Here is a 282238-nt window from a genome sequence, read left to right as displayed (position 1 = left end):
CCCCTTCTGCTTCTCTGGCTCTCCTGCTTCCCACCCCCTTTTCGCATTTTCCCAACTGCATTTTTCACACCTGACTGACTCAAGGCAGTCTCGTGCCTGATGCCGTGAGAGACAGTCGAGAGGAGTCCAGTATTCAAGCACTGAGGGTGGAGGGGGCATCATCATCCAGCACTGCCTCCTAACAGCAGTACCTCTCTTTGGTTCCCAGTGGGATCGGGACAGGGGCAGTGTCACCAGGGGATGGCTGAGTAGATGCAGCAGCGCTGAAGACCTGACTACCGTTTTGGATTTCAAAACCGGCACGGCGAGGGAAGAACTGGTCTTTGATAATGTAACCAGAAAGCCAGGGCAAATGCAAGAAATTGGACCAGGCTTTTCTGAGGCATTTGCTCCTTCTGCTCATTTCAGGCCATTCATCCTAAGTCTTTCATTCTCCTGGGCCATTTCTTAATTTGCATCTTTGGTGAGGCTGCCGGGGAACGTATGCACAGAGACAGTGGATTTTGCCATGTGGGCGCCAGTCACTGGGAACTCAACAACTCTGCACGTGCAGGCCATGGGATTGCATCATGTGCTTTCCCCTTTTCAATAATAGCCTTGAGTCGCTATCAATTTGAAGAGGATTAGACCTAGAGACTGCCTTCATAGTCCTGTTCTGCATTCCCTGGCATGTCCTCCCCCACCAGTATTCCTAAGTGCCAGCAGACGTGCACCCATGTGTTTGCACGTGCGTGTGTGCACAACTATTTCAGTCAACATAAGCAGTTAAGTGGCATTGTTTATACACTAAAACTTAGAGGACGATGGAGAAATTGAAATTCTCATTTAGCAGTTCAGAGTATGACAGGAGGTGTGAGATAGTTTTGCCTAGTGATGAAGTTGTACCTGGTGACTCTTTGAGCCTATTGACTAGTGGCCATGTCTTTAGCAAAACAGTCAATCTTCATTTAAAGGCTGCAACTGATGGAGAATTGACCCCACTCTATGTAGTTGCTTCAGCAGCTTATGACCTGCACTGATACGAGTCTACACTGGACTTCCAGTCGGTTTGACTAGCTTCAACTTCCAGTTCGTAGATCCTGGGCTATCAGTGTCTGCTAGTCTACAGAACGGCAAATATCTTCATTGAGTGTGTGTATGGCAAAATTTGACCAATCCATATGTCTACCTCTGATAACATGAATAGACTCAGCTCCATATAACGTCCCACTGTTAGGCAAGTTTTCCAGACCTTAAAACTGTCAGGTAAAGCCTCTTGCTCCTCACCTCCCACCTCATTTAAGGATTACAACTTTGAACTCAGTTATCCATCGTTCTGGATGTCTTACTCCCAGTGAAATGGAAACAGGTAGCTAGTGGGTAACACGTTTCACAATATCTCAGATCCCATTTAAACTCCACGGGTGCGTCTGTACCATTCCCCTAGCAGGAGCACTCCTAAGTGCATGCCACCCACAGACAGGATGCCAAGGGGTATGTGAGTAGGGCCACTGGGTTTTGCATATGTGAGAAGGAGCAGGTAGGTGCAGCATAGCGCGAAACAACCTTCCCAGGACATGCTGGGGGCATGGTGCAAATGCATCATATAGCATCAGCCACCCACTCCTCCTTAAATATGTTCCTGAGCCACACTAGACATTTAAAGAGTCAATTATTTCTTGATTTTTGCTATATTTTACAAGGTTCCCTTTTCTTGGGGGGGGGATCTACTAGATGATATAAAACAGGGAGGAAGTGAGGTGTATCAATACTGACTGATCATTCAAGTGTTTCTGAACATGGCCTGGAGTTGACAAAAGGAAAATGCCAAAAAAGATGACTCTCAGGGGGGAGAGATCATGGCTTGCTATATACGTGTAAGTCGGTTTGCTTGCCTAGTACAGAAATCATCGTGGTGCTTGTGGCCAAATGTCAGCTGGGGGGTTCTGCCTCTTGGATCCATTGCAAAGAGCACAGAGAGGAATAGAAAGGAAAGCAGAAGTTAACCCATGAATAAAAAAAATCACATAATGGGACATGGAAGACCTTGAGTTTTGGTGCTCAGAGATATTCTTGGGGGCTAAGAGACGAGTGTGTGAAAAAGCCACCACTGATAACCGCATGCATCAGACTCTCAGCTAGCACCACTCCAGCATATGTAAAGGTTTAATTTCAGCTCCGCTGTGATCCTAGCTATCTTCGCAGATAAGGCTGCATCCCAAGGCAGGCAAGGAGCTGAAATATAGCAGGAGGGCTATATCATCTGCCTTTAAAACAGCCTCATGTGACTGACTGGGAACTTGAAGGACAAATACAGGGCCAAGAAGGCACAAACTCCTCTTTTCCAGTCCAGACTCCCTTAGTGACGTGGGCTCCCTCAGTGGCCTGGCTCAAGTTACTTAAAAGGTGATGTTTAAAGTGGTATATGTTGAACTCCTCACCCAACCACAGTCAGTGAGGGGTTTTCCAATTACTTTTGTGGGGTCAAGATTTTACTCCTTGGGCGAGACGCTATGTAGCCGTAGCAATGACCTACAGTCACCATAGCTCAGTGCTACGGCGACGTAGTGTCAATGGGCACAAACCATGATGCGGATGCTCCTGCACAGTAGCGTGGGAAGAAACCCATGCAGGATCCGGACTGTGCGGCAACACCAGTTCCTGCAGTCATTTAGTACTTGCTAACAACCGCGCAGCCTGGCGCACGTGTAGACGTGCCCCTTTTCCGTTAGACATAATAAAGGATGTTTTGTTTTCCCATAATTCCTTGTTTGCTTGTTTTTTACTACCCCAGATTCTCACGACCTTCCTTCTTCTGGAAGACTGTGGAAATTAGGTCAAATTGCTACACTTAGCGTGAACACATAGAGACAAAATCAGAAAGGCATAGGAAAAGGAGCTAAAACTAGGAATGTAAAGGGTAACAAGAAAACAACTCTTCCATGAGTACCACTAGGAGTACTTCCAAGAGGAAGGGCAAGGCCTGCTCGGGGCAGGCCTCCGTCACCACACCTGCAGGAAAAAGGATGCCAAGTCTTAAGACGGCAGTCGGCGGGGAGCTTGTAACACATTTTTGAGCCTGCTTTAGCTTAGCTAGTCTGGGTCCCAAAAGCCACGAAACCGCTGCAGCATGGATTCAGGCATTGAGTAATCAACCAAAAACCAGGGAGGGCTTTTCTAGCCTGCCCTGAAGCTCACTGCTCCCAGTACTGGCTTGAGTAAATCATGCTTCCTGACTACAGTGTAAGTGGCTTTAATATCTATGTCCCTCTCCCCATCAAGACCCAATTCTCTTCACATATAACAGCTGTTTGATCAGGAGCGACTCCAGCGAAGTCAGCAGAGTTACAGCTGGGCCGTTCTAGGAAGCGGGGCCCTCGGCACTGAGTTGATTCCTGTTGGCAAAACTTCATGCTTCTTGCTGTTATTTCCTAGATGAAACCCACTTGTCCCTTTTGATGCCCTTTAAACTGATTCAGTCGGTAAACTAGATTTTCAGCTGCTATAAATCAGTTCAACCCCACTGACCTCTCTAGCATTTGCAGCAGCTGAGATCTAGTCCCTTATACCTGGAAACAGCCAGCGACTTGCTCAGCACTGACTTGTGAAAAAGACACCACAAAAATGCCCACAAGTTTCTATTAAGAGTAAAAGAAGGAGGGCAATGTGGATCCCTACAGTAATCTGAATTATCTGTGTGGATTCAAACCATTGCTGGCTTTTCATGAAAATGCTAGCAGTTCTCAGGAGTTTCACAAATGTTAGCACGAACAATTACTTGCCCAAGAATTTAGCATGGAAATTCCTGATTTTCTTGTTTTAAAAGTTTCAGGCACAAATCAAGAGGAAAAAATCTCACACGGTTCAACATGAACAAGTGACAGATAATGAATTCATAATAGTCACAGTGATCAGTCCACAAAGAAAATAAAATAATTCGCCCAAACTCTGAGGAATCCTCACAACTATTTTTTTCTTTTTGTAACAACATTTATCTGCTAACCAAAAATGGAGCTGTGTTAACAACAAAGGCTGTTTCAGATACTCAGCTGATATAAAGCTGCCCCAGCGTGCATGAAGTCAGTGCAGGTTCACTCATCTATACCTCCTACACGTCTGATACATCACTCAGAATAAATAGATCAACCAACTAAGCAAACATGGTGGGTGTGCAGGGGAAGAATTAGTCAGGGTTCGTCTCCCATGAAAGTATTTCTCTGTTCATAGGGAAAAGGAAGGAAAGCTATGATGATTAATAGACTCAGAAAAGATAGAAAGCCAAAAGAAATGCCAGCAAAAAATGAACGTGCATTTGGATCTGTCAGTCTGCTGCTTGCCTGGGGAACAAGATTCTAACATCCACGCTCCAAAACCTGGCTTCACCCACAGCATGCCACGTGCACATATTGGCATCCCCATGTTGCACAGCAGCAAGCACAGAATTACAGTATATTACTTCATCTGGTCCTTTTCCCTTGCATCGGTGCAGGAATGTGCTTCAGACTTTGGGCTGAATTTGAATCTCGTTCCACCGCACTTCCCTTCACACTGGCTGAACTCCACTGGCTTCAGTGTAGCTGTTCTGGTTAACCTCAGGTGAGACCGCAATCAGGTGCTGTATTTTCAAACGGTTTGCAGTATTGTAGGCCAAGATTATTGCCGATGCAGCTATGCCAAATGAGAGGTGTGCAGCTGCAAGGGCAAGTTAGATTCCGCTTATCTTGATGGACTACCAATGTGATAGCAGATGAAGCAGACAAAATAGCAGAAGCCGCCTCTGATCTCTCTAGAGCTCTGGCTTGCCACTTAAAAGAGTACCCAGATTCCTTTCAGTTTAAACTGACTTTAACCTGTATATCATGTATATTTTATTATTTTAAAAAAAGCAAGGTATAAACTCAATGAGTAAGAATATAGCGTTTATGTCTCCCCACTTGCTTTCAGAAACAGTTTTCCAAAATGTATAAATGTAATACACAGAAAATAATCATTCTGTGGGTACTTATCCATGAAGTCCTACACAGAGACTAATGGACTACAAACAACGTTAGAGCCTCCCAACTCAACTGTTCATGGGAATTGAAATGGGAACCCACAGACATTTGGCTTCAGCTTTGACTAGGAAATATTTGGAAAGCCTTTATCCCTCTCTAGCCATGTGTCCATGAAAATAGTAGACTATTCTAATTCCAGTGATTTATTTCTTTCAGCTTCATCTGTGATTGTTTAGTAAATGCAGTTCCTCCCACAGTGGGTATATCCCCCTCGCCATCCCTGCATGCAAAATTATTTTGCAGTGTTGGGGACCAAAATACCTTCTCATTCTCACCTTCATTCCTTACCAGCATTTTAAAAATACCTTCTGCCACCTCCTCCAAGGCTAAATATTTTTCTTGAGCTTGTCATGATGGTAGAAGCAAATACAGTGGAAACAGAGGAATCCATTTTCACGTGGTGATTTTGAGAAGGAAAAAGTTAAAACCGCACAAGCACAGCCAGCTCCAGTTTCTGAATGTGAAACAATCCAGCAGGGAAGAGTTAGCACATGCTTCCTTGGGCTCATTTATTCAAGGGCAGAAGGCACTTTCCAGTGGCCATGGCACCTACAGGGAGAAAAAAAAAATCACTGAATCTGCATGTAGTGATCATGGGGTTGAACAAACACAAGCAGACATGAATAAGAACTAAACAGCGAACTTTATTGTAGAGCAGTAGGCAACCTCTGAAGACCCTTTGTCTGTCCCTAACTAACTAATTGAGGGGCTATGTCAAAATTCTCAACTTCTGTTATCTTCTAAGTAAGGGGGTGTCTCTAAATTGTAACTTCTATTGCTACACTGCATACATACTCAATATACTTTTATGAGAGTAGTACCTAAAAGCCCCACCTGCGATCAGGAAGTCATTCTGGTGGGGTTTGCACATATGGAAAACCATTCTAGCCCCGTGGCATGAGACAAGACCAGGAAAGGGCATGAGAAAAGATTTTACCACACAGATTAAGAGCCAGATTGAGTAAAGGACTTGGATTCTGTAACTTTTAGGCCCCTGAGAGGAATCTGGAAGCCTTAGGGAGGCACGAGGCCTCCCTAAGCAGTGCAAGAGGACAGTTTGGGCTTGTTTACACCATGGCAGCTGCAAGTCCTGGCAAGGATGATCTCAAGTTCATCTATGATCAGACATGTGCCAAACCTGGAAATCCACCTGTGAGGCTACTCTGGGCTTGTCCCCATTAGCCTCTCTGAGGTCTGCCAGAGATTCAGGGCTTAAGAGCAGGTGCCGATGGATGAGTCTAGAGCAGCCGCATTAGTAAGCTCTGGGGTTGGAGTACACCTGCAGGATGGGTGAGCGGAGCCGTCCTCCAGTGTAGACACCTCTGAATGAGATTCAGGACAACCAGACCGGTGAGAAAGGGTCTAAATAAACCCAGCATGCAGCTCCTCTCCTCTTCTGTATGATTTGCTTAAATCCTGTCCCTCAAGCACTTTTCTCAGGGTCTCAGTGAGGCATCTGCACCCACCCAGAAACACCAGGGACCTTTCCCAGGGGAAAGCACCCAAGCCTTTCTTGGAAAGAGCTGAGCAGGGCAGACTTTTCTTTTAACACATTTCTGGAGGAGGAATGTCTAGGTCATGACTGGGCTCAGTCTTGTCAAGGCTGCAGCAGGTCTGGACATGCACAGAGGCACTTGGGAAATGTTAAAGTAAAATAGTAAGGAGTTAGGGACCCTACAGGGGTAGGCAGCAGCAGAGCAGGAGTTTTCATTTTGAAGCTAGGGCCTGCATTTTGCTTAAGTCCCACTTCAAACAGCCAAGCCCTTTCAGTATCTGCCTTTTTATGACTTGCCATAAGGCAAAGAGGACCTCTGTGGTCGTGTAAGAAGCTGAATCCTGACCTTCTGGACCCCAAACCAGTGGCTTATCTCCAGAAATAGCCTTTCACTCCAAGACAGACCTTGTGTCAAAAGAGTTACCCTGTACTCTGTACTGCGACCCCTTTCTTACCATCCCTCATTACACTGTTTAAATGGTGTAACATTATTGAACAACCAAGTAGGTGGGAATCGGGAATCTGGGGCCTTTCCAAAAATATTTAATATGCCAAGTTTTTAATAAAGCAAGAGTGAAGCCAGGACCATATTTCAGTGACCTGTACAATTTCCATGACATTATTCATTTTGGGGGCAGCACTTTGGTGCCACAATTTTCTTGGGGGCTTGATTGTAGTGAGCACATTACCAGGTAAGAGATGACACCACACTGGGAAAAGATAGAGAGGTGAAGGGACATGCCCTTGAGCTAGTCACTGGCAAGGTCAGGTACAGACTCCAGATCTGGATCTAGCCAGGCCCTGTTCATTGAACCATGCTGCCCCTTACCTAGAGGTGAGGGAAGAACAGACCTTAAAAGAGCAAAAGTACAGGATGTGTACAGAAGCTGCTTTTTGGCCATTTAAAATGATTTATTGCCATGACTTAACAGAAGTGACAGTTCTACAGCACTTTAAAAATGGGTACAGTGCTTTAAATTAACCCTTGTTAAATGAGGTATTAAATTTGAAGTGCTGTATTTTATAGTACTTTAGCAACTTACAGCACTTTAAATAACTTCTGTACACTGGTCACATTTCTGACCAGTGGCGAAGGCCCAGACTGTGGCGCACCCCCTGTCTCCTAGCCTAGATAATGCAGGGAGTCTCAGAGGCATCCCCCCCACCCCCAGCCCAAACCAAGCACTGCACATCTGTCATGTTTAAAAGTGCTGTCACTTTATAGTGCTATAAAAAGTACTCTAAATTACAGCGCTGTAAAATGTGTACAGAGCACTTCTGTACATACCCACAAAGCTTAACATCTCCCTGACTAGACCAATTATGATCACGTACGAGCCCTCTTCTCTCCTGGCCTAATCATCAGGCTTCCTGGCCACCTTCTCTCTGGGTTGTGGAGCCCTGTCCCAGACAGACTGCTGCAGAGGGATTTCTACAGTCTCCTGAGAGAAGGCAACACACTTGGTGGGTAGATGGGTATGTTTTGGGGCGGGGGGGTGGTACATGCTCCTCCCACCAGCAGTTTGAAGCATAAGAAGCAAGGGAAAGGAAAGATGAGCTCACTCAAATTTTGCCATGAGAATAATCAGATGGAAGGAGGGTTTGCTAATGCCTGAGAGTAGATTTCTGCTGCTCTCCAAGTGCCGGCTGTGGCCAGTGACAGAGAGGCTGAGAGCAACTCCAGTACATGCCCGGGAGCAGCCAGCCTCAACCAAATGCACACACTAACACTTCTTTTCAAGGGAAGAAATAAAACTGGGTCACTGAGTCTGGCAATGGCTCTTCCCTTTGATGGATGGAAACGTGGCCTCAATCCACCTTCATCTAATCATTTCATTAGGTCCCCCTTGCAGCTGTTTATCCACGTCCTTGAACAAGCACATGACTCAGCCTGCCCAGAACGCCGACCCGGGAGAGGGAATTCCTGGGCTCCTGCAGGTGAGCATTCAGGTATGAGACATGCATAGAGAAGGGCTAGGAAGTGTCCAGCATCTGCTTGCCCTGGGTTTGCCTCTTGCCAGCTTCCTAGCATCTTTAAGCACTAAGACACTCACCCAGACGGGAAATTCTTGCGTTACCCACAGCCTTCGAAAACAGTGGCCAGTTAGTTCAATAAATAAGTGGGGTAGAAAGCAAATTTTACCAAAGTCAGCTTCTTCAAGGTCCTGAGTTTACTAGATGAATTGTACAACAGCCAACATGGCATTCAGAACAGTTTTTGACATTAATAAAATAACTAGACAGGCTAGGGACAGACATTACACAAACTGGTTCCAGTGATCAGAAACTGGTTTAAAACTTTAACAGAAGTTCAGTACACATAAACTGGTTTCTAAATGGCCAGAACCAGTTTAAGACAGACCTGAAGGAATGTAGTATCAAATATAACCAATTTAATTAACATCAGTTCACTTTATCAGTTCAATCTGTGCATTTTAGAGAAACCTGTGAAAATTGAATCGATTCAGCCGATGGCTTTTTAACTGTCTGTACTTAGCCATAGAAGCCAGAAGTGAAATCTTTTACAGCACTCAGGGACCTGGCTCTCTGCAAAAATAAATCTGCAAAGCCACTGCAACACCCCCTTGAAACTCCCCTCTGCCCTGATACCCACAGCCTACCCCACAGCAGCTAGATTTACAAAGCCAAAGGATGATTAGTTTATCTAGCTCAGTGGTTTTCAATCGTTTTTGACTCAAGGCACCCCTCAGGAAGTATCGACTCTCAGTTATCACTTGGTTTTTTTTGACACCAGAAAAATATAGCAATTCTTCTGCTGCAAAGATCCCAGAAAGACCACAGCAGGTGAGAAAGTTTTTGACACTAGGGATTCTTATTTGAAATCTCTGAGCTTATTTTGTGACTTGTGTTTGCACTGCAGCAGTGCTAACATTGCATGGCACCCACAACATCCTGGAAAGGATCTCATGGCAACCCTGGCATAGCACCCTGGCTGGGAATCACAGACCTAGCCCGACCTGCTGCATCTGTTGCAGGCCCTGGGTGGGCAGCTGGTCTTCTGACAAAAACAGCTAATTAAATACTATGGGCTTGGCTCACTGGTTACCTGGCCCTGCCTGCATTTGGTTCACCCACCCACTGCTACTGTGCCGTACACAGACTGGAAACTCCCTGGGTGAGGGACTGCCGCCTGTTTGCACACCAGCAGCTTACAGTGGGGGTTCAGACCCTGATCTGGGCCTTCAGGGAAGAAACACAGTAGACATCATATTGGGTGTGCTAAAGCCAACTCTCCATTTCCTTAGCTTCTTCTGGGCTCTCCCCTCCCACGCACCTCTCCTTTACCTTTTAACTCCCACTCATTCATCCAGTCTTACTCACTGCAGTCTATTCAGTCTGTTTGAAAGTGCAGCCTACCTATCTAGGCACCTCTTGAGGGATCCACCAAAAAACCTGCCAGGATTAATTGCACCAGCTCTAAATTTGAGGGAGGACACTGGAATTTGAAACAAAAGCCCTAATTTGCAGTTGTCCTTATCTGGCCCAGGCCCCTGTCTCCCTTAAGCTATCCGAGCCGCTTGCCTTTCCAGCCTCTCCAGTATCCCACTAGCATGACCTCCTTTCCCTGGTCCGTGAAGACAGGCTCTGTGACCAGCTGGCTGTGCTCCCAGGACCTCACGGGTCTATCATTACAGCAAAAAGCAGTTCAACACACTGCCTATTTATGGTCAGCCAGGAAGTGCACATTTGCACCTCACTCCTGACTCACCAGAACTTATACAGGGATGGGAGGTGTTTTTTGATTTAACTTGACCAAGTTCCTCTCATTTAGTGTAGGTGAAGAGTACAGCAGGAAGGTCATCCTTCCATTTGTGCACGGCAGTATCCCCAGGTGGCTGCAGTGGCAGAGTAGTTAAAGACATCTTCCTATGGCTACTTCTGTCTGAACCTGGGTCCGGACTTGTGCCAAAGGCTAGTCCTGGATAGCTGAGCTGCAAATGGGTGCCTGGTCATTCAAGGCAGCTGGGTGTGAGACTTTAGTGGTGTGCACCATCACTTGCACCAAGGGCCATGGAAACCAGTAGCCCTAGGCACCCTGCCCCAACGAGCCATCAAGGCTTGGCTACTCCTTTCACAGAATTATAGAACCAGGGAGAAGTAAAACTAAAACTGTACCCAGTCCTTTGCAGTGGGAGTGCGTGCTTTGATCCATTTGCCTGGGGTGACTCTACTGCTACACTGGAATAGATTCTAGTTTTGCAGCAATAGCAGGAAATAATATGCCTCCATTCAGGACGGGGCCTGATCTGCTGGAAATAACTAAAAAAAAAAAAAAAAGAGGAACTTTTCCTCATGTAGAGCACTGCCCCTTTGATTTGGTGGACTAGGGACAGTTTGCACTTGATAATAGACACTAATAAAGGCAGGCTACCAGATCTGATGGACCCATGATCTGATGGACCAATATGTTTCCTACATTGGAGAGGCAATTGGAAACATATTGCTAGACCTACCCAGCATTATTTTGCTGCCATGTTCCCTCACTTTAAACAAAATGAATCTTGATGCGGTTTTGGCAACAGTGTCAATAACCCCTAATAATTCCTGCAGCGTTTCCTCTGGCATAACCCAGTAATCTTGAGGTTAAGAAAACACTGCTTTATAGATGAAGTAATGATCTGGACCAAAACACAGGCAGTAAAACCATGCCCTAGCTTACTGGGAAGTATTACCCTTACTTTATAAAAAATGGTGTCGCTGCATAGTGTATGCATTAGCACCCTGGACCCACAGAGAGGAACTCGTATTACGCCATCATGTTGTTGTGTCATTGGCAAGAATCTTAGGGGTCACTCCCTAAAGAAACATCCAGATTAGAGAAGTAATGGGAAAGAAATAGCTAATGCAGAGAGAGAAAGCTACTTAACTACCAAAATTAAACTTTTTATCTGAAAAAAAAGCATGCAATGTAAAACCCTGTTCAGCAGAACTCTTTAACGTGTCAAGGATGCAGATGGGGCTGAATCGCACAAGCGATTCAAATTATGACCGACCCAAGCACAAGATCCAATGTTTCTTATGCAGGCATGTGAAATAACAGCAATTTGAATATGCCCCGTCTGTGGAGTGCTCTCCCCAAGGCTGTGACCCACAACATTAGGGAAGGCTCCTTTGACTCCTAACAGTGCCCCTAGGCCTCTTCATGGGTGTAGACATCCATCCCCACAGTCTACTGTATAATCTAATCCTAAAGCCATGTCAACATTTGGATTTTTCTAATAGTAATTACCATTATTAAATAATAACATTATTATTTAATTAATTACTATTATTAAAAAGAATTACTATTATTAAACATAATATTTTTTCTAATTTTCAAGAGGAAAATTCCCCACTGTTAGAACGTCCGGGGTGGTGGGTAAGCTTGGGTGAGCGTGGTAATGCACACACAGCACGTGATGTGCCATTTTACCAAAGTTAAAACCAAGTGGGCTGGGAGCCCAAAATGATAGCTCTCTTTCCTCCTCAGCTGCTATGATGAAAGCTTTCCTCCCTATCTCAGGCTTCCTTGCGGATCACCGAGGGCATGCCTACGTGGCACAGTGAAGCCCTGAACAAGCTGGTTCAGGTCCCCAAAGCTGGTCCTGTCCCCATGCTGTTGCCATCCTGTGCTGAGATAGTAATGCTAGCTCAGGTCCTGCAGTCATGGGAGCAGAGGTACGTTCAGCTGTGTAGACACAGAAACAGGCCTGAATCTACTGACCCACTGAATCCCACCCCCTGCATTCACAAGCAACCACTTACTCAAGGAAATCCCAAAATCACAGAGGAGATGAGGGCACTGCCAAAGTCCTGCCAGTTCAGTGACAGGCAAATAGTTGATGAATATATGCTCAGAAGATCCCTGGAAAAAGACCATGTCCTGCATCACAGAAGAAGGCAAAACCTCACACTTTTGGCCAGTCTCACCTAGGCAGAAAACTCATCTGTAGTCCCAGATTTAGCAAATTGGGATGACCCAACTGAAAGAGCAAGGTTATCTGGGCAGGAAGCTTTGAATTGTCTAAGTCTTGGCAAGAACATCAGTACTCCATCAAAAAACCCCACCGTTAGCTCCAGGTGAGTCCCCACACTCATCCTGAGATGCCAGCAGGGTTCACAAAGGGGCAAAATGTTTTCCTGGCCCCTACAGGCCACCGACAATGCCCTGAAGTGGAGGATTACCAGACACCTACCAGACTACAAGAGAGTTACCGACCCGGCTGGGCATAAATAGGATGTGGTGAGGCAGGCACCAGCCCCAGGCGCTGACTAGGAGGGGGTGCCTGAATCATTTGGACCTTTATCTTGCTGGGATCCTTTGACCCCAGCTGACTTCCTGTCCCTGGAGGAGGAGGCTGGACCCGATGATCTTCCAAGGTCCCTTCCTGCCCAAATGTCTATCTATGAAAACTATGAAATCCTCTGGGAGTTTTGCCCAAGAAGGTAAGCTTTCCTTTCCCCTCACTTACATTCCCACCTCTCCGCTCAACAAGATCTCTGTGGCTCTGCCAACAAGGGGACTGCAAAGACGTGATTCAACATATCACGTACAGATCTCCCTGTCCTATCACACCATCCCTTCTATAAAGTCATCCAGTCTACACTTGAAAGTGATTTAGGTTCTTTGCCACCGCTACTTTATAGACGTTGCTCAGAGCAGACCTGTATTCAATAATGCTGAGTGGATCTAGCAATAGATTGGGTCATTAACTGGATTAACTGGATCTCCAATGTTGAACAAGTCATGGGATTGCATCTAGTTTGCTGTACTGGAGATCCAGCTAAAGTCTACTTTAGCCAGGGTTGGCTTTGAGACATCAAGAAAGGACGACTCCATTGCTTCCCTTGATAGTTTATTCTAGTGGTTAATCAGCCTTGCTGTTAAAAATCTGTCTTAACCTTCAGCCACTGTTTCTGATGAGCCCTTTAGTGCTTCGTTGTCTGTCCGCTATGCCCTCTATTGTTGTTCAGTGTCACTGCTTAGGACTGACGAGGTACTCCAGGAGGCGCGACCTTGTTCTGTAGGCCTGGCTGTGTTCTTTGCCCTTTGCCTTTAGCTACACTGAATTTGCTTCCACAAAGTTTATCAGCACTGAGTTTAGATCTCCTTCCAGATTACAGATGATGACATCATTACACAGCATCAGGATTAGTACCAATCTGTGAGGAGGCTTATTGAAACACTATCGTTACCACTTGATAATGATTTCCCATTGATGACTACTTCTAGTTTTAAGGACTTACCAATTAACTAGCTCTGAATGTATTTAACATGTGTTTTGATGTTGCTCAGTGCTATTTTTTTAAGGAGAAGGTTGTGCAATATTATGGAAACTACTTCCAAAAAATCTGAGTACATTTCATCGGCATACTTACCTTTATCCACCAAATCGCCATCATGTGATGAGTCAGGTTTGCTTACAAGATCAACTTTCCATCAAACCAAGTTGTCTGGCATTAATTATATTTTCATCCTGCAATTCTTCATGGAATTAGCTCCCAGGTCAGTTTTTCTCTTATTTTTTTTAGAACAAATGTTTGGCAAAGAAGGCCATAGACAGGGTGTCTTACTTGCTCTTGTTGAATATTGGCAAAAGATCAGCATTCTTCCTGTCTTGTGGCTTTTCCCTGGTATTCCAGCATAAAAGATGAACGTCCACACGGCACAGATTTCCTAAGAGAATTGCACAATACCACGAAGCAGTAGTACAGTTGATCTGGCCATGCTGATTTAAGAATGTTATTTCATGTCATCCTTAGATGTTACTGGACTGGAAAGTAGTTCGTCACCCCACCATGATACTAGCACATCATTCTGCGACTTTCCAAACACAAAGCAAAAAAATATGGACTGGAATTTGTATTTCTGTCTTTGCTGCCTTCTTAATAACTTTACTATGCTCACCTACCTTTGGACCTATGCTATTTGCTAGGGTTTCTTTTGTTCCTTTCTTCACGGCACCAGAAGTAGGACTTTCATGCGTAGATGAAATGGGGGCCTTAATTTGAAACGGTGGGTTTTAAAAAAAGCACTTCAGTTTAGGGCTGATTAAACCTCAGTGTCATGCACACACCCCGCTGACTTACCTGCCTCTCCGTCGGCGGGGAGGGGAGGGCAAGCTGCCAGCCGGTGGAGCGGTCCCTGGACTGTGGGGGGGGCTAGTGCGTCCCTCCACAGCAGCGGCAGCCCCCCCCCCCCCCCCCGGTGGCACCCACCCCGATTTCTGTCCCTAGCCCTGATGGGGGTGCAGCGGCTGGGAAAGCAGTGGCAGCAGCTGCTACTCTGGCACCACCGCAAAGTTGGATCTGGGGCTGGTGCCCCAGTCACCTCCTTAGTCTCATCACTACGTGCCATGTTCAGGGAACGGGGGAATTTCCAGGCAGATCTGACACGGTGCTTTCGCTCCTCCGCACCTGCAGCTTCCCCCACCGGTACCAGTCACTGCCAGCGTGCTGCTGCTGCTGCTTTAGTGGGGTGGTGGGCACGGGTCTTTAGAAAGTTCACATCGAGTCATGTGGGCTGGGTGCCAGCGAGTTTCCTGAAAAACAGGAGCGAAGGGAGATGGTGCATATGACAACTCACAACACAGGGACCTTGGGCAGAATTGCAGAGTGAAGAAAAGATAGTCCTTGGGATCCCAGGCTCTCCCCAGGCCCTGGAAAATTTCAAAGGCCTGCTGAAAAAAACCAGAAGCAGTAGAACATCTCAGAAATGTCAAAGGAATTATTTTTCATGCAAGTCTTTGAGAAATACGCTAAATACGGGAGATATCACCAGTTCTTTCTATTGTCCAAATAGGCTAAAGTAAACCTCTCTTTTTTTTCCTTTCTCTCTCTCTTCTTATTATCTTATGCTGGGCCCCCATCACCAGTGTCTGAGCCTGTGGTAATATACTTAGCAGATGTAAATGCTATGCAGAAAGACAGAGAGAGCAAAAGAGGGGAAACATAATTCTCTGGCTGGCTCTCAGGGAACAGTTAATTTAGAGATGAAGGAATTAGCTTTTGGCCTCTTATAAATCAGTCCCTGATTGATCCTTTGACAGCAGCGTCCCTAGCTGCCCTCTGCCGTGCCGGAGTGCTCTTTAGGAAACTGTTAGAACATGTGGTTTTATAGTCATTCAAATAATTTGGATACCTAGAACCATTTGTATAGGAAACCTAAACTCACGGGTGCATTTTAACTGCGGTTATTATTTCTGTAAATAGGAGCTGGCCTTAGGACACTGGAAAAAGTGTGCGTGTTGGAAGCTCTGTCCAGCATCTGTAAACAATATTTCATCCACTCAGGTTCCCTTGACCAGTTTTATGCTTTGTTAAGAAGTCATGTCAGATTTGGTGCTTTTTTATAAGAGTATCTCTTGGGAACTGGGCCAGTAGTCTATTGATGAGTGGATATGCCACATAAGACTTCAGAGATTTCACAGACGTTAGGGCTGGAAGGGACCTTGCAAGATCATTGGGTCCAGCCCCTGCTCAGGGGGCAGGAAATCAGCTGGGGTCAGTTGACCCCAGCAAGATAAGCATCCAAAAGCTCAGAGACTGGATGGGAAATGTTCACACCAACTCTCCTTATTTTTCAGGGATAGCGCCAATTCTTTAAGCATTACACTTGCCTTCTTTCCACTCCTCCTTTGAGAATCTCACATAGACTGGACAGGAGTCTGGGACAGAGGTGTAACAACTGGGTCTGAACCTTGAGGCTAAGTACAGAAGGTCAAAAAGCCCGAGGCTGAATCTATTCATCTTTGCAAGTTAGTTTAACCTGCACAGATTAAATTGAAACAGAAGTGAACAGACATTCACCTTTGTTTCAGGAAATGCAGCCACATGCCTGCAGTGGGGCCAGAAGCCGGTGGGGCTAGAGCATGGCTCTGGCTGTGTTCACTTCCTGTTCCTGCTGCCTCATAGGTCGCTGGGATTTACAGTCCAGGTTTACAGCAGCAGGACTCTGCAGGGTTGTTCATCACTTCTTCCTGCTTCCAGGTGCCTCTGAGATTTGTAGTCCATAGTTGCAGCCAGCAGCAAGTTTGAGCAGGGGGAGGGGTGTGTAACTCCTTCCCTAGCCCCAGACTTCAGCCGGGAGTGGTGGGGGGCAGTCTCCCCCCAGCCCTGCAGACTGGGCTGCATCCCCGGCTAGGCTTGCCTCACTCCCCCTTGTCAGCCAGCCCTCAAGGGGGTAGAGTGACAGGACCAGCCCCACTCTCTGAAGCAGACAGCCCAGCCCAGCCCAGGGCTGCAAAGCATGCTGGTATGCTGGAGGACTATAATTTAACTTAAACCAGGAAGGGGTCTGGGACAGGAGTTTCATAAACTGGTTTGACCCAAATCAGTTAAGTCTGATACTACATTCAACCAGTTTTATCTTAAACCAGTTTTGGCCATTTTGAAACTGGTTTATGTGCACTGAGCTTCTGTTCTGTGACAGGTTTAAACGAGTTTATTTGTAACTTCTGTCCCTAGCCCAAGTGACAGGAGGGGCTAGGCTGGCTGTAGCAGTGGTTAATGTTCCTGCGGGTGCCCAGAGCTGGTGCTCTAGTGGCCCACGACTCTCATTATGTCACTGGCCTGGAGTCCCAATGATCAGCCTGAAGGCCCCTTGCCTTGAGGGCCTTTTTACTCTCTACTTTTGCCAAAGCATCAAAACTCTTGCACAGCTACCTCAATCCACATTGAAGATACCAAAGAACTGATTTGATTTTCCAGCCGCACCTTGTTGCTTGAGAATATACATCCATAAAAGGTAAAAGTACCCTACAGATCCCAGCATACTGCCAAGAGTGGAAAAACAGCTGTTATTATCACTACATGTCATGCAAATTCTACTCGAGATACATCATCCCTTTCATATTCTGCAAGACCATCCAGTAGTGTGGGAACCTCATCAGTGTCTTGGAACGAGATCATGGGACTGAAACCACAAACCACAAGGGTTCTGTGTTCAAATAACACTGTGGAACTGGCTATAACTGATGACAATAAGGAAAGAGCCAGAAGGAAGGCCTCCACTTTACCTTTAATTTACTCCATATTGTCTGAGTGTTGCAGCATGTGGCATGATCTGTATGTAAAATGGGATCACCCGGTTTTGGAAAGCCCCTCTGCACAGGCATTCTGGATAAGCTAGTAACAGTTTTAGTCTTAACTCTGCACTTCATTATTCTTGTGGGTTTGAGCAGGGTCCTTAATGTTATTCGAACACTGCATTTTGCATGTGGTTTAAGATGTTCTGTTTTCATAGTAATTAAAAAGACATTCTAAGCAGAGGGGGTCGAGATTAGCAAAATTATGGGGGTTTTGATCACTCAGTAAAGAATCTGAGAAAGAATGAAGATGGGCCTTGTTACATGATAACTTTGGGCAGCTTCTGGGGCTCTTAACCCCTGGACTGTCTGCATATTAACACCTTTTAAGCGGCTTAAAGCATTCTTTATTTGGCTTAACATTACCCCACTCCGGGGCAGGATTATCTCCAATCTGCCTAATTTTGCTCCTGTTTTATTAATTTGTGGCCACTCCTCTGCGTCTTTTCCACCCAAGCTGAAGTCCTCCTGCAGGCGGTGGGTCCACTGTGCTTCCCACCACTGCTCACTCCAACTGGCTGCCTCCCGGTTGGGTCCAAGGGGGGCAGGGAACCGTGTCCCTGCTGCTGCTTGGACCCAGCTCTGCTCACCACCAGGAGAGAAGTCAGCTGGATCCGAGCAGGGGAGGGAACCATGTTGCTCCACTCCCTGCGGTTTTCTCCCCTGCATGGATGCAGCTGGCCCTGCTCCCAGCAGGCATACAGCCAGGAGCAGAGCAGGTCAGGCAAGAGGCACCATGGTTTCCAGGAGCTGGGGCTCAGCCCTGAGACAGCAGGGAGCCTGTTCTTCCCCGTGGTCCTTGTCCTGTCCCTGCTCACCAAACTGCTAGTAGCAAGTCACAGCTGTGCAGGTGACAGGCAATCAGAGCAGGTTTTTTGCCTTAACGTGTGACCGCTCCACTAAGCTGAATAGCACCAAGCCGATTTACATTTGTTCGGCTTTCAGCATAAGGTCTGACCAGGCCCTGAAGGTTTTCCAGTTAAGGCACCCAGCGGGGACTCTCAGTGATTGCACTCACCACATCCCTTTTCCATAAGATCACAGCATGACTTCGTGTCATTGGTGACTTATTCAAAGGGGTTTAGGAGGCACTTACCCTTATGCACTGCAATGCCCAAGCATTAGGCTCATTGCTGCAGAGGGTGATTCAACTCAAGCAGGCCAGGTGCTTAGGGCCCCTATACGGGCCCTGGTGGAGGCAATGGGCTCTATATAGAGAAGGGGGAGCAGTATGTACCTCCAAAGAGGGAGTCACAAAGACTGTAGGCACGTGGAGGCAGCCAACAGGAACCATTAAAACATGGGAGGAAGTCTGAATTCTGGCCCCTTCCAAGAGCTTAGACGTCTGACTCGCATAGTCCTTCAGGGGCCTCATCCCTCTGCAGTTCCTAATACCCAGTCTCACTTCTTGCCTAATACTTTCTGAAGGAAGCAGGAGAGAGGATAGCAGCATCCACCTACCGGTGGCTGGTACCGGGGTGGTTAAAGAACTTGCTTAGAGACTGGGAGGCCTGGATTCAAGGGGGATTCGGACTCGCATCTTGTCCTGGGGAAGGGACCACCAGGCTAAGGGAGGACTTGTATGGAAGCTGGGCCACTGGCTAAGTAGGAATTCAGAAGAGAAGCAGTAAGAGGGAGCCGGACGGTCTGTAGCCTAGTGGTTAGGCACTCCCCTGGGAGGGGGAAGTCCAGACTTTTGTCCTTGCTTCCCAGCCGTGTGGTCACAGTTTATATGCTGAATCACTGGTTAAAAACACCAATAACCCTGACAACAGAGACAGGAACATAGGAAGCAGGTCTTCTGTGGAGTGCTATAATGACTAGGTTCTTGTTTGGTTGTTTTCCTTCTGACCCTGCAACTCCCAAACCCTTGGCTGCCGGGCTTCAAGGGGTAGGTGGGCAATGGTCCTCTGCAGCCCGTTCCATAGCCTCGTGGTTAAGGTGCTTCCCACGAGAGAGGCAAATTCACACCCTGCCAGGCTGATGGAAACCTAGAACAAAAGGCATCCACTCCCTGCTCTAACAGTCAGGGCTTTAGACACGGAGGGGATGGCATCGGTGTCGTCTGCAAGATGAATGTGACCTGAGTTAGGCGGGGGAGGGATTCTGCCAACCCAGGGAAGTCTTTCCAGGGATCCAGGTGCCTCTCTGCAGGAATCTGAATCCTAACAGAGCTAATGGGGAAGGGGGACATCTCTGTGCCTGAGCGCCCCACCTGTCTCATTGAAAGCATATTCACAGGGTCTAGCGCACGTACTTGTAGGGAACTTTGCAGCTAAAAACAGAAGCACCTAATGAGCAGCCAATTTCAACCATTTCACTCTTTGAAATGTAGACACCTATAGTTTCATAGTTTGTAGAGTCAGAAGGGACCTGAGCAGATCTTCAAGTCCGACCCCCTGCCTGTACCATAGCAGGAAAGAGTACTGGGGTGAAATGACCCCAGCAAGGTGATTGTCAAGCCTTGTCTTAAACACCCCCAGGGTAGGAGCCAGCACCACTTCTCTTGGAAGTTGGTTCCAGATCCTAGCCGCCCTGACAGTGAAGTCGCGCCTCCTGATATCTAGCCTAAACCTACCCACTGCCAGCTTGTGACCACTATTCCTGGTCACTCCTGGCGGTGCTCGGGGGAACAGGGACACCCCCAGTACCTGCTGGTCCCCCCTGACTAGTTTGTAGCAGGCCACTAGATCCCCCCTCAGCCTTCTCTTGTGGAGGCTGAACAGGTTCAGGTCCCATAGCCGCTCCTCGTAGGGCCTGTCCTGCTGCCCCCGATCATGCGAGTGGCCTCCTCTGGACCCTCTCCATGCTGTCCACATCCCTCCTGAAGTGCGGCGCCCAGAACTGGACGCAATACTCCAGCTGCGGCCTGACCAGTGCCGCATAGACGGGGAGGATTACCTCCCTGGACCTGCTCGAGATGCATCTGTGGATGCACAAAAAGGTGTGGTCGGCCTTCCTGACTGCATCCCCACACTGCCGGCCCATGTTCATCTTGGCATCAACAATGACTCCAAGATCCTTTTCCGCCTCTGCACTGATGAGAAGGGAGTTCCCCAACCTGTAGGTATGGTGCCGGTTGTTCCTCCCCAGGTGCAGCACCTTGCACTTGTCAGTGTTGAATCCCATCCTATTCTCATCTGCCCACCCCTGCAGCCTGTCTAGGTCCAATTGCAGCCTATTCCTCCCTTCTAGTGTGCCCACATCCCCCCACATCTTAGTGTCATCAGCAAATTTGAACAGGGTGCTTTTTACCCCCTCGTCCAAGGCCCTGATGAAGATGTTGAACAGTGCGGGCCCGAGGACCGAGCCCTGGGGGACCCCACTGCTCACGTCCCTCCAGGTCAAAAATGACCCGTCCACCACCACCCTCTGGGTACGGCCCTCCAGCCAGTTGGCGACACATTTGACTGCAAGGGTGTCAACACCACAGTCCTCCATTTTCTTAATGAGAACGGGGTGAGAGACAGTGTCAAAGGCCTTCCAGGAAGACTATGTCCACTGCTACCCCTGCATCTAAGGATTTGGTGACCTGGTCATAGAAGGCCACAAGGTTGGTCTGACAGGACCTGCCTCTAATGAACTCGTGTTGGTTGCCCTTAAGCATAATCTCCCCCTTGTACACACTGGCCCCTCGGGGACATGTGCAAGAATAATTCTCTCAAAAAGCTTACCCAGGATCGAGGTAAGACTGACTGACCTATAGTTTCCTGGGTCCTCCTTCCTCCCTTTTTTGAAGATGGGAACCACGTTGGCCCTCTTCCAGTCCTTTAGCACCACACCAGAGCACCACGAGTGCTCGTAAAGCCGTGCCAGGGGTCCCACAATGACCTCAGCTAATTCCCCCAGCACCCGGGGGTGGAGATCATCCGGACCAGCAGAAGTTCCCTGACTAGATCCTCCCTGATCCTTGGCCTAGGTGCACCTCCCTTGGGGCCTGAGGGGGGCCCAGTGGGGGCAGCTGATCTGGTCCCTGCTCAGGAAAATGGAGGCAAAGAAGTCTTTAAATAGATTAGCTTTGTCCTTTTTCCTAGCGTGTCCTGCAGGGGCCCCACATTACCCGGTACCTTCTTTTTGCCCCCTATGTATTTAAAAAAGGACTTCTTGTTGTCCTTGATCCAGGTCGCTAGTCTCAGTCCCATCTCTGCCTTGGCCTTCCTGACTGCCCCCTGCAGCCCCGAGCAACCGCAGTATAGTCATCCCTAGAGATGGCCCCTCTCTTCCACTGGGTGTGCACCTCCCTTTTAGCTAGGAGACATTCCCGGACGCTTTTGGTGAGCCATGGGGGCATTTGCGCCCTCCTGCTCCTTTTCATCTGTGTTGGGATTACCTCCCTTTGGGCTTGGAGGATCGTGTCCTTAAGGAGTGACCACTCTGCTTGGACACCTGTCTCCCCTCCCTCCGGGACCTCGGTGCTTCCCTGACTATTCTCCTTAGCTCATTGAAGTCCGCCCTCCTGAAATCTAGGGCTGCTGCCTTGCTGCTGGCCTTTGCCACCTTGTGCTGGATGGTGAATCCCGGCAGGCGATGATCGCTGTCACCCAGGTGGTCGAGCACCCGCAGCCCCCCCACCAGGTTGTCACCCGTGGCCAGCACCAGATCCAACAAGGCGTCTCCCCTGGTGGGGCTGTGCACCTCCTGGGTTAGATGGAGGTCCTGCACTCTGGCTAGGAACCTATGTGAGTGGTCAGACCTGGCTGACTGCTCTTCCCAGAAGATGTCTGGAAAATTCAGGTCCCCCATGATGACCACGTCCGTTGACCTAACTACCGCCGGGAGCTGACTTAAGAATTCCTGGTCGAGCTCTTCCCCTTGGTTGGGGGGTCTGCAGTAGACCCCCACCGTTAAGTCTCTTTCCCCTCGACTGCCTTGTATCCTAACCCAGAGCACTTCCGCGTGCCCCTCCTCTGACTCTGTGCAGTTCCACGGGCTGGCCTGGAGGGGATGATTAAGCAGTGACCCTCACAAACACACTATGTGACTTCCCAGCTCTTTTTTGTCTAAGCTTTGTTACTCTCTGGTCTCTCCTCTTCTCTTGCCATACTGTATTGCCAAAGCCACCCCTAGGGGTGTGCGGGGCATATCAGCCTGTGCGGGGAAGCGAGTGGTCAGAACATGAAGCATGTGCCAATGGCACTATCCGCGGGCCTGTACAGTGCTGTCCGCGGGGCCCAGGGTGCTCACCCCAAGGGACAACTCTGTGTATTGCACTATTACTTTTCTTAAAGCCTAAAAACTCTGAACAGTTCTTCCAGCAGAAAAGTTTTCAAAGGAACCATACATATCAAACCAAGACAGCCTTACCTCTTCAACAGCCAGAATCATCTCTCCCCTAGAAGCCCAGAAAACCTCACTGAAGATCAGTGCTGTAGCTCAGCCCTGGGCAGTACCAGGGGCTGGCCTTGCTTAGAGTATTTCTGCAGGTACTGAGGGCCAAGCCTGGAGGCAGCCCTGGGTTGTGTCTGCACAGAAATGACTGCTGCATAGGTTAGAAATACTCCAGCTTGCCTGAAACCAGCTAGAGCAGGGGCCGGCAGCATGGAGTGCAGCACAGGCTGGTCTTCTTAGCACAATCAGTTATCTTGCTAGCTCACTACCAGGACCTGGTAACTAGTTCCTGGAAGAAATGCGACTGCCGTTACCATACCTTCAAACTCACAGAAATCAAGCAGCCTCTGCATTTGTCTGACACCCAGTGTTATCCCATGGCAATTCAGGGGTTACATAGTTATTATAAGATATACTGTAAAAGGCAGGCAATCATTTCCACCAATGTGTCACTCAGGACATGTGAAGCCGACATCTTGCCGCTCAGCAGCAAAGTGGATCATTTTGTTCTTTGGGCCCGGCTACCAGCACTGACATTACTGCAAAGCAGTTTTTACTCATTTTCCTCCCTCACCGATTAAAGAAAAACAGCACGTTGGGTAAGATGCTTGGTGGGGTGATGGGACGTCTGTGTCTGAGGAGGGAGGCCGTGCGCTGGCTCAGAGACGGCGTGGAGCGCAACTTTTAACTAGCTGTCATCTTTCAACATTTCACAGCTGTTCCCCAAACAGGATGCAGCCTCCTTTCATAGCACGTTTGCAACAAAGCTTGTGGTGCTGACACAGTCTGTGCTCGGGGATTTGGAGCCTCTCTTCTTTCAGGGCAAGATATAATCAAAGTCAGTCCGTGGTTCACTGAGGCCTGCTCAGCCGTGGGGGGAAGCCAGGCAGTGTTTTGCACTGAAAGAAGGCCTATTAGATGCTGCCTGATGTTTTTTAAAATATTCCTGATCGTCTGCGCGAAGGTGAGCTCCAGCTTCCAAGCAGGGGTCTGGATTTTACATAGACCCTGGTCAGGGGATGAGCACAACCGGAGGTTTGAACTGCTTGAAGAGCCCCAAATTTGCCAAATGCAAAATTGGAGTTTACTGCACTATTGAACCACGGCCTGGTCGCCAGCTGTAGGATCACGTTTCTGATCTCCTGTGCAGCTACCAGGACAGAGATGCTAGAAAGCCTGCTTCTTCAAGCAGTGAAGGAAAGTTGTATTCATGCATGCATGGGGGCTTTTACCTCCCTGGCATCACTGCCTTTGCTCTCCTCCAGTTATTCTCCTAGTCCCTTCTCTCTCCCTGTGGTGCTAACAAAAGGCTTCCCATTTTGGAGCATCACCACATAACATGGCCCGTATTACAGCCATTCCCATGCCTAATAGCTTTCCCCAGGCTCAAAAGCCCTTCTTCAGACCACCCATGCAACAGCCTTCCAGCTTGCCTTCGAGCAACCGCATGAGTCATTTGATCCTCCTAGACTAAACAGCTCCCAAAAGGGACATTAATGTTGCAGTGCTGAGTATTGCATCCCCTAACACTTGGGCACCCCACTGCCTGCTGAAACCCTCCGCCCCAGTCGAGCACCGGGGCTCCTCCCATGCCATGCACAAAGACAGCCAGAGCGGGATTCCCAAGAGGCAGCTCCTGCTCAGGGTGTTGGCTACGTCCCCTGATAGGAGACCCCAGGGAGAGGGCCAGAGATGGAGCCCTGCCTCTCTCAGGCACTTAGTTAAGTCCCAGGACTTGAGTCATCTGCAGGCCCTGTCCTGGAGCCCAGATGTTTCCACTGAGGAAGACATGACAACGCCATCCTTTCTGCCTAACACACGGGTGATTCGAGGACTCAGCTGGGAGGGGGATTACCTAGAGCCAAATTCGGCAGAGGCAGAATCTGAACCTTGGTCTCCCACCTTCTAGCTGAAGGCTGCTCTAAGCCTGAACTTCCCAGCTTCGCAGCTCCCAAGGCTGCTTCCTACTATCAACCCATCCTTATTCTTCAGGGTTCACCAAACAGGTCATTAGACCCATTTTCACACCTACCTCTGGGTTTCCCCTCCAAAATCTCCTGATCTGCCTCCAGGCCTCTCTTCCCCGGTCTTTCTCAACACAACCAAAGAACTTTCCTTACATAGACTTGCACATGTTCTTTGGCCTATACATCCCATCGGTCCCTAGAGACTACACCCCTTGTTTTGGGTTGAAACTAGGGTTGCATTGAGCTTATAACCTCTCTTCAAAAGACACCAGCGTTTGCTGTGTCACTGTGTTTTCAGATAGTCTAGATTAAAGGTTACCACCTTATGGCTTGAGCAATACTGTTCAAGGCCACAGGAAGTTCTGCTTCTAGCAGATACGTGCTACTCTAGGTTGGCAGTAAGACCAAAGTGTAATGTTACCTGCAGTGCATTACTGGATCATTGTCATCCATGGGCTAGAGAAGCTGGGGGACCACTGATGTACACATTTAAGCCTGAGTAACCTATTACAATTGCAGCAAAGTTTAATTTACCTTCAAGGATTAACACACCAAACTGAATCATACTGAATATAAGCCATTGCAACCAACTCTGCTCATCTTTTTTGGAGCAGAGATGCTTCTAAAGCGATCGATCGTGGTCCTTTGTATGTATTCTTAACTCCTGCTTTCTCCTCTACAAAGCATTTTTCAGAAAAACTAGCCACTAGGGCTGGCTCTTGTCAGGTGTTGAGCCTGATGCCCTGATCCAGCAGCGCACTGGAGCACAGGTGCGATCCCACTGAGGTTAACAGGACACTCAATTTGCATGAAACAATCGTTAGATAAAAATGCAGAAGCAGCAATGCAGCACAGGGGCCAGACCCCAGGATACCCTTCTTCCTAGGACTGTGCCCTCCTCAGCCACATAGGTGCCTTTATTTTGGCTGTCCATTGGGCCCTGTATATCTTCGTCCTTGGCTGCACTTTAAAACGAAATAAAGAGAGAGGGCCATAGGGTGTCTGAGACGTGGGTCTCCCCCGCTAGACAAGTGCCCTAAGCTATTGAGCAGAGGGATCCCCACCCAGGAAATCAACCCTAAATGCACTGAAAACAGGCAAGAGGAAGTAATCCTTTCTGACCTGCCCAACCCTGCAGCTTTACAACCTCCCAGAACGAGCAGGACCTCCTGAACTGTTGGCAGACAGCTTTCTGAGGGTGCTGTTGTCCTTTGGCCCTGCTCCAGAGACAAGTTTCAGACTTGTGGATCCCTGCGGGAATGCGAGCCTGTACTATTACAGGAGGAAGGACTTCTTGCCCTTAGCCCTACTGACCAGTGGCTAGGGCACTTGAGCAGGAGAGCTGGATCCTAGGCTGCTTTCAGCCAAAAAAGAAGCTGCTTCTCCTACTAACCAGCAGGCTGCAGGCGAGGCATCGACCAGATCTTGCTGCAGCCAACAGGGAAAGCTAAATGGGGCAGGAGGAGAACAAGGTGGAGGGAGGATGTGGCTCAGTGACCTGCCTGCTGCCTTTGAACGCAAGAGGCCCTGAGTTCTAGCTCCTGCCCCAATGGCTTTTCTGCACCTGGGATTGGCTAAAATGAAATGAATAAAAAGCACCGGGCTAGTTTCTGTCCCACTGCCACATAGGCCCATGAACATGAAATTGGATTTGGCCCTTAATGTTTTTAGCACAAATCCTCAAAGGTTCTTGGGTGACAAACGCCCTCTGATTTCATTGAGAGCTGGGTGCTTACTAGGGCTGCGTGAGGCTTCGGACAGAGCTTCAGAGGCTTCGGGGTCCGAGGCAGCACGTCTGGGTGGAAGCCACAGCCTCGTTCGGCTTCCCGAAGCACTTCGGAGCCACCTCGGAGATCCAGCCATAGGGTATAATGGGGAAACAATAAAATATCTAGAACTTTGTTGTTTTTTTATCCAATTTGGATGAACTTTTTAGGGGTGGTAGACTCTGCAGAGAGGATGTTTGCCACATTTCAAGAAGGTCAGTGCAGGGGTTTGGAGGTAACAGCACCCCAAATTCCTGAAAGCAAAATTTATGTCATGTCTAGGAATTACAACATAGCAAGGTGAAAACTTCAGGGGTGGTAGCTCTTACTGAGGCCACAAAGCCGGCCAAGTTTCAAGAAGATCAGTGTAGCGGTTTTGGGGGGTATTTCATTGATTCCTCTTTATACCCTATGGCCGGATCTCTCAGGCGGCTCCAAAGCTTTGGCCGGATGGAGGTGCAAACCCAGTGCCAAGCTCCAGATCAGATCAGATCGCCAACATCCAAAGCGGCCGGATCTGAAGCCGGATCAGATCGCTGCCAACTTGCATAGGCCTAGTGTTTACGTGCCTTGGAGGATCTGGGCCTCAGGTCTCGTGCTCTGTAACATGGAGAGACCGGTGCCTCTTCAGTTCATCTCGTCTGTTCAGACTGAGAAATCTCAACTGCAAAAATGCTCTTACTCTATGTTTGTAGCAGCAGTCTGAAAACAACACGGTCCTCATCTTGATTGGAGCTATAGTTGCTACTGGAATACAGCAAACCAGAGTGTGCTCAAGCTTCCTACCTGCAGAGCAAAGGACAGGTGGGCCTATTAGACTCTGCTAGCAAGAACCCAACCTTCTCCACGTTCACACGTGGTTGGTCACAACCGTGCTCTGGCTCGCCTGACATTACTCCACTTGTTTCTATGCTTCCATCTCCAGATTCCCCTCCTGCAGCCACCTGGGAGATCAATAGGCATATCTTATTCCATACATGGCAAATAAGAGGAGAATTGGAAGGGGCCAAAACCATCACAGGAAGGGAAATTGAGGTTGAAGATTAGGAAGAACTTTCTCACAGTGAGGGTGATTAAGCATTGGGACAGGTGACCTGGAGAAGACCTTATGATGACAGGCTGAGAGCCACGGGACTCTTCAGCCTGGAAAAGCGCAGGCTCAGGGGTGATCTGATGGCCACCTGTAAGTTTATCAGGGGTGCACATCAGGATCTGGGGGAACGTCTGTTCACCAGAGCTCCCCAAGGGATGACAAGGTCAAATGGTCACAAACTGTGACCATTTCAAGCTGGACATAAGGAAGAACTCCTTTACTGTCCGAGCCCCCAAGGTTGGAATAGACTGCCGCCGGAGGTGGTTCAAGCACCTACTTTGAACGCCTTCAGGAGACATTTCAATGTTTATCTTGCTGGGATCCTATGACCCCAGCTGACTTCCTGTCCTTTGGGCAGGGGGCTGGACTCGATGATCTTCCAAGGTCCTTTCCAGCCCAAATGTCTATGAATCTATGAATCTATAAAAAAAGTTGTGGAACCTCCACTCCTGGAGTTAAAAGCAGGTTAAACACATGCTTGGCTGGGATGGTTGAGTCAGGGATGACCCTGCCTTGAGCAGGGATCTGAACTAGATGACTTCCTGAGGTCCCTTCAGGCTCTACTTTGCTATGCTTCTGTTATCACTACTCCAATCAGGTGCCACCTTGCTTGAAGTTATCCCTACTTACTTCACGCTGCATACACAACTGTGAGTATGGGCACACATATATGGGTATGGACATGCATATATTTGGAACCATTTCAAAAGGGGAGCATTTCAAATAGGCCAAATGTTACATATGGACAAGCTGGGAACAATACACATGTAGCAAAACTGCTCCAACTTCAACAATGGATGAAACGTATGAAGCCATTTTAAGGTCCAGTTTCTCAAGACTTTCCAGGGCTCACAAAATGAAGTGGGTCCTGTTGGACAGCTGCTGCCTCCCCCTTTTGAGGTGGTAAAATGTGCATTTTTAGCTCAAAGGGGTCTTAAAGTATTGGATCTAAACTACCTGAAAACTGTCCACCATGTACTTCAGAACCATACACTCTGACTGGGATTACATGCTGGGAGCAGATGTGGGTAACATTTCAATTTTGTTTTCAGTGGAGCTCTTTGAAACAACTCAGAAGTTTGGAATATTAGAATAATCATATCCTAGAGCTGTCTGTGGACAGAGTGCAGGGTAGGTGGGCTACAGCACCTGAAAAATATAATGTCTCATTTAGGTCTGCATGAATGCTCAAAGACATTGTGGGCATGTTGACGCATGCATTTACTCCAGCCTAGATTTACTGTGCAGTAAACTGCTCCAGAGCAAGGGTTTTTGGGTAGGTGTCTACACATGTGGAGATTAGGTAGAAAAATTGCTCCCAGTTCCCTGCAGCCCTGCAATGGGCCCCTGCCACCACTGGGGGGGTGGGGTGCTCCAGGGTCCCCCTGGATGCTAGCCTGGGGGCTGGCAGGGAGCACTGGGCCTGGAAACAGCTGTCTTCCAGTCCCAGGGGCTGCCTGCTGCTGGGGCAGGGACAATGTCCCCCTGCCCCAGCAGCAGGGAGCCCCTGGTCCTGGCTTCCTGATCAGGGGCATGGGGAGGGGCAAGGGAGGGGCAGATCCCAGACCCCTGCCCTGATCCACTAGTGGGGGAGTTATCAGCTAGCTTGCTGCTAGCTGCCACACTAGTAGAGCTTGTGTAGCCACATGTCCCTGATTGGGAAGCCTCATGCCCCTGATTGGGAAGTTAAGCTTGTGTAGACGCATCCTGGAAGTGCCATATATATAAAATTAAATAATCCTGATACGTATATTTAACAGTCAGCTGGTGATCTGTCTTTGGATCATTACTGAAATGTGCCTAGAATTCAAATCCACTCCTGCCAAATTGGTCCTGGCGCTGTGTCCAAATGCCATGATAGGATTTATGGTAATGCCATGTTGCCTGAAGTATTAAAAACTCTTCACATCTAATCCCCCAAAATAAAACTATGATTAACTAAGCATTTGAAACAAAGTATGGCTCAGTGCCAAGAGGCTGCCCTCGGCATTCTGAAATTAGCAGAAACAAATAAAGAAACCCTTCCCTCCAGAAATAATATCCAAACTCAGATGGATTTTTTTTTTTTAACTCTGACCTATAACATTCATTGAGAGGTTTCTAGGCCTCAGGTTTTAAAAGAGCACAATCAGTGTTTTTTTCCTGTTTCATTTGCATTTCCATTATGGTATTAACTTAGCTGGATGCCAGTTAGGTCAGTATTAGTTACAGGATCATAGGAAAGTAGGGCTGGAAGGAACCTCCCAAGATCATCCAGTTCAGCCCCGTACTTAGGCAGGCTCATCCCTGACTCCATCCCAGCCAAGTGTCTGTCTAACCTGCTCTTGAAAACGTCCCAGGCTGGAGCTTCCACAATTTCCCTAGGCTGTCTTTTCCAAAGCTTGCTGACTCTGATAGTCAGGAAGTTCCTCCGAATCTCCATGCTGAATTTCCCCTGCTGCAGTTTGAGGCCATTGCTCCTAGCCCTGTCCCCTAGAGCCACAATGAAAAGGTTATCTCCATTCTCTTTATAATTACCCTTCATGCATTTGAAGACTTTATACCTTACTCTTATGCCCCTCAGCCTTCTCTTCCCTAAACTAAACAGCACTAGCTTATTAGCCATGCTTCCTAGGTCTCTAATCATTTTGGGTACTTTTACACATGCTCAAGGGGGAGGGGGTGTTGCAGGGGGTCAGTGGTTTAATTAGAGCGCTGCTGCAGCTTGTGTATCAGTGTCCCTGGGCTTAAAAATGGTGGTGGGGTTGCTTGACCTGAAGCTCGTTTGATGACCCCATCACCAATTTTAAGTGCAGGGACACTGATACATGAGACACAGGAGACTGCTGGAGCATGGCAATTGCCATGCTCCTGCAGACTCGATTCATCCACCTCGATTAATCGAGTCTGTTCTGATGTGCTGGAGTTGCAGGACATCAGAGCAGCCTCTGTGCTCATATATATAGGCACCTTTTTTTACACTCTCCACTGGACTCCTTTCAGTCTGTCCACTGCTTTCTTGAAGTGAATTATATAGGTGAACTAGTTGTCACGTTGATAACCTCTGAGCAGATATCTCAGGTTCACCATTTCTGTCCAGGTCTTTAGATGGTGATTTCTTCCCATTTATCCAACTGGGCCATAATCATGATCCCACTGAGGCCACTATGCTGGACACCTGCAACTGTGATTTAAGGAGGTGGAGTTCAGAGGCACAGATTAAAAGCCACCTCTCATCTAGAAGAGAAGCCTATGTAACTCAAGCCAGAGACCCGGTGCTGTTGTGTTAGATTAATGTTGTCTAAATTCTAAGTCTTTAAGTACAAGTCATTCATGCTTTTCTCTCCACATCAGGAGGAGCCGGGCAGAGTCCAGAGGTGGTGGTTAAAATAAGTATAAGGTGGGAAGGGCCCAGGCAGTGAAGAGGAGTCGGTTCCTTTGCACATGTTCAGAGACTGGTGCCGTGATGAAACCTATTCATTCCCACCAAACATGCCTCTTTGTTTCCTGCTCGCTTACTCAGATGGATCTCAGTGACACAAGTTGCCTTTCTGAATGAGTTCCCCCGCCCCCCACCCCAACTTGTGTCCTTGACGACCTTACAGTTCATTTCCAGGCCAGTTCTGCTCCCCTGCAAGTCAAGGGTTAATCAACCACTGTATTGCACGCAAGCAGGACAGGTCCTTGTGGGTCTGACACTGTAGTGCATCTTTCCAGAGGCTTTCTTCCACAGTGCAGGGTATGCGGTGCAGACCAGACCAGCCTGACACAGCCAGATGTGTCCTACCCACCTTGTCCAGTCGGACGTCTCAGCATTTTGTCCCTGAGGACTAAACCCACTGCAGGACAGAAAGGGGAGGTGGGGCAGGGTAGGAATCTAGAGAGTAGGGGGGGAGAGGAGGAGGCCAGAAAGGGAGGGAGAGGGGATATTTTCCTGCTGGGCCTAATGATAAAGTCCATATCAGGGGCGGGCAATTATTTTGGGCAGAGGGCCACTTACTGAGTTTCGGAAAGCCATCAAGGGCCGCATGAAAGGCAGCCCAGGGCAAATTAATGTTAGTTTTCTAAATTTTTTAGGGGCCCTGGGGCCTGGATAGAATGGCCTAGCAGGCCACATGCAGCCCCCAGGCCACATTTTGCCCACCCTTGATCTATATGGATGCGTGCCTTAGAAATATGTAAGATAAACAACTCATGTAGCCAGTTCCCCAAAGCACTGGCTTAAGCTTCCTCCTTTTTATCTCTTTTCTCTCAGTCATCCTATTTCAAGTGGCTGCTTCTCTCTGCTAGCATGGGCTGGGTCCTTGGCTCTTCCTCTACCATCTCCCCCCACTTGCCCTGCAACTCGTGGCACCTCATTCAAAGTGACAGTTCATGGCCGCATCCCTTGGACCGGGGGCTCCCAACATTTATGTGCCCAAGGGCACATTCAAATTTAAAAGAAAAAGCAGCGGTCGCCTGATTGTTGCACAGGAGTTTAATCAGATCTTCTTTCTTTAGCCCTTTCTTCACTTGAAGGCCTCTCCCTTTCGCCAGTTCTTTTAGTTCGGGCACAGTCATTTGGACATACTCATCCACCATCCTGGCTATCTACACTACTCAGTCGACCCGATGCCAAATTAGAAATTGTTTGCTCAAGGGATTTCAGTGACTCTATTCCTCTTCCCAAATTATGCCCCTAATGCAGCAGGGTATTCATATCCCACCCCTACCACCACATGTGGCAGGCCAGTAGGGGGCACTCCTGCGTTGAGCCACCCACCTCACTGTGCCCAACCACCTTCCAGGCTCCGAGTGCCTCCCAAGGGGTGCCTTGTGTCCAGCTGACCCCCTTCCTGGAGCACACTCGCTAGCCTGGGAGTAACGTAAGCTGCCACCACCCTGAGAATGGACTCACTCTCGGCCCTGTGTCCTCAGGGAAACACAGGCCTAATAGTCCTATGGGTGCTCGACCCAGTACAGGCACTTGGGGCACTTCCCCAAGTTGGGGGCCAAAAAAGGCAAGTCTCCTTTAGTCCACAGACCTGAGGGACCTCTTAGGCATAATTTAGACCCACCCCTCTGTCAAAGATTAAAGTCTTTGATTTCAGATGCCGATGGCAAAAGGTCAGATGACAAAGAGTCAGAAGATAACACAACAAAATCTGTGGTTGTAATTTATGCCTCTGTATTAACAGTGTTGCATATACACACCCCTATTTGTGCCTCATTTCAAATTACTTGAATTCCATACGAGAGAGAGAGAATCTGACCTTGACGGCCCAGCACAAAAGATAAAGTATCTATAGTAACGAGATTAACTGACTTTAGTAAAGTTGTAAAATTAAATATGCTACGCGCGCCATCCTTTGACCAAACAACCAGTACCACCCAAGTAAAAATAACCCCCCTTTTTTTTTATGAAACCTGAGCAAACAAAGAAAGCACAAGTGCCAACTCATTAATTATTTATAATTGGCGTATAGTAATTGGTCACTTGCAGAAAGTATAACTTTGAAAAAACTTCTGCCCAAAGCAGAGAACTGCGTATACACTCAAGAAGAACAGATCATGCACGAATATTTCTCTCCGCCTACGTTATCTTTCGGCATATCCCCATTTATCTCTCTATCTCTGATGTTATCTTTCTTATCAAGAGCTCTTAGTAATTTGCAGACTGCAACGGCTTATATGAATCGCTCAGAAGCAACTGTCTTACCCACCCTGTAAATGCTGGGTAACATGATATCTGCATGCTGTAACTGAATGAATAAATCAACTCCACTGCCTACGCTCTAGCCATCAGAAGCGTAAGTAAAATAAATCTTTTGTGAAAACATCACGCTGTGTTTAAATCATCCTGACTCCTGTTCACCGTTATCACCCACCTGCCCGGTCATAAATCCCCCTCCTCACTCCAAGCCAGTCGTGCTGACTCAGGCTTGCAGGTCAAGGGTGCACCGGCATTATGGGGCGCGACACCCTCAATAATACACCAGTCACAAAGGAGAACTTTATTGAATACAGGGGCAGGGTGAAAATAGGGTACAAGATTGAGCAATATCATAGAAATCCCATTGAGCAAACAGTCTAGCTGAGGTAGCCTTTTGATCACGCATATGAGTTACTGCCAGCTAGATATCTAACCAGATCTCGAGTAGCTTACTCACAAGCATCATCCAGAGGCTGTTGGGGATTCCCTCTGGAGGCAGGCTGTTCCTCGCTCATGAGCTATGGGGGAAGAGAGCCAGTCTCAGATGGTAAAGCTCCTCTCTCAGTCTGAGTCCCCCACATGGCTGCTGCCCCCTCCTCCTGGGCAGTCTTAACTTATATAGCTCCTGTGACCCCATTCACCTGGTCCAATGGAGGCCAGCACCTGTTGGCTGTCAACCAACCAATTTGAAATACATCACTAGTTGCCGGGCAGACACTAACCCACCAGGTAGATGCCCCTCACCCAGGTAGCTGATACCAGTCCTGTAGGCAGAGGGAGCAGGTCCTCCCCTCCCCCAGGACTGTAGCCAGTTCAGGTTACCTAAAGAGACAGGGTAAAGGTGTGTCTCCTCAGCTGGGCCCATCCTCATCACATTGTCACCAAACATAGATTTTTTGGGGGAGAAACAAAGGTGGCTTCCTGCCACACTGTCAATATGAATATTGAAGTTTAGAAATTAGAATCCTGGATACGCGCACGCGCATCGTTTCATTTGGGGAGGGAGTAGCAAACGCCGCTCAATCGCTGCATCAGTCAGACTGACTCGGTCTCATTTGGGCGGCCATTGAGTACAGCCTGTGAAAAACATTTTGAAGTGTTGCTGTTCTGAGTTCAGTCGGCAGTGGCAGCATTTTTTGTTGGAATAATGATTTTTACTGATCGTGAAAATGTGTGTGGACACCTGAATAAACTTTGGGGGGCGCCGTGGTGCCCATGGGTACCACGTTGGGACCTGTTGCTTTAGACACTATCAGCTGGCAAGGAGCATAACATTGATACACAGAAGATAAAGTCACGCACTCCCAGCAAAGGAATACCACTCAAAAATACTGTTGTCACAGGGGCGGGGGCAACGGACTGGGGACAGCACCCCAGGAATGGGGAGTGGAAGGGGTTAAGGTTAATAATTAATACATGATTATAAACAAGCCAACTTCCCACCTCCTAACACTCAACAAGCCCACCCGACCCACCTGACCCCTTCCAGCTGCAGAGGGAACAACCCAGACTGCCATGTTATGTCACCACTCGCCACTGCGTGGCATCTCTCACATCCATCATGGTTCATCCTGGTTTTTCACCTTAACAACATGAACTTTAGCCACATTTTAGCAACAAAAAACAAGCACCAGCAACTACCAAGAGCAATAAATAAGCATGCCTTCCGAGGTCCCTTCCAGCCCTAATGTCTATGAAATCTATGAAAGTCGGTGGTGTGGGGGGGAGAGTGGCAACCTCCCGCAGGTGCCACTGGCCGTGTCAACAGCATCTTTTTGCAGGAGGTGCACCACCAAGCTCAGGGGTTGCACGTGCACCCCCTACGTGTCACCAATGGCCAGTGACACCATCGTTGGGTTTAGGTACGCCTACTGATGTCACTGTTTAAGATTTGCAAATTTTTACTTTAAGGAGTCGGCCACACTCATTGTGGAAACTCAGACCAGAGCTTCAGGATCTGGGAGATGCCCAGGGGCTGGAGATTACATACAGATGAAAGACTAAAAGATACATTATTTGGGATTTTCAAGCCATCCAGTTCCCGGAATTCTGTAGCTCAAGCATACTTCATTTGTTGGGCTCAAGCCAGAGGTAACTGAGGAGGGAGGGGAATTAAAATCTACCAGTTTAACTTGAAATCAGCTTAAAAAACCCTTTCTGTGACAGTGATTTTCTCAGCAAACCTAGCAGAATGGTTCTGGTTTCACAGCCCATGCAGCAGGGTGTGACAGCACAGCCTATGAGGGCATAGCAAAGCACACTGAAAGTTTGGCAAGTTGGCTAGCTGAGTACAATAATTTTTCTCTTACCATTGAATGCATTTAAAAGTCACACAAACTAAAGCAAATGTTATAACAGTGCAGTCTTGGGGAGGGATTCACCATTTTTTTTTTCTTTCATTCATCTGTTGCTGCCTCATGTACTCAGCACGGCTACTGAAAAGGGAAGATGAGGAGACTGGGATCATCTTGGAGACAATCTGCCATTAGAAAAGTCACACAAACTTGGCAGTGAAAAGTCTGGAGGAAAGAGAGAGTGCGGCCTCCAGGTTTCCAGGTTACATTAGTCACACTGGAACGAATAACATTTGAAAACAAAATACCTTCATGCAAACATATGACTTTAACTTTGGGAAAAATAAAAACATTTTCATTTATGCGGGCCCAGAATAAACCTCTGACATCCCGGCTTCACTGCATGAGAAGAAAGCACATAGCAGGTAGTCTCTGGTATTTTCTGGATTTCAGACCAAAAGGAACATATTGCCATGAGCACCATGGAATTTCCATCATCACAGGCTAGAAATTCATGTTTTCTTACATTAAAGAGAAAGGGCCATCATGTGGGCTGGAGCTGTGAAGTTTTGTGGTTGTATTTCCAAGAAGGCTGCAAACTCCTCATGCCAGGAAACCTGGTATGACCAGATCAGGATGGAGAGTCTGACATGCCTGTGCCCAGGAGCATGTTCAAGCTGAGCACAGGAAAAGTGATGTGAGGTCTGGGGAAACAGTTGTGTTCCCTGCCCAAGAAACTTCTGTCAGGACTGCTTGGGGTTAGCTGCTTGCACCATTTTTCCCCCTCAATTAACTACTGCTCAGACATGTCTACACAAGATGTGTGCCACAGAGTAGACTAATTAGCTCCGCAGTAAACATTTCAGCATCTACATGTGCAGGGCAATTAGGCTGGAGTAAATGAATAAATTCTGCAGCAGGATAAGACTTGTTTTTTACTCTGCAGCACTGCAAGTGTAGAAGCTGACAGGGCTGGTTGGGGCACAAGGCTGCCTGGTGGCCAGCCCCCATCTCCCTCAGCTCCAGTCAGCCCCTCTGCAGTACACTGAGCCAGGCTGGCAGGCTGACCCCGGGGCCCCATCAGCTGAGGCTGCTCTGACCTGCTTCAATGTGCTGCTGTCCCAGGCACACATGCAAACACCACACCCAGAAGCAACAAACTTCTGGACAAGGGTGTGGAGAGCATCCTGTCCAAGTTTTCAGATGACACCAAGTTATGGGACAAAGTTAACACACCAGAGGGCAGGGAGCAGATATGGCCCAATCTGGACAGGTTGGACCAATGAGTAGAATGCAACAGGATGCAATTTAACAAAGACAAATGCAAGGTAATCCACCTAGGGAGGAGGAATCCCCAGCACACCTATAGGTTGGGGGATGACCTCAGCAGCGCTGCAGCTGAGAGGGATCTTGGAGTCATAGTTGACTCCAAGATGAACATGAGCCGGCAGTGTAACGAAGCCATCAACAAAGCCAATCACACCTTGTCGTGCATTAGCAGATGCATGACCAACAGACTGAGGGAGGTGATGCCTCCCCCTCTATGCGGCATTGGTCAGGCCACAATTGGAGTACTGTGTCCAGTTTTGGGCGCCGCACTTCAAGAGGGACACGGAGAATCTGGAGAGGGTTCAGAGGAGGCCACTCGTATGATTAGTGGCCTCTGTGCAAGACCCTACGAGGGGAGGTTGAGGGATCTGGATCTCTTCAGGCTTCATGAGAGACAGCTGAGGGGTGACCTTGTAGCCGCATACAAGTTAATCAAGGGAGGACAACAGAGAATTGGAGATGTGCTATTTACCAGAGCACCCCTAGGAGTAACTAGGAGTAATGGGTGCAAACTAGTGGAGAGTAGATTCAGGCTAGATATTAGGAAGAAATTTTTCACAGTACAGGTAGCCAGAGTCTGGAATGGGCTTCCAAGAGAGGTAGTGCTATCACCTAACTTGGAGGTCTTCAAGAGGAGGCTTGATAGACACCTGGCTGGGGTTGTATGACCTCAGTGCTCTTTCCTGCCTGGGGCAGGGGGTCAGACACGATGATCCTTCATGGTCCCTTCCAACTACAATCTATGAATCTATGAAAACCCTGGAGCAATAAACTCCAGAGTTTATTGCTTTGCATTACTTGCACATGTAGATGGCCCCCCTAAAATCACAAACTCAAGACTAACTGATCTCTTCTTTCCACCTTTGCCTCTCTTAGCAATGCACCTACTTTGACTCCCCCTTTCCCTAGCCTCTGTATTTTAATTATTTTATTCCTTCCTGCTCTCTGCAAGTCCATTCAAAACATCTGACCAAGTAAGCTGTAGCCTACAAAAGCTCATGCCTCTCTGAATTAGTTTATACGGGTGATGTTACACGTTGCACTTAACCTATACTAAATCTGTGGAATGCTAAGTGATGTTGAAGTTAGGATGTGCTGTACGGGGTCATACATTAAGGATTAATACTGCTTCTGACCGGCACAGCTCTGACTTGCCACTAGAGGACTGCCTAGAAAGAGTAAGGCTAGGGGCTAGGGCATCTGGGCTTGTGGTGTTGCAGCAGGGAGAGAAAGGGGATGTGGGGGCCTAGGATTCTGCAGGACTGCAAATTGTTCATTTTATCTTGGTGGAACAGACTAAAGTTACCCTAACACGTGCTGGGTAGCATGGCCCAGAGTTAACCCCTGCCTGAAGTGGCATAATTTTAAGATGCTCAGAGGGCATTTGGCATAAGTTAATATGTGGACACTCACATTTTAAGAGTCCTTAGTATGTTCTAAGTGTAACATGTAACTTCACCCGAACATGGCTAACCACATTGCCAGTTACTGATTGAGCTGCTCTGGCTATAGGATAGTCAAAAGAGCTTCTGGTTTCTAAAGATAGAGAAGCCTTGAATGGAGGACAAATGGACATTAATGAAAATTTACCTTCAAGAGAGATCAGTCTGCACTTTCCTTTATACTCTGCTCCCTGAATGTCTCACCCCCACATGCCTTAAGGACACTGCTCAGGGAAAGAACATTGACCCCTTGTTCCTGCTCAATTTGTTTTAAAAAAAATAGCTATAGAGGAAAAATCAAATCCATTTCCTTTCTTTACTCCCCACCCCAATTGATTTAGAGTTGGGATAAGCAGCTGGTCTAGCAGCCTTGAAGGCTGTTTCTACACTAGGAAAAATGTCTTGGCCTTAAAATGTGTTCACTTATGTGGTGAAAGCCAAGTGGAGACAGGACAATCTATATATGGGGTCAGCCATAGATAGAAGCCTATTTAAATGCTAATTGTCTTGCTACACTAAGAGTTGCACATCCATTAAAGAATCCTTTTTTAAAGCATATTTTTTCACGGTGAAGACAAGGCCAGAGAATGAAGATTTCCATTTACAGAGGAAGGACCATGTGGGCAGCAGAACAGCGCTCTTCCTCTCAGATCTGGCTCTGAGGCCCATCACCAAGTAATCTGCATGGCTCATTCAGACTTTGGCCTCTCTGATAAAAGGGTGGTGGCTGTCAAGTTTCAGTTGTGATTCAAAGTGTGATCAAATATAGAAGAGCTGCTTCAGAAGTTTCACCCCTCCCCCATATCGTCTGAAAACATTTCCTTTTGATAATGTTTTTTATTTGAAGGAAACAAATGACCTACTACCGCATTGCCCCCTCAAAAAAAGTCATCTTTTCGGTGGAAATATATTTAGAGTCAGAGATTTCATAGAGAAGTTGGGCTAGAAGGTGTCAAAGATCAAAGTCTTTGATTTCAGATGCCGATGGCAAAAGGTCAGAGGCAAAAGGTCAGAGGCTAACACAACAAACTCTGCAATTGTAGTCTGCCCCTCTGTATTAACAGTGCTGCATATGCATATACACACCCCTGTCTGTACCTCATTTCAAATCACCTGAGCTTCTCATACGAGAGAGAAACTAACCTTGATGGCCCAGCACGAAAGATAAAGTACCTATAGTAACAAGATTACCTGACCAAACAGGCTCAATACCACCTAAACTAAAAGAAAGGCCTCCCCTTTCTTGAAGGATGGGCTGCCAGCATGAAACTTGAGCAAACAAGAAAGCACAAGTGCCAACCTGTTAATTATTCATGCCTGGCATGTAGTAATTGGCTACCCTGCCTAGTATAACTTTGAAAGAACTTCCGCCCAAAGCAGAGATCTCAGAGCATTCCCAGGAGACACAATCTGTAATCTGATCAGTTACAGACATCTCCCCGCCTCAGTTTATTTTCTTTTGGCGTAACCCCGTTTCTGCCAGCTCGTCTTATCTTTGTCGTCCGTCTTTCTCATCAAGAGCTCTCGGTAACCTGCAGACCATAGTAATTTGTGTGAACTGCTTGAAACCTGTATTCAGCAAGTCTGCAACCCACTGTAATCACTGGGTGACAGAGCATCTGCATGCTGTAACTAAGCAATCAACTCCTCTGCCTACGCTGCACTACATCAGTAGTGTAAGTAAAATAAACGTTCTGTGTAACCATCACGCTTTAAATCATCTGACTCCTGCTCGCCATTAACACCCATCTGTCCAGTCATAAATCCCTCCTCGCGCCAAGCTGGTCATGCCGACCCAGGCTTGCAGGTCAAGGGTGCACCGGTCATCGGGGCGTGACAGAAGGGACCTCCAGAAGTCATCTAATCCAACCCCTTGCCTGAGCCAGGATCATCCCTATCCAAACCATAATCTAAACTCTGAGTAAGACTACCTTCACCCCTGACAGAGCATAAACCTAACACCCTAACCTGCCACAGGTCAAGCAGGAAACCACCACAGCCAATGTCCTGCTTCTACAAATTGTTGTCAATATACGCTCAAGAGGTCCTGGGTAGAGGGCCATGCACCCTGCTACAGAGGAAGGCAAAACCCCCCACAGTCCATACCAGTCTGACTATGGGGATAAAATGCCTTCCTGACGGTAAATATGGCAATTGGTCTGACCCTGAGGGGAGGAGCAAGACCCTTTAGCCAGGAACCTCTGGCTTTGCTCCTAGCAGGAGAATCGGTGCACCCCAGTTGAAGTCCCCAGCATTAGCTGTAGCCAACATCCAATGCCTTCGGGAAGACTTAAAAACACCCTGACATATTCATAGATTCATAGACATTAGGGCTGGAAGGGACCTCGGGAGATCATCGAGTCCAGCCCCCTGCCCAAAGGGCAGGAAGTCAGCTGGGGTCATAGGATCCCAGCAAGATAAGCATCCAATTTACTCTTGAAGGTGTTCAATGTAGGTGCTTGAACCACCTCTGATGGCAGGCTGTTCCAGACCTTGGGGGCTCGGACAGTAAAGAAATTCTTCCTTATGTCCAGCCTGAAACGGTCTTGCAGGAGTTTGTGACCGTTCGACCTCGTCATCCCTTGGGGCGCTCTGGTGAACAAATGTTCCCCCAGATCCTGGTGGTCACCCCGATAAACTTATAGGTGGCCATCAGATCACCCCTGAGCCTGCGCTTTTCCAGGCTAAAGAGTCCCATGGCTCTCAGCCTGTCATCGTAAGATCTGTTTTCCTGACCTCTGATCATGTGCGTGGCTCTCCTCTGGACTCTCTCAAGCTTCTCCACATCCTTTTTGAATTGTGGAGCCCAAAACTGGACGCAGTACTCCAGCTGCGGCTTCACCAAGGCCGAGTACAAGGGGAGAATGACGTCCTGGGATTTGCTCGAGAAGCATCTATGGATGCACGCCAGCATTTTGGTCACTTTACTAGCCGCAGCATCGCATTGCAGGCTCATGTTCATCTTGTGGTCAATGATGACCCCCAAGTCTCTTTCTTCCGTAGTGCTAACCAACGTAGCACTGCCGAGCCTATAAGGGTGCTGCAGGTTTTTCCTCCCAAGGTGGAGAACCTTGCATTTATCGGTGTTAAACACCATCAGGTTCTCGTCTGCCCATTTGCTGAGCTTGTCCAGGTCAGCCTGGATCACCCGCCTATCTTCTGTATGCTTTGCCCCAAAGTTTGGTGTCATCGGTGAACTTGGCCAGAAAAAGCAGGGTGGGGAAGGGGGAGGGCAGGGGCACAACCAGCAAAGCCCAGAAGCATTGGACATACCCATGGTAGACCACAGACACAGCTACACCTCAATCATCCCTAACCAGTGGCTGCCCATTGTCTTGGACACATCCAGTGATGGAGAGTCCACAGCTTCCTTAGGTGTCTATTCTACCGCCTCCCTATTCTAACAGTGAATATGTTTTTTTTCCAGATAGCCGATCTAAACTTACGTTGCTGCAACTTCCAGCCATGTCCTCCTCTCAGCAGCAAGACAGAAAAAGTGCTTTTCCTCTTCTTTATGGCAGCCCTTCAGGTATTTGAAGACTGCTATCATGTCCCCTCTTAAGCACCTTTCCTGCAACCTGAACGTGCCTAGCTCCTTCAGCCTGTCCTTGTAGGACTTCCTTTCCAAGCCCTTGATCATCTTTGTTTTCTGCCTTTGGACATCTCTAATTTTTCCATGTCCTTTTTAAAATGGGGAGCCTAGTACTGCACACAGTACTCCAGATGAGGTCTAACCAGTGCCAAGTAGAGAGCCACTATCACCGCCCATGTTTTGCACCTAATGCTTCTATCCTGATGCAGCCCAAAAGTGCATTCACCTTTTGTGGGGTTGCATTAAGTCTTTGGCCTATCACGACTTCAAGTTCTTTTCCATAGAGCTGCCATCCAGCCAGGTGCCCCCCATGTTGTATTTGTGTTTTTGATTATTCCCCCCAACATGCAGCACCTTGCATTTGTCCACATTGTTCATCCTGTTACCTCTAGCCCAGCTTTCCAATCTGTCAAGATCCTTTTGAATTGCACTTACATCCTCCAACATGTTCACGGTCCTTCTCAATTTACGTCATCTGTAAATTTGCTCAAGAAGCTTTCTATGCCAGCATCCAAATTGTTAAAAAATGAGTTGAACAACACCGGGCCCAGGACAGACCCCTGGGGGACTCTACTCAAAACTTCCTTCCATTCTGACATGGACCAGTTAATAATTACCTTTTACTTGCAGCTATTGTGCCAATCGTCTATCCACCTTGTCATAGTTTTATCCGGCCCATATTTCTCCATTTTTTTTTTTAAGACAAGGTCATGTGGGACCTTGTCAAAAGCCTTCATGAAGTCCAGATATGCTATATCCACAGCATTCTCTTCATCCACCAAAGTAATCCCTTTGCTAGAGAAGGAGATCAGGTTTATTTAACACGATTTATTTTTCATACATCTTGCTGGCTGCTTGCAATCAGCTTTTCCGCCTCCAGATGCTGGCAAATGGCCTTCCTTAGCTTATGCTCCAGGAACTTCCCAGGTATTGAGATGAAGCTAATCAGTCTGTAGTTCCCCACATCCTCCTTCTTGCCTTTTCTAAAGAAGGGCACTACATTGCCCCTTTTCCTGTCCTCTGGTACGTGACTAATCTCCCATGACTTCGAGAAGATCTTTGCCAAGGGCTCCAAGATCTCCTCTGTTACTTCAGGACCCTCAGGATGAAACTCATCCTGGTTCTGCTGACTGAATTCATTCAGACCCAACAAAAGCTCTTTGCCCATCTATTTTATCTCCTCCCTCAGCTTGCCCCTTCCTTATCTGGATAATCCCTATTAGGTGTCTGGCAATTAATTTTTTAATTTTTTTTTTTGTGAAGACTGACGCAAAGTAGCCACTGAAGGAGCTCTGCATTCTTTGTTTCTTTGTTAGGAGTCCCCCACTGGCTTTTTAATAGATGACCCACAACTTCCTTAGTCCTTCTTTTCTGGCCAACATGCATATAGCACCCCTTCTTGTGTCCTTAACCTCCTTTGCCAGGTGCGGCTCGTTCTTTATCTTTGCCTGCCCGGCAGATTTCCTGTCCTGAAGGTTCTTGCTATTTCCTGGTATGCTTCCTTGGTGACCTGCCATTCTTTCATTGCCTGCATGCTTTCCTTTTGCATTTGAGGCATTTTGGAAGCTTCATGTGCAGCCACATTTGATCTTTGCCATTCTTCTTGTGCTTCCATCATGTTGAAACAGTTTCTTTTGGGCTTCCAATACTGTGCCCCTTAGAAGCTCCCAGCCCTCCTGGACACCTTTATCCTTCAATCTATCATCCCATGACACTATGCCTATTAACTCCTTGAGTCCATGAAATCTGCCTTTTTGAAATCTAGTGTCCTAATTTTGCTGACCTCATGCTTTCCCTGTCTCAGGATCTGGAATTCTATGCATCGCGATCGCTTCCTCCCAAGTTACACATCGCCTTCACATCCTTCACCAGTTCTTCCCTATTAGTCAGGACAAGATCAAAGATAGATGATCCCTAGTTGTATCCTCCACTTTCTGGAACAGAAAGTTATTCTCCACACATTAAAACTGGCTTGACATTTTATGTTTGGCTGTATTGTTCTTCCAGCAGATGTCTGGAAAATTGAAGTCTCCCATCAGTACCATCCCATAGCTTTTGGATAGATTTGTCACCAGCTTGAAGAGTGCCTCATCTACCTCCTCTTCCTGATTTGGTGGCCTATAATAAATCCCCACATTATATTGGTGCTGCATCTTTCACCTTTCATCTTCACCCAAATGCATTCTGCTTTGCTGTCTTCTTCCTCCTGAACCAGGGAACAAGTGTATGTGTTTTTGACATACAAGGCAACACCACCACCTTTTCTCCCAACCCTGTCCTTCCAAAACAGAGTGTAATCCTCGATGTTGACATTCCAGTCATAAAAGCTGTCCCACCAGATCTTGGTGATGCCAGTCAGATCATAGTTCTTTTCACAGGCTGCAGCTTCCAGCTCATCTTGTTTATTCCCCATACTTCTCACATTTGTATACATGCATTGGATGCATTTTGCATTTTGACCTTCTCACTTCTCTTTTGTGTTACTTGTTGCTGTCCTGTAGCTCTCTGGCCCTTTCCCAGAGTTGAGTTGCTTCTTTGGTCCTTTCCCCTCTGGACTGTGTGCTCTGTTGCTGGAGGGTTTTGATCACCATTCCCCCAGAACCTAGTTTAAAGCCCTCCTTACTAGGTTGGCCAGAATGATACCCAAAGATGCTCTTCCCTGTTCTCATCAGATGGATCCCATCTCTTGATAGCAGTCCTCCTCCCAAGAACATCTGCCCATTGTCAAAGAAGCCAAAGCCTTCACATCGACACCACCATCTCAGCCACACATTCACTTCCATGATACAATGGTCTCTGCCTGGACCCTTGCCTTCCACAGGAAGATCAATGAGAACACCACTTGTGCTCCAAGTTCCTTAATCTCCTGCCAAGAGCCTCATAGTCACCTCTGATCTGGTCAGTGTCATTCCTGGCAGTATCATTGGTGCCTACATGGACAAGCAGGAAGGGGCTAGTGGTCCAAAGGATGGATGAGCTTTGGCAGACTCTCAGTGATGTCTGAATTTGGGCTCCAGGCAGGCAGCACACCTCTGGGCCCCCAAATCTGGACAACAAATTGGTGCCTCTATCCCCTGCAAAGGGAGTCACCAACCACCACCACTCTTCTCTTCCTTCTTGGTGCAGTGGTCTGGAGCCCCTGTCCTTGGGCCCTGCACTTCCTGCTTTCTAGGCTGCTGCCTCTGCCTCATGCCTGCAGATGTCCTCTCCTTTGCCTCTTCCTCAGCAGTTCCACCACAGAGTGCTTGAAAGTGGTTGCTGACTTCAATCTGCATTCCTCTTCAATTCTGGGGACCCTCCTTCTTTGAGTAGTCACATGCTGCCACTTCTCCTCATTGCCCTTTGGCCTCTCCAGTTCCAGCCTCTTGTAACTCTTGTCCAAGTAATCTTCCTGGTCCTGGATGCAACGCAGCATGGATACCATGCTTCCAATCTTTGAATCTTCTCCTCCAGGGCAGACACCAGCTTATACTTGGTGCAGATGAAGTGCTCCTGACCCACTGGGAAACCTGAACATGACATCCCATGCAGGTCACAACAGCTGAGAGCTGACTCCAGGTGTGCCTCCTTTGCTCCCTGGAGCACACCTATGCTGTAAGGATTTAAAAAAAAAAGAGGTGGGGTAGGAACAAAAGATATACCACAAGAACCTGCATGCCAAGCACCCAGCACAGGGCCTTGCCCATGCTCACACACACATGCACAATCTCCTGCTTCCCTGGCTCCCTCCTGTGGTGAACTCCCTAGGCAAACTCTCTGTTTGCTGCCCTCTGTTCCCTGCTCCCACCATTTGCTAGGGGCTGCCTTTTATAAGGCTTAGCCTAGACTAGCTCCATCCCTCAATTACCTAAACCAGTCCCACCCAGAGCAAGCCCTGTCACTCAGTCACTCCAGAAGGGAGGAAGAACAAGAGAGAGAAGAGGGAGGGAGAAGCAAATTACACCACAGGCAGGGGAAACACCCAAACACACACCAGGCACTAGGCAAACACTCTAACACCAATCAGCCACCCCAAGTCACTAGCACAGAAAAAAAGCCTCTTCAAGGCAGTCCCACACCTGAGCTGCTTATCCCAGAGCCACTGCTCTCTGCTTACCACTCTCTGCTTACTGCATAGGGAGTGCACAGGGGTGCACATGCTCCCCCCATGAGTGCTGGTGCACCCTCTGACAGGCCGTGCTCCCTAGGTAGGTAATGGGCAGATGTGAGCACCAGCCGGGAAGTGGGAGCCCACGGCCACTTCTGGGAGTGCCACGGCTGCTTCCTGGTCAGAGAGATTGGCCGCGAGGGGACTCCCACCAGTCACTGACTGGTCGCTGGGGGGGCACGTGCCCCCCTTGACTAAGGTGCCACCAGTCACCCATGCCATAGACAGACCACCCCCAGCAAAGGGTTGTAGGAGGACATCAGCAGCAGTGTTGTTATAAGGAAGGGGACTAACTCCATCAGAAACTTAACTCATTAACTAACGATTTGTCCCTTCCCATAACCTTCTTTCCACACGCAAACAGGAAGGAAGCTGCTCATCAGGAATCCACCCCAGGTTGTATACTGGCCTCAGTGGCTACAGAGAGAGGTTTGGGGAGTTTCAATCAGTGCTGTGCAGATACATATGTCATGCATCTGATATGCCTTGTACATGATGAAATAAATGGTGTAATTTTCCAAAGGGCAGAGCAACCCTTTCACACCAGCAGGAGATGAGACATTTAAAAATCAGGCTGTTTTCATTTAGATGCCTCAATGCAGAATTAGGAGCCCTAGCTCCCATTCCTAGTTCAAAGTCCTTGGTACTGTTGGTGCCACTGAGACTTAAGTGTTCAAGGTCCAAATTCATGCAAGAGGTCTGCAGCAGCAGAGGGAAGTTATCTTGTGTCTCTTGGGCTCCATGGGTGACAAACGCTCATCAGTAACACTGAGGTCAGAACCTCACATACTTCAAATGAAAAATAGCTTAGAGCAATGGCAGTGTTACCGGCGCATGGAAGTTGGTGGTTGTAGGTGCAAGGCTGCTAGACCCAAGATAAGAATTCATGGATAATTCTGTCTTATCTACCACACAGCCCCCTTGAACAGGCATCCATCTACTTTTCCTCGATGGGCTTGGTTTTTATTTACGTGGTTTATTACTCAGTTGTAAAAGTTCATTTTGGGGTGAACTTTCCTGTGCAACTTCTTGGCGGGGGAATGATGTTTTGCAGAAGTTGGAGTTTGGTGTTGAGACTTGCCATTCAAAGGCAGGATTTGGCAGGCAACAATTTAAGCTTATTGAGGCTCTTGGGGTATCATAAAAAAAACAGATAACTATCAACAGTTGAGCCAGGTCTAGGCCTTCAGTAGGTAGATGCCATACAGCAGGAGTCTTGGCAAACTGGCTCCAAGGAGGCCTGCTGAGATGGACTATAGGGGCAGGCGGAGGATGAGACCCACGGGTGGAGCCGGGGAGCCCTGCCCTGTGGAGAAGGAGAAGCCAGTCTAGAGAAGGGATTTTCAATCCACTCATTCGCAGGGAAGGGGGATGGCCAGGGTTGGGGGCCAGCCACCCTGAGCCCTGGTTGGCCGGTTTGCAAGCCAGGGAGGGACGGCCGGAGGGGTTAAAAGCAGCAGCCGCCCCAGGGTGGGAGCTACTGACAGTGACTCTGGGGGACGACACGGGAAGCCTAGGAAGAGCTGGGGTGAGCTGAGCCAGCGGAGGGAGCAGGGAGACCCCTCTGAAGAGCCTCGAAGGCCCTGGGAGAAGGCGGCAGTGGCAGTCGGCTGTGCCTCCAGTCCTGACCAGAGAGGGAGCCACGGCCAGGGCTTGGGGCAGAGAGCTGGTGCCCCAGGGCCCCATCGTAGTGTGCTGGACACACCGGGTGACCCGGAGGCTGGGGTGGCAGTCGCTCCCCACTCCGCTGCGGGGAAGAGGCAGCGGCCAGGAGCGCAGGCGGCATCCTTATCTGGAGCAGGGAGCTGGGCCAGTGAGTTGAGGAAACCCCTTACCTCCCCTGGGGAAGCGGGACAGCAGCAGGCAAGGCACTGGGATCCTGAGGAGCAGCAGAGCACTTGGACGAGGGTCCCTGGGAGCTCAGGACGCAGGCCGGTGCTCAGAGTGGGACTGGCAAGCCGCTAGTCATGTGGGGTGCCCAGCCAGTCATCTGGAGCAGGGGTTTAGAGCAACAAACCCTGGGACCTGCCCGTGCTGCTGACCCTCTGCCACTGACTGCCTCAGAAGGGACTCGGTCCTGTCCCTTATTCTGCAGCTGATTGTTATCGGATGGAGTCCCTGAGCTTTGTGCTTGGGCCATGCTGATTGCTGCAGGAGCCTACTCTGTTGCTTGCCTTTTTTTGTTGCCACAGAGGGTCACCCTTCAGCTCCTTTGGGGGGTTGGGGTTTGATACAATTTGATTGCTAAAAGCCAGAAAAGCTTAACCTGTTGCAGCCTGTTGCTTCTTGGGAAGCCTGTGGGAGCTGCAGGGAGTGGCCGCTTTGCTCCCCTGTGGTAGCATCTCAGCAGTGGCTGAAAGCTGCCGGTTACCCTGCCTGTGGGTCTCGAGTCAAGGGCTGACAAATGCAATCTGTTCATGTCGTGATTCTGGTTGTGCCGTTTCAGTTCACTTGTAAGTAACCTTTCCCATTACTCTTGTTCTGGAAATGAAGTGTAAATAGTTAAATCAGGTAAGTGTTAGACCTTCTTGGGACCACGGGCTGCTCTGCGGGGAGCAGGGGCCGGCTGGAAAGTAAATTGGCGCTGGCCGGAAGCCCTGCCCCACTCTCACCCCACCGTCCCTGGTATTGGGCAGGGGTGGCAACTATTGGGCCGCCACCCGGGTTACTCATGTGAAAATCCTCTACAGAGAAACATCATCACAGTTCAACTGATCTCCAAACAGCCTACTCCTTTGGAGCAATGAGATATCCAAAGGACAGAGCCTGCCGTGTTTTCTGAATCCTCACAGCAGGAATATAAAGGGAAGTGAGAAAATCTAGTAAAGGGGGGTGAGTTTTGGACTCTTTTCTTATTTTCTCTGTTTTAATTTTTTTTCAACCCACAACTAAGAAAAACTCAGGTCACGCTGACTGCGTGCATGCTGCTGCTTGTCTTCCTCCAGCTCAAAGAAACGTTTCACAAAACAAAGCATTAAATATCCCATTAAATTGTGCACGAGTCAAGATTAGCAGGAGTGTTGCAACCAGCACCATCATTATAAGGAGTCTCCAAACGGCCGAGTATTTACATAGGCAGAAGGCTTCTGCTCCCCTTCCCCCTCTTATTTCACTTCTTCTGTCTTTCACGAACCATTCAGTTAAATCAACACTTTATTTTCCTTCATTGATAGACAAAGCATTAATCCTAAGTGACTGCAGTCTGGTACTTTGAGGCCTTACACACTGTTGAATGTCTGGATTCCTTATGCAAAAATAAATAAATAAATAAAAAATGAACAAATGAAAGAGCACTTCAACTCTTCATTTCAAGGATCTGTCTGACTCACCAACTACTGGACACCCATATGGAAAGTTTTAAGCTCCCCTGGCAGCTTTTAGACATTAATAAGTGAAGTGATATAGGCTTTTCTGAAAAAGCAAGCAGCCTCATCTATCATGAGCATTAGGCAAGACTTTATAAATGGTTCCTCTATCACTTAATGGTTCTCCTGCAAAGAGCACTTCATTACAAAATAGGATTGTAAAACTAATAGTCATGCTGAGGCTATGAAATTGCAGCTATTTTAGGTTCGGGCAGGGGTATGAAGGCCACAGTGTTGTGTGTAAACCTTCTCAGTGCCCAGGGCCTTATCTTGCTTTACCCTGCTGTTTGAAAGACTTCCCTGCCTCCATGAGAGCGGCAGTCAGGAAACTTCTAACCCAAACTCTAGAGTCGGTGCTGCAACATGCACTCTGTAGGCAGGATTAAGCGTAACACTGCTGTCTTGTAGAGAGGGTTTGAGGCCTAATACAACAGGAGCTCTCTGTCAGCTAGAGGCCTGTTTTTTGGATGCAAAAGGTAATAGTTTGAGACCTGATTCCCCAGGGTTTCATGCTAATTATGTTCCTGCCTGCAGGCATGGATTTCTCTAATAATCTTCTTAGAAATAAATGTTTAAGCTGCCCCTGGACCATTAGTGTTTAAATCAGCAGCAGCAAACCCTTATAGTTGAGGATGATTGTCTTATCTGTGGATCCGAAGATGCCTGAAGAGGCCATTCTGGGACCGACTCTCTTGCAGCTTGGGCACATGTTTCCGTGCGGGGTGGGTAACTCTGGGTTTTTGGTTCATTTCATGGGACGCTGTTTCTGCCGCTCCTGTTTTTATGTCACCTGTCATCATTGTGAGGCTTCAAAGTACGGAGATCCCTGCAGCAGCCTCTTCCTCCATTTCAGCCAGTCTTCGGTGATAGTTTCCCGTGGGTTAATATCGATGTTGCATTGTTTGCAAGTTGGCCTTGTGGACATCCCTGTAGCATTTTTCTGCCCTCCTCTTGAACGTACACCTTGACGGAGCCAGGAGAATAAAACTTGCTTTGGGAGTCTGGAGTCGGACAGCTGGATGACATGGCCGAGCCAACAAAGTTGATGTTGGATGATCATTGCCTTGATGCTTATGGTGTTTCCTTGTGCGAGGACGCTAACATTGTGCAACTGTCTACCCGCTGGATTTGAAAGTGGTGGTGATGGTACCTCTCCAGCAACTTGAGGTGTCTCCTGTACATTGTCCACATCTTAGCTCCACCAGCACTTAAATAACATGTAATGAAACAGCAGACACTTTGGGCTGCAACCATCAGGGGGAGATATGCTGTCATATCCACGAGCGGTTCTGATTTTATCCGGTAGAAGGCAGTGAGGTACACTCACATGACTGAATATATGAACTTGCAAGGGGTTATTTGAAGGGTATGCGGTATTTCAAGAAACAATGCATAACAAGGCGTTGCATCCTTACTGGCCACCCATTTGTCTCTAATCTATAGGGAAGAGGGGGAAATCCATATCTCATAGCAGTTCTTCCAATAAAAAAATCATCCCAGGCTGAGTATAAATCACATGCATACGCAGATATAAACTGCTTCCTCGTTACAGAGACGAGCACATTCTTCACGTCTAGGATTTTCTGGAATTTCTGTGTCTCGGGCACTTGTTTAAATTATGCAAGCAAATGGCAGGAAACAGAGACATTCCAGCTATTTCAAGAGAGGCACGGCAAACAGCTAATTATTTGTCTCCCTGTGTGATCAGAAGAGCTTTGGTTTGACACAATAATCCGGTCCCCTTGAGTCCCAGGGCTCAGCTGCGTGACATTCATTGAGGGGATGTCCCTCGCCAACGCCCATAGTCGCTCCACACTGAACATGCAAGTTGACTCCAGAACAGCTCCTCTTTCTTGGTACTCATCCAATGGAAAACTGAGACGTGTCAGCCCTAAAATGCTGCTGGCACATTAAATGTCTTCTCAAACAAGGGCCTGTCTTCGCCTGGCTGCTGCGGCTGACCTCGGCTCTTTCCTCGCTGCTTCAAGGGGCCCTACAGTGCAAGGCCCCCTCGTTTTTCTCTCTCTCTTCTTCATCTCAAGTTTCTTAAAGGGTCCCAAGCCCTTATCATGGGCACACATACTCCATAGTGTTCAATGCGAGTAGGAGGGGTGACAGCGGCTGGTCCAGACATACCCAACCTTGCTTTAAACTAGGGGGCTCAGGCAACAATAGTAGTGTGCCTATTGGCGGAGTATGGGCTCAGAGCAAAGGGTAAATACTCAGGAGTTAGCCTATATCTATGGCAGTGCCCAAGCTGGCCTGCATTTGCATCATGGGCTGCATTATACAACAGGCCACTTTCTCCTCTCTGCACCCTCATTCACTCCCAGCGTGCTTGGACAAGCACTCAGGCCAGCTTGGAGTCAACAATCAATGATAAATCTCCTTTTGGCGTTCCTGTGAATCGGCCCTGGTCCTTTTGGAGCATCTGTCTCTGACAGACTGCAAAATGAAATGGGGTTGTATAAATTGGAGCCACTTCCAGAGCCAGACACTTGCCTGGCCAATTGCAAGGAGCCTTCCTGATCTGGCTGGATTATAGCCATCTTAACTCCACTTGGATGAACTGTCCTGAGCCGATGTCTCCAATGTCTTGAGCGCAAACAGGCTTGTCTTTGAATGCCACTCATGATGCAGGTCTTTTATCTTCCACAAAAATATTTCCTGGGCTGTTGTGTGGAAAAGCTCAGCCAATGTTTAACCTCTTTGTCTTTCTTTAGCAAGGACAAAACCCATGAGATGCAAAGTTTAAAGGGATGCCATTTTCTTTCCCACTTGGAAATGCAAGCAGGCACTCTCCAAAGTGCCTTTCAACAGCACGATAGCCGCTGGCTTTAAAACTTTTTCTTCCCCGGTTGAATTCCCAGCCAGGTCAGCACTTTTCAACAGCCCAAGAGGCATTTGGGTTTTCTGCTCCCCATGTTATTGTACAGTCAGAGTCACTGTAACATGTGGATGAGGTTTCACGAGGAACAAAACAGCTGCAAGACTTGCAAACTCCCCATGCAGAAGCCCAAACCGAAGGGGAGTGGCAAAGTCTTGCCTGGTAAGCAAAGATTGCAAGACAGGACCTGGGGCTATTTACTATTGTCCAGGGGGGGTGTTTACTGTGGCCAATGGGAAGCAAAACTACACAGGCCAAAGTGGCCAATAACCACATCCAAGTCCACTACCAGTTGTGTGGAGCGATGGGAAGAGGTCTGCCCCTGCCATCACTTTCTGGCACAGCTGTTGCAAATGATGCAGGATGCCCACTCCAAGCACCTGGGGCCTGGTAGGCAAGTACTTGGGCTGCCGTCTCCGCAGTGGGGTGTTTTCTGGGTTTCCTGAGCTCTTTTCTGCTTTATGGAGGAGTAGAGGGAGAGGCACTGGCTCACAATGCATGTGTATGCCACCGCAGCAGCAGCACACGCAGTCCCCATCCCCAGAAGTGGCACTGACCAAGGGGGCAGATACAAAGTGCAGGCTTAAGAAGGAGAAATGGGACCTGGGTTGTGGGAGGAGAGGCTGGGAGAAGATGCAGAGGGGCTTGACCGCAGCCAGGACCAGGGAGGTAAAGCAAGGACAGAGGGGCTGGGCTTGGGGGACAAGGAGCCACTATCGTGCTGTCAAGGGTCAAGCTTTAGCAGGACAGCAAAGCACAGCCATCCAGCAGGGCACTTTGCAATGCTGCGCCTTGTGTTGACTGAGACACAGGAGCCAGTGGCAGAGCCTGAAGCCAAGTCTACGTTTGATATTTTTTACCATAACCCTGTTGGCTGCAGAGAGGGGAGGGGGCATCATGTAAAAGTCCTAGCGTAGGTACAGTGGTAATGGCAGCCTATCAAGCCTGTTTTACCTGGGAGGATAGATAAGCTCCATCCACAAAGGCAATACAAGCTATAGCTTCATGAGAAGGCTTTTTCCACTGTAGTTACACTGGCCCAGCCCTGGTCTGATGCAGGGAATACAGCCCGGCAAGGGAGCGGCACAGCGACTGCTGTGATGACTTTCCTAGCAGGTCCCGCTTATTCCCTGAACAGCACTTGTACTTGGAAGCCAGCCTCCATCATCCACGAAATACTACAGACCTGGCCCAATGAGGCAAAGGGAGGAAGAAGAGGAGAGAGAGAAATCACAGAGAAAATACAAGCAGGATTCAACTAGGAAAACAGGTGTAGCCACCCGGGACTGCAGTGGCGACATCCAGAGCTTAAAGCATAGGTCTGCAGAGCTGTGCCCGGGGGGTATCTACTACTCTATACACGCTGCCCAACCCACTCCACTTATGCAGCTGTAAAATGCGGAGAATAAAAACTTTCTGCCTCCCCCATAGCGTAAAGCCAAGGTTGAGTAATAATATCTGTTGCGCAGGGGCCTACATAAAGCAGTCAGGACGGAAGGTGTTAGGCAAGCGACAACTGTGAACAGAGAACAATTAGCTGGGAGAGACTGGCAGAGGCAGGAAATGCTCCCACATACCTGAAAAATAACAACGGCAGGGAAGACAGCCCGCAGCAGCCCCGGGCGGGGGGAGAGCTGCCAGGGAGCCACGGCGGCGCAGCTGGGTGTGCGGCGCGGACAGACTGGACCGCATTGCTCCAGCCCCTTCGGCAGCTAGAAATGGCTTTGTCAGACACCGAGGACCAGAAAGAAGCGGTGCAAAGCAAATCTCACCTGAAAGAGAAAGAGACTAAAAAGAAATGGGGACTCACATAAATCCACCCACTCCTGTTCCTGGCAGGGCCGGTGGCACGGCTCTGGCAATTTTGGTGAAAGGCCGACTCTAAATTTTGCCCTCCAGGCAGACCAGCCCATTGCTCCTGAGTTGCACCTGGGGGGAAAATGTCATCCAGCGAGCTCGGTGTACTAGAAAGCGCCTTAAAGAGAGCTAAATATAGTCTGCACGCTCTATTTTTATCCCACTAAAATAGTTACAAGGGAAATATGAGGTTAATGGGGACCTGGATTCCAGCATGGATGTTTTTCATGAAAACTGACTTCTCCAAGTGACTCCTCAAGCTACAAGAGGGAGTTGATGTCAGTCAGTAGAAGGGCCATTGACTCCAAATGCTGTGTCCGTTCTTGCCCCAGCTGAAGAGCTGGCCCAGGATTATGCAGAGAGAAAATGATGGTAAGTTTAAAGGATTCATTTAGTCACTTTTATTTGGAGCCAGCAAGTGGAAAGTGGGGTTACAACAGTGGAGGGGGAGGCTGCTTGTGAATGTCACGTCCTGGTGGGGTGGGGAAGGGGAGCAAAACTTCCTGTTGAATTAGGCCAGATGGGCACGCTCATTTGGTCCCACAAACAGAAATGTTCAGACAAAGCCTGTAAAAACTTCAGGGAATTCAGTCTGCTGGGCTGACTTGGTTTAGTTTTATTCCTGTGTTCACAAAGGTCTTGTGGTACCAGATACCTTCAACACTAGACTGACTGTGAACATGTCCCTTCCCTTGCTGCACGGCGAAGGCTGAGTTAAAAGCAGCGCAGATGATCCGAGTCAGTCTGTAGCAACCTCTTTCCACAGCACTGTAAAGTGGTGATTTGTATCTGCACCATTTATGCCAGCAGAATGAGAGACACTTCCAGTTACAGGAGGCCTGTTATCCCAGAGGAGCTGTACGGACAAGCCAGATGTCCAGATCCACCAGGAAAATTATCTAGGCACTTAATTCCCATTCATTTCAAAAGAACTTGGGTCCCCTGGGCTTTGGGGAAGAAGATGCGGGGGGGCCTTCTTCCTTAGCTCAAAGCCTCGGGAGCCCTCCTGACAAGGATTAAGGAACCAGTTGCCTCAATTCTCTGTGCTCTGTTCACTTCCCATGTGGCACCTCCCATGCCACGTAGAAGACGTATCGCTCAATGGCTCTGGAAGTAAAATATTCTCCTATTTCCTCGGTCCAAAACAAAGCAGGTCAGCATCACAAGGTAGTACTGAGAAATCCTGGAGGTGCCAAAAGCAGCTGCCTGTACGTCCTTATGTCGCTGCAGTCAGGACCCAGACACGGACTCGCACTGACCGTCTTGAATAATGGAGTGGCTTAAAAACCTACTTGCATAGCTCTGGCCTATCTCTGTTATGAATGCACTGCCCCACCTACAGCTGTGTTCACTGGAGAATTAACTTTATTATCTTCTAAACTCTTCATCGCCGCACGCACCAACTACCAGTGAACTCATCTCTCCCTATATTTCCCGGCTCAGTCCCTCCACCCTTCCCCATTCTGGCCTGTCAATGCAGCTCTCCCTTCTTGGCTGCCACCGCACCAGCTAGCTTGCCCCGTCGGTCCAACACCTCAGTGTTTCTACTTCCCCCTTCTACACTGCAGCTCTGAAGTCACACACCCATGGTGGGGAATCCACCGTCCTTCTGACTATGCAATGGCTATATCTAAATTCATAATTACAAATGTGCTGCTGGTTTGGAACGGCATTGACTTGAGGGTCCTTGTCTGAAAGCTGTGGCTCTCCATCCACAACAGGCACAGAATGGGTTAAGTAGATGACGGCACTCGGCAGACGGACGGGGTGGCCGCTGATGCCAAAAGCTCCAGTGCTTTGCACAACCGTCTGCTAAGAATGGGAACATGATAGCCTCTAATCACTTAACGCAGACCACTCGCTGCACAGCTGCAGGGTGGGGTCTGCAAAGCCAACCAGGATGCTCAGTTCCCTTTCAATTTAGCATGAACCCAACATACAAAGTCATTATTCAACTTTGAAACTCTCAGCTGTAAGCTTTAGGCCCACATAGCCCCGGCTGGACGGGATGCCGTGACCAAACGGACGTGATGCTGCAAGTGTGCTGCTTTGCCTTCAGAGCTGGTCTACCTAGAAGCCAGGGTTGTACCTAGAACAACTCTGAAGGCAAAGGGAGGTGGCGGAAGAGCACGTGAGGCACCTCCCGATGACTCCACAAGCGTGGGTTTAAGCATCAATCTGGACTCTCCTCCAGCTAACCAGCTGGAAATGTGTTGCTTGGCACTCATGCTGGGGAGTCAAAAGTGTCCAATTAATATGCTAGTACCCATTGCTCCATTATATGCTACTGTCTACAGCAGGGGTGTCCAACTCACTTGGCCCCGTGGGCTGGACAGGTGGTGCAGAGCTGGTCCACAGGCCAGATCAGGCCCATGAACCATATCCCCCCACCACTTTCCCTCCTTCCTGTGCCCACAGGCTGATCCAGCAGAGGCAGCACTCACCCAGGGGTGTTCTGGGACCAGCCTGAGGAGGGGCCATGGGCAGCACAGACTACGACCCAGCCAGAGCAAGGAGCATGGGCAGTGCACATCCCAGGCAACATGCATAGGGAGGGTCTGATGCGGCAGAAGGGATAGCACGGGTCGGATTATGGGGCTCCGCAAGCCAGATGCAGCCTGTGGGCTGTATGTTTGACACCCCTGGTCTACAGTAAGGGGTGTCCCTTCACTGCACTGGAAAAATGTGTCGCTAGGCTGATGTGGACATTTGACTTCCTTTGATCCTCCACCCTAGATTGATTATATATGAGATGGCCAGCTTAGTTCTTAAGCAGCACCATCTCTCAGCATGGCATAAGTAGAAGGCCTAAGAAGCGGCAACCAGAAAAAGGGGAAGGGGAGATATGGTTAAAACCCTAATAAATACCAGCTTTCGCAGGTATTTTCCACACCTGGACTCTTAAGCTTCTGAGTAAGCTATCTGGCAGAGGCCTTGACAAAAAACTTAAACCACCTTTAAACGCTCCATGGCTGCACATCGGCTGATGTCTGCTGTCATGGCACTACTAGCATGAAGGGTGTTTCCTAAAAGTTTTGGAGGGGAGCATTTACTAAATAAGGAGCTGGAGCTCACATCATCATGGCCAAGTGCTGCTACAGAAAAACTAAGCTTATATTGCTCAGTGATTAGGGGCATCTGGGTCTCGATGAAACCAGTGCTATGGACCTAGAACAGGATGAGGATGTTGGATAATCACTTAACACACAGGTTTTTAACTGGGTTCTGTCTCTGCCAGTCTTAAAGCTTTTTTATTATTATTATCATCTTTGCTATTATACTGGCTCTGCAGATGAACACCAGGTGCGGGCAGATGGATGTTGAGGCTGCTCTATGATTTTAATTTTGTTGCCTATAGGGTGGAGCAATGGCGGATTAATCCACAGTTACTACCACATACATCCCTGCTACATAATTTACTCGGGAGGATTGAAAAGATATTGAGATCCTGTTTACGATACAGTGGAACGTGGCTAAAACAAAAAAGGGAGCATCATACATTTATTAACATAATGATAGAGCACGGTTGCCTGAGTTAACGGGAGGTGGGTCACGGAACTGGGTCATCCAGCCCTGTGTTGCTGGGAAAGCTGTTAAAGATGCTTTAGCCCAGGTAAAGGAAACCGCACCATAGTCAGACTGGTATGGACTGTGGGGGGGTTTCCCTTCCTCTGTAGCTGGGGTGTGGAAATCTTCCTGGCATCTCTGAGTTTCTTTTAGCAACTTTTGAAAGAGTAGGATATTGGCGTCTATGTCCTCCCTGCTTTACTTATGGCATGTTGGGGTGCTATATCTTGTGGCTGTGTCAGGGTTGATCGTGTAGTTTTAATACTAGGTTTGACAAGGATATATATATATATATAGGATGGTTTGAATAGGGATGATCCTCCCTCAGGCAGGGGGGTGGACTGGATGACCTCTGGAGGTCCCTCTCAGCCCTATTTTCCCATGATATTGTTGCACCTCGTAACCGGTGTACCCTTGACCTGCGAGCCTGGGTCGGCACGACCGGCTTGGCGCAGAAGGGATAGATGACTGGACAGGTGGGGAGTAGCGGCGAGTAGGAGTCAGGCGGTTTGAAGCGCATTGGTTGTATGAAAGGTTTTTTGTACTTACGCTACCGATGGTTGCAGCGTAGGCAGGATAGCTGACTTGTTCAGTTACAGTACATAAAACAGAATGGTCTAAAGGGGTCTGTTGGTTCACGGGGTTCCTGAGCCAAGCCCTTGCTTTCTAACCCAGAGGCTAGGTGTGGCTGCCCAACTCAATAGTCCCAGAACTAATCAACAGCTCATGCACAGGGAAAAACTATAATGCACTTTCCATCAGTAAACTTCCGAGAGCTCTTTGACGAGAAGGACAGACGAACCAGTGAGAAACGAATATGCCAAAATGAAGGTCGGTGGCGGGGAGATGTCTGCAGGTGGCCAGTCTGCTGACTGTCTCCTTGGTGTGCTCGGAGTTCTCCGCTCAATGGCGGGAATCTGCTCTTAGTTATAGTCAGCGGTGACCAATCACTTCATGCCAATTGTGAATATTTACTGACTGCCAATTACGTTCTTACACAGTGACCTAGATACATATTCATCTGACCTAGATACCTATTCATTTGACCTAGATACATTATTCAACTGGCCGCCCTCAGCAGGTTCAAAAGGTCAACCTTATGATGGGCACCTGCAATACTTACCATTGCAGACAACAAGCTCCTTAAGTGTGGAGAACAAACTTTTAACAAACTCCAACTGCAATGTTTCTTTTAGCAAAGAAATAAAGGCTACTAGTGCTGAGGGGTCTTTATGGCCTGCGTCCTTGCTAAGTTATTATTGTCTTTTGCTTTGCTGGCATTGGCACTCTCACCAACAGGTAAAACTCAGACATGACAGATATAATCAAATCTTTCCTAATATAACATTTTTCTTGTTCTTAGCATCCTGCATACAAAAGTGTCACAAGAAACCTCAACATGCAAAACTTAAAATGCAAATACTACCAAACGTGAAACATTCAGCAATAACTTCCTGGCAAACATTCTCCAGATTAAATCTTTTAGAATTGGTGTCAACTGGGAGGTGATATTTTTAGGTTAGATAGGAGTTTTCAGTTTCAATAAATTGTTCACTTCATTCATCATTAGGTTCCTGTGTATTGTTTTTATCTAAAATCATGAACATAACTCTTCTATTTCAAATTAATACCTGACAATTTGCATAGGGTCAGAGGCAGAGGGTCATTTCTAGGCACATGGAATAGAGCTGTTTGTGGCATTAATTCCTGTTCCATGAATCAGGGCAGTGAAGTCAGGCCCATAGCAAGAATAACGTGACATACTGGGCACATCTACATGTGTACTAATGTGACACAATAAATGCCAGTGCACCGCACGCCAGAGTTTATTGCTCCCAGGTGCAGCATTTACATGCGTGCCCAGAACCGTAGCACACTGAGCCAGGGCAGTGCAGCCCCAGCTGGCAGGGGGTCCAGGACACGAGCCTGCCAGTTCAGCTCGATGTACCATGGAGGGGCTGGTTGGGGCACAAGGTGCTACAGTGAAGGGCGACCCAATAAGCAGCCCCCACATGCTCCAGCCAGCCCCAGTCACCATCCACACGAGTGCTGTGGCACAGTAAATAACTCCACCATAGGATAGTACTTGTGTTGAGCAATACTATCCTACAGCAGAGTTAATTAGCGTATGAGGCCAGAGCGTGATAGGGACACACATGTAGACAGCGATGCCTTACTGTGGAGCTAATTAGCCAACTCTGCAGTAAAATGGCTCATGTAGCTTATACTAGAGACAATAGAGCCATTTTGCTGACATGTAAATCCATGGTAATGATCCCCTTGAGTTCAAAAGAGGGTGGAGTCAGGAATTCAGGACGGAAAACAGAAAGGGAGACTGCAGATGAGTACTGGGGGGAGAAGGGAGGGAGTGCATGGAGAAGTGCCATGGGACCGCACTCCCAGGTCTCAGAAGGGCAAGGGGCCAGGAGGCAGAAGGGAGGCACGGGTGCAGACAGGAGTAGGGGTGTGGAGGCATGAAATGGGTGTAGAAGTGGGTGAAAGAACAGTGGGACCTGTCAAGGTTTACCAGGCTGAGAAGACCCTGAAGATGAGTGTGTGGGGTCATGGAAGACAGGCAGATTGATAGTCAGGATTGATTAGCTGGAATCAGTGTAATGGAGTGCTCTTTGGGTACTTCGCCTCTAATGAAGTCACGGCATTTTTACAAAATGCAAGACTTGAAACTGGTCTTTCTGCCAAACTGATGGTGGAACCTGTTGCATCAGGAGGCATGAACCCATACATGCACACCATACATATGGGATGCAATTGTCAGTATGAGGGGCAGAGATCAAGCTGTGGTGTTCATATCTAATCCAAACCTGCCCCCAAATCAGAGGGCCCTAGGGCAACCTTCTGGCTTGGGCCAGAGTTGGGCACATGGTGGGGAAAACACGACTTGCCAACTTGTGCACAAAACCCGACTCATTAGTGGAACCTGCTATATTTGCTCTGTGGTAACTAGCTACATATGAAGCTGATTACTGCTCAAAGTCCTGGGTGTAATGGTGATGTTCTTTAATGAACATATAACTTTTGTCCATTGTTTACACAGTGCCGGGCAGCAGGGGTTTATTGTGGCATGCAGTACATGAGAGTACAGCTTCGGTGAGCATTATATTACATTTTCTTTCTGGACTGTATTGAACATGTGGTTCTGTGTGTTTTTATTACTTGATTTTGATTTTATAAGAAAGTTCAGGTTATGTTTAGGAGAACCGTCCTTTCCAAAACAAGACTTTGAAATGAGTTAAGCAAACATATGTAATAGAGAAAGAACATAACTGTTTGCATTAAGAATGTATTTCTGATTTATTAGCTTGGCTGCTCTGACGTCTATGAGATTTCCTTCTAATCTTTCCCTTTTAGTTAGGTATTATGGAATATTGTGCTTAGTCGTCAATTGAACTCGTTCCCTAGGACCACTGCTTCCTCACGTGATGAGCTGAGTCTTGCTATGGCACTATACTGCATGCGCACTAAGCCAGTTCTCTTAACACAACGGTCCCCAAAACACTGGTGCTGCATGGGAATTTCCCAGGTGTCTATACAACGTATATATTTTGAGAACCATAAAGTTTGGGGAGGCATGAGAGGAAAGCTGACTTGGGAAGAAGAGGTCCCCCATGTCCCTAGAACAACAGGTAAAAGAACCACTGTAGAGAATTAAACCTGGTTGAAAGTCTTTCAGATGAGTAGAAGAAGAAGAAAAGAAGAGGATTGTTGATTTTCTAGTATTGTCTATTAAAGAGCTTGCAGCACAATACCAAGTCCAGGAATCTGTGATATTCTGAGTCCCATCAAACATGAAGAGGGAAATTCATAGTCACGGTGACCCCGTGATAGAGCTGGGAAGATCCACTTCATTTAAAATCACTTCTTGAGATGAGAGGTCCTAGACCCACTAGTGACTTTGTGCTACTCAGCGCTACATCATCTCAACACTTTTTGTATGTCCCCACCTTCCCACTCCCACCCACTATACCTACAGATTTCCATAATTAAAAATGCTAAAACTTGATTTTAAAAAATTAAACAATTGAAACATAAGGTGATACATTTCAGGAATTGGGATCTAAGAGAAAAATATCTTGGAGTCATGCCAGAAGCCTCCATAATTGCTAACAGTGAACTTGGGTAAGCAAAACCAAGATCTGGGAAGCCATCTTTTTAATGTTCTAAGCTGCTATGACTTAATTTCCCTATATAAAAACAATACAGAAAGAAACTATGATCTCATTTCCTTAGGGTTGTACTTTTTTTCTTATATAATGAGGCAATAAACCTTCTGTTAATCTTGTAATTATCTGTGGAGCAGGATGTGAATACCAGCTCCAGGAGTATCCTTTAGCAAATTGTTGTCCTAACCGTATTAGATCTTTGGAAACCTAGATTCATACAGCTGGCTCTAGCTGTGCATTCACTGGCCAAAGGCCCCGGCCAGCAAAGCAAATCTGGGCTGTTTTATTACCGATTCATTTTCAACACTCTTAGAGAAATCTGGGCCTAGTGAAATCAATGGGAATTTTGCCACCAACTTCCATGAGGCCTTGATTTCACTCCCATGCTATATTAGTTACACATTCCTGTGCATATACCTCTTGGATCCCACACAAACTCAGAACCGCTCCAGCAGTAGTACAGTCCTTCATTTTTGTTGGATTTGCCTTCATTTGGATAGCTTTCCTGTTTGCCACTCCAGAGTTTCTTGCTCATCTACAATGTACCACATGAGGCTCACAGTGCTATTGGCACTGTGTGTACCAAAGGAAAAAACAAAAAACCCCAAACAAACAAAGGCAGAGGTGATACCTAGGGTGCAGACAGACATAACATGTAAACTGTTCCATGACTGTCACTGACTGGAAACTGGTTCACAGTTGTCCAGGTCAAGTGGGTAGGTGTCTACACCCAAGCTGTGAAGGGTTCGAAGTAGAGCCTTCCCCTTTTAGGCATTGCAGTGCCGTTGAACCACCACCAGGGAACGGTGGTGACTACTCAACTCAGTGCTCACTGAGTTCAATAAAGACCCATTCTTACTCCCAAACTGGGAGTGCCCTTGTGAGTGTGTAGGATGGGAAAGCTGCCTGGACCACTGTGCTGGGAGTCTGGGGGCTCAAGGGGCAGCTTTCTGTTGCTTTTTTCAATGGCCACATTGCCACCACACTGTATCAGAAACCAAATCGACCACCACAGATATTTTCATGCTACCAGCTTTTACTCTAAGCATACCACTAGATCCATCGTTTACAGCCAAGCTGCACATTACAACCATATCTGATCCAATCCCATCGACTTAGATGAACATCTTAAGGATCTGGAGCAAGGATTCCTAAAATTACAATTATATCCCCCAACTATAGATTTCATAGATTTCATAGACATTAGGGCTGGAAGGGACCTCGGGAGATCGAGTCCAGCCCCCCGCCCAAAGGGCAGGAAGTCAGCTGGGGTCATAGGATCCCAGCAAGATAAGCATCCAATTTACTCTTGAAGGTGTTCAATGTAGGTGCTTGAACCACCTCCGCTGGCAGACTGTTCCAGACCTTGGGGGCTCGGACAGTAAAGAAATTCTTCCTTATGTCCAGCCTGAAATGGTCTTGCAGGAGTTTGTGACCGTTTGACCTCGTCATCCCTTGGGGCGCTCTGGTGAACAGACGTTCCCCCAGATCCTGGTGTTCACCCCTGATAAACTTATAGGTGGCCATCAGATCACCCCTGAGCCTGCACTTTTCCAGGCTAAAGAGTCCTGTGGCTCTCAGCCTGTCATCGTAAGATCTGTTTTCCTGACCTCTGATCATGCGCGTGGCTCTCCTCTGGACTCTCTCAAGCTTCTCCACATCCTTTTTGAATTGTGGAGCCCAAAACTGGACGCAGTACTCCAGCTGCGGCCTCACCAAGGCCGAGTACAAGGGGAGAATGACATCCCGGGATTTGCTCGAGAAGCATCTATGGATGCACACCAGCATTTTGGTCGCTTTACTAGCCGCAGCATCGCATTGCAGGCTCATGTTCATCTTGTGGTCAATCATGACCCCCAAGTCTCTTTCTTCTGTAGTGCTAACCAATGTAGCACTGCCGAGCCTATAAGGATGCTGCAGGTTTTTCCTCCCAAGGTGGAGAACCTTGCATTTATCGGTGTTAAACACCATGAGGTTCTCGTCTGCCCATTTGCTGAGCTTGTCCAGGTCAGCCTGGATCACCCGCCTATCTTCTGGCGTGGATGCTTTGCCCCAAAGTTTGGTGTCATCGGTGAACTTGGCCAGTCCACTCCTGACTCCAATGTCCACATCGTTAATGAAGATGTTGAACAGTATAGGTCCCAGGACAGAGCCTTGAGGGACCCCCCTGGTCACAGGGCACCATGATGAGTGACTGCCATCAATCACAACCCTCTGGGTCCGACCACAAAGCCAATTTCCCAGCCAGCGGATCATGGTGGAGCCAAGGCCACAACTGGGCAGTTTGGCCAAGAGGTGATCATGGGATATCAGATCAAAAGCTTTTTTGAAGTCAAGATATATGACATCAATCTCTTCTCCCTTGTCCAGGTGATAGGTCACCTGGAAGTATACCTGGATAATCAGGTGGAGCTTTCCATGACTTGTGCCTGGTTGGACCTCTAGGTATCCCACACTCAAATCAACAAAGCGAGAATTGGACCTTGCTCCAAACTGGTGCAGTACCAGCCCTGGGACACAGACAACAGAACTCCTCGGGTTGTCACCTACAGCTCCCAGCTTGAACATCTTAAGGCAAATCATTAATGGCCTCCAACACCTCCAGAAAAAGGATGACCATTTTGAAGCAGACTTTGGGGACAAATCCCAATCACAGGCCCCCCAACCTCAAACATCTCTCAAGCAACAGACTAACTCCTGTCCTTACCAAACCACCAGGCCTTGCAATGAACTCAAGTGCCTGCTGTGCCCCCAAATCAATACAGAACAAATAAATCATCAGACCAAATAACAAGGAGTACACCATCTGAGGTTCATTTACCTAAGACTTGACCAACATCATATGCGCCTTTGTCTGCTTACAATATCCATCTGCTCTCTAGAGGGGGAGGATCACCTCCTTGGACCTGCTCAACATGCATCTGTGAATGCATGACAAGGTGCGGTTGGCCTTGCTGACTGCATCCCCACACTGCCGGCCCATGTTCATCTTGGAGTGAATGACTCCCAAGATCCTTTTCTGCCTCTGCACTGATGAGAAGGGAGTTCCCCAGCCTGTAGGTATCCTGACCGGTTCTTCCTCCCCAGGTGCATCACTTTGCACTTGTCAGTGTTGAATACCATCCTTTTTCTTGTCCGCCCACCCCTGTAACCTGATTGCAGCCTATTCCTCCCTTCTAGCGTGCCCACTTCCCCCACATCTTAGTGTCATCTGCAAATTTAAATGGGGTGCTTTTAACCCCCTCATCCAAGTTGCTGATGAAGACGTTGAACAATGCAGCCCAAGGACTGAGCCCTGGGGGGCCCCACTGTCCACAGCCCTCCAGGTCAAAAATAACCCATCCACCTGCCTCTAATGAACCCATGTTGGTCGCACCTCAGCATAATCCACAGACTGGAATGTATTAAGTAAGGTTTAGACGGGGACTACGGATTCATACCCTATTACCTGGATCAGCTTTTTTGTCTCCTTTGTTCATATGGGTTCTTTGCTTGTTTGCTTCTCCCACCATTGTCCCCCTTCCCCTACCTCCTCTTTCCCCAGCTTCTAAATTCAAATCACTTACTCCATGTGATACTCTGCTTGGTGCTGTCCTTGCACAGCATTTGACCAAATGAACTCAAGTTCACAAAAGCTTGTGTTCACTACATATCTTATTTTGTTAGTCTATATGGTGCATCTCTACCCTGCCTTCTGCCTGACTTCAGATAAACATGGCTTGCTACCTTTCTCTGCTTAAAGAGCTGGTCAGTGGTATTGCATTGGTGGCAGTGGACAACTTGGACAGCCTCCCCGGCACACAGAAGCAGGACTCCAGGAAGCTCCCCCACACCTGGCCATCTTCCCACCCCAAATAAACCCAAAATTTCTAGAATCCTGGTCAGCTGCCACCAGTGGAAGGGAACTGGCCAGCTCTTTACAAGTGGCTGAGAGCTGACCCCGGCCAGGGATGCTGCAGTCAGGGTCCTGGCTACGTATTGTGTGGGTATTTGTGTGGGGGTCAGGAGTGGTACAGTGTGGGATACCTAGAGGTCCAACCAGGCACAAGTCATGGAAAGCTCCACCTGATTATCCAGGTATACTTCTGAAACAGTTCAGGAGGTTTAAACCATCCTAAACTGGCTGGCACACCTGGACACTTGAGAGTTCAACCTCATTTAACCAGTGTAAGTGTTAAGTCTGCTCACACCTCTAAGCAGGTAAGTTTAACTTTGCTCACAGACCCCTCAGTGGTTGAGGGCGAATGCTGTTCATGTACAGCATGGGTCCATGGGTCCCAACCTTTTTATACTCTAGGCACCTGGTTTGTGCGACCGGACTCTGGAACAGACTCTCTGTGAGCATGGTGCTTGAGTGGTGCTCCCAGTCTGTTGCTTGAGACACCTACCCTGGAGATGTTCAAAAGGAGACTGGACACGCACCTTGCTGGGGTTGTTTGGCCCCAGCAGTTTTTCCTCCCCAGAGCAGTGGGGCTGGACCCGATGATCTCACAAGGTCCCTTTCAACCCTAAACTTCTGTGAATCTGTGAACCACCCCTGGATAAATTTGAGTCACTTCCAGAAAAATGCCAGTTCTTAGTTTTCTTTTTCTTGACAACAAAACTAGAACAGTTGTCTATTCTCAGACCTCAGAAAGACCACAGCTATGGGTTTCTGTTGGAAATATCTGGGTTTATCTAGTGAATCAGGCTTGTAAACCTAACAGTGCTAAGATTGCAGGGCACCGTGCGGCACCTTTGAAAGGCTCTGAAGGCACACCTGGGTGCTATGGCAGAATATGTTTGTGTGGCAGGCCAATATGGCTAGGGACAGACATTACACATAAACTGGTTTAAGTGATCACAAACTGGTTTAAACCTGTAACAGAACAGATGTTCAGTGCACATCGGTTGAGAATCTCCGAGGCAGAGGATGCCATGACAGCAGCATAGTCATTTTCATGATTGCAAGCAACAAACTCAGGTCTTTTTTTTTAATTGCAGTTTTATTGAGAAATGTCCTTACAGTATAAAGTACAGTTTATTTTAGTCTAAAAGGATAGCCGATGTATTATTATGATCGACTGTTTCTCAGTATTTTACTTAGTCATATGCAAAGTTCAACTGAAGGAGGAAGTTTTCTGAAGACTGCTGGTAGCTTGTTCAAGATCCTAAAAATGTTACAATAATGGAAGCAACTGTACCTCTGTGTGTGACACGGTTGCACAGATCAACCAATCTACACTTCAGCATGATATTCTATTTGCTATAAGCCACTTTGTCTTCCCCTGATTGGCTGGGTGAGTCTTGAGAATTAAACTTTACGTTTGATTCTTCACTCAGGCTGTTTTCAGTAGATTGCTGTCCATTAGCTCTCTTGCCTGAAACCAGAATATAGAAAGAATTAAAATAAATGTACCGTTTTTATTGATGCAGCATTGGAACACAGCAGGCTGAGAACAAGACGCTCTATTAATGACAATTTAACAATAACATTTTTATACATCTATAAACATTGAAGGCAGCCAATTTTCATTTAGTAGCCCCAAAGAAATGGCAGCTCAATTAATGCTAAATTAATAACCAGGATGCTAACATATTTTAAATAACTGTCCCTGGAATGCATAATTTAAGTTGCAGCAAGTCAGTGGCTTACTGCCTACAATCTTGTTTCACAGATGGAGTTTGCATCCAGGATACTGTCCAAGCACAGGTCACTGGAGGGCTTGGTTTGGTTGTGTTTACATTTAACGTAGCATAACCAGAATATGTTTGTGTGGCAGGCCAATATGGCTAGGGACAGACATTACACATAAACTGGTTTAAGTGATCACAAACTGGTTTAAACCTGTAACAGAACAGATGTTCAGTGCACATAAGCAAGTTTGAAAATGGTCGAAACTGGTCTGAGATAAACCTGGTTGAATGTAGTATCAGAGTTAACTGATTTAGGTCAAACCGGTTTATGCAATGTCTGTCCCAGACCCGTTGCTGGTTTAAGTTAAACCAGACTGCCCCAGCATCCCAGTATGCTCTCTGGGATGGGTGGAGCTCTCTGCTCCACAGCAGGTGTGGTCTCTCCCCTCTGCTCCCTGGCTGGAGCTCCAACGGAGACTTGCAGGCACAGCAGGGTCTGCTTAGCTTCCTCTGCCCCATCCCTTGACTCACAGCACCACTCGCTGCTCACCTTTCTCTCTCCTACAGCAAAAACGGTAGCCAGCATCTGTTATGCTAGCTAATGCTGGGAGGTGTCTGTGTAAGGCAGACATGACAGTGTTGGCTTAGGACTTTTTGAAACTAATCAACAGGTACCTGGTAATGGCCCTCCTTGGAACGTTCCCTTCTCTGGAAAAAGTTGTTCAGGAAGAGTTTGAACTAATGAGAGGCTTTGTTTTCTGACAGGGTGCTAAATGATGATAAGAGAGCTGATAAATGCTCTATTATCAAGAACCCTTCCCTAATCAGAGTGCCCTGCTAGGGCCTGGCCACACTCTCCTCAGCTTAGTCCTGTGGAAAGGAAGGGAGGACTGCTCTAGCATCCTCCAGCTTCTAGCTTGAGCCATGTGTCTGAATTTCCTCAGTCAAGAGGGGATGTCTGTACAGTTACAAACTGGTTCAGCCTAGCCAGGTTAGACTAACCTGCAAATATTAAATCAATTCAGGCTCAGGCTTTTTGGCTGTCTGCCCTTAGCCAATATGAACAACCCATATGCTTGCCTTACACTACGAACCTGATTTTTAAAGCACATGTGCAACATGAAGGTGGGAAGCCAAATAGCAGACAGTGATTGAGAGTAACAACAAAAATTGTCAAAATCAGTCCCAAGTCGAGTCTAAGCTATGTCCAGATCCCAGCAGTTTATTAAGACTCCTTTGTGGCTGGAAAATCCTCTCTCAGAGGTTTAGGTGAACAATGTCCTGAGTCTTAATTATTCAAAGATTCCACCTATCCTGCTTCTGGGGATGAGCTCAGCATTCTGCAATGCAGCCCGTCCTAGAGCACAATACAGATGTCTATATATCCATAAGCATTCCACAAATGTTTCCTTTATGGCCACTAGTTTCACTTCTGGTTTTGATGAACCCCAAACATCAAATAACCAGGAACCCAAATGTGAAAGCTGCCTGTAGGTTTACAATGAAAATCAGCCCTGGGAAACAGTTTGGTTAAACCCAGAACTTTTTAAACATTATGGCCTGCCTAATCCTAACTCAACTGTCCTGTCCATACATAGTTTGCTAATCAGTGGGCATGTCTACACATGCAGTAGACTGTGCATTTGTTACTGCATAGTCATTTAGTACTTGCTTAGGCAAGTTACCGTGCAGTCCCGTTGCCACATGGCTATTTTTAGCTGCTACCACGCAGTAGCAATGACCTACTGTGCAGCAGCGCACTGCTACTGCGCAGTAGCATTGGTGTCACACTTCATGCCTGGCAATGCTATGCTGCCTCAGCAATGAGCTACAGCACAGGAGCTTGTTGCTACGGCAATGTAGTGTCTCATCTGCCCATAATTTTAAATACATGCAGATAAATTGTTCCAAATAATCCTATATGCTGGAGGTTTGATTCTGGAAGCTAGGATCCAGAATGACTTAAATAGACTCGAGAGATGGTCCATAATCAATCAGATTAAATTCAACAAAGATCTTGTGACAGAATAATTGCATGCACAGTTACAGACTGGAGAATGAGTGACCAGGCTGTAATACTGCAGAGAAAGACCCGGGGGTTACAGAAAACCATAAGCTGAATTCAAGCCAACATTGTGCTCTTGTTGCAATAAAAAACCAACAGCATATTGGGCTGTATGAACATAAGTGTCACTTGAAAATCAAAAAGTGATTCTTCTTCTCTATTCAGCATCAGTGAGGCCTTACCTGGAGTTTTATACCCAGTTGTGGGCCCCATATTACTAGAAGGATGTGGGCAGATTAGAAAGTTCAGTGCAGAGGACAAAAATGATTAGGTGTGTTGAAAGCAAGACTTATGAAGAAACGCAATAGGAACTAGGGTTATTTAGTCTAGAACAGAGAAGACTGAGGGGGGATTTGATAACAGCCTTCAAATATCTGGAGGGCACATGAATACTTTAAGCCATTTTGAAAGGGGAGTGTTTCAAAAGGGCAGCAGTTAGAGCAACTGGTTCCTTCTAATCGTTAAGTGTGAATAACCTGAGAATGGCTTAAATGCAGCAAAACAGCTCCTACTTTAAGACTTCTTCAGCCAGGGTGAAAGCTGGAATGGCATTGCTGCATTTGAATTGCTCTCAGCTCATTCGCACACAACAATTAGAGCAGCCCAGCTGCTGCCTCTTGAAACATTCCCCTTTTGAAAGGGCTCTGTGTGTTTGTGTGTCCACACCCAAAAAAATCTCATTGTCAATAGCTTATCCAGTTCACTTCAAGTTTGGAAAAAAAATGTTGTGGTCCAAGGACAACGCATGTCAAATTTAAGATAAAAGGATGCTGGTTTAAGCATTCTGGAAAGGGTGAGGTGGACAAAATTAGGCTTATATTGCAAAGAACAGTTACACTATACAACTGTGGTTGTTTGAATTGTTGTCAATATGGATCCATTGTACACACAGAGACGCACACAATGCCCATGATGACTGGACCTTTTTTTTTTAACATCAATGTCCACTGGGACCATATATATGCCCTGCACTTCCTCATGGTCTCATGCCAGGGCACAAAAGGGCAGAACAGACCCTTCAGTCTGCTCACAGTCTGAAGCCCGTACCAGCTCAGGACTACAGTCCTTACTTAGCTACAGTAGCCAAGTCCATTATGGCAGCCAGCAAAGGACTTTGCCCCACACTGCAGGAAGGAGATACTCCAAGACGTGAAGAAGAACGCCTGGCATTCGAAAAGCTGTCTAACTCTATCCTAACTATGCAGTTGGTCCAATAAAAGATATCACCCTAAAAAATCTTTGCCAGTATCATAAATCCTGGAATATGGCTACAACTTCACTCTAACACTACCAAATTAGTTAACAAAGGTGTGAGGAAGGATTTTGTCATCATTGTAATGTGCACCGTTATTGTTTGTACAGACATGAGTGATAGGAGGGACAAGGTCACAGCTGCTCTGGCTTTTATGCTCTTGCATGAAAACACGAAGAGTTACAGGGTGCCTGCCCAGCCACAAAGGATGCTACTATGCATACAAGTTGTACTTCAGGCATGTACATGCTCTGGGATCCACACGCTAAGCAGACTTGTTGCAACCTTACTGAAGAGAGAGGTTCCTGCATCTACGCTTCTGCCTCTACGGTTTACCTATGCACTCACAACCTATTGGATTATCAGCACTTCAGTATCTGAGCACTTCTCATTAGTTAAAAATAGCAGCATTACATAGTCAGGTATGATGAGCCTTTGTCTTTAAACAATATCCACCTTATGACTGAAAATAGCAGAAGGCAAGGTAGAGATGTACCTTAAAGACTAACTAAAGAGCAGTCCTATGGAGGGCTATGTTTTCCATACCTAATCTGGGCAGAGATTTTTCTTCTTATGAGGGCAGGAGGCAATTTGTGCAGCAAGACTGCTGTTGTCGTGGTGTTAAGGTTTGACATGACTGGGAAGACTTTATGATGACACTTTGTCTCTTACAAAATGACAAAATATTATCTGCCTACCTGTAGATTCTTTGAGTGTTTCAATATAATCAGACCAGAAGGAACATTCTGCTTTTTTCAATCCTTTGCGATTCAGTAAGGAACCAGTGAACTCCTTGTAGTTATCGCCGTTAGCATGTGGCAGGAACATTGGCCATATGGACACAGACCTTGTGAGTTTACTTGAGAAGCTATAAGGGTAATTTGGATTTCTGAACAAAAAGAAATAGAAATGACTGTGACAAAGCAATGGCATGAAACTTTATCAGCTTATTAAACTTCATTGGGAAGGAAGGGAATTGGCTGGCGTCTCTAAGGAATGTAGAAATAATACTTTTCACTTCTGGTTCTCTAGTTCAAATTCATCCCAGACTGATAGAAATTATAACCATTATCTTCTGACAATGGTTTGCTGGTTTTTGTTCAGTTCCTAATGGCTAGGCATTCATCACACAAATACCATCAGAGCTAGCCTGCTTGTCAGCCACCTCAGCAGGAGTTAAGACTCAAGACAATCTTTGGACATATAAAGCTATAGTTTCCAAGTGGACCCCCTCATTTGGATCTAGCATTAGCCATTATACATGGACATAATTTATTAGACTAGTGTTGAGGGTTATTCGCAAGGCAGTGTAATAAAAGTTATACCACTCCTGGCTGTGGTTTTCCCATTCTTCTGAACAAGAACTTGAGATCACAATGCTCAGACTTAGTTACCTAAATAAAGCTCTACAAACTGTGTCATGACAGCTGGAGTTCCTTTTTTCTTTTCAATGGAATTTGTAGGCACGTGACATATCTAAAATTCACATTATTTGTATGTGCCAGAATTTTAGGTTTGAAAATTTGGCCACATCCTTCAAACACAAATGGTCAAAGCCTTGCCTAAGTGAACAGAGATTACTTGAATAAAGGCATCATCTGCCTTAACTTAGCTTTTTATGATATAACTCTCAATCCTCAAAACTGAATATAATTAAATTATAATATAATTAAAGTAACTTACCCAGATTTCACGAAGTTGGATATATACTCCATTATTTTTAAGGAAAGGCTTTTTTCTTCCGGAGTAAACTGTCCTTCATACTGGGGGTAAAATGGCAGCCCAAATCCATACTGCACATCGGGTAGGAGCTCCAGGCTTGAACTGAAAAATACACATAACGATAATAATAATAATGAAGCCTCCCCATCCACTTCCTTGCTTTGAAGGGAGGAGGGCTATAGCGAATGTTTTAAATCAAGCATTTAAGTTTTAAATTATTTTAAACTATAGCTAGAATCATGGGAACTGCAGGGCTCAATGCTTCTCAATATGAGGCCACACCTAAAAGAAGAGATGGAAGCAAGAATGTGCAATATGTGTAGTGAGGGGCCTGTAGGCATTTCCTACAAGAAGGAACATGGAGGAAGGAGGTATAAATCTCTCACGTGCAATTTCAATTCTGTAGAAGTAGGAAATAATCTTTTTGGTGTATGCCTAAATGTTCAATGAGATCTGAACTATTGTGTTACCAAAACAAAATGCAAAGAGGAAGGTGATGGAGATCGGGGCAGCAACAACAACAGAATGATCCTGGTTTAATTTAGAGGCCTGAAATGAAATTGTGGCCGTATCTAAAGTCAATAGTTTTGCCAGCTGACTCTGCTGGGATCAGGATTCTCTTCTCCCAGTAGCCTCTGAAATCCAAGAGGCGTCTTGTAGGAAGTGCGTTTTTTGTCTGTTTGTTTTTGCAGGTTTCTTGCAGGCATAGTTTCATTCTAGTTTCCTTGGTGGTGCCAAAGTTTGGTCTCTGTAGTGGAATTCTCCTTGAATTTAGTGTGGTGGTCTGGTGAAAATCCATGGGAGAGAGTATCATACATCAGATTTAGATGCCTGAGGATGTATGAGTCATGAATGTGACCTGAAGTGCTTCAAGAGCTTGGAAAGAGAAATCTAGGCAGGCAAGATGATCCCATAATTGAAGGACATGGTGGGATACAGATTTTAGTGCACCAGAGATACAGCCAGGACTTGGTGAAGGGTGCTAGATGCTGGAAAGTTTGTTCAACATCTCTCCCACCTTGGGTCATGTCAAGGTGGGCAGCAGCAAGAGGCCAGGGAGAAATAACGGGGGATTTTTTAAGCCTGGCATAAAAAAAAAAAGAGGTACAGTACTTAGGTGTGTTAGTCTGAAGCCAGGCAGAAGACAGGGTCGACTTGCACTTTATAAACTATCTACCACGTACAGAGAGCATAAGCTGATTAAAGGACAGATGCTGCATCAGATGCTGTGAAAGGACAAGCTTAGAGCATTGCTTTTCCATTACTGGAACTGCATTATTCTATGCTCATCTTTCCCAGCTGCAAAAGGTTGTTTAAAGGTGGCATGACTGAAACTACTTTAGCTATGGACGTAAAATAACGTGGCATTGATAAATGCCAGATGCTGCTTCTGATGGAACAAAGCTTATATTTCAAAATACCGGAGGCAGGTGGACTGAATAGAAGATGGCTCCTCTATATTTTAGCAGCGGTGGTACCACACTCTTTTCCCAAAGCCTCCATTTAAAAAACAAATACACACCCTGCTAAATGAAGTACATCTTTGTCTGATTTTCTTTAGTCCTATCGTAAAACCTCAATAACACTTCGCATCTGGAAACTGAATTATTTACAGATCATTCTGCAAAACAATGTAGAGCTGAGACTAGATTAAAGCATATTTTTCTGCCTCTAATGTTTACACAGGGATTAAGCGAGATCAGAGTTTAATAATTCTGCTTCAAAAATAATTTGCTTGGCCCTATACATTACAGCAATGTTTGGCATGAGCACTGCAAAGAGGAGGTGCTTAAAGGGAGCTGTTTGCTGTATTTAAGAAAAAGGCTCATTTTGGGGTATAACTGAGGCCATCAAATTAGCAAAGATGTGGGACGGGGGCAAAATAATTCATTTAAAGGAGCTCTGTTAAGGTGAATTTGACTTTAAAACAGCAAAACAGCTGGGCTATTAGCGTAGAGGCTCTCTCAGAATTAGACTGTATCCTCAGCAATGAGGCAGCCAGACAGACGTCATTATAATTCACATCCCAGAAGTAGTAAGCTCTTAAACCAAGATCCAAATAGGATTATATTTATCTGTAACGATGTCAACTGCACCATTGGGAGAGGCCACTTCTGACCCTTGTTCCTGGCTGACAATCCTGCACTCTGGCCAGGGGGTCACAGTAGTAAGAGGATGGTGAACAGAAGACTAGGACAAAGGTGGTCTGGATCTGTCCAGGGCACAGATCAGCAGTAAAGCTGGAGGAAAAAATCTGTCTCTTGATTTAGCTCTGACACTCACTGCTGTTGTATGTCAGGACAGCGCAGCTGGTGTGTGAGGACAGCGTGCCATCCACAGTAGCTCTGACCAGAGAGCAGACCAGCCATCTTAAGAAGGACCGAGAGCAGCCATTCCTCCCTTTATTGCACGGGGGAAGTGGGATTCTGCCAAGTGCAGAGATGAGTGACTGTAATAACTCATTTATAGCTTTATTGCAATAAATGTTTTCACTCTTCCAGGGAAGTGTCCAACACATCAGTGCTATCCTGGGTCAGATCAAAGGTCCATCTGGCTCCAGAAGTGGATTGAGGGGGGGAGGGGGGGCATGGCAGTGCAGTTGCACCCTCTTTCTGCTACTGCCATCCCCAGCTGACTTGGGAACAGAGGTATCCTCAGAGCTGCTCCTGCCCCACTCCAGCTGTGGGCCACAATTGCACATGTGCCAGACTCGGCAGGGGACAGCAGCGGCAGGGGATGGGCTGCCTCTTCCTGTACCTGCTTCCCCCTCCAGTCAGGTTCCTTGCAGGCTTGGAGAAGGCACTGAAGGAGCCACCCCACCCCCGGCCATTTCTGCCTCCGGCTAACACAGGCACACAGGGAGACCCAGAACTACTCTTCCCCTGCTCCAGCCATGGGTTGCAGGCAGGCAGGCTCCAGGGGGAAAAAAAAGATCAGGCTCAATGCTTTTTTTTTTTTTCCTTTCTTGGGTGGAGCCTGCTTTCCCAGGCTGCTGCCAAGCTGCCTGCAGGTCTTCCTGCAGAGCCCCTAAGCTGTACAGAGCCCAGTGCTTCACTCCACAGCTGGTAAGGCCCCAAGTCATTTAAGGCGCATTATGCTGCTAAATTTGCTACAGCGGCTGGAATTAATGTGCAATACACCACTGCAAAAACCAACACCATTAAAGCAGTACAAAAGCATTTAGCCGCTTTGAGGTGTCATGCACACACGCCTCTTGTTTCATCTACACATAGCCCAGGCCGTAGATATAGATGTGCTCCCTCTGCACCAACATACATTGGGCTTTTTTTTTATTATAGAAAGTAGAACAGCTGCAAGAGGACAGAACAAGAGGCTAGCTCAACAGCTCAGCACCTATGCTGTAGACTTGGGATGGGAGTGAGTCCTGTTGAAATCTCAACTCCCAATCAGGCACAGCAGGGATCTGAACCTGGGTCTGACATCCCAAGGAGATGCCCTGAGTCCTGGGCCCTGAGAATAAAAAAAAGGAGTTAAAACAGCAGTTTGTCACAAAACGCAATTGCTTTATCCCTGCCAGCAACATGCAATGCTTTCGAAAACAGGAGCGTGTAATCCAACAGATCATCTTTAAGATCTGATGAACAAGAATGTCACCGACAATAACTTATGCCGCTCTGACTGAGTGGGTCTCTAAGGTGCCACCCGGCTATGAAGATAATAAATAAGAAGACAATACATAGGATTCACAACTGCTATTGAAGGGGTTTCACATTCTAGCTCCTCCCATCTCGTATCCCCCAGTAAACAGGCAGCTGATTTGGAACCGTACCTTTGTTCTACTTCTAGTTCATCATTTCCCCCTGTAAATTCATTTTAGGATTGCAACAGTTTTCATTATAGATGAATAATGGTGGACTCTAACCTGGAACTCTTCTTCTGTTTTCCTCTCTAAAAAAATATTCCTTAAACTCCATGTCTGACAATCTGAGCTAATTATATGGCACTCTGAGTCACATTGTCATCTATTTTTGGTTGGCTTCATGCATTTTTGGGGGTATCTTCTTTTTAAAAAGTCTGTCAAATAAAGATAGGCTAATGCCATAAGTCAAAGGTGTTACATTGTAAACTACTTTTCAAATTTTTCTAAAATAACAAGATGAGGATAATTCTTAGGAAAGAGCTACTGACGAATCAAGGCAGCAGTCAGCTGATGGAAACCGGGGTCATTACTGAACATGCTAAAAGGATGTTTATTTGGCAAAAGGTCTTTGCAAAGCAGTGATAACTATTAACAGAATAGACTCTTCTATGCTACATGACTTAGAAAAGGGGCAGGTCTTGTCAGACCAACCCGACTGCCTTTTATGGTCAGGTCACAAAGGCAATGGATGCAGGTGTCGCCGTGGATGTAGTCTTTCTAGACTTCAGCAAGGCCTTTGACACCGTCTCCCACCCCATCCTCATTAAAAAACTAGGCGACTGTGGCATTGATGCCTACACCGTCAGATGGATTGCAGAGTGGCTGAAGGGTCGTACTCAGAGGGTGGCGGTGGATGGGTCATATTCGACCTGGGGGGAAGTGGGCAGCGGAGTCCCCCAGGGCTCAGTGCACTGTTCAATTTCTTCATCAGCGATTTGGACGACGGAGTGAAATGCAACCTGTTCAAATTTGCTGATGATACCAAAATTTGGGGTGAGGTGAGCATGCTAGTAGGGAGGGAAAGACTGCAACAAGACCTGGATAGGTTACAGGAGTGGGCTGACGCATAAATAAGATGCGTTTCAATACTGGCAAGTGCAGGGTGCTGCACGTGGGCAGTAGAAACCAGCAGCACACTTATAGAATGGGAAACTCCCTTCTTGAGAGCACGGAGGCAGAAAGGGATCTTGGAGTCATTATTGACTCCAAGATGAACGTGGGCCGACAATGCGAGGTCTCGGTTGGCAGGGCTAACCACACCTTGCTGTGCATCCACAGATGCATCTCAAGTAGAGCCAGGGAGGTGATCCTCCCCGTCTATGCACCACTGGTCAGGCCACAGCTGGCGTACTGCGTTCAGTTCTGTGCACCCCACTTCAGGAGGGATGTGGACAACATTGAAAGGGTCCAGAGGAGGGCCACTTGCATGATCCAGGGACTACAGGGCAGACCCTACACTGAAAGACTGCAGGACCTGAACCTGTTCAGCCTTCACAAGAGAAGGCTGAGGGGGGACCTGGTGAGTGTCTATAAACTCACTAGGGGGGACCAGAAGGGTTTAGGGGAGACGCTGTTTCCCCTAGCGCCCCTGGCATGACAAGGAAAAATGGACACAAGTTATTAGAGAGTAGGTTTAGATTAGACATCCACAAGAACTACTTCACGGTCAGGGTGGCTAGGAGCTGGAACCAGCTTTCAAGGTAAGCGGTGCTGGCTCCTACCCTGGGGGTCTTTAAGAAGAGGCTTGATGCCTACCTGGATGGAGTCATTTGAGTCCAGTCTTTTCTCCCGCCCAGGCGGGGGGTCAGGCTTGAAGATCTACAAGGTCCCTTCTGACCCTACTGCTATGATTCTATGATAATACATGTTTAGCTATCTGTTTCCATTTCTTCTCATGATATTAAATTCTTATTGATAACTAGACAACAGGACCATATAAATGGGGATTTAAACCTGGAAAAAAAACAGTGCTATTGCTCAGATAATATGCAGACAGAATTTGCTTGATATCCTCTCTGCAAAATTCATTCCATCTTTATCTGTATAAATAGCTTCAGAGAGAGATCAAAAACATTGAGACAAACCAATGACATGCTTGGAGCAAGTAGAGAAGAGCAGCTGAATGGGGAAAGCTTGGATTTCAAACCATCTTCAGTCTTGCCCTAGCTTTGGCTACAAATGTTGAAGAATCTCCTGGTGTATTGTCTGGTGCCAAGCCAGAGCTATGCATATGCTGATGTTCACCGTCTTCCTGTCTGCTTAGGAAGATGTGGATAGACAAGTAGCTAAAAAATCTTAATGCCAGCCCTGCTACTTCAGCCTGATATATGAGAGTTAAATTGGGACCTTTTTTCCTTTGCATCATTACTCATAATAAAGTTCTGTTGAGCAAAGTCTTTGTTCAGACCCTTTTGTACAAGCCTATTTCCTTCAGCTGATTTGCACAGATACAACTGGACTTTTACAATTGGAACGTACTAAACAATCTTCCTGAGGACAGGCTTAGCTGTGTTAGCCATGAGCAGCTTCCAGAAATGATGCAGAAGTACTTACACTTATGTTAGTTATTTATATTATCAGATATGGATGCGGGTAGATTTGTGGGATAAGAAAGTGTCGTTTTTACTTCATCTGTTTTTAGAACAGAGCTGTGCTTTAACCATGGAGAGAGCAGCATGTGAGCTGGGGTCACAGTTTAGAGAGGTTTTGGTCCTCAGTCTCACACTCAAGATCTTCATTGGCATTTAGCAGAAGACTTGGCCATACTTATGGAATTGGAGGTGGGGGGGAGATCTCATCTGTGCCATGCTTTGCTCTTGGTGGGAAGGTGACATTTTTGGATTGCTTAGACTCAACAACTTGGGTGAAATCAATGACAAAACACCCCACTGACTTCAATGGAGTCAAGATTTCAAGGCACTTACACTGCTGAAGAATAAGATTCCAGATTTCTTGCACACTTAAAGGACCATATGCAGACGTGCTCTTGTGGCCCCTTTGAAAATTGGCTCAAAATGAATGAACCCACAATTCTTTTTTTCAAGAAATGCTAGAAATGATACATTAGGCTGTTTGTGCAGACTTCAACATTCCCCTCACATTAATACTGGCAGTGTTATAGAGTGGGAATTGGTGTCCAATAATGTCCTTTTGGCAGTGACAGTCTCAATCAATCTGACAGAAGGGCAGCAGTCTCTCAGCACTTCAAGGATTTTGCTTGGACTCAGCGTGAATTCTAGCAAAATACAAACCCAAGCAATGTCAAAAGATGATGCTGTTTGGCTACCATCAAAATCAAAGAAATGGCTAGATATTTATAGCAACATACAGTGCCAAATTAAGGCTAGATATGACTTCACTGACTCCGGGGATACCAAGTGGTTCACTGCATCTTACACTATATAAAACTTCTAAACTAATGGCAGAATGGGGAAGAGAGGAGTGCATTTCTCCCAGTTGTCTTCTTTAAGGAAAATCAGAACATGCGGAAAAAACTTACAGGGCTGACTATTGCTCTTAGTATAAGGCTGCCAGATTGTATCCGCTTTTGTATCAAAAGAGCCCAAATGACTTGGGCAATTATATCCTGGAGCTTTTTGTGTATTTTCCATACAGGTCATTCCCTGCATGCTATTTATTCTCAATATAGAAGATGTTTAAGTATATACTACAGCTGTGCCAGTGGAGCAGAATAGATCCCAAGTCATGGGGACATACCTGGGTTAACTCTTCCCTGGTTCTGCATCCACCACCAAATTCATGACTTTGGAGCCCCACTTGCCATATAAAAATGTGACAATTGCTGGGGCTAGGGAAGGGTTAAAATTTCCTTTTGCAGCAGTGCTCTGCCCATGCTCGCTACAGCTGTAGGCTTGAGCCTCCCTCCCTCCATCCCTGTGTCCCAGGGCACAAACTCCATACGCCCCTTGTGGGGGTGGGACTCAGGGGAAGGTGGTACTCGCAGGAAGAGTGATGGAAGGTGGCACTCAGGGGAAAAGGGAGGTCCTAATTTGTGACATGCTTGCCAAAAAAGGCTGGCCACCACTGACCAAGAAAGTGTCTTTCAGGAAGTCAGCCATATTGGTCACGGGCTAGATGCAACAAGTAATGCACAAATCAGAGGGGGCAAAGCCAGATTTGATGTCAGGAAAATAACTCGCCGAAAAGCTTGAGTGTTTTAGGTTCAAAGTTTCCAAGCTTTTTTATTCTCTGAGCCTTTCAGCTCCACGGTGCTGTTAGGCTGCTCCTTCTCTGCCTTTCTTAAATCCACTCTAGCCCAATATTTTGCCTTTATAAGTTTATCCAAGGCTCCAAAATTCAGCACATCTGTTATATAACAAGGCCCCCAAATCTGAATACAGGTACTCTATGGAAAGATACTTCAGACAGAGAAAAAGATCTGGAATGGCAGATCTGGGCAGGAGAGTGGCAGAAAAAAAGATGCAAGAAAGAGGTATGATGCGACTACAGGAGTGAGAAAGGAAGATTAGTTTAGCTGCAGCATGAATGGAAGAGGTCAGGGAGATCTGAAGGAAAGAGTTTATCATGGTACAACAGGACAAAACACAAACATTAGCAGAGGGGACAGAATGAAAGTAACAACTCTTAGTGAGGAGTCAGAGGAACAAGTAACTTTGGTACCGCAAGTGTACACTGTGTCCTGTGGTCACTGCTCCTGATTGGCTATAAAACCTATAGCATATAACCTATCATTTTGTTACCATCTCTTCACCACCCACCATCTCTGATCAGCTTGCTGGTCTCATCTTCTCTGTTTCACATGAACAAGCTCTTTGCAGCTAGGAGTCTAATTTCCTACCCATTTGTACACACGGTGTTTGTATTCTTGCTAGTAATCAGAAAACACCCCCTCACATTTCAGTGGATCTATGTGTATGTTCAACCCGAATCAGATGCTCACTCCATTCCGTCATAATTTCATAATTATGGGATTCATTACCCTGTCACTGAAATGCACCCCCATCGCAGGGTGCAGTTTGGGTATCTGCACCTCAGCATACCGAACAAAAATACAGAAGCAAAGGAGAACGCCGTAATATGGAAAATAAGCAGGAAGTAATTATTCGTGTTAGTAATTATTCATGTTAAGTTCTGCCTAAGACACCAAGACTGACAATGCCTATTACTGTGACAACCGTTGTGGAAGTTTCAATCCTTGTAGGAAGGATTCCCAGCTGGCAGAGACCGATACCAGTCCACTTACTGCCACAGAGCCACAACACCACCTGCTCTGGCCCTGTTAAATGACCTGAACCTTGACTGATACATATCCTTTGAAAGGCAGCCCCTTCAGCAGAACAGTGGGTCTTAAAAGCATGATAGGGCATTGCTGTAAAAGCAACTCACTGAGATCAATGCCGCTTAATGAATCATCAGCTTCCCAGATCACATCTAAAGGGTTGCTGACTAGCTTCTATATAATCTTCACAATACTGTTAAAAAAACCCACATACGTTGCTGTCAGAATGTGCTTATGAGGTCTCAGATTTCTTTCTTGCAACTAAAATTATTTCCTAAACTTTTCTGCACTCTAAACACATTTGGTCAGTGCTGAGGAGCCACGGTCTTGCCACAGTGTTCAGAATAACTGTTTACTCGAAAGCTTAAGTCTTCTGGTGGAAAAAAAGTGAAAGAATGACATGTGTGCTATACAGTTTTGCCGCAGATCATTAAAGCAGGAGTTGGCCATGGATTGTGCTCCTTATTTAAAATGACTGAAGACTAAAGCAGACACAATGTCATGCCAAGCTTCAGAGAATTTTACCATATGGATGGTAATATTAGTTTGTTCTCTCCAAGTTCCATTTACTTTTTGAAAAATCATTGCCTAATGGGTTTTCTGTAATTTTCCATCTATATCATAGATAAACAGAGTGGGCTTTCTGTCGATGCCCTGGTGTGTGTGTGCCTAGATATATCACACATATGCATGCCTGTATGCACATGGCCTAATGCAAGGCAAAATGTCCTTTCACCCTCATCTCCAAAGCTTCTGTCCATCCACAGTTTATTATTTAACTGCAAGAAGTGTTGGAAAAACCCTCAGGACCCAAGCAGTGGGAAATGTTATGGCAGACTACGAGTTCGAAGACACATCATTGTGTACAGGAGCTTGGTTGCTGAACACTCCTTTTCACAATAAGATGCTAATTAATTCTTTATGAATTTTAGGTACTAACGTGGCCCCTGTAAATGTGGTGTGCAAACACATTATCATTTTAATGTCATTAATTTATGGAACTGAATGTAGTTATCCTTTTACCACCGCAAGGCAGGGCAGTGTTGCTATTAGTATTTTACAGAAGACAAACTCCAATACAGAGGGCTGGTCTCTCTCTCTCATTACTAGCTCGGGCAGGCCCATGCTGAAACAGTGCATTGTTCTGTGTGCTACGTCCTGAACTGGAGGAAAGTGTCTCATCATGATACTACGGGTGAGCTAATTGGTTCTGCCTAATGAGGCCAGACGCAGCACCATGCAAGCATAGTTGCACTGCTTCCAGTGCTCAGAGCAGGCGTGATTTAGCACAGTGCTGCCTGGCACAGGAAGCGGGAGACAGACATACTCAGAGAAGCCAAGGCCACAAATGGCATTTAACCTAGGACTTGGGCTCTGAGCTGTTTGGCTCTCTCAGGACCGAGGCACTTTTGGGTGAACCCAGGAGGAGGGGAATTTACTGGCGAAAGCTTAGCCATATGTGCGCTTTTGATGCCCGCAGGGTTAGGAAGGAGCTCTCAGGGGCCTTTATGCTGCCTGGCTCACACCCAAACCCACGTGGGATCCTCTGCCCACGTTGCACGTGGAGACACTCTGACTGCAATGCCCAGCACCCACCTGAAGGGCTGGGGTCCACACAGCAGTGGCGATTATTTCTACCAAAACCTAAGTGGTTAAATTGCTCACCTAGGATGTGGGAGGCCCAGGTTTCATTTCTTTCTGCCTAAGGGGGCTTAAACACACTTCTCCCACCTCCCATGAGAATACCCTGACTTCCAAGCGAAGGGCTGCTCTGGGGAAAGATGGGCACTGGGCTTGCTCACGTTGAAGATGTGCCACTGGGTCCGAGCCCGTGTCTCAGGTCTCTTACCTATGTTAGCCAATGGCTGTTTCATGTCAAATCCTAGCTCTAATTGGACGGCATGTGAATTTGGACATATTCCTGCTATATACAGGGATTTATTCTTTACTACCTTGAGATTACAGGGCATTCCCATATTATTTGCTAGACAGAGCTTCATGCTGTGCAGTCATACCCAACAGTGGAGTCTTCAGCATAGCCTGCCTTGTGTACAACGGACTGTCAGACAGCTTGCTGGGGCAGGGAGCAGTTTCCATATGCTAAAATTGAGATGAAAAATTAGGAGGGGTTCTGTTTTACACACACACACACACACACACACACACTGACCTGGGGGTCTGAGCCCTGAATGAGGCAGGGATTCTGTGGGCCAACTGGTGTAAACCACAGTAAAGGAAGAACATATCACATTGCACATGCATGACGAGACCGAAATAAGGGTGCACAGGCAACCTGAATTCTGTTCCTCATTTTCAAGTGCTAGACTTTGCAATCCGAATAGTATTCTTTTAGCATACAGGGTTTTTCTTTAAGACTAAGTTAAGATGTGGCTGGACCATGTAGGTCAGATCTGATCTAAGCCCTGGCACTTGGAGGATGCAGAGCTAGCATTCCACTTCTCATTAGACAAGACTTGGCTCCAGGCTACTGAGATGGTCAGTAGGAGCCAAGATCTGATTTGAGGAATTTCTGACTCTGGGGCTTTATCTTCTTATCACCTAGCGTCAGGCACCAGGTTTCTTAAGGTGGCTATTGGAAAAAGAGATAATAAGCTTTGCTGCTACTAATTTTCATTTATTGTCCAGTCCAAATTGACCAAAAGATGGATTAAAAAAAGACAAATGTAATACACTGAGCTGGAAAGCACAAAAAAACAAAACTGAACGAACTGGCTTTGAAGATGATTGGCTACTATGTAGATATTTGAAAATGTGTCCTCAAGCCAGGAAGCGCTATATAAACTATTACTCATATGGAGACTGAGAAGTAATAAATTGTGAAAGCACAGGAGACAGATTTCTAATGTGACAGGATGAGGTGAGGGGAAGGTTTACTGCATTTTCATGAATTTCTGTGGTTCTAACACAGTTCCTATTTAGGTACACAGAACACTGCCTTATCGCTCTCTGCAATTAGCCCCTATCGCTGACAAAAATGGCCTGCTTCTTTTGCCTGCAAGATGAAACCTTCTAGCTAATTTGAGGACACCTCTTTCCATTTTTCCTCTGCTGGGTTTTGGCACAATGCATCCCTGCTCTCTTAGGAGCCTTAGAAAAGTCTCTTATCTTGGTATATTGGTAACTAAATAGAACATTGTACAAAAGTTCTTGTCAGAGTTCCCAAAGCAAGACTGGCTCCCTTGGGATTCAGTACTGCTCTATTTTTGAATAAAGTGACTCTATGTGCTACAAAAGCATCTACAGCCCAGATCTGAGTTGGTTTTCAAATGCTCCCCGCCTTGCAATCAGAAACAACTGCACTCAGGGCTCAACTTTAGCTCGAAGAATAGAACAATAACAATTAAAAGACCCTTCTCTACTCACTAGCATCAAAACGCTATTCACATACCTCCCACCTTTTTGGAGAAAATCCTAGGAAAAGAAACAGCTGTAAACAACATGCTTCAGAAGCCTTGAGATTCTGCTGGACCAGGAGAGTAGAGACCAGAGACGGCGACTGATTCAAGAAAACACGTAGCAGAACCTTCAAGTTAAACACTGGCATACTTATTTCACTGATTTGGGGTCAGCTGCACCCAAAAGTGACTGCTGCAGCATCCTGTGATGCTTTTGACCCAGAAAGAAAGGAACCAGGATCAGAAATGAATGTGGTGAGTTTGACTCACATGGCAAAAACAAACCACTACCTGGAAATGATGCTGTTGGCTTGACCTCTCTGAAAAGACATGTTTAAAATAGATTGAAACAGAACTGGTTGAAACCTGGTTAACCTTAAAAATGTGCAGCTGTCCATTAAGGGGAAGGGGTACTTTGAGCATAACAGAATTAAACGTCTCTTGGCCTCCATACGTGTCAGAATTATTTAAAAACACAGTCCAAGAAACTGTGTCTAGTGGGAGTTTTCACCCTGCTGTCATTTAAAACTAAATACAGCATCTGTACTTAATGAGATTCACAGGAATCCCCACTGGTAAGGATACAAACTTGGCTTAGTCCCAGTTCTTTGGAATACTCATATGTGTAGGTAACTTGTCTCACATGAGATGTTCCTCTGAGCTCATAGCAGGTGCAGCCAGGGAGTGACAGAGAGAGGCATGAACATGTCTGCTCTCTCCGGGGACCAGTAGAAGCCCTGGTATATATTAGAGGATCTCCAAGTGCTGATCTAATTCATGATGCTCTTGCCATAGCTGCCCGTGGGCTGCACTGCAGTCCAGAATGGCCATAACACACACTGGGGACACTGCAGTTCCTTCATGGCATGAATATTTCACTAGAATGATGTAGAGAGACTGGATCGGGGGTCTGGAATGTGGCCACTCAGGGGCTAGGGACAGACATTACATATAACCCAGTTATAAGTGATCAGAAACTGGTTTAACCCTGTAACAGAACAGATGTTCAGTGCACATAAACCTGTTTCAAAATGGCCGAAACCTGTTTGAGATAAACCTGGTTGAGTGTAGTATCAGACTTAACAGATTTCAGTCAAATTGGTTTATGCAATGTCTGTCCAAGACCCCTTGCTGATTCAAGTTCAGTCAGACTCCCCCAGCTTCCCAGCATGCTTTCTGGGTTGGGCGGGGCTCTCTACTCTACAGCAGGCCTGGTCCCTCTCCTCTGCTCCCTAGCCAGACCTCCAGCAGAGATTGCAAGCATCTGCCTCATTTCCCCCTGTTCCTCATCCCTCTGCCCCCTGCCACTCCCTGCTAAACAGAGATCCCTGTCCCCTCTGCCTTACACAGATGCACAGCATTAGCTAGCATGCCACATCCTGGCTTCGGCCTGTGCTGTGGTGGACAGGACAAAAGCAGAATCAGCAGGTAGCTGGTAATATCCCTCTGCTGTTTTCTTAATAGGATGGTAAACAGTGAGTTAGGGGTGATAAACACTGTGTTATGAATTCCCTGCTGAGCTAGTCGGGAGTGGGGGGAACCCCTCCCTAATCAGGGTGTCCTGCTGGGGCCTGGCTATGCCCCCCTCAGCTCAGCACAGTGGAAGGGAAGGGAGGGCTGCTCGAGCACCCCCCAGCTTCTAGCCTGAGCCACTGCATGCATGTGCCTGCATTTTTTCAGTCTGCGGGGGATATCTGTACACTTACAAACTGATTTAGCCTAGCCAGTTTAGACTTACCTGAAAAGATTAAACCAATTCAGGCTCAGGCTTTTTGAAGGTCTGTCCCAAACCAGGAAGCCTGTGGCACAGTTTGAAAAATGAACCCAGATCTTCTAAGCCAGTGCCTGAATCTCATCACCAGTCCACTTTGTTAAAAGGTCATTATTGAGGCCCTCTCTGTCAAGCGAAGAGTCAATAGCAGAACTCTACAGACTTCAACAACAGCAGAATGAAGGAAAGCTTCACACCACTGGAAATCCCACCCTGCTCCTTTTCCCTTTATAATTTCCCTTAAAAAACTCCATTGAACAGCTTATGACTTTGGAGCAGGCTTCTCTTGTATTGCATAGATGACTTGTGCCACGCAGAGAAGAGACAAACAAGATCTCTTGGCCTGAACCCTGCTGATATGAGTAAGTTTGACAAAGTTTGGACCATGCAGGTTTTTGTTTTGAAATCCCATAATCCAAGCAATAAAGCAAAATATATCTCCTTACCTGCTGTCTGAGGAGCTCTCCGGCACGTGGTACATGAACACATTCCCTCTAGAGTTATCAGCCCAGTGACTCGCCATGCTTATAATGGGGCAGTTAATAAAACGGTCACTGAGAAGGAAGCAAACAAGAATATACTCATGGAGAAACAATTACGCAACCAGAAAATACTTCCAAAATCTATATTTCTTGTTTTAGACGGCTGGTTTCCTCATCTCTTCCAGTCTAGCTTCCATTTCCTATCTTCACCGCAAAGGGGTGAAACAAAGCTTTCCCAGACCCTGACACTCTAGGTAGGCCTTCCACAAAGAAGGCAACCATTACCAGTATAATTTAAAAACCTCTGAAAATGATTCCAAGACGTGTTTCCCCACACAGTGATGCTGCATTACGATGAAGCTCTCAGGAACTTCCAGAGCAAGAAACAAAAGGCCTCTCTCACTGATCCTGGGGCATCCCATGCTTTCTAATGGGAGGATTTATCCTATTTATTTCTGATTTTTAGCACCAACAAGCTTGCAATGGCATCTTGCAAGAATGTTAGCATCTCAGTGGTTATAGGTCACAAGCGCCTGATCCGGATCTTGGATTAGGATAATTTTGGAGGGAATTTCCACATTTGGAAGAAGGATACTCAAGTGGGCATCTGCTTGACACTGCTCAGTATAGAATATGTAAATGTCTGAAGCAGATGGAGTAATGGCCAGAGTACAGGTGAGAGGATTATATGATAAACTTAAATGTGTACCCAGTACACATTATACATAAAAATATGAACCACACATGATATGAAAGTCAGAGGTTTTAATTCTTGTTCACTGCAGTAAACATGAAACCTACTTACTGCTTAAACATTTGACTGCCAAAAGTGACTGATGATAAGAAAAAAAAATAATGTGAGAGGAGCACAGAGATGTGCTTCTCTATTTAAGTGTTTTAACCAGTTGTACCAGTTCAGCAGCATTTATTTTAAGCTCACAGAACCTCAACTCAGAGACCACAAAACACTGGGTTGTATGACCAAAGCTCTCTTTAGCACTTACAACAGACAACACCCTTTAAAACTAAAGCTACCATGCTTCTGCCATCTATAAGCACGCAACTTTGTGGGAACAGATGTTCTGTGAAATATCAGGACTTTGAAGCTATTTTCTCCTGAGAAACATTCTGAAGCCTGTTGGCCACTTAAAATTCAATTCTCTGTGGGTAAAGCAAGGAAAGGAGTCAAATGTTCTAGGTTAATTTTGAAAAACAAAAATCAAGTGTACGTTCCTTCTCACAGCTCGCAGAATACTGTATTAAAAAGACTCCATGAAGCTCAATTTAAAAAATTGGGGAAAATATCACAGAATTTCAACCAAAACCATTTTAAAAAATTAAAATCTTCTATAACTCCAGTCTCAAGTGCATGCAACTTGCAACTCAACTGCTTAAGGTGCTTTTTTGTGCTTTATGAGCTTAGTAGAACTTCACAAAAGAATTACAGACCCTGAGTGTATAAGTGGCCTTGGGTTACACATTTATCCAAGGATAAAGTTCTCCTCTTCCTTAACTACCCATCTTCACTACTTATAGAGGTTTTGATCGTCACTTCCATTCCTCTCTGGAGCATAGGCTGGGGCCTGGAGAAAGTATTATGGTGGAAGTGCTGCTCAGTGGGCAGAGCAGCGGGCTAGCTTTTGGGGTGTTTCAAGTGTACTGAATTCTGTTGCGCTCAACTCCTGGTATGATCTCAGGCCAGCCAGTCGCATCGCTCTCTCTCAGCCAGTTTAACCATCTGATTAATGCAGGTAATAACTCAAACTTTCCCCACCCAGGGGTGCAGTAGGGCTTGCTTATGCATCCTGGGGCCCTTGGATAAAAGAAGTGACCGTAGCAACCTTAATTATTATTTTAATGGCTCCTTGCTGAGGGCTGCATGACAGTGAGGAACCGTGCTTCTCAAGTGATTCAGGTACCTAGTTGTTTATCACAGTTTTCCCAGTGGTTTTACATGTTTAAAACTGGACTCTCTCTACAGTGCCCGGAGACGGCCTAGTGATTGGCACCTTGTCAACAGAAGAGGCTGGCAGGCAGGGAGGGAGAAAAAGCCCAGAGCGAAGCAGTACAGTGGATAAACCACCCCCTGGGTGCCACTGAAACAAATAAGCCGCCGTCCGCAATCCACTGCTTGCTTGTGTACTTCAGGACCTCAACACACAGGCAGACCCAGACCACCCGCGGGCCTTTCCCAAACAGATCTGGTTGCTGGATTCTGGGATAAGATTTTCTAAATTAATCTTGGCTCACTCTCAGCTCCATCCCCCTTAGGCTCTCTGTGGGCAGCAACCTGTGATTTCAGTGAAGATCTACTGAAAGAGGAAGTGTGTTTTTAGAGCTCTCCATGCTGGTGCAAGTGTGGGAGGATACTGTGCAGCACAGACAGCCAAAATCACAGTCCTGTAGCTGTGAGTGCTCCTGTAGAAGCAGGCTTGAAACAGCCTGGCTCAACAAGTCGAAGGAAGCAACCACTACATTCATTCTCTTGGGGATAAGGAGCAATTTTCATAACACATCTGCACTGTCAGCAGAGGGATGTCTGCAGGGGCTTTTTAAAAAAGCATATGCCATTCAAATGTAACAGGGTGGATTTCAGCTGGTGTTGCAAGGAAGCAGGTAGGGAGAGGTGCATGGAGACTTCCCCTCACTTTGCTTCCATGCGTGCGGGTGCCACAGCCCTGGTCTTGCACTCTCAACGCAAGGGCTGCTCCTGTCTTGCATAACCAGCCACCTAGGAGGAGATGGGAGAGAGGGTAGGGTCATGACCCTCCCTACAAAGTGTGCAAAGCCACACTCAGACCCACTGACTTTTCATTTCTCCAATCATACTAATCCCCAAAGCTATTTGGGCTACCGCTGAGGATTTCATCATTCCTTTCCCATTTTCTACTCCTGTTCATTCTCATAGTGATGTCAAAATTAGAGAGACAGCTGTGAGAAGTTCAGATCCAGACGCAAACTGCAGGACTGTGGACTGCTTAGTGCCAAGCTCTGGTAATGACATCTCTAGTACTGTAACAATTATTTCCACGACAGAGGGCTGTGATGCGATACACAGAGTGACGACACCAGCAGGCAAGTTCCAGTGGATCAAGCACAGGATGGGAGCCAGAGAGGTCTAAATTCTAATGCTACTTAATCAGGCAATGCCTTATGGCCATGGGCAAGTCCCTGATGCTTTACACTAGTCCACAGAAGCTTAACCAGTACAAATGGCATATAGGCATCTAAATTCAAAAGAACGATCCAAAAGGGCCCTGCTTCACCACCATCACTGATAACGTGGGCATCTATCATCAGAACAGGGATTCTTCTGGACGCTAAGGGAATGGAGACTTCTCATGTGGAATAGAAGCCAGGTACCCAGTTCCATGCTCTACTGGCTTTTCTATACCGTACCTTTTTGGAGGTGCCCAACTCTCCCCATTCAACCTACACAGCATTTTAGTTCTGACCACTATATATCACCCTGTGGAGGCATTTACACTTCCGCTGACTGGAAAGGGATCCTAGGCACGCAGACTCTTTTCTATCTGAATTGCCCTCTTGCAACTGAACACCAAAGCCCCAATTCTAGTCTACCTATTAAGTGCCTAGGAAGACTAGGAGCTTTTTTTCTTGAAGGAGCTGGATTAGCATCTACCGCTGATAATGAATTCTGCATCCGTGTAGGAGTGTGAACAAGAGGACACTTGAGGTCCATCCCAAAGCTATAAAATGCAAACTTATTGCATCTCAGGTTCACAAAGTAAAGGTGGACTGAGGTACATCATATGATCTTATTCCACCCTGCTTGAATCCCTGAAAGTCCATTAATGCATGTACTTTTGTAATCAGAACTCTTGGGGAGGTGATATGTTTTTTTTAGACCAATTAGATAGTTCCAAAAATATTCTTTATTTGCAAACATTCGGGCACACACGCCCTTCCTCAGGCATAGGAGCATGCAAAGATTGTAAAATTTCTCCCAGGTGGAAATGCAATTTTTGTAACCCATTGTCAACTTTAAAGCTAAGTTGTAAAAAAGTAGCCAGGAGGACAAGAAGCCATCCATCTTTTGTATTAAGTTTTCCAGGGACTCAAGCAAGCAGGATGAAATAAAGTTTGCATTTAGATTCCTAAATCTACCAGGCACCTAATAGGTGGAGTTGGATCTGGCCCCTAATCTTTAGGCACTGCAATCCAAGTTTTTGTACGGTTTTCACCACCATAGTAGCTAATTGTATAATTAACAAGGACTAAATGCTGGTAACCCCAAAAACACTCTAGTTGCAAGAACAGTAGGATGAGCTGCCTAGGAAAATTGTGGAAGTGTCTTTATTGGAGGTCTGTTTTTTAATTTTTTCTTGAAGAAGCTGGATAGGCATCTATGTGGGATGGTTCGGGGTGAGCAAATTCTCCATTTGCCTAGGATGCTGAACTAGGAGACAATTAAACTCTGTTCCAGAGCTATAAAACACAAACTTATCTCATCTCAAGTTCATAAGGTAGAATAATACAACTCATTGCTTACCGGGTGGCATTTTCCAAAGCCCTAGAGAATGTTGCATAACCTTCAGATGAATGTTGGAGGGAATAGTACCAGGTGGCTGCATCCTCAATAAAAGAATTGGAGTCCTCTCCCCCAAGGGAATTCTGCAGGGCCTGGTAAAAGGCTGTTTTGCTGCTTACTCTTCCTTGACTTTCTTCAAATTTCTAAAGAGGAAAAATCATAGCATTAAAAACAAACAAAAAAGACCCAACAAAGAATAAACTCTCTCAGGAACAATGCAGCCCCAGATCTTCCTTTGCTGCAGACATTCCTATTCCGCTCCAGGCTGATACCTGAATTCCCAGGGAAAGATGGAGTGCACGTCTCTGTCCTCAAAGCTGTTGAGCATACAGAGATGGGGAGGTTGACATGTGCACCAAAACATGCCTGGCTATTTATTCCTGGTCTCGGTAAAATAGCAGTTGCTGGCAGGCTTTTGATGTCTCTGTTATTCAAGGACGGTTTGGGGGGTTTTGAGGCTTTTTTAGCCTTTGAGATTTTTTGCATTCCTTTTGTAAATGGTAGAAGTTATTCCAAGTTGGGAAACAGTGACTTCTTGAAAAGCCTGAAGCTTAAGATTTTCCCTGAGCCTTGCACTTTCACAGGTGCACAGTGGCTGAAATTTAGTCTGATATCTTTAAAATGTTCCCAATAGTAACATCTAATAGACTATCTTTATTATTGTGGGCAGCTCATCTAAAGCAAAACATACATCTAAGTTTGCCCAGTCAAGTTACCCTATATGTTTATACTGAATATACTGCATGCCCTGCATCTGGTTTTTATCAAACAGCTAGGAAATCTCTTTCTGCAGCCTTGTACGGAAAGTGCAAAAAGCTGCAGAAGGAATAATTGCTTTTCCAAAAGTCACAGAAATTAGTGATGGAAAAAGAAGCATCAAAGTTACGCCCCTCCTGGCACCTGCATGTGACTGTCCATAGAAATCATTCTATTGTTCTGTCCTGCTCAGCTTTACTAGAGCTGGGCCCCTCCAAGGAGCAACTTTCCTGGTATTCAGTGTTAACTCTTTTTTTTTTTCATTTCATCTCATTTCTGCCGTGGCTTTACAGATGGACAACACCATAAAAACATGGGTGGATGGAAGTCAGTGGGGTATTTTAATCACAATGTTTTCTTCCTTCTTGGTGTTTATATACTCTAAGGCCATGTCCATATTAGAGCGCCTGTGCGGCATGCGGTGCCGCAGACACATCCATGGTGCCACATATTGCACATTCAGCTGTTCTCCATGCTTCAAGGTAGCAGCTTGGAGGGCTTTTTCGACCCTGGGATCTCCCCACATACACAAAAGCAGAGTGACACACACAGAGGTAACATGCACCACCCAAAACTGGAGCCTGGCTGGCTGGAGCCACACTCTGGCTGCTGACCAGGCTCCAAGGGGCAGGATCACCACTGCTGCAGCCCCAGGAGGCCCCCAGATAAGGCTGCTGGGGTCAGCATCGGGCTGGCCCTAGCCTCCCCTCCCCTACCTGGGGTAACCTGCCACGTGCCAGAGGACACGTGACAAGTGTTCCTCAAGGCTCAAGGTATGCCGCCGCTTCTTGTCCCTGGGGAAACAAAGGTCCATGCTCATGTGAACGTGGCCTAAGATTGTGTGCGTCACAAGTGTTTAGATAGTACCAATAATCTCTTACTAGGATTGATTTTACAGAAGGTGTCTCTGCTCTGAAGAGTTCAGAATCTAAAGACAACATGTCTGGAGGACAGGATGTACACTCAGAAAAAAGTGGTATTTTCCCCTCTGTTTCTCTTTTATTCTTATATTTGCTGCCATCTCATTTGCTACCAATTCATGGGGGGGAAATTAAGGTTTCCTAAACGTATAGTTATCTCATGCATTCACATGAACAAGTACAACCCACAAGAGCAGTAATTCAGCCAATATATGCATCCTTAGTTCCTGTAATACAGCCTCTAAAAGCAGCACCTTCCGCTTCTTTAGACATTTCCACTGTTATCTGCATTTCATCCCATTAGTCTTTGGCTGCTCAAGACTAAGTGTGTTAGGCAGCTGTTCTGAAAGCTGTCATCTTATTTCCACCAACATCTGGGAAGTGAAAATAATCACCCAATGGAAACTTTAGTCATACATCCATTAGCAAATAAGGACACATGATTTGCATCTGGAAAGGGGCATCTGTACAGGGAAAATGGAAAAATTCAAGCATGCTTTACTATAAAACTATCCACTTGCACACACAAATGCAACATGTGCACGTAAGTACAAGTGCATTTTTCTGCAAGAAACTGAAAGCACGTCACTATGGTCTGGATTCAAGTTGGGTACTTTCTTGCGAGTCAGATCAAGTCATGATCTGCTGAGCCAGCTAGCCATGTAGAAATGAGAGTTGGAAGAAAAATGGGATTTCCATCTGTGGGAAAGTTCCTCTATTTTGAAAATACAGCTTCATCCCACTTTGGGAATTTTCCCCCGATAAGAAAATATTCCAAAAGATTGCTTTTGTGTGCTGATTTGATCTAAACATACCATAATCTAAACACTGGATATTCCTGTATAAGCCAAAAGGAGTTTAAAAGAAATGTTTGTTTCAATACTTACCTAAAAAACAAAACAAAAACAAAAACACAAAAATCCCCACGTTTCTGGAAATGAATTGATGATTTCTTATGAAAATTCTATTAAAATTGAGACGGTTTCATGAGTGTCCTCCAACATGACCAGTTCTCATCAGAAATGTCAGACCAGCTCTATGAGGAAACACTTCCCAAAAAGCACATGACATAACAGACCGGGGGACTGTGGCACCACACAGATAGCTACGTGATTCACAAAATAAACCCAGCGATTTTAATAGGAATCCACTTGTCAAAAACATTCTGACTTCTTGTGGTCTTGCTGAGCTCTTTGCAATAGAAGTTTGAGAACAACTGGAGTAGACTCTACCAGATCGATAGACACAGCTGTAGCCTGTGCCAAATTGTCTGCGTTCTGCTAACTCCCAAGGGGTGACCGAGTGAAGGCCCCGTGGGCTTTTCTTCAGCATTACTAACAAGGAGGTGAGAAAATCATTAGAGATCCTGGGCAAGATTCAGTGGTTTGCCACTTTACACAAGGTACTCATAAACATAGCTGATTAAGCTCGGTTTACAGTTTTTTTAAAGTGCCGAAGTACAGCAATTAGTATGTGTAAGTGAATCTAGACCAATGTGCTATTAAAATACTAAATTAGTAACATATGGTAAGGCTCACATCCTCTGTAAGGTTAAATGGTACCTTTCTAATGCATTACAGTAGTGTTAAGAATTAACACTTGAACAAAGAGGATAGGGGGGAGGGACCAGTAAACATGGGTATTTTAGACTTTTAAATGGTTTTTGATCAAGGCCCTCCCCACAAGAGACTCCTAAGGAAACTGCTAGCCACAGGACGAGAGGCTCAGCACAGCCTTGCTATTGATTCCAAATAGTTAAGAGGGAAAATAACGAGTGAGAATTGAACAGTCCATCCTTCTTATGCACGGAGCTTAACAGTAGGTTTTCCCCCCCCCTGACCCAAGTCATTATAGCTACAAACTGAGGCCACAATCCTGGGATCTGTTCCATGAAGGTGAGAAGCTGTGTCCCTTTAGAAGTCCCACTGACTTGACAGGATGATCTGTAGGTGCAAGAGCTTGCCTGCAGAGATCAAATTATAGGGATGGAATAAAAGCATAAAACCCTTCACTTTCCTGCCATTCATCGACCCACTGCCTCTGGGGTGTGTACAACACCCGGGGCTTGGACGAGGTAAGGGTGAATCAGTTGAGTAAAGAAAACTTAGAGAAAACTCAGTTTTTTGTCAACTACTTAGATAGTCTCTGAAGTCCCACTTCTCCATCCCTTTGTGCAATCTATATACTGCCTACCCTGTACTAAATACAAGGTGCACATGTGCGCACGCACACACACCCACACACACACACACTGTATGAGTTCATAGATTTCACAGACATTAGGGCTGGAAGGGACCTTGCAAGATCATTGGGTTCAGCCCCTACCCAAGGGGCAGGAAGTCAGATGGGGTCAAAGGATCCCAGCAAAATAAGCATCCAAACATTTCTTAAGAGTCCAGAGTAGGTGCTTGCATCACCTGTGCAGGGAGTCTATTCCAGGCCTCAGGAGCTCGGACAGTAAAGAAGTTTTTCCTTATGTCCAGCCTAAAACAGTCTTGGAAGAGTTTGTGACCACTGGATCTTGTCATCCTTTGTGAACCGGTGTTCCTGATGCACACCCCTCCTGTACTTATAGTCAGCCACCAGGTCCCCCGTGAGCCTGCGCTTCTCCAGGTTGAAGAGTCCTGTAGCTCTCAGCTTCTCCTCACAAGGCCTGTTCTCTTGCCATCTGATCATGCACATGGCTCTCCTCTGGACTCTCTCAAATTACGTCAAGTTAGATGAATATATTCGAGTATCTAGTCTGACATGCTGGATGTCATAAGCCACAGAATTTCCACTCAGTTTTCTGTGTACTGAGCCCAGTCACTTTTGTGTGAATAAAGCAAACTTTCCAGTCTTGATCTGAAGATTTTAAGGCCCTGTTCTTTTGGCTAATCACCCTCAGTGTTAAACATGTGCGCCTTCTCTCTAATGTGAATTTACCTAGCTTTAACTTGTAGCCACTGGTTCTTACTATGCCTTACTCCGCTAGAGGGAGGGGTAGGTTATTTCAGCCTTATGAGAATGCTTTTTGGCTAGAAGGCAATGCCTGGGGGTGAATGGAGCCACAGTTCGATGTCTCCTCTTCCTCTTCCAGTCTCCTGGCTCAAAAGGAGGGGGGCACAGTATCTGACCTCCACCCCTATGCCCTGACCTTAACCCAAACTAAAGCAGTGCACTTGGAAAGACCTCACTTTCATGTTTGTCAAAACAGTCAAAATCTACTCTCTACACTGAGCCCTTCAAAACGGTGAACCACACTTCCTTCTCTGGTTTTGAAAGAACTCAGCCCATTCTAGATGCTATTGGCAAAAAGCACTGCCACTACCACGTGTCTGTAGATGTCTGCACTCTGAGTACTATCCAAGGGACAAGTCTGTTTAAAAAAAACAAACCCTCAAGACAGAGTTAAGGGCTGAACCCAAGTCTTTGAATCCAGTCCAGTGACCCACCCACTAGACTAGATTTCCTGCCAAGCAAGACTGGGGAGCTTCCCCTCTGCCCCCTCTTCTACATCTTCTTCAAAGAGAAGCCCAATCTCAGATCTGATATAGGAGGAGAAGAGAGGAGTGGGATAGGGCAAAGACTCCTCATGATATGCTGCAGGAGAAGGAAAATACTCCGGGTCCCCATCCACACCCACACAGATTTAGGCTAAGCTCTGCTGACACCATGAGTTGATTATGTGGCCCACACTGGACTTCATGGGCAGGTTTTTTACACCCATCGTCAGGGCTGAGATACAGCAAAGTGCATGGGTTATAAGGATCAGCATAAACAGCCATTTTTCAAACTTCTCCAGGAAGGAGAAAATGAGAGGATTTTGCAGTAATGAAGACACTATGTGCTGAGGAAGCATGTATGAATCCAGAAACCTTTGGCTTTTCAGCTGCTTTGTAATAAGGCATTTAAGTGGCTGAGATGCATGAGGATTCACAGTGTTTCAAAAAACCTAGGGAGGCAGAAACAGAGTAAATGAGGACGACAATAACCAGTGATTATTGGCAAAAAGCATGAAGACAGGCTAAGTAAGGAAGAGGGAATATCTGAAACACGGGCTGCAAACTCTCTGAAGAAGGGCCTGTCCTTGTGACTGACAGGGGCTCTGGGCACCAGCTTCAGTAATAACTATTCTAATGGAAAAGTGAAGAGGAGTATTTAATTTCTTATCCTAGCAGCTTAAGCTCTGTGCAACTCTCAGACTCTCAGTCGCAGATGCTCTGCTTTTCCAATGAAATCAGTATCAACTAGCACTTTTCAGTCATCGGTCTTTGTGGCACGTCTTCTCAGAAAACACAGTGGAATTTCATTCATCGTCTGTGCTAATGACATGATGAACAGGAGGAAGAAAATGACACAGAATTTCATTTCCATGTCCCCATCACATGACTTGGGCAGGGTTATCCACGTTCATCGCCTTGCCACAGCAGAGATCATTATCTACTGATGGCAGGGTTACTATCACATGCCGCTTGCTTTCCTTTTAATCCATTGTGAAGGATCCGAAAGGAAAATGTGGCATTTGAAACAATCAAAAAGGGAGCTGAAAGGGAACTAATCTGGCAACCACATCCTTATTCAGAATCATAATCAGACACTATTTCAAGAGGTTCCCATTAAACCCTGCTATTACTCCTGGCAGTCTGGATGCTCCATATGTTGTACCACAGGCACCTGGGGGAGGGGTGAGATTATTGTTTTCTTGCACTTCTGCCTGCACAGCAAACAACCCTAGAATCTCACCAGGCAGGCTGCCTCGAGGCTGCTCATTTGGGGCTTTTAGGGTCCCTGGGCCTGCTTCAGAGTCAGCAACCTAGAAGCACCACAGCTCTGATCTGGGCAGTTCCCACAGAGCAGAAATTAAACAGACTGGGTTCAAGGAGTGCACATGACATTGCCAGACTGAATGTCTTGCAAAACCCAGGCATGTGCCCTCGCTGCTGGACCAGCCCTCCATCTTGCAAGTGAGAATGAAGTGGTACCTGGCCTCCTATAAAAAAGTAAACTAACCTTTTGTAAATAAGGAGCATTTCCTACTTTATTGCCATCCTAGCTTAAAATTTTCCTTTCTTTTAGCTTCCTTGGTAAAATAAATAAATAATCTCAGTATTCTGCAGTAATGTCCAGAGCATATTTTAACACTGGGCCCCGTGGCAGCAAGTTTTGATGTTTCGTACCGTTACTATAGAGTGCCGTCACATTTCCAACAGGAGTTACACTGATGCTGAAGTTAAACTGGTCTGTGCTAAGCCAAATCACTGCAAGGTAAATTAGAGCTTTGTTACACCTTATGCTGTAAACTGCACGAATGTTAATTGGCTTAGTGTTGATCAGCTTCATGAAACAATCACACCCTATGGCAAAAAAAACCTCTTATGAAACTGGGACTGTCCCTCACCTGCACAGCTGTGACTTGCCACTACAGGCTTGGTGAGCAGGGGCAGGACTAGGAGCCTATGTAAAATGTTTCTTAGTGCAAACAAGGTCAGCGTTGTCAGTCCCTCTCGCCACCACCCAGCCCAGCTTGCTGCTTGAACTCTGAGGGGCGCAATCCTTTTTTCTGGAGCTCACTCCCCTCATGCTGCTGGTGGTGGGAGCAGTGAGCTGGTCTGGGCAGTGGTGGAAGGCACTGAGGCCATCAGGCACTCTGGAGCTGTGACGCTTGGTCTGCCTGATGTCCCCGGGGAGGGTGAGGCACTATGACTGCCCCCCCTGCAACCCAGTGTCCCTACTCACCCTGACTCAGGAGGGGCCACTGCATCCTGGGATGCTGGAGGACTTCAACTTGGGTGGAACAGCTGTGGGGAAGTAGCCGTATGGTAATGGAACAGGAGCAAAATTAGGCAGATTAGAGATGATCCTGCCCTGGAGTGGCATAACTTTAAGCAAATAATGAGTGCTTTGAGACACTTAAAGGTGTTAACGTGTCGCCAGTCTAGGTGTTCAGAGCTCCAGAAGAGTCCTAAACTTACCATGAAACAAGGCCCTTACTGGCTAGCTTCCACTGACCACAGGGTAAGAGCATGTACAAGGGCAGTAACTACAGAGTGGTTCACGTGCTGCAAATCCTTGCCCTTGGTTATCTTAGAGTAACTTGCCAAAATGCCCATGCCCTCAGTTTTAGTTTATTGTTTTCGCTGATTGCTTTAGTATATGCTGGTCTGCTGGATAAGTGCTCATAGATGTAAATACATGCATTCATTACAGGGGAATTATATGTGGCATAAAGGTAGCAGAGAGAAAGCATAAAGGGCAGGATTTTTCACACAAGTATTTCAATAGGGTACAAGAACAGAGAATTGCCTGATGGAAAGGAACAATTGGAGGTATGCTGCCCCTACCATGACCAGTGCCAGTTGCTTCAGAAAAGACACAAAAGCCCTGTAGTAAAACTATTAGCGTTATTACAAATTATTATAATTCCACATTATCATATAGAATGATTTATTCCTGACCCCTGCTGGTGATAGGCCTGTGTTCTGATAACCCTTATGACTCTGATCCTAGCTCATGTGTCTGCTTCTTATTCATAAGCAATTCTAATTTAGAGGAATCCTTGCAATAGGCAGGTGGGTTCACACAACAGAAAAGCACAGGCAATGATAGAGAAAATCAATCAGTTCATCAACTCAGGCACAGAGACAGAAGAGAGGAGTGAAAGAAAGAAATAACCTATGAAATTTGGACCCATAGTTGCCATTAGAGTCTAAATCCTCTAAGAAATTCAGAAGGATCAGGATGCAGGGGTTGACTTGGGCCCATTCCTATCCTGGATCATGCCAATTGTCCACTGAATATTATAGTATTTCCTTGGCAGTAACGTAGAGAAGGAACATTTTATATTAACATGCTTTTGAGAGACCTAGATGTATTGGTATGTGCCAAATACAGTCTAAACCAGCCACTGACTTTTGTGCATTTTGCCTCTTCCTTCAACTAACAGTATCATTACACTGTTACACCAAGAGTGCGATTTCACTGGCTACTGAAAACCAAACTTCTTGTGGGACAACACACACGTGTATTTTTATGGAGCACAATTCAAGAACTAAGAAAGCCAGAGTATCTGTCTTGCTGCTGCCACACATTGACTTTATCGTTAATATTTACTGAAGTGCTTTAACAGCTAAGAATTTTCTCATATAGTAAAACTCAACCTACCTTAATTGCTTTCGCTCTGCTGATTAGCCCATCTTGTTGAGCAGTTCCAATTAGCAGATCCACCTTCTTAAGTCGAGTTCGCTGCAGGGCTGCAGCCAAAGGCTCCTGAAGGTAGATGCCATCAACCACTGGACCCCAATACTGAAATGGCCCACTGATGGCTAAGAGCTATATTGGAGAGAGAACAACTGGCTTAGACAACTAACATTGTACCTATGTAACCTAGTTGTGTTCCCTTCCTCATCCCCATCCCTCTTACATTATTCCCTTGCTCAGGCACTCTGTATTTCCTTTGTGGACTTGTCATTCTTGCTCTTAACATTTTCTAATAAAGTTAAACTATATGTGCGCTTTTCAAAAGTGGCCATTGATAACCACTCTCTGCTGCCTTTGAAATCTATTGCAAACATGCCATTAAATGGGATCCGTGTTCTCATCCAAACTAGCTCTCTCAAGGGACTGGTACTGGGATAGAGGGAAGCTCAGTAGCGAGTGTCTGGCCAGACTGAGAATAACTGAAGGCTGTTCCCATCTGACTAATGTTTGCTCAGCTGCCTCCCTAGAACAAATCACTGGGCTGATGGTCTCAGAGAGGACAAGTTCCCCCTATAAAGTAACTGAAAATCACAGCTGACATGAACTGGGACCTTTTGGTCCTAGAGGTGTCACATTTGGCTTGGGGATGAGGCCTAGTGCTGGGTTGTGAACCGGGGAACTTGTTACTGAAGCCTCTGCTCCCCCATGTAGGAAGAACCCCACCCTCCAAGTGGTCAGTACAGCACCTTCTGTAAGCATCAATACTTCCACTGAAAAGAAAAGCACAGGCATCATTTCACCCTGCTGCTTCTGCAGACAGCTAGGCACATGATTCCCACTGACATTAGATCTTGTCTACATAACTCTGGTTGCAGATCTAAACCCAGCCGGGGGCACATTTCCATAGTCAAAGTGAAACTGAAGTCACTGATGCACTGAAGTGAATGCTGATTTACAAACACTGAGGATCAGACCAACAGTCTTTTACGATTCTGCTTGCAAGTTCCTGCAGTGCTACCTCTATTTCCCACCTACAATACAGATGGACACATATTTTGCTGTACCTTAGTCTGAGCATCGTTGAGCACGCTGGCAGGCAGCTGACGAAGGCAGGTTATGGTTTTCTCACTGCTGGATGAAGGGCATCCTAATTCATTAGCCAGAACCATCGCTTGGTTTTGGGCTGTCTTCTTACTAATCACTGACACTGGAGAAAAAGCAGAGCCTCCCTAGAAAAGAAAACAGGCTCTCACTTAGCTGATCATGTAGATATGCGCTTCCTCAGTGCATGCTAAAAAATCCAACATAAAAAAGTGCTCAGGCACTGAACAAGAACTTGACTTTGCAAGAGGACCAGTGAGATCCAGTGATTAGAGCACAGGTTTATTTATTTATGTATTCAATTTATATCCTGACACGTCCAGAGAAATAAACCCAGGGAAAATAGTATTCAAGTGAAAGGACAAAAACAAATGGATCTAAGTAGGCCACGGATAAATTCATTCTGCAAGTTAGCCACTAAAGGACTAAGGTTCTTGAAGTCTCCCAACAGAAGGGACAAAACACTACATTTAGGATGGGGTTTGGCCAGGGTAGGAAAAAGTCTGTGTGTTGTGATTGCCTGTAACTGGGGACTGAACAGGAGGCCCCTTCCAGTCCAGTGTTCCTAGAATAATATTCACGCCCATGTGATTTGCAATGGCTATGACTTTTGCTGAACTTATATCACAAAGTAATTACTGTCATTTGTCTTTTGGAGGTGACTGAAGGCAGTGACCAAAACTGAGGCCCCATTTTGCTTGACACTGTAACAACAGACAAGTGGTCACACTTCCTGCCCCTTGGGACTTAAAACCAAACTAGTCTTCCTGTTAAGTCTGTCTCCTATATTTCTTAGCACTCTAGGGATAGCAAAAGTTCAGAGAGAGCAATGATGAGTCCCAAGACTAATCCCAGTGATGCTGATGCTGATATTATGAACAGAAAGGAAGCCAAGCCTATACTTTCAAAGTTCATGCAGAGAACTAACAACTGGCTGGGAAAAAATATCCCTTTACAGTTGAGAACTTGACCTGGAAGATACCGTGCTACAGTGAATGTGGAATTTTAACATTGCTCTTCAAAGTATACTTAATCTTTGAATCAATTAGCCAGAGCAACTATAAGACCAGAGGAAAGATCAGAACCCAGGAGTTCCTGGCTTTAACCCCATGGTCATGGTACTGCACTCTCCCCGTCGCACACACCTCATTTCCATGCTTCCCGCCTCAACTTCTCACAGCTAGGAAAAGATGGTCCAGTGCTGTTGAGTAAGCCACCTATTTCAAATGCAGGTATATTAGCATAATCTGATAACATCTAACCTAGAACAGCATGGCTGGAAGAGCTGTGACATAGTTCAAGTGACTAATTTCCAAACATAGATCAGTTTATAATAATAACTTCACAGATGCTTTTCCGTCTTCAAAAAAAAAAAAAGCAGCAAAAAACCCCAAGATACATGATATAAGCATATGAGTGAATCTGATCTCCTCAACTGATTAGCTGTTTGCAGTATAAAAGAAATTAAATGCAAAACCTTGAACAGAAAAACACAAACACTGAGCAAAGAAAAAAATAAACTCATGTCAAAACTGATTTTTAATCTGATGGCACCAAATACTAGTTCTCTAACAACTGCACTGAGGAGTTAAAAACAGCCTTGCCCATTTCTGCCCGTCTAAGCAAGTACCTATTGGTTGTGATGACTGAGGCAATCAGCTTCCAAATATAATTAGAAAGACATTATTGTTTGGATGTTGAGCCAGTTGTACAAGCTCACTACATGTATAACTCCCACTGGGCCTATTTTACTATGCTTCTGAAGGATTTTTCTCTTTTGTTGAATCAGTTAAAAGAAAAAAAATGTGATTTAGAAAGAAAGAATAGTCATTTATTCATTAATTTATGGCTGAGCTGCAAGGCTGCTGTAGCTAAGCAAAAGGAAGGCTCTAAGTCAGACCAACCTGGTGGCCTTTTACGATCAGATCACCAGATCATTAGATGCAGGGGTAGCAGTGGATATAGTCCTCCTGGACTGCCGGAAGGCAGTCTCTCACCCCATTCTCATTAAGAAACTGGGGGCTGTGGTGTAGACACCCACACAGTCAAATGGGTCGCCAACTGGGTGGAGGGCCGCACCAGAGGGTGGTGGTGGATGGGTCCTTCTCAACCTGGAAGGACGTGGGCAGTGGGGTTCTGGAGGGCTCGGTCCTCGGGTCCGCACTGTTCAACATCTTCATCAGCAATTTGGACGAGGGGGTAAAAAGCACCCTGTTCAAATTTGCTGATGACACTAAGATGTGGGGGGACGTGGGCACACTGGAAGGATGCAACAGGCTACAATCAGACCTAGACAGGTTACAAGGGTGGGCGGACGAGAATAGGATGGGTTTCAACACAGACAAGTGCAAGGTGATGCACCTGGGGAGGAACAACCGGCACCATACCTACAGGTTGGGGAACTCCCCTCTTGTCAGCACAGAGGCGGAAAAGGATCTGGGGGTCATCATTGACTCCAAGATGAACATGGGCCAGCAGCATGGGGAGGCAGTCAGGAAGGCCAACTGCACCTTGGCATGCATCCACAGATGCATCTCGAGCAGGTCCAGGGAGGTGATCCTCCCCCTCTATGTGGCACTGGTCAGGCCGCAGCTGGAGTACAGCATCCAGTTCTGGGCGCCGCACTTCAAGAGGGATGTGGACAGCATGGAGTGGGTCCAGAGGAGGCCACTCGTATGATCAGGGGACAACAGGGCAGGCCCTATGAGGAGAGGCTATGGGACCTGAACCTGTTCAGCCTCCACAAGAGAAGGCTGAGGGGGGATCTTGTGGCCTGTTATAAACTAGTCAGGGGGGACCAGCAGGCACTGGGGGAGTCACTGTTCCCCCGAGCACCGCCAGGAGTGACCAGGAATAACGGTCACAAGCTGGCAGAGGGTAGGTTTAGGTTAGACATCAGGAGGCGCTACTTCACGGTCAGGGCAGCTAGGACCTGGAACCAGCTTCCAAGAGAAGTGAGTGGTGCAGGCTCCTACCCTGGGGGTGTTTAAGAGGAGGTTAGATGAACATCTTGCTGGGGTCATTTGACCCCAGTACTCTTTCCTGCCATGGCAGGGGGTCGGACTAGATGGTCTGCTCAGGTCCCTTCCAACCCTAGAAACTATTAAACTAAGTTTCAAGGGTGTACCTTTGTTGGCACAGCAGAGTCCACTCCAGAAGGAGTATGATCCCTGTGGGAGGACAGGGACATCAAGGAGTCCTGGGTGCCCAGTTTGGATGGACTAGCTGTGTTCTTAGAGAGGCAATTAGCTAGGTAGTAATACCTTACCCCAATATAGGACTGGTGAACCTTGATTCAATGGTGACTGTCAAGCACTGTGACATCTGTGAATGAAAAGCACCAGAAGAGCTAGATCCTCTAGCATGTTGACCTCCTTGGGTACTGCAAAGGAAGGAATGGGTGGCTTCACTGCCTCCAGTGGAGGAGCTTGTAGTAGGTGTAAAATTTGCAATGTATACTCCTGCTCCTCCATCCCTACAGACTCAGCACAGACTAATACCAGAGCAATATCACACTTTCACTATCTCTAGCAAGTGCAAGTTAGAGCATTCTCCCTCCAGTGTTCTAGCAAGAACAGAGACTCATAGAGCCATCTGAGAGAAGCAAAGTGCCTGGCCTTACAACTGACTGCATGGCTGTATTGTACCTAATATTGGCACCATTTTCCCCTGCTTAGAGTTGAGTGTGCTCGGCATCTCACAGAAAGTGCCTGGCACACTCAGAACTGTGCTGTTTGCGATTATGAGCAAGTTTGGCAACTTCTCTGTGTTCCACTTTCCCAATCTGTAAAATGAGGCAACTGTCTAGTACCCATTTTTGCAAAGTGCTGCTTACTGCTGGAGAATAGATAGAAAGATGAAGGCCATCTAAACACAGCTGGGTGCATCTACACTTGCACTTTACTGAGGAGCTGATTAATTTGCTCCACAGTAAAGTGTCATTGTCTACATGTGTGATCATATTATGGCACATTAAATTAATTTACTACATTGTAGGATAGTACTGCCTGACGAGCACTATTCTACAGTGGAGTAGCTAAGTGTGCTAAAATGCGTGTGTGGACTGTGACTGCCTGCCAGCTAGTTCTGCCCTGCAGCACCTTCATGCCCCAACCAGCCCCTCCACAGCATGTTGAGCCGGGGCAGAGCAGCTCTAGGCTAGCAGTCTAACCCCCCAGGCCTCCTGCCAGCCAGGGCTGCTCCACCCAGGCTTAATGTGCTGTGGTCCAGGGCGCACAAAGAAATGCTCCAACCAGAAGCAATAAATTCTGGCATGAACTGTGGAGTAATTAACATGTAGCAATAAACTGGAGTGGAAGGCACCAAGGCCATCAGGCACTCTGGGGCTGTGGTGCTTGCTCTGCCTGTCGTCCCTGGGGGGCAAGATGCTATGTTGGGCCACTCTGCAGCTGCTACATGTTAATTACACGTGTAGATGCACCGGCTAGCCACGTCCAGACGAGCATGGCCGTGTGGTATGTGGTGCCCCAGACACGTCTGCAGTGCCACATACCACATATTAAGCTGTTTTTCACTCTGTAAGGTAACAGCACGGGGGGGGGGGGGGGAGGGGGGGTTGTTGACCCATGAATGTCCAGGGCTTAAAAAAAGCATGCAAAAAAAAAAAAAAAGCAAAGCAACACACACAGAGACAGCATGCACCATGCTCTGGCTGCCAACCAGGCTCTGAGTGGCAGGATTGCCACTGCTGCACCCCAGGAGACCCCTAGGTAAGGCTGCTGGGGCGCATGGCACAGATGTTCCCTGGGGAAAAGTAGCAGCGACACAAGGGGTCCCACTGCTAATTGTCCCCAGGAAGCCAAACATCCAAGCCACTGAGTGTTAAAAATTCAGGTCCATCGAAGGACTGGTTTCGGAGCATCGCCTCTAGTTAATTGCTTAATGTACCTGAACATTCTGATTTGGAGGAATTCAAAGAGTAAAAGTGAAGACCCTCTCCCAACAAGGCAACTTTTACTGATTAGAACAGCCCCTCACTCTGTCACATTGCCATGTCCACATGGTTGGAGATTCACTCCTGCAAAACATGCATTGTAAACAAACTTGAAAACGTGAGCTGGACCTCCTGTGGTTGCACCCAGTTGTGATAATTAAATGCAACAACTGTTTCAGTCATGACCCATTCTTCTGATGGTTTCTCTTCTTGTTGTCCCTGAGTAATAGAACTGGTTAAGTACTGGGGGTTTTCATTGGAAAATGTCAGTCCATCAAAATCAACACTGTTCAAATGTAATATTTTTGAAAAAAGCTTGTCAAAAAGGTTTCCCAGGCCTTGGATGGAATTTCTGGTGGTGGTGGAGAAAAGGGAAAGAAAAAGTGCAAGAGACTCAACCCAGAAGAGTTTGTAATCCAGCGGTTAGGGTATTTTACCAGGATATGGAAGTCCCAGGTTCAAGTCCCTGTTGGTCCTGTTTTAAACCAAGGTCTGCCCTGATTTAAATGCAACTATTCATTGGAGCAAGGTTTTGAATCTGGCTTTTCCACATGTCAAATGACTGCCACAAGCATTTGGCTGTAGTCAAGCCGTATCTCTCTCTTTCATACCTAATGAATATTTAGTTGTTAACAGAAACAGCTCCAATGGGAGAGACCCATGCAAGAACAGATGACACCTTTGCAATGAAAGTCCTCCCTTAGAATGTGAAAGACTAAATTAGGAGGAAATAGGGGACTGAACCTGAGTCTCCTATTAAGTGCCACAATACTAGGAGATTGACAGGGGCAATTCTAGGCTTTTGAAAAGGGAGCTATAGATACTGTGGTGCATCATCCAGTTAAAAAGAAAATACAAGTAGTACTAATGTGCTAGGGGCCTGAGGTTATATTATTCAGTTTAAGGCCAAAGAAAAAACAAATATTACTCTACTAAAATATGTGCTAATTTACTATTTCATATACTATGCATACAAATGTAACAAGCAAAAAAAGGACAATATGCTGTTCATTACTTGTGTAGTCATTAGAATTAAATGTGCATCTCCTTTTCAGATTTATAAAAGGAAACTTGGGCATCTTGACAGCACATCCAGTATTTCACTGAAAGTTATTTCCACAGCTCACTTAATGTCCACCTAAGTTAATATTTCCACACCTGAGTTAATGTTTTTAGTTAGAGTCAAAAACATTCTGCAGGGCCACATGGTAGGAGCTACATTACCAGGAGGAGAGCTTGATTAAGGGGACATCAAGGTCATTAAAGAAGAGATGAGGTTATTAACAGATGTGGAAAGAAGAGTTTAGAAAGAATCAGGTAGATTATAATGAGCCATAACAACTCCCTCAGTGCCGCCTGAATAGAAATGCCGCAACCACTGCCAGGCAGTTTGTTTTAAACTTTGGGTGGACAAGGAATCAAAGCAGGTTGCAGCTGCAGCCTCCTGGATCCACCTGTTTCAACCCCATGTGAAATGGGGTGACTTTTTGAGGGATTTTTCTACTCAAAGGTCTGGACCTTTCCATAAAAAATAGAATGGTTGTCAAACATCTGACTTTACTGAATTTCCTGATGTTCGTCTTCAATCTTGCCAACTTCTAAGGAGGACTAGAAAGAAACTAATTTAGTGGGAAAAGAATGGACTAAATCATCATCTGGGGTAAATCAACAGAATCTACTACAATTTCAGAGGGATCAGAACTAGTACTCTAATTAAAGTGGACCTGCTCGCTCCTACATGGGCCTAAACTTCAGTATATTCTCAGAACTCCAGTAACACCTACTGCTTCCAAGTTCACTGTGGTCCAGTACAGCACTTTCATTACATGCCTTTTTGGAGCCACTGGGTAACCCCATTGATTTCAAAGCACATGTTCCATTTCTTTGCTGTATCAGGTCTAGAAAAGCAAAAGTGACTGCATATAACTTTTGCTATAAAAGCAAAAGTAGTGAGTCAAGCTGCAGGAAACTTTTGCAGCGAGGTGAAACAGCTACACCATTTTTTTCTCAGAGGGAGGAATGTGGCCAGCTGAGGTCAGAGAGAGACACAAGCTATGCAAGTCAGAAAAAAATTCAAGCTTTCCCAAGGATGTCTGGGGGCTTCACAGCATTCAGAAGTGTTTTGGGGGTGGGGGCAAGAGTTACTTTGGAGTCCCTTTCTTGTCGCATTTTTGCTCTTCCTTCTAGCAGCAGCAGTTTTGCAACAGGCGCAGGAGTTCCTGTTGTGTTCTTTTCCATGGCAGTGGCCACTTCCTCGATCTGCTTTTTGTGATAATGTTTGTATTCAGGAAGCAAGTCTTGCGCTTTAGCTTTAAAATGTCTATAAGATCCAGTCCTGTGCCTTAGATTTGACAACCACTAGCTTTTTTGGTGGTGGTGGTGGCTGGGGGTTGGTCGGCAGAGGACTCAAAAAATGTTTAAAAAGCAATAGCGTTATTTCCCCTCCCTCTGAAATTTCTGCCAGGATCCGGGGGGAAAAAATGTTGAGGTTCCTATTAACATGACTTAGACAAGTAAAATTGTACAAGTTCCTTGTTTTTGTACATTCACACCACCGTTTGAGCTCATTGCTTCCTCATCAGCTGGCCTCAGGAACAAATGTGTGAAAGCAGAACCTGGACACTACTCAGAACAAAGTTCCTCTTAATTTCAGCAAACGGCTCTCATATTCAACAGCAATATTTTTTAAATAATACGCCCACACTGGTATGCAAGGCCAGGACACAGAGGGGGAAAAAACCACAGGAGAAGAAAAGCCTGCATTTTTCTTAGTCACCTTCACTATAGGAACGATCATATCGTTGTCTGAGTATCTGCTGTAACCGGGGACAAAGTGGATATTAGCTTGAAAAGAAAATGGACCTGTTTGGACAGATCCAGAAGGGGCAAAATAATTCCTTATTCGCACTGCCCAAAATTCACAGTACTCCCAACCAAAAGTGTTATAAAATCATGAATCATCATCTGTGACACTATCAATGAATCAGGCACTATACATCACTGGCTTAAAAATAACTTGGGGCTCTTTTTGTAATTTGTGTTATGGGTTTTTAAGTCACTTGAGTTGATGTTGCTTTGCTAATATTTTTAGGACACTGATCTCATATTCATATGGTTCCAGGAGATGGGTCTTCAAAGAAAATACCGTGAGATTTGTAATAATATCTTGAGAGTTTGCAGCATTGTCTCTGTGGAGAAGACGACTCCAAAGCCTGTTTCCTGCTTAAATCCCCTCAAAATAGGCCTTAGCTGGGACATGAAATCATTCATGGCTCCTCTCTGACAGTCTTCTCGGAGGTGACTCACCATGCCCCAAGAAAAACTATCAGACCTCTTGTTAACCTCATTTCAAAACTGGGTTGTGAACAACTGAGAACAAACTGAGAGATTTGGGTTGAGCAAGCCTGTGTACTGATATTGCATCTTTCCAGCTTACAGGAACAGAAGGAAGAATTATAATGAGCATTGTGCAACTTTAATGAATGACCGTTTCATTGAAAAGGTGGCATTATGTGAGCCGCTCAGGGCCAGATCCTATTTTACCTATTTGGCGCCTAAGTGTCATCCTATTCCAGCCTGCTGAGTCCCTGAAAAACTGTTAATACAAAAGGAGGGCAGGTCCTTCTCTTCTTTACTGCTTTTTTTCCATTTAGTCTTATGCTAAGATGACATTAATTCATGCATTAATGAGTTTCCAGGGACCTGAGTGGGGTGGAATAAGATTGCACATGGGTGCGTAATACAGTACGTAGAATAAAAGCCATCCCTTAGATTGGAAGTACTTGGAGACAGACTGGCTTTTCTGTTCTGTGTTTGTGAAGTACGTATCATAATGCCTTGGTGTGTGTTGAGGGCTTTCTATGCTACTCCAGTAAAAATAGTAAAGGCTAATTACTGTAAAGGAGACCATGCAGGATAAGGGGAACAGACCGCCAATGCCAAACCACTTCTTTCTTCATCACGTTTATGCTGAATACTCACTTCTGCAAAGTCTTTCATTGTTGATCCCACAGCAAGCTACAAACCAGAAACTGGTGGAGCAGCTCTACTGCCAAGCTCTCTACATCCTCTGTCCCAGGTGCCTTTATTCATCATGATGTTCTCCTTTTGTTTTTGGCTTAGTTTCGAACTGGTAATCCTTCAAGGGCAAAGCTGTGCCCTTCAATACATGTGTAATAGAGTCGTCCTGGATGGGTACAACAGGACAGAATCCTTCTTATCCGGAAAGGGCACTGTGCACATCAACAGCAATAACCCCAAAGGCAAGACGGGGATATCTCTAATAAGTGCTCAGGCTAATGACATGGCCCACATTTCCATCTGACCAGGCAGCATCAAAGACAGTTCATAACAATAATGACAGCCTTATGATGCATTAATGGTGGTGCTCACAGAAATCTATGCACTTTCCAGACTCGGGTGCATCGAGCACGTGGACACTACAGTGGCAGTCTATTCAATCATCAAGTCAGCTCTGGATATCGCAGACCCTTTCATTTCAGCCAGTCCACTTCTGCTGTACTAAGGCGGCACTTGCATTTGGCTCAAGTGCATGTTCCAGGCGGGTGCGCTGGGAATGTGGGTACCCAAACTTGTTACCAAGTTGTAAGCTATGCTATGAATTTATAGCACCTCAGCTACTCTCTGCAGTGCCTGCACACATGCACAACCTTACCCCATGATTAAAGCAAGATAGGTTCATTGAAGAGGAAGCTACCCCACATTGACCACAGGGTAAGAGTGTGCGCGCGGGCTGTCGCCACAGAACAACTGACACCGTTCATTCGTACCCAAACTTACCTCACGGTAACTTTTGTGTGCCTCTGCCTAGATTGGCAGACATGAAGAGACGGAAAAAACAAATATTTCCCTTGGTGGCTTGTGCAAATGGTAAATCACTCTCAGTGTTAAAAAAAATATATGTGCTTTGATTCTAATCTCAATTTGTTTGGCTTTACCTTCCAGTCTCCGGCTCTCATTACATCCTTCTCCACTGAACTAGAGAGCCCATTTTGAGTTCCCTTCTCTCCCCAGGAAGGTCCTCTCACTGCAAGGCAATTGCCTCTCAGTCTGCTGGCTGATGAACTAAAGTTAGCTTGCTTTTTTGGTCTCTCACTGCTGGTATTGTTTTCAAATAATTTTCATGGCTCTTTCCTGCTCCTTCTCCAAAATCCCAGCCTCTGCTAAAACGTCCATGCCACGACTGTACACAGTGCTCTCACAGCAGTCTTGCCAATGCTGTGTACTCACAGCTCTCCTGTTTAAATGGCCCAGAGCTGCATTATGTCCCTTCTGCCACAGTGTCACTCTAAGAGCTGAGACCGAGTTGCTTGTCACTACTTTCCAGGAGACGTTCCCCCATTCTGGAGGGATGCTCTGCATAGTCCCTAGAGGTATCATGTTGCAGGTCATGGAGCTTACAGCCGGACACAGCTTGTAGAAGGAGGTGCTATTTGCAGGGAAGAGTACAAAAAATGTCATACTGGATCAGATCATGGATCCATCTAGCTGATACCCTCTCTCTCACAGTGAAAAAGAGCAGATGCTAAGGGCAGAGTATTTATACAGTCTGTCCAGGCTGAGCAGTCCCCTGCCTCTCTTCTAGGGTGGCCATTCATCTGGTTTTATAGAAGAAAGCCCAGTTTTCTACTACTCCGTCCTCTTGATAGTAACCATGCCTTTATGTCCTTTATTTTCTTCTGCAGACTTCCACCAGCCTGACATAAAGGCGTCCGGTTTCGTATCAAGAGGACAGAGTAGCAGAAAACCGGGCTGTCCTCTATAAAATCAGACAAATGGCCACCCGACTCGCTTCCCATATACCTTCTAGTTTTCAGTGGCCTAGGAAGTCTGAAATTTGGAGGGTGCAGCCTTATTATCATGTTTAAAGTACGGCAGTTGAGTAGCATTTGCTTTTCCCTGGAAAAAATAATGGTAAGGTTTTCCAGATTCCCAGCAAAGCTGGCATGAGACTTCAAGATGTGCAAAGGATGAAGGCTCTTGTGCATGAGCTCAGAAGAATCACTTCAGATACAGGAGGCTGCATGGAAGAAGCAAGACTACTGGGAACAGTGGTAGATCTGTGTGGCAAGGAGAGTCAGAGGGAAGAACAGCAGGGCAGAGATATGAAAGCATCTGCTGTGGATAGCTCAGATGTCTGAAGAGCAGGAGGGGCAATAGCCCCATGGGAGACACCGCTGCTGTCTTGGGAGGAAGCGTTGGTGCTGCCAACAGCCAGGGAGCTAACACTCCCCTGTGCCACTGAATCCCATCACCCCCAGGACACAGCAACACTGAATTCGGCAGCATGTACGGTACCCTTAAGGCAGTCCTGACTCCTGCACCCTGACCCTTCACCCAGGATCTGCCCTGACAGCCGATCCCTCCCAACTGCCCCAACCCCAGACTGCTCCCCCTCGCTGGTCTTCCTGTCCCCGGGTGCCACAACAACCCCATGCCCCTTCCTAAGTGCCACTCTAACTTCCATCACCAGCAACCCCTTACACTTGGGGCCTAGGACTCACACCCCTGTCACCCACTGCACCCCTGTTACACTACTGCTCAAATGACTCGCTCACTGCCTGCTGGTTAAGATATCAAGTCAGCAGCTTTCAGTTACAGGATACAAATGCCTCTGGCATGACTTGCAGAGCCCAACTGAATCCCATGGCAAAACACTCCTTGATTTAGATTGGGGAGCAGCAAGCCGAACGTGCAGCATCTATTCCATTTAAATCATGCTGTCAGGCTGTTGTGTGGACACTACATTAGCACTACCATGGTTGCAGAGGTGGAAAGCCCTTGCCTATCAGCAAAGCATTAGCAATCAATAGTCCATAACTTTCTCCACCAAGAATTAATCTGATTTTCTTTTAATGTGCTTCTGTTGGGCCCAAGATTGTCCATGTTTGGAAAAAAGCACACCCTCCTTTGCCAAGCAGATGTGCATTTCAGTCCAACTTTATGAAAGTTGCCTGTCTCAGTGCTACAATTCCAATGAACAGGCTGATGCCAGGGCCCCTTTCCAACAAAGCAAAGAACAATGAATAAAAACCAAGCTTGTTGTGCCTTAAGGGGTTTCTCCAGCAGCTCCAAACTGCTACATGGTGGGTATATCTACATGTGTAGATAATTAGAAGCAATAAACTCCAGTGCATATTGTGCTGGAGTTTATTGCTACCGGGTGCCACTTTTGCATGCATGTCTGGGACTGCAGCACATTAGACTGGGTCAGAGCAAACCCAGCTGGCAGAGGGAACTAGGGGGTCAGCCTGCCAACCCAGGGCTGCTCAAACCTGGCTCAATGTGCTGCAGAGGGCATGGCTGGGGCATGAGGGTGCTTCAGTGCCAGCAGGCAGCTCCCACATTGAAGCACCATCTTGCCCCAGCCATCCGGGGCATTGCTGCACAGTAAATAACTCTGTAGCAAGACAGCACTTGTATTTACCAGAACTATCCTACTGCGGAGTTTATTAGGCCTAATAAAGTTACACATGTAGACTGAGGCTGAGTTCCTTGTTCTGCTGCTTGTCACTGGTTTCCAAGATGCTCGCCCCCATTTAGAGGGGTGCTCTGCACTCTTTGTTCCTAATGCTATAATTTCTCCTAGACTGAGTTGCTTGCGCCGTTGCTTGTCACTGCTTTCCAGCATGATAGAGCTAATTAGGCAGTTCCGCAGTAAACGTCTCATGTAGACATGTCCAGTGTGACGGGTTTCAGTGGACTGAAAACAAGCTACATACTTACCTGGAGTATGCGCTTACATACACTTAAAGTTATTATACCTCACTTCCAAGTTGTCCTGAAGGACTAGCTCACCTCCTTCCTCATTTCAGATGCCAATTATTATGAGAGCTATATAAAGTGCAATTAAAGTTACAGAGTAGATAGTGGAGCTGTCAGATGCACATATGCAGCTTAGGCACTTACCATTTTTCTGTTTGTGGGCTATCTCAAGTAAGGAAAACTCCATGCACCTCCTGCCACAGAACTGCAGTTTGGAGAAGCAATCAAGTCCCCAGAATTAGACCTTAACGGGCAGCAATCATCATGCAGCACTGAGGTAGCAATGGCTGCTGTCAAACCAAGTCTCCCAGAGCACTAGATCTGTGAGCTTGTGTTGGCTCAGCAGTGCAAACCCACTTCCACCTTGAGCCTCTCAGTAACTTCCCTTCCCCTCAAGGTAACAACTGTGAGCAGAGCACATTAAAACACAAAACTCCCCTGTAATTACTGTGGTTCAACATTTTGGCACATCTTCTGTCCTGGGACTTTAACCAGGCTCCCTTGGTTGCAATAAATCCTACAGAACAGCTTCTATGCTTTTTTAGCCTTACACATTTTCCATTTCATGAAATATCATGGCTTGACAATGAACTTTTGCTTGCAGCCATTCTCAGGCCGACATATCAATCAACATCTGCATTCGAGAGAAATTTTTTTTAATCCCACTGTATAAGATTACTCATATCAACAGTCCAGAGTACACTCAGGGCACAAAAACAAAACAGAGCACTAGGCTCTCAAGCAAGCTAGGCACATCTGTACTCATGCAACTGCCATAGGCTCAAGGAGTGACTTTTGAACAGGTCGTTTCATAGCTCAGTGCTTCAGAAATGACAAAATTGACCGCCATAAAGGTAGCAGGAGGTTTAATTCAGTACATTGCATGATGCCTTCTGAGATTAGAAGGGGCTTTATAGACAGGTCAACATTATTTATTTCACTGCTGCTGTTGAGCAGGCTACATTAAATACTTTGAAACAGGGGTGTGCCAGGGATTGGATCAAAGGGCTGAGAATGAGGAAGATGCTGGGATCTAGTCTGGCTTAAGACAGGATCATGATCATGGTCAAAGTTTTGTACCCTGGCCTGTCTAGCTGCAAACCCAGAAAAAAAACAGGACCTTATGGAAAATAAGCTGCAGGCTTTGGAGGTTGAACTTTATTAGATATATGTAGTAAGGGGGAGGGAAGAATAGAAGTTGGTGCTTTACTGATTTAAAATACAAATTATTTGTGTTCATTTGATTATCTGATCTGATCTGATCTGATCAAACAAACCATTGTGTAACATGCCCAAGCCCACCCCCCCTGCCATTTTCCTCAGCATATAGAGAAAAATTGTCACTGAGACCTCAAGTAGTCACTTGCAACAGGAACCTCATCTGTTGAAAACACTTCAAGCCTTCCTTCTTTCTCAGAGAGGAAGCATGTGGCCTGTTTGACAAGTGCCGTTCTACATGACAGGGTGAACTTCACAACACACTCATTCGACTGGCTGCTTCTCAACCTCATCGGCTAGATCCTGCTAGCGGCATGAACACTGTATTATGACTTCTCCTTTCTAAAGCCTACTTCAAACTGGAATACAATGCTCTGCATTTAAAGGTAAGCACTGCTCTGCTATGTTTAGGATTGTCTAACTAGTGGGCCAGATCTCCTAATGCATATTTAAGTCAAAAGAAGATTTGTCCCCAGTAACTGCTGAAGCATGGACCTTATACATGGAAGACAGAGATAGAAAAGATATATTAAATCATGTGGCCTTTTGCTCCTTGCTATGGTTTTCTGCAAAACAGAAATGAAGGCATACTTTATTTCTATTGAATATTTAAAAAAAAAAAAAAAAAAAAAAACTTTAGAGGAAGACTGAAAAGCCTTTAGGGAGGCAAAGATTAATGTGCCTTCATTTGAAATAAATGCCACAAATGAAACAGCGGGTTTGGGTTTTTTAATCAAATTGCCAGGGGGGTTTGTGATGAAATGTTTCTGTTTTCCCAGGGTACCTAGATTTTGCAGTGGTTTTCATATGCTTTTATTGATACAGCATTAAGGATCTCTCCTAAGTTTTCCAAGCACATACTACATCCCAAGAGGTACAGGGAGCTAAATTTTGCCAAGTGATCCAAACCAGGGATTTATAAGGAAATTTGGGTAAAATACTTAAAGACGCAAATAGTAAAATGCGTTTTTTCGAATGTGTAAGTCATGGATTCCTGAATGTTACCAATAACAGTGACTATGTTTCTCAAGCTGCAAGGACTTAGGCACATATTTCCTATGGATTTTAATGAGTATTAAGTCTTGAGTACCGATTTGAAAACGAAGGTGAAAAATACACAAATACAGTAACGCAGAAAAAGTGTACAATATATTGTAAATAATTAATCCAGTACTTCCTCAGCTGAAATGTGCTAGTTGGTAAACCTGTTCCTTGCAGAATGGAAGATGCTTGTGTTTTTGTTTTTTTGTTTTTTAAATCTTCCTTCAATCTTCAGAATATAACTTTACAAAATCTCTAAAAAGCAGTTTCGTTTCAAACATACTATAGTAATTTAAATAATCCAACACTGTATCCTCTTTAAAAAGTAGGTACTGTGGAGAATAAGTTTTTGTGCTGATCTTTTTGCAGCAGCAAGGTATTGCCTTCCTTGGTCCTCCTGCTTTGCCTGTAGCAGGTTAGGGTGTTATGTCTTATGGTTGTGTCAGAGTTGACTATGTAATTTTTCTAATACATTAAACAATGGATTTCTCTGGGATGGTTTGGATAGGTATGATTCTGCTTCACGCAGGGGGCTACACTAGATATCCTGTGGAAATCCCTTCCAGATCTGCTTTTCTTAGATTTTGGGTCAAAAGGGACCTTAGTACATCACTGAATCTGAAGTGTTTCCTGACAACGACTAGGATCCCACTTCCCACGAGTAGGTTTGAGTTCACACCCAGGATTGAGCTCACAACCTTTATGCCACAAGCTCAGTGTGCAACCCCTAAGCCAGAGGACAAGATGCACATAATTTCTATTAATCCATGAGATGCAAATAAATATTCAGTGAAAACCTGTACCTAGAATTACTTGCATTCTCAATTTAGGTTGCTAAGACCACAGTCCTTTGATGGCATTAATGTGGATTGACTCCTTGGCTTGCATGGAGCCCTACTGAAAGCACTAGGGCTCTGGGTGGATACAGGAGTCTCTCTGCAAAGAGCTCATTATATACGTAGAGCCTTAGATGTTTAAGTACCAGTTTGTGATGCAGTCAAACACCAAGAGGTCAAAGTAACTTGAACTGTGCTTGCAAATTGTCATGGTTAGAATTATTTGCTCTCTGAAACTGTATATCCCCAAAGCATAAGACTGGCCAAGGAGTGCTGAGTGCAAATTCATTCCTTACAGTGAAATATAAACACTTGCGAGAGACTTCAGAACTGATCTTCATATGGAGAATGCCACCTCTCTCCTTCCAAGGAGAAAAACGGTTGCAATATAACCTTCAGTGACTGTTATTCCTCAAAATTGTGAGGCAATCGCAGCAGGCCTTCTGGGCTGCTGCTGGCATTATCTGTCATTATTGTATCTTCAGCAAGCTCCAGTGAACCAGCCTATGAGTCTGCCATCAAAACCTGCAATTATTGTACATAGGGGATATTTGCCCTGCCTATATCCCAAGCATTTGCCACAAAATTTATGATACTTAAATGCTTTCAGTAGGCTCCTTGTTATACGAATTTAACCTATAAAGCTAACTATTTAACAGTTTAGTTAGATGACAAACAACTGGCTCATCCATAAACCACAATGCATGCTACTATGCAGTTACCTATCTGTCTTCCCAAATTGAAGAAAAATAGCTTGAGTTATTGTGCGGTGATCGAGTAACATATCCTGCGGAAGGACATGTTGCTTACCTGCACAGTCTAGCTGTATACTTAACCACATGCAGTGCTATTTAGCATTTGATTATGCCAAATAAATCGAGGAACATAGGAATATATAAACTGAGTAACAGAACTGGAAAGAGCCTCCTAAGACATCGAAGTCTAATTTCCCCAGCTTTACTATTCCCTATCCCTATGTTCCAGGCCAAACAGGTGGTGGTGATACTGATAATCCACCACCACCAAACAATTTAATTCACAAAGCCCTGTCGCCCCTTGAACAAGTTCCCCATGCCATCGTTTCCATTCCAAACACCCACAGAGAGTGAAGTGTATGGAAATGTATTCTTGAGCCCATTAGAGAACACCAAATATGCTGTTATTCTGGCTAAGCGTTTAATGGTGAACTTCATTTGCAAAGCACGTGGCAGTCCAAGGGTTCCTCTTCACAAATGCGATCACTCTGGAGGAGTTCATCATGGGAAACTTGCGCCTTTTCATTTTCTTTTCTCTTTATTGTAAACAAGTGTAATTAACGTCAGTGAATCTGAAGATGGAAAATGTCACCGAGATAGATAATGGAACGAGATAACTGCAATCACATGGAAACGCTAAGCGTAATTGAACAAATACTGAAGAAAAGCATACACTTAATGCATGGCATTTAGAATTTCTCAGGGGGGCATTCAGGAAATAAGGTACTATTTTGTGATGCTACAGATGGCATAGTCTAACCAGAATAGCCTACCTTCAGATAACCACATGCTCTGCTAACAAACTTATTTGAGGAGCACTTTAATGGATAGAGGCACTGAGGCCTTATGGGTTCTGACAAGTAAGTGACTTTGCATTATCCAACTTTATAAAACTGAGCAGGTCAAGGGCCCTGCATTGAGTATGGACAAAGCTACTGATGAAGGCAATGGAAGCCAAGTTCTTAAACAGTTTCATATGGTTAAAACATGTAGAGATGTTTCCAAAGTGCTTAAGTGACTTAGAAGCCTTAAGGCTCATTTTCATTAAGTGATTTTGGCACTTGGACATATTGGAAAATGGGACTTGAGCTCCCAAGTCATTTAAACACTTGTGCAAATTTTACCCATTATGTAGCTGTTAATTGTTCATTTTAGAGAGAACGGCACCAGAGAGTTTGGTCCCTGAATTCAAAACTCTGAATTGTCCAATTCAAATCCCTGAATTGTCCATTGTCCAAAATGTTGCCCATTGTGTAGCTGCATTGTCCATTTTAGAGAAAAGAGCACCAGGGACTCTGGTCCCTGAATTCAAATCTCTAACCTATCTCCATTGACTTCCTAGAGTGATAGGCCCCTTAAAGAGCTCAGTTAGAAAAGATGTGGTGTACAATATGACCATCAAGCGCTGGGTTCATTTGAGAAATAGCTGTATAAAGCACCAACATTTGGGATGATAAAACATCCACTGCAGCTTACATAGACTTATGGGCACTAGGTCTCAATTAGCAAGTTCAGGTACCGCGAGCAGAGTAATTGCCGTAGCATAGACCTCAGCACAAAGTAACCGTCTGAGCATCTACGCTGCTTCTCGGACTGATGTTGCAATGTGCACTGTGCTGCAGTGGCTATACAAGCAAATGGACCCAAGCTAGATGGGTATGTCTACACTTGCTGCAGTTACAGCAGAAACTGCAATGCAAACATAACCAAATGCACCGTTCGATGGAATATGTAGCCAACAGACATTAAATTTAAGATTAAAACTGTATCTCGACAACCAAAATGCTAGCTGAAGGTCCAGGTGACTAATCTTGTGGGAAACCAATGCCTTCCAAACTTTCAATTTAAGGCATCTCAGCAAACTAGGAATCAGGTGCATGATCTGATTTTCTGTATCTGCTTTAAAAGGCCCCATTATTCACAGAAATGTGAGTACCTGTCTACCTTTTTTTTAAAGATGTTTTCTTTACAGCCTTTAGGTTGTTGTCAACTTGGGCACTGAAAAAGTGCCTTGTTTTTTTGTAAAAGAAGCCTTTTGTGATGTGTCAAAAAGATATGGTATAGATGAATCCTCCAGAGGTGCTACAGCCAGTGCACTAAACTAGATAATGGCAAATACAAAATGGATGCCAATGGAATAGAGATTTTTGGTCAGGAGTCTCTGTGACACCCAGTGCAGGAATACGGCCCTTGAAAATTGCATGAGCTGGAGTTGGATTAATGTGTTCACAGCCATCTGTCTTACTACATGAAACAAGGCCAATAGCAAAGGATACCTTTAAATGGTATCCAACACTAGGAGGACCCAACAGTATGGTTCCTGGAGTGCAGTTGAGTAGCGGGGTAGATTCTTATACTCTTACACCAACTATGACAAAGTCTCCCTGATTTCAGTGGGATGACAACCAAAATGTGTACGAGTACCCAAACTGGGCCCACTGTAGGTGATGGTAGACTAACAGCCGGGTGATAAGTGCCTTTGAAATATTTAAGCTAGATAAGATCAGCATTTTCTGCAGAGCTCCCAGATTGTAAATACAGGATACATTCAGCCATATGAGAATATTCAGGTCCAGGCTGGCTTTTTTTTTTTTCTCCTTCTTAGCAACCTCCGGAAAGAGATAAAAATAATCTGATTTTAGGTAAGGGTGCCTGGATATTCACGTGTGTTTTTAAACGAGCCACAGCCAAAGCAGTCTGCCTCTGAAACTGTACCATAAGATAAACCACCTTCTAGCTAAATTGGAAGCTTATTCTAGCTTATGTTGGTCCTTACATGGGGTTAAAAGGAACTTTTTAATTTGGATTAAAGCAAGTTCCTTCAAGAGCCACTAGTTTCAAAACTGCTTCCTGCAGCATTTCCTGTACCTTTCTCTGAAGCATTTTGTATTGGTGATGGTTAAGGCAAGATACTGGTCTATAAGTCTGATCCCACATGGCTATTTCTGTGTTCCCATGGGATCCCCCAACCACCCTTACCTTCTTTACACTGAGCACATTCACTGAGACCAGGACTTCAGTACAAGGAAACTGCCGAACAACATTACCGATATTTCTCAGCAAAACAGCGTAACAGGTCGAACAAATGCTGAGAAGTGCCTTGGGATACGAAACAGGCATTTGTTTTATAGATTAAATAATGTAAAAATGCTCACATAGGCACAGTTTTTCTGTGACTTCCTATTGTGCTGAGGTTCTGGTAATGGAAACTTTTGCTACACACAGTACTTCTGAGCAACTTCCCTAGCTGTGGTTGCTGCTATTCCCCTGATAAAAGACCAAAGTGGCGAGAGTTTAGCAAATATGTAAAACTCTAGTATGAATGTGAAACATCAGCTTTCAAAGGCCAAAAACAAACTTTATAAAAACTGAAAGCCTGAAATTGGGTCATTTTTTTAGGGGCTGGCAAAGCAGGTGCCATTCTAAGTCTCATTGAATGTCTCTTTTGTTTTAGTTCTGAAGTGCATTGACAAAAATAAAGAGAGCAATGGGAAACACTATGAAAACAACAAGAGCCCCCGAAGAAATAAGTGTGCCAAACCAAGTCGGTAAGCAATTCCTAATTTCTTTGAAGAAAAAAAAAGTATGCATAAACTCCGGGTTCTTTCGCACATACATCTGAATTCAGCCATTGAACACATGGAAAAGGATGCCTGAGCTTCCTGTGCAGGAATTGGGACGTTTGGCATGAGAAGTTTGTTTTCAACCAGCTTATGGCTCGTGCTATGTTTGCCGGAGGCAGGACCAGATAGAAGGTGCTTATGTTGCAACAAGAGAAATTTAGGTTAGATATTAGGAAAAACTTTCTGACTCTGGGCAGATTAACTCAAGCAGTTGTGGGATCTCCATCACTGGAAGTTGTGAAGTGCCAACTAGACAACTATTTGGCAGGAGTGGCTTAGATCAGGATGATTCTCTTTGAACAGGAGGTTAGACTAAAATGAGTCCCAAGAATCATTATTCTATGATTCTCATAAAAGTAATTACAAAAGTTAAAAAGTCTCCCTTTCCTACTCCAACTTGGGGTGAGCTCCCTGTGTATCAGAAAACACTGACCTATTTCATGAACAAAAATATGCCAATTTGGGTGTTTGTGGCATATATTATATAAAACCCTGCTCCTCTGTTTTGTTTTGCTTAGGCTTGATTGGTGTTAGTTAAAAACCAGAAACCCAATAACCCATCACGTGCAGTGATCCTGATGTTTACTGTCATTTCAAATGCTTGTGCCAATGCTAGCAGGCTGCCAACTTTCCACACTGCTAAAGATAACAACAAATGTGTAAAACAACAACCTTTAAGCACTGCAGTCACCCAAGAGAGAGCCAAAAGCATTCCTCGGTCCAGTGCACCCTCATGAGCAAAACGGGGTTCAAAGGCCACCTACAGCCGGGAAGGGGGGGACGAGCAGAGCCGTAGCTCTTAAGCCACGCCATGCCAGGCAGGTGATGGAAGGGGGAAAAGCAAGTTATATCATAGATAAAGGGTGAAGCTAACTTCTTCTTACCAGGTGCAGAAGGGGAACAGTGGAAGAAATGCGACTCAGAAGAAATGTGACTCTGAGTCATAATTCCTTCCCTAGGCTTTTCTTTCAAGGGTAGCCCAACTGTGGGCTCCCTCTTACTCACACCAGGTGACAAATCTGACCCAAGGGGAGCAGAAACTCCAGTGCTATTTTTAAAATGAACCAAGGACCAGGCGTTTCAAACTCTAAAAGTCTGAGGAAACTGAACAGAGGGGCATTGGTAATGAATGACACAGGGAACATTTTTTTTTGAAGGTCCTCAATGTAGGTGAATTGACTTGAGAGTTCAAGTCTTTGTGGGGAGATGTCTACCTTCCATTTAGGCTAGGCACAGACATTCAAAAAGCATGCGCTGGAATCAGGAGAAGTTATGTGGTTTTCTGTAAGCGGCATAGTTTAGATCGGTAGCGAACAGAACACATTTGCCCTTTGTGGGGTGGGGTGGTGCAAATCTTAGATTAGGTACCACCGTTTTTAAACCAGTCTGCGTGCTGAACTTCTGTTATGGGTACAGACCAGTTTCCGATCACTTATGTCTGTACCTGGTCTTACTGCATTTACTGGTATTTGCAATAGAAACCAAGGACTGAAGGGCCCTGAAAACAGAACCACCTTCCCCTCTCCTTATTCTGCGTTCAGCCCGGTGGTAGAGGATACTGCCAAGGGCGTGTGGTGAAGTCTGTGTTGCTCTATGGATAAGGGCAGCACCCCAGGGTCTGAGATGGTGCTTGCTAAGTTTCTGCTCTTCAACTAGACATGGGATCAGGTCCTTCATCTTTTGAAAAATGGATCCAATATCTTCCATAATGCTCGTGTTTGGCTTTAACTTAGCACCAGTCATGATGCTAATAACTACACTCACAATGATCCAGAAGAACTGAGATTTCTATTAGGGAGCAAAGGATAAAGGACCTTGAAAAGTGCCGGTAGACGAGTCAAACTGATGTGTGTACAGTCACTTGTTTTTTCCTGAACAAAACAAAGTCAATCCCATATAGCCAAACCCTGCATTTCTCCTTCAGCCCATGAATGGGGGGAGGCGGCGGGGGTTAAACCGGAAGGACTTCAAGCTTATTGCACAATTTTACAAAGGCGTATCTGAAAATAATAGCAATTTGGGAATAAAACCAATCCGTGAGCCAGACTGTTTTCTAGACCACATCACTTCTCTACGTAGCTGTAAAAAATGGGTATGTTCGACAATGCCTCCATCAGCATCCCCCACTGCAGTGTAGTTTCTCACTTACTGCACAAGCAATGGTTTTATTTTAAAATTGCTTTTACTTTGTGAAACACCCTCATATAATGTTATAAATAATTGTGAGGAGGGGAGGGAGGATGCTTTAGTCTGCTACATTTTGCTGAGCTGCCAGTGGTGTTGAAACAGGTGGAATGAAATAAAGGTAAAAGAAAGCAAACCTAAGAGGAAGGAAGGAGAAAGAGGGCAATTAAGCTGGGCCCCACTACCTATTCTGAATGGTTACTTTAATTTTTTTTCCAGATCTTGACTCTCGCTGTCCCATTTAGACCTGTACTGAATGCATTCCCTTATATTTTTCTTCTTGGTTTTAGTGCTCCTCAGCGCACAAAACATCTCTCTAATTTGAAGCACAGCCCTAAAGTAGGGGTAGTGCATAATTTGGATACTGAAAGCGAAAGGTGCGATTACTTCTTGGCCTACCGAAGCTAGTCTTAAACTGCTATACTCAGGCCCTGGTAACAGTCTAACAGCGATCAACCTAGGGTGCAGCCCCAGGCCCTGGGATATGGATGAATACTTGAGCATGCACTAGTCTGCCAGCCTGCAAGCTGTACTTGAGCCACCTTGTTAAAACTAGCTCAGGTTTGTCCACGTCAGCTACAGTCACATCCCCAGAGTGCAGTCCAGACCCCACCAGAGACACCTTTGAGTCATAATGCTTTCCCTACTTCCTGCAGGCATTGCCAGCACTAAATTATAATGCCCCAATAACAACTGAGCTGTGGTAGTCAAGAAGTGATGGGAGGGAACCCTGGTTCTAGCTTTCTCTGCCCTATCTTATCTACTTACCCCAGGGGAGGAATAATGTGGTGTGTACACAAGTCCCAGTGTTCATTTAAATTACGCTGGCATGTTGGTATGTGCTTGTGCCCCCTGGCTCCCTCATCTAAGTGTGCAGCACAAGTCATAACTGAACCCTTAGTGGGTGGTTTAAAAGCACTTGATATTCACAAGGCACCCAGGGGGTTAAAAGGGTGTTGGCTTAGAAACCTTAGAGTACACCCGGTTAAGTGGAAATAACCGTCTTAGATTCTTATTATTTTTTGCTGCAACTGCTAGGCCATTCCCCATTAGAGGAGACTTCTAAAACTGCAAGAGAGGTTGGGTTTGAAAACTGTTGGTCAGGCTTTAGTCTTACAAAGGCGAAAGGTTGGTAGATGGGGGTGGGGGTGGGACTGGATCAAATGCCTCTGATCGCTCCTGAGATTAGATTTGAGATAACAGGATTATTGTAGGGTCCCTACTTTGAAGCACTGGTGTCTGCAAGAGATGCAGGCAAACCTGGGGTGATCTGAGGTTTTGAAAAAAACATCACGGAGTGGCTCGCTGGCTTCGCAACTTGGAAACATGGGCTGATTTGGCTTCAGACTACATTTTAAATGAAACACCACAGCACGCGAGGTGGAGGACTGCTGGAAGGGTTCGAATAAATGACCTGAGCTGGGGCTCTCTTCTGGATCAACAAACACCTCTGAAGAAGTCACGTTCACGGAAAAGTGCCAGTTAGTTCTACGATGCCCCCTCCTGCTCAGAGCGACATAACCCATGTGCAAAATTGAAACAAAAACAGAAAAACAAAAAATGTGAAAGCAGTGACAGTCCCTGCTGTCTACAGAGTGACGCATCCCCCGATGCGTGGCAGCGTGGAAGTGACTGCACACAAGCAAGAAGGGCCGATAAGCAGAGTTCATTTTCCACTGCCTATCTCAATATGGAAATGAAACCTTTATAAATAGCCCCATGAAGTTAAAATACTAAGGCATTTTGATTACATGCAATCAATTTAAGCAAACGTCCTTTCATTTAGCACTGCCTTCTAAACTCCTTCTGCCGCATTGTGGCGATAATGGAGGGAAGAGTGCTCCAGCCCCACTCTGCATACTTGCCCTTCGATTAATCTTGCATTGATTTCTCTGAGATTCCTAGAAAAGGAGTCAGCATCGTGCTGATCAGTAATTCCAGCCTACTGTAATTTAGCCAAACTAAGCACAAGGCAAACTTTCACCAGCAAGATTTCTGAATTTCTGTTCCATAATGGAAAAGTAATTGTAGATGCATTCAACCACAGCCTCTTTCAAACTTACTATACAATAATAAAACCCGGGAGCTGAGTTAAGGTAAAACTTGGGATACCTGCCTCACTTAATTTTTTGGCCCCAGTCGAAAGAAAAACAACGTAATACTGTTAACAAACATGCACACATGCTGTTGACCAGTTCATCCCAGCTGCAGAATTTAACACTACAAACATAAGGCATCGTATGGTTATTAGCTGCCTAATAGAACCGCCTCCATGAAAAAGCTACAGTCTGTCCTTTACTTCTTTAAATTTACAGACTTGACAGATCATTTCTAATTGTGCTTAAGTTTCAATGAAAAAAATCCATCCAAAACCGACACGCAAGTGATTCATCTCTTACGTTCCTTTTCAATATACTTCTAAGGCTTTTTTTCCGCCCCAATTATTTACACATCAACAAGGGGTTTGCCCTACCAACTCCAGTACTGAAAAAATAACTACTAATAGAACACTTCTCCAAATTATACTTCCTCACAGCTCTAGTTTTTTTTATTAGTCTTCCACCTCTATGCTGAACTACATAGCTCTGGGCAGTGATGCCCAGCCTTCACCCTACACCTCAATGCCAGCCTTCATTCCACATTCTGCTCTACATTTCAATTCACTGCATTTGCTGCTAGCAAGCTAAAGAAGAGCTAGAAAGAAACAGACACAACAGGAAGTGCATGCACGTGTCTGCATCTATCTCTTGCGATCTCTCACTGTTGTGACTTTCGCTAACGTACTTTACCTATTCCAATGCCTTTCTATATGCAGAACCAAGACAGTGAGGCTACAAGGCACAGAGGTGTCTCTTGTCCTTACATAAAGGGTATCATCCCAGCATGTTATTAGAAATATATTCAGAATCCATCATTTAAAACAGTGACACGTTGAAACAGGGGAAAGGGAGCTTCCTCATGTACATCCTACTTTTTTGACCTCTGCTCTCAAAACTACAAATGGAGATGAATGGACAGATCGTGTGAATTTACTTTTCCATTGACAAAAATGAAGAAAGTCTGTGTTCCATCGCTGGTACATAATTAGGGAGAAAAAGAATAGACAGACTATTAGCTTTCCTGTCTAGTAACAAACCATATACCAGAAAGAAAAGGGACATTAATTTTCTGATTTCCTATTGTTTTAGAATCATAGAAAATTAGGGCTGGAAGAGACTTTAGGAGGTCACATCTAGTCCAACCACCTGGTCAAAGCAGGAATCAGCCCCACCTAGATCATCCCAGTCAAAGCTTTGTCTAGCTGGGTTTTGAAAGCCTCCAGGGATGGAGCTTCTACCACCTCTTTGGGTAACCTGTTCCAGTGTTTTGCTACCTTCCTAGGAACAAAATTCTTCCTAATATCGAACCTAAATTTCCCTTGCTGCAACTTGAGCCCATTGCTCCTTGTTCTGTCATCTGCCACCACTGAGAACAGTCCAGCTCCATCCTCTTTTGAACTCCCTCTTAGGTAGCTGAAGGCTGCTATTACACCCCTCTCAGTCATCTTTTCTCTAGACTAAATAAGCCCAGTTCCCTCAGCCTGTCCTCAGAAGTCATGTCCCCCAGCCCTCTCACCATTTTTGTTGTCCTCTGCTGGACTCGCCCCAATTTGTCCACATCCTTTCTGTAGTGGGGGACCCAAAACCGAACACAGTACTCCAGATGTGGCCTCGCCAATGCCAAGTAGAGAGGAATAATCACTTCCCTTGACCTACTGGCAACACCTACCAATGCAGCCCAGGATGCCATTAGCCTTCTTGGCAACAAGGGCACACTGCTGGCTCATATTCAGCTTCTTGTCCACCATGACCCCCTAGGTCCTTTTCTGCAGAGGTGCTGCCCTGCCAGTCAGTCCCCAACCTGTACTGGTGCATAGGGTTGTTCCATCATAAGTGCGGGACTTTGCACTTGTCCTTGTTGAACCTCATGAGATTTTCTTTTGGCCCAATCCTCCAATTTCTCTAAGTCACTCTGAATCCTAGCCCTATCGTCCAGCATATCTACTACTCGTCCCAGCTTGGTGTCATCTGCAAACTTGCTGAGAATGCCCTCTATGCCATCTTCCAGGTTGTTGATGAAGACATTGAACAAAACTGGTTCCAGGACTGACCCCTGGGGCACTACACTTGACACCGGCTGTCAACTAGACATTGAGCCATTGATTACTATGCTCTGAGCCCAATGCTCCAGCCAGCTTTCTATTCACCTTACAGTCCATTCATCCAGCCTATATTTCCTTAGCTTGCCTGCAAGAATGTTGTGGGAGATGGTATCAAAAACATTGCTAAAATCAAGGTACACCACATCCACTTGTCTCACCACATCCACAGAGCCAGTCACCTCGGCATAGAAGGCAATCAAGTTGGTCAGGCATGACTTGTCCCTGGTGAATCCATGCTGACTGCTCCTAATCACCCTTTTCTCCTCCAAGTGCTTAGAAATGGATTCCTTGAGGATTTTCTCCATGATACTTCTGGGGACTGAGGTGAGACCGATTGGTTTGTAGTTCCCTAAATCCTCTTTTTTCCCCCTCTAAAATGTGGGCACTATGTTTGCCCTTTTCCAATCATCCAGGAGCTCTCCTGATAGCCATGAGTTTTCAGAGTTGATGGCCAGTGCTCTGTAATTGCATCAGCCAGAAACCCTTCTTGTTACCCTTCACATCCCTTGCTAACTGCAACTCCAATTTGCTTTGTCCTTCCCGACTTCATCCCTGTGTATCTGAGCAATGCTCTTATATTCTTCCTTCGTTAGTTGTCCAAGTTTTCACTTATAAACTTCCTTTTTGTGATTTAGTTAACTAAAGAGTTCCCTTCTAAGTCAAGCTGGTCTTCTGCCATACTCGCTAGTCCTCCTGTGCATCGGGATGGTTTGTTCCTGCACTCTCAGTAAGGCCTCTTTAAAGTACAGCCAACTCTCCAGGACTTGTCTGCCCCTCAGACTGTTTTTTTACAAAGAAATCCCCCTCTTGCTATACTTAACCTACATGTATATCTTTGAAAAGAGCACCACAGCTGAACAATGCAACAAAACCCAATATCCACCCTTACCTACCTAAATATCATGCACCTAATAATCAGCATTACTCAGATTGAAATTAAGACTGCATACAGAGAGAGATTACTCAAACTGGGACATTTCCTAAGCCTATGAATTTTTATCCATTACGGTAGTTTCAGAATGAGTCTCTTGCTAACATACGGTAATTATTAGTCAAAGACGCTTTGAAAGCTTTCGGTTAATTAGAAGTAAATAAACACAAGATTAATGGCAGTATAGGCGCAAAGTCAGGTCATCCATATACTTGCATTTTGAGGGTCCCATTTTGGAAAACATTTTTGAAAGTCCGGTTCAGACTGTAAACAATATTAATAATGGCATTTTCATTTTTTCCTCTAGGTCAGGAGAGCGACTTCCTTGCTGTCCTTTATGATTATCCCTCTCCGGATATTGGCGAGCCAATATTTCAAGTAGGGGAGAAATTACGTGTGTTATCAGAGTAAGTTGTTTCTGTTTCATTCAGACTCTAATACAATTGCTGTTGTTTCATTTGATGCTATATGGACACAGGTTTTGTTTTCTTCTATGGGAGAATGTCTGAGACCCAACTACTTCTGGGAAACTCTCATTGCTCATGAGGAAGTTCTTCATAGATAATGCCCTTTCAGTCACTCGCATTAGATTCAACTCTCACTAAGCAGAGGGAGCAGTCAGCACCGTACTGCGTCAACCAAGAGGGAACTGTATGTTGTGACCCTATGTACAAGGAATCCAAAATGCTCACCTTTGACTAACCCTTCATGAAGTCAATAAGAATATCAGGCAAGACTGATTTGGCTTTGTATAGGCATCTGAATGCTCAATCAACTGCAACTTTAGGAGAAGACAGATAATTAACCCTAATCCAAATTCTCCCACACCTGGGGGGACCTGTATTCCTATTTAAGTCCTTCGACAAAGAATACCCTGAGGTATGATTCTACTCAACATTAGGGCTGGCCAGAAATCAAGAGATCTGCTTTGCAAAAAAAGGAATTATGTTTTGATATTTGTGTCACTTCTGATGCAGAATGAAACCAAGACCTTCTGGTATTTTTCTGGGGGAAAGGAGGGGGAGAAGAATAAATAAAAAGCATAGCAAGAGATTCTCAGAATAGTTCAAATCAGGCACAAGAGGGACTTGACTTGAGTCTTTCAAGACAGTTCCCTGTTACACTGTGCTAACTGGATACTCTCTCTCTTGCCTGCACTGCCCTCCTCCCTATTTCCATCCTGGGCTTAAGAAACTTTTCCAACACAACAATTTTGATGACACTTCCCTTTTGGTTTTGATGAATCTACCGGTTCCCACGAAAATACCATGGACCGCAATGAATGCAAACTTGGCTTCCAATTCCAATTCATTTCAGCCGTGTTATAGACAGTCCTGCAGCCAGACACTCCACTGGAGTAGACTGAAGACAATGGACCTGATTTCTTGTATGTCCAAGCTGTGGGAGCAGTGCAAAATGGCAAACCATATTTACTTCTAATTAACCGAAAGCTTTCAGATGCTGGTAGTGGCTTCATGATCCTTGTCCACATGGGTCTGGCAGAAATGAGAGGTGTAGCTCCCTCCCTTTAACTTCTGCTACTGGTATAAGACCTGTGAAGAGCCTTGAAGCAGCACAGGATCAAGCATGGTGCAACCTTGTCAGCCACTCCCCTTCATGACCACACACTGCCCTGCACTAAAGAACCCAGGATTTGATCCCTTCCTTGTGATAGGAGTGGAAAGACTTTGGCATAACAGGTGAAGGAGCTGGCCCGCTTACCTCCTTCCTGATGAAGGATTTCCCTACGTGAAAAAAATTCTCCACCAGCAATCTCTGACCAAACCCCAGTTTACATGGCACGAGTAATACAAACTGGGCTTAGAGGACTGGAGATTCCAGGCCAAAGGGTCTGTATTAATTTGCATCAGCCAAGGCTCCTACCTAGTTCTTGTGTGTGTTCAATCCAATCCACTTCTGACATTATCAGGTGCCTGAAGCAGAGGTAATTTGTCACCAACCCATCCTCCCCTGGGACAGTTCCTTAATTCCTTTGATTTCTTCAAGCTGTTAAGCATTTGTCCTCCTATTTCAGTCCTCTACACTTTGAAGTGCATCATATTTACTGCATACACTATCTGGATAACACAGATAACTCTCTAGGTAACACTAATAATAATTTCTGAACTTCATTAAAAAAGTTGGTCATGGGGTGCATGTGTCTGAATGGCTATGTATGTTCAGTCTCAATGAATCTATATAGATATCTATATCTATATCTCTCTACCTGTTGTGGAGTGATCAAGAGTGTATCCTTGTAATAAACAAGTGCCAAAGTAAGCATTAAATGGAACTTTCCTTTTCCTGTTTTGATTCAGTTTATAGCACAGAAGAGAAAGCACTTGAAATGTTTTATGCAAATATAAGAAAGTGCCATAATGGTCTATCTAACCCAGTATCTTGTCCCTAGCAGTGGCAAAAATGCATGTTATGCAGGGACAGCACTGAAGTGAATATCCCTAGAGTAATCTATACCTGTTCAATACCCTCCTGGCCTCCATCATTTATTGGGTTACAGATGCCAAAGGAAACATCCCACCAGTCGGTTCAATAGCCATAAATAGATCCATCATCCATGAATTTCTCCAGTCCCCTTTTGAACCTGGATGGGTGTCCATCACCTCCTGTGGCAATAAATGCCACAAGTTAGCTATGCATGCATAAAGAAGTGCTTTCTTTTGCTAATTTTAAACCTGTCACCTACTAATTTCAGTATTCCCTAGTTCTAATATTCTGGGACTTGGTGAATACCTGTTCCTTGTTCACTTGATCCATACTCCTCAAGATTTTATAAACTTCTATATTATCCCCCATCAGCCTTCTCCTTTCCACACTGAAGTGTTCTAGCCTTTATAGTCTTTCTTGGTATGGCAACTGCTCCAGGCCCCTGATCATTTTGTTTGCCCTTCTCTGTACCTTTTCCAATTTTATTTCCTTTTGGAGATGTGGGGACTGGAACTGCACACAGAATTCAAGATATGGCTGTGCTATGGATTTGTATAATGGGATGATGGTGTTCTTCATTTTGTTTTCAATTCCCTTTTTAATGTTGCCCAACATTTTATTGGTCATCACTGAACACTGAGCTGACGTTTTTGAAAAATGATCTACAGTGGCTCCAAGGTCTCTTTCCTAAGTCATAACAGCTAGTTCAGAACCCAGCACTGTACACATATAATTGAGGTTATTTTTTCCTCAGGTACATTACTTTGCACTTGTCAACACTGACATTCATTTGACATTTTTTGCCCACCCACTCAGCTTACTGAGATCTTTCTGCAGCTTCTCTTCATTGGCTTGGGACTTGACTACCCAGAATAATTTAGTATCATCTGCAAACTTGGAGATTTCACTGTGCAGCCCTATTTAGAGGTCATTGATGAAAATGTTGAACAAAATAGGGCTAGCACAGATCCCTGAGGAACCTCACTTTTACCTCTCCCCGTCCTGAAAAGTGACCATTTATAGCCCTAGCCTTTGCTTCATATCTTTTAACCAGTTCTCAATTCACAGAAGAACAGTTCCTCAAAACCCATGCAGTTTTCTTAAAAGCCTTTGGTAAGGGACCTTGTCAAATGCTTTTTAAAGGGCAAAGGGGAGCCAGTTGGACATGTGCTTGTTGACACCCTCAAAGAAATCCAGCAGATTGGCGAGGCAGGATTTCCCTTTACAAAAACCATGCAGATTCTTCCCTATCAGAGCATACAAACAGTAGGACTGTGAGAAACGGCACCGTTCTGTTTCAACTTGAGTTTCCAAGTTTCAATGGAACAGCGTTTCAAATTTAATTTCAATTCAAAAGAGCTGTTCCGTTTTGCTTAGTCAAACAGTGAAGCTGTTTTGACGCTATTTTGCTGTGTCGCCCATTCGCTATAATGGGGAAGCTCGAAACAGCCTCTCTCATCTGGCAGCCAGAGGGCGGCCCACAACCCCGAGAGGTCTGCTGGGGCTGTGGCAGTCCTTCCAGGGCTGCGGGCCCCTGATCTGCCTGCCAGATGAGGGAGGGAAGCCGGGTGTTGCCGCCTGGGACCGGGGAAGGGAACTGAGCCCAATCGCTCTGTTTCCCCCCCCCAGCGCTACGATCAGGCTGAGGATGGGAACTGAACCCAGCTGGGCTGAGTTTCTTTCTCCAGCCTTATCTAGCACTGGGGAGGGGAACTCAGCTCAGCTGGGCTCAGTTCCCATCCCCAGCCAGATTGTAGGGCTTGGGAGGGAAACTCAGTGATTGGGCTCAATTCCCTTCCCCTGCACTGTGATCAGCTTCCCGCAGCCTGGTGGTGGGAGGTGGGGAGAGCCAGGGCTGGCTCTCCGGTCTCTGTCCCTGGCTCTCCTGTCTTCCACCGCCTGGCTGCTTAGAAACTCAAACGTTTGGAAACTTTCGAAATATTTCAATTAGCCTCATTTTGTTTTGAGGCCGTTTCAAAGCCCTTTATTTTTGCTTCGATGTTGCTGTTTTGAGCTTGAAATGAGTCAAAACAACGTCGAATCGAAACATCCAGTGAAATTTCACACAGCCCTAATAAACAGGCCCTGCTATGCTAAAGTAAAGGTCTGGGTGCATGGTGGCCTAGATGTGAGCTGTGCAGAACCAGCCTCCCACTACATGCATTTAGCTAAAGATATCCTCTCTGCCAGAAATAAATCTTGAAGGAAAGCAGCAAAGCTCAGCCAGTCAGAGCAGCAGTGGCCAGAGGCACCATGTCAAATAGTATTTACAAGAAGTACACACTGTTCCTTGCTCTTCATTTTTCTAAGTCTTCAGTTCAAACAACTACGTGCAAGCAAAGATTCACAAGACAGTGCTGAAATCTCCATTTGCTTTTGTAGGAATTGTCTGCATGAATTAAGTCATCAACACAATAAACAGAGTCTGTCTAGGACACGTGCCCATTTACCATTTACCTTCGCCCACTATAGAGCAGGATGCATAAGTGAGCAGTAGAGACCTATGCCTCCACTTACAGACTTCCAGGAGGGGAGTTGTTCCTTCCTGGGGTTTCTTCAGGCTGGAATGTGAGGGGTTGGGATATAATATCTGGGGTTTAGGTTTGCTAATTAGGCAATGCTACTCTCAGGGTATTTGGTACGTCAGCTGGAAACAGGAAGTTTCATATATTCCACAGAAAAGAAATAGAAATTATGAAGCCTCGAAAGTCCCCACAGGTTTGGGTGATTCAGATCATTACCAGAGTTTTGGGATGCTTACTGGATGGGTTTGAACCTTTGGAAGCCGTGCCCTTGCTGTCACCCAGGACCATAACAGATATGTCCCAAACTGGAACCACTCGACTAGCTAAGAGTTCTGCTCACTCCCAGGATATCCATTCTGGGCCAGAGTTCACACTGATTTCAACGGCGCTATATTGCTCGAGAGGTGCTGATCCCTGGCACATGCAGTTCTAGAAAATCAGAGTAAAACACAAGGCTGATTTTCGTTTTAGGAAAGCTTTGTCGTAAAGCCCCATAAAAAGAACATTCAAGTTCCACGCAAGTCGCAATCACTATCTGGATACAAAAAGTTAAAAAATCAAAACCAGGGGTTGTAAAGCTGCTCTGTATGAGAAAGCTGAAGGCAAACTGTTCAGTTGGACCACAGAAAAATGACTCACTATGTAGGCAGCTTAAATGAGCTAAAATATTTGTCTACTTCTGTAGCCAGTTGTAGCAAGGGTGCAGCAAACAGTCGCGTGCGGAAGACAGACAACATATGAAAGAAACTAAAATGTGTTCATGTATACCTGAAAACACTGATCAGCTAATATGTATTGCCTGTTGGCCGGTGTTCTGGCTTAGCTCATTTCTAAAATGAAGGCAGGATCCCCAAACTCATCTAACAATACTCATCTTCTTGGTTTGACAGTGAAGGAGGCTGGTGGAGGGTCCATTCTCTCACAACAGGTCGAGAAAACTATATTCCCGGGAAACACGTAGCAAAGGTTTACCACGGGTGAGTATTACCCTCTGATCTCTCTGGCATTTCAACACTACAGGGGCTTTTATACTACGATTTACAATATAAGCCTTCACATTCAACTAGGCCCTCTGATGCAAACATAATTGCAATAATAATTACAGTTAATAACCAGGGAGGCATAAAATCGATTTCAGAAATGGCCTGAACTAGATGCACAAATCTGAATTCCCTGCTACTCTTTCCCAAATCCAAATCCAGTAGTTGTTCATACCAAAACAAAATATCAGTTTTAAATAACCCCAAACTCCAAAAAAGTTCTGATTCAGTTCTGGGTCTAGACTTTTGTGGTTTGGGCTCTAACTTAAGAGACTGATAAAGTGATCTAGCTTAAACAAAGTGGAAGTGGAATTTCCTCTTGCAAAAAGGTCAGCAGAGAACTCAAGTACTGTTTAAGCTCCACTTAAAACAAAGTGATGGTTTGGGTAGGATTTAAGCTCCTGGTGCTGACCTTCTGCACCCAGGGAATTTCACCCTGCATGCAGGAAGAGAGAGATACTCGTGGAGATGAATAGATTTCTTACAGGAAACAGGTCTGCTGGAACAAAATGAGAATGTTAAAAAATTGAGGGACTAACAAAATTGTTCAAAAATGTAATCCCTGCAAATTAGAAAGGAGATGGAAGGTCCTATTGCTTATGCTTGTAGGTCAGTCCCCATTACAGGCCACTCCTTCAAAATATTCTAGCATTTCAAACCAGGTGGAGGAGAAAAATCAATAGGCTTGATTTTCTCTTCTCTCACCAGTAAAGCCCAGTGGAATTTGACTGATGAAAAGCCAATCTGGCTTCACACATCAAGATAGTTACATATTTTTCCTTGGCTTAATAAATGTGGGTAATATGACTCACACATTTGAAAGCTCTAAATGTTTCAATCCAGTGATTTTTATTTAACTGTAGTGAAGTGCTAATGTTCAGTTCAAGCAAGTTGGAAGGATTTTGATTTCCCTTATAACATCAAGCCTTGCTCCTTGTTCTCCTCTTGGTAGTCCTGCTGAAAGTAATGAAGCAGATGGCATGAAAAAGGAGATTAGGATTTACTTCCTAAACTGAGGATACATGCCTGGAAATAGTTGAGGGACTGGGACTGTTATTTTTGCTGTCACTTTTATTGGCTAGTGCTACAACTTCAAGGGCCACCTGCCACTGTCTGCCTCACTTGTGTCATCCCCAAATATGTTGTTTTTTTTCCTGTTTCACAGCTGGTTATTTGAAGGGCTTGGAAGAGAGAAAGCAGAGGAACTCCTACAACTTCCCAACACCAAGTTCGGCTCTTTCATGATCAGAGAGAGTGAAACTCGGAAAGGTGAGAAAACTTGACGTATTTTCTCCCATTTCAAGGCGAAGCATTTCCTTTTGGTTGGCTTTTCTATGACAGTTTTCTTTTTTTACCTCACACATTTCAGTCTGGAAATTTAAGATAGATAGATATATATACATACACACACACACACACACACACACACACACACACACACACACACACATCCATGCTGGCTTGTATGTGTTTGCATTTTATTTTTATATATATTACATCTAAAAAAACCAAAAAAACAAACACATACAAGCCAGCATGGATGTCTTTTAATCACCAACAAAACAAACAGTGCTGGAAACATCAGTAACACTAGGGTGGGAGAGTGCCACAATCATTGGCTCACATAAGCAGTATTATATATTAACACTGTGGTAATACCCCAAAAATGTCAACTTTCATTCAGGCAGAGAGAAAGACATTGTTTTGCCTTAGTCTAAAAAGGATGAATAGAAATGGATGCAGAGAGACCCTACAAATTCCTTCCTGCCCCTTGCAGGTGACCAGCTGAAACCCTAAAGCATGAGTCTTGATTGTAAGTGTTGTTTTAATGCAGGACTACAAATATTACAAGCATGTTAAGGGCAATAAAGACAATCCTGTCTTCCTCAGGGCCCATGAAAGGAGGGGAGAAAAGGATGACAGTGCCTATTGCATTGTGTCATGAGAAAGGTATTAATGGGCTTATAGCTATACTTACAGGCCCCAGAGACCCTATGCTTCTTCTGTCTATATTTAAGATACTTACACGGAGAGAGTTTCTTAAGTTCTCCATCCTCCAAAAGCCTCCTCTAAACATGGTACCATACTTTGGAGATCGTCTGACTTTGGTCAGCATCTAGAACATTTTCCTTAGTTTGTGGCTACCTGACATCATTTTGTTTTCCTGTTTCCCCAGGATTATATTCCCTGTCAGTCCGACACGTACAAGTGAAACATTACAGAATATTCCGCTTGCCAAACAACTGGTATTACATCTCTCCACGGCAAACCTTTCAGTGCCTTGAGGACCTTGTGAATCACTATTCAGGTAAGACCACTGAGACTATCAGCGATTGCAGAATTGTAATATGCCTTGCAAGCAACACTAAACTCCTGGACAGCACCTACTTTGGGGTCCTGCCGAGTCCAATCCCCTTAGCTACTTACTGCTGGATCTACATCAATGTAACTAAAAGCAGAATGCACCCCAAGAGTTTAAAGTGGGTATAGCCATTATGAACTATATTCCCATTGCCACCTTGAAGTGACTATGTTGGTTACAATGGATTCAACTCAGGACAGAAAGCAGACTTGTATCAACTGCTACTGTTAACTGACTGCTACAGTTATGGCATCCGAAAATGAGAATGGTTTAAAATGAAAGAGGAAGGAGGACTGAAATAAACTGATCTCGTAATGTTTGTGAAAGAACAATGGTTCTAGTGTTTCAATTAACAGTAATTCAATCATTGAAAGGGTGTAAAGCCGCAGTATTTGCATAATTTGGGCAGATTGAAAGACTGAATGTTGGCCAAGAAGTATTCTTAGACCTAAAGTACAGCTGAGTGTTTAATAACATACATGTAGAAGTAGTAATGAATAAAAAGGAAACTTTTAAATCAGTATTATGGAAGGAGTGATAACTTAGAGAGGATAATAAACTTTTCCTCTATCATTTTTTAGTTACTTGAGAAGTTTCTCTTCTTTGTTAAGAAAATATTTGAAGTAAGGGCTTAAAATAATCAACATCATTCAGGTGTCATACACTGTAAAATCTTCCCCTACAAGGAGATGCAGAACTTCATAATGAAATAAGCTTGCATGGCAATTCTGCAGTGATTTGCACTCTTCTATTATTAAATGGCTGCTCTGATTTTTTCACTGGTATTTGTACAAGTATCCATATTTTGAGAAAGGCAAATGAATATTTATGCTTCGTTTAGGTATGGTATACACTAGCCACCTGACTGCCTTATCTCTAGAATGGTCATGTACCACAGTGCAAAGTGACAGCATAATGCTGCTCAGTCAGAAGAGCTGCATGAAATGGTGCACAGGCCTCACTTGGCCTTAAACTTTGAGCTGAATTTCGCACAGTGGTATCACTAAGGGAAACAGTGGTCTCAGTTGTAAATCAAAACCAAGAGAGACGCAGCAATCTGAAAACTGTGGTGAGAGGAGAATCAGGCTCAGAGATAACTGGAAGCATGTTAAAGTAAGAGGTCCACATATGAAGACGCAAACAACCTAATGCCATTTGCTGTAATGCCCCCAGGGCATTAAACAGTGCCCCAATGCACAGTGGGCAAGTGGCCACCCCAAACATACCCCTAAGGGTGGACCCAAAAGGAAGGTGCAGTGGCAGAGTGGCACTCCCCTTTCAGATCACATAGCAGGCGTGTGCTCAGGAAACCACGCACCCCACCGGGTGCTGAAAATGGGGGAGAATTCGTCCCTGTTTCGGGGACTTAATAGAAGTTCCCAGCAGCTGTGTCCAGAGCACGGTCTACCTGCCCCAGGGGAGGAGGATTGGGGGTGGGGGAGAGGGCAGCCGCCCTGGCAGTACCAGTTGCTGTTCCCACAGCCCTGGATCCTTCCAGGCCCACACCAATAATGTTCAGTGGAGAAACTATCAGCTGGAAAAGGAGCAAAAGGATAGGGCAGCGCTGGATAAAAACTCATCCTGTGCCGTTTCTCTTTTCAGAGGTGGCCGATGGACTTTGCTGCATCCTTACCACACCCTGCCTCACGCAGTGCGCGAACAACAGCGGCGCGAGGACCCAGGCAGACCCCGTGATCATGCGGAACAAAAACTTCAGCTGGAGGAACGTGCACAGGTATCACACGCTATGTGCAAAGGCAACGACTGCCTGGTTGTTTTCAGCGTATGTTAAAGTGAAATGCACTTGCAGCTGTAGCAAATAATAAGCAACCTTTCACTTCTGAAGTCAGTGTTAAGGATGAAAGCTGATGACAGCCTTTTAATGTGGGAATTGCGTATCCTACTCTCTCCTCTGATTTTGAAAAATCTCAGTGTAAATGCTCAACCAAAGCAAATTTGGGGGGAACACCACCACGGGTTCTTACTGGAAGAGAAGGGCTACTATGGGTGACATATGACAAGTAAAATAAAGTCTGATAAAGGACCCCACCAGTCGCACACACACGCACACAACACACGCAGTTTACAGAAGCTGATATGCAGGGCTGCTATGTATAGGAAAGAACCCACACAAACTGAAAAACTCTACCTTGCCCAAATTGTGACAGCCCATCTCCTTAACAACACAGGTAACAGCATATTCCCAGAGCCCCCCATTTCTATACTGCTTCCCGTTCATACAGATCCCACTTTGAAGTCCTTGGGATTTATGAGTGTCCCTGGAGAATGATGGTCAGGTATCGGGAGAGGCCTAGTTTGGAAAGAAGATGAATGGGGAACAGGTTGGGCACTTTTACATGCTCAAGTGGTGGGGAGGGAGTGCTTTAATTAGAGTGGCTTTGAGAGCTGCTGTAATGAAAGCACTGCAACATTTCGTGTATCAGCTTCCCTCTGCTTCAAAATGGCAGTGGGGGTACTTGAACTAAAGCTCCTTTGATGAACTTTAGTGCAAGCACCCGCACTGCCATTTTGAAGCCTGGGGTCACTGATACATGAGATGCAGGAGGCTGCTGTACTGTGCTAAGTGCCACGCTGGAGCAGACTCGATTAATTGAGTCTGCTCCAATGAGCTGTAATTACAGCAGATAATTACAGCGCATCAGAGCAGCCTCCATGCTCATATACAGGCACCTAGTATTACCAGGAAAAAATAAGCCTCCTGTCGTGGAAAGCTGGCCTCTCTATGCGTAGTAAAGATCTCTTTCCTACGCCTCTGTCCACCTGCTTCAATCACTTATTGCTAACCGTGTACAGCTAGGTCCACTTCCTTCAGCGACTAACTCCACAGACAGATGGTCACAAAACATTTGCTTTCCACCAGAATACAAATATTATCGATCATGGGGGTGGATTTTTTTTACAGAAGCCAGAGACAGAAATTTTCTCAGGACTTGGGCTTAGACAAAAAGGAGCTAATTTCCACAGGAAATAAGAATAAGTGGTGAAATAATCACTTTCAGAAATAACAAGCACACCTCATTTCTTCAGCTTAGCTTTGCCCCAGCAAACTGCTCACTACCCATCTATTAAAACATACTAATTTACTTACATGTGCAAGTAATGAGAGAAAGAGAGAGAACACAGTGGTTAGCTTATTTTTCAATACACCGGAGATGCTCAGATACTGCCAGGATAAGGCATGTTTAAGTAAAAAGATAAGAGAAACAGAACGTTTTACAGCACGGTATGAGCCAACCACTTTCTTTTATCTAATAAACTGACGCACTAATAAACCCAGTGTAAATACACGAAACGTTAAACAATTTGTTGTTCTTTTAAAGACTACAGATGAATAATGAAGAGAGCGAAAGCGCTCTGGAGATGGACGATTCCTGCCTCAGCTTCGGCCTCAGGGAAAGCATCGCCTCTTATCTGTCCTTAGCAGGAGAAGACAACTCCTCTTTCAGGGACAACAGAAAGAAGAAAACCCAGTCTCTCATATACACAGGGAACAAACGCAAAAATAACTTCCACTTCCCAGCTCTGTTTTATGACGACTGAACCTGAGACTGAATCAGTCCACAGAAAAAGAACTGAGATGTTAAACCACACCAAGATGTTTGCACGGCCCAGCTCCCTTCCACAGCTCACAGACGTGAGCAAACTGCCTGGTGATCAAAGGGGACATTTCAAGGGAAGCAACGCTAACTGCATAATGCTGGGTTTGGTTTTGCACGCTCTGTGTTTTGAATGTTAACCAGAGACCTTGTACAAGGCACCAGCTCAGCCACTGCATGTGTACATACTAAGGGCTGCACCTTCAATTATAATCTGCTCACAAAGAAAGTGAAGTGGAGACAGACTCTACATAAATTTTAAAAATGACTACGTGAACAGATGACTAATAAAAGTGAAATCTGTCACTATACCAAGGTTCACCACAAGGCTTGGTGCTACTTAAAGACCCATTTGCATCCTCCAAGTAGGCCTTGTACTAGCACCATTCACAGAAGCAAACAGCGCCTAGCATGGTTACACATCAAAGTGGTTCTTCTTGATCACGTAGATAGGCTGTATCCAGCCCACTGCCATGAAGCAAGGATGGGACATGCAATTCAGCACCTTTCCTGCCTTTCTGGAAGATTGATGGTACTAAGAAAACTGGATACAAAGTTACTTCTATTTCCACTTTCATGACATCAGAAATCCTGGACTTCAGAAATTAAAAGCCTGCTAGTGTTTAGCTTCCTCTCAAAATCTCTTGGTCACCCTTATTCTGAACTTCACTAATGCAAATTTCTCCTTCTTTGGGGAGAGGGGAGAATTAGAAACTGTTTTCTGGTAGCTTTTAACCCAGCAGCTGACAATGCCAAAACATCACAAAGGAATCACAAGCTTGAGGTTAAATTTGGGAGTTTCTTCTGAGTGAGTTAACTGGGTTCAAGGTGGATCCACAGGTGTAACAGAGTAAAGTTTAGCTGCTCAGGATCAATGTACCTACTAGGAAGGTAACATTTTTTAATTAAAATATAAAGTATGGTCAGATTAGGGCTTACCTACTGCAGTAGGTATCAAGTTGTACAGGTATTCAGATCTTAACCTATTCCTTTGAAAGCTGCAAATATTTATGCATCATATTTATAGTTTTTTTAGCATGTAGATCTATCTGTTGCAATATGTTCAAGGCAGACTTTTCTGACCTTCTTGTCTAAAAAAGATGCATAAAATAGCAAAGAGCTATGTAAAGCCATCCTAGTAACTTGCAGACTGGGCCATCTTATCTTTCATGGATAAGAATATCTCTTATGTCTTTAAAAAATGCATTTTTTTTTAATGTTTATAAATGAGATGACAATTGAGTCCTTCCAGTCTGTTTTGCTACTCCCTTCTGCTCTATGCAGTCCTTCACATCCAAAGATGCAAAATGATATCAAGAATGATTCATTTTGCTTTGGTAGTGTTTTATATCTGCTTTGCATGGATCTCGGTGACCACCTGAGCTAGAGCAGTAGAGATCAGCTCTTTTTCATACATCTCCTTACATGTCTCCTCGCACAAATCTGGCTATGCCTGTCATTAGGACTTGCAGAATATCAGCTACACTAGTGCTAAAAGTTCCCCGTGACTCATGCAAACAGTTCATAGCTTGTTTAAACACATTAGGGAACATTAACATATGAATGTAATTTACTTACAAACATTGACCATCACAGAAAGAAAGGAACTTAAGAACTCTAGTTGTTTGTACAGTTTAATATATTACTACTGTTCAGTGTTAATGTTATTAAGGTGTCCAAGTCGTAATCAAAGAAATATATATGTAAAGCATTACAATTTTCTAAATGATGTCTTTTTTTCCATTATAATCAGCCTTTTGGCTAAGTTCAGGTGCAGAGCTAAATTTTACATGAACTTTGTAGGGTCTTTGCTAAGCAGAGGGGTTAAGATACGGGTATTATAATGCACAGTCTCAGGATCAGACTACTAGAACCTACAACATCTCATCATGTGACTATTATTTGAGAAAGAAAGGAGAAAAATCCTAACAAGATCATATTGACAGCATTTTAGTATTTACTCTGCAGCTCGAGCACCACACTCATTCTGATCAGAAATGACATTTTCAGTTAAGACTTGTTGGCTTGGGCCATCACTTAGGAGCACTGCCCTACTGATGAGAGTTTTGTATCAAGGACTGGGGCTAACAACTAAGGTTTCAGCTAGGCCTTAGATACATTTTTCAGAAGCATGTAAGTCCTATTTTCAAAAAGAAGCCTCCACTTTTAAGGTGCCTAGAAAGTCAATGATCCCTAATCTACAGCATAGCTGCACTGTTTCAATGAAAGATTGGGGATTAACCGATTTACTTAGACCAGTACCAAATTCCTTATAGATGCTCTTAATTTGGTTCAAGTCAGATCATATCAATTTAGTTTAACTCAATTCCTTACCATGTTAGTTTCAATTCATCAAAGGCAGGTCCTACCTCACCAACCTGATTGCCCTTTATGACCAGGTAACTAAATCCTTGGATGATGGTGCTGCCGTGGACGTAATCTTTCTAGACTTTAAGAAGGCCTTTGACACTATCTCTCACCCCATTCTCATTAATAAATTAAGCAACTGTGGCATTGATGCCTACACAGTTGGATGGGTAAGAAATTGGCTGACGGGGCGCACACGGAGAGTAGTGGTGGACGTGTCATACTCCACCTGGTGAGATGTGAGCAGTGGGTCCCCCAGGGTTCAGTTCTTGGGACCGCACTGTTTAACATCTCAATCAGCGACTTGGACAAGGGGATTGAAAGCATGTTGTCCAAGTTTGCTGATGACACTAAGATGTGGGGTGAGGTGGACACACTTGAAGGGAGAAAGAGGCTGCAACTAGATTTAGACAGACTACAAAAGTGGGCAGATGAGAATAGGATGGGATTCAACATAGAAAAATGGAAGGTGCTGCACCTTGGGAGAAGGAATCCACAGCATACACACAGGCTGGGAAGTTCCCCTCTTGAAAGCACTTAGGCCACTGACCTTTCTGCCCTTTGCTTACTCGACCATTTGCTAGGGCAATCATTCATTTTACAAGAAAAACTATAGTAATTACATATGGAAATAACACACTGTTCTGAGTTTAAATCATCATCACAGCTCTAAACATTAACATGAAGGTGAGATGGTTGGGGACCACTCTTTTGCCGTATAATGCTACAGGACATATGATCACAGAACAAAAATAGGAACTGTAAGTACGTGAACTTAAAACTTATTTTTAAAATCGAAGTTAGAATCTGTATGCTTCATGGGACTGGATAAATACTTCAGCAACTCTGGATCCTTTATATAGACCAGCTATTTGGCTCACTAGCTTTACAGCTAAAAACTGCTGAACAATGGTTATACTTGTAGAATGGAAACTAACCTGTTGTACCTATACATTACAAAAGTGGTCTGTTTATAAAACCCATGAAAAACCACAATGATGAGAATGAAAATCTGAGTTCGATTTAATCAGTTACTTCAGAAAATGTCATAACCTGTTTGTAAGGAGCCTGGGCTCTTTGGAACCCGGCTAAAATTTCTTGGTGCTACTGTGAAATCAGTAACAGTAACCGTACTTATTTCAGCCGAGCCAATGCTTGCATAAAATGAAGCCAACATGCACGTTCCGTGACATCCCCCAAATCTATTCATGGGTATGTTATTCTTTCATTAGTATGTTTTTGACTGGTACCTGACAAATGAAATAAAGAAGAATGGGACTCACCATCAACACTGCTCTCTCAAAAAGGTTTGACTCTACAGATCCTGCAAGTAGGTGGATGCTGGTAATGTCTGCTCCGCTCCTATCAGCCGCTATTGAAATGTGACGTGGATCGCCTCCAAAGCTAGCAATGTTCTTCTTCACCCATCTCAGAGCTGCCACCTGATCCAAAAGACCCCAGTTGCCAGTTGCTACCTGAGAACCTGTTAAAAAAGAATTGGGAAAATGGCATTTATTCACGTGCAAGCAAACGTGACATTAATCTTCTTCTTCGTTCATGTGGCTAACGGTCTATAAATGCAGTACTTATTTTTAATTTGCGCTGAAATCTGGCCATGACATAGAAAAGGGTCAATTTAAGTGGCAGGACAGTCTCTGTAATATCTTTTTGCACTGTCAGGTCTAAATGGAAATGATACCAGAACTCAAGAGTCAAGAGCTTCTCAGACTGTCATTAGATGGAGATTTCCCCTTGCAGCCTCCTCCATTTTACAAGTTAAAGCTTGGGGACTCTATTGAGACATATCAGCATGCCTTGAAATTTTCCATTGCCAGAATAGCAGCCCTAGCAACTAAAATCTTTATCTGCCCAACAGATCTAGTATGGGTAGTTACCATACATGCTTTTCCCTGCCCTGACCTGGAGATAACTCATCTAGGGCAGTGGTTCTCAATCTCATTAGACTCAAGGCAAGCCTTGGAAAATGCTAGCTCTTAGCTTTCACTTGTTTTTCTGATGCTGGAAAAATGATAGAGCAATTCTTTTGTTACAGAGAACTCAGAAAAACCACAACAGGTCAGAAATGTTTCTGACATTTATGGATTCCTGTTTGAAAACCTCTGGATTTATCTTCTGAATAGGTACTTGGTCCTACACAGGAGAATCCCAAGAAGGTATCAACTTAGGATACGTATAAATTATTGTGCCAGGCAGTGCCATGCTGCTTTACACATGCTGTCTCCAAAACTGGAAATAGTATTAGTTTAGGGCTTTCAGCAGTTTGTTCCAGATACAGCACTAAATACACATGGCTACTCGTGGTTTCCAACTAGATGGAACAGGACAAATCAAGACCCACCCGACTGTAGAGAGTCATTAGACAAGTAGAGTGAGCAGGACTGAAGGCAGATAAGAAGTCAAGGAGGCAGTGCAGGTAAGCAAAGTCATGGATGCTACCAGAACCCCTAAGTATGGTTTGAATTGGAATGGGAAGATATGGGGCATGGATATTATAACAACAAAACTAATGGTGCAGCGTTCTGTGTACTGCACTTTTAAGAGTCTGCTACAGGCTGCTACCATTTTTTTCTGTTCAGATGCTGTCTAGTATAGAAAGGAAACACTGTGGTCTCAGGAGGAGATTTGATTTTGTTTTGCTGAATTACCCTATTCTATAATATTTTTCATATAATCCTTACAGAAAGTCATAACAGACAAAAACAGAGGGGCGTCTCCGCTACATCCTTCCAACTATTTAATTGGTTCAGTAAAAGAATATTAACCACAAAAATCCTTGCCTCTGGCATTTTTCCTGGATATTACGGCTACAGTATCATCCCAACCCTACCATAACAGACAAAAAGTCAGTGAAGATGATGAAAAAATGGGAGTATAAACTAGGAACAATAACAACTGCTTAGGTCTTCTGTCATGCTTCTCAGCAGAATGTAAAACACTAAGCAATGGAGGTCTTCATCATGCATTACATTTAGAAGGTGGGGAATCTGAATTATAGGGTGGTTGGCCTACTGCCCATGATCACCCAGCAGGTCATTGGGAATGAAACCCTGGTCTTCCATGTTCCAGTCCAATAGTCTAAAGATCGCACATAAAAGAACTGAGGTGTGTGAGGTGCATTGAGCATATCACCGCGTAGTTTAGCAGTAAAGTTAAGGTAAGGAAACTGGGTAAAAAACTTTTTCCATTAAAATTAATAGGAGCTTCACCATTCATGTCAATGGGCCCAGAATTTCAAACATTCTTTGACAACCTGCTGGAGATGGTTGGAAATAGCAGGATAACAACACACTGCAGAAACAGCAGCATATAGATGGACATCATGATAATATTAGCAATGCATTCCAATACATTCCCAGATAAAGTTAATGAAAATATAAGAACTACCAGTTTAAATAAAACTAATAAAATTAATCGTTCTTCCAGCTGCAGAGATTTGCAAAAGAAAGAGGTTTCTGTTTAGCAATAATATTAATAATGTCAGCTTCATTCTACAAATGGAAAAATCATAAACATTAACAGATTTTCATTTTGTATTTAGGACTTTCCTGTTTCAGTTAACATCACAAAGCTCTACCAAGTTTAATTTTAAAACTTAAACATTACAGTAATAATACACAATGTTGCAACAAGTGCCACTAACTACTCTTGTACCTCCCAGCACTACTTTTATAACATAAGAAAATCAGCTAAGCTAAAAATTCCAGAAATGATTCTGCTGCCTATAGATTGAGGCCAAGATTTTCTACTGTGGGTGCTAATGTTTTGTTCCTAAAGCAATATTTAGGTATCTAAATAAGTAACTCAGGCTTCAAAAATGCTGAGCAGGTGCAATTCTCATTGATGATGTACTCTAAAGCACACCCACTTACATGCTTCTGTTAGATGATCCCGCAGATATACTCCTCACACCCCATTCTGTCCCTTATATGCCAAAGACAAAACACCTTGGATTCCTTTATACCCACTTACAATCTTCTAACATACCCCCCTCGCATGCATCACCCTCGAGTTTGGCCCAAACTGAGGTTTGACACAACAATGTGGATTACATGACTCCCCACTCTTATGCAATGGAAAAAGATTGAGAATACATGCCCCAGGTTCAGCTACCACTAACCAAACAACAGCAGATGATTTCGCAATGGTGCTTGTGGATAATCTGATATTTCAACTGAGGGGTGGTATTGGTTTTAGTTCCCAATGACAAATTCTAATTAGCAAAATTAGAATTTGAAGCAGTAGAAGCAAAAACAAGCAATTTGCAGCAACCTGTCAAAAGGAAGAACAAATAATCATTTGTTGCTCCACCTACAATTTACAATGAGCCATTTATATTTATCCATCTATCTTTGCAAACTTTACATTTAAAAAAAGAAAAGGATTTTTCACAGTAGATGGAACAGCCGTAATTAGCAATGTTTTTCAAACTGTTGCTTCTGCTGCCAAGGCCAAAATAGTGTATCTTTAAAATCCCAACAAAAACAGAGAAGGGAATGAACTGATAATGGGATAAGTAAGCTTTCAATTGTGTTGATGGCTCAACTTCAGTCGAAGACATTACATAACTAGAAACTATCATCCTGTAATAACAGCCCAGAACACTTCAGTCCTTGTAACCAAGGACTAAATGGACACAGTGACTATGACTGCCTGCCTTTAGAAACAACCCATTTGGACTGGGTTGAGAGAGAGGCCAAGGAAAGCTTCCCTGCCTCTTGCTTCTGTTGAACCAGTGCTGCAAATGGAAATAGTTAGTTCACAGTATTGTCACACCAGTACTAGATTCAATCACCTTTCTTAAATGGAGCAGCTTATTTTTAAAAATTGCTGCAAGCCTTGTGAGGGCTCTGTTAAGGAAGTGAAATCCATGTTGATGAGTTATCCACAGAGATCAGCCATGCCACCAGTACAACGGAAAGCAAAACTACAGAGAAAATACAACCAGCTTTTCTCTTTTGGCAAGAAGCAGAAGGTTGCAAAACATAGTTAAAGACCTTCAGCAAGGCAAGATTTGTGCACTGACATTTACAGTAGTCAGACATGTGTCCACCAGGAATTTTTCAACTGCTTGGGTGATGGCCTTGGATAGAAATCTCATGAACAATCTGTTTTGAGACAAAGACGACAAAGACCACAAAAAGACACAGTAATTACATCAGACACAGGCACTTGCATTAGTCATTAAGGGCAAGATTTAAAAAGACATTTAGATGTCTAAATGCCCAAATAGGAATTAGGTATCTAATAACTTTTTGTACCTGGCCGTGGCTGTGATCCTAGGAAATGCTTACAAATGTTCTTAACTTTAAGCATGCGAGTAATCCTACTCCACTGGAATTCATGTTAAGCGTATGAATTTTTGTGAGATGAATGCCTGAAAATCTGATACTGTTTTCATTTAAAGAAGTAGCCAAGTTCACTTTGACGTTGCTGGATACCAGCCTAAGAGTCCTGTGGAAATCTGTGTTTCATATCTTGCCACATTTCTGGACATAGGCACATAAAATTTGGTCCCAAATTTAGGATTAGTGGAATGGATTTCAAGAAAACCTAACAAGCAGCAGGCTAGTTGTTTTTAAAGTAATATTCTAATGGAAATCTAATATTTTAGGAAGCCAACACTCCCCATAGTGCTGTTGGTACCCTTGCAGCACTGTACTATTGCAGTGGAACCTAAACACTGAATTAGCTAGAAAAAAAACTATTAATAAAAGTTGATTTGGTCAGTCTATTTTCAATGTCAAATTGAAAACACATCATGCAAAAAAAAAAAAAAAAAAGGATTATTTCAATTTGTTCAGTTTTAACAACTAAGATATCATTTGTGTCATAAAAGAAGAAATTCATCTTTTGTCTTATTTTGCCTATATCCATAGTCACCTACGCACATAGCAGTGGCCTTTCAATATGTGCAGGAAACCAGGTGTTTCTACACAAACCACCCACAGCATATGCAGAGCCATGACCCATCTAGCTCCTCAGCAGCTCTGCCACATAAGAGAATCAAGGACAACTGCAGATCTGGCAGTGGAAAAGAAAGGAGGGCATTTTTTTCTCATGTAAAAACAATGAGCTGTAACTCATTCATTTCCAGATTTTCAATGTATGACAGACAAACATCAATGAGATGCAACAGTTTGCTTTTCTGTGGGCAAATAACTTGACACAGCTCATAGGACTGGGCCTCAGTTTGTGGGCTGATGGCCTTTATATGGTATTCATACTTCTACATTTAATCAGAAACAAAGAGGTAAAATCCGTATCCCATTGTAATCAATTGCAAAACTCCAGCTGACTTCAGCATGGTCAGGAGCTCAGCTGAGCAAAGTCCCGAGGTCCCTGGAACAGGAAACCTAATAGAAGGTTTTACTTGGGTTTAGTATATGCTCTGAGTGAACATTTGCATGGCATCAGAACAAGCTCAGGAATCCTTAGCCGTAATTTCCTGTTGCTATAAAATACAGCAATAGCCCCTAGAAGATCTCCACTGTGCTATGGAAAGACAATGAGTAACTAATAAAATGGCAAAAGTTCTACTTGCAATGAATGTGTGAAATCTTCCCTAGAATAACACCTCTTGAGAGAAGGAGTTTGAAACCTGGGTCAACGCCATACAGTGTTGGCCTGCACTGAGGATATCACTGGAGCGGGGAGAGGGAAGGGAAATGCTCAGGGACATCTCACTGCTTTCTGACATACAGAAGTGGCTCAGGGGCAGCAGGCTGTATGGTGCACTTGGCCTGCTCTAAAGGCTGACATGGAGCATGGACCCTTCAGAGCAACACATGTGTAAGCAGAAGGAGCATTTCCTGTGTCTTTTCAAATACAGAATCTGCAGCTGGTCGGGGCTCTGTATGAACTGTGCAAAGGAGCAGAGTGAGGTTCATGCATCTTCCCTCCCAACACACTCGCACATGGTGCTGTCGCTGTCTGTCCTTACATGGCCACCTGCAGCCCTTGCAGAGGGAATATTTCAGACCCTGCTGTCTAGGGCAGGCCTCATGCAGAGGCCTGAGTTCAAACCCCAACCAGCACACAGGAGCTTGGAGCACTTCATATTCCCTAGATGAGGTCTGACCATACTACAGGCATTAGCCATGCAATATTCAGCCCAGCTAGCAGTTTCCACTCAGGAAGAAACCTAGGTGAGGCAAACGAGGCTGAAGGAGGTTAGTGGGAGATGTGTGGGCAGTGCTACGTAATGGAAGCTTGCACAATATATATCTACTCTGCCTGGCTATAGCCAGAGCTAAATATCACTTTCAGAAGCATCCAGTTTACAGAAAAATAAAAATTATGATCTTTTCCCTAGATACAGATAGTACTAACTTTACACCTAAGTGAAAAAAGGAGTCCACAGCGCCTGTTGCTTCAGTCAATAATTAAAAACAGGCATTGCTGGAAATGAACTCCAAACCAAACCTGATGCCTTGGAAAGGAAATGCCAGGTGACAACTGCAGCTGCAAGTCCAAGGCTTGCAAACCTCAGCCAGTCAATGAAAACACCAGCCACAACACCTAAGACCATAGGAAGGATCCCATGGCAAGATACAAAAGGCCTTAAATACAGGCAGGGAAAGAGTAATTCCCTGCCCAGATCTTCCTTGGGTAGGCTAATAAAGTACTGAAGTGGGCCAAAGTTTCAGTATGAAGATCTAGAAATAGAAAACTCCATAAGCAAAGCAGATAAGACTGATGAGTGCAATATGAAACACAAGACGTTACACTTCGGAGTCGGTCAGCCCGTGTACTGAACTGTACATAGGTTTAGGGAGTTTAAATTGGGCAAAAAAATCACGAGCCCAATCTAACTGAGTTCACCTGAGTAAGTGCATTATAGATCATGCTAACCTGTGTCTGGTCAAACTGAACACATGTACATACAATCAGAGTGCAGCTTTGGGGCTGGGAAAGTCCAGCCACTTGTCCCAGCCCCTGTGCTGTGACTTTCCTACCACCCCTATCCTGACCAGGCTATTGTTAGCCATCCCACCCCCAGGAGGCCTTTAGCTCTTTGATACATGTGACTGCACAAATGGATCCATCATTTTATCTGAAATCAAAATCAAGCTGCTGTTCAGTGGAATCTGCACTGGAGTCTTTCAGGTGGAGTCCAGGGAAGCGCCGGGCAGGGATCATTTAGGAGTAACTTTCCTGCACTCATGCAGGGCCGGATGACTCCGAGGTCCATTCCAAACCTATGATTCCTGAGGCGGACCGGTTGTTTTTCCCCCTTTAGCACAAGTTGCTCCCCACTTTGAATCAAGTTTCCCAGCATCCCTGGAATGCATCTTACAGACAGTTCTTCAAAGCTGTAGGTTTAATGGAAAAGAGAAGCCCCCGCCAAACGCTGTAGCATGCCGTTTGGTTTGTTGCATTTTCTCCCTACATTCAGGGGTTCATAGCAGGACATGACTTACCGGTGCTAAGAAACCCAAAAACGCCGACACGGTAACTTGCAGTGACAACGATGACATCACTGACTGCAGCTAAATATGATCCATCTATAGCTGCATTTCCTTTCTCGGTGTCATCACTCCCACCGTTGTGGAAAAACACCAGTACAGCTGTGTTTTTGACCTGAAATAATCATAAACATGTTAATACAACAACGAGCCTGCCCAATAATCATAAACATGTTATACTATCTACTACTCCCTAGGCCATAATCTCCTTTGGATCTCTGCTGAGAGCCTGGTTATCTTCTCTGTTAAAACAATCAGAGCAATTCAAAATGGTCTAGAAGGGATTATGATGATGAAAGGAGAGTTGGCAACCTGGCAGGAGCTCACACATATAATATATGCGATTCCAGGGAAATTCTGGCAAGAGGTAACTCACCGATGGGTGTGTTGACTGGTCACCACTTCCCAGAATGGAGTAAGCAATGTTTAAGGAAATCCTGTCTCTAGACTTTCTTGTATTTACACTGTACAGGTGGTAACTCGCAATAAAACCATCCCCTTCCACACCACCTAGTTGATCATATTACTCAAAGAAGAGCCTCCCACTGGCTGTTTAATGAACCAAAGCTAGCCTTCTCTTTGCTGGAAATCGCTACTTGACTACAATGTGTCTATTAAATAAATAGGCAAGTCACAATATCAGGCAAAAGCATTATTGTGTCTTCTGGGACTCTGCTAAGAAATCCCCTTCCCTTCTCTCTGCAAACCTTGCCCTGCTTCTGCTTTGGAGCCCATTGACATTGTCCACAGAAGGGCTGGTGGCCTACATATCAAAGCACTTTTGGGGTTTGTTTTCACCTGGAGCTCAATGGCACTGGGCTTTGCTGCTGTTATTTTCTAGGCAGAGCTAACAAAAAATGATGATCCCATTTGCATTGGCAAAAGATACAGCTGGGCATCTGTCCTAGCAAATGCGTTACTGTCCTCCATGCAAGAAGACTGTTCCCAGCCATCTGCAGAAGCACAAGTCAGGAGCTATGAATGGGAAATTGCTCTCAGGTGCTTCTAAATTGGCAGGGATGAGCCTGATTTTTGCACTTGAAATGTATCCCCCTCTTCTCTCCAGTGCTGGAGGGAAAAAGTGGTCCAGATACTTGTTACTGCCAGCAAACTATCATCAATTTTTCCTGCAAGCTGTGCTTCTTTAACCCGGATGCAAGGAAATGCATGATTTTCTCTGGACATTCTGCTTCTACAGATCAAGAGTGGTGTGCCCTTCATTTCCTGGCAAAAAGAGAGGGCACAGGATGACAAAAAGAAAGAAGCTGAGAGCCTGTTTGAAAATGCAGTCTGAGGCACAGCACCTTGCTGACCCACGTTAACTTGTATGGTGTTATTAAAGATCGGTAGAAATCAAGTTTAACATCACAACAGCTGGCCATGTTAACCTTGAGGGTATGTCTAACAGTGCAGTCCTGCAGAGTACACATACGTGACTCTAAATGAGCAGGGTGCTGTGTTGACATTTCTGCAGTTAATGTGACAAAAATCAAACAGCCCCAGTTGACACTGCCCCTGCAGTGGTGTTTTGATGTTGAGTTATTTAACCTGACTTCATGTTCTAGCAATGAGCAGCCTTAAGAGGGAAGGAAACAGGTGGGAATTAGCAAGAGAGGGCAGAGCAGAGGCTGCAATAACAGCTGTACTCACTCAAGTGGGATGACTTAGTCCTCCGAACTTAGCAGTAAAAGAACAATCCCCCACATACCCTTTTACCCCTTCGATGTCTAGTGTCAATGAAGTGACAGATGTCCCAGTTTGGTTGTTTTGTACATGAATTCAGCTTCTCCAAAAGCACAGGGAAGCATTTGGAGGATGACCCCTAACCAGAACAAACCACTAAGTCTTAGGGCCAGAAGTAAAAATGGTATTTAAGTTCCTAAAACCCCTTCAATGTCAATGGGCAATTAGATTTTTACATAAGACTTGGGTGCCTTATAACCTTTTCAGATCTGGCCTTGATTGCTTTCAGCTATAGTTGATGAACTGAAGGAAGCCATAAACATCACCCCATCACTTTTGGTGTTAATTACCTGAAAAACATGCTGTCATTTTTCTTTCAGCATCTTAAATGAACTATTACATCCAACATACAAGATGGATCTTATTGCCCATGTAACAGCACTGGCATCCAGTGAATGCCATACTATGGCAATGAGTATACTTTTTCAATCAGTGGATGTATCATTTCCCCTTGCTCTCTACCTTGAATTCTCAGCTATATTCACTTAAGGGCCAGATACAGACATGTTTGCCTTTTAGTGGAGGGGGGAGGGAGGAAATCTTAGACAGGGCTCCACCATTTTTAAACCAGTCTGTGTGTGCTGAACTTCTGTTCTGTTGTGGGTACAGACCAGTTTCTGATGACTTACACCAGTAAAAGTGAAATGTCTATAACCGGCCAAGAAGTACAGGCTGAACTAGTACAGACTGCACATATTCGGGCTAAGCAAAGAGAGGATCTGAAGCATTCAGATTCTTTTCACTGACTAACAAATGTGGATAGGGTCAAAGTTTGATCTTGGCTTAAAATCTCAACACTGAAGTCAACAATGACACTAGTGTAACACAGGCAAATCTGGAGGCAGGACAGGAGATACAGTAAACGTTACAGCTAGCTGGAAAACCTGGGCCAGCAAGTTCCTTACGCACAAATACTAGCATCAGCCATGACTGCCTTGTGGCTACTGGCCAATGCAGTGTTTTAACAGGTTTGTTTTACATTTGGACTGAAGGGCACAGACTCAAACTGTGATTTGTAAAATATGTAGAGAGACGTCCATCTGGGACAAGGCTACCACAGCTCCTACTGGCTCAGCTGGTCGGAAGGAAGAATTGTGGTAAACCCAGCAGAGTTGCTGCCGACTACGGGACCACAGGAGGCTCGTGTTAATCATGGAAGGCATGTGCATACACATGCACTAGCTGGGGTCCTCACTACCTGGTTACATCTTTTTTTCAGTATATGGCCACCAGCTGGCAGTTTCAGTGGCCTGTTGTGGACACAATCCCTTTATTGTTTCTGATTTGGGTACTGCGCACTGCAGGACTGGGCCCAAAATGAAAGCCAAATCTTAAAAAAGAAGTCAAGAGAATAAGAGAGGCCTCCCAGAAGTATTACATGAGCAGGTTCTTTGCAGACATCCCAGGCTTGCAAATTCTTGAACTTTTGACAAGTTTGGAGCTAGATCAAAACAGAGCAGATTAAGAGGAAACAAACCCAAAGCCCTGGACCAGAACACACTGGAGTTTCAGGGACTTCAGGGTGTCACTGCAGAGCTGGGCTCTACAGACAAAACTTGGGTACTAACACTGATAAGTGGCCAAAAAAACCCATGAGGACTATCACTAGTCCCCTGGCGTCTACCACCGGCACCTAACCGTTGTGCTAGGGCTAAGCAATAATCCCACTGGTTTTGTGGAAACAAGAAAAATAAGAGGAATTTCTGAAAGGCCTCGTGGGTTCAGCACCAGTTTCCACTGCCCTGTCCATGCTAGTGCAAGACACTTCAGTGGTAGTTGGGCAGGCTCGTTTTAACTCCTGCAGAGCCAGCCAGTGTCCACCCTGGAACAGTACTGCATGGAGGTATAAACCATCCTGACTGCACAGCAGGGATGGAAACGAGAAGGAGGCTCTCTCAAATCTTTATTTAGTGCCACTCTCTTCGCAGCTGAATTCTCTGCAAATCAAGCTGAAACCCAGCCCTTCCCTGTGAGCCTGGCAGGTGGGGGTGGTTACTGATGGAAAAAGTAACTCAGAAATGCTCAGCTGAGGTGGAGGCTTATGTACTGCATGTTGCTGAAGAACCAAAAGGAGGTGATGTCATTCTGTTTTCTGCATCCTGGATCTTTAAATATAGGAGCCCTTTTTGGGGGGCAGTTTAGTTCAGATATTACTATGTTTTACCACGAGTATTATTACACTATTATTTGGTTCAGATATTACTATGTTATAGCACGAGCTTGTCCTCTCTGCCACTTCCGAGGACTTTATATCCAGCGTTGGTTTGTTGCTGTTTCTTCCTCTAGACTGAAAATGTGGGCAATATTTCTTTGCAGGTGGATTAAAGCAATACTATTTACCATAATAAGGAACAAGAAAATGCTGTCCCTGTGGTAGATTATGAGGGTCTTGCAGATGCTAATGACAAGACAGCTGGCCACAGTTATGTCCAAAACAAAACCGGGAAACTTCACAGCAGCGGGGAACACAGATGGCGGCATTGTTGAACACAGTCATCACTTATGACTACGCAGAGAAGTGATGTGGCCTAGTAAACGCACACAAAATTGTTTTACTTAGAAAAACACCCTCATGCATTGCTGCCTCCAACTGCAGTGAAAATAGGGAGCTTGAGTCTTCTCGCACTGGATTTCCACACAAGAAAACAGGAAAATTAAGCCCATGGTTAAGGGGAAAAAAAAACAATAGTTTAAAACACGATTCGTTCAAACAAGCATCTTCTCTCCTCAAAGCAACACTCTGCTAGGAAAAATGACCTAATGGTTTTTATCTGAGGTGACTTTGCACAGAAAATAGATGATAATCTGGTGTTGCAGAAAGCAGATAGGTTGCGGGCCAGGCTAAAAATATACATGAGCTTATGCACAGGGAGGCACAAACAATTTTGAATATAAAAATAGATTCTTGTATGGCAGATGCTTTCTTATATCAGGATGTAAATCCAAGCCCCTGCTTCCAGGTTAATCCATCATAACCAATACACTTATAATACCAAGCCCAACATGGAGACTTATTTTTACCTTTTCTAAGGACACACTTAACATTTTCAGCTGTCAACTTCTCTTCTTGCAGCCATGTCATGCTCATTTTTAAATAGGGCCATTTTTGTGGGCTGGGACATAAATTTAGCACTACTTGCTACTCTTATTCCATAGCAGGCCTCCCACAGATGTCAACAGGAGGTTCATACAAAGATCAAAGGAAAAATATGTCCCATACAGGGCAACTAAACTGTTGGTTCTCATCATCAAGATGAATCATGTTGCATACAATATCCTCCAATGGGAAAACAGTCTTGCCTTTACTGACACCATACATTTTCTATCTACCCGTATATTCCTTTCTCTCTCTCCCTCTCCCCATCTCATCCCTGTCTCCGGTATTCCCTCCCCTTCCCCCTTCAGTCCTTTGCATTTCCTACTCTGCAGACACAGGGTAGAAACAGACTTTGTGGCAGGATAAACAGAGCAGTTCCCATTTAGATGTCCTGGAACAAAGCCCAAAATTGGCTGCCACAAAAGATGTGATATTATTTCATCCCAAGACATTGCAAAAGGCATCTGGAGGCCCATTCCCAGCAATGTGGTGGGGCAGGGGACCCCAGCATCTGACAAGCCACTGCTTCCCCCACCAGTACTGGCTACTTTTCATCCCAGGACACATGTTTAAGTACAGAACAGGGAACCCCATTGGGGACCAGGCACCCAGGGCCTTTGTCCATAGGATCAGGCTCCTGAAGCTCCAGGGTGGCAAGGGCATAATCCTATAGGACAACAGCCCCAAGCAACCTCTGTACCTGCTAATCAATCGGGAACAGCTGTTCTGGAGCACATCCAGCATAGCTGATCCCACAATAAAAATGACGTATGTTTGAAACAACTCACGACACCCTAGTGAACAGTCTTCTGGCAGCAGACGCAGGGGTTAAATGGCTTATGGCTGCAGGGCATTGCCACCTTATGTGATATGGCAGACAGCATTTCAGACATTTTCACTCCTGCCAGTGAAAAATACTTTCAAATCAAAGAACAGTTTGTTTCACATTGTTCCAGTCAACCAATACTTACAGTGTCGGCAGGGACAAACACATTCAGGTATAAGCAATCTTCACTGACAGTAGATGCCTGAACAGCTCCATCCCCAGGTTGCCAACAAGCAGCTCTAAAGACAGAGATTGTTTTGATTATGGCTGGAAAACCTGAATTACTTTTGCACAGGTTGCTTGATCTATTGCAGGGGAAATTTTAGGTGGGTAAAATTTCAATTCCTGTTGAGCTTGAAATTTAAAGGCAATTTTTACACTTCTCTAGGACTTGTGTATCTGTGGGTCCCAAACACACCCCTACCACTTGTATAACAATATTCTGAGAGGCAGATGAAGAATATATTAGAGATGCAGATTTAAAACAGTACAAAATAAAAATAAATACCTATCCATTTTTGTTGATGCCCTAACAAGTCACTGACAATATGATATATATCCCAGCAGTATTAAAGTAAATTTTTCTATCAGGAATGTAGCCAGCTACCTACAGAACCTTTCCACGTCTTCTCCATCACATGAAACATGCCCCCTCCGAGATCCCTAGGAAACAGTCTTCTTCTGTCTGAGAAAACATCGACACCCGGATACTAATGTCAGATTGATGCGAGACCCAAGTACTAGGCAGACAAAGATTTTTGGGTGAATCTAATATCTTTCATTAGACCAACTTAAATAGTTGGAAAAATTTTTTTAGCAAACTTCCAGGTTTAAAAACCTTTTGTCAGTGCATCCACATTGCACTGTTTAACATTATGGAAAAAACCTTAAAAATTCAATGGGGAAGGATCCAATAAAATTCTACAGAAATAACTCTACATTTTACAGTCTATTAAGATTTTAGTGATCTCTGTTTCTACTAATATATCATCTTATAGAATCCAGCTCTGGAGATATAATTCCCTGTTCATTTTTCTTAAGGCTAGTTCAAAATGTACCCTCTTTTAATACAAACTACAGGAATTTCCATAAGGGAGCTGTGTAACACAGCAATGCCATGGAACAGTTCATCACAGAAAGTAAAACAGCACACATCCTTGATCTATTGCAGGGGAAATTTTAGATGGGTAAAATGAAAATCCCCAGGCAGGACAAACACGTTTCCAAATTGAATCATGAAAAAGTCCTATGGGATATTTAATACTCAGCAAGAGTCAGAGCCTCATTGTAAAAAAGACAATATCTCATCAAAAAAAAATGAAAAAACTCCAGCAGAATTCGCAGAAGAAACAGTGCCACCTGCTGCATCAACACCACAGAGGTTCATGAAGCAAATGGATTTCGATATATATGCAGCAAGCAGCCATTTCTCACAAGTCTCTTATCCAAGTGTAGATCAGACCCAACCCTGACAAATTTAAGTCTATGGAGAATCTCCTATATCAGTAACTGTGCTAATCTGATCTTGCTTTTATAGAGAAAAAATTGTGCTGTGATGATGTACACATAGTCCTTAAAGTTGCAATGATCTTCATCCACTAAATGCACAAACCCATCTGCGTATCAAGGTTCCTGAGATTCTCCGGGTAGTTAACAACAAGGGCTTTGATCCTCCACAAATAATAAAGAAGAAAAGCTGAGACTTTCAGCAGGCTAAGGAACCCCTGAAAACTGAAATTATGTGCCCTAGATATGTACACTGGATAACCCTGAACTGCATGGCAAATCGCAGACAAATTCTTCATGCAGAAGCAAGAGATGGTTGTCAAATAGAGAGCGCAGGAGCAGATAGCTCTGACCAAAGATGATAACACAGTGTTACAACCACAGGCACAAAGAAGCTGCACATACATTACTGCAACAGACTGTGCGTGTGAATCTGGCATCAGAATGCACCTGAACAAACAAGAAGCTACATCTTATCAGATCCTTCCAACGTATGCCAAAATGTGGCTAGTGTGGTTAGACACCCCCCATGTCTGCCATGTATCAGGTGCATGCTGAAACATCGGGCCACCAAAGGTCATAATGCTTTCAACCACCCCAGAAGAAAGTTTCTCCGTTGAGATTTGCTTGCTCAGTGTGTTAATTAAAATCCCTTGTTAACAAACATCCCAATTGGTTCTTTATCTTCCATGTGGCCAGACCAAGTCCCCTTTAGTTCTTAGCCTCAGTCATTATCAGACTTGGTTACAGCCCTTACTTCTTGAACTCCCACTCAAAAAGTTTTGCTGAGGCCCTTCGCTTGGTCTTTGTCCCTTTCGTTAACCTGCTTCCTGTTTTTTGTGTCTTCTCTGTCCTTGCCATATTTCAGAGCAGCTGTGAACTAATCTCTTTAGTTGATGGGGAGGCTGACAAATTTCCTCCCATACCAATGCCGTGCAGAGCAGTTCAATTTGATTTGTTTCAAGTGTACTGTATTTTGCCTTCTCTTTAATGGACCAAGAAAGCACTGCCCAGGGACACAATAGTAAGTTATTAAAAACGTATCTGCTTTCAGGTGTGTGTGCTGTTTTTCCATATTGCACATATGCAACCCTCCACGGTTCCAGAAATATTGATATCTTATACAGCTGTATCAGAATGTTTGTTCTTTGATTAATCCACGTACCTGTCACTTTGGTTTTCCTGGTATACTAATAAATGACCTTGTCCACAGAGGAATGAACCTCCATAAAGTACCTTGTCCGATACTGCCATGAACTGTTCATTACAAAGAGGTTTCAGAATTGTGCTTTTACTTGGACTATTTCAATCCATGCTTGCGTTTTAATAGACCTTAAGGGCAGAAGAGCCACATTAAGGTTATCTAGCTTTTCTTGCTGGAGACCACTGCTGAGAAAACATCACCAGCCATTTTTGTATGCAGCTGATAATTTCTGCTTGAGCTACAGCATCTCTGAATGCAACGTGCCAAAAAACTACACTACATTAACTCCCTTCCAAACTCACCAGGACTGAAATGTGGAAGATATCTGAAAAAAATGTTAGAGGTAAAGTGGAATGACAGTAATTTAGAATCTGATTATTATTTGCAATAGACAGAGTATGGCTAAATACAGGTTTGGGGTACTGCAGACTGTAAGATATTTTTTCCCTCACATAAATATAATAATGGATGGGTTAATAAATTATTACATGCACGTGCCAAAAAGAGCGCACACTGCCTCAAACCTACATTTAACAATGCACCCTATTGTCTTTTGCAGGTAACAGAACGTATATTGTGCTCATTACAGTAGAAGCCGAGTTTCTGAATGGGCTTAGGGAAGTGACAGAAACAAAGAATTTTGCAGGGGATCAGGAACTCCTGTGGCCTCCTCACCGAGCCACGGTGGCATTCCAGGATTCCAGCCAAGTAAACGGTACCGGAGGACGAAACCGGTTCTCTGCTACTGGCGGTGCAGCGTATGGGATTCCAAGGAACCGATCGACACTTCTCCACTCCACACCAATGCGGATTGCTCGGGACCTGCCGATCAACACCCCCTGGGATGGGATGTTCACTGAGGTTATGCCAGGCTCAGAGATAGGTAGGAACAAATCTAGTTGAGAGAAGGGGGGGAAAAAAATCATTGTCCTTATTAATTTAGGAAACTTTTCAAGGGCTGTTAGAAGACTGCGTCTTATTTTTGAAAATGACTTTGGACCCAAATTTCTATTAACTTTCCATGATATTGGTCCTTAAACATCTAAGTCACTTTTGATGATGACTGCTTTTTACTTATATTTTGCATGGCATTAGCTATTAGGTGCTGCATACAGATGTCATCGTACTGTACGTCCAGTTGTTAACTCTGAACATCTCTTCCAGGTAAGCGAATACACCAGAAAACAAATCTCTCTTCTAAGCAGTTTTAGTGTATTGGAAAATTATCCTAAGAATATTTTCATTATTTAAATACAAATGACCCAATTCTTAAACATTCAGTAGGCCAGATGGGGAGGGGAAGGGAAAGGGAAAAGGAAAGACGCAGACAAAAAGAGGGAGGGAGAATAGGTCTTTTGTCCAATGGCGAGGAGACAGGTGAGAGATGGCAGACCTGTTCTCCAGTCCCTTCTCAAATGAATATTTAATTATTTTATACAAAGTAGAACAGCTTCAGCATGAGAAAATGAAGCACCTATCTCAGGATACCCTATGGCCCAGTGGCTACTACCATGGGAGGACGGCAAGGCTGGTTGAAAACTCTGTTCTAAATCAAGCAGAGAAGGCTTTTTAATCTCTATTTCACATCACAGATGGCTGTGTCTTGATCCCTTTGGCTGTAGACAACCTCCTCTTTTGCTGGGTTTGTAAATATGCCATCTGGCTTTTAGTCTTAATGATGATGATGATTTTGGATCAAAACAAGTTTTATTCCATCTGAAATCTGATACAGGGAAAACTCTGGATCAACTTGAGACTTTTTTTTTTTTTTTTAATTCTCTGGTTTATCAGACATTGAACTGAAAAATCAGTGATGTGCACAGCCCCACTTTAAAAGAAAGTGAAAGTCAGTGGGACCAATTCTTATAAACAGAATTTAGATGAGGGTTCAGGTCCAAACTCTAAACTTGGATGGCTACAGTCGCCCTTGTGTATGAGCATCCAAAAGACAGAACATAGCTTTAAACTTGCCGACTGTACTCCTGACTCACTCAATACAGTATGCATATTTTTCAAGAGATTACGTCAGTTTTAACACGCCCGCTTTTAATTTGTTGCAATTTCTGCCCAGACTTCAACGAAGAGAAAATGAAATGCACCCCCTAGTTCCTTTTTTCCAGTAATCTAATCTGGTTTCTCATTACTTCTGTAAAACGGAAAAAAAACAACTATCAGCATTAAACCAAAGTAAAAGGGGGATTTTAAAAAGTTGTAATAAAATAAATTTGCTTAACATTATGATGGATTTGATAGCTCTGTGTGAGGATTGGTAGTAGTCCGTGAAACTTTCATTCCTTTCTCAAATGTTTTTTTACTTGATCAATAAAGGTATCATTTTTACCCAAATTCAATAGGACTTTGAATTTAAGACAACCCCTTAGTAATTAGATTCTGCACATGGAGAATCTATATATTTGCTGTAATTTTCCATGTACAGAATCTAACTATTGGAGTGGGACTATTAAATTACTACAGTGGGACAAGCATTGGTAAGGGGGTCAAGTGGCCTGACTCCTGCCCCATGCTACCTGTCCACCCCACCACTTGGTTCCCCTTGCTGCCTTCCCTGTCCCCAGTACCTGCAGGCTCCGTGGTCCCCACCACCCTAACACTTCCCCTGCTTTCCCAGCACCTGCTCCTCCCTGCAGTGTGGGCAGCCCCTGGTGCTTGTACCCCTCCACTACTTGCCACCTGTGTCCTGCACCAGCCCAGGACCTGCTTGCCCTGCACCCATTCTCTGCTGGGGTGCCTGTAACCCCTGCTACCTACCCCCTCCCCACCACTTTCACCGATTCCTGCTACCTATGGCAGAGTTGGAGCCAGAGGCACCATCTACTCCATGCTCCTTGCTCCAGGCTGCAGTGGGTCCCAACTGGAGCTATGATGGGAAGGTAAGCAGTGAATGCAGGGAGCAGAGGCTGCAGGGGGCAGGTTAGGGTGATGTGGGAGTGGTGGCTGCATCTCCAAATCCAACCTGGATCATGGTCAAACTTGGAGCCACAGCTGCTGCACCCTGCCCCACTTGTTCTTGAATTTAAGACGAGTAGCTTTCCCTCCCCCTTTGTTGAATGCGGGGGTGGGGGGACGGGAGGGGGACAGATCTTGGATTTAAGTGCATATAGTAATTTGGCTTTGGTCTATCAGAGAAACTCCACAGAGCTCTTCCATAACCTACAGTGGGCTTTCAATTATCCCCTGTGTTAATCTTAGATATGAGCCAATAGATGAAAGACAAAAATGAAGCAACTGGGGTCACGGGAGGTTTGGAGAACTAGAATTCCATTCCTATGAGTTTTTCTTCCCTTTTCAAAGACTCCTTCACAGACCAAGCTTGTTGCATAGCTCTCTTGCAATGAAGCACCACAATACAATTTTGTGTTTTGCCATAAAGATTTTGGGACATTTTCACATGCTCATTGCCTGAACCATAATCTTCAGCAAATCCAAGTCTGTCCCATGAATGTTAGGATAGGTAGAACTATACTGTTCACATTCATATATTGTAAGGCTGTTATGTCTCTAACAAATTTTAAGCCATTTTCTCATGTGCAAGAATGGGTCACAAGCTACCAAGACTGAGCTTACTTCTATGGCATTTTGCCTTGCACTCACCTTGTCTCCGATAGATATAAGTAGCTGGCTCTTTGAGTAAAATTCGACAGCTGTGACCTTGCAGGTCATGCGTGCATATTTTTGTATCAGGGTAGAAAATGCATCGGATTGTGGAGAGCTGGATTTCGAGGGTAACCACTATGCAGGACTGGCTCTTTGAACAGGCTGTGGAGAGAGAAACAGCAGAACCGTGAAAGCAAGTGAGGCAAAAAATTAAACAGAAAGAAAGCAAGGAAAGTGAACAGATATTGCATGTTTTCAGGATATTAACTCCCTGCCCCCGCACAGCTTGAGGGGAGATTTGCAAAGATAGAAAAGGGAGGTAAGCAGGTTCAATGCCCACTGACTTGCTATGGGAGTTTGGCCTTACAGAGCATACCTACACCATAGCCACAATAGGACCTGACCAGGAGGCCACCAAACCTTCCCCCACTCATCTACTCTTCCCCCACTTATCTACTCTTGCATACACATGCCAAACCTGCCAGGAAAGATGCTTTGGGGTGTCCTTCTGCAGCCACTCATGACCTGTGGAGTCATGTTTTCAGTGATATGCTTCATTGTCATAAATCAATACATCATGTTCTTTGAAGATAAATAAAACATTCCTCACCTGACAGACAAATGTCTCTGGCAGTGGTGAAGTTACCAGAATCATCTCTGCTGACTTGTACAACATCAAAGTTCAAGACGGATGAGTCGATGAGCACAGAAGATGCATCCAAGAGCTGCCACATGTCCAAAGACACTGTGAAATGAAGCATAAACCAGTTCAAACTTCAGAGGCAAACACCAGTCCAGAAGGAAAAATACTATGGCACTATAGTAGGCCATAGCTATGCTTTGAATGAGAAGACAGTGGGTAACATTTTCAGAAGCTTCAAATTTACTTTGGAGTCCAATTTCATTTTCTAGCATCTTAAGATGAGACTTGTGAAGGCATTTCTGTACCAAAAGACGACGACAGGTGCATAGGCACTGCATTCCCCTTCATTAAGATGGGAGGCATTCACTAGGAGTTAGATATGTGAATGACTTTGAGGATCTAGCTCATACTGGAATTTACAGAAGTGCCTAAAAGAGGAAGACATCACACACTGACTGAAAATAAATGGGAGTAAGGAAGCTAAATTACTTGTAAATAGCAGCAGGTGCCCAAGTACCAGTGTAAATCTGGTTCTTAAAAGCAGTAAGTCAAACTGCAAGTCGGCGGCGCTTCAGCTTCTCAGAGCTTAAATCAAATTGAACATGGAACAATGGGTGCTTAGTCATTCAACTGCTCCTAAAACATCTACACCTTGAGTTCACTGAAACGGCAAACACCTGATCCAAACTCCCATTGAAGTTATGAGAATTTGTCCTAGTTTGTGAATTTGGACCATTTTGATCATTGCAGCCTGTGTAATTAAGCCACTGAATTTCACTTAAGGATTCCTAAAGCATGCTCATGTGACAACTAAAAATGGATTTATTGTTTAACTTTCTCCTTTTTCTTTTTTAACATGGGCTCAAATATTTTACACAAATTTCCCCTCCATTCTTCCTGCAGTCCTAGGGGCATTTCAAAGGAATATGCCACACACATTTTGAATTTTGTTTGCATACACCAATAAATTAAAATGACTTCTATGGGTCTTTTTTAATTTTATAGGCAGAAGTAGCAATAAGGATTGGGAGGGAAAAGGCCTTTAATTACTTTGGTTGTTTTCACCAGTTCAGCATATTATGTAAAGAGCTCCCACTGTGGCATGTTTAGTCCCAAAAGGAAGCCAAGCATTACCCTCTTCATGTAATTGTAGGGTGAAGAAAAAGCTGATCCAGATGCAGATTTTCTGTTGCTTTTTGAGTTTGCCTACCATGCGAGATGCAAGTGCAAGCACATTTTGCAGTTGCATGCCTTCTTTTAAAGAGCTATTTTAGCTCTTTCAGATATGGAAAGCCCACAAAAGTGGCCTGGATTCTCCTTCCTCAGTTCCTGCCTTTTCCAGGGCTGGCCTCTGCATCCTCTAGAGAAGTCTTCAGTTAAAAAAAGGATGCAATACTGGAAAGCCTAGCACGGAAACACTTTGCTAGTTCATAGGACCCAGGAAGTGAAAGTGGTGATAGGCCAATCTAGTTCCCCTGTTCATATAGTAAGAAATGAACAATGGATATAAACAATGATGAGTAAACCTAATTTATAAAATTCCTTCTTTTTTTTTTCAAAAATATAAGATGGCATTAGTAACAAAGGATAAAGATCACAGCCCAGTGCTTTACCTGGACACAGACCCTTTAATCACTAAATAAATCAAGAGCAAGGCACAGGCTGGGAAGCCAGAATAGTGTGTGATCAATAAAATAAAATGGATTATGCCAAAATGCACTCGGCTTAAAGTTACCTTTCATTAAGTGGCAAATTCTCACCTGAGCTTTCTGACCAGCAGCCAGGCTAGGCTCTGGGGTTTTTTTGGGAGGACTAGAATCGTTTCAGAAACTTACTATTGCCTCCCGGTCGCAGAAGGTTTTGCAGCTTCTTGACTTTCACTCTTCAGGGGCAAGGTGTGATCGATTCAGGCCATGCCGAATCCACACACTGCACCCATTCTCCCCCTGCGATCCCAGCTCCACACCTCCCTCGCACAAGAGTGAACCCAGAGGTCAGGAAAAGCTGCATATGCCCAACCCCAATGAACCTTCTCCTGTATGCCTTTCATTACCTCTGGGAATATCTGTCTACAGTAATGGATCCCATAGTCCCTAAGTTATTTAAAATATAGTGATATTCTGAAAAGTTCCTTCCATTATTTTACATTACAAACTTGTTGAATTGTCACTAGAAATATACCCAGGGGGGCTTGGAACTCGAGAAGGAACAATTCCCCCGACTCTCCTTGTATTGTACAACATGAGAATATTAGGTTTTAGTTTCTAACCACCCCAAAGCACTGGTCAGGGCCAGACACATGGCAAAGATCTAAATCATACAACAAATCTTAGCATCCTATGATGAGTAAGACCTCACAGCTTTTAAAGTCAGGAGGTACAATGCAGGCCAGAGCATTTCACCTTTGGGTTCCTACTTCTAGCTCAATAACTTGGGGTTGAACTAAGGCATAATTTGTGAGAGTAATCCAGGCTTCATTTAAAGCCTTCAAGTGGTGGAGGATTTACCATTTCTCTTAATAATCTGATCCAATGGTTGTTTCCTTGCACTATTCAGTATTCATGCCTTAAGTTTTCCAGGTTTTATTTTTCAGCTGGTATGTGGGGGCGTGTGCAGGTGTTCAATTCCCACTTAACTATTTTTACTGTATTGAACAAAAAAAAATTAAATGTAGCAACATGACCTAGCGACATATTTTACATAATTATTATGTTCTAATTTTGCAAAACAAACAGCACCAATAACTGAGATGTGACAGAGCAGATCTGGTAGTGTGTCCAGCTATGGACACAAAGCTTCAAATGACTGATTATGGAAGAAAAAGAGAAAGAGCAAGAGCACATTGCCTGGAGTCTATTGTAGATCAACGCGGCCAGCACACGCTGCTGGCTTGGAAGGTATTTTCACTAAGAGAATTCTGTTCTTCCAACTTCTCTTGACTAACTGTGACTGGAGTTAAATCATATAATCTCAGTTTGTCCATATGCAAAGTATGCATAAACTACCTTCGATGAGTCGAAGTCTGCCACTCTGAATATTTTCCTGGGACAATTCTACAAAAAGTGGACAGTTACTTTACATCCATGGACTTATATTTATAAATTTATAGATTTATATCTATAAGACAGAGAAAAAATGAGGCTTAATTTCTTAACAGGAGTGTTTCGAGATGCTTAGATGAAGATTGCCGGCGTCAAGCCTCATTATTAGCAATATATTATGTAGTTTGTATTTACCTTTGAGTGAAATAAGGAGTGCGGGTTTCTTATTGATCTTTCCTAAAAGTCCATGTGCACTTGATATAATCTGCCTCTTTGGAGTGAACAAATATATCATTTGAAAATACAGAAAATTTAATAGTTGCTTTGACACCAGTACTAGGTATCGTGCAACGATCTCACATGGTGTATGGAGAGTTGTCATCTCAGCTACTTTCTTTGTCCTCTATATTAAACCTCATAAAGCTGACTCGACTGCTTTGCCTTATACCTATGCATTGTCTTTGCTCTCTCGCTACTATGGGGAATAGAAAGGTAGGTAAATGAATTAGTCTGAAGTTAAGCAAAAGGTAGGGCAAGGTGGAATCTTAGAGACTAACTGGTCCAAAGAGACATGACCTTTCATCAGTGACAATCTGCTTTGTCAGCCGCTACAGGAATGATTTCCAAATCTCAAATCAAATCTGTAAAAATTACTTTCATCTTTGCTCTGCTAGCACCGCCCTACCTGCTGCTTTCCAATAAACACAAAAACCACATTGACCATTTGGGTGGCAAGCCATTTAAATGCAGTGCTATCAACTGCAGTGCTTTGAATGCTGCCAGCTAGTGGCTAACTACTAGTTTAGCCAATTAGCAGTTTCCTTCTTTCCTTCCTCCCACCTGGCAATTGAACTGGCTTTATTGGTAGTCCATACACACCCACTCAATTGTGTGAGAGCAAAAGTAGAGGCTTCCCCCAAGCCAACCTAATTTTTTCTCTGAATATCTTGGATCCCTATTTGTACTATTTTGTTGAACATACACAGTGCACCTAATGAGCATGGTAGAGATTACTGGTTTATATATTGGCTGGACTCTGCCCTTCCTAGCCACATTCTAGCAATTGCTTTCATTGCTTAATTATAGTGGCCTGAATCCAGACAGTTCTGTAGCTTTTATTGTAAAATTATGGATGTCCCACGCAGAGAGGGTCTCTGCCTTTCAGATGCTCTTTTGTTAGAGTATGCAAGGGTGAGAGAGTGATTTGGAGGGGGGGAAAAAAAAAAAAAGTTCACATCAGCCTCCTTCTAGCTCATGGAAGTCATAGGAACCCAGGAGTGGAAGGGGCTCTCTCTTGGGTCATTGAGTCCCCAGCTATCACAAGCAACCAAGCCACAAAGTCAAAATATATGGGGGCTTCAACATTTTCTTCAGTAGGAACAGGGTTAGGTAAATACTGCATGCATTTGAAAATCCATTTTCATGTCAGGAAGTAGACTCATACCGGTTACATGGATGGCGAAGCCAGTTCAGAAAAACATGAAGTTAGTGCTAAGAGATGGGTTTAGAGTAAAACCTCTGGGCGTGCCATGTACATGTTCAAAGGACATACAATGATCTGGCTCCCCAGTTCACAAACCATATCTAGTTGCCATATTTACAATGAGCTAAACCAGAACCCTCCCTGAAAAGCAAAACCCTGCACCTTGAGAAAGTTTTCAAGACAGCTCTATCATTGAATTTTGAAAGTGATTTCTATGATTCTATAGTAAAAGGTCAAGCCAAAAAACCCAGAGCAAAGATCCCCTGAACTATGATCAGTCAGTACGAGCCTTTTTCAATTGCCATTCCACCAAAGACGGCAAGTTAATTTTCTGTTGCAGTGAAGAGGAGATTTAAAAGTAAAATACACATCAGTTGTGGGTACATAAGACTCATGAAAGATTGGGAGCAAAATGGTCTGGATAGTTGCTCTATAACATGATCGTATCTCCCCTTCACATCCTACAATTTTATATCACATTGTATCTTAATTAAGCACCAACATAATTATATAATAGTCAAGGTTGCAGTTACCTAAACTGGACACGTTAATGTAAAAGCCAAAAGCCAAAGAAATTAAGCATATGTTAAAGCAATTGCCTTGTAGTGTATAGACCTAGCCATCTCGGGTACCAGTCGTAGTCTGGCTGTAGCAGCATGTAGCTTAGGATGGATTAATTCATCTGGCTGAGACGAAATGCAAAACAGATACATCTTAAACATGACACCACAACAACTCAACTGCATCCCCAAAGCATTTACCTCCTGCATCTGCAACACTGAGTTGAAGGCATCGTGAAAACAGGTTTCCTAGTGAGATTTCTGGCCACAAATATCATGAGAACAGCTTTTCCCTTAGCTACTCTCTCTACCATGGAACTAGGAATAGCAAAAATACCCCCAAATTAAAAAAAAAAAAAAAATTTGAACTTCAAAAGCAGTTTAGTTAGAGTTGTAGAAGGTTTAGCTTTTCCTTCCCTCCCCACCCAGAACTAATCTGCTTATCTTTAACTTTATTAGAAAATACAGATTCACAGGTATCTAGCAACATCTCTTTAATTGCTGGAAAACATTTGGTGACAGTGCAACATGGTTGATGTATTATACACAACATACGACTTCAACTTCATAATGCAAGGCCTAATAGTACTGGCTCTTCCTCTCATACCACCCTCTAACTCTTATTTGCTTCTTTCGCCAGCAGAGTTCAAAGTACCTTACCAAAAAGGCCACTACCAGCTCTTTAAAACTCCATAACCAGCACTATTAACAGAAGCTGAGCTCTCAGAAATTTTTCCTTTCAAAAATAGGGTTTATGCATATTTTTGCCAGCCTATTTGGATATGAATGAATCAGAACGAGCCACTTTCCTAAACTTTCCACATAATACCTATAATCATGCTTCTGACTCCTTTAACCTACATGCACAGATGTTATTTATGGCATTTAGAAGCACAGCAACCTGGCTGCACAGATGTGAAATGGGAGCTCTGTGCCTCCTTTCAGGAGTGCCTGTTATAGTAAGTGGCACAGAGCAATCACACAAGTGCAACAGATGTTTATCTGGATTGACAACAAGCTGTTTTTAGAAAGGGCGAACTCCACCTATCCAGACTCAATCATTACAAACCCAGCTCAGCAACGAGAAACACGCTACTCAACCCATGTTCCACTATACCTGTACTTTCTATATGGGGCTCTAGCTTACATACTGTCAACTACATCCGAGGAGGGGTTGAAGAAGCCTTTTTCTTACACCTCACACATACTCATGGCACTCGGGGAAGGTATCAGAAGAGCTCACTAATTTTCAGCAGCCTACCTCTGCACATATAAGTAATCCTGAATGGTCAGAAGGGCGAGTCCAAATGAAGATTACTTTGCAAGTACAGGTTGTGACATGGGCCTTTTATCAGTCTGGCAAGAGATACAAGTATGGATCATTTAAATTCACCCAGTAGTCTAGTATGAGACAAGCCTGGGTGATAACAAAAGAGACTTTTGCCCTGTCACGCTATGTTCTGCATTGCTTCCCATTTTGGACTGAATGGGACAATGCCACATATCGTAAGGCTGCTTCCACAAGTTCTTCGCTTTCTCCCAGCCTTTTAGTCCAATAAAAATCTATTTGCGAAGGATGCAGCCCCACTGACGTCAATGGGATTCCTTACAGGAACCAGGATCAGGCCATTTGACATTGGGTTTGTTCACTGCAAAACATCAGCACAAACCCTGACTGACACTTAAGTTGCAGCAGAACATAAGCATGCTTGCTTGTGCTGGCCATCAGTGCAGGGGGGGAATTGCATTAAAAGAGGAAAAAAAGCGAGACACAAAGTAGAGCAGAGAGGATGAGAAGGGATTGATCAACTCTGTTCCCTTCAACTTTCTGCTGTCCTTGTGTGCCTCGCTTGGGCAGCATGCCACTTAATATACAGCTCCCTCTGCCAGCTGGATGCTGTGGTGCACCCAATTTTTATTACATGTCCACGAGTTTGGAGGCATCTGGCCTGAAACAGTCTAAACTGGCTGGCAAGGTTACTCTTATGAGGCCAAAACCAAAAACAGTTGTTTAGTCCCCTCTTCAGAAAAACTCCCATTATCATATAAGATGGAGATGGGAAGGACCTCGTGTCATGTAGTCCATTCTCAGGTTGGCCTAGGGTTTTACCGCACCATGTGCTGGGGGTGGTATTTGGAGCCTTGACTTCAAACTAGAGTAGGATCTGTAAGATGTGATCCCTGAGGATCATATTTCTGTATAAGACAGACACAAGAGATAGCTACCACCGCATGGCAACCCCTAATAAATCACGGCTTTTTAACTGGTGACCTTTGGATCTAAGTCACTGTAGCCGTATCCAAGATTGTTAAGAAAATTGCAGTATTTCAGATGCCACTTAGAACTGCTGGTTTTTAAACATCATATAGTATTATAATAGACAGATCTTCAGCTATTGAAACCAACCTAGCTCTACTGATTTTAATGCAACTGGAATGATTTCATCAGCTGATAATCTGGTGTACTGCTTTTGCCAGCTGATTACCTGGCTGATTTGAATGAGGCTAATTATATCTTGAATATTTGTACACACGTTTATATAAACACACACAAGTACACATATACGTATACACAAACATTTAGTTTGTAAACATACTGCATATTTCTAATGAATCTCATGGCACAATAAGAACGAAGCTTGCCCTCTCCACAAATACAGCGTGTTTCCAAGTTCCATAATTAACTGTTATGTAGCAGGATTTTGTCCTCAAGGGTCATATCTGACCCCTCCATTATTTTCAACTTTGGTGGTAAATGAGAACATAAAACACTAGAGGTTCAAATCCTAGGTAATAAAGTTCATCAACAGCAGCACTAAACCCTTGCAGAATATGGAAGAGCTACAGGTTTCTCTACAATGCATCCCTGTTTTATTGTGTTCTCCACTGGCTGTGGGGGTCATTTTTAGGTAAAAACAAAGGGCCTGATTTTCTTCTCACTCACATCAATATTAACCCAGGCTCAGACCACAAATTCAGTTGACTAACTTTGAATTTAAAATAGTAAAATTGAATCAAATAACTAATAGCAGGCTGTGATGAGACTAAGCTAGCTCTTCCATCATAGACGGTCTGAAAATAACAGCTGTCCTCTCTTTCGGGATCATGGTCTTCACTTGAAACTATCCATGCACAGTTCCCCATTCAGTGTCATCAAAGTTATCTCATTCAGAAATAACCCTCCACTGCAGTGAACTGGACTCCCTAAGCCTGACTAAAGGTGACTGTGCCTGAAAGCTTGCTAAGAACTTTTTTCCAACTACTCACTTGGTCTAACAAAAGATATCACATCTACCCAAAGAACCTTGCCTGCCTCAAGTCATGGAGGGATTTAACAGGACCTTTGCAAATGAAAGTCTGTCTTGAAAGTTTGGAAAACAGCGCTGATAGAAAGAAGTGGAAATAACTTATTATAAGGCCACAATTATTATGGAATTAAATGAACTTCTTTACAGGCAAGTTCTAGATGCTCAGAAAAGGAAGAGAACACGTAAAATAAAACTCTTCCTCTTTGAGGATTTTCATGGGAAAGACAGTTTCGCAAAGGGATGGAATTTGCCAGTCTGAATCTTTATCCACCAGAAACACTTGTCACATCATTTCAGTATTTCACCAGTCATTTCTTTGTACATCTTTCCTCTTGTTATATTGCAGAGATATGAATCAGTCAAAACCTACATCTGCACAGACCTTTCAACCAAGTTTAATTCACATATAGTTAATGTTAACAATGACAAAGCCCCTAAGCTAACAAACTGCATTAACTGTTTGTAAAGTGTTCCTTTCATCATATTAATTTATTCTCGGGAGATGACTCACTATTACTATCCTCTTTTCCCAGACTGAGAAATGGAAGCAAAGAGGTTAAGTGTCTTGGCAAAGCCCACGCAGAGCAAACTCCATCCCACAACTCAGTCCACTAACAGTATTGCCTTTCACAGGTTGAATGTAATTTGTCATTTGTAGATTTACTAATGATATAGCTCATAGGTTCTTTCCAGGTATATATGAAGTTGACCACGCATCTGTTTACCATATTTTCTCATATGCAGCGTTCCCCGCAAATTCAGCTGTGCTTATTGGGGGGGCGGGATGTATTATAAATAAGGAAAGATGATAACAGCGTTTTTTGCTTGTGCCAGGAAAAAAAATGCAACTCTTCTAACCTGTCCTGCCTGAGCTGCTGCCACTGTGTATGCTCTGCCCATCCCGACCCTGGTTACTCTTAAAGAAACAGCAGCTGGGAACTGTTCTGGAGTTCCCAGCATGACAATGCTGCCGGGGTGGGGGCGTGCACAGGGGTGGGGGCGTGGGGGGGGCAATCCCAGAGCCCCTCCTGACTTGACACCCGGGATCTGTGCCCCTAGTTATAGTACTGCTCACAAACATTATTTCACTTACTTAAAAATAACAACAGCTTCTCATAACCTGAATGGAAAGACTTCATGATGGAAACGGATTATACCCTGGCAAATTACATCACATCAATAATAACTGAAACATAATACACAATATTTATGCAACTTTTGACTCATTCAAAAAATACTATTTTTTGTAATAATTTTCCACCCTCACAGGAAACCACAAGAGAAGAACTAAAGAGTACAGGCATACGAACAATTTACTGCAGGGCAAAAAGGAGCAGGGATTTACCATGCATAAGCAGCTTAGTAATATCTACCCACATGCATGTTTTTGCCTCATTTTTTGAAGGTTAACCCACGGCACTTCGGCCGTCTTTCACTGAGAGCTAATTTACTACTACTGCTTAGTTTTCATTTACTGTGGGATAAGAGCATGCACATGGGCAATTAGCAAAGAGCAGCAGGCGCATGCTAATTTACCACTGTCTTTTTATCTCATAGTAATAACTAGTTCATCTTTCCAGACCAAACTGTTGGAGGATTTGATTCACCAATGTCCTACTCGAGTTTTAAACTAGAGTACATTCACCGATTTCAAAAGGGATTTTTAAGAAGCTGTCTTTTTAAACACAAAGTGGTATATGAAAAGAACGGGTTTATAAATTTCAGCTTTGCATTCCAGTTACAATTGTTTTCACTCATTACATACTACTATATATCACCTGAAACCTTGCTTTGAGCCCCTTGTTTGGCAAAAGCCTTCAGCACAGTAACATAGTGATTCTTAATGGTCTGTCTAATCTGAAATTCTGCCATCATCAAAACCAGGTGCATGACAGGACGATGAAGTAAACTCCATAACCAGACAATAATGTCTTCTAAGACTCATCATTCAGTGCTTGGCTTATGCACCAACCATGAATATTTATAGCCTTTTGAAGTCCTAACTGTGGGTGTCCCCCACACTTATACTTGCTAATTTCTTCTTGAATTTCACATACGCTTGTTAATTTCTTCTTGAAACTTACTAAATTCTTGGTCTCAATGACATATTGTGACAATGAGTTCTAGAAGTTAATCATGCCATATAGTTACCAGGGTGACAGAAGTGTATTCCATGAAAGGATACAGGATGAAGAAACTACATGCTTTCTTAGTACAGAGTAAGGAAAGAGAACATAACCATACCCTTATCCAAAGGGTCTTTGTAAAGTCCAATGAAAATGAAGGTATTATTACTTTTTTATTTTCCCTAATACCATAGAATCATAGAAAATAAAGTTTGGAAGGGACCTCAGGAGGTCATCTAGTTCAATCCCCCAGCTCGAAGCAGGACCATTCCCAGCTTCATACTTTCATAGTAGCTAGGGTCAGGAGGGACCCTGAACAGATTGTCTAGCCTGACCCCCTGCCACAGGCAGGAATGAATGCTGGGTTCACAAGACCCCAGACAGGTGATCATCTAACCTCCTCTTGAATTTGCCCAAGGTAGGGGTAAGGACCACTTCCCAGGGAAGCTGGCTCCAGATTCTGGCCACCCTAACTGTAAAATATTGCCAGCTATATCATCCCAGCCAAGGCTTTGTCTAGCTGGGCCTTAAAAACCTCTAAGGATGGAGATGCCACCAGCTCTCTGGGTAAAACATATGCTATATAAAGACACTTACCATTCTCTGGTTTTAGAGGTAAAAGAACAGGTGGGCACACACTGGGAATGGTTCTCTTCAGGTTGGCTAAAGAAAAATAGACATAACTTTTTATAACAATGTAGATTAGACAGTTTTAAAACCAGTTAAATCACCTCTGTATTTCTGGTGATAGGACACCAACATACCAAATGCAGCTGGGACATCTGTATTTGCACTCCAAACATTGTCTGGAGGGGACAGACAATGCAGGTAATGCATTCTCCAGCATGAACTTTCAGATGAATAAACTTTTGGGTTTTAATGCATGAAACTTGGTATTGGCTAATATTTTCCCAAACACCAAGCATGTACCTGTTACAGGCAACCTACTTACAGGTAACAAATGAAATGATTCGACAGTGACCTGAAGCTCCTGCTGCTGTTTTTATTCATGAAGATATTTGTGAAAGGTTTTTCCTTTTTTTTTTTTGGATAATCTAAAGTGGGAACCCAGCACAAGGCACCTTCTACAAAAATCAAATCAGAGGTGCCACCTCATGATAAAGCAGAGACCAGTGTATTGGCTTGTTCTCTCTTCTTTGTAACACTCATGTACTAAGCAGAACAAAAAATAGTGAGGATAATGTGCTTTGGAAACTCCTACTCCTTCCTCTCCCAATTCTTGCCACCCCCCACCCCTGGGACTCCTCCCACCCCCTGGCTTCCACTTATTTATGCCCTCCTCCACTGTCTGTCCCAGGGGAGTGGGCAGGGAGGGGTTAACCTGACTGCCTGGCCACTGGCACAGCTGCTGAGCTGCAGCTCTTCTCTAGGCTGAGCCAAGCCTGGAGAGCAGCAGCAGAGGTGGTGGCAGCGGGACATGCAGGTAAATCCTTCCTCGCCTGCTTCCCAGGATAGAGTGTGGCCAACTACAAGGAAGCAGGCACCACGGGCAGGGATCTGGGATGGGACAGGGAGTCAATGGGCCCAATCTAGCCCAGCAGGGGAGAGGGGGATGGTTTGGGTGCTTACACTGGTATAGCCAAGTGGCTGTACCTTAGTGTAGCACAAGCTGAGTAGCATGAATCGGACAGAATCCTGCCCTTGAGTGGGGTGACCTTAAGCCACCTAATGAATGATTAAAGCCAGTTCCAGGTGTTAACATGCAGCTAATCTAGGGGCCAAGAGCTCCAGGAGCTGCCCAAAATAACCATGCAACAAGGCGCATAGTCAGACGGTTAACCAGCCTCCGCTATGCAAACAGTAGGCATCTCACACCTCAATTACTGTGAAAATGCCACAAGATGATTTGAATACCTTTCTGCAACAAAAGAAATCTTGCATAGCAGGCTAAATCCAGAAGCCCTTATTGCCATAAAACTCCTACTAGCTTTAGTGAAAAAGGCTTTTTTTCCAGATTTCATTCATTTTCTTTTTCAGTCTCAGCACTTTCAAAATTGTTTCTCTTCCTATTGCCATGGATGGAACACACCTGCATAACCGATACAAATTTTTGTCTGCAAATATCTTTATTTGCATTAACATCTGTGCATATTTCTGCTGTGCTGAACAATACTGGGGGGAAACACTTCTGAAACTTCCTCCCTATTAAGATAAAATATGCCGCTAGTTCACATATCTCTTCCACTTCTATTTTGTCTGCACCAGAAGCTCTTCTTTGCAGTTCCTCTCTCTGTAAAGTAGATGGAAAGGCATAGCAGAACAGCTCTTTGCCTAAGGCAGTGCCAGTCCTGCTGTGATGATTAAGGCCGTCGCTTTTGCAACCAAACCCAAAGATAGCAACCAGGGCTGCTGCCTCTGTAGCCTGCCCTCAGTTACACTAACTAGTGAGTAGGCGACATCTTCTATTGTTGTCCTGTGCCCATAGGACCAATGCCTAGATTGGAAGAAACAAGCACTCTCTAGACATAAAGCCTGGCTTCTTGTTAACAACAAGAAGAACAATCTGAGAAGCAAAAGGATGGTCAAGTTAGGGGCCTAGTTGAGGACCTGGAGAACCTGGGTTCAGATTTCTGTTCTGCCACCATCCTCCACTGTGATCTAGGGCCTCACAATGCCTCACCTCCCCATCTGAAACGGTACTAGTACTTCTAAATACGTTTATAGGTGTGAATTATTTTCCTAAAACTAGACTAGGGAGTAATAGAAGAGTGATGTCATAGCTGTGATGGTCCAGAAATTATGAGAGGCAAGGATTTCTTAGGGTGATATTTTTTTATTGGGCCAGCTATGTAGTTCGGTTAAAGTTCAACAACCTTTTGAATAGAAGGAAGGACCCAATGAAGAGCATCTCATCCTAAGAAATCCTTGCCTCTTGCACACAAGGGAGTAAAGAATATTGAGACTATAACCATGTACCAACAACAAAACAAGAATCAACTCTTTGGCATTTTTGCCAGGCAAGTTTTGATGAGGGGGATGTTCTTTGTTTATGCTGTGATGCTGCAAAGCAGGAGTTGGCTTGTACTCACCACCCAGTCTGCTTTACGAACACATCCTAGAGGCTATAGATAAAAGATGACTGCTTAGGCCATGTACCCCAGCTTCCTGCCAAAGCAAGCACTGCTCCCCATAGAGCACCAGAGGATGTACTAAATCAGGTTGAGACTCAGCACAGGGGAACAAGATCCAAACAATACAAATCTTTAATAAACCTAAACTCATCACTCTAATTTCCATAGCTGAAATATGGAAAAGGCAAAGCATACAGGTAATATAAATGTTGACGAATTAGTGGCTCAATACTTCAGTCTTAATAATGCTTCAGACCTAATAATCTGAAATGCTAATGGTAACACTGATACGGACTTAAAGAAATCTGCACCCATCTATAGCTCATCCACAGCCATTTACAATTTGAGACAAGACATGAAAACTTACTACGGCACTACGGAGGGGGCAGGAAAGTCCATCAACAATATCAGGAAGGACCCATTAGACAGACAAGAATTCTGAAACCCTGAAATGTCGTTCTGCTCCTGAAACTGGCAACAAAATCACCACTGATTTCCATGGGTGGAGCAGGACTAATTTCTTCTACCCCTGTAGTCTGGTACAAAGACTCTCCCCTGCTCCTGCCACCCCAGCCCCATAAGCTGCCCAGTGCATCTCTGTAGAGCCCTATTGTTTAGCGGTGAGGCTCCACTGCTGAAGCATACTGACAGGGTTGCAGGAGAATGAGAACAATCCTTACTCATGGCCTTAGGCCTGCTCTAGTCTGCTTGAGTAAGCACTGTAGCATCAGACCCATATAAGCCTTCATTTCTCTTACAGTTTCACTTGCATTAAATAAAAAGCCCAAGAAAGTGGAACTCCACCTACACACGGAATACTCCTGTGGGCACCCAGACAGACAGCACAGACAAGGCTGCTCAATATAATAAAATACTTTCCAGGAAGATGATAAAGAAACTCAACTATTTTGGCTGAAATGTGGTACATAAAAACCCATCTGCCGGTGGCATTGTAATTAGCTCAACAAATCTATAATACAAAACCGAACAGAGTTCAGTGAACTCCCCAGCAACACAAGCCTTCCATGTGTTCTCTCATGTCTGTACTGCAGATTTGCCTGTTTTTATAGGCCACACAGAGAGAGATCATAAGGTAGTTCAGCTTTTTAGTGCAAGTCTTTTTCCTCAAGGCAGACATCCTTGCAACCTGCCTGCCATCACAAACAAAACAATGCAGTTTTATTACCCAGAAATGAGTCAAAACCAAGACCCCAGATGTAAATCTGGAACTTTGGAACCAGCCCTGAGTCTGAACTCTGCTTTTTGGGTCATAATGTTGACTAGCCTAGAAAATGGAAAGGGCAAGAAATAGATCTTGTCTATAGATCAAGGAAGCAGAGGAAGGATAGCTTCTTGGTGATGGACCTAGCTGGGACACAGAAGTTCATGTTGACTACTGGTTTTTCCACAGGCTTTCTGTGTGATCTTTGGAAAGTCCTCTAACCTCTTAGTGCCTCAGCTTTCCACATGTGAAAACTGGTATAAAAAGAGACCTTTCAGTCTCACTCCCCGCCCCCTCGCCTTTTCTGACTTGCCTTTTTATCTTGTGACTTCTAAGGCAGGGTCTGTCTCTTACTGTGTGTCTGTACAGCTGCTGACAAATCAGCTCCAGTCCTGCAGCCTTAGACCTCTGGGCATTACTGTAACAAACCAAATATTATCAAGCAGAGGACACTCTGCAACGGAAAACCAGCTGCATTACTCACCAGGCTTCCGATACCAGCCAAATGGGGATGTATTGGCTTCTGCATCTGAAGAGCTGCAGTCTGAAACCTGCCAAGCACTCCTTGTTTCCTCAGCACAGGTCTGGATTCCTAAACCATTCAGCGTCAAGCACAGCACCTTGTCACCTGCCAGGAACATGTCCAGTTACTCAAACCACAGCAGCAGCTCTCAGATTTTAAGTAACATCGTTAAGAAATTGTTCAGTCTACACTCTGGTTCTATTGAATGTGCAAACAAGCAAACCTCTAAGACTCTGAAATCACGGAGGGAAATGCCCTTTGAACAGCATTAAGACTAGATCCTGGTCCTACTGCAGTTGCAAATGAAGCTTTCCTTGATTTCAGTGGAAACAGGACTAGACACCAAGGGTTGTGTCTGAAGCCTACTGAAATCAGTGAAAGTCTCTGTGATAACTTTACTGGGAGCATGATCAGACTGCTCAGGACATCCCCTTGCCAGTGCAGAGTGACCTGGGAAACTGCCTTGGGAATGGACTTGTTGGGAAGGGAGTGGGGTAGGGGGATATCACCTGCTGCAGCAACCAAACAATCATGTTAGCAGCCTGGTGACAGCCAGAAATCATTTACCCTAGATGTCCACCTGCTTTTTTACATGTCTGTGCTATACAACTGCATTTCTGTCATTTAAAGCCTGTTATCACTTCCACTACAGTCAATAATGAAAAGTCCAAGTGAGTTTATTAGTGGTGGATCTTTAAAATGCTAGTGATGACATATATCAGTGAGAAAGATAAAGAAAACTGCGGTGACCAATCTGCAAAATTGGACCCCTTACCCCTCTTCTTTTCTTTCAAATTAGAGTTTAAAAACACAGCAGAACTTCAAACAATATTTCAGGGAGAGTTTGGATTTAATGGGATCACAGAACTAGGCAATGTGTGCAATATTGTTAATCTGCCTGAATGGAGGACTACATAAACAGATTTTAGGCATGTGTGGATTTATTCTGAATGCAGTTTAAAAGGGAAAAACAAATACCTAATAGAACTTGGAAGAAAATATCATCTTTGATGTCTCAAATTAACCCCCCAAACACTCAGGTAAAAATAAGTGGCAGACAATTTGAAAATTTGTACAGAAAAGATCTGGCCAAAGGCTGAGACTTTACCAAACAACTAAGGGAAGTAAGTGCCCAGCTCCCAATTAATTTCAGTAAGATCTGGGTGTCTAATTCCCCTATGCATTCAAGCAAAGTCTTATGAAGAGGGCTAGCAAGTGATACATTGTAACAACGTATCTTTTATCAGTCTGCCTAAATACTATCTGTATATATAATATAGATCTAGAGCACTGCTAAGAAATCATTCCCATGCAGTGGTAGCTATAAGAATTGAAGTGCTCAGCACACTTTGCTTTGGCCCTGAAGAAGGTATGTTACTTATGCTTGGACCTGGATAAGATCTTGCAAGGATTTTATTATGGTTATCTCAAGCTGAAAGACTAGCAAAGCCTAGTATAATAAATATAGACTGAACAATAAATTATATAACATCAGAAAAGTGTACCTGTTGACTGTGAGCCATTTAAAAACCCGAATCCCAAGCAACAGGGGTCAGCATCACACCAACGCTCACATTCAAAAAACCTGGTGGGGAAAGGAGAAGAAACACTATGGAGTTTAGTACAGTTGATCAGATGCTGTTGCTACAGCCTTGTTTACAATTGTTATGGAGGGGCTACAGGCTCCCAAGGACAGAGCCAACGCATTGTGATGAGGAGTTATGGAAAGTCTGCACTACCTGCCAAAAATGACCACTGCCTAGTTCTTTGCATTGCATATGCAAGGGCTCAGCTGTGATGTATAACTCAGTCAATAAACATTTGCTTTCTTAATCTAGTTATTTAGAACATTACTTTGATGGCTGTACTTGAAATTTTAGCACAGATTAATTTGTGTGTTATTGCCAAAATTTCAGTGGGCTGATTGAGTAACTGTACAGCATTACATTATGCATACTAGATAGTGCTGTTACACCCATTACAAATTCACTCCAAGTCCTGTGATTAGGGTTTGTATTGATTATTTTCACATACTGCTATTCTTTTCTTTGATATTTTTTTAACAGAAATGCCAGATTCTCTCCATTGGCAAATTATAGTCTTGGCATTTGCACATGGCCAAGGCCCCAGGATAACAAAAACTGAGCCACGTTGAAACGTACCCATCGGAAATGGCTTTCCCACTCAGGTCAATCTTGTTTCTTACTGCGATTCCTGTTACTTTGCAGAACGGCAAACGTGTGTAGAAGTTCTTCACAGTTGCTCCTAGAGTGACTGGGGGGAAAAAAAACCACAGGAAAGTTGCTTCTTGCTTCACATTATTCAAATTATTAAGTAAACATAACATCAAGGGCAAAAGCAATGTTTCTGTGATAGAACTGGATCACATCTCAAAGACATTCAAATACTGTCCAAAGTGGGTAAAGGTCTGAAAACTTCTGATGGAGAGACTCAGTGCAATGGGGTTTTGTGAATACCTTTCCAGTAAGAACTGACTTGATATCACCAGCACATTGACCACCAAATGATACTAGATGTTTTCAACTCACTAATCCTAACTCTACGTAGAGATAAAAGGCTATGTCCATAGTGGTACGAATTGCCATTCTAGGCCAGACAAAAGGTCCCTCTGGCCTGGGATCAATGACAAGTAGCAGATGCTTTGGATGAAGAATATTAGAAACAGATGTACGTCAACTGATCCATCACCTCGCATATGCTCCAAGGCACCAACAGTAGGTTGCATCCTTAATTGTTATATTGAATAGCCTCTGATGGACCTATCCCCTGTAAGTCTATTTCCCTTTTCAAGTTGGTCATAATATTGGTCTCCACAATATCCTATGGGAAATGGGTTCCACACACTAATTGTGCAATATATATAAGTTACGTCCTTTTGCTTGTATTGTTGTCTGTTAATTTCCCCAAGTGGCCCATAATCCTTATGTTATGAAACACAGTACATAACAGTGCCTTATTAACTTTTCCCAAACCATCCCTGGATTTTACAGAACTCTATCATAACCTTCTTCTGGTGTCTCTTTTCCATGCTGAAGAGAACTAGTCCTTTCAGCTCCTCCTTACACAAGCCACTCCTTACTTGTGGTCCCTTCACCTTCTCATACACTTTGAGAGGTGGGGACTGGAATTGCACAGGTATTCAAGAGATGGAAACATCATGGTTTGTGGCATAATGGTATTCCTGTTTTGTTTACAGTTCCTTCCCTAATGATTCCCAAGATTTTATTTGCTGTTAGACCATTACTAGACACTGAACAGAATTCTCCACAATGATCTGAAGAGCTTTTTGCCCAAGTAGTAACAGCTAATTCAGAATCTATCACTGAGTATATACAGTCACGGTAACTGTTTCTTTGTACTTATCAGTGTTAAATTTCACCGGACACCTTGATGCCCACTGTAGCAGGACACCAGGGTGCCTGCTACTAGATAATGGTGTGTAGCAGGGCACTAGGTTGCCTGCTACTGCGTAGTAGTAAATGGGTTTAGCTGCCATTCATTAGGGCAGCAGGTGGCAGTTGCTATGGCTACTAATTGGGTCAGCTGACTGCCAGGGGGCAGGGCCTGGCCTTTATAAATAGAGAAGGCTGAGGCCAGAGCCAGCTCCCCTCTGGCAGCCAGAGAAGCAGCAACTCTGCTGCGGAGCAGAGCACGGCACAGCCGTCTGACTGACTGAGAGTCTACATGATGAGACGGGGGGAGAGAACCCTGACAGGAGTGTACGTTCTAGCCCGTAGGCTTCTTGTTATGTTACAGCCCTGTGGCTTGTGGTTCTGTTCAGTTATTGTTACACCGGAGGACCGGGTGAGGCTGTAGGGGTGGAGGAGGCCTCATCAGGAGCCCAGTAAAGTGGGGGTGTTCCTGGCACCACTGAGGGTGCCGAGTTGTGGGGGTGTCCCAACCCCAGCCCAGTGTGGGCAGCTTTGGGAAGAGCTTGGTAGAGGCAGAAGCCCAGCAGGGCGCAGGCCCAGGAAGGTGGGTCTGAGAGTGGGGGGGATCCCGACCCCAGCCCAGCAGGGCGATATCGGGACGAGCCCCAATTGGGAACCCCAATTGGGAAGCGCCCCAGTGGGGCATAGGCCCGAGAAGGCCGCCTGAGCCCCAATCCAGGGAAGCCCAAGTCGGGCATAGGAGGCCTGAGAAGGCGGGTCTGGGGGCCAGGTAAGGCTAAGGCCGCCTGAGCCCCAATCCAGGGAAGCCCGAGTCGGGCATAGGAGGCCCCAGAGTGGGCGAGGCGCGTGACGAGCGCAAGCGCAGGCCCGAGTGCGGGTGAGGCGCACGACGAGTGCAAGCGCAGGCCCCGGTGGGGGCAGGGGAGCGCGCGACGAGCACGAGTATATTGGACATTGAGCAGGCCCCGGGAGAGGGCGCGTATATTGGACATTGGGCAGGCCCAGTGGGGCACTGCCTGTGAGGGGAAGCCCTGGAAGGGGGCAAGCCCAGTGGAAGTCCCTGGAGAGAAGGGCGAGTCTACTAGAAAGCCCGAAGAGAGAGCAGGCTACTTAGAACAGTCCCAGAGACAGGCCGGCAAGGGCCGGCGCGGGGAGTAGCCCCGGAATTGTGGTATAGCAAGACCGGCCCCGTGCCAAGGGGGGCAAGAAGGCAGCCTCCCATTGATAATATAAGATCAAAGACATGGCAGGCGAGATAGAGGGTGTGTTCAGGACCCAGACTTGGCATGGTAGGCAAGGGTGCTAGGGGAGGTCACGGCACCCCTAGGGACTGTCCTGCCACACCCACTTACTCAGTTTGGTGAGGTCTTCCTGTAATTCCTTACTATCAGCTTTGGATTTGGTTACCTAGAATTATTTCTGACTTTCTGTAAACTTTTCCACTTCAATGTTTATTTCCTTGATAGAATTCACTTCTGTCTTCTGATCTAACAGCCTTGAAATTAAAAGCTGAGATGCTGATTGACACTACTGGGAATACACATTAGGGCTATGCAAAGCTTCAGGGATTGATGCAATTCGGAAGAGATTCTGCCCGATTTGGTGGCCGAATCTCCGAATCCAAATTGATTCAGGAGACCAATAAAAATGTCCGAATTGATTCGAAGCTCTCCAAATTGATTCAGAAAAGATTTGGAGATCTTTGGAGATTCAGGCAGTCCCCACTTGCCATCGCATGGAGCTGGACCCAGGCTCCATGCCGGTAAGTAGGGGCGGGGGCTGGGGGAGAGGACCATGGGGGGAACTGCACTAGGCCCCATCCCCTGCCTGCTCCCCCAAACCTCCTGAGCACCCCCCCAACCCCTGCCCACGCTCCCAGCCCTCCCCTGCCCATGGCTGCCCCACCCAGCTCCCCGTTCTTTAAAAAAAAAAGCCCTGCACTAACCAGCTGCTGCAGCGGCCACTGGGGCTTCTGGGGGCTCATGGCAGAGCCCCCCACACAGTGCGGGGAAGTGGGCAGCAGCGAGGATCACCCCACTGCCCCCCACAACCTGGCAGCAGCCAGTGAGTGGGCCTTTATTTATTTATTTAAAGAGCTGGGAGCTGGGGCCGGGCAAAGCAGCCATTGATGGGGCTGGGAGATTGGGTGGGGTGTGGGGCCTGTCCAATTCGGTGATTCGGCAGCAGCCAAATCTCCAAATCAGATTCGGCAAAACCAATTTGGGACAGTGATTTGAATCACCGAATCAAATTAGTGTCCCCCAAATTGACCGAATCCAAATCTGAAGCAAATACTAGCCACTTCACACAGGCCTAAACAGAAAAATACACAGTGCAACAGAAAAATTAAAGCTCACCTCTTTTGTAATGTACAATCTGAGGTTCCCGAGGTAATATAGTCTGGCAGCTGTCAGGGATTTTATTGATGGAGTTATCACAGGCCTGAGCCTCTGGATAGAGGGTGCAGACGAAGTAGGTGCCTGTGGTGCGCTGAAGATTCACCAACTGACAGAACGCATCCTCTTGTGTACAGCCTAGGCAGCAGAGAAGTTTAGTTTTAAAAAAAAAAATCAGTGTTTGTTCCTTTCTTCATTCCCCTTCATCTTTGTTAATAATTCTGAATAGCAACCCTATCACTCAGCTACATACTAGTAAATGACAGAGGTCTCTATCATTATGCTCTTATTGTATAAGAAAAATAGGGACAAATTCTGTCTTGTATGTTACGCTACTGGAAATCCAGAATAATTTCACTGACATCAATAAAGTCACTTTAAATGAGGGCAACAGAAAAAAGGAGCTAGTTCACAAATTTTATTTATTTCAGATAATCTTTGAGGGAAAAATGTCATCATAAAAGAAAATCAATAGATAGTGTTATCTTCTTACTAGTTTACAACATAATCGTTTCAATAACAATGGATGCATCAGTGTCATATGTATATTTCTTTGGGTTTAAAAACAAAATAAAAATATGCTCAAACTTTTTTGTTGATGTTTTGTTAGCAATCTACCTTGAAATTCATCCCATGATAATAATGTGCTTTAAAAATAAATGAACTGATTGAGCCAATTTCTTAGTTATTGCGGCACTGGATTTCTTCACGTTTTATAACTAACTTTTTTGGGGGGGGGGAGGGGGGGGGGTTGTTGTTTTTTTTTGCTGTTACTCTATTACTCTGTACCTGGGAGTGAGATGGATAGCCCAAGTTATGAGTAGCTGTGTCTACGCTAGCAAAAAAATGATACCTGTAATTCTCTGGGGCCCTGCGTCAAACAGCGTGCAGCATTCACGTGGAGAACACCACAGGGTTTCTAATGCTCTCGTCTAAGCTGCACAGGTGACACGGTGAACACTGCTTATGCTGGTTTCTCTTGCTGCGATACATCCAGAGAAAATGCACTGGTGATAAAGTGCCAGTGTTTGCCATGGGAGGCAAGTGTAGGGGGAGGAAAATGGAGTGGGGGCTATGTTGGCAGTTTTGTATAACTTGGACATCCTCTCAGTGAGGCTTGTGATTATAATGCCTGATTCCTACATGAATTTGCTCCTTTGCCTTTGAAAAATCTTTAAGTTTTAAGTGTAACAGCCATGACCATGAGAGTTATTCAAACATTTCAATTCATTGTATATCTCCCCACTCTCCTGTAGAATAGAAGCAGTTAAGACTTCTTACGAGTGAGACACCAGCGTGTTGCCTGCTTTAAGGAAAACTTGTGCTTGAAGAGCCAGTATTCCTGGGATGGGAGGGAACGGCTAGGGTCAATTTGTATCAGGCTGTTGTCCATGACAGAGAAAAGTTCTGCTGCAGATTCTGAGATGGAAAAAAAAAAAAAGAGCAAGTATTTATTTACAAATCTGGAATAAATTAAGAGTGTTTATACATAACACTCTTCATTTCACAGTGTAACTAGTGCACAAGCCATTAAAGACTGGCTTTGAAACAGAGCTGTCTCAGTATTTTTATTGGGCTTTGTGCCACAACTTTATCTTTCTTTATCTCTTTTCTCCAAAGTCATTAAGGAGGCTCAACCTCTTCATGACCTAGTTTACTCATAACATCTCCACCATCCAGAAACTGAAAAAGAATCACAACCATCAGCAACAACAACACTATTGTTTTATCCAGTCCATCTAGATGTCAAAAAAGGATCATTCCTTAAAACATTTTCTAGTGTTTTATCCAGGTCACGTTTCACTATCTGAAGCCATACAGTTTCCATATGTTCTCTGGAAAAGCTAGTCCACACCCCACTGTCAAAAAGTTTTTCCTGCTAGTAAGCCTAAATGCACTTTTTTATTATTTATTATTAATATAATCCCACACTCCTAGTTATGCTCCCATGCACCACCTTATATAATTCTTCTATATCTTTGGTGTGCATGTGATTCTTCAAAAGCTGCTTTCTGTGAGCTCTCTCTGAGCCAACCTCAGCTATTTCTAGCTCTTTTTTAATCATTTCCCCATAAGTAATAGCTTGTTCAAACCTCTGAATATTTTTTGCTACACTTCAGTGATCTCTTTCCAGTTTAATAACTACCTTCTTATTTGTCAAATAGCATGAGCACACCTCATCAAACATCGCTTTGGCTCTGCTGAGCTTTTGTGTTAGTCTCTGAAGCATTAAAGTCACTGAAAAATGTGAACACAAAACCAAAGCAGAGCTAATACTTGAAAAACAAATGCTAACCCATGTGATCATGTCCTAAAGTGCACAGGGTGGCTATGCTCTTCTTTTATCAGAAAATATGAAAAATTCTGAGTTCTAAACACAATCACACAGAGATAAAGCGCTTGGTTCTTGCATAAACTTCTTCCAGATTTAGCAATCGCTGTTTGAGAGATTACCCGAATGCCTTGTTACTTGTCAAAATTCAGTTTCAAGCCTTTGGTTTCCTAAGATTCTCTTAAAATAGCAGATGACATTACTAATACTTAAATCATAGTGCAGAAATCTGCATTCCTTGTATTGCTTTGGGATTTAATGATATCATCAGTTGTTGCAGAGAAAACGGAGAACCCCGTAGGCCTAGATTTATGTCTTGACACGTAACTGAAAAATGAACTTAATCTATATTTTAACTGTACTTTCCCCACAGATTGAAGTCTAGACTTGTGTTCTGCTAATTGTATGGGAGCTCAAACAGGTAAATAGGAAATATACTTTGCAAAAAGGTGAACCAGAGCAGGAAAATCAAATACCTAACCTGTTTTATTATTGCACATACATTAAACCACATCATCTCCCATAGATACCCATCAAAGCTCAAGGATAAAGTACATAACATGATGCGTTAAAATGCTGTTACCATGAGTTCAAGTTCTTATCTCAGTTCTTCTCTGGTATATACTAAGGGCAGATGTCTATGTAAACACACAGTTGAGATCTAATTAATTTTACCCTGAATCTCAAAAACAGAGAGATTTTTGGGATCCAAGATAAAATTCAGCAGGCCCCAGTTCTGCAAGTGCCAGAGTGCAAGGAGCCCGGGAGCAGACCTTCAAAGGAAACATGACCTCAGGGACTCCAAAGATGCACTTCCTGAAGTGTCCTTTCTAACTGGTGGCACTCACAATGCCAGGCTCCCCGAGCACTCAGGCCTTTAAAGATATGCTGGGTCGTCAGCACTGGGGAAAAGGTTCACTGATGCCAGACTTCATGGCATGCTTTTGAATGGCCAGGCTGTGTCCCATCAATTGCAGATAAACGTAACATCTGTCAGGCACCTAAGAGAAACTAATCATTTTGATGAAGTTAGTGTGGAATTGTGTTGTCATAACCAAAAGCAGAATTGGGCACAGCGGATGGACAACATAACCCAAGAAACCTCTTCAAACGCTGATGTGTGTGGATGAGAGGTCTGATGTTCATTTTATGCTTCGCTCCATTAGACACCCCTAAGTCTGCAGGGCAGGCCATCCTGTAGTGTTAATCTGCATAGTTGCATAAATATGTTGATGTATACCAGCAGAGAATCCAGCCCTTTGTGTTTACTCAAAAGCTTATTTGAACAAGGCAAATTTCCAGCATCTGGAAAATTCAGCTGGAAATGTCATGAGAAGAGCTTTCCTGTGATGTTTCAGCTCTTCCACTTCTGGTCTGGCCTGACTGTGTACAGAGACATGTGAAAATGAAAAATGATGCGACTCTGGAAAGCAATTGCAGCAAGTTTTGTTTTGACCAAATGTATCTAAACCTAATCACATTCCCCATGGAAGAGAAAACTATTACATTTGGCAGTAAATGTTTTACGAATACATGGTTCAATTCTACATCTCCTTAATCCCATTCTTCTTGTTTAATAAATAGAACCAGAAGTTTCCTCCTTGTTATTTCTGTACCTGAGAACATTAGGCCAGTCTGTGTTTGGAGAACAGCAGCATCACATGCAGAGGACGGTCTCCGGGTAATCATATTGGAACCTGGAATGCAAAGGCAATTAAGCTCATATTCATTCTATCTGAAGTTTTTCTTTAAGGCATAGCCATCATTGATCCCTTAACAATTTGCTAACTAACTGACATAGAACAAATTAACAGGCAACATTAGCAGCCCAACTCTATGATGGCAAACTACATATATAAATTTTACCAAATGAAAAAACAACCATGTGGATAACATCTTTGCACTGAACTAGTTAAGCCACAAGTAGAGTTTATCTGTCCCTGTACTTCAAAGTTACATACAAATGTCATCAGCTGAAGTTAAGAAGACTTTTTTCTCCAGGATGTGCAGTACAGTTGCAATATATTATGGGGGGAGGGAGGAAGGATTTACTGTCCGCTCTGAGTCCAGCATTGGCTGCTCGTACAGACACAACCAGATTAGTACAGTCACTGGTGTGCTCTGATAAGGCAATTTCCTTATTCTGATGGGAAATTTTCACAAATGCTGTAAATCTGTAATGTACTTCTGGAAATCCCATCCTGGTGAACAAAAATGAATCCAGGAAATTCAGTATCTATTCATAATTAAAAACCATTCAATCTCTGTACATTAGATGCACACACCTTATAGCCTTTTAGTCATGGTTACACACCAGTTTATGAAACTTCTGTCCCAGACCCCAGTCAAGGTTTGGCTGGAGAGAGTGGGGGTGAGGAGAGGAACCACCCCACCCTCCAGCCAAACCCTGACTGGGGTCTGGGGCCAGGGAGGGGGTTAAAATACCCCTTCCCCCACCCAAACTTACTGCTGGCTGCAACTGTGGACGACAAATCCCAGAGGCACCTGGAAGCAGGAACCAATGAGCAACCCTGCAGAGTCCTACTGCTATGAATCTGGACTGCAAATCCCAGAGACCTTGGGGGGCAACAGGAAGAGGAAGTGAACACACAGCCAGAGAGCCATGCTCTCCCATCCCCACTTCCCCTGGCTTCTGGCCTGAGCCACTGCAGGCATGTGGCCCCATTTCCTGAATCAAAGGTAAATGTCTAAAATGTCTGTTCACTTCCATTTCCCTTTAATCTGTGCATCTTTGACTAACCTGCAAAGACTGAATCAATTCAGCCTCAGGCTTTCTGACTGTCTGTACCTAGCAATGAGAAGAGTGGCTTGCATCACCATGGTAGCTTCTTACACAGGTTTCAGAACCATAGAGCTAGTTTTCTTCTCATCAACAATGATTTACACAAGTGGTACCTCATGATCAAACTGACCTCTCCATAGATAAACCCGTTGAAAACTTGTGAAGAATCCTTCTGGCTCTTCTGGAAGCTCAGAAGCTGACAAAGAGAGACATCCTTTAGAGTAATTAGTTAAATCAACATGGCTTTTCTACTGAAATGCTTAGAAATCACATTAAAGCAAATGCAGCAGTTCAGTATCACACCCTGCTATGTAGAATGCAAATCCCCAAACAGAAGAATCGTCTAGTGGTTAGGATCTCATCCTACTTCTTTGAAGGCCAGAGTTCAATTTCCTGTTCCTGTACAAACTTTTCTGTGCAACTTGGACAACTCATACAAGGTTTATTGTCACTACAGAATTAATCTGTGTTATCTGCATCTATGTTAACTCAGCCTAGTGCGAAGAGCCACATTGAAAAGCTATATCCAAGTCACTCTGGGCATTTTTACGTGTGCTCTGTGCGTGGGGGGCAATTTCATTAGAGTGGCTCTGACAGCCGCTCTAATGAAAGCGCCTGCAGCATCTTATCCCTGCACTTCAAAATGGTGGCAGGGGCATTTTAACTAAAGCTTGTTGAACAAACTTTGGTTAAAGTGCCCCTCGCACCATTTTCAAGCACAGGGACACTGATACATGAGATGTGGGGACTGTTTGGAGCACACTAATTAGCATGCTCAGCAGACTCAGTTAATCAAATCTGCTCCAACGCACTGAAATTACAGCATGTTGGAGCACCCTTCCCGCGCATGTACAGCAGGCACCCTGTTCTCAGGACAGAAACCTGAGCCTGCCTGTGTATGATTGTTTTCTACTGAATTGTCAGAGGAAATATCTGTCCTCCTTGGCATGCAGAAAGAAACCTGGGAAAGCAACTGAGGACAAAACAGTTGTGGTCAAACAACACAGATCTTCAAAACTGAAAAAACTATTCATGGGAAAGAATCAGCTTTAATTGCACCCAAAAAAGTTTTGAAATCACTGAAATATCCCATTTCAACATTTGCAAAGCTAAGTTGCATTTTACATTTCAAATACTTTGCATTTAGAAATTTAAGTTAATTTATAAAAAAGAAAATCTTTAAAAAAATAGAAAGGTTAAACCTGAACCAAAAATGCTTCAAAATGATGAAAACTAAGTGTTCAATTAGACCTGAACCTAATACAAACACAGACACATGTGTGCGCACACACACACTATTGGTATGAATGAATGTACATCCCCTCAAATCTTAATAATATATATGAATATACAGTAATATACCAGAGTGATGCAATATATAATATATAAATATCAGGACTTTGGAGCATTACTTTTGTCAAGGTTCACCCTTTTATTCTACTTTATGGTGCAAAATAAGTTCGATATTACAGGAAATTTCCCAGGAAAGAAAAAACGTTTCCCACTAGCTCCAATTACCAACCTGAGTAGCAGCAGCACCTGAAAGCTTGTTTATGCCCTAGTCAGGTATTAAAACACTGCCAAACTCAGGTGAAAGGGTTGTGTTTGTGGCTACGAGTTGAATTAGGAGAAATACATAGTTAGAGCCTGAATTAACTTGACGGTGAAGACAGACCTTTAGTCTCTCTGTCCCTTACCGGATTCTGTCATAGAGGTACTATGAGGATAAATACTAGGCCTGTGTGAATAGGGAACTATTCGGTTCAGGTTCAGATTCAGCTGATTCAGATGCCAGCCATTTCATCTGGAGCTCTGAATTGGTTTCCCCCTTCGATTCAGGTCTGAAGCTTCGGAGCCTATTCGGAGATTCAACCATTGGGTATAATAGGGAATCAATAAAGTATCTATAACTTTGTTGGTTTTGGTCTGATTTGGATGAAACTTGCAGGAATGGTAGCTTCTGGTGAGAGCATGAAGGCTGCCAAGTTTCAAGAAAATAGGTATATGGGTTTGGGGAAAACTGCACCCCAAATTCTTGAAAGCAGAACTCATGTCACGCGTGTGTGTTAAGCCACAACAGGATCAGAACTGCAGGGATGGTAGCCCCTGCTGAGGCTACAAAGCCTGCCAAGTTTCAAGGAGGTTAATGATCAGGAGGTGCTCAAGTATCTCAGTAAAAGTACCTCAGACAGATGGATGCATGTTCACACTCGTATCACTATTGCCAGTATTTATCTAGATCCTTATAGTGAACCCATCTGGATGTTAGTAATAGTCAATAATATTGTCTAACCAGTTGCAGAGATAGTAATTTGATATACAGCACTTTTCATTTTCAAAATGGTGCCTAAACCTATCAACAGACTTTCACAGAACTGCTATGAGACAGGCAGCTGTGATCACTCCCTTGCTACAGAAGATATAAAACTTTGGCAAAGAGGTTAAGAGACCCAACGTCCTTATTCTGAACCAGGGTTTGTACCAGCAAAGCCCACTATTGACACCTTTCCAAATTCAGTGAAGTTGTATGCAGCTAGGCTTAGCTACAACACAGATCTGTTGCAGTATCAGAATCCGTATTTTCACGAGTATCCAATAATATGGATGAAGCAACTTTAGCCATCCAGGCTGAGATGCTATGGACTTGGTTTTTAGAAAGACAGAGTACTCACAATAGGGAACAAGTGGTGTTCTACACCTCTAAAGCAGGCCCTGCCTGGTGGCTAAAATTGAAGGCATCCAAAATTAGTGGACATTTGTGAAACTTTGAGGCTTAAATTCTCAAAACCTGAAGCCCAAACTGCACACCCATTATATGTGTAAAGGAGTGAAGACAGGCAATTACACACAAACACAGTTTAAAATAAGAAAATCTATGGACTTACTTCCCGTGAACATTTGTCCTCCCAGACTGAAAGAAAACTCCTTGCCTTTTTCATCGTAGTTCACACCTTTGCATATCTCATCTGTTCCAGGTATGGAGGTTTGACTCCAGTCATTTGTATTGCAGATGAGTACATCAGGGTAGCTCATCAGTCCACACAGGATAGTACCTGGATTCAAATGACGAGAGAACTGTAGGCTTCTGGTAATACGTTGCACTTACCCAGCACTTCCCTCTTTACAACCATTTAATAAATCACGTTGTTAAAGAGAGATAACAAAGCACTGCTATTTCCACATAGAGAAGTGGAGACTCATATAGATAGGGCACCCTTTTCAGATCTGGATTCTTAAAATTAGATATCTAAATTCATATACAATCCTGCTTCTTGGAGCTGGGTGCCCACTAACGTCAAACATCAACAACAATGCTAGGTACTCCACAGGAGGTCAAGGGTATGTCTACACTATAGACTATCACATAACATAGAGATGTGCTAACAAGTCATTTTGGGCAAAATGAAATGGTCAGACTATCCTCAGTGGAGGATAACATTTTTGGTAGGCGTACCACAAGGCAAGCCCTACATCCTCCCCAAGTGCCACTCTGATCCCCTTCCCCTACCCAATCTGTTGCTCTGCTTTCTGCTCCCTGCCTGATCTGTTACTCTGCTTTCTGCTCCTTACCTGATCTGTTATATTCACTGGTCCCTGCCTGATCTGCTGCTTGCCACACAGAGGTTGCTCATGTCACTTGTGGACCATATCCCTGGGCTAATTTATTTTGCCTTTTGTCAGCACAGACAGAGAGAAACAGTTCCTGCCTCGGACATCTTGCAGGCTTTTGGGCCCTGACCCAGTAGACCACTTCAGTTTTTCTTTAAAAGCTTTGCTGGACTTGTGCCTGACTTAAGTCAGTTTAGCACTCAGTCTTCCCCAGAGTCATAATATGAGTCAGTGGCAAAACTAATCTTAAAACCCATGAGGTCTGGCTCTCAATCCACTGCTATAACATCTATTCACAATGTACTCTTGCTTTGTAACTGCTGTCGCGACTCAGACATTTTTGTGGTCTTAAAATCCATTCTGGCATTTACTGTATGTAAAGAATCCTAACGAATGCCGTAATTATTTAAACAAAATAGCACCCACATTTCTGGGCATGACTGTAAAACAGACTAAACTAGAGCCAGTCAGATTTTCTTGCTGATTTGGTTTTTCATCAGAAAAATCCAAATAATCCAAACCTAAAGTCTACATGGGAAAATACCAGTGTCCACAAACCTCTCACTGGGAAAGTTTTATTCTTAAACCCAGGAAATCCTTGGTCAAAACTGATAGGAAAAGAGAGGACACATCTCAGAATAGCCACGAAGCTGTTTTCAGTGCCCTCATCTGGGATGTTTTAGACTCATATGCCTGCCTGAGTACAAGCTGACTTGAGAACAGACTTGAGCCTCAACCTCTTGCTTCCTATCAAGCTATTAGGTCTTCTGTCTTCCTCATCTTTTGTGCAAAACTTTCAAAAAGGGCTTGGTTTCATCCTGACACTGATGAGTGGGAAAATGTTTGACATCTCATAAAACTCTGTAAGATTGAAAATACATTTCCCAATGAGCTTTATACTAAACAGAAGTGGGATCATTAGCTTCATTAGAATTGCAACAAAGCATCGCAGTAGCTGGTAAGTAAGGCTCATTATGCTGCTGTCCTGTTGCATGGATCATAACACCATCCTCTGTTCTTCATCATTATTCAGGATTTTAAAATGAGATGAGCCAAAAGCCTAAGCAATGAAACATGTGATGAAATTTAATTTAGGAAACAGAAATTAAAACCAAACATCAGGGTAGCAATCCAGAAAGGGAGGAAATATAGGCATACTGCATAAATACAAATGTAAATATTTTAAGAGGAGTTGGAAATGTTAAAGTTACATGCAAAATGTGTGGGAAAAATAGTTCTGGTAAATATACTCTCCACTAATTCTCCTTCATCAGTAGCTTAGACTTTGTGTGCAACATACATAACTCTTTCACAAGAATTATGGTTACCAGAAAAATGGCACCTAGAAGGCTAGCCAACATTCCTGTTAAAACTATTTTCACACATTTTTTCACAGTACACCAACATTTTTCCATATTTAGAGCACAAAGAAAAAATATATCCAAAGACTTGCAAAGCCCTGAACTTTCACATGAAGATTATAAAACATGCATTTAACTCAAGAAGGAAATCTCATTCTTTCTAATAAATACCTGGGTGCTAAATGAAGCCAATATCTTACGTGACATTATCTGGATAGTCAATGATGGGAAAGTAGGGTTTGGCAAGTGAGAAGAGGAAGGAGGAGTGTGAGGGGTTATATCCTGGCAGCCCTCTCAAGAGCACTGGGGAGGCAGATATGAAGACTGCCCACTGAAGGTAGAAAATAAGGAGCAAGCCAACATGAGGAAGGATGGCACCATCTGAACCTTGCTTGATGAAAGAAGGGGTGGGGGTGTTTGTCTCTGATGTGGAAGGCTAGAATTATTTTTTAATTATATATGTGCATGCAAGGTAAATTATGTATAATGCAGATGAATGAAGAGAACAAAGTAAAGATGGAAAAGGGGCAAGAACTCAATGGATGTGGACAAGGCAAGGGAAGATGCAGCATGCAGGGAAGAGCAGTCAAGAATGTTTCTACCATTTCAATGACCTCTGAAACACAAGCTAGACATTTTACTTTATCTACCTCCTGCCTTGCAGCACCAGCAGATTCCACTTGACTCCAGAGCCTGACCATCTAAACTCTAACCTGGCCGAAAGCCCAGCTAAATGTGTCCTTCTCCCATTGTGTATAAAAAGAATGAAATCAGATTATATTTGGAACCCACTTTTCCTATTACATTTTTTCCCCATGAATTAACAAGTATTCACTTCTGTCCAAGTTATTGGCAAGCTTTATTTGTGTGCAAAGCATTTAAAAGATATAAACAATATAGAGGTTCACGTTAGTGCCCAATATTAGACATTGCTGCTTGCCTCACATATAGCCCACATAACAGGGTGAGATTGCTTCCCATAGGGAACTCTATGGACAGGCCTCGATAACACTTAAGTCCCACAGGTGTCTGCTGGCCTTCCATGCTGGAATGAACTCAATGCAGTGGTTTACTTTGCTAAAATCCACTGCGATACAGGAGAGCTTTTCTACCATCACAGCTTGAACACTGTTACCTCCATGAAGTGTGATCTGGCTCAGGATGAAGCCATCACAGCAAGGATCCTGGCTGCAAGCCTGACGGCAGAGGAGATGAACATCCGTCAAAGATGTACTAGCTGCCGAGAGAACCATAGAGCTGTATATGCCTGAAAATACATTCTGAAAATCAGTCATCTCAAAGGTCTTGAGGCCGGATGTGGTGAATTCTTGTCCTGTGAAGAGACGGGAAAAAGAAAGGCATGTTCCAAAGAGTACAAGAGGGAAAGAAATATTCTCAGCATAGCTATGGATCAGAGCTGGCTGGAAGTTTTATAACAAAAATCCAATCAAAGAAAAACCTTCCTGGACTTAATGTTTCATTACAAACCTGAAACTCATTATGAATTTGTCATCTGGTCTTCAGACTTCAGTTTGTTGTGATATTAAAAATGCCTGGTTGATACAGGGATAGCAATGTGCTATACCACCAAAGTGCTTACAGTGCAGACAGCTGTACTGACAAAGCTGCACTTCGTACTTGTACAACAATGTGCTCTGCTGCACTTTAACTGAAATAATTTTATACATGTACATACATACATATTGCTCCACATTAACTGAAATCATATATATGTATACACACACACACACACACACACACACACATACACACACAACTTCGAGAAGGCCAGCTTCGATGAGTTGAGATTTGTAGGAGATGCACTGGGGTCCTGGAAGGTAGGGGAACTGGGTGTTTGAGATGAGTGGTCGTTCCTCAAGGAGACAATGCTCCAAGCCCAAGGGGTGACAGTCCCAATGAGAGTCAAAAAGGGGAAAGAGTGCTCAAAAGTCCCCCTGGCTCACCAAAGGCGTTCAAGAATGCCTGAAAGCCAAAAAAGAGGCCAGTGGAAGGAAGGGGCTATCACCAAAGAGGAGTATACCTCCATTGCTCGGATCTGTAGGGGGGCGGTCAGGAAAGCTAAGGCAGACACGGAACTAGGGCTAGCATCAAGGATAATAAAAAGTCCTTTTTTAAATACATAGGGAGTATAAAGAAAGCACTGGGTAATGTGAGGCCCCTGTGGGATACGCTTGGCAATCTGGTGATTGCACTGGAGGAAAAGGCAGACCTTTTTAACAATTTTTTTGCCTCCATTTTTTTGTGCACCGACTGGGACTCCCCCACAGAGATTCAGGATGGATGCAGGAGAGACTCTGCCCAGATTAGGGTCAGGGAAGTCCAAGTTAAGAAACTTCTGCTGGGATTGGATGTGTTCAAATGAGCAGGTCCAGATGTTCTCCACCCCAGGGTGCTGAGGGAATTGGCAGGGGTAAGAGGGACCCCTGGCACGGCTTTACAAGCACTCATAGTGCTCTGGTCAGGTGCCAGATGACTGGAAGAAGGCCATTGTGGTCCCCATCTTCAAAAAGGGGAGGAGGGAGGACCCAGGCAACTATAGGCCCATTAGTCTTACTTCCATCCTGGGGAAGCTGTTTGAGAAGATTATCCAGGAGCACATCTGGGAAGGACCAGCAGGGGGAATGATGCTCAGGGGCAACCAGCATGGGTTCATTAGGAGCAGGCCCTGTCAGACCAACCTGGTGGCCTCCTATGATCTGGTCACAAAATCATTGGATGCAGGTGTCGCCGTGGACATAGTCTTTCTGGACTTCAGCAAGGCCTTTGACACCATCCCCCACCCCATTCTCATTAAAAAGCTAGGTGACTATGGCATTGATGCCCACACAGTCAGATGGGTCGCAAATAGGCTGAGGGGCCGCACCCAGAGAGCGGTGGTGGACGGGTCATATTCGACCTGGAGGGATGTGGGCAGTGGGGTCCCCCAGGGCTCGGTCCTTGGGCCTGCACTGTTTAATCTCTTTATTAGCGACTTGGACGAGGGGGTGAAAAGCACCCTGTTCAAATTCACTGATAACACCAAGATTTGGGGTGAGGTGGGCACGCTAGAAGGGAGTGACAGGATACAGCTGAACCTGGACAGGTTACAGGGGTGGGTGAATGAGAACAGGATGGGATTCAATACTGACAAGTGCAAGGTGCTGCACTTAGGCAGGAAGAACCAGCAGCATACCTACAGGCTGGGGAACTCCCTTCTTGAAAGCACAGAGGCAGAAAGAGATCTTGGAGCCATTACTGATGCCAAAATGAACATGGGCCGGCAGTGTGGGGATGCAGTCAGGAAGGCCTACCGCACCTTTTTGTGCATCCACAGATGCATCTCGAGCAGGTCCAAGGAGGTGATCCTCCCCCTCTATGTGGCACTGGTCAGGCCAGAGCTGGAGTACTGCATCCAGTTCTGGGCACCGCACTTCAAGAGGGATGTGGACAACATGGAGAGGGTCCAGAGGAGGCCACTTGCATGATCAGGGGGCAGCAGGGGAGGCCTTATGAGGACAGGCGACAGGACCTGAACCTGTTCAGCCTCCACAAGAGAAGGCTGAGAGAGACCTGGTGGCCACTTACAAACTTACTGGGGGGGACCAGCAGGGAATGGGAGTGACTCTGATCACCCGAGCACCTCCCAGAGTAACAAGGAATAACGGCCACAAGTTCTTTGAGAGTAGGTTCAGACTAGACATTAGAAGGCGCTACGATCCGGAACCAACTTCCAAGGGAAGTGGTGCTCACTTCTACCCTGGGGGTCTTTTAAAGGGGGCTTGACAATTACCTGGCTGGGGTCATACGAGCCCAGTATTCTCTCCTGCCCAGGACAGGGGGTCAGACTTGATGATCTACTTAGGTCCCTTCTGACCCTACATCTATGAATCTATGAAGTTCAGTATCGCTGGTCAGAGATCATGTGCTCTGTGAAATAACTATGTAATCAGAAGCCTATAAGGTAGATTTAAGCCTCAGGTTTATGGTGAGAGTATGAAACCCTAAAAAGATAGAAACATCTACTAAGTTTCAGATGAGAAATTAGTCTTGTGAAAACCTAGGCTCATTTGATGGCTTCTGTTATGGGACAAATGAAACCTGTGGAAACGGAGGTTTTTGACATGCATCTGGTAAAACCCTGCCATATCAGTTATTTTGTTTTGAGCTCTGGAGTTGGAGAAAACCCTAACCTCAAGAAGTGAGAAGCCACAGGCCTGAAAAACACAAAAGGAATAGAGCAGTGGTGAAAGGTAACTTGATTTTAATAGGATTTATTTATGGTGCAATGAAGCTATTTAAGGAGCAACAAAGCTCTTGTTGAGAGCAAATGGTAGGACAATGCAGTGCAATATGATTGAAAACAACCAAATAACGTACATGTTGGTCTGTAATAAGGTAGGTGTAGTTCTACCACAGACCTGATGAAATGGCTTAATCAGCAGGGATCTTGGTTTTCTCTCATAAAAAAAATCCCCAATTTTCAGATTAAAAAAGTAACCCCAAATCCACAATTTTCCTTAATTAAAATGAAACACCACTATACATGTATATTTATATATTAGTGGTGTTTCATATTAATCATAGAAAAATGTGGATTTTGGGTTACTTTTACTTTACAATCCAAAAATTGGGGATTTTTATATTTATTTTTTTTGTATTCAGAGAAAACCAGAATCCCTGTTCATTAGATACAGAATTTTTAGTTGTAGGCCCCAACATTTTACTATGATAAAAAAATGGAAGTACTAAATCCAATCCAGTTAAAAATATTTTCATGATAGCAAATATACTTTGATGGGTTTTATTTTGATTTTGGCCAGAAGTGTTGAAAAATGAGGGCGTGCCTGATAATCCAAAACCAAAAGATTATAAACTGAAAGTAAAACTAAGCAGCCTAGTACTTCTACCAAGGCCAAATAAACTAGCAGATAATTTAAATGGACACAAAGGGTGAAAAGGAAATATGGTTATTTTCAATTTATTTAACTTGAATGACTTCCAGCTTTAAGGGGAAAGAAAATTAAGGGAATTTCCATTTTAAAGAAAGTGTTTAAAATGTTGAGATAGGTTTTTGCAGTTAATAAAAAAGGCGGAAATTCTGGCCCAAAGTAAAGATGAACATTTTGGCATTTTAAATACAGTATAGAAAGGTACAGAAATCAGAGCAAAGACTCCAGCTGATCAATGCCTTGCTGTTCTCATTTGCTCCCTCCTGCCACCCTCACACCCATTGAAATGCTACAGCTACAAGAACCAGTGGTGAAATACAATCACAAGCACTTAATGTCCCATAAAATCCTACTCAGTCACTCAAGCTCGTTATATGTATTCACACTACAAGAAAATAACTAATGGCTTCAAAAACCTTTATCCCTTATTTCTAGGAGACTGACAAAGATGGAGAGACTTACTAGGGACATCACAATACTATTCAGTGCTTGACCCTGAAATAAATTATGCCTCCAGATCCAATTAATCTCAACCGATTCCCTGTAGAAAGTTAAGATATAACTATCCAAATAATTACAAATTCAGATTTTTACTTGTTTTGGCAGCTAAGCTATCATCTCATGCATGTTACATACCTTTTTTCAGGTATATGGTCACTTCATCCTTCTCCTGGTTTCTGACTTTAAGTAGGCAGCTAAGATGAGCAATACTAGAAGCAGCAGAGTTTCCCAAAGCACCATGGATCTGAGAAGGATAATACACACTCTCAATGCCTTTTAATTCACAGCAAGGAAAAATATTAGGCTGCATCAGGGTCAGACACAGGCATGGGCAAACTGGCCCGGACAGAAAGGGGGCCCAAAAATGGTGAAAATAATAATAATTATCATTATATATGGTGAAAGGGGGCCACCAGAAGACTAGGTGTAGTGCTGGGTTGTATTTTCCGTGTTTAGATGGAAGCCGAAAAGGATGATATGGCAATTAGTAGGGCTGTGAGAAGCTTCAGGTGGTGATTCGATTCAGAGGAGATTCGGCCCGATTCAGTGGCTGAACCTCCGAAACCGAATTGAATCAGGGCACCAATTAAAAGGTCCAAATCGATTCAAAGCTCTCCAAAGCTTCAGAAAAGAGTCAAAGAGCTTTGATGATTTGGGCTGTCCCCAAATCTCCGAATCAGATTCAGCCAAAGCAATTCAGGACAGTGATTTGAATCACTGAATCAAATCACTGTTCCCCAAATTGGCCAAATCTAAAGTGAATACTAGCTGCTTTGCACAGGCATAGTAATTAGTACACGTCATAACAGCCCCAAATCCATAAACCCGTAGTTCTGCTATCTGTTCAGAGCCCTTCAGGCTGGATTAGTGGATGCTACCTTGTTGCTTTGGAAATCATAGTAATTTTGTAAGTAGGAAACTACCAAAGGTAAATGGCAAAACACCCATGAAATGGATGAGGAGATGGCAACTAAAACCGTAATTTGCTTCAGCAGCATGTTTGAAAAATGGGAATTTGTGATGGATGTGGGTAAAGCTGCAGTGAAGGGGCACATGGGAGCAAATACCTTCCAGGAAAAGCCAGGGTGATTAGCCTTTTTCTATGTTCAACAGTGGCAGACACTGCATGAGAGTGTGAGAATAGCCAGGCCACATTCTGTTCCTCCCCCATCTCCCCTCTCCTTCCTCATCCTCTTCTTTTCCCAACTTTTGTACTGAAATCATTCACTCTACCTTATATGCTGTCCTATGCTGTCCTTTCACAGCATCTGATGAAATGAACTTGAGTTCACAAAAGTTTTTGCTCCATATAGATCTTATTTAGTTAGAATATATGATGTATATCTACCTTGACTTGTCCCTGACTGCCACTCACTCACCATGACACCTTGGGCATGTTGATTCATCTTATTCCCTGTTTTAGTGTCACTATGCTGCAACAAGGGTAAAATATTAATCACCGCAGGGATGCGGAAATTACGTAGAAATTACTAGCATCATGTAACAGCCAACATGTCCAGAAGTAAACTAGTGATTAAAAAATAACTAGCTATTTTGGATGACCACATTCATACCCTTAAAAAGACACATTGTAGAATGTGAGCTGCTAGCACTTTCTAAAACTCAACTTTCTTTAAGATGTTCAACTAAAAGGCAAATTACCCAAAATCACATTTGGAAATTCTTAACCATAGCATCTTTGCTTATCCATCAACACTTCACCAGCATTATACATGAGCCCACTGACTAGGGAAACCAGCAAATGCCTTGTTGTTTCATCTAAATAAGGTCTAAAATGGGATCTTAGGCACCCTCCCGGTTATTAGTAGCAAGAACATTGTTTTTACCAGTCCAGATGTTGTACAGTTGAAATTGGTTTCAACAGCTCTGTATAGTTCACACAGCACTTTAGAGCCTGTAGTAGATACTGTGACAAAACCGCATGATTCTTCTTTCACACAATCTGAAAGCACAAATATATATGTATGTGTGTATATATATAATTACACAATTCTGTGCATTTGCAGCTGGGCAATGCATGGAGGGATTTGTGGCGGAATCAAAGTAGGTCCTGAGTATAATGGCCACCCTGAGTGGTGCTTCCTAGGTCAGTGGGACTGTCCAGGTAGGAAAGGGGAAGGTGTTGATTGTTAGTGACCGGTGACTCTTGGATCTAATCTTAGCTTTAATTTGCCTTATTTTTTAATACAGGTTTTTAAGTAGGGTCAGAGTGCCATTTTTGCCACAATGGTCTAGGAATTGTTTTGGAGGAAATAATTTTTTGTGATATCTTTTATTGGACAACTGTACCTATCCCTCACGTCCAGCCAGACCTGTGGAAGAGCATTTGATGTTTGAAAGCTTGTCCAGCGTCTCTCCTGATTAGACAGTTTGTCCACTAAAAGATATCCCAGAAAATCCTTGCCTCTTGCACAGGCTTTTAAATCAGTTATGTTAACTGCTGCAAAGGTTTTAAGTCACATTTAAATCAGCTTACGCCTGGTTTATGATTAGCTTCAGTTGGTAACGCCAGTTTAAACTGGTTTCATTCTTCAGACAGGGCTTTACAACAATGTACAGTACAGTAGTTAAATTAGTTTTAAAACATCTGGTAAATAAAATCAGTACAGCTTGTAGGAGAAACAAGAGTTGCCACTCTGAATCAAATCTCTAGCTAGCTTGGTATCCTTCCTCTTACAGTGCCCAGTTCCTAAAATCTATATAACCTAGTAGCCTATTTCCAAGTGTCTGGTGCCAAATGCATCATAAAGGGGTGTGAGAGACCTAAACGACAGTTAACAGGATAATCTGAACTCAGAAAACCCATGACCAAAAAGCAGACCAGTTTCCAGTGCAAATGAGGGATTTAACAAAAACAAATGGTGCCTACACTTTTGAATGCCATACCAGTGTTGACTTGCCTTATGCAATATGATGAAAGAAAACATGTTCCCAAAAACAAGACCTCCCTCCCCTGATTTACAAGGAAAGTGACCAAAAGCCGGTATCACTTGCTCATAGCGTATTTGCTGCTGAGCAGCCAGACAGGTAACGCTTATCTAAGGGTATAGCACTAAATTCAGTGTGCGGAAATAATTATCTTTGGGAGCCGTAACTGAAGGCTGCACACATTCAGCCACCTCTCACCTGAAATACACTGCCAGAAAGGACTCCGAAGGTCTTCTTGGACTGTTTCAGATCGAAAAACCTCAGCATCCTCCGTGCTGTAGATAATTTTGGATGCAGGGACTCTCTCAAACTTTCTGAGCACTAAAAGACAGACAGGGTGGTCAGCTCTTGCACTGGAGATTTCCACCAGTTACACTTACAGTTGCCAGGGAAACACAAGACAGACTTCAGTGAAAAAAGAAAACTCAAGTTGGCAGAAAAAGAGTTCATTGGTCAAACAAATAAACAGCATCTATCAGTGGGTTTTCCATGAAATGTAATCATATTCAGGAAAATGTCTGCAGACAATCTACAACAGAGCTCTCCTGTGGAGCACTGAGTGCTCAAGACCAAACCTCTCTATAGCATGAGTGGCAACTGGGCAAAAAAAGTATATCCTTGCTTTTAAATTTGCAGGGTTACCCAGGACTAAGCTATACCTGTGGATAAACTGCTATTTTAATGTTTGGATGACTAGGCAACAGTGGGCTAAGGACTTAAATTATACGGTTATTAAGCTGATATGTCATTGTACTAAGCGTACATAGGATCTGGTACCACTGAGAGTCGTATTGAAGAGACAAACCCAGGGCATTCTTTTGCTCACGTGCACACAGATGCACACAGATGTTGTGGCAATGGAGAGACCAAGTGACGTGTCAATGGCAATGGGAAGAGCATGTTTCCCAAGGCCCACCCAGGAAACGTACAGATTAACACCATTGCTGGTGCTTCCATAACACCATTGATGCTCTATGGCCCAGCTTCAGCAAGAGGAGTGGAGGATGCTTAGGTCACACCACTGTTTTTATATGGCCCCTAGACATCCAACCCTGGTCAAACTGGATGACCCTCTTGTCACAGGCAACCAAGAAGTAGACATTCCAGTGCGTAAGTGCAGGCACCTAAGTGACCAAACGAACTGTAAACTGTTGGACATGGTAGATTTTAAAGTGTAACGATTACCTAGTTTTACTCATTTGTTTTGATGCAATTATAAAGACACAAGGACAAAGACACAAAGAGCAAATTCATTGTCATTAAGAACTAAACAGCGCACAAAGATGGAAAGGAAGAAATATTTTCCTCTTGGAATATTGCTAAGAGTAAGACCCTGAGGCCACATAGCAGGGAGGAGCCAGATTTCAGGTCCAAGAGGTTTAAATTATGGTACAGTTTGGATGCCAGTTACTCTCTGTGACCTGGAGAAAGTGAACCTCAAGGAAGAACCAGTAGTGACACCAACAGGTCTTTCCCTCTGGGTTTACTACCAAATGGCACAGCCCCTCTGATGGTGTAAATCAGGAGTAGCATTGAATTCTGGCCCATAATGTCCACCTGTCTCTGTAAAAGCATAGGCAATAAAGGCTGAATGGATAGGGGAAGGGTACCCTGACCTCTTTCTCCCGTTGGCCAACGGCAGCTGAAGGCAGGTTTTACCAGATGCTCCAGGGTTGGTCTCTGCCCCTACAATAATGCATAGGAATGGATGCAAATTGCCACTGCATGCCAGGTTGGAGCTGGCATCCAACAGCAGAATCTCGTGGCAAAATTGTGCTCAAAAATGTCTGGAAAAACCACAAGATGATAGCCTACGATTCATTTTCAAAACAATCATGTATCCTCTTAAAGCAAAACAGCCAACACTAATCAGAAACGAATGTTTGTTGTTGTCAGAGATGAGTCGGCAGGTGCTTTTGATAAAACTGTCATTTCTGCTTGGAAAGAACACGGGTGAGCCAAATATATAGGACAAAAAACCATTTTGCTTAGTTCGGCTGCAGAGAGGGTTGAAAGATAAGGAATACGGGGGAGGACGTTCTTCCTTTCGAAAGCAGGATTCCAAAACCCTCCTGTGCATAATAGTCACATGATGTCTATTCAAAGACACAGGCTAAATAACTGCTGTAATCTGGCCTGGTTAAAAAGAGGGGAGGTAAGTGCTCCCTCCAAGAGTAGGTGCCTCCGAATCAGGGAAGATGCAGAGAGAGACAAACAGCAATCTTTGGTTTATGGTCCTCAGGGAGGATTATATTGTGGTTGCTCGGGGCTGCAGGGGGGGCAGTCAGGAAGGCCAAGGCGGAGATGGGACTGGGACTAGCTTCCCGGATCAAGGACAACAAGAAGTCTTTTTGCCTTAGGGGGCAAAAAGAAGGTTCCGGGTAACATGGGGCCCCTGCAGGACACGCTAGGAAATTTGGTCGTCACACCAGACGACAAAGCTAACATATTTAATGATTTCTTTGCCTCCATTTTCCTGAACAGGGACTGGAACAGCCACCCCCCTCTGGGCCCCCCTCAGGCCCCAGGGGAGGCACGCCTAGCCCAAGGGTTAGTGAGGATCTAGTTAGGGAACTTCTGGAGGGACAGGATGTATTCAAAGCAGCTGGTCTGGATGATCTCCACTCCCGACTGCCGAGGGAATTGGCTGAGGTCATTGTGGGACCCCTGGCATGGCTGTACGAGCACTCATGGTGCTCTGGTGTGGTGCCAGAGGACTGGAAAAGGGCCACTGTGGTTCCCATCTTCAAAACAGGGAGGAAGGAGGACCCGGGGAACTACAGGCCAGTCAGTCTTACCTCAATCCTGGGTAAGCTTTTTGGGAGAATTATCCTGGCACATGTCAACGAGGGGCCAGTGGGGGAAATTGTGCTTAGGAGTAATCAACATGGGTTCATTAGCAGCAGGTCCTGTCAGACCAACCTGGTGGCCTTCTACGACCAGGTCACCAAATCCTCAGACTCAGGGGTAGCAGTGGACATAGTCTTCCTGGACTTTCGGAAGGCCTTCGACACTGTCCCTCACCCCGTTCTCATTAAGAAACTGGGGGACTGTGGTGTCGACACCCACACAGTCAGATGGGTCACCAACTGGCTGAAGGGCCACACCCAGAGGTTAAAAATTAAATGAACTTTTTTATCCAGTTACATTTTCAACTTTTAATTTGAACTCTTAAGGAGAGTTCTCCATTTTCTTTCCCTGCCTGAGAAAGGAAAAGTAAAATATTTTAAACTTACAATCTCCTTCCCAAATTTTTCAAATATAAATGTACTTTTTTTCCTAGAAATGTTAAAAAAAGGAAAATTTGTTCCACTCAAAAAGATATTTTGGTCCAAGAGTATTCAAAAAACCCTGCTTTTAAAGAAGTTGTTCAGTGACTGAATGACACTGAATGAAAACATAACTACAGTACTGAACTATGTGTTACAGGTCCTGTCTTGATAACAACAGATTATTGTTCATTCAAATGAAAAGAATCAGTGCTTTTGGAGGAGGATTTGGGTACCAACTTCTGAGTATCTGTGATTTGCACAGCTTCTGTTGTAACAACACATGCTGGTATAGTTAGAAAAACTGGTGAGGAAGGGAAAATAAGTAGTGCTATATGTATTTTTTCTTTTTTTTCCTTTACTTCAAAATTTCCTTAACATTTAAAATACTGTTGAAATTTCATACAGTTCTGTTGAACTGTTTTTGTGAAAATTATCTTGACATTTTTAAGGATTTATTTCTATTTTGAAATGTCAAGACTTTGAAATAAAAACAGAGAGATTTCTTGTAGTGGTGTTGTATGGGGACTGTTCTTCATATGGGTTACTGACCCCCTCCCGGCTGGAATTTGAAGATCTCCAGTAGCAACAACTAAATCCCTGTGTAAGTATGTGCAAGGCTTGCACATTAAAAAAAAAATAAATAAAATCAGCCTTTCTGGGTAAAGAGAAATGCCCCAAACACCAACAAGAGGGAGGCCAATATTTTCTGTTCAAGTCCCTTGTATAGCTTATCCTGTGCCCATAAAGCCTCCACGCACACAACTCCATCTCTGTAGATTGTCCTGTCAGTTCCTTCACTCATCATAGTCTGACATTGCATGCAAGACCTCTCTCAAAATACATTGCCCAATCGATGGTCAATGATGCCACGCTGCCACTTTAAGCGGAGATCCCCATTGTATTCTGATGATGTAATGAAGCCCTACCCCCACTGAATTACAGGGTTAAACAGCAGCTTTGGATGAGGGGGCTGTAGAAGCTTTCCCAACTCACTGCAAACACGTTCTGGATGGTTTGACGGTTGATTTCCTGTAGTTATTAAAATCTGCTTGCATATGCTGCAATTAGCTTGTTTTAAACCTTCTTTTTCCCATCCTGTTCGCAGATTTTTTTTTAATGGATTATCTCCTACCCATCTCTTTTCCTTCATTCATGTACGAGATTCCTGTTCCACTGCTCTGGCTGCTGCGGCAGTAAATTAGTGTCCAGGCACTTAACCATCAGTTGCAATGAGCTTTTTAAAATATTATTATTTTTTAATTTCTTGCTGTTTATCATCACAGGTTAGATCATTACAGGTTAAAAGCTTATTCACGCTGGAGTCAAGATCCCCAACCTACATTGAGCTACTTTCAGACTAAGGTACTACACAATGCAAGCACAAAATATGTTGCTAAACAGTGTCCATAGTTTCATTTGTTAATCACAGTAGTTTCTGGTCATCTCTATGAGTACTTCTTATATTACAGAGCCCAATTCTATGTACCCTTCTTGCTAGTCCTTACCATATAGTGCAATGACTCCACTGAGAACAAAGCTGGAACATAGAAAAAAAAAAGTGGCAAATTACCCAAGAATGCATATCAACCTATTTCCAAGAGTGCATTATCAACCTCTCTTTTCAGCAAATCCTTTCTTCGATGTAGCAAGGAAAAATGTGGTGTGAGGAAAGGTTAAGCATTACTGGAACTTCACAGACCTCTCTCTTGTTAAACATCAGTCTTTATGTAATGAAGTGCTACCAGCATGGGATCAAGCACTTGCAATTATTTTTTTATGCCTACCTAGGCATTGAGAATCTGTAAGCAGGTCATCTGTTTCTGTCCAGCCCAGCATCATTCCAAGATTGTCAACACAGAATGATTTCTTAGTGATGGGATCTTGCTGGGAAGGTCTATGCTGGCCCTCTTCATCACACTGTAAACTCTGCCCTTTCTGCTGACAATCTGTGATGCCTGTCCCAAGTCAACAGAAAGAAAAGATTTGGATTACTATATCACTTGCTTCCAGCGCATGTGCTTGACAAAGACCTTCTAGAATGAAATAAAGCCTTTTCTGCCTGGAAGGGGCTCTCGCATGCATTTAACAAATAGCATTTCTTAACTGAAGCCCTGAGATTTTAAATTATTATGACATATTATTGTTATTTGTATTACTGAAATGCCTAGAAATTCCCATCAGGGCTCATGACTCAATTATGCCAACTGCTTGGGCCAAATAAAGGACAAAAAATGGTCTCTATCCAGAACTTACCATCTGTATGTGATAGATTTCTGGTTCCCATAAGGTCTTTCAACAAAAAAGGGAAAAATTTCTCATAAAAGGAACTCTGTTTTCATAAATGTACGTGCAGTACCTAGTCCAATGTGGCCTTGTAATGTATTACTGAAATGCTGTATTACTGCAAGCAACAGCAGTAAGGAACAATAAGATCCACCAAACCAATCTGCTGCTGCTATTTTCCCCTTGCTCTTGAAGAAACAAGCCCGCATTGCTGCTTTTCAACCGTAACGGACTTTGTTTGTGGTTGAAAGTGCTTTTCTGAGTGCTAATTGAAACTCTTAAGGATTAAAAAGTCCTGTCTGCTCCACAGAGAAGAAATATAAAATGACAGTCAAGATCTCACTCTTCACCTGGCCCCCAGCTAAGTGAATTGTCAACACTTTTTAAGAAACAACACTGCCAGCAGAAAAATCTATCAGGAAAAGAGAAGAAATCCAAATGCATGCAGAGTATAAGTCACCTGTTGGCCTCTGAAAATAGCTTAAGTAGGAGTTAAACAGCGCATTAGTTTTGCTCTGGCCCACTGTACTATGGGAAAGTAGATCCGTATATCTAAAATCCTTTTTTTGCATTATTATTACTCAGTGGGTGCATCTACACAAGATGCTTACTGCACATTAGCCTAATAACACTGCGCAGTCGTATTTCACGGCAAAAACAGTGCTAATCGCCTATTGCACAGTGTTATAAGGCTAATGTGCAGTAAACATCACTAAATAACTGCACCGGTGCTACTGCACAGTAACTTCAGGTACTGCACATTTAGTTAATACTTTATTAAGGAAGTACTAAACTAAATGTATAGTATCTAAGGCACATCAATGAACATGCAGATGTGCCCAGTATGCATTACAGTATTTTTGAGTTCTAGAGAAGTTCTGTATCCCTGTAAAGTTGGAAAGCACTGTGCATTCATGTCAAAACCTGCAAGTCACCTCTTGGATAGCCAAAATTTTGAATGAACTGATGGCCGGATATAAAGGAGTTATGCTCTGACGTTACAGCACTACCCAAAAGGATGAATGGATTAAACACCCCACGTCCTATATCATAGACTCTCTTTTGAGAGAGAAGGTTTTGAGCAAGTGGTTCATCTACGAGGCCAATCTAATACCAGACACCTTTGAAAAATCTCTGTGAAGTTTCTCCTACCCTCACGTGTCTGGGAGTAAAGCCAATTTTATCACTACTTGGAAAGTGTTTTTGCCCCTGCCACCAGGGAAAAATAAGAGTTGGCACCTATCCAATATGCCTCCAGAAAACCGAGGTACATGGAGCAGTTTCTTACCATGGTGGCAGGGGCAGCCCGGGGATAAATGCTGTTGCCGCCAGGTCCAACTTCCCCACATGTGTTGAACTGGGAAGCAACTGCAGCAGAACTGGCATGCCTGCCTCATTGGGTTCATCTAATAACCCTAATGCAGGCAAGAACACCCACTCCTGCTGCAGCCCTATCCACTCCAGTCCCACTCATACCTCCTGGAAACAGAGGCATGAGGGACAGTTTCACAGGCCAACCACACTAGCAGCAGAGACACCTATTTCCAAGTTGCCATTCTGCCTCCACGGTCAGATGAAACTACCCCGCCTCTCTGTTTCCAGGAGGCACGTATGGCGCGGGACCAGGAACGGCTGCGTCTCCCTGTCCTAGGCTCATCACATAGGCCTTAAGCAAGTGTGGGCTGCACACAACGCATGTCGGGCATTTTTACCTAGTGGTGACAATGCCAGAAGTGACAATGCCTTGGTTGAGAAGCAGTGAGGTCAGCTGAGGCAGCACAAACAGTGGTTTTTCAACTTGGGGTGGGGGGGGCTGCCAAATACAAAAATGTTGCACAGGGTGGCTCTGACTTAAAACATTGAGAACTACTGCTTTCAAGGCTAGCAACAGGTACAAAAAGTCAGTCTTCAGTAGAATGGTTGTAGCACTTACAGTGATCAGCTGTGAAAGCTCCAGTGGAGATGGTAGTTTTGCCCAAGGGACACTTGATGCAGAAGAGACTTCCAGTCTGCGACTGATAGAACCCGCGAGGACATGGAGTGCATTCGCCGTTCTGGAAGAAGCTTCCTGGAGGACAGACAACTGGAAAAGAAATAGACTTACTATGACTACAGAATACTACGTCTATAGACTTACTATGTCTATGGACATCCATATGCATATGAATTCAAATAAATTCCATCAACAAAACCACTCTGGTGGACCTTTCCATTGGCTCTGGATGGCTTTGGAACAAGTCCTTAATGTGCATGCGTGTTTCTAGGAAAGGTTTTTGTTCCATTTAAAATATTTACTGGAACCCCCCATTGAGTACAGAACATCGGCCATGCCCTTAATTCTGACGAGGCTAAAGGAGGCTCTCAGATCAAAGCATATCGGTACTCTGGCCAAATCGACACGCAGGACAAACCAAATGTGACTTTTGTGGATCCCATTGTTTTGTAACAAGACAACTCCACTGTGGGGACAGACTCTGAAATTCAACACTAGCTTCTGACAGAAAAAGGAAAATTCATTTTAATAGAAACTCAGAGGATACCTAGCGGAAGGACATCATGTGGTAATGCTTTCCATCCCAAATGTCTGGTAATGAAATCACAGGTAGGTTGGTCCAAGCAGGACAGTAATTGTTGGATTAAAGAAAGCTAATCATATACATGACAACTGAAAAACAAATAAAGATTTCTCCCTATAGGCTAATAATACCTCTCTGAGTTCAGCATTTCAGAACAAACCAAGAGCAACATTTCCAGCTGACATTCTGCGTGTTACAAAGACGATTCATTGCTTCTCACCAGTCATGTAATACCATTTTCCTTTTGGGTCATTTAGACCAGCATCACCAGCACAGATGAGTCCCAGATACATTTACAGGACAACATGTTTACATGCAATTTCACAGCTGCCTTCCAGATGCAGATTTCCTTCAAAAATGATCAAATGTGTATTTTGGGACAATGACAAGGTGTAAAATTTCACCTCTTCTCTTTCCCAATACACTGACTACTACTTCAGCTTGTACCAAAGAGTAACTCTTGTGGAAACCAGGCCATCACCATTACAAACCCATAAGGTGAATATGTTGTGTTTGTATCTGATCAGCCAAATCACTGCAATGTAAATTAGTTTAACTTACTGGAATGCTTCAATGATGATAAACTAGAATGATAGATAGTCTGAAAATGACCATCTTGCTCCATTCCTCACCACATTTGTCATGTTCCAGCGGGAGAGCCTGGAGTCACAGACAGCGGTGGGATGGGAGAATTATTTCCAAATAGACAACAAAGCAACCACAGTAGGCACAGCACATATCTAAAATCAATTAAGAAACCACTAAATTCTAGAGGAGACAGGTCACTCATTTCTCGTGTATATCTGTCCAAAATGCCAAACTATATATTCCATTTTTAAGAGGGTTTCCAACAGATGCAGATACCAATTCCAAAGAAGCTCAGCAGAAGAGATAATATTTTCCTTACTGATGAAACAAAGAATATGTGAACTATTGGAGGGCAGAAAACAAGGGATAATGAAGAGATGCAGTAACGTGCATGAAGCTCATAAAGAGAAAACAAGCTTTTCAGAGCATTCTTCTCTCTTCTCCTGGAGCCTTACATCCTACACATATAAATGAGCAGATTCACATCTTGCCTCTGCACTTGTTGTCTTACTTTGCTTCTTGCTTTTGGTAAGGAGGGGAAATGGTGCGGGGTGGGGGGGAAGTTGCAAAGATAAAGTTATCATGACTGGGTGGTTTTCAGAAATATAGGTCCTAATTCAACCACAGGTGATGTCAGTGCAAGGATTTGGAGATGGAACATTACCACCTGCATTATGCATTACAGAAGTTTGCACTAAAGTATTGTAATGGTGTCTTTCAAGCCATAAATTTACATAAATTAACCAGGCTGGAAATTAAAAATCAGCCTGAACCTAAATTCCAAACCAAAGTTACAGAGCTGGCCCCGAATTCCATACTCTTAAAACTTGACAACCCTAAATGGCTTGGATTCAACATTTCTGTTTATGGGGTTTGAAATCTGGTCTTGTTCCAGTTCCTCTCCAGCTAAGATTTTCATGTACAAGGGGCACAGATTTCCCAGCATGCAGGCTCAGGCTCTGGGTGTCTTATTGGAGGAGCTGCACCCATCACTTGTCTTAGAGGAAACAGTGTCCAGCAGACTCGATCGACTGAGTCTGCTCCGACATGTTCCAAGCAGAACACAGCAGAGCACGTGTACAGGCATCCCCAGACCTCACGATGTGCATAAAACACAGTGCATACTTAAGTCACTCAATGTAATGATCAAACAAAGGAACGTAGAGAGGAGTAAACTAGCATATAGCAAACACTAGCAAAGGAATAGCCGTCTTCCAGCCAGGAAAACACATTATTATAAGCACTGTCATGAACTTAAACTTGAAGCAACAAATGACCAAAAGAAAACCACAACACAGATGGAAAGGCAGATTACTGCAGAGATTGTCTCTAAAAGAAATATGCAAAGCACAACAAATTACTGAGACCACCAGAATGGCTGGCTGCCGTTAACAGCTATCCAAACCACTCTCCAGCAAAGGGAAAATGTCATTGGACAAGGGAAATAACATAAGTAGTCAAATAAATAAGCTCGGAGTCTGGAAATATATTTTGTAGCTCAAAAAATGAACCAAGACAGGAAAGGAAAAAGAATGAAGGCAATTGTCCCTCACTGCTAGTTCTGCCTACCATGTAAAGGTAAATCTACTGAGCGCTCGCATTAGTAAAGGCTGCAGACCTGGCCCCACATGGTGTTTTGTTCCCCTCAAAAGAACTCCTTGTAATAAATTAGTGACATTACCCCTATTTTTATGTGGAGAAGCTGGCTTTCCCCAAGGCACATCTTTGAGGAAAAACACTTTCCAGTACACTCATTCACTCCACGTCCCCCATGCCAGCATCACGTTAGTGTCAATGGTGTTAGAGAAACTCCAGGTCACAAGTAGTTTTGAGGAACCAATGACAAACATAGGTCCCATAGAGGGAGACTAAGTGACTTATTCAAGGTTACGTGGGATACCAGTTGCTGGGCAGACTCTAGGCTAACACCTTTGCCACTGGACCATCCTTCCTCCCCACTACTAATTACAATAGACGCCATTCAAACTAATTCCATTTAATGTAGAAGCTAACTGAAAGAGCAACGGGTAATGTCTTCCCGATGATGTCATTCGGTAGGTTTTGTAAGATGCCAGCATAAAAAGTCCAGTCCCCAAAAGTTGACAAAAAATGTTACTAAATAATAACAAATTGTTTAATTAGTACTGCAATACATTGGGCTATAGAAATGGTTAGGGGAATACAGTTTGCAGCACCAGTTGTTAAAAGTTGCCACCATATGTTGGATGCTCCATGAAAACTAAATGAGGGTTTTCTAGTCCATTTCTTATACTACCTTATACTGCTGCCGCCCATGACGAGATCATGCTCTTTATCACATTGTTTAAAGATAAACAGTTTTGCTGACTAACAAGGACAAACAGGCCGGGGGGGCCTCATGACTTCTCATCGGGATCGTTGCTGGAAGGATGGGAGGAGGCCTTGCGGAAAGAAGCCTTAAGTAGCAGCCAGCTCAAGAAGGAGCTAGCACTGAGCGCAGCTGAAAATAGCTAAACTGGAAAGAACAGCAAATATTTGGAAGATGCCATTTTACACTGTGCACATCCTGTTGTGCGTCAATGGGGTGACCACCCAGCCACTGTTATATCAGCTCTTGGCTCGTGTCTCCATTAGTTTTTAATGGGAGAGAATTAATTGCCGATTCATGTGAGGTAGTTAGCGTGATGGAAAGAGTGGACACCCTCCCAGTGTTTGTTTAATGCAATAAGTGGTTTGTCTTAGAGATTACCCTTGTGTAAACCACAAATATTTATAGCTGGAAACAAATGCTTGTGAAGTGTGCCTATTAGCCTCTAATGCCTTGTCTTTACTTTGAAACAATGATGCAATCCTTAAGGCCATGGTTGCAGAGAGAAGTAATTTGAAACATTGCCAAGTGAGACTGGCTTGGACATCCATCAGAAGGGTATTGTTCACCCTTAGGACACACATGCAGCCCCTGTGGCATCCCCTGGCTGTTACTTTTCAGAAGTGCTGCACCGCATACAATCACAGTTCTCCAGCCAGGAAGAGCAAGAGGAGGCAGCAGGCAGCTCCGGCTCCACCCCACAGGGAGAAGAGGTAGAGGGGAAGGGAGAACTCAGAGTCTAGGCAGGGCACCAAATCCTCTGCACCTCTCCCCTAGAGAGGATTGGACTTGAAAGGCCTGGCTTGCGGGGGGATCTGGGAGTTGGCAGCTGGATGATGATAAGGCTGGTTCCAACTCCAGGAGGCCATCTCCAGGTCTAGCTTGGCTCCAGCAGCAAAGGAACAGCAATTCAGACAGAAAATCTCTGTGGCACAAGTTACAAAAAGTGAAACACTTCAAAATAGTGGCTCGTTTCAAGAGAGACTTTTACAACACTGGAAAAGGCATATACATGCGTCTACTTGGCCATTTGAAATGCTTCAATGGTTACTTCTGTCTGCACCCCATGTTAACCAATATGTGGTAACTAACATGAGGTACACCCCTAGTAAAGATGAGGCATTTTGTAGTTGTAACGTGGTAGCAGGTAAACGGAGGTCAGCTGCTACTAGCTCACAGTCCTTTCATTTTAAGTGCCCATGAGTTCAGAACCGTGCCTTCCTCTTAGCAAAGATGCACCCATTCCTGTTTCATATCAGTACATCAATTTTATTTAGGAGTAGGATTGTTACCAAAGCAGATACAACTCCTAATGCAGACACAGAGGGCACTTATAAATGTGCCCTGGGATGCAGGGGAGCACTTCAATTAGCAAGCCACGCTAATTAAAAGCACCAGAGTATCATGTGCATCAGCATCCCCGTGCTGAAAAATGGCGGCAGGGTGCTTTGAACTAAAGTTCATCGAACGAGCTATAGTTTAAAGCACCCTACCACCATTTTTCAGCATGGGGACGCTGATACACATGATGCTGGAGGCTGCTGGAACATGGTAATTTCTGTGTTCCAGCAGATTTGATTAATGGAGTCTGCTCCAACATGCTGGATTTACAGTATGTCAGAGCAGCCTTGCTGCACATCTATAAGAGCCCAGTAATAGCAGGATAGTTTATGCCCTTTCGGTTACAGAAAAAGCTACAGAAGTTTAAAGCAATATAGCTATGTCCACATTTGAGAGCTGTATCATTTTAACAATTGCAGGATGGTAATAAAAAAAAAATCTGACTTTCAAGCATAGACAGCAGGGCTTTCATCCAAGCACCTTTTGGCAGCATTAAATTCCCACAGCATTTAAAACAACCAAGATAAACTATTTTGCTAGCATTCTGAGTGACAATAAGGTAGGAGCTTCCATCCTTCACATCTGGCAATGCCTTGTCACTTATTTTTATTGTCTGCTTTTTCCTCCATTTTAACATACAAAATGGATCAAAGGGCCACAAGTATGTTCATGATCAAAAAACAATGTAAAAATTCAGCTTGTTACTTCAGCCCAGAAACCAAGTGGGTATCATAAGGAATTAGGAGTTGGGTTTTTTAATAAAAAACATTAAACAGAACAATACGAGAGTGAAACCAAGTAAATATGTTATTAGCATTATCTAGTGTGGGAAAACAATGACACAACTACTTTTTATTCTCTGTGCTCAGACATCAATAGAGTTCACTTGCACCAGACTACCATGAAATCACAGCAGACCATGGCTGAGGTTGGACTATTGACTGTGGCACCAGCCCACTCTGGATGTGAACTACCTGTAGGTGAATTTCTGCCTTGTTCACCACTTCAAACCACTGAAAACAGAGGGAATTAAGGCAGTGCATAAGCTTTGTGCTGGCCATCTGCACAGGGATCAGTCACTGTGGTTATGTATGCATTTCACTTGCTACTGTAGCTGTAGCACAGTGTAGACTAGTAATTCTGAACCAGGGTGTCACAGCACCCTGGGTGCCTTGAGATCTTTTCATGAGTGCTGCTGGATGCCACACAAATGTTAGCACTGCTAGGTGTGCAAACAGGATTCTCAAGATAAAACCTGAGATTTCAAATAGGAATTCACAATGTTCAAAACATCCTGACCCGCTGTGCTCTTTTTGAGTTCTTTGCAACAGAAGAATGGGTCTATTTTTTGTAGCCAAAAATTAAGTGAAAGCTAAGAGCTGACAATTTCTAAAGAGGACCTTTAGTTGTAAGGACCTTTAGACTTGTAAGGAGGGGTGCCTCAAGTCTAAAGTAGTAGAGATCAGTGTAGACACATCCCTGCTGCAATATCCCCTTAAGAAACTGGATACTCACCTAATTAAGTCCCTGCTGGACTCTGTGCTGCTGCAGGTAGCACGCTACAGTAACCAAACTAGTTTATAGGCACTGCCAGTGGTCCCTCTCCAATGCTAAGAAAGGGCTCTCAGTACACAACACTGAAGTCATAGTGACATCAGATTGCCCGACTACTGGTATCAACATGGGTGCTGCTTGTTATCCCCTGTAATAAGCCAACCAGAGGAGAAATTTCCCCTCCACCACATGGCAGAGGTATGAATGCTCAGTATGGTAAACCAGAGGGTCTCTTCATATAAACTCATCCAGTATCAGGACCTTTGATGGTTTTCAGAGTCAACAGGAACACGCCAAGGTTTGCTTACACTAAGGTTTTCTCAGCTCATTAGAAAGTTGACCGAGCTCCTCTCCCACTTCTGCACTCAGACCCAAACAATCCCAGCACTTCTGAAATAGCTAGCTGGAAGGAATTCCTGTCTAAATGGGAGAGGCTGGGGCCATGGACAGCCGGTGAGAGCCAGCAGAGTTGCGGGAGCCCTAGGGGAGAGTGGCAGATGTCATTCTGAAGAAGAGAATCTGATGAATACGAGTCTCTCTCTGGGGACTGGGAGCAGCTCCAAGAATCTGGATGTGGAGGCAGTTTATTACAGGGAAGAAGACGTGCAAGTTGGGATGAAGAATGGGGTAGACCTCCAATCAGTTTTTGTACTGATCATTACCAAGACAGCTTCCATTTGCATCTCCTACTACCTCATCCAGCTGCCTCAGGCTTTGTCCAAGGACACAAAATCCAACAATTCCTGGCAATTCTGCAGCCAGGGAGAGCAATCTGGTTTCCAGTCTGGTTCCTGCATCATCATCAGAAATGCTGTAGTACCACTGCAAAATCTTTACGGCTAGGGATGATGCACAAACCAGAAAGAGTCTGGCCTGATGCTCAAGTCCCAGCTGAGCTTCCAATTATAAAGATCTTTTTACTTCTTACTTCAGCAGATTCCATACAACGTCTGAGAAGCACGTGCAGAATCACCAGAAGCTCATTTCATCCACCTGGCCGTGTGTAACAGCATCCTAAAGGGAGGAGCATAGGAACAGTTCCTACCACTGCTCTCATTCATATTCTCTTTCCCATGCATCACTTGGCAAACTGTATCAAGGAAAGTTTGTTGTTAATTTTCTACCTCTTAGCAAGTATTGTAGTGTAGGAAGAAAAGCTGACGGAAAACATACCACATCCTTGGGAATTTGAGATTGCGGTCCCAGGTGATGAACTTCTTCGGAATCCACTCCTGCAGCCAAGCTGGACATTGGGAGATAGGTCAAAATCTTCATCTCGGAGGAAACTAATGGAAGTAGCTGCTGGGAACTGCTTGGAGTCCAAATGTAGAAGAAAGCCGCCGCTCTCGATCAGTTTTACAAATCGCCCAATGAGGTTGTCACCAACAATTGTGTTTTCTGAAGCGAAAAGAAATAAAACTGAGAGTTTTGAAAATGGCTCCAACTGGGGAAAAAATTAACATGAGACTGATAATCTTCAGACTAAAGGTACACGTACATCCAGATTACACACCCAATGTGTACAGACAGCCACTACCAGCAGGGCCTCAGCCTGATGGGTAGATCATCAGTTTCACATAAATAAATTCATATTCTAAACCCTGCATCAGGATTAGGAGAAAAGTTAGAATAAGATGAATTTCAGATTGTTCAGGGACAGGCTAAATCTGATCATCTGTACCTCTTGTTCAGTGGGCACTGTTTTTTCTTACCTGAGTTAGTTTTTGTGACCCCTTTGCTTCTGTGGGTTTACTGCTTGCTTGTTTGCCTCCCCCCAGCACTGCCCCCACCCTCCCCTCCTCTCTCCCCTCTCTTCTGCCTTTGCATTCAAATGCATCTCCTTTTTTTATATTACTTTGCACACATCCTTCCTTTCACAGCATCTGATGAAGCAAGCTTCAGGCCATGAAAACTTATGCTATACAAATATTCATGTGCGTGTGTGTATACACACACACACACACACGAGACAGAGAGTGTGTGTGCACATGCTATATGTATATAATCTACTTTGGTTAGTCTATAAAGTGCAAGTCTACCCTGCTTTCTGCTATATATTATTGTATGCGTGCTATAGTATTGCATGGGTTTTTGGTTGTAGCTGTGTTGGTCTAAGGACATAGCCAGGCAAGGTTCTTTGGGTAGATGCGATATCTTTCATTAGACCAACTGAGTAGTTGGGGGAAAATGTTTTTTTGCAAGCTTTTGGGCAAAAAGCTTTTTTCCAGCTACTCAGTTGGTCTAATAAAATATATCACATCTACCCAAAGAAACTTGCCTGCCTATGTCCTTAGACCAACACAGCTACAACCAAAAACCCATGCAATACTATAGCATGCATACAATAATTCATAGTAGATATGCTTTAATACAGTGATTCTCAATCAGGGTGCTGGGGCACCCAAAGGTATCCTGAGATCCTTTGAAGGGTGCTGCAGGAAGTTTGAGAAGATAAACAGATAAGAGCAGGCTCAGGCACTACCTGTCTTGCCGCTCCCCCCACACCCACTGTCTGGCCCCTCTGCAAGGAGGTAAGCACTGTAATAAAGCAGCTTTTGAAATGTGGTGCTGCTCAATTCAGAAAAGTTACAGAGGGTGCCATGAGTCTAGTGGGCAGGGTGCCTTGAGTCTAAAATGGTGGCCCTAATATATTCTCTGCACTGTCAGTATTAAATAGCCAACTGTACAGCTCTGTCCTAGAGCTCAAGATTAGGAACAAAGTTAACTCTTTACTTTACAAAGAAAGGTGAGTGCACCTTTCCCCTTCCTGTGTGCTGATCTCTCCTATCCCTTCTATAAGGCCAGTCTCCTGCACTAAGTAAATATGAAATCCTTGGTTCTCCTGGTCCAGGCAAAAGGGAGCCGTGCTCCTGGAAGAGTCTGCTTGCTCCTCTTATGAAGGAGTTTTATTTTTCTACACAGGCTTACAGCTTTGTTTGAAACGTTCATATATTTTGTGAGTCTGCAATTTGAGAGTTGTCATGGCCCTGGCCAATGAGCAGCACAGTAACGGAGCAAACAGGAAGCCGTCCACAAGCACAGTCTGTACCGTACTCAGTTCTGCTGCAGTGACACACGCAGGCTTTGAACAGTGGGCTTTCAAAGGGAGCGTGTTAAGTGCGTAAACAGAGTCAGGAATGCAAACGTTTGCCCGCTACACCATTTCAGCAGAGCAACTGATGTGCCCAAGGCAAACAAATCACTGTACTGCTGCACTTCTATGTGGCTTTGTGCTGTAACCCATTAACACGTTTCCAGCTAAGCTAGGTGCCCTCCATGGGAAAATTTCACAGGTAGGTGAAAGCCCTTAATGACGCAACTCTCCACAGCTGGTTGCACTGAATAGACTATAGAATTATTATGCTTAATCTGCTGTCTTATCCAGGGTCCACAAGTTATTGCTGCTATGTGGGTGTTACTCACCTCTATACAAAGGACTAACGTAAGACCCACTTCTGGGTCTGTGTAAATCCCACTTCTGAGCTAACGTGGTGCAGAGACCTTGCATTAGTGGAATATTTGCAGGTCTGTGCGCTTATGGATTCACTGCTGTTATTCATTTAGCTTTAACCAATATATTTTTTCTGATGCAAACATACACACTTCGAAGCCCAGACCCAAAGAATAATATGGAGATCACAGTATCTGGAATTCACCAAGCAACCAATACCTCAGCAGTGTTTTTACCAAGAATTGTCTGCATAACTGAAGGCTCAAATAAGTAGGTTAGCTTCTTACATAAGCAAATGCTCTTCTGAATTATCCTGTCATTAGCTACAGCAGATAAAAGTGGTCTATATGACATCTGTAGGCATAGGCACCAACTTTTATTTTTGCCGGAGGCCCTAAGATGATGGACATGTGGAAAGTTTTACACATTTCAGGTGACAGCCATCTTCCTGAGGGGGCCAGGGCCCTTAGGCCCCCACATACTTAGTGCCTCTGGCTACAAGAAAATCATATGTGGGAAGGCAACAGAAAATCAAATCAGCAAGCACAGGCTCTATGTCTAAATTTCCTTTAATTGAATATCATTTAAATATGTAGTACAAAGCCTTAGATTTGTAGCTTAGGGAAATATCTATCTGCAGGTACACACATATGCATGCAGTAGCACAACAAATGTATATACAGCCATGTCTCCACTGATGGTACAACAAGAGGCAGAATAGTTCATTGGATAGGCCACTAGACTGGGAGTTGGGAGGCCAGATTGTTTTCCTGTTGTTGTTGTTTGTTTGTTTTTTAAATCACCCTACTATAGGACTTTGGTCTCTAACATTTCCATGATTCGGAGTCCTCTTACACTCCCTGCCTATATCAATTGTAAGCTATCAAGGGCAAGAGTAGGGTACTTCTTCCTGTGTGCATTTGTTCAACACCTAATACAATAAGCCCAAGATCTTGCCTAGGGCTCCTAGGCACTACTAACAATACAAGTCATGTGTCATATATTCATTCAAATCCCCACAAATGTTGCAAAGATTCTAACTACTTCTGCTCTTCTGCTCCATGAACAAATTAACTGGGGTCCACGTTAAGGGCATATCTGCACCAGAGCAGCAGTGTGCCCCACCAGGGACATTTCAGAGCAACCCCCCTGCTCACTCACATGCTCCAACCCTGGAAGTGCAGTGGTGAAGATGCTTGGAGCATCCCTCTGCAACCACTCTCAAGACACCAGTCTCCAGTTTGTTCCAGTGCAGGCGTGGACAGCCACGAGTGGCCTCACCAGCATTCTTCCAGGTCTGAAGCATGAGAGCAGGAGCTCGTTGGCAGGATGTGCTCAGGAACATCCCACATGGCCAACACAGCATGGACGTACCCTGAGATTACCACTGTTTTCAACAGGAACCATATGGGAACCTGGTGGGGAGCTGGTGTCGCCCAAAGGATAAACTGTCAGATGGGGAAGGACCTGTCGACACATCCATTTTTCCCATCAAAAAAGCCAGAATCAAGGTAATTTTGCCTTTGTTCAGCCTGCATAGCAAGCATTTCTGACACCTGTACCAATGCACATACAGCCCGGATGCCGTTGCACCAGGTGCGTTCAAATATGCTTGGCTGCCATTAGCTGCAATTGCTATAAGTAACACTGCTAAACCTCTCGGGATTGGGGCTCTGCTCTGCTAAATGCTGTGTAAACTTAAGAGACATCAGCAGGGAGAAGATGCTTTATCACATGTGAGCAAAGGAGCACCTGATTCACAAGCAAAACCACCTGCTTACACAGAGAAGTAGATCTACACAAGTGAGCTGCCTCGCTGAAGTCAATGGGACTCCCTGTGTGAACAAATCTGGACACGTTCGTCGATGTTTGTAGTACTGGGGCCTATGCTAGAGCACCAAGACCTGTAGAGTCTGTAATACTGGTTGCACAGTAAACTACCGCCTTATAATTTCATACAGGGGAAGCAGCAGATAGGGTAAACAACCAGGGGTGGATGAAAGCATTGAGACAGGCCCTTGGTGAGAGAGAAAACATTTAGAGTAGTGACAGGTGGAAGCTACTATAAGAATGGTTGAGCTGTACACGCCTTCTGCAATCATTAAACTACAAAATAGCTCCAGCATGAAAAAAGAGGACATTTTACATCAGCCCTAATTGAATTCATACTTTCAACTGCTATATAATAGTGTGTTATGACAAAGAATTTTAGGGCAGAGGTAAAATTGTAGTGTGGATAAGGCCAAAATCTAATCCCCGCGGTCCAGAAGACTTTTCTAAACACACTTCAATATACAACGAAATGCCATTTGTGCTTTGATCTACCATGTACAGGCAATTTCATATTCGCATTTCCTTATAATCTGGTCCAGCTGAATGGATGTAAACACAAACAGACTGTATGACCACTAACCACATAACCGCTACAACCACAGTCCAGTTGAGAAGACTTTTGAACTCAGTTCCGATCGGGCAGAAGCTCTGGAGGACAAACATAGGCTTGAAGCACCAAAATTAGAAGAGGGACCATGTCCAGACAGGGTTTTTTATTTTTAGGGCTGGGAATAGCACTACAAAGCCAGAATGCTAGAGATGTGCTGGCACAAGAGGCGCTGGAATCTGGGATGTATTCTTTACGTCTTATTTTAGGTTACAAGGTAGTAGAAGTGCTCCCAGTCTCTGAAGGGAGGAATGCCTTAACTGCCTCTCTTGCTGGCTGGAGAAGCCAACAACAATGACTCCTTTATTCAGTGGACACTGTGGGCACTGAAAAACAACCCCCCTGCTTTACCAGAAGCAGCAGCACATTAGTTTGACCCAGCTTTGCAGCATCTGTATAGATTGGGCCCTTCAGCAGGGCTTTATGGAGCTTTTATCTGAAGGTGATTCAATCAGCTATTAGATAAAAGTACCAAAAAAGCTCCAGTAAGGACCCGATCTATACAGGTGTTGGGAAAGCCAGGTGCAGCTAATGTACTGCCTTTTCTGGGCATGCACTGGGCTCAGTGCAGGAGTGTGCCAAGTTTAAAGTGAAGAGCCATTTTGTTCAGTTTTTTTCACGTCTGCAAGCAGCCTGTGTGCTTACCGTAAGGTGTATGAAGTAAAGGGTTAAGCATGCAGGGCATTTTTACACTTGCTCCAGGACATGGGAGGCATTTTAATTAGAGTGGTTCCAAGAGCCACTGTAATTAAAGTGCCCGCAACATCTCATGCATCAGCATCCCCACACTTTAAAATGGCAGCAGGGGGCTTTAATTAAATCTCATCCAAACAAGCTTTAGTTGAAATACCCCTCCCGCTATTTTGAAGTGCAAGGCTGCTGAAACACAAGACTCAGAGGCTGCTGAAGCGCGCTAATTAGCACATGCCAGTAGACTCAACTCACTGAGTCTGCTTTGACGTACTGTAAATACAGTGCATCGGAGCAGCCTCAAATACTACAATGATGAAGGCAGCATAAGAATAGAGTCAGACAGAACAGACGAGAGATATGATGGGAGGAAATGAAGTGAGGCTAACAACCAGATCAAGTAATCTGTGGCACATCTGTCCCCACTGTGGGGGACATGACCAGTGGAAATTAACAGCTGGGATGAGCCTGCCCCTTGCACAAACAGCAATTCTCAAAGCCAGGACTCTCTCTGTCTGGGGTAGAGGGTCCTGTTGTAAATCATGGCTCCTTTCCATAGTGTAGAAACCAGCCCAAAAGTGGACACATATTGGTCCTTCTCATAGCTCATTTCCAAAGACTCTAAAATTCAACTCTGATATAGAAAGAAAATAAAATGTTTCAGGAACTCCCCCTACCCCGCTCGCCCCCTTCCCACCCCTGCAGCTGTTGACATTTCTGGTAGTTGTCTAACTCATGAATATCTCCCAAGAGCAGGCAGCAAATTGCAATTCTGCAAAATAAGCCGTGTACAAAAAAACAGCAGAGAAGGAAACAAGCAAAATCCATACCAATGTCATGTAAATCAGGGAGAGAAGCTGCTGAGATGTCTTCAAGCTGAGCTTTCCAAGTGATATTCACCCCTAGGCGGTCCACGGTTAAACAGTTCACCAGCACAGTAGAATCATCACAGAGAGACACTGGCCTACTATTTCCAAATGCATTTACCTTGATTTAAATTCAAACAGATTTAAGTTAGTTGCCTTTTTACATTCACAGCTACACGCATACCGGTGTTTTCATAGCGTTGTGTTCAAAACATGTATTTCACATGGGGCAAAGACTTAAATAAAAGACAAACCCAAAAAACTTAAAGTGACTTAAGAGTTGAACTAGGCAAATATTTTTCAGGAAATCAATTATTCGCCAAATCATTTATTCACTGCATCATTTATGCTGTTTCTCAGGCACCCCAAAGCATCCACAAATTCAGGTTGAATTTGACCGGTATGTAGGAATTGTTGAATTAGTTCATTTGGATGTGGTAGAGGTGTCCAATAGGTGGAATGACGTGGTCCAGTGCTTAGAGCACTCAAGTAGAAAAATGGAAACCAGAATGCAACTCCTCTCTATGGTTGATTTTGAGCAGGGAATTAAAACTTGGATTTTCCACATCAAAGCAGAGTACCACAGTTATTAAGGCCATGGGGTATTCTGGGTTCTCTCTTAATTGCACCTATTAAATCTGTTTGTATAAAATAATTAGATAACCATTAGAGAAAGCACTGAAATCCATGAGTGTCCTAATCTTTGCTGCATGGGCTCAGTCAGTCTTTTTGGTATAATGAGTATTTAACATGAAAGTGGTACAGCTTCAATGAGAAAGACTAAGACATGACCCATCACATAATATTCTGTGAACCAGTGGTTAGGGCATGCTCCTAATTCAAGTCAAATCCAAGTCATTATTCTGGATCCTGCAGAAAGGAAATTAAAGTCTGAATCTTCCTCATCCCAGGTGAGTTATTTTGGGGCTCTACAGTAGAAGGCAAGAAAGTGACACCATTGCCACCTCCGCCTCTTTGGATGTCTCACTGGCACCTGGGTCCTTTGTCAGTACAGCCATTTGTTTCTAAACTCCTTTTCCCTTGTTAAAAATGCCCCAGATGAAAATAAAGCAATTCATTTCACGTAGAATAAAATATTGCGTGCGAATGGAATTCTCACCTCTTCTGCCCCAATCCTGTCTCCATTCACCTCAAAAATCGTTCAGTCAAGCAAAAACAAACTCAACTATTTTGCAATGTGCAGAATTGACAATTTTCATAAATTGACTACTTAGCAGCTTAAGTCACACAGGCTTTCAGTGAGACTAAAGACTAGAAATAGATGTTGCTGAATGGAGCGATTCAGCTGTGCCGCAGTGCGTCATGACATGGCTGATTCGCTTCACCGGGCATAACATGTTGCCCCTAGTCCCACTTTTGATAGAGCAGAACAAGAGGCAACGTGATTTTGCCACTTTCCCTGTGGGTCAAGGGTGCTGGGGTGAGCAAGGAAACTGCCACAAGGCAACAGATGTCTGCCAAAATGAAGTGGCAGTCTACTACTATCTTTTGTAACACCACCTGTCATGTGGCACAACAAAGGATATGGACATCTATTTGCTCAGCATTTGTGCCACCTGAAACATTTTTAAGGCAGAGCAAATGAGAAATCAGAGGACATCTATTTCCACCCTAAGGACATAACTGCGTAGCCTCCATGGGCTGCCACGGAGAATCACTTCCTCCCAATCACTCCAAATCCCAGAAATGAGTTGGTGTAGAGTAGCCCCAAGTGCATGCCAGGAAGCATGCCCCCAAAAAAGAGCCTTGGAGCGGTGCTGAGGCACACACTCAGGCTACTCTGTCCGCCGTTGCTGCTTCATTCCCAGTTAGATGTATACCAAACAGGATAAAGTTGGCATTTTGTACTTCTCACTGGCAGACACTCCTGGGCCAGCTTCTCATTCCCAGAGGCAGCACAGAGGTAATTCAGACAAACCCATTGACACCTAAGCACTTTTCCAAATTATGTCCTGTTTCTATACAACGATATACCAGAGATTGACTGTGAGATCAGGTCCTGTAAGTAAAACTCCATTTACCTGCAGAATCACCAGAGCATCACGCTGGAAATTATAACACACTCTGTCTACTCTGGGACATTAATCTGCACTTATGACCATAACATCTCAGCAGTTCCCAGTTAACCAGACCAGCATGATGTGGTTCCTAACATGCGTCAGAAAGCCTACCTCCTTTTCCTCTTTTTTGAACATGGAAAGCCCTACACTAGCTCAGAATTGTGGAAACAGAGGGGGAGACTGGAACAGGGCCATTTTTATTGTATGTCCCCTGGTTATAGTCCCATTGTGGGGGAAGTGTTTTAGCATTATTTAACGTTGATCATCATAGTGCAGGAACTCTTTTAAATAGCCTTAATGGTGTTTCATATTCCTTATGTACTACTGATTTGCCATATCTGCTTAAATATAAAATGAGAGGTTTTCACCCCAATCAGCACAGGGAAAACACATTCCTCGTCTCACATTTGCACACAAGGAAGTCTCAGTAAGTACTTTGTCTATTATTAAACGGCTGTCAAAAGCACCATGGGCTCAGCCATGGAAACCAACTATGGAGTTCATTAAATACAGCCAACACGGAGCATAACTGTAAAACACATGGCCCATATTACGCAAACATGCTACTGGGAACCTACCATAAGAATAGGCTAGTGCAACCCATCTGAATAAGACACATGGTAAAGCCCATTGCACTGAGTCCCCCTAAATGCTGACTCTTTTTCAAGTCATGGTAAACCACTGCACTGAATATATTTCAATCTCTTCTTCTCTCCCACAGCTGAGCTGTGCCTTTCTTTCCCATTTCCTGTTTCTTCACCATCCTTAAATGGCCAGCAAACATTACTGAATGGGGTCCCAAACCGTTCATTCAGAATTTCTCTGTCATCTCCTCTCTCAACCTGTCACATATGATTAGGGTGGCCCCACTCTCCATGACCGGGAGCCAGACCAGGTTGTCCTGTACCTCATCAGCATATAAACTTTTGGAGGATCCCAGGAGTTGTGGCAAGGACACTTGGTTCCAGGCATGAGTTGCAGGTTAATTAGTACATGAGGGAAGGGGGGTATTGGAAGTACACACATATATTGAGCAGTGCTGAGCTGTGGGGTCACTATGGCTTGAGACACTGTTGACACTGCAGGGTCCCAGTCCAACGAACTATATGGAAAAATCATGAGCCTTTGGGCTTTGGACTAATATCATGCACAGTTTGTATAAGTATATACAAAAGTGCTGCTTAAAAGTGTATTAGGCAATATGTGTGCTAGAGCTCACAGCAGTTTCAAAGAAGGTAAATGCCTCAGTTCCAGATGAATTAAGTCTGTGTGTTCCCACAGTAATTTGACTATGCAAATTACTACAGGCATGTTTATTACAAAATCAGTAGGTGCATCTACAGGAGATGGTTACTGTGGAGTGGGCCAATTAGCTCCACAGTAAACATCTCAGCATCTACACATGCAGGGCTGCTAGGCTGAAGTAAACTAAAAAAAAAACCTCAGCAGAGTAGTACTTGTAAATAAATACAAGTACTATCCTGCTCCGGAGTTTTTTTACTTTGTAGCACCGCACATGTAGACCCTGACCGGCTGGCTGGGCCGTGAGGGTTCTTCAGTGTGGGGCCTGCTTGCCAATTAACCCCATGCTGGAGCACTTTTATGCCCCAGCCAGCCCCTCCACAGCACATTTGAGCCAAGTCAGGCTGGCAGGCTGACCCTCCGGCCTCCCTGCCAGCTGGGACTGCTCTGACCCAACTCAATGTGCTGTGATCCCAGGCCCATGTTCAAATGGTGCACCATTTGTAGATGCACCCAGTGTTTTCAAATCTGCTCTTCATTTCCATGTGCTCAGGGAGAGCAGGGCCTGACAGTAAAGGGGGAGGGGCCAACAGACCCCCTGTAGCAGTGTGGGGGAGACCAATTCAAGGCAAACCTCAAATAATTAGATTCTATACCTGGAAAGTTGCAACAAATATATAAAATGTCCAGATATAGAATCTAATTATTGGGGAGTCATCTTATACTTGGGGTCGTCTTGTATTCCAGGAAATACAGTAACTTTACATTGCTGGAAACTCAGACCGCAAGTAACATAGGAGAAGGATGGGAGGTTAATTTAGGAAATGGAATAACTGTTATGCACAGAAGAGTGAAAGTCACCCTTGCACATGGTACAAGTGCCTGTGTACCTCTAATGTCCATTGAACAATGCATACACTTTTTTGCTGGCCCAGCAGAGAGGGATGAATTTTCCATGGGTAACTGGACTACATAAAGAAAAAAGATACTAGGGTTTGGTAAAAGCTCCTTCACTGCAAATTTTTAAAATTAGGCATACCAAATTACACACTATGTAGAAGATGAAGAGATGAAAGTGAGGAAAGCTGAATGTGCCCAAATATCAAAATAAACATCCTAACAATAACATCACATAATAGTTCGCCGATGTTGCCCAAGTCAGATTATAATACAGCTTGCCATCCGTAGCTGAATATGGTATGAGGCCAAAGCCTTGAGGAAAAAAATCTAAAAAAAAAAAAAAAAAAAATCCTAATGCTAAATGATGCCTGGGAAATCTTAGATCAGTTATCAGCTCTGAATAGGCTCTCTAAAAACACCTATGCTTTGTCTCTATCCTTTCAGGTCCACAGTACAAGCTGCAAACGTATTTATTTTTTTACCCACAGAGAAGAATAGAGAAATACCTGAATATGACAGAATCCACGGGCTTTCAGTTCATCTAATATAAAGATCTGGAACGCCTGTAGTAATCCGGAGTAGTCAGAACTGCAGGCCTTCCCAGAAGGCAGCAGTAGCTGGAACTGTGTTTGAGCCTGGACTGTCTGAAATAACTGGAGCTCTAAAGGAGAAAAGACAGTTTATTATTCATAATATTCATGACTCATGTATAAAAACTGCCTGTCAGAATTACCTTGGGGAAATACAATTACATGATAGGAAAGCCTTCGGCATTGTCCTACAAGCTTTGATTGTGTATCAGCAGCATTGGTCCATGAATAGTTGGAAGAGGTAGAATTGTCAATGATAATGAAGGAAGACAGAAATTCAGAATGGATATTTCTGTTTTGTGTTAAGAAAAGGTTTGCTGTGATGATGATGACATACTTTCCAATTGCAACAGTAACCCAGGAGGATGAGGTCTCCAGACTGTTGATGTTGATTTTTAGTAAGTCTTCAAACCAGGAAAGTTTCAGAGGAATGGAAAAAAGCCTAACATTGTGCAAATAATTCAAAAAGGATGACTTTGTAAGATAATGCATAGCATTTCATTGATAAAGCTAGAACAATACAAACCCAGTGTGATATGTATGTCATATGTATTAAAAAGCTAGGCAACTCTAAACAAATAGTAGAACTGGCCTGTTTGGATACTGGACAGATGCAGGGGTGGTGATTGCCAACCAATGTTCAGTGTCGAACTGGTGGAGGAGCACCTAAAGCAGCTGAAAGTCTTCAAGTTGGCAGGACCAGATGGACTACACCTGAGAGTGCTGAGGGAAGTTGGTGGGAGTCTTTGTGGGACTGTTGGCAAGGGTATTTGAAGACTCATTGTACTTGGGAGAGGTCCCAGAAGACTGGAAAAATGCCAATGTAGTGCCAATTTTTAAGAAGTTTGACCTTGATACTGGATAAAATTTTGGAAAAAATTATCATAAAGTCCATTTGTGAGGGAGTGGCACAGAGCATGATGCTGAAGGATAGCCAGCATGGTTTTGTTGCAGACAGTTCATGTCTGACCAGCCTAGCCTCCTTCCATGATCAAGTAACCAACTGCTTAGATGCGGAAGACATGGTTAATGCCATATACTTGGATTTTAAAAAGGCCTTCGATATGGTCTCCCCATGATGCTTTTATAAAAAAATTGGAGGATTGTGGGCTGGCAGAGTCCATGGTCAGGTGAGTTGGGAACTGGCTAAGGGGTCAAACCCGGAAAGTGGTAGTGGATGGGTCTGTATCATCTTGGTAGGAGGTGGCCAGTGGTGTCCTGCGGGGTTTGGTTCTCGGGCCTGTGCTGTTCAACATCTTTATCAACGATCTAGAAGAAGATGTGGAAAGCACACTGGCCAAGTCTGCGGGAAAAGCGGACACACTAGGGGACAGGATGTGGATCCAAGAGGACCTGGACAAGCTGGAAAGGTGGGCAGAGCAGAACCGGATGCAGTTCAATAAGGGTAAATGCAGAGTGCTTTACCTGGGGAGAAGTAACCAGCAACATGAATATAGGTTAGGAGGCCAGCATGATGGTTGAAAAGGGCCTGGAGTTATGGATGATCATGAGCCACCAGTGCAACACTGTAGTCAGAACTAATAGCATACTGGGATGCATTAGCCGATGCATCGTAAGCAGGGCTAAGGAAGTGATAGTTCTGCTCTATACAGTGTTGGTGAGCTGCTAGCTGGAGTACTGTGTCCTGTTCTGGGTACCACACTTCAAAACAAGACATGATGAATCTTAAAAGGGTCCAGAAAAGGGCCACAAAAATGATTAAGGGCCTGCAGGACAAACCCTATGAGGAAAAACTAAAACTTCTGGGACTGTTCAGCCTAAGGAAGAGAAGACTGAGGGGGGACTTGGTGGCCATCTATGAGTATATAAGGGGTGAATATCGGGAGCTGGGAGAAAAACTGTTCACTAGGACACCCCAGAGGAGGACAAGGAACAATGACCATAAAGTGTTAGAGGATGGTTTCAGGTTGGATACAAGGAAGAACTTCTTTATGGTAAGGGCGACCAGAATCTGGAACAGACTTCCCAAGGAGGTGGTGTAACTCACCAACCTTGGAAATCTTCAAGAGTACACTGGATGGACACTTTGTTGGGATCATTTGGTCTCAGCAATATTCCTGCCGGAGCAGGGGGGTTGGACTCGATCTTTCAAGGTCCCTTCCAGCCTTTAATTTTTATAATTCTATGAACTCAAAATTGAATTGTAAACATGGCATCTGCATTGACTGAGCATGTTTCCGGTAGGAACCTGCAAGGATAAGTTCTTGGTCTGACACAGAATATGACACAAAATAACATTTTTAGTAATGACCTAGAAGAAAAAGTATTTTCTGGTGGAGTTTGCAAATGACAAGGATTGGGAGGGTGGCAAATAATGAAGAGGACAGGTTGCTGATTGCAGGTCAGTATGGGTTGTTGGGTAAGCCGGACGCAAGCAAACAATATGTATCGCACTTTGGCTAAAGTAAAGAATTCAAGGCATCATTACATTAGATTCAAGGCAAGAAACTATCTTGGAAAGCAGTGATTCCTAGAAAGACCTGAATACTGTGCCAATTTATCATCTGAGCATGATCTCCCAGTGTACTGCCGTGGACCAAAGGGGAAAAACGATCTTTAGATATCAGAACAGATAAATGTGTGTATGCATTTGGATCTGATGCAACTAATACCCACACCCAGATCCAGTGCCCACAGTTCAAGAAGGATGTTAAAAAATTGAAGAGGGTTCAGAGAAAAGTCACAGAAATAATGAAAAAAATAGGAAATACAATATATAGAAAAGAATTCAAAATCTATTTAGTTTATAAAGAGAAGGTGGAAGTTTGACTTGGCTACACTTTTAGGCGTATACCTGAGAAACACAAAACTCAGGATAGAAGGCTCTTGACCCTAGGAGATCAGAGTATAACAAGTTCAAATGGCAGAAAACCGAAGTGAGACAAATTCAGAAACAAAATAAAGCTTAAATCTTTTCAAGTGGAGATCAGTATCCATTGGAACCACTTACCAAGAGCTAAGGTGGATATTTATTTTCTACAAGTTTTTCTCTAGTTGAAGCAGGAACTAATTCAGAGAAGTGCTGTGGCCTGAGCTTTGTATAGAAGCTCATTTAGATTATCTCAGTGCTTCCCTCTAGCCTTATATTAATGGATAGATTAGGGCTGTGCAAAATTTTGCTGGCTGTTTTGATTCATTTCGAGCTTGAAACAGCAAAACTATGGGCTTCAAAACAGCCTCGAAAGAAAACGAGGCTAGTTGAAACATTTCAAAAGTTTTGAAATGTTCTGAGTTTCAAAGCAGCCAGGTGGTGGGAAACAGGGGAGAACCAGTGCTGCACTCCCAGTCTCATGCTGCTGGGCTGCGGGAAGCCGATCACAACGGCAGGGAAGGGAACTGAGCCCGGGGCTCAGTGCAAAGGAAGGGAACTGAGCTTTGATGGGTCTGTGGAAGGGAACTTAGTTCAGCTGGGCTCAGTTCCTTTCCCCAGCCCAATTGTAGCACTTCGGAGGGGAACTGAGCAATTGAGCTCAGTTCCCTTCCCCAGCTCCCTAGTCCTAGGCAGCAGCACCCTCCCTCGTCTGGCAGGCAGATCAGGGGTCTGCAGCCCCAGAAGGACTGCCACGGCCCTCCTGGTGTTGTGGGCCCTCATCTACCTGCCAGATGAGAGGGGCTGTTTCGAGTTTCTCCATTATAGTGAATGGGCAAAATGTTGAAACAGCATCACCGTTTCGATGAAGCAAAATGGAACAGCGGTTTTGAATTGAAATAAAATTAAAAACAAAATACTGTTTCATGGAAACCTCAAAACTCAAATCAAAATGGAACAGTGCCATTTCGCACAGCCCTAATATAGACCCTTTTTTGTTCTGGAAAGGCTAAGATTACTTCAGAACGTATTTAAAAAAAAAAAAAAGAGTTAACTCTTTAGGCCTTGGATTAAGGGTGGGCATGGACTTCCAATTTCAGATTGAGATCTGAAACCACAAACTTATCCGCATTTGTATGAGAAATACATTGGCAATATTCCTATATTAGGTCAAGGCCAGCTACAAAGATGTAATCCAAACCCAGAGCTATATTGTTTTGAAGTTCACGTATGTTCAAATCTGACATTTTGATCACATCCCACCTCTGTTTAAAAATCACCATCAAGACCAGCTGATCACCCAGGCTCCAAGCAGATATCTGCAGCTTCCATGTTTTGAGGTGCTTTTTATACTTAGAAGAATGAAGGTTGAGGGGAGTGGGGAAATACCAAGAGGCAGCCAGTAAAGATGGCATTCATCCTAGGAACAGATTGCTACAGAAAGATGCATACAAAGTTACTTGATTATGCGAATAAACAGTCAACTTCTGCCAAATCCAAACATCTGGTGTTCATCTGCTCTGTCAGGAGTAAGTGGTCCCATCAGAAGCATTTTACAATGCCAGCATCTTTTCATTTACAAAGGAAAATCTGCATTTAGATTAAATAGCCATCTATTTAGATCTATATTATCACAGAACTGGGAGATTGTTCAGGGCACAGGAGCCAACTGAAAGAAAGCAATGATATGAAGACAGAAAGCAAAATTTACCTACTGCAAGCCCCCACTTAGAAACTAATCTGATTACTTCCACCTATAGTTAGAACTGGCTTCATTTCTATTCACTTTCGTTACTTTTCTTGCATCCTAGGTTGGCAAAGGCAAAAGTAATAAATGTTGAAGACAGCCGAGCAACTTTCTCTCAGTCGGTAGAACAGAGTTAGTATCCTAGCAGTTGCACGTACTCTGACAGGTTTGAGAGAGGGGGGGATCTGAAATCCAGCGCTGACTTTCCACGTCACACACGAACTTCTTGCTGGAAAAGGCACTTTGGAAGCCGCGACGACAAACCAGTTGGCACTGCTGGGATTTCCGATTTTGATCCGAGATGGTCTCACAGAAAATCACTCCATTGACCACATGTGAGACATTAAATGGCAGGACACACTGAGGACCTAGGAACATGAAGAAATGGACACACAACAGAAGAAAAAAAAATGAACTATTCAGGGTAAAATGTCCAAGCAACGGCTATGTCTCATAGCAAGAAAATATATTGCATCCCACCCAGATACATAGTGCACACGCTTATGTCAATTTGAACTGAAGTTATGTCGCATGCTCTATGAAGCCAGTGAAAGGATTTGTATCGTCTCTGCTGGGCACTTAAGAAAACAAATCGGTAGAAAAACGGCCCTGTATAAATGGAACTAAGAGGTGGTTTGTAACCATCAGAGCCGGGTTTCTCAAAACAGGCCAAACAGCCCCTCAGTGGGCCTATTTAGACCGTTTTATACATGGGCGTAAGCCCACAAAGTTACGCAAGGTCAAAGCCTCTCAGTAGGAGTTACGCGGACAGAACATATGACTCATTTTAAAATGCAGCCTGATCGGTTTCTAAAGAGGATTGTGATTACCAGAGCTAACGGGCCTGAAGCTGATGACCCAGGATGACACTCGGAGTCCTGTGCTTCTACGAGAGGGTAATATGGCCACTCGAGTGGAAAAACATTAGCATCAGTTCCATCTTGAAGCAGTACCGATAGTCTATTATAAAACTGTTGAGTTGTTGTAGTTATTACAACCCCATCATTTTGCTCAATATTAGTGCATTCCTAACCCACCAAGCTATAATCAAATACTACAGGCATTAGTTGCATTCCTCCCAGCTTCTGGAGAACAAGATGAGAGAAAATAATTGCCTTTAAATCAGAAGCAGCCATAAAAGTAATGTATTCTGCCTCTCTGGAACTTCTCATCAGAAGGCTCGTTGGCTTTCTAAAAATAGCTGTTTTCCAATCCTCACATCTTCGGTGCAGGATACTCCACAGCACCCGGTACGACAGCGCTGAGCTAGAACTCTCAGCTGCTCATTCCCCTACTTTCAAACTCTTACGCTACTTTATAAATCTCCTCGATAGCACCTTTAAAAATTACGAATACAGTAAAAAGATCATCACAAGACTGCTTTACATTCACTCTGAATGGTTGCAAATATTAGCCTTTTCATTCGCAAGGCTGAAACCAGGCTCTCCACGCTATCCTGTGGTATATGGAAGTTAAACCGTAGTCACTTAGCAGTTGTTCCATCCGGGGATAAACTGCAGAGATTTAGATCCCACTTACAGTGGGTTAGAGCAAACATAAAATGATATCACAGATCAGCTGGGGTCTTTTTGCTGCTGTTGTAAAAACACAGCGTCTTGCACCTTCCACCCAGTCCCTGGCAATTTATATAGTCATTCAGTACAGTGTTGAAACTTCTTCCCCAAGCACTTCTAAAACAGATCTGTAGGGAAAAGCTTCCCTCTGAACTCGCAGCATTCTCTCTCATCCATTTCTGAGCTGTGGAAAGTGAGCATCAGGTTGGAACATGTGTGCTAGGGAGTATTAAGATACTTGGCATCAAAGCACTAACATACGTTTGCTAGAAGAAGTTGGAGGGGTTCGACCAAACTCCATTATGGAAATGCTTAGTTTAATGAAAACCTTATTGTGTGCACCAGGCGCTCTAAAGTTTTTATTTCAGTTTACAGCTGTCTGTTTGGATACAGGAGAAGAGATTTATTGCACTCTCCCACCACAACAGACTCCCTTGCTGATGGACAATGTGTCCAGAATAATGATATGACTTTGGCCTACCCCTTTTCTCTTCTACAGAGCTGTTAACAATAACGCTGAGGAACCAGGGCCACAGGCTGGATGGGCCGAGGGAAATAAACTACTGAACCTTTACCCTCAGCACTGCCCAAGCTGTTTACACTGGAAGAAGTCCCATTAGCTTTTCTCGTCCCATTTTCCCTTTCCTCTATGCTTCCAGAAGCAGATGTGACAAAATATCACAAAAAGATTATTCTCACAGTATTTTCCCAGCCTCACCACAACCAGAAAGTAACAAAAATCTCTTATGTGAGATTTTCAAATCAGTGTTTCTAATTCACTTGAAGCTGAAGCAGCATCTCATTTAAAAACTTCTTGTCCGCTCCTTGGTTGTTACTGCGCCTGGTGTTCACGACAAATCGGAGAGATCCACTTGGCACTGGCATCTCTGAAGCAGTAACTTGCACCTGACATCTTGGGCTAAGTACAGACATTCAAAGAGCCCAAGGCAGAAGTGTTTGAAATAAAGCACTTTACTTAAAGCGCTCTAGATTAGGTCAGGACAGAACAGAACACACATGCGCTGTTCGGTGAGCGGGGGTGGGGGCTCAGAGGCTGCCTGCGGCGGCGGAGGCCAGCAGGCTGGGGGTGTTTCTGCATGCCTCCCAGGAGAACGCCAAGTCTAGCCAAGCCCAGGTTGTGGGCACAGGTCTTGGTGGGGGCCAGGCTGATCTGCACAGCAGAGAGGTTTCATTGCCCCAGCTGCAGCTCCTGGATGCACTGCTTTTTCATCAGGACCTGAGGCTGGGGGGGAGGGAATGAAGAGAAACTCCTCTGCCACATGGACCTAGACCCCATCAAGACCCGAGCCCACAAGCTGGGGGGGAGATGCACAACAGAGAGGCTCTGTTCCCCTACCCCACCTGCCTGGCCCGGCAGGGAAGAGACCGAGCCTTTTCTGTCCCCTCTCTGTGACAGCCCAGGGGCCAAAGCTGGGCTGGTGCCTGCCTGGAGCAGACAAGCACTGGCTGAGGCTAGCAAGGCACCCAGGGAGGGGCCCCAGGATGCCAGCAAAACGAGTCCTACTTTGACTCAGGATGGGATGCAATACAAATGTTTGATAAACTGCTCTAACCTAAAGTGCTTTATTCTGATACCACATCCATCCAGTGTTACCTTGGAGTGGGATCCACCATTTTTAAAGCGCTTTATGTGCTATGAACTTCTCCTCAGTTACAGTTTAGAGCACTTTCTGTACACACAAGTAGTAAGTGTAACCTATGTACATGCCCTTGGATTGCAGCTCAGAGTCATTAGACCCTTAATCCCCACTCAGTCCACTCTCACAGTGAACTCCTATTGACCTTCAAGGAACACGAGGACTGAGCAGAGATTTCAGAGTTTCAGATCTACTCTGGATCATTTCTACACCTTCCTTCTGCCAACTCAGGCTCTTCTTCAGGCCTATCTAGAGCCCTTCCAGCTTTCTCAGCTCTTCCCCTGACACCCTCATAGTACCCTATTCCTCTTAGGGTCCACAAACCTCCGGGCTGCTTGTAAGATCACCCCACCAGGATGGTTCATTATTGCAATATAGTGCAACGGAAACAATGCAATACATTAGCTTACAGCTTCACCAGGGATTCATCCATGTGGTTATTTTTTTTCTTGTCGCAGCAGCCTGCATTGAGAGTCAGGTATATGAAGCTGTACAACTCTACAATCCCAGAAACATATAGGAAATCCTAAATACATTCTTATTGTGTGGTCTGCTTTAGTCTACCAACAACAACATTCATTTAAAAATAAACAGAACACAGCTTTCAAAGACATCCTGCCGAGAATACTGCTCATTTTGTAGAGGGGGTTTAAATTTCTATGAGTCACTGCAATATGGAGCACAATCCTGAAGAAAGTTTCAATTGTTCTGCTTCAGTGATAGGGAATATACAAGAATTATTAAGAAATTATTTTTATCCATCTCTCTCCAGTTTGGAAATAGTATTGGAATCCTTGACAGAATTCCAGCTCTGCATGTCTTTATCCAGGCAGGAAATATTCTCTGAACAAATAGTATTTTGGCACATCCATTTCATAAACCTGGTTGACAGCCAAAAGCAGGAATTACAGAAATATGTGTTTTTTTTCTATCTACTAATTTTTATATTTTTATTTATTTATTTATATTTTATTCTTAATGTATTACAGCTCAGACCAAACTCTTGGGCAAAACATTTTGGTTTGGTCTTAATGTAGTTTAGCTGGCTCATCCATCCTGAGTTTTTCTTGCCACTAAGATTGGCCCTTGACTTCAAAACTGTCACTCATACTCAACCAAAAGCACAACCTTCTGAACCCTGAAGAGGTTTGGGCCATAGACCCAGGCTGGCTGGAAGATGTACTTACTTCTGTAACGCAAATATAATATTAACAAGGACGCTAATCTCTCTGGGTGCAGATACAAAACACATTTATGTAGTAAACTGACTTTGCTATGCTGTGAAACCAGAGCAGACACAGGACACTGCCCTGTTATATGCTAAACTACTCAAATCCAGGGTACATTTATCCCTTGAAAAAAATGTCGTAACTTTATTATGTGAGAAAGTTAGTACATGAATGCATCATATGTTCAGTCTTCCACTTGTTTTCATCCCCAGCTGTCCCACCACCTAACACCAGTTTACATAACAGCACCTACAACAGGCAACTTGCTTGCTATAGTTGGCTGCATGCCCTCTCCTTACTCCAGAGTAAAATCTGGGATAAATTACTTCATAGCAATTGTGTCATGTGTCCAAACCATATGACGGGTTGAAGAGGAACCTTAAACCCAAAGGCAGCAAAACATTGGGGAAGTTTAGATCTAGGTCTAGTTCTGCACTGAAGTGTTTGACTGCAACGGCAACTCACTTTCACATGCAGGCCTTTCTCCGCTTATTCGTGATCCAGGCACCTCTTCTCCACTCTCAAAGACACACCAACAGCTTTCCTCATCCTGGCTGCATTGCACTGGTGAAAAGCTCCCATTGTTCCCCTCACACTGAGGGATGTACCCTTTGCCGATTTCCCGTGAACTCGTTTTCAGCTTCAGCATGCTACAGAGAGCAGGACCTTTAAAGACAAGAGAGTGACTATGGGAGGGGGAGAGGAGAGTATAAAAAAGAAACTCTGAACATCTGCAGAAATGAACTGCAGTACTGGCTGCGATTGGTTCACATGCCTCACACACACGACACTTCAATTTGAGGGCTTTTCATGGTCAAGAAAGATAATAAACATTGACATAAGATCCCAGCTAAGTTTGCATCAAAATAGATATGGAACAGATACTACTATAACTACAAGATAAGCATGATAAAATGTAAGTTACTTGAATCTGCACAAAGTGAGTTTTGTATAAATATGCAACCTGGGCAAATATAATATTGACTGTTTTTCTCTGGCTGTGTTTAAGTCCCTTGGTTCACTTTCTATTGCCATTCTAGTTAATGAACTTTCTTAGTAGAGCTGGAGATGAAATGGGACAGAAATTAGGACCAAAAATAACAAAATATCATGAACTAATAATCTGGAAAAAAAAAAATCAAACTGTCATTTGAAGCATTTTGTTTTGAGAACTTTGAAAGGTACTGTTTGGGTTTTGATATATTTTTAATTAACACTTTACTTAATTTATAGTATGTGTATATTAATTAACATTTCTAAACAAAAAGTCATTTCAAACTGAAAAGCAAAATGATTTTAGAAAAAACATTTTAAAAGCCCATCTTGACCATTTAAAATTGGGATGGGGGAGAGGCATTTAAACTAGGATCTTCATCAAAAACAACTCTTTCCTTTAGACAGTTTTGTTTTTCTCAGATGAACATTTTCTGATGAAAGCAGGGCTCATAAGAACATGTGGCACAGTCAAAGGGGTGGGATGTGACTGCATTGCTGTACCCCTCTGAATCCACCCCTGAAGTTGTAATAAGGATGCTGTCATATCATGGTTTGAGGGTAGAACCATCCGTTTGCTAACAGGGTTGTAAAGAAACTCTGCAGGGACAATAACGAGTTGGTAATGACCATCTAAAGAGAATCTAGTTTCTCCACCTTTGCCGCAGGAAGCAAACAAGAGAAAACCCCCAGCAGCAGGACAAAGGAACCAAGGTATTGAACCTGCCTTCAAAAAAAAATGACTCAAAGCATCGTAGAAATCATAGAAAATTAGGAATGGAAAGGACCTCAAGAGGTCATCTAGTCCAACCCTCTGCTCAAAGCAGGTCCAGCCCCAACTAGATCATCTCAGCCAACTTTGTCTAGATGGGTCTGAAAAACCTCCAAGGATGGAGATCCCACCACCTCTCTGGGTAATCTGTTCCAGGGCCTTACTACCCTCTTTCAAACCCCACTTCAAGTAGTTGAAGGCAGCTATTAAATCCCCACCTCAGTCTTCCCTTCCCTAGACTAAATATGCCTAAATAATTCAGACTCTCCTCAGAAGTCATGTCCCCCAGCCCCTCACCATTTTTGTTGCCCTCTGCTGGACTCTCCCCAATTTGTCCAATTTCTGTAGTGGGGGCCCAAAACAGAACACAGTACTCCAGAGGTGGCCTCACCAGTGCTGAATAGAGGGGTAGAGTAACCTCCCTCAATCTGCTGACAACGCTCCTACCAATGCAGCCCAGTATGCCATTAGCCTTCTTGTCAACAAGGGCACACTACTGGCTCAGATTAAGTTTATTGTCCACTATGACCCCCAGGAGCTTTTCTGCAGAGCTGCTGCCCAACCAGTCAGCCCCCAGCCTGTACTGATGCATGGGATTGCTCCGGCCTAAGAGCAGGACTTTGAACTTGTCCTTATTGAACATGAGATTTATTTTGGCCCAATCTGCCAACTTGTCTAGGTCACCCTGAATCCTAGCCCTACCCTCCAACATATCTACTGCTCCCCACAGCTTGGTATTATCTGCAAACTTGGTGAGGATGCACTCTATGCCATCTTTCAGGTCATTGATGAACATATTAATCACACCAGGCCCCAGGACCAACCTGACTGGCACTCCACTTGATACTGGCTGCAAACTAGACATTGAGCCATTCTCTGAGCCTGATTATCCAGCCAATTTTTTATCTACCTTACAGACTATTCATCCAACCCGTACTTTCTTGGCTTGCCTACAAGAATGTTATGGCAGACCATATCAGAAACCTTGCTAAAGTCAAGGTATATCACATCCACTGCACTTCCTGCATCACAGAGCCAGTCATCTCATCACAGAAGGCAATCAGGTTGGCCAGGCATGACTTGCCCTTGATGAATCCATGCCAACTGTTCCTAGTTTCATAGTTTCATAGTAGCTAGAGTCGGAAGGGACCTAGGTAGATCATCTAGTCCGACCCCCTGCCTTAGCAGGAAAGAGCACCGGGGTCAGATGACCCCGGCAAGGTGCTCATCTAACTTCCTTTTAAAAATCCCCAGGCTAGGAGCCTGCACCACTTCCCCTGGAAGCTGGTTCCAGGCCCTAGCTGCCCTGACAGTGAAGTAGCGCCTCCTAATATCTAATCTAAACTTACCCTCCGCCAGTTTGTGACCGTTATTCCTGGTCACTCCTGGCAGCGCACGGGGGAACAGGGACTCCCCCAATACCTGCTGATCCCCCCTGACCAGTTTGTAGCAGGCCACAAGGTCCCCCCTTAACCTTCTCTTGTGGAGGCTAAACAGGTTCAGGTCCCGTAGCCTCTCCTCGTAAGGCCTGCCCTGCTGACCCCTGATCATACGAGTGGCCCTCCTCTGAACTCTTTCCATATTGTCCACGTCCCTCTTGAAGTGTGGCGCCCAGAACTGGACGCAGTACTCCAGCTGCGGCCTGACCAGTGCTGCATAGAGGGGGAGGATCACCTCCCTGGACCTGCTCGAGATGCATCTGTGGATGCATGACAGGGTACGGTTGGCCTTCTTGACTGCCTCCCCACACTGCCGGCCCATGTTCATCGTGGAGTCAATGACGACTCCAAGATCCTTTTCCGTCTCCGTGCTGGCAAGAGGGGAGTTCCCCAACCTGTAAGTGTGGTGCCGGTTCTTCCTCCCCATGTGCAACACCTTGCACTTATCAGTGCTAAACCCATCCTATTCTCATCCGCCCACCGTTGCAACCTGTCAAGGTCAGCTTGTAGCCTATTGCACCCTTCTAGTGCGCCCACATCCCCCCACATCTTAGTGTCATCAGCAAACTTGAACAGGGTGCTTTCTACCCCCTCATCCAAGTCACTGATGAAGATGTTGAACAGCGCGGGCCCGAGGACCGAGCCCTGCGGAACCCCACTGCCCACATCCTTCCAGGTCGAGAAGAACCCATCCACTACCACCCTCTGGGTGCGGCCCTCCAACCAGTTGACGACCCATTTGACCGTGTGGGCATCGACACCACAGTCTCCCAGCTTTTTGATGAGGACAGGGTGAGAGACAGTGTCGAAAGCCTTCCGGAAGTCCAAAAAGACTACATCCACAGCAACCCCTGCGTCTAATGATTTGGTGACCTGATCGTAAAAGGCCACCAGCTTGGTCTGACAAGACCTGCCACTGATGAACCCATGTTGGTTGCCCCTGAGCATGCATTCCCCCGCAAGGCCCTCCTGGATGTGTGCCAGGATAATTTTTTCAAAGAGCTTACCCGGGATTGAGGTCAGACTAACTGGCCTGTAATTTCCCGGGTCCTCTTTTTTTCCCTTTTTGAAGATAGGGACCACATTGGCCCTCTTCCAGTCCTCCGGCACCTCGCCAGAGCACCACAAGCGCTCATAGAGCCGCGCCAGGGGTCCCGCAATGACCTCGGCCAGTTCCTGTAGAACCCTAGGGTGAAGATCGTCCGGACCAGCGGACTTGAACATGTCCAGCCTCTCCAGAAGTACCCTAACTAACTCCTCGCTAACCCTTGGCCCAGGCGTGTCTCTCTCGGGGCCCAAGGGGGGCCCAGGAGGGAGGTGGCTGAACTGGTCCCTACTTAGGAAGACAGAGGCAAAGAAATCGTTAAATATGGTGATCACCTTCTTCTCCAAGTGCTTAAAAATGGATTCCTTGAGGATCTGCTCTGTGATCTATTCGGGGATTAGGGTGAAGCTGACTGGTCTGTAGTTCCCTGGATCCTCCTTCTTCCCTTTCTTAAATATGTCTGCCCTTTTCCAATTGTCTGGGACCTCTCCTGATCACCATGAGTTTTCAAAGATGATGGCCTGTGGCTCTGCAATCACATCAGCCAACTCTCTCAGCACCCTTGGGTGCATCCTGTCTGGCCCCATGTCCAGCATTTCTAAATAGTGCCTAACTTGGTCTTTCACTGCTGTTGGCTGCTCACCTCCACCCCAAACTGTGCTGCCCAGTGCAGTAGTCTGCGTGCTGATCTTGCCTGTGAAGACTAAGGTGAAAAAGGCATTGAGTACTTCTGCCTTTTCCTCATTATCTATCACTAGATTGCCTCCCCCATTCAGTAAGGAACCCACACTTTCCCTGATCCTCCTCTTGTTACTGACATACTTGTAGAAACTCTTCTTGTTACCCTCCACAAACCTTGCTACCTGCAACTCCTGGCATCGTAACATCAAGCCACACAAGAAATAGAGGTAGAGGACAGGGTCATGCTCTCTTAACAAGGACTCCTGTTTAACTGCATCTCCAGCACGGCAGTAATCTCTTCATACCCTTGTCTGAGGCATGCCCTAGACCATCAGGGAGTTGGAGAGGCACCCCTGGAGCAGCTTTCCCACCTCATTTTCAGGTCTGTTGCATCTGAAGAGGGAGCAGGTAGTGGGGGCTGTGTTTCTCAGAAACATCCTTAAGTGCACTGGGGAAGCAATACAGTCACTCTCTGCTGATACTTACACTGGGGGTTGTCATCTGAATCCTGGCTACTGTGCTGAAGCGCTTCTCCTGACATGGGATCCACACACTGCACATCTGAATCCAATTTCTGCACCATGGTATATTCACCAGTCTGAAAAGAACCAATTACAATATCACTGCCGAGCACCATACTTTTTCAAAAGGCTACTAATAACGCACACACCATGTGCCAGAACCCACTTTCAAAAGTCCTGATTAATAGATGTTTGCTTAGGATTAAGGTTTTCAGTTTTGCATTAAAAGAAAGCAGTGACACGATGAACCTCCATAATCAGAGCTGCTATCATAGCCTGATTCATAGTTTCATAGTTTCTAGGGTCGGAAGGGATCTGAGCAGATCATCTAGTCCAACCCCCTGCCATGGCAGAAAAGAATACTGGGGTCAAACGACCCCAGCAAGATGTTCATCCAACCTCCTCTTAAACACCCCCAGGGTAGGAGCCAGCACCACTTCTCTTGGAAGTTGGTCCAGACCCTAGCTGCCCTGACCGTGAAGTAGCACCTCTTGATATCTAACCTAAACCTACCCTCTGCCAGCTTGTGACCGTTATTCCTGGTCACTCCTGGCGGTGCTCGGGGGAACAGTGACTCCCCCAATGCTTGCTGATCCCCCCTGACTAGTTTGTAACAGGCCACAAGATCCCCCCTCAGCCTTCTCTTTTGGAGGCTGAACAGGTTCAGGTCCCGCAGCCTCTCCTCATAGGGCCTGCCCTGCTGTCCCCTGATCATGCGAGTGGCCTTCCTCTGGACCCTCTCCATGCTGTCCACATCCCTCTTGAAGTGCGGCGCCCAGAACTGGACGCAGTACTCCAGCTGCAGCTTGACCAGTGCCGCATAGAGGGGGAGGATCACCTCTTTGGACCTGCTCGAGATGCATCTGCAGATGCATGACAGGGTGCAGTTGGCCTTCCTTACTGCCTCTCCACACTGCCGGCCCATGTTCATCTTGGAGTCAATGATGACCCCCAGATCCTTTTCCGCCTCCATGCTGACAAGAGGGGAGCTCCCTAACCTGTAGGTATGGTGCTGGTTTTTCCTCCCGAGGTGCATCACCTTGCACTTGTCTGTGTTGAAACCCATCCTATTCTCGTCCACCCACCCTTGTAACCTGTCTAGATCTGATTGTAGCCTGTTGCATCCTTCCAGTGTGCCCACGTCCCCCCACATCTTAGTGTCATCAGCAAATTTAACAGGGTGCTTTTTACCCCCTCGTCCAAATCACTGATGAAGATGTTGAACAGTGCGGGCCTGAGGACCGAGCCCTGGGGACCCCACTGCCCACGTCCTTCCAGGTTGAGAAGGACCCATCCACTACCACCCTCTGGGTGCGGCCCTCCACCCAGTTGGACTGTGTGGGTGTCTACACAACAGCCCCTCAGTTTCTTAATGAGAACAGGGTGAGAGACAGTGTCAAAAAGCCTTCCGGAGGTCCAGGAAGACTATATCCACTGCTACCCCTGCGTCTAATGATCTGGTGATCTGATCGTAAAAGGCCACCAGGTTGGTCTGACAGGACCTGCCACTGACGAACCCGTGTTGGTTGCCCCTAAGCTTGCAGTCCCTTGCTGGCCCCTCCTGGATGTGTGCCAGCATAATTTTCTCAAACAGCTTGCCTAGGATCAAGGTAAGACTAACCCACACAGGAAACCAGGCTTTAGCAGAAGCAGCTCTCGCACATTTAAAAACTATTCGTAGGACAATTGTATTTTTTTAAAAATGCAGGTTTAAATGCCATGGTAGCCTTCATCCCCTTCCAAAACTCCAGTCAAATGAATAGAAATCCCACTGGAGGTTTTTCTGGGGACAGCTGGACCTGAGAGACTGAAGTCAGTGCCATCTTTTCACTGCTATTGGTAGAATACTTTGGAATGGGCCACCTAAAAGTCAGTTAACTTGACTGTGCCATTGAGATCTGAGAACAGAGCCATGTTATCCAGGGGAAGCTTGGCTGGGGAAAATACCTCAGAGGATACTATCCCTTCTCCATTACCTGTGAACAACTTAAACCATCTCTGAAGAAGAATGACAGCCATTCTCCTGTGTGTACAAGACTTTGCTCAGAGGCCTGCCTCCCCCTTAAGAGTGATGTGACTGCATGAATGGAGGAGTCTGGGAGCTCCTCCGCCCTGAAAATGCAAGTGCCCAGGACTTCGGAAGCAATAAGCTAGATGGGGAAAGCTTACTCCCCTCTGCCCTCCACACCGGGTCACATTAACTTGCCTCTAGACATGAGGGGATGAACAGGTCTGCAGGAGCAGTGTTGAATGGTGCTCCACTCTGCTTCCAGCTGGAAATTAAAGCATTGGCCCGAGACCGCTGACATGATGTCCGGCCTTTGAGAGAAGAAAAATATTCATTCCAGCTCTGTTAACACAATAAATAAATCCAATCTCCTGCCACTGCCCAAGGGCATAAAAGCGCACTACATTTACTACTTATCTCCTTTGGACTCTCCTATGGTCCCAGACAGGCTCCTCCCAAAAGAAACCTTTGTGTTTACACAGAAAGTGCTCGTTCTCCTTGGGTGCATCTATACGTTCATTAATGTACTGTAATTACTGTGCCTGAAGTTTAGTACTTGGATAACGAAGTACTAAATCAATGTGTAGTAACTCATGTTACTGTGCAGTAGCACCACCACATGGGCCTTTAGTGATGCTTGCTGCACAGTAGCCCGTGACAGGGGGCCATCTCTGAGCCAGTCACCTATTTCAGCCTGCCACCTGTCTAGGGCAGTTTGCCCACCTAACTTACCTGCCATGCCTTTGTTATAATTGAAAAGAAGTTGTTTCTAGGCAGGAAGCTGTCCATTTAATGCCCTGAGGCCAACGGTGTAATACATGGCTCCATAGCACCCCTACACCATGTCCCGTGCCTCGCAGATGGCATCCAAAAATTACTTCCAATTCCCCCAGCCCTGTTGCTAGGCTGCACTCAGCCTCTGGCCCAAACTTGGCTTTAGATGTCCTTAGACATGCTCCGGCTACATGCCTCCTCACTGGGGCCTATGAGTAGTCCTTCAGGCCCCCTTGGGCCCTACTGAAGGCAGCCAACAGTAGCCACTTCATTCCCTCACTGAGGCCACTACTCTGTCCCCATACAGGAGCCTCCCGTCCCTCTACGTGGACTTTGGCCCTATCTCAGATGCCATTCAATAGACCTGGAACCCGCCACAGGCCCCACTCAGTGGACCTGGATGCCTGTGCTTTTCTGGTGGGGTGTGCTCCCCTAGCCTTTCCCCTCTACAGAGCACCTGCAAGGCAGCAGGGGCTGAGACTTTCCAGAGCCCCATACTCACCTTTCACTAAGGGGGCACAGGTGTGGCATTTCCTGGAAGCTGCCCTGCCATAAGCAGCCCCACCACACCATCTAACCCCAGCAGGGTGTAGTTTCAGGTTATGCTCAAGGACCAGGAACCTCCTCCATCCCCTTAGTTCCTACACTTGACCTCCAGGTGTTCTGAGACCAGCAGTATTCTGGCTGAGATGACTTCATCCTTTGGCTCCCCAGTTACAACTGGCAGCCCTGCCCTTTGAGTCTGGTCTTATAACCTGCCCAGCCCTACACCAATCAGACAGCCTCCTGACTCCCATGTGACCACCTGATTGGGTCTTCTCCCACCTGCAAGCTGGTCTACAGCCCGCTCAAGCTCTTATAGTGGCAGGCAAAGTATTAGGCTTAACACAGCCTAATACTACTATGCAATAGCATATTAGCATGTTTTTTGCCCAGCACACTACCGCAGTGTTATTAAGCTACTGTGCAGTTAACATCTCATGTAGATGTGCCCTTTGTGTACCAGCAATTGTTGCAAACCAATCAGAATAAAGAGGTAAAGGGACAATTCCTTCTTAGAGTAATGTCACTGACTTCAAATGAGTTAGCCCAGCAATGAAAACAGACAGGTCCCCTCTGCTGGCCCCTGTTGAAAGGTGCTGGGAGATTACAGATACAGCTGGAGCTGCACAGGAAACTAAAGGACAATGTGGAAAACACCTCAGCAGAATTCTGAGTATTTTCATCCATGCTACAAGGAGACAGCAAGCAGGTTTCAGTGCGCTTAAAGGTTGAAAAGGAAACATGGTTCTTTAGATAACAAGAATCTTGGAGGGCCTATGGGAAAGGAGACATCTCAGATGTAAATGGAATTATACTTTAATTAAACAAATCTGTTGTCAGTTCTCTGTAGCTCCAAGAGGCTTAGGAGATGACTCAGATTCTTACAACCAAAAACCTATGTCCCTTTTGCTTGAGTGTCAGTCTGGCTTCACTTAAGCAGATGCTTAGCTTCAATTGTTCTCATCACATAATTAAAGATGGGAATTATTTCAGTGCTTAAAAGTATGCCTGTGTATTATTGCAATACAATCACAAAGGACTGTTTGATGTTAGCAGCAAAGGACATCTGAAACTCAGCTGGGCACTTCTGATTCTACTCAGTACTAGGTTGCAGTGAACGTATAGGCTAATACAGTTCATGAAATTGTGAACTCCATAAAACAGAACACTTTCTTGAAAAATGGTGCCCACTTCTAAATCACATCAAGCTAAAGGATAAATCAAGAAATCAAAAGGACTGCCAAATATCTGAGGCAGCAGCATGCAGGCTCTTTCAGCTACAAAATGAAAGATCAAATTAAAACTCTTCCTTTGGTTTTCTTCTTTTGGTGTGGTTACAAGAAACTTGTGTTATGCTGTAGGCTACTTGGTAAATATCTCAGTAAAGATTCAAACCTATACTGCAACACATTAATAAAGGTTAATTGCTTCTCCGTGTCAGCTAAGAATGCGGCAGGTGGAAAATGTAACTTACATTTTGGGAGTTGTGCTGAGCGTACACGCAGAGAATCCATGACATAACGTCCCTGCTCGTCCACACACCAGCAGTGACCTGGGCAAGATAACAGTGGCCTTAGTCTGGAAACTGTAAGTCCCTTGACTTGATTTATCATTAGCTAAGGTTGACCTGAACCCAAGGAGAACTGTAGTTATTGTTTTGCAGGAATGCTGCGCATGATCGATAAGGCAGGGTTGTGATGAACACAACAGGTTAGGCTAGCTGCTCTATCCAGATCACAGAAAAGCAGCTCTTTGCAATGCTTGCAAACACTGGCATTTCCAGTTCTGGTCCCCAGTCAAGCTTAGAAATGCAGGAGCATGTGATTTTTGTTTTTAATTCATAAACTCACCCAAACTACACAAATTCTTAATATCTTGATCATCCCACAGCCCAGTCCATGCAAGGCTATGGATATGCCAACTAAGATTCAACCTCAGTATCATGGCTCTAGTTTGTAGTTTAGCCAAAGATCCTTGTTTTGTCAGATATAACTCAGGTGACAAAGAGCAAATCCATATATGAACCATACAAGGCCCTGGGCCCTGTTTAACTCTGGTTTACAACTGATGAGACTTCACTGGAATCACTTGAAATACCTGTCATTTGATATGCCAGATCAAATTTGGCCTGTGCATAGTGTTTATAAGAAGATTCATTTTCAAACTCATATCCTAATAGACTCAAAATGTTCTTTTTTTGTTGTTGCTGCTGCTGCACAAAACCATAATGTGGGGGAGGTTAGGGGGTAGATGAGGCAAAGCAAGAGCTGGTATCAGAAGAGAAAGGCAACTCTTAGGTTAGTTCTGTGCCATTCTCTTCGATAATTTAGAGTGGCCTTAGAATTCCTCCAAATTGCTTCAGAGGAAACAGACTTCTGGTGATTGCTTCACTGCTGTTCCACTCTGGAGCATGTGCCACAGCTGTGACAGTCAGGGACCACCCAGGAGTAGAGTTAATGGGCCATAATTTGGCCTAGTATCTTTACATTGTCTCTATGGTCTTTCCCCTGGAAATGCAGATGTAACAGAGCAGTGGACAAAATAGTTTGGAGTAAGAAATAACCTGATGCTATTTCCTGTTTTGTTATGTTCAAACACTATGGCTAGGGACAGAAATTACACATAAACCAGTATAAGTGATTGGAAGCCAATTCAAATCTGTAATACAAGAAAAGTTCAGTGCACATAAACCACTCTCAAAATGGTTGAAACTGGTTTAAGATAAACCTGGATAGTTGTAGTATCAGACTTAACTGACAGGGTAAATTGGTTTATTGAACTACTGTCCAGATCCCCTTCAGATTCAAGTTAACTCTCAGTCCCTCAGCATTCCAGCATGCCTTGCATCCCCCCCACACCTGCACGGTGGGCAGGCAAGCCTTGGCCTAAGCTGTCTGCTCCAGCTGATCAGGGAGACACGATCTAGGCATCCCACCCAGCTCCAGGCCTGGGCCACTGCGGGCATGTGGCTGCATTTCTAGAATCAAAAGTGAATGTCTGTTCACTTGCTTATCGGTTCAATCTATGCAGTTTACAGTAACCTATGGAGATTGAATCAATTCAGCCTCAGGCTTTTTGACTGTCAGTTTCATAGTTTCTAGGGTCAGAAGGGACCTGAGTAGATCATCTAGCCCGACCCCCTGCCATGGCAGGAAAGATTGCTGGGGTCAAACAACCCCAGCAAGGTGTTCATCTAACCTCCTCTTAAAGACCTCCAGGGTAGGAGCCAGCACCACTTCTCTTGGAAGTTGGTTCCAGACCCTAGCTGCCCTGACCGTGAAGTAGCACCTCCTGATATCTAGCCTAAATCTACCCTCTACCATCTTGTGACCATTATTCCTGGTCACTCCTGGCAGTGCTCAGGGGAACAGGGACTTCTAGTGCCTGCTGGTCCCCCCTGATAGTTCTTAGCCTATCTGACTTGCCTTTGCTCAGTTAATACAAGCAGTAACACTTATTTTGCTAATGGACCCTCACCAGTACTCTCATAGCATTGGACTGGCTCCCAGTTCCCCAGTCCATCACACTGGGGAACGTAAGGACGAAATCCCAAGAGCACGGCTTCTCCAGCAGAACTTCTTGAAATGAAACGATTCCTCCAGTAGAAATGCAGGGCTACAAAACAAACGCCAAATATTAATGGAGCTGATAAAACATGTCATGTAATGGAGGCTTTTTTAAAAATGGATATTTACAGCACCTTACTCTAGTCCCTGTTTAGAAGGGAAAGAAACCGTGAGAAATGCAGTGACTGATAAATATCCAGATATTAATGGCACTCTTTGCGTTACTTAACAATTCAGATCTCCTTCTGGTCTAGGGAGGTGAAACTCCTTTAACTGCGATGGAGAAAATGCCATTTTCAGCAAGACTGAATTTGGTGTAGAAAGTTTTAGTACGTAAAAATAATGTTGTGGGCTCATTTGTGCACTAAACTCTTGTAAGCAAAGACCTTCATCTCAAAGGGTTCCTTATCAGTCCCAATTTACCAATTATACTAGGGCTGCTTTTCCTTCCAACCTACTTGATTGTGCAGCCAATCGTATTGCATAATCACTGCCAGTCAATAATTTTTCAGAGAACGTGGTCCCTGACTGAAAGGATTGAGTAAAATGAAGGAGGTCCTGGTCCATCAGCTGTATTCCTTTTGCCATTAAAAAGCTCTCTCCAAATGGGAAGTGGGAATCATCTGAAGCTACGATGAGTTGCTCTGCTTCATCGATAAGCTGCATTGCTTCCTTTTTCATGCTTTCACATGCACCAGGGCCTGTTGATAGTAAAGGGGGTGAGTTGAGTATTTAGTTTTATTTAATCCAGGAGAGATTAGTAACACTCACACTGGACAGGTTTAATATACTTTTGTTCCTTTGTATGTGTGCATTGGTTTGCACAGTTTCACAAAGCACCTCTGTACCAACACAAGGAAGCAAATGAGCAAAGAGCTCATTATTATGGTTTATCTGCAGTTGGGATGGATCTAGAGGGGGGTGCAGTGGCATGGTTACACCTCATTTTGAGTGTGCCATGCCTGAGCTTTTACTATGGATCTGGCTGGAGCCTCTCCTTTCAGCTCCTGAGTACAGGAGGTGAACAATGCTGCTGCTCCCCCGCTTTCCCCAACTTCTGAATCTAGCACGGAGAAGGGAGGGGAAGGGTGAACTGAAGCAGCATTCAGCCCCTGAGCTCTGGAGACTTGTGCAAGCAGGGCTCTAGCTAAACCCAGCTCCAATCAGTTGGTGAACTTGGAGCTCATTGCTGACAACAAGCTCTAGCAGGAGCCCAGGTAGCAAGCTCAGAGCTCACTGCACATGCAAGATGCAGCCAAAATGGGGTTCACCCTGCTTTGCTCCATTCCTGGCTGTGTTACCAGATACAACCTAAACATATTGAAAGATTCAGTCCCTTCCCTGAAGAATCAACCATCAGCGAAAAAAGAGGCAGCATACAAGCAAAGTGTCCAGGGTGATGATTGGCACACAGCCTCTCATTTCCATGTTTATATTCTTTGTTCAGATGAATTCGTTAAAATCAGGGACACGATAAATGAGCTGTCCACCCTGCTCTGCTAAGACAGCACAGTACTCAGTCTGGAATGTCACTACCCCACATGCCTTTGGAGCACACTGGAGTTCTCCAACTGGAGGTCTTCTAGCCATTGTCTTTCTCTCCTTCAGCCTGAAAACTATGACATCATGATGAACTATCCACATGCCCAAGTGATGTAAATATAGGATCCAGCTACTTTAGTGTGATGTGGACTACCTACGTAGGACCTTCAAAAGATATGTCATGCTGGCTTACCTTTTACCTATCTTTTTCATGCTGACCTAACTATAGACTTCCATGGGAGTTTTACTGCCTACTTCATAACATTAGGCGGGGCCAATGCTGAATGCTTTTGAAAATCTCACACAGCTACAAATATTTAGCTATATTTACAATATTGATATGATCCTCATTAATCTGGAATCTGACTATACTATGTTACTCTAGCCATACATCAGAAAAATATTTAAGCATGTGCTTCATTTCACGTCCTGTTGACTTCAGCAGAACTTAAGAACATGTTGAAGCACTTCACTTAATTGAGTTGTTTTCTGAATTAAAGTCCATAAAAGACTGACTAGTAAGAATAACAAAGAAAATTCTTCTCTCTGCTTTGCAGTTCCTTATTAAACTGTTTATTTTATCGCTGTTAATATAAATGAGCTTTCCATACAAGTATAAGCAAATCTTATTCCTGCATTTCATTCTTTATCTTTAAAAGACCCAACTGTGTTTGGTCAACCTTCTATCTGTAGATTTATTATGTTCAAATTTCAAAATGGGGACCACAAATGATAAAATCTATTGGACTCTGACAAGAGTCATTCTTTCTCATTGAAATATGTAAACATGTCCCATATTTTATTTCTCCACTTCAATAAACTGCAGGGAGAGGGATCTCTTCCTTTCCAAAAACAAGTGCTCTCACATCTGGATGTTAGCATCTTAGCCTTCAACAGACTCAATTACAACCCTTTACTTGACCTGTGGGAGTGATCGTCCTCGACCGTGAGGGATCGCCAACAACGACGGATGCTAGCAATATTGGTTGGGTCAGTGGGTCACTTATCTCCTACTGTGCAATATTTTAAAATACTTTTTCTTACCAAGATAAAGAAAGAGCCAGAAACTGTGTAGGTACTTACATGTTGGCACTTTGTTCACCTCAGTCTTTGTTCCCTGCAGCTCTTCTCCTTTGTCATCAACACACCAACAATTGCGAAGATCAAAGTGGCCTAAAAGGGCACTGAAATCAATGTAGGACCCTGGGTAGTAGTTCAGCTGACCCTGCAGAAGCTGCCAAAATACATATGGGTCCAACAAAATGTTTTCTGATTCAGTTATTATATTGCCATCCAGGACTTCAACAGGAAGAGCATCAAAGGAAGGATACTTGGTGAATGCTGGGAAGATATTTTGGTGGCCAGCCTCATACAGATTCTTAACAAAGGCTGCAAAGCGTTGGGAAGATGCTTCTTTATATTCAGTTAGTATATTGAAAAGGTCAGTAACAGGAAGAGTTTTGCCTTCATTGTTCTCACTGATCCATCTCTGGTACCATTCAAAGGCTTGCTCGGGAGGACCATTGCACTGCACCGGTCTCCAGTTACCATTAGTGCTGCACTGGGGGATGTAAACTCTGGAAATCTGGGACAGGGCACTTGCATCTGACAACAGCAGTTGTACTGTCTCTAGGAAAACCTGACCAGCTGTTAACTGGCAAGGGCTTGGGCCTGGAGGGAAGAAAATACATAACTCAGTTATTTCAGGAATGCACTCTAGGCACATGACACAATCTCTCCTGGACACATTTGCTTTGCAAACACACTTACACAAATTGTTTGCTACTAATGTGCGTTATTACAATGGGCATTGGGACAATTTGTGGTGTTTGGTCCATTATTAAAAACGGGACCAAATCTTGAGATTTTTACCCCAAACCAGATTTTCAAAATACCTACGTACCAAATGCCATAGACAGGAATTTAGAAAGATTTTCAGAAACAACCAAGCAGATTAGGTGCCTAACTCCATGGATTTCAATGGAAATCAATGAAAATTAAGCACCTAATCCTACTTGGTGCCCATCTGCATGTTTTAATTTAATTACTGCAAAAATATGACCCATAGTCTTTAGTCAGAGAAATTCTCACTGAACTAACTAAGCCCCATGGATAGCCATGGGATCACTTGTGTAGTAAAGCATTACTGAGCAGTAGAATAACAAGATAGAGGAGAATAGGGCACCTGCCCCAGGCACCAACCTGGGGAGGGAAGTGGAAAAGAAAGGCTGTTGCCACAACTGCAAAATAATACTGGTGGCAACCAGAAGTCACTACTCCTCCCATGTATGACAGCTACCAGTGCCACATCATCATGCCTCTGCCACCCAACTTCTCTCCATCCCAGGAAAAAGAATTTCAGTTCTTCAGAGACACAATGGACAAATTGGAGCCAAAACTCACTATACTGGCACTTGCATTTACTTTATTTGCTGACCCTGCAGTAGCAGCAGCTCACGTCCTCATATGCAGCAGACTGCTATGAACCTAGATCACTGGTAATCCTCGCTCTTTACTGGACAAAGCACCTCTTTGCTTCTGTTTACAGCCCAAACAGGCTCATAAATCCCTAAGTGCTCCAGGACACACATCATGGCCATGTGGGTCTGTTCAAAACTTTGCTATTATTTCCTAGCGTTGACCTCTCCAAAGTGAGAGTTCAAGAAGTTAGGTAGGGGACTGTGCTCCTGGAACCTGTTCCCTCCACTGGTCTGTGACTGTTCAAGTTCACCAAGCTTCAAGAGCCAATAAGACCTTTCCCATTTAGACAAGACTAAGAAGGCGGCCAGAGAGATTTGCATTTTTTGTTTGACAACTTCAAACCTACTGTTAGACCTAATTTGTAGAACATCTAATCATTACAGGTGTGCAAAGCTTTGGTCGATGATTTGATTCAGAGAAGATTCACCTTAGTTTGGAGGCTGAATCACGGCAGCTGAATTGAACAGGGTGAGCAAAAAAACCCTCTGAATTGATTCAGAAGGCAGTCTTTCAAGGAAACAGAAACTGAGAAGAGTGAGGGGGAGTAGGGGGAGCAAGACTGAAATCTGTAGCTGGCCAGTGACTGTGATCTTTCCCTGAGTCTCCTTTCAATCACAGTTCTCAGGGAGAAGGATGTAGAAACAGCATATAAGCCTCTATCTATAGCCTTTCTGTCCCTTTTGTGAGCTGTTACTGCCTGAGCAAAAGAGGTGGGTGGCTGGCCCAGAAACAGGTGGGAGGTGAAGATCACCAGGAAGGCCCCCCTGTTACATCCGTAACAGGCTACCATCCGTGCTGTTTTCATCCAAATCTGCCTTAACACACAAAAATGACACAAATTTAGTTCCTAGCAGTTTGAGGTGCAGTTTCCCAGAAACACCTAAACCTATATCCTTGAAATTTGTCAGGCTTCATGCCCTCAGATGGAACTACCATCCCTGCTGATTTCATCCAAATCTGACAAAAAATGACAAGGTTATAGGTATTTCAGTGACTCCCCATTATAGTCTATAGCCAAATCACCAAATCTGTCCAAATCAGCACAAAATCTTCCAAAGCCGATTTTGCTGAATTGATTTGGGACAATAATGAGAATCTCTGAATTGAATCACTGTCCTCCAGATCAAATACTTCCCTATTCTCACAGGCCTACTAATCATCTGTCCCACTTAGTTTTCTACTAATTGAATTGAACTGAGTATGTGACTTGCATTAACAGTGTATTAGCTTTTGTCTCCTCCTGGATGGTCCACACAAGAACTTCAGCCTCCTGTAATGTCCTAAATTGGAGGACATAATACTTTATCGCGTGAAAAAGGAATTTGTGATTTTGCCTCTGAAGGTTCTGGTCCATCAAGTCCTGCCCTCAGCTTATGGGAGGCCTGTGACAGCCACAGATTACAGCAAAAGCTGTGTTAATCAGCACTTTATTAGCTGGAAAACTCTACTAACCGGCATCCGAGGGACGCGGCAAAAGCTAAACTGGAAGTACCACCTCCTGAGGACTTCTCATTTTGCTGCTGTGAGCTGAGTTTTTCTTTGCCACTTCTTTGCCACATGGCTCAGGGCAAAGCAGCCTGTGCAGGGCAAAGCAGCCTGTGCAGGCTCCCCCACCCTGTCCCCTGGCACACTGACGCCAGGGAGCGTACCAGACGGTGCACATTTGATTAACTGGCATCCGCCATTCCTGGGGGATGCTGGATAACAGAGCTTTTACTGTATTTTGTCCCAGGAGAAAAATAGATTCCACATCCTGCAAGAACACAGGCCAATCTAGGGAAACATTAAAAAGTCCATGGGCTAACCAGCTGTAACACATAAGTTAGCCACATGCACGTCAACAAGGCTAGAACTGAGGAACATGGTCATTAACAAGGACAGAGCTTGGATCGTTCTGCTCTGTATGTGCGGGCTCGGCTCACTTCTGCTAGGGGGGAAATCTTCCTTATGTCTCAGCTTGCCAGGGGTTATGTACTCTGGAATTCCTGGACTACTAGGAATCCACAGAAAACCAAGTCTGATGTTCTACCCTGCACGGGGATATGGTGCTCTCACACACTAGAATACCTTTCCAGACAAGAAAACACAAATAGGGTCCCTTCAAAATGTACAAAAAAACCTCCCAAACACTCATCAGATACCAAACCCCAGACTCACACTGCATGGGCTTTCCAGATTTTCTTTTTGTTCCTGGAATAGTCCTGCCATCCAAATCAACACAAAAGCAATCTGGTCCATGACACTGGACTGGTAGAAAATCTCCTTCCTCAGTACAAGTGGGAATAAATGGATCAGACCCTGCTGGCTGGCTTTGCTTCAAGCTTTGCAGATGACTTCTTTGCTTCTCACATGTAGTGGCACACCTTGGACGTTTGCCTTGAACTCTTGAGCCTGGGACCTCCTTTCCTTGCGAGTCCACACACCAGCACTCAGCTGCATAGCACTGGATTTCCTCATATCTCCCTTCCTTGGTGCATGTTGGAACAAACAAATTGCTGGGCTCCTCAGTACAGTCTTTGGACCTCAAAACTATTTTCACAACTTCCCCTAAATCTTCAGAGATGTCGTCTGGGACAGAAACAACATGTTGTAAAAAGGTAAAAAACTCTGGAAGTTCCAGCACGGAAGAAAGAAATTTAATTGCATTCTGATTATCTTGCAAACTAATGGTGCGGGCAAAAGTGTCCACAAGAGGTTTACTCGCAATGAAGCTCTCCTCTGATGTTTCCAGTGAAGTCTCCTTTGCTAATTTTTCAAAGCTCTCTCCACTATCCATTCCTCCTTGCCGGGAAAACTGGCCAATGTTGAATTTCCCTCTAGTGCCGAGAACTCCTGTAAAATTAAACTGGATCAGGTTCTTCAAGAATTTTCCTCCAAAGAGATTTTCTTGGAAGCGCTTGGGATTGGAGGTGAACTGAAGAGCAACTCGAGCCAACTCCCTGGATGGAAACATGCCTCTGACAGCTTCACTGAGGACTGATTCAAGCTCAAGCAGCTGATTGAGACCTGGACTTTCTGTAACAGGAGACAGCAATCCAGAATCCACAAACAACTCTTTGAAGGAAGGAGGGCAAGACTTCGAGAATATGCCTATTTCCTCTGCCTTCATTTCTTGGGTGTTGAATAAACTATGCTGGCTAAAGTGTCCAACAGGTCCATAAAAAAGCTTGGAGAGAGCCTGTCGTCTCTCCGAGATGCATGTTTGTTCTTCACCTAGACAAAGGAAAACAAGGAGATAGACATTTTAGAAACCCAGAAACCTGCTGCATCACTGTTGCCTTTCATGGCACCTTGACCCAGGTTCTCTGATCAGGTCTTACCTTTACCTTTCATCCTTTGCCTTTGACCCTGGCTCATGCTCTTGCTTTTTCGTTTTGCTCTCTCACATATTTGGTTATCTTGGCTGCCCTTCCTCATGTGTGGGCCTTGTCCTTTACTGCTAGTAAGATCTATCTATTCCTTCCTAGGATTCCAGCAGGCCACCCCCTCATTCTAATCTCTCATCTTGATGCCCCTCTTGCTCGTCATCCTCTCGCTTATGTTTCTGTTCCTGGGGTTGAACTCCTGGTACGTCTGTACAGGCTCTGACGTGAGCCCAGGAGAGCAGTCAGGAGATAACCGTGTCGAACTCCCTCCCAGCCTGCTCATGCCTGAGCCCACACATCAGGCAGAACTGATGTCAAACATGGAGAGCTGGGGGCACATGTTTAGGGCCAAGTACCTGAGCTATTTACTTGGCCTAATTTTCAGGCTCCATCATTCCCAGAGGAGGCCAGGCTTACTCTCAGGGGTGCTCCGGGCCTCACTCCAAAGGCCAAACAGACATAACCTCATTTTGCTATAATTAGCGAATCATTGCACTTCCAGAGCTAGCCCACTCCATATTTTCAGTTGTGCTTTTGGTTGACATCTCTTTGAGAGACTCGTGTTTCCCTATGAGAACCAAACAGGCCATCACTAACTTCACATCCTCCTAAGTGTCAACACACAAAAGAACGTGTCAAGACCTCTGCTGTGCCATAGCTGGGAGTGCCTGCATGCAGAAGGACTTGCCCACTCATTCCTTGCTCTTCCTGCTCCATATACAGAGACAAGGCAGAGCAGGCATCTGAGAGTGGCCCCGAATGTGCACCAATACACCTGCTCAAGCCAGAGACCATAGGAACCTCTCATGGTTCACACACTCAGTGCTGCTTGGACGCAGCTCCACTGTCTCTATTTCAGGAGCTGACATGCACCAAGCCAGACAGGAGGGTGGTTGCACTTCATGGTACAGCAGCAATACAGACCCTCCCCACACAAACAGCAGCATCAATCGAGCGTCACGTTTCTTTAATGCTGTTTTCCTTCCCACCGAACCAAATTACCCAAGTGTGAATAGAAGAGGCAGACAAAGCCCCCTTCTGATAGAAGAGAGTCAATTTAAAACAAAATAAAGTGGGGCTATCACATCACATGTAGCTGCCTGGGCACAGACTATCTAAGAATAATACGTCCTTGTGAAAATTCCTTTTCAGCGGTTAGACTGCAAAGCTGCCAAAATAGCCTCCCGGCTTAGATTTCCTGAGTCTGCCAATAAAAGCTGCATGGCCTAATTGCAAGCAGCCTCAAGTTAAGTCACAGAAATGATCAGAAGCAGTCAGCAGAGCACGCTCAGCGAAAACAACGAGCCCTGACATATGGAGAGGCCTCTCCGAGGTTCCCTTGCAATATCCTTGCTGATCAGCCTGGAGGGCACACTACCATTTTCATTTTACAGTAAGCCTGTCGTGGCCTAAAGCATTTAGTGACTGCTTCATGAGCGACACCCAGAATAGATCATTTCTTTGCCTACATAGCATACCTATGGTCTGAGAGACACAAAAATTAACTTCCCCAAAGGCTACCTGTCTTAAGCCGCCGCACCCCTCCCCTCCCGCATAAAATTCAGGCATTTATCCTTACTTTGACTGGTTTTAAACAAATCTTCTCCACCCCCACTTGACCCGTTAGCACCTTCTGCTGTCATCTTTTATTCCAGTCTCTCACTTGATGCTTTTTTTGGAATGAAATCTCCCTCTTTTCACAACATAGACATCCACCCACCTTTTCTTCATTTGCTTTTATCGGATTTGACAAACTTCACAGCCAAACACCACAGGGACAAAGACGAGGAACAACTTGACCAGACAGCTAGACAGACACCACAGAAGCAATGCAACACCACACCAGAAGCTTCACTATATAGGAGGGTCAAACCACATAGAATTATGCTGATGACACCGTGCATCACAAGCACTGGGATTTGAAGTGCACTTTATTAAATATTTGGTTCAAAATGACAGCGATTTTCTGGCTTTCATGGTCACAGAGATAAGCTTGAAAACGTGAAACCTGAAAGGTATGTCTGCGCCATTTTTCCAGCATATCTCTGAGTATGATCTAACTACCCGTTCCTGCTCACCAAATCTAGATTTGTAGCAGTGAAGCTACTTTGAGGATGTGTATGAGTGGGAACTGGTGCTTGGGGATGTTCCTGCTAGGTTATGCTGGGATATGTTGTACATACATTAAAGACCTTGAAAATCAGGAGAGAAACTAAAAAGAACCTAACATCCATTCTTACTTTCTTTCTTTTATACATTCAGAAAGAAAGAATGGATGCATAAAAGAAAGTCAGGCAGAAGGGCAGGGCAGAGTTTGTATTACAGATGACAGAAATCTGCAGCATGACCATGAGGTTTTATCCCAACATCTATATGAAACTTCCAGAACTGAGAAATAGGAGCATGTGCACATACAGGAGAAAGAGAGAGAAAAAATCTGTATTTTACATGAGATGAAGCATTGGTTTGTTAGTCTGATAACTACAATACCTACCACAAACTGGAAGCTGCCCTTGCCTTCTTGTTCCCTGAAACTCCTGCCCCTTGCTGCCCACACACCAGCACTGCCCATCCTGCTGGCACTGCAGTGGGTTATAGTCTCCATGATCATCACAAGACGGCCTGTACATGTGCCCAAAGCGAACAGCTGTCGACCTCTCAACCTCACATTTAGAGGGGCCTATAAGAGAAATGCTGTGTGTTAAGGAGGAGCAGCATGAGATGCTGAAGAAAATCTCTCTTTTATTGAGCCTGAAAAAACCTTTGATTGTTTTTCCACAAAGATCCCAAAATCCCAGCCTGAGGGCCCTATTTTTGTTCTTATTCTTTTGGTTAGAATTCATTCTTGAAAGAAAACACCAATAACAAACGCTGTGACACTTGACAGTCATTGCCATACCACTGCAGACAAAGTAATTGCTCATTCGATATTCTACATTACAGGGCTGCAACGGGGTTGGGCTTTTAAAGTTAATTTAACGGTAATGAATTAATCCATTAAGTTCACCAGCTTGCTCGTGGTTCTTGTTTGAGGTGGAATTCTCCGCCTGCCATTTGTAACTCGCCCGCCTAGTACGCATAGTTGTGCCTCCTGCTGCTGGCCGTTAGAGCGGGAGGGGCAATCCAAGTCCCTGCTTTGCTCTCCACTGACAACTTAAATGGGTTGTTAAGATGCAAACAGGGTTTACTTCATAGCACTGCACGTGGGAGGGGGGGAAATGCCTTCCTGACCCCCAAAAATAGATTAAACACCAGAAACATGGCAAGCTGTTGCATTCCCATTCAGCACCTGAGCTCAAAAAATAGCAGCTCACAGGGGCATAGTTAAAAGGGGGACAGGGGGGCAATTGACTGGACACCACTTGTTCAGGGCAGCGAAGCATTGATCCCTAAGCCATGCTCCATGACCCTTGGGCATCCTCCTACTGCCACTCTGCCCAGAGAGCACACCCCACCATGGCAGGGTCCCCCTCCCTACTCCCCACAGGGCGTGCTCCCCCTCTGGCAAGGCATAGTCTCCCAACAACCAGGCTCCACAACACCCTCTTACCCCTGCAAAAGAGGCCACCTAAGGATTTTGCCCCACCCAGCAGCCCATCTACACTGCTGGTAGCTCATACTGGCATTCCCAGAGCTGCTCAGTTCAGGACCAGTTTGCCTGCCACCCTGGCAGCCGTCACTCTTGAGTTCCCATATTTCTCCACAACTCCCAGAGCTCCAGTTTGGTGCTACTTACAGCGAAACCTGCCCGAGGCAGCCAGCTGCACCCCTAGAAACCTCCTCTGAAGAATCCGATACATGCTGGTCTCAGCGAAGGTGCGGGCAGGCTCCAGTGCAGAGAAAATTGTGTCATAAACTTCTTCAAGCAACAGTTCCAATCCTGGGAGAGAAGAGAGCCTTTTAGCCCAGGGTTCCCCTTCTAAAATGAGAGATTTCACCTCCTATTCATGCCCCTCTGAAAAGGTGCTGCAGATAGATGCCAGAAACACATGCACTCCTGCACTGATCAAGAAACAGGGATTTATGCAGTACAGCTACTCCTCGCTTAACGTCACAGTTACGTTCTTGAAAAACATGACTTTAAGCAAAATGATGTTAAGTGAATCTGATTACATCACAGTAGTTACCTACTAGCAGGCAGTGGCCAAACAACATTATAATCAAAAACTGCGCGACTTTATAAAAGAGTATGTTCTCTAATAGACCAGTGATGTAACAACGAAACAACATTAACCGGGATGATGTTAAGTAAGAAATACCAGTATGCACCACAAGGCAATTCCCTGTGCCACAGGCTGGGTTGGGCTGGTTTTCAGTAGCCTATCTACCAAGTACAGGTTTCTCTTGCCTACCACAGTTTTGCCAACCACAGGTTTGAATGTCCATGCTTAATATTCTATGTACCATTTTAGCTACCATGAGTAACCATGGTTTTCCATGGCCGTGCATCAGCCCACCACCTGCCTTTTTTCCCCATAAGCCTTTTGTCTTGCCAACCACGGTTTTGCCAACCACAGGAACTTTCAGGAACCTAACCCCAGTGGTTGGTGGGGGAAACCTCTATTGAGAACTGGTAGCTTCAACTTCAGGATCCAAGCTTCCCTTTAAAGCAGGGGTGCCAAACATATAGCCCCAGGCCAGATTCAGCTTGTGGAGCCATTCCATGTAGCTCACGGGGCTACCAGAAATTGCAAGTAGTTGTAAAATAGGGGCATGTCCTGCTGCAGAATTGCTGCTAATAGAAAACGCTATTGGTGGCAGGGGTGAGACGGGCAAAGGCTGGGCAGATGCATCCCCACCACTGTACTGGACCTGGCAGCTGCTGCTGGCCCTGTGAATCCAATCTGGAAGAAGCCCCTGCAGGTCAGATGCAGCCAAGGAGCCATGGTGAGTTCGATACCCCTGATCAAAGGAGAAGAATCTAGCTATTATGGATGTGGAGATGACCAAATGGGTAGCCAGAAATAAACAGAGACAGTGGTACCTGCTGGAGTCTGAAACCGAAACCACTTTTCTTATTCATCTCAATTGAGTGCTGAGAGTTTTCTGTTGAGCTTAGATTCTTCCACTATCTCTTCCCCTCACTGCTTAAAACTCACTGGACTGCTCACTGAACAGCCAGGAGAGCGGTTTCTACCTAATCCCACACCCTGATCTTCCTGGAAGGTCCCCGATTGCAAAATGTGTCATGTACCATTCAATGGGAATGCACACCCTATGTTTTCTCATGGGCAAAGGCTATTCCCACTCTTACAGGGAAGGGTGTAGGTCACTCACCAGGTCTGTGGTGTTCCAAGGAGAGCGCTGATAACTATAACTAACCATGATGGTGACTCTCTCTTAATGACTGGCCAGTAGGGACCAAACAGTCAACTCAATCAAGAAAAGAGGCTCCCTGGGACTGTTACCATCAGGTAGTAACTGCATTCATTGCCAATGATTGGTGCTATTCCTAGGGGAGAAACGTGCCTTTCTGTGAAATAATTTAGCTAGTGATTTCCAACTCCAGCTGGTCCTGCCATGAAAATTAGCTGCATGGCCAGGTACTATGACATAGCAGCCTTGGCATTATATAGCCGTCTGCCCTCACTTACCAGTTTCTGCTAATTCCCTCCCTAGGCTGTCAGCACAGTAACAGTACCCAGAGACCTCTGGGAACATGCTTCTGAAGGAGCTGAATGTCTGGAATGCTTCTGGGAACCTAAAAGAAAAGGCAGATTGTTACAAAAGGGAGAGTTTGCAGAGATTGTTTGATGATGATAAAGAAATGTTGTTGCTCTTCCCAGGACTTCTACTGCAGGGTTCGTTGCACAGCCCAAAGTCCTTATGGGCCCGGTTATGTCGCAGCTAAATCCCAAGGAGATCCAAATGTCAGGGTTTCCTCTTATTACAGAAGCTCTATGCTGTGAAACTGTGTCCTTCAATCAGGATACATCCAAAATTGTCACATTCATTATATGCACCCAAACCTTCCCTTTATACAGCCTTTTTGACAACAAAGCAGCAGCACTAAGAACCGAGAAGCCCTCTCCTGAAGAACAGACGTCAAAACACTTAAATAAGGAAAAGGCAAAGGTGTCACATCTCAACAGATTTCAGTTCACTGTAACCACTTAATATACAATGAAGATGAGGGCGGACAGGATGTTGCTAGCTAACTTTCAATCATATCCTCATCTTCGAAAGATTGTCAAAGATTGTAAAATACACGTTGGTTTACTAATTTCAATTATACACATCCATTCATTTGCTGTTTTCCACAAATCCTCAGGAGATGGCAGAAAGCCTACATAAACAGGCTGCTTCCCTTTCTACCCCACCCCAGCATATCTACTTTCTCCAGTGAATTAAGCAGGGAACAGCTGATAAAAACCTCACTAATCTGCTACATTGGGAGAACAAGGCTCCATGAATTAAAGGGAGAGTTTATGTTTTAAAGAATATTACAAATGATAACTCTTTTTTGTGGAGATCAAAGGGTCTTTTGATGCTTTAAAAATATTCTAATAGTGATGATAACCAGATCCTAGTGAAGGAGAGACTTAAATAGGAAATTTAACTTGGACAGAGTTGGGAGAAAAAATGTATATGATAAATGTGACCTTAACTGATGGATGACCTAAAGCACCTTCAATCAGAAAGAAGATAAATTTTCAAGGTCCAGACAAGGTCTTCATGGCAAATGAAAGAATCGCACCAAGTTCCCTTGCAAAAAGATTAGCATTAAATAGGATACATATGATCCAGGCACACACCTTCCAGCTACATGCAGTTTCATAGTCACATAGTGAAATTCAGTAAAGGGGTATGCAATGCATTGCATCAGAAGCTAAAAGGGCCAGCCTTCCTTTAGACAGGCTTATTAGACAGGCTTTTAATAAAGATGGATTATTTTAAAACCTGAAATGTTGTATTGCAGGACAGATACCACAGTGACAGGTGCAATGGGAGGAAGGAAGGGAGGAAGATTAATTTAGGCCAGATCCTGGGATGCTGGAGAGGGGTTCTGGGCCAAAATAATTTTAAGTTCTCCTTTCTACTCTCCGTAGGCCCCTGGAGCTAGACAGAGCTAGCGCTTCATGCCAGGTGACAGCAGTCTTAGGGCTATTCTAATTCATGCTGGCCTACAACCTTCTCAACAAACTGAAAAGGCAGCCAAGGATCAGGCTGACATAGTCCTGCTCCTAGCATGTGAAGTGGTGGGAGCTTCCCTCTTTTACCACTGGATGGAACTTAGATTTGGGAGCAAGCCTTCCTGGATCACCTCTGGACACCGTTTCTGTTGGTGGGCAAGCCCTACCCCAAGAGAGTCCATCCCACTGATAATAATAATTGCATGATAACGGTGACCACTTGTCATGCTCCAGGGCACAAATGGATTATTGATGGGATAAGGAAGGAATTTGTTTATAGATTATTACATTTTTTAAGACCAGAAGAGATCATTGTGATCATGTGGTTTGACCTACTGCAAAATAAATTCTTCCCCTTGTCCTCCCCATACAGTGTGGCATAACAGACTGTACATTTTGGGAGCTTTCAGCTTCCTGTGACCGAAAGGTAAGTCAGCACAGCTGATAAACAAAAAGTGTAACCTTGTATGGAACATTTTTTTTTACATATGAGATTAGTGCAACTCTATCCACTGGAAGACTCAGCCTCTTAGACTGCAACCATCTCCAGGGCATCTGAACATGTAGATCTTTGAAACAGGATGCTGTGTAAATGATTTCTGTAGTTCACCTTGTTCAGGATTCAACTTTCTAAAATATAGTTACCAAATTGCATTGCATTGGATGTGTGGCTAGACATGCAGTCATACTTCGGGGTTGGTTATTCTTGTCCTGAGCTGACGGTATGGTTAAATAAGATGCCAAAGGTATAAATTAAGCCCCCACAAACATGTGGATAAGATTTCACATGCCTGGTTTTGAAAATCCACTTCTTTTTTGGTTCTATTTTTCTTAACCATTGTTCCAGCAACAAGTAATAGCAAACATGCTGGACTTTAATTCTCAAAGCCTGTCACAAAAGTGGCTACAGCATTTGTGACTCTACTTGAGGGGGTCAGAACCATGACTTTAAACACATTTCTCTGATAAGTGTTTTGAAATAAGCAGATGTGTATAGAAATTGAGAAAAGAAAAAAGATAAATAATATGGATTTGCAGGCATCATCCCTGAGAGTGGGGCTCTGAACTTCACTTGCAACAAAGATAACAGTTTTTGATTTTTAAGATTGGTTTTAAAAAAGGCCTTTCCTACCTTCACACAATGCAATGCAAATCATAACTACTCCTACACAGTGCCAACTAGCAAGCTACAGAAAAGCAACTGAATTGTGCTCCATAGATCAACAACAGAATATTATAGAGGGGAAAGTCCTAAAAAGAGCTATAACAATTAACCTCAGCTGAGAATCTTTATTGTGGAAAATGAACTGCACAAATCAACAGAAAGAAAATAGGTTGATTTTTCAGATCTCACGCTCTCTTACTAGTCTGCCTGAGGCTTCGACGCTACTGCTTGTCACTGTCACAGCTGAGTACCTTCCACACAAGATGAACAGCAATAACAAAATCCCTAAAAGGGCCTCACGGAGTCTCAAGCCCTCTCTTTTCAGTGCAAAAACACAGCTTGGGGATATGGTTCGTAAGGGGGGCGGTTAGATGAGATTTACTTTTCTTGAAATGCTGATTCATTCATTTCAAGATAATTTGGTGGGGAAGGATCTTGGGGGCTGTTTTAGAAGGAAATGCCTGTCCACATTGTGCATTCCTCCTAACGGGCAAAAGAAATGAGTGTCAGATATCGTCACTGGGGCACTAGGCCAAGACTCAGGAGGCCTGGGTTCAAATCCCTGATAACACCCTCGGGGCTGGGAGTGTCGCACAACATCTTTGGCTCAGCTTCCCATCTGCAAAACGATGGCTGCTGTGAGAGCACACACAAAAGGCTGACAGGCAGTCTGGAAATGGGGTCAAATACTTAGCAACAGTTAGAAGCTGGCAGCAAAAAGCCACTTTCCTTTGGTTGATTAGGTGATTCAGAAGCTGCTACAACCCAACTCTGTGACCCTTTTCCCGGCAAAGGTCCCAAAGGGAACAGCCAACTATCATGTTAAAGCATAGATTTGGCCCTGTTAGAAGGTCAGCACCCACCAGAGAAATTGCCAAATTATTCTGCACTTGCCAAAATAACCTACAACTCATTTGCCCTGGGCACCTGGCCTGCCATGCAACACTTCAAGCAAAAGTGAAAGGACAAAACTTGAAATAGTCAGAGTCACATTTAAATGAGGATCTCTTCACTGCAGCCGGGTTCAGGAGAAGGACGTCATTCCGTTTATTCTGCTGCCCTCTCGTGGAAAGAGACAGTGGTGAAGACAGGACCAGTGAAGTATACTGGAAGGCAATTCTAGTTTGCTTTCAACTAGAATAAGGCAAAGTTGGGACAAGTTAAACTTGGACTCAACCTCAACAACATCTGCAGAAGGAAAGGGGCCCTGAATCTCTCGCCTTTTGCAAGCCCTCACATCTCCGTGCGAGCATTACTTCCTTCCCACTCCCAGCCCCACAAAGAGGTTGCAATTTCCTTGCCCCTTTGTGTGTTTTTCTGTAACGCATTGTTTTAAATGCTCCAGTAGCCTGATCCAACCATTAAAAAACCCATGCATTTCTGTACTATGCCTTTCCCCTGTATCTCTCTTGTTTAGCATCTTATCCCTTCAACCAACATTTCACTTTGGTACAAAAGTCTTCTGCTGTGCCATGTGGGACAGGCTCTTTGTTCATCCCCACCTCACCAACGCCCCCCTTGTTTCCAGATGCCAGCTGTATCTATCGTTCCAATTTTCTCGTTACCTCTTAATTTCTCTCCTCTCAGTGTTTTGCCCATTGTGTTCGTAGGAAAGCAGGGTGGGAAGGGACTCCAGAGATCAACTAGTCCAGCCCCCTGCTGAGGGCAAGATCATCCCTGATTAACCATCCCAGCCAAGTGTCTGTCTAACCTGCTCTTGAACATTTCCAAAGAAGGCAATTCCACAATTTCTTTAAGTAGCCTGTTTTGATGCTTGATCACGCTCATAGTTCCTCCCAATTTCCAGCCTAAATTTCCTCTGCTGTAGTTTGAAGCCATTGCTTCTAATCCTGTCCTCTACAGCCACAGAAAAAAGCCCATCTCCATCATCTTTCTAATTGTCCTTCAGGTAATTAAAGACTTATTAAATGCCCTCTTAGTCTTCTCTTCTCCAGACTAAATAACCCTGGCTCTTTTAGCCTTTCAAGTCATGTTTCCCAGGCCTCTAATCATTTTTGTCAGTCTCTGCTAGACTCTTTTCAATCTGTTCACATATTTCTTGAAGTGTAAGGCCCAAACCTGGACACAGTACCCCAGGTGAGGTCTCACCACTGCCAGACAATGACAGAATCACTCCATTTCATTTGCAAGTGACACTCCTTGCTGTTTTTTTCCTTGCAACAAAATCATACTGTTGTCTCATATTTAGTTTATGGTCCACTGTAATCCCCAAGTCCTTCTCTGTAGGACTGTATTTGTGTATGCAATTATTCCAGTGCAAGAACAAGACTCTGCACTTGTCCTTCTTGAATTTCATTCTGGTTGATTCTGGATCATTTCTCCAGTTTATCAACATCATTCTGGATCCTGGCCCTCCCCTCAAGTGTGCCTGTGACTCCACCCAACTTGATGCCAGCTGCAAATATACTAGGTGTGCATTCAATCCCATCCTCTAAATCATAATAAAGATATTCATAGTTTCATAGTTGGTAGGGTCAGAAGGGAACCGAGCAGATCATCACATCCGACCCCCTGCCAGGGGCAGGAAAGAGTACTGGGGTCAAATGACCCCGGCTAGCCTCCTTCTGAAGACCCACAGGGTAGGAGCGAGCACCAGTGTCACATAGAGGGGGAGGATCACCTCCTTGGACCTGCTCGAGATGCATCTGTGGATGCATGACAAGGTGCGGTTAGCCTTCCTGCATTCATCACCACAGTGCTGGCCCATGTTCATCATGGCATTAATGACGACTCCAAGATCCTTTTCTGCCTCTGCACTGACAAGAAGGGAGTTCCCCAACCCGTAGGTATGGTGCTGGTTCTTCCTCCCCAGGTGCAGCACCTTGCACTTGTCAGTGTTGAATCCCATCCTATTCTCATCTGCCCACCCCTGCAACCTGTCCAGATCCGATTGCAGCCTGTCCCTCACTTCTAGCGTGGCCACATCCCCCCACATCTTAGTGTCATCTGCGAATTTGAACTGGGTGCTTTTCACTCCCTCGTCCAAGTCGCTGATGAAGATGTTGAACAGTGCGGGCCTGAGGACCGAGCCCTGGGGGACCCCACTGCCCACATCCCTCCAGGTTGAAGATGACCCGTCCACCACCGCTCTCTGGGTGCGGCCCTCCAGCCAGTTGGTGACGTATTTGACTGTGTGGGTGTCGACACCACGGTCTCCCAGTTTCTTAATGAGAACAGGGTGAGAGACAGTGTCAAAGTCTTCCTGGATTTTCGGAAGGAATATATCCACCGTGACTCCTGCGTCCAAGGATTTTGTGACCTGGTCGTAGAAGGCCACCAGGTTGGTCTGACAGAATCTGCCTCTAATGAACCCATGTTGGTTGCCCCTAAGTATACACCCTTGCTTTCCCCTTGCAGATGTGTACCCGGATACTTTTCTCAAAGAGCTTCCCCAGGACTGAGGTAACACTAACAGCCTATAGTTTCCTGGGTCCTCCTTCCTCCCTTTTTTGAAAATGAGGACCACATTGGCCCTTTTCCAGTCCTCTGACACCTCGCCAGAGCACCACGAGTGCTTATAGAGCTGTGCCAGGGGTCCTGCAATAACCTCTGCTAATTCCCTTAGCACTCTGGGGTGGAGATCTCCAGTCCCTCCAGAAGTTCCCTGACTAGATCCTCACTGACCCTAGGCCTAGGTGCACCTCCCCTGGGACCATCAGGGATCCCGGGGGTGGGGGATGACCTGGTCCCTGCTCAGAAAAATGGAGGCAAAGAAATTGTTGAATAAGTTAGCTTTGTTGTCTGGTGAGACCACCAGATTTCCAAGTGTGTCCTGCAGAGGCCCCACATTACCTGGTACCTTCTTTTTACCTGATGTGTATTTAAAAAAGGACTTGTTGTCCTTGAACCAGGTCGCTAATCCCAGTCCCATCTCTGCCTTGGCCTTCCTGACTGCCTCCCTGCATCCCCAAGCAAGGGAGGTATAGTCCACCCTGGTGATGGCCCCTCCCTGCCATTGGGTGTACGCCTCCTTCTTAGCTTTGAGATGTTCCTGGATGCTTTTGGTGAGCCATGGGGGCTTTTGTGCACTCTTGCTCCCTTTGATCCGTGTTGGGATTGCCACCCTTTGGGCTTGGACAGTCATCTCCTTTAGGAACGACCACTCTTCTTGAACACCCAACTCCCCTCCCCTTGGGGACCTCAGAGCCCCCCCAACTAGTCTCCTTAGCTCAATGAAATCCACCCTCCTGTAGTCCAGGGCTGCTGCCTTGCTGCAGGCCTTTGCCACCTTGCACCGGATGGTGAATCCCAATAGGCCATGGTCACTGTCGCCCAGGTGGTCGAACACCAGTGGCACCCTCACCAGGTCGTCACCTGTGGCCAGGACCAGATCTAACAAGGCATTTCCCCTGGCGGGACTGTGCACTTCCTGGGTTAGATGGAGATCCTGTAACTCAACTAGGAACCTATGTGAACGATCAGACCTGGCTGATTGCTCTTCCCAGCAAATGCCCGGATAGTTTAGGTCACCCATGATGACCACATCTTTTGACTTAACTGCCTCCACGAGCTGACTTGAGAATTCCCGGTCCAGCTCTTCTCCCTGGTTGGGTGGTCTGTAGTAGACCCCCACCGTTAAGTCCTTTCCCCCCCGACCCCCTTGTATTTTGACCCAGAGCACTTCAGTCTCAATACCTGATCCAGGACAGATCCCTTGGGAACTCCACTCAATAGCTCTTTCCAACTAAACATTAAACCACTGATGAGTACTTGTGAAGCATGATGATCCCACCAAATTTATTATTATTATTATTTAATTCTGGGTTATTTTACTCTGTTAAGCAGTGAAATTAAATCAAACACAAATCACACTGTCATAACCATGAATATGTAAATACACTCTGATTAGGTTGTCTAGGGCAAAGGACGCAAGGGCTAATTTAGAAAGTAGCCTTTACTGTATGAACTCTGGTGGGTCTATTAGCCTTAAGGTAGTAGCTGACAACATAAAATTCTTTCCCTGGTCCACCCACCAGAAGGAAACAGGGCTGGAATAGGTTAAAATGGAATGGGCAAGGAGATAAAGGCTTGGAGACATCTGCAGAATTACTATGTAATTTCAGATTTACCTGTTATAACTGTGAACAAGATCAAAGACCATCATGTTGGTCATGTTGACAAATTTGCACTGAACAGGCAAAAATTCTCCATCTGCTGAACACTGTGGTGGACTCCTGTCCCCAACTCCATGCAGAATACGACGGTCTCGGATCTCACAGCTCCCTGGACCTGAAAACAAACACTTCGGTATTGTTATGTGTTCACCTTCTGACCAGCACCTAGAGACCAGCCCCACAGCTCGGGGCTGAAGTTTCCAGCACTCAACATTTCTCCTCTCAGGATTTCCATTACCTTCATTCAGAACAGACCAAACCCACCCTTTGCTAAAAACTCCACTTACATTGGGTTGGCTTCCCCGTCTGCCTGGTGCCATAAATCTCCATCCCTTCTGAGTCCACACACCAGCATTGTCCCAGGCCCATGTCACACTGCACTGGAGCAAACTCCCCCGAATCCAAGCACTGTGGGATGTAGGAGGCGGTGCTGCTGTTGATGTAGTGACTTACCAAGACCTGCTGCTTTTGCAGCTGACAAAAGGATAAACCTACAATACCAAAGACACATTGTTAAAAGAAGGTGCTTGTGAGGTCCATAACCGCTTGTTTTTTCAAGAAGGCAGTTGACTTTTGTATGTACTGCACCAAACCAATGAACGGATTTGGTCAGTCAGCAGCTTTGCCAAGCATGGTGATGGGCTATTGAAAGGGAGCCTGGGATGAATTTTATACTAAATTCCCTCTCTCTCAGGGCCAGGAAGGGATATTCAAACCCGCTGATATTCCAAGGCAGATGCTCCCCCAGTATCACCTGAAATCAGGCAAAACCCGGTGGCATCAGATGAATTTTATTCTGCATTTTCAAGGCCAGATCATCTAGGGACAGTGACTGTTTCTGGCTCCAAAGAGCTTACAAAATGATGGTACAATCTTACACCAAGCCACAAGTCAGCCCCTTGATCACACTGGTGTAACTGGCACAAATAGGGGCTGCTCACATAAGTAAAGTTTGTGTGTACAGGTTCTAAGTCACTTAATTCAGAAATATGGATAAGTCACAAGAAGCCTGCCTTTCGTTTCACTCATTTCAGTGGCAAAACTGTTTGATTTCATTGGTTGCTAGGCTGGGCCTCTCAATGGGTTTTCTAACCCTAGCCACAGTACTCACAGGATAAGGGAACTCCACTCTGTTTACTGCCTGGTACTTCAGCTCCCTTGTCATCTACACACCAGCAGGAAAGGTCATCCTTGCTGCATTGCACAGTCCTAAGGAAGCACACACACCACATGGTTTTTTATTAGCAACACAACTGTAAACCTGTATGAAAAACACATGTAAAAAGGGAGGTTTCACAGGGCAAAAACCTAATGCAAAGACTGCAGTAGCCTCAGAAAGAATAGTATTCTCAAAATGGTTTCTAGTCTATTCAAATCCACCAGATGGGAGATCTTCTGAATTCTAAAAAAAGACCCTCAAGTTTGTATTAAGTTCAGTGCTGGCTGGATCAGTGCCTACTACAGCAATCTCTTCTATACTCCACAATACATTCACATTAGACATGGGCACAAGCTTAAAGCACAAACCTGCACAGCCACAAGCTGTGGCAAGTCAAAATTCACTCTTTTAATAATGCATTCAGTTTTAATTGTAGGCTTTTCTAGAACACCCCTTCTCACAGTAGAGTGCGAGCCTCCAGATACATTAATGAGCAAACAAAATATTTAACACTAGTGAAATCAGTATTACTCTGGTGGAAAAAAAAAGTGCAAATGGAAGATACAAACACCTCAAACCAGGGTAACTTTGCCCAATCCAGTGTAAAATTGTCCCTGAAAGAAATCAGGGCTAAAATTTTACCAGTGTAAATTACACCGGTTTAAGGTTTCGTCTGTCTGCATCCATCCTGGAGAGAAGCTTGCTGAAGACAAACAGGATATTTGCCTGCTTCCTCCACCACATCTGGGTAAGAGTATAGTAACAGCTCCCACATCTGAGTGAGAATATAGTAATCCTATGGAGCCCTTCCCCATTGTTTTGGGAACCCCTGGCCACATAGTTTGAATGAAATCTGGCACACTGTAGCCACAGAGCACTCCAAACAAGAAGGAATTAAAACTCATGTCACAAAGTCCGAGTCTGGAGCAGAGCTGGCTGGGTACCCCCTTCTCCACCTTGCCACACCATTAGGGCTAACTGTAATGCAGGACTGGGTCTCAGGATGGCTGAGGTATTACATTACCGGAACTGGCCATCTTCTGAGCACTGGGGAACATGATCTTCTCCTTCCAGAAAAGCCTTTTCCCTCCGAAGCTCACATGGACGTAGAGGCTGGGATTCGGCCTGGTACTCTGCGTGCAGCCAAGAGGAAAGGAGATTATTGCAGTTCCTCTGCTGGGCTGCGAACCTGCTCTCACCAAGCCAATGATCTACATGATGAAGCCCTAAGTACGTAATTCTTCCCGCTCATATAATCCTCTGCTATTTCGAGTCTAGTTTTAGAATAGGACTTCACCTTCTTTGGTGGGATTGTCCCTGGTCTTGTAGACCCCAGTATAAGAAAAATACATCATTCCAGAGCCAAAGGAATTAAAAGGAAAAAAAAAAAAATCACCAAATAGCATGGCGCTCTCAATAAAATCATGAGAGGTGACAACTAGATAATCAGTCTTTAATATCCTGTGTTTGATTCATCAGTTACCAGTTCACGTCTAAACAGAGCTTCCATCTTTGTAAAATTTAAACCTCTAGCTCAATATCATATCCACCTCAGAGAAACAACATCAAGGAACATTAATACTATTCTTCACAGTTCGAGTGGCCAAGGTCTGGAACGGGCTCCCAAGGGAGGTGGTGCTCTCCCCTACCCTGGGGGTATTCAAGAGAAGGTTGGATGTGTATCTAGCTGGGGTAATGTAGGCCCAGCACTCTTTCCTGCTTATGCAGGGGGTCAGACTCGATGATCTATTGAGGTCCCTTCCGACCCTAGCATCTATGAATCTATGAATCTATTCCATAATATATATTTAAGTTCTTACTGAATCCAGGTCAATAATTATTATTTTCCCTGAGGTATTAAATCTATTATTTCATTCAATTATTATTTATTTATAACATTCCAATGGCTGGAAGTTGGAGTCCAACCAATGGACACTTATCCTGCTGTGATCCTTTGACCCTAGCTGACTTCTTCTCCCTGGGCAGGGGGCTGGACTTGATGATCTTCTGAGGTCCCTTCCAGCCCTAACGTCTATGAAATCTATTAAATCAATCTGTATTAGAAATGCTGTCCATTTTTTAAATGGCAGGAATGATTAACCATTGGGAAAAAATACCAAGCTAAGTGATAGCTGTCCATCTTGAAGTCCCCAAAGGAACACTAGTCATCTTTCTGGAAGATGCATGGTACTTCAGCTACATGCGAGTTTTGGGGCTCACAATAGGAAGAATTGGATGCAATTATATGACGTTGTTATGCAGGAGTTCAGACTAGATGATCTAATGGTTCTTAAAAATCTGTGAAAATAGCATTCTGACTCTAATTTGAATCAGGTCTGATGCTATCATTTTTTCACTATATATCCAGATTCTTTATTCAGTCACTTTGGTACCTAAGCATCTTCTATTACTTGGATGATGACCCCCTTCCCTTGATTGCCGAGTGGTTGAGCTTGTTATCCATACGATCCCGAGGCTGCATATTACAGAATCTCATGCATGAATATCAGTCGTGCCCAAAACACACAATTTTAGTCATATTCATTTGCTGTTAGCTTGTCTCTCTCCAGGGCTGCTGTTCCTCCATGTTGTTCCAAATTGGTATCTTCTGGACTTAATCAAATAAATCTGTCACTAGCTATAAATATGATCAGATCATCTTCTTTTTATTTGTAATTATTAAAAAGTATTGGTGTGCACCTGTAGGAAACTCTAGCTCAGTGGTCTCCAAGGTTTTTAAGTAAGAGAGCACCTTTGGCATTTAAAAGCAACCCAAGATCTACTGTGCACTGCCACCCCCCAGCAGGTAAGTCTGTGGGAGGAAAGGGTGGGGGTAGAGATTGGGAGATTGAGGCAGAGAAAAAAATATTTGGGTGTGCACCTCCCCCAGCAGGTAAGTCCCACCCCTGCTCCTGCCTCTGCAGCACTGTCCCTCACCATGAGGGGCCTCGATCTAGCCCCTGCCCCTTCGTTCCCCCATGGACTGACCTGCTGGGTTGGGGCACGAGCATGCATGCACACGGGCACTCAGTCCCCAACCCCAGCCTTGGATCGACTTCAAGAGGCTCCAAAATCTACCGGTGGATTGAGATCCATTGGTTGGTGACCACTGCTTTAGTTGCTATTAACGTAAAGTAGCAAAGCTAAGAATCATTACAATCCGGCAGGAAATTCCACGAGCCGCAGCATCAGCTGAAGTCAGCATATCTTTGTAGAAATTCAACAGATGCTGGCATGGCCCAGCCAATAGGTCACTGAACTGGCTAGGACTCAGGAGATTGGGATTCTGGTCCCTCCCATCACTGCCCTGCACTGGGATTTTAAAAACAATCTCTTTAACCTCCTCCTTTACAAGTCAATGCATCTCATTTACCCACTCCTTGCCATACTGATTGTTCTCTGCTATGGGTAGGTACAGCACAATGGAATTCACTCAGAGCCTTCAAATACTACTAGAAAAAAAATAAATCATCCAAATCCAAACTCCAGGCCCACCTATACCCCAATTCTGCTGGCAAAACTTTGAGTGTGTCCACACCCCAACCTGTTGCTGGCGCAGGAAGGCTTCTGACCCTGTCCAGCAGCCAGAAGGCAGCTCATGTGGCAAGTGTGGGGGTCCTTTCAGCAGGTACTTGGGTCTTGGTTCCAATCAGGAAGAGCACACACCAACTGCTGATGCTTCCTCAGCCTGATGGAGGGTATTTATACCCAAAAGCTTGCAAAGTATTTTTCCAACTATTTGAGTTGGTCTAAAAGATATCGGATTTACCCAAAGAACCTCATCTGCCTGGGTCTCAGAAAGCACTTTGGGCTGTGATAGAACATAAGTAGCTGCCGACTGGACAGGGGCAGCTGCCATCTGCTACCAGAACGAAATAAGTACAGGGCAGCCTCAGATGCTCCGTTTGGCAATGCAGCAACCACTAGACTGACTAAAACAGGAGCACCGTGCTATATGGCATATAAGGACTAAGTCCTGTTTCATTGTGCAATTGCCAAAACAATGGGCACCTTATCTCCTTTGAGCCTCAAGGTAATGCCATAATGCACCTGCTAGGCAGTGAAGTATCATTGCAGAGGTCAGAGCAGTGTGGCGACAGGCTGATACAAATCAAAGGAAAGAATGGATAAACTTACCAAAAATATTGGCTGCTGCTATGCTGATTAAGCAGAGAAGGGGACTAAGAAGGACAGGGCCCATCTTGTGATGCAGGAGCTATAACCCCTGCCTTAGCTGAAGGGGTAAGACCCTGCACAGCTCTGGGCTAGCCTCCCCCAGCCTTTTATAGAGCCACTGTTTGGACATCTTCACTTATGAGCTGGTAGACTGCCCACTAAATTGGGTGGATGACGCATGCTCTGCTTCTAAGAAACCCATTTGCCTGGAACGGCCCTGGTGCATTTCGTCAGCAAGCTCCAAGTATTTCCCAGGAGGCAATAGGACATCCAGTCACCCGAAAGGAGAACAAACAGGTCAAGACTGCCAACCTGCAAAAGAGGAGGCTGGAGGGCTCAATTAAACCAACACACAAATGGACTAAATCCAAAATGTCATTGCACAGAGCTTACCTACTAAGTACTGTGAACACCCAAAGCAATTTATGAACTCAATAGGGCTGAGTGAATGGAGGGTGCTACACTTTCAAGTCCTAAAAGGTATGTACCTTGAGGAGTGAACACGCCCATGTCATTCACCTGAAGTGCTCACTTCTTGAGCTTTATTTAATCTAAAGCAAAATATACTCAAATACATATACAGGTAGATTTACAGATATATCTAAATATAGATATATCCAAATACCTCTCTAAATATAGAAAGATATATACTCAACACATAATCAGTGCTCCAAAGCAAAGAATAATGCTTTTTGTACCCTCTGAAAATTATCCGACTCCCTCACATTTCTCTGTGCCCACACAAAACAGCTTCAGGGTCGGTTTAGAACTGCATCAGTCATGGTGTTAAATGCATTTACTCAAGTAGAGCAGTCCGGAGGCAGAAGGTAAACCTCCTCTTGGTCTGGCTTGTCCGCCTATATTGCGAGCTCTTCTGCATAGGAACCGACTCCTGTGTTGCGTCTATGCAGTGCCCAGTAAAACAAAACCCAGCAGGAAATTGTCTGAAGGACCTACGATACAAGTTAAATGAGAAACAAGATGCTTTTCCAATATCTGCCTTCTATTTCCACCACTTTTGATACGACCTTGAGAAAGACACGGCATTTCTGTGCATATCTAACAATCCTAACAGTGTATGGCACCTTTCAACACCCTTGAAAGGATCTCAAAGCACCCTGGCTGAGAATCTCTGATCTAGAGACTACATAAGTTGAGCAGTTGTTACTGGAGTGATAGGAAGAGGAACAAGATAGACACATTGATAAAATGATTTACGGAAGCCACAAAACCTTTGAGAATAAATAAATCTCAGTTTCTGTGCAGCCTCAAGCCTTGACTAGTTGGCCCTACACACACTTTGCTCACACTTTAACTTATACTTTATAGAAACACCTATTTGCAAAGTAGTGATGGGGTTTGCATGCAAAAATTCCTTCTCCCCCCTCCCCCCATGAAAACATGCCTGAAGTGTCTGACTATACATAGGTGACTTCCACTCAAATGTAGCTCAGATTTGGGCCAGTATGTGTCAAACAAAATGGAAGTCTACAGGGTGAACCAGGCAGAACTACCTGACTTTGTAACATAAAACATTGCCAAGCAATACCTACACAGTGGCCACTTTGTAAAGGTGTTGCTGCTTTCTAAATTCGTTAAATCAAAGATATTTATCATGGCGTGGAGAGCTTACATGTGTGCACAGGTGGTGGGGGACAGGATATTTTAATTAAAGCAGTGGTTCCTGGGTAGACACTCTAAAACACTGTGGTCACGTGTATTAAGCCCCCACATATTTAAAAATGGCTGTGGGATGGCATTTCAATTTTAAACCTCATTGGACAAGGTTTAAACAAAGTGCCCCGTGGCCATTTTAAAACATGCAGGGGCTTAATGCATGCAACACTGGCGATGCTGCAAGGGCCTAATTAAAACACGGAGCAAACTCAATTAATCAAATCTGGTCCGATGTGTTCTAATTAGAATGCCAACAAGCATGTGTGCAAGTCTTACAGAAAGGGAAGCTGAACCCTGTTATCTTACATGCAATGTAGATATTTAGATTCTGGATGAGATATTTGTCTGTTCTATTTCTCTCAGAACTTCCCCCCCCCACAGTTCTTTAATCGACGTTTTATTTTGAAAACGAATAACGCCAGCTAAATTGAAAAATCCTGCAATTAGAAAAATGCAACAGCAATGAAATAAAACAGCCTCACTAGAAAGTACTAATGTGTGTCATTTCATTACTTAGACGTTACACCAGGGGTGGGCACAACACAGCCTGCCAAGCCATTCTATCCAGCCTGTGGGGCCCCTGAAAAATTTAGAAAAGTAATATTTATCTGCCCCGACCGCCTGTCATGTGGCCCTCGATGGCTTGCCAAAACTCAGTAAGGGGCCCTCCGCCCGAAATAATTGCCCGCCCCTGCATTACACCCTTTCCAGACTGCCTAGAAGTGGAGATGCAATGCTGAGAATTTGTTCGCTGTAATTTCGTGCTCATTCTAGTTTCCCATTGGGTGCACGGAGGCTTCAGTGCTGTGGATACAGAACGTCCATGTCAGTACTTAAGCCTACTACTTTGTAGAGCAATATGGAGAGTATTTTGGTCTGGTAGAATGGCTTTCATCTTGTGTATCCATTTGGAGACCATGTACAGTTTTCTAGGTTTCAACTGTAGGTATATTTTAGATATTGTAGAGGCCGATATAAAAACCTGTATTTTAATCCATGCCCACCACCAAACAGGCAAAGAAAAAAATAATCCACTGGATTGAGAGTGAGACTACAGCAACATGCTAATTAAGACAGTAAAAAAAAAAAATGCAATTCCATACATGAAAAAAACCAAAACAGTGCAGCTACTTACACTGAGGTCTGAATTTGGCTGCGAATATATTTTACATCTGACAACTCTGGTTGAAAGGAGATATTAGAAAAAAGTTAAACAGCTTTTTTGCCAAGTGCTCTAACCTTGAGCGACAACTGTAAGGCAGGGGTTAGAGCTTGTGACTGCATCCTTGATATGGGATGCCCTGCCCTATCCTTCTTGCCTCCCCACTTCCACCCCAAACAGATCTCAAACTGCCTGACCTTATTCTTGCTGCAACATCTGGCCCCTCTACAGCTAAGGTAAGCATGAGCAGGAAGCACAGAAGGGAGGCCTACTGAAGCGCGTGCTATAAAGAGGAGAGATGGCTTGGTGCAGCTGCATGCCACCTAAATCCCCTGTACCAACCAGGTCAGCTCAGACTTTCTTGAGCCAGATCTAATCTCTTTGCAGACCAGATCTGGGCTGGGAGCTGTAGGTTGCTGACCCCTGCTGTAAGTATTCAGGCAGTCTGTTCAGCCTATCGCATATCCCATTGATCCTTTCTTCTAGCAATGTTTTGGTAACTTGTTGCATTCATTCCTGAATACAAATTTCAGATTTCCCCTTGCCCACATCCCAACACCATTTTTCCCCCCCTGGAGCAGAAGGAAAAGTAAAGGCATAGCTTGCTCCCTAGTGTGTAGGACTTCTTAGCCAAGTTCATTCCTACTGGTTTGTATGAACAAGGTTTGAAGCATCTTAAAACACTGAAATTCCAAGGTAGAAGAGCCACCATACACACTGCAGCCATGAGAAGCAGACAGAATATTGGCCAGAGGAGCTACATCTCATTTCACAGAGCTGCTATTACTGATGGGTTCAATTTAGGAATTCTGCATTATCTGGGGACAACTGTCATTCAACAAATCTCAAGAACCCCTAGTTACATTTGTCACGAGTTTCAAAATGGAGAATCTCACCAGTATTAACATTTAATATAATGCTTATTACTTCTCTGAAGAAAAGGATGAACAATTTCAGTGCTATCTTCCTACTACTAGGAAATTTAGCAGTGACATAGTTAATATTCACTACTCAGTACCTAGCAAATGTTATTTGGCCCTCCCTCTTCCTCTAACTGCTTACTTAGTCATTTCTTCACCTGTCGCATATCATCTATATCTTAGCTGATCTGTTATG

At 44.6% G+C, this 282238-nt stretch overlaps 2 protein-coding genes across 2 annotated transcripts; one reads left to right on the top strand and one right to left on the bottom strand.

The window, feature by feature from the left end:
• Window positions 1-67078: 67078 nt before the first annotated feature.
• On the bottom strand, window positions 67079-278308 carry TG (thyroglobulin). The gene is made up of 48 exons (XM_090037373.1): window positions 278245-278308; window positions 275132-275240; window positions 274060-274157; window positions 273236-273439; window positions 272904-273063; window positions 265110-265216; window positions 263252-263395; window positions 262010-262195; window positions 258308-259363; window positions 254753-255340; window positions 252586-252828; window positions 252039-252176; window positions 250036-250113; window positions 247443-247555; window positions 245202-245313; window positions 240251-240451; window positions 235483-235692; window positions 230664-230818; window positions 225899-226055; window positions 219661-219885; window positions 212015-212164; window positions 209583-209753; window positions 204725-204847; window positions 203425-203540; window positions 201713-201821; window positions 197263-197460; window positions 194043-194210; window positions 191288-191353; window positions 189971-190051; window positions 187304-187441; window positions 185984-186160; window positions 182376-182487; window positions 181719-181798; window positions 180175-180318; window positions 175974-176039; window positions 164826-164960; window positions 164213-164377; window positions 161276-161495; window positions 158036-158129; window positions 152180-152339; window positions 145022-145221; window positions 101818-101982; window positions 100718-100885; window positions 91860-92041; window positions 87311-87418; window positions 72718-72858; window positions 71733-71923; window positions 67079-67461 (listed from the first exon to the last, which is right to left on the bottom strand). The coding sequence occupies exons 1-48, from the start codon at window positions 278306-278308 to the stop codon at window positions 67340-67342; spliced, it is 8298 nt and encodes a 2765-aa protein (XP_089893499.1). The 3' UTR covers window positions 67079-67339.
• Window positions 116028-143088, top strand: SLA (Src like adaptor). Its single transcript, XM_090040680.1, has 8 exons — window positions 116028-116197; window positions 121898-121991; window positions 129690-129789; window positions 135243-135329; window positions 136558-136661; window positions 137569-137700; window positions 139357-139489; window positions 141096-143088. Exons 2-8 carry the CDS (start codon window positions 121931-121933, stop codon window positions 141313-141315), a joined length of 837 nt encoding a protein of 278 aa, XP_089896806.1. The 5' UTR covers window positions 116028-116197; window positions 121898-121930; the 3' UTR covers window positions 141316-143088.
• Window positions 278309-282238: the final 3930 nt, after the last annotated feature.

This window comes from Crocodylus siamensis, chromosome 3, assembly GCF_052110815.1.
Source record: "Crocodylus siamensis isolate JL-2025a chromosome 3, ASM5211081v1, whole genome shotgun sequence".
Lineage (NCBI taxonomy): Eukaryota > Metazoa > Chordata > Crocodylia > Crocodylidae > Crocodylus > Crocodylus siamensis.
Note: the sequence above shows the minus strand (reverse complement) of the source record. Positions and strands in the feature narration are given on the sequence as shown.

Bases quoted from the DNA above. Each gene is read 5' to 3' on its own strand.
- SLA (XM_090040680.1), top strand. From the start codon at position 121,931: ATGGGAAACACTATGAAAACAACAAGAGCCCCCGAAGAAATAAGTGTG. The intron at 129,790-135,242 runs GTAAGTTGTTTC...TTGGTTTGACAG, and splicing joins AAATTACGTGTGTTATCAGA to TGAAGGAGGCTGGTGGAGGG. The intron at 139,490-141,095 runs GTATCACACGCT...GTTCTTTTAAAG, and splicing joins AGCTGGAGGAACGTGCACAG to ACTACAGATGAATAATGAAG.
- TG (XM_090037373.1), bottom strand. From the start codon at position 278,308: ATGGGCCCTGTCCTTCTTAGTCCCCTTCTCTGCTTAATCAGCATAGCA. The intron at 182,488-185,983 runs GTGAGCTTTAAT...TTTTCCCCCCAG, and splicing joins GATTGTACATTACAAAAGAG to TCACTCTAGGAGCAACTGTG. The intron at 152,340-158,035 runs GTAAGTATTGGT...TGATTATTTCAG, and splicing joins TGTTTGTCCCTGCCGACACT to GTCAAAAACACAGCTGTACT.